This window comes from Leucoraja erinacea, chromosome 12 (assembly GCF_028641065.1).
Source record: "Leucoraja erinacea ecotype New England chromosome 12, Leri_hhj_1, whole genome shotgun sequence".
NCBI classification, from domain to species: Eukaryota; Metazoa; Chordata; class Chondrichthyes; order Rajiformes; family Rajidae; genus Leucoraja; species Leucoraja erinaceus.
The window spans coordinates 25,559,871-25,804,730 of NC_073388.1; the positions used below are offsets into that span (position 1 = coordinate 25,559,871).

Here is a 244,860-nt window from a genome sequence, read left to right on the forward strand (position 1 = left end):
GGTTCACCTTCTCAAACCTACCTCCTATCAATGAGATCTTGGATGATTTGTATTTCAGCTTCATCAAGTACATCCTAGTCTGTCAAATAGTTAACAATCTTAGGCGGTCAATTATAAAAGAAGCATTGACAGTTCCTCATTTCTACCATGCTTTGCATAAAGAAGTGTTCTTCTAATTTCTCTTCGGAATGTTTTAAATTTAAGAGTCCTAGCCCCAGACCCTACCATCAACGGAAAGAGATTTATTTTCCTCTGTTCTACAGATTCCTTTTAAAACCCTAACAATGGCAATCAAATCACCAATTTACCTTCTTTATTAAAAATGCATGACCAGTTTCTGTAATCTCTCCTTGGATCCTGGTAACAGTATGACAAATATTCATTGTACTCTTTAAATACCAATACAATTTTATAAAGTGGATAGAACTGTAAATAATACATCAAATGGAGTCTCATTATAATTTTGTAAAGTTATAGAAACTTACCTCCCCACCCTGTACGACCAATCATTTGCCAGGCTTTGCCACATCCCCCCTCTCTTTTCCAGCTCCCCCCCACTTCATCAATTGGAAAAAGGGTCCTGAAATGTGGTCTATCCATGCCCCCCTACAGATGTGCTTGACTTGCTAAGTTCCTCCAGTACTTTGTGGGTATTTTTCCTCAGTTTCATATTCAGCCACGGGTTGTAAAGGTTAACACCTCCTCAGTTTATGGATTAGACGTACTTGATGAAGCTGAAATTTTGTCCTGTCCCATTTTTTTTTATCTCTATAAAAATAATTAAATCTCTTTGGAATTCCATGTTCCTGTCACTTCATTTTTTAATAATAGATTGTTTTTTATCAGTCCAAATAGCATGCTTACCTACGTTTCATCTATTGTCTCAGCAAATTCAGGTCTCCATTGCCAGTTGACCTTGTGCATTTATATTTGATGCCACCAAAAATCAAAATTAATAGCAAAACCCATATCAAAACCCTGAAAATTAAGTTTAGTGGGTTGAATAAAACAACAATTTACAAACCCTTTTTCATAATTAATGTGTTCCAAATCTGTCAAAAATAGAAAGGATTGAGATGGACACCATGAAAGAACTGTTTACAATTTCCTGGTTTACACAATACTGTATATATTATATAATCTCATTTTTACAGTGAGAACAGACGTTCAGAGATATGAAAGATTTTCTATTTTTACTTGCAATTTCTTCTTACAATTATGCATCTAAATCAATGATCATGTTTAAAGTCCCTCTGAAAATTTAGACTGACTATCCTGCAGAACTAAGTAAAGGCTGATAATGCATTCAAATACTTTTAATTTGAATGCATTATCTTTCAGATAAGCAATTGACAAAGGTCATTTCTGTCAGTAAACTATTTAGAGCAGGGAATTCATCTGATTCCTGAATCGACACTTGTTTTTGTTGCATTTACTGGAGATTTGCACAAACATTTGGCCATATTTAAAAAGACATTTCCAATGGTAATTGATTGGAATATCTGTACACGTTTTTTCTATTCACAGACAAATTGCTGAACAATAATTATAGGATGTTCATCTTTCAATTAACAATTAGATTATTTGCACTTCCCTTTGTGGTGGGTTAGCTCTACTATTAAGGAATTCTGTTTCTTTGTTAAGGGAATTAAAACTCTTTTGCTGGAAAAGCATGACCAGCAGTTTAAAATATAGGAATTTAATGTTAATGTTTAATATTTTTAATTGTTTTGCTTCTGCATAAAATTGAAATAATTTACTCTGGTCCTATTTTGGATTCCAATTGTTTAGACTTTAGAGATATTGCGCAGAAACAGGCTCTTTGGCCCAATGAGTCTGCATTGACCAGCGATCACTCTATATATTAGCACTATCCTACACACTAGGGACAATTTACATTTTTACCAAAACCAATTTTAACCTACAAACCTGTACGTCTTTGGAGTGTGGGAGTAAACCGGAGCACCCAGGGAAAACCGACGTGGCCACAGGGAGAACATACAAACTCTGTATAGACAGGACCTGTAGTCAGGATCGAACCCGGGTCTCTGGCTATGTAAGACAGTAACTCTACTGCTGCGCCACTGTGCCACACCAAGTTGATGTCGACACTGATGGTCTGGACTTTGTGGGAAGTCCTGAGACCATGAACTGACAGATTTTCTACATTTACCGCCTGTAATTCTGTGTGGAAATCCAGTAGTTCACTCAATTCAGAGTGGGAGTGGGAACTGAGGCCAAAACTATTCATTTGCAATTTCTAGGCTTATCAAATATCTGCTGCAGAAAAGAAAAATAGTCAACTTATCACTTTTGTATGACCCTCAGGAAAGAATTCTTTGTTGTAATGTTATTTCAGATAGAGTTTCAGTGCCTTTATTACATCTAGGCTGGATTACTGTAACGCGCTCTATTTTGGTGTTGCTCGTTCTTCACTGGCTCGTCTCCAGTTGGTTCAGAATGCTGCTGCTCGCCTTTTAACAGGGACTCGAAAGAGGGAGCACATATCGCCAATTCTGGCCTCCCTACACTGGCTCCCGGTGCACTTTCGGGTTCATTTTAAGTTATAGTTATTTGTTTTAAATCTCTGAATGGGCTGGCCCCGCCTTACCTCTCTGAGCTGCTCCACCCATACACTCCTGCCCGGTCCCTCAGGTCAGCTGGTCAGCTGCTCCTGGAGGTACCGAGGTCTAGTCGGAGGCTCAGAGGGGATAGAGCCTTCTCTGTTGCTGCTCCGGCACTCTGGAACACCCTGCCGCTGCACATCAGACAGGCCCCCTCACTGTCCATCTTCAAATCCAGTGTTAAAACGCATTTGTACTCCCTGGCTTTTGACCATGCCTGAGGCTTTGCTTCTGTTTGTGGTGTTTTTGATGTTTCTTTATTTTACATGTCTTTTCCTACTATTTCTTTTTGATTGTTATTTTTGGTGTGTATTAACTTTTTTGTCAATGATTAGTGATGTACAGCACTTTGTTGCAGCTATGTTTGTTTTTAAAGTGCTCTATAAATAAAATTATTATTATTATTATTATTATAAAGACATTATTTCAATATTACTAAACAAATAAATTTAAAACTCAAATGGATTGTTAATTTAGGTTATTATAAAGCATTTAAATGAGATTATGAGTATTTCAAAATTTAAAGTGTTTTTTCAATTAAATCTTTTAATAATCTTAAACAATTTAGGTTTTTAATGAGTACTAGACCATGTGGGACCCGTTTGGTCCCAGTCACACGGGAGGCCTGGTCCCCCAACACAACCCATTCCCCAACGCAATATTCCACCACTCACCCATTCCCCCAACGCAAACCGTTCCCCCAACGCAATTTTCCATCACTCACCCATAGCCCATAATTGTGCAGGCGCGGCTCACTTCCCCTCATCCACGAGCACTCCCTCCCCCTCCTCTTCATGTGTGGGAGGGGAGGAGGGGAGGGGTGACGGGGAGGAGTGGGGTGAGAGGGGAGGAGGGGTGTGTGTGGACAGGGAGGTGTAGGAGGGGGGAAAGAGGGTGGTGTGGGGAAGGGGGGGTGTGGGGGGGGAGGTGTGTTTATGGGCAGGAGGGCTATGGGAAGGGGGAGGAGAGATGTGGGAATGGGGGGTGGAGGAGGGTGTGTGTATGTGTGTGGGGGTGTGTGTGCGGGCAGAGGGGTTGTGTGTGAGCGGGGGGAGGGGGTTGTAGGAGCTGGGGGTTTGTATGGGGAGAGAGGTGTGTGTGGGGGGGGGGGATGTGTGGAGGGGGTGGGTGTGTGTGGTGGTGGGTTAGTTATGTGTGTGCGGGGGGTTGTGTGTGTGTGTGCGGGGGGGTTGTGTGGGCGGGGGGCGTGTGTGGACGGGGGCGTGTGTGGACGGGGGGTGGGTTGTGAGGGGGGAGAGGAGTGTGTGGCCAGGGGGAGTTATCGGGGAGAGGGGTTTGTGGGCAGGGGGGGGGTGAGCTCGGAGAAAAGATGGGGGAAGAGCCATGGGAGAGAGGGGGGGCATCACGGGGGAGGGGGGAGGAGCCAGCAATGGGGGACCAGAGGGGTACTGGCTGGAATTGGCAGTGCGATGGGGGACTTACAGCCTCCGCCAGGATTAGAGTCTCCGCTTTCCATTTGGCGACACTGGCGACATCTCCAGACTGGGCTGGATCTCTGACTCTGGGCTGGGTCTCCAACTCTGGGCTGGGCTGGGTCTCCCCTGCTGGGCTGGGCTGGGTCGGGTCTCCGACACTAGGCTGCTGCTTGGGGCGGGGCTGCTGCTTGGGGCTGGGCCGCTGCTTGGGGCAGGGCTGCTTCGGGTCCCTCCGAAAGTCCGGTTGGAAACCTCCACAGGCTTTCCTCAGCTTCAGTAAAGACGCAATGGTGCAGGAAGGGGCGGACCATCCCGGGGAGTGATGGGGGAAGAGACTAATCCATGCGGCGCTGACTGGCAGAAGAGATTGATCTGCGCACGTGCAGTTTTTAAGATTTTTAAACCAAAGATTTTTAACTTTGATGACATTCAACCGATCGGAACAAAACTTGGTGGACTCACAGCACAGGAGAACGGTGAGTGAACTGGCAAGAAATTGTAGTGCTATCGCAAACCATTTTCGCGCAAATTGGAAGACCGCCAAACCGAAAGATAACAAGATCAGAGTTTTAGTTATGTACTAGACCAAGTGCAGACCCGTTGGGTCTGTTCCCGCAAGGCAGGGTTGCAAGGGGGGGGAGGCGGCCTGACGTCATTGCGCAACGCCATGCGCTAGGCGTTCGCCGTCAAGATGCTGCGTATGCCCTCAATACGCCTGCGGGCCAACAGGCAGGTTGACGTGCAGAGCCGGGCGGCAGTAGTGAAAATCGCTAGCAAAATGTGAAAAATGTTGCCGGGCGGCAGCAACCGTTATGGTGGCTGGCCAGCAGGAGGCGAAAAAATTAGGGAGTGGGGGTGGGTGGAAGGATTTTATTAAAAATGTGTACAGAAAAATGTGTAAATGTAATGAGGAGTGGATATGCAAATGTAAAAGTGAAATCGCTAACGAAATGGAAAAAACTCTGAGTTTTTGTGTGTGGTTTAGGCGGACCAAGGAATCAAAGGCCAAAAAACTAATCTGAAAATCTAATCTGACACACACACACACACACACACACACACACACACACACACACACACACACACACACACACACACACACACACACACACACACACACACACACACACACACAGTTTTAAAAGTATATAGATTTTACATATTTCAGTCATGTTATTATTTTGCCTGACATAACAGTTTGATTTTCTGCTTTTAGTCCAAGTGGCTTGTTATGGTCATTCCATATAATTGCTTTAATCTTTTGCTACAAGTTTGCGTTCCGGTGTAGTCTGGAAGTTCAACTGGGAGGACTGCTGAAATATTCGGGTGTTAATCACATTAATTCCAAATGCACCAATGTCTCAGCTTTTTAAAATAAAGTATATTAAAATACTTATCGACCTTAATATATAAAGTAAGGAATGTAACTTGATGTGCTTGGTTTTCTTTAGATGCAGAGGTGACATGGCCGTCCGAAAGAGGGGGGAGGGGGGGGAGGGGGGGGGGGGGTTCTGGGTGACCCCCATTTTTTCCCCCCTAAGAAAAAATCACCAAATAAAAAGGAAAAAAGAAATCAGCGTTTCTCCGTTCTCCCGTCGCCGGGTGGGAGTGGCTGAATCTGAACCCAATGGCTGTAACCCCAACCCCAGATGCCGCTGCGGCGGAGCCCACTCCCCTCACCGCCCCCCGCAGCCGGGGCCCAAGCCATCTTCCCCCTACACCACCCCCGCTGGGCTCATGCCACCCCCTCTGGGCCCACGCCACCCCCGCTGGGCCCACGCAACCTTCATCAGCGTCGCCCCCCCACACCTGCCAGAAAGAGCGGGGGGTGTGAGAGGGGGGAGGGGGAGATAGATAGGGGAAGGGAGGGGAGAGAGAGATGGGGAGGGGAGAGGGAAAGGAGGATTATCTTTAGTGAGATTGTAAAATTAAGTTATGTTTTAGAGCTATTATATTTTCTCCTCCATATGAATAATATTAAACAATATCAAATAATATCAAACAATTGGAACTGCTTTCTTTTCCTTGATAACAATACTGAAAAATATGCATTCCAGAGTTTGTGAATAAATACACATTTTAATGGGACCCTTATATACAGATGTAACATTTCCATTTTGAGGTCGGTGGCAGTGCTGGGGGCAAAATATGCGTCAAGCTGATAGCCTAATTGTTAAAGAGTTAAATTATAGCCTAATCGATAAAGAGTTGAGAAGAGGAATCAGAGCTGCCAAGGAAAGGTACTCTGAGGAGTTGAGGAGCAAGTTCTCAGCTAATGACTCTTCTTCAGTTTGTAAGGGCGTGCAAGAAATCTCCAGCTATAAGAGGAAAGCCCCCCCACTCTTTGGACAACGTCAGCCGATGAACGACCTGAATGAGTTTTACTGCAGGTTTGAAAATCAGAAACGTAATCCTGGTACCCCTTCCCCAACAAACACAGCCAGACCCCAGTCTGCAAAGAATGGACCCTGCACTCTCTCCTTCCCATTCACCACTTCACACCAACTTAAGGCAAGACCCAAGTATGAAAAGAGTGGACCCTTCTACACCCAGCCCACTCAACCCTTCACACCCCATTACTCATTTTTAACCAGTCCCTGCAAAGATGTACTGTCCCTGCCTGCTTCAAAGTCTCCACTATTGTCTCTGTACCCAAAAAGGTAAGGATTACTGGTCTTAATGACTACAGGCTTGTCGCACTGACCTCTGTAGTAATGAAGACACTTGAAAGGCTTGTGCTGGCCAAGCTGAAAAATATCACAATCCCTCTGCTGGACCATCTGCATTTTGCATATTGGGCCAATAGATCTGTGGATGACGCAGTCAATCTGGGCCTGCACTTCATCCTCCAGCACCTAGACCGCCAGGGGACCTATGAGAGGATTTTGTTTTATTGATTTTAGCTCCGCATTCAACACCATTGTGCCAGAGCTACTACGCTCCAAACTTTCTGAGTTGACTGTGCCTGAACCCCTCTGTCGGTGGATCACCAGCTTTCTGACAGACAGGAAGCAGCATGTGAGGCGGGAAAGCATATCTCGGACCCGCAAACGCTCAGCATAGGAGCACAGCAAGATGCGTACTCTCCCCTCTCCTCTACTCTCGCCACACCAATGACTGCGCCTCCACAGACACCTCTGTCAAGCTTCTCAAGTTTGTGGATGACACAACCCTGATTGGACTGACGCCTTTCCTATAACATGGTGCCCAGAACTGAACACAATATTCTAAATGCGGTCTCACCAACGTCTTATACAACTGCAACATGACCTCCCAACTTCTATACTCAATACTCTGACTGATGAAGGCCAAAGTGCCAAAATACATTTTGACCACCTGATATACCTGCGACACGACCTTCAAGGAACCATGCAACTATCAACCATTCCTCTGCCCACCTGGCTAATTGATCCAGATCCTGCTGCAATCCTTCACAACCATCTTCACTATCTGCAAAACCACTCACTTCTGTATCATCAGCAAACTTGCTAATCTTGCCCTGTTCTGTGACGTTTCACAGAGTGCTGGAGTAACTCAGCGGGTCAGGCTGAGTATGGATGTTCTGGGCACCATGTTATAGGAAAGATGTCATCAAACTGGAAAGAGTACAGTGAAGATTTACGAGGATGTTGCCAGGACTAAAGGGCCAAAGCTATAGGGAGAGGTTGAGTAGGCTGGGACTCTATTTCATGGAACACAGGAGGATGAGGGATGATCTAATAGAGGTGTATAAAATCATGATTTGAATAGATATGGTTGAGTCTTTTGCCCAGAATCGAGGAGCAGAGGACATAAGTTTAAGGTGAAGGGCAAAAGATTTAATAGGAATCTGTGGGGTATGTTTTTCACACAAAGGCTGGTAGGTGTATTGAACAAGCTGTCAGAGGAGGTAGTTGAGGCAGGGACTATCGCAACATTTTATATTTTTTTTTAATTTTTATTTTATTAGAAGTTAATACAGCACAAAACAGTACAGTGGCACCTAATTTTAGGTGCCTACTATGTAATACCGTAATCCATTCTATGTACAACCTCTAGTTTTATGTTATAAGAAAGAAGTAAGCAGAACAAGAAAAAGAAAGCAATAGAAAGGGGAAAAAGTGGAAAAATAGATGGTAGAGAGTAGAAAAACGTGAAGTGTGTATATAAAAAAAAAAAAAAAGGAAGAGAGAAAGAGGAAAGTAGAAATAGAAGAGAAGGCCCCTTAAAAGAGAATTTTTCAAATCTGTATTCGGAGATGTAGCTCTATCCGCGTCATGAACTGAAATCAGCAATCCTTACGGCACCGCTGCATCACATGATTCCAAAAAGTCGATGAAAGGAGACCAACTCTTTAAGAATTGGTCATATTTATCTATTAGTCGGAGTCTCATTTCTTCAAGGCGTGCTATGTCCATCATATTCCTAATCCACATTTTAACAGTTGGTGTGGTTGTATTTTTCCAAAATTTAAGTATCAATTTCTTTCCAATTATTAACCCATAATTAAAAAAAACATTTTGATCTTTATTTAAATTGGTATCTTCTCCTATTATTCCAAATATAATCCATTCCGTTTTGGGTTCTATTCTTGACTTGAAAATCTTTGTAAATATATCAAATATATCACTCCAAAATTTATTCAACTTTGTACATCCAACAAATGAGTGTGTTATATTAGCGTTTTGAAACAAACATTTATCGCATCTGGGAGAGACGTTTGGATAAAATTTATTCAACCTCGTTTTTGAATAATATAGTCTATGTAATAATTTGAATTGAATTAAATTATGTCTTGCATTAATAGAACAGTTATGTGTATTCATCAAATACTTTTCCCATCTATCCTTCGAGATCTTTATCATTAGCTCTTGTTCCCAATCTTCCCTTAATGCTTCTGTTGAGGGTGATTCTCTATTTAATATATTATTATAAAAGTATGATATTAATTTTTGTGAATCAGCCTTAATATTCATTGCTTCTTCTAAAGGATCTAAAAATATAGTTTGAAATCTATGTGTATATTTCTTCATAAAGTCACATACCTGTATATATTTAAAATATTGATTATCCTTCAATTTAAATTTTAATTTTAATTGTTGAAATGATAACAGTTTGCCCACTTCATACATGTCCCCTACTTTCCTAATCCCCAGTCTATCCCATTGTTGATATGTGTTGTCGATGAGAGAAGGTTTGAATGCGGGGTTATTCAATAGTGGGGTTAGTACTGATAAATTATTTAATTTCAAGGATACTTTTATTTGTTTCCAAATTCTTATTATATTGTGAATAATTGGGTTCTTCTTATATATTATACTATTCAATTTTATCGGTGAGAGCAGGATCGTTCCTATATCGTGCGGATAGCACTCCTCTTTCTCCATTCTTATCCACTCCAACTGCTGAGTGGAACTATCCAGCCAGTATATTATGTTCTTAATATGCACTGCCCAGTAGTAATATATAAAGTTAGGTAATGATAAACCCCCAACTTCTTTAGATTTGCACAATGCTTTCGTTGAATTCTATGTGTTCTGTAGTCCCATATAAAATTAGTGATAGTGGAATCTAATTTTTTGAAAAAATATTTTGGAATATATATTGGGATTGCTTGAAACAAATATATTAATTGTGGTAAGAAAGTCATTTTTATAGCGTTAATTCTACCTATCAATGAGAGTGGAAGCGTTTTCCAAAATTTAATCGTATCATTCAGTTTATTTAATAGTGGTATAAAATTGGCACTAAATAATGATTTGTGTCTTCTCGTAATTTGAATACCCAGGTACTTGAATTTTTCTGTTGCAATTTTGAAGGGGAATTTTAGTAAGTGTCTCGAATCCTGTGGTTTTAAAGACATAATTTCGCTTTTATTCCAATTTATTCTATATCCTGAAAAAGAGCCGAATTCCTCAATTAGTGTTAATAAGGTGGGTATACTCGTTTGTGTATTAGTAATATATAAAAGGATATCATCAGCGTATAATGAAATTTTATTCTTTGAGTCCTTGCTGTTATATCCGTGAATATTCGGGTGATTTCTAATCCTTTCGGCCAGCGGTTCTATCATAAGGGCAAATAGCAATGGTGATAAGGCACACCCCTATTACCCCTTGATAAGTAAAATTTTGGAGATAGCGTATTGTTAGTTAATATTCTTGCCGTAGGTCTATCATAAAGTAGTTTAATCCATCTGATAAAATTCTCTCCCATATTAAATTTTTGGAGTACCTTGTATAAATACTGCCATTCTACTTGATCAAATGCCTTCTCTGCATCCAACGTGACCACTGAGATATCTTCATTGTCCTTCTTATGAGAGTACATTATATTAAAAAGCCTTCTCAAATTATTAAATGATTGTCTTTTGGGTATAAATCCCGTTTGATCCGTATTTATTAAATTGTTAATATAATTATTTAGCCTTCTAGCTAGAATCTTTGCTAAAATTTTCTGATCCGTATTTAGAAGTGATATAGCTCTATAAGAACCAGGCTCATCTAAATCTTTATCTTTTTTTGGTATAAACGTTATTGTTGCTTCTGCTAGGGTTTCTGGTAGTTTATTTTCAGTATAAGCCTGCGTGTATAAATTAAATAATCTTGGTACAATAGACTCCTGAAATCTTTTATAAAATTCATTACTAAAGCCATCTGGTCCTGGGGTCTTCCCATTTTTCAATGAGTTTATTATTTGTTTTATTTCTTCACTAGTAATCCGTGCTCCTAATTGCTCTTGTTCTAAACTATCCAATTTTGGGAGCTTGCAATTATCTAAAAAATTTGTAATTTTACTTACATCTGTCTTTATTTTGGATGTGTATAAATTATGATAAAATTGGGCAAACCTCTTATTAATATCCTTAGGCAATGTTAGCAACTCACCATTGTCCGATTTAATTTTTGTAATAGTTTTTTCCTTTTCTCGTTGCTTCAGTTGCCTCGCAAGCAGTTTATGTGGCTTATCCCCAAATTCGAAGTGTGCTTGTTTTGTAATTTGGAATAATCTTATTACTCTAGCCGATAATATTCTATTGACTTTATATTTCAGTAAAGTTATCTTATTATGTTTATTTATGGTTGGGTCAGTTGCATTGTCCAGTTCTAGTAATTTTATCTTCTGTTCTATCCGCTGAAGTTCTCTTTTATTTTCCTTATTTTGAAAACTTTGGTAAGAGATTATGACACCGCGAATATATGCCTTGAAGGTTTCCCATAATAGCGGTGCAGAAATACCCGGTGTGTCATTTATTTCGAAAAAAAGTTTTGTTTGTTCTTTTATATACTCATAACCCTGCGGGTTATTTAATATGTGTGCATTGAACCTCCAAAAAGGCTTTATACTCGGCATTCCCTCAATTTTAAGTATAAAAGTCAATGGTGAGTGATCAGAAATAATACTATTATGATATGATGGTTTATTCGTATACGGGATCAATTTTGTGTCCAGTAAGAAATAGTCAATTCGCGAATAAGTTTTGTGAACTGATGAATAAAATGAGTATTCCCTACCACTTGGATTTGCTATTCTCCAAACATCAGCTATGTTATTATTTTTTATATAAGTATTTAAAAATTCACAGGTCTTGGTTTTAACAAGACGCTTCCCTAGCTTTATTGATTTATCTAAATATGGATCTATAACACAATTGAAATCTCCCCCCATTATTATATTTTGAAAATTATGCTCTGCGATTAAATCTATTATTTTCCTAAAAAATTGTGGGTTATCAAAATTAGGCGCGTAAATATTTATCATAGTTAATGGTGTATTGTAAATTTCTCCTGTGACTATAACATATCTTCCCTCTTTATCAGATATGGAATTCTTTAATTTAAAAGGTATGCCCTTCCGAATTATAATGGCCGTGCCTCTTGCTTTAGAGGTGAATGAGGAGTAATAGGTTTGACCTATCCAATTTGCCCTTAATCTGATCTGGGTTTGTTGTTTCAAATGTGTCTCTTGTAGGAACGCAATATCCATATTTAATGATTTTAATTGTGCCAGAATTTTACCTCTTTTAATTGGCTCATTCGCACCTCTGATGTTCCAACTACAGAAGGTGAGACCTCCGGTATTTATTCGACTATTATCTTGCATTGGCTATTATTACCAGACTGTATGCTTCATGTGATGCAGCCAAGTACCTCAGAATCCCGAATCCAGAGTTGTCCTTCATAATTTCTACAGTAGTTCTACATCTCCTGACATTATTAAACATAATTGAGGGGAAGAGAAAAACATAAAATAAAGTGTACATAAAAATGATTAAGTCATGCAACACATAATTGTGAATAAACAAAAAAAGTGAATGTAATTTATCAAAAAAGCGATAAATTACAAAAAAGCCACCTAAGGTAGCTAGATTTGTTTTAAATTTGACCTCCGTCGATGAAATTATGCACTGGGCCCTATCCCCCTGTTAGAATTTGACCCAACGTTAGTCGGTTCCCTCTAATTGTTACCAAAATTATCATATCAGGTCATCGCTGAGCAGTTTAAAATAGAATAAAATAAAAGGGAAGGTAGAAGATTTAGCTTAAAATAAAAATAATTATGGGTTAAAATACCTCATCAAAAATTACACTTTTCATTTACCTGTATGTTAGTTAATTCATTATTAGTATTTAGTAATTAAAATATATGTCTAACCTCCCCCACCCTTCTTGCTATATAGTTAATCGTGTTAGTATAGGACATTACGCCTTTAACGTTGGTTGAGTATATTGTGCGTAATTGGTTAATTAGTTAGTTAGTTATATGTGTAAATAATAGGTCATATAGTGTGAAACAGATGCCTCTTATCATGGCCATTTCAAAAGGCGACAGTCTCATAGTTCTCCGTGCTTCAGAATTTGGTGATGTGCTTGCAACCTTGAGCTTTCCTATGTGCTTTCAGTTCAGAAGATTAGTTCGGCCCATGTTATTAAATAGCACATTCTTTGCAGATAAGACTGTCTGGTAACTGTCTGAAGGTTTCAAGTGGTTTAATTTGAACAGAAAAAACAGTTTCCAGACAAAATGTCAATTAATCTGATCCTGGTTGAATTTTGTTTAAAATCTCCTCGGCGTATTTGCAGGCAGCGTCCGGGTCGGTAAATGAGCGTTGCTTGCCCTTAAAAGTAATTAGCATTTTTGCTGGATAGATCACGCCATAACGAACTTCAGAATGTCCATATAAAACACTGCTTGCAGTTTTAAACTCGCGTCTTTTTGCCAGAATTTCCCGAGGGTAATCCCTGTAGAATCTTACGATATTATCAGCGAATGTAAGATTTTCTCCATATTTTATCTTCTTTAATAGAGTTTCCACAGTTGAAATATCTAGAAACTTTACAATAATTTGCCTTGGTTTAGCATTATCGTGTTTTTGGAGGCGACCCACTCGATGAGCCAGATCTATCTTTGGTTTTTCAGGAAGTTTGAAAACATCTTTAAGTAGATTAGTAATAAAATCACGCATTTGAAGGCCGTGTTCAGCACCCTCTTTAACTCCTACAAGTCTCAGATTTTGTCTCCTAGACCTGGCCTCTAAATCTTGACATTTCTCATTCAATTTATTCGTTAACTGCCAATTCGTATCGTGTTGTTTTTTCAGACCTGTTATCTCTTGGCTCATCTGTTCCATCTCACCCTCCATTTCTTCCATCAATTTTTCCGTGTCTGTTAATTGCTTCAGCAGGATGTCATGTTTGTTGTTATACTCTCTCCGCATACTTTCCATTTCCTTCGCTGTGCTGGACTCCAAATCTTTAAACTGCTGCTTCAGGGCTACATAAAGCTCTTTTACTTCGCCACAGCTATTATCAATTTTCATAGAAAGATTGCCCTCCATAGTGGAGAAGTTATTCTGAATTGTAGAATTCATTTTGGCAAATTGCTGCTGAAGATCTTTACTAATATCTTTAAGAATATTAGCTCTTACCGTTTCTTCCCAGCTTTTCATTTCTTTCTCCTTTGTATCACTTCTCGCAGCCATATCGCTTGTAGGTTGTTGAGGTTCCAGCTCCTCTTCCGAACTTTCAAACGTGAGTTCAGGGGTAGTTTCCAGCTCATCCAGAGCTTTTTGGAGCTGGAGACTGATTGTAGTTTTCTTGGGTCCTCTCTGACCTCTTCTCTTTCTCATCCAGTATTTACGATAAGATCGTTTTAAATCCCAAAACCACCAGTATCGTTTGATGGAGTCAGTACCCTTGACGTTCAGCAAACCTGATAAGAATTTTTAACTCGTTCCTGGCATGGGAGTCGACTTTAAACGCGATTTGTCTGGAGGAGAGCTCAGTGTAGCTGCCTTCAATGCTTCATAGCAGCCACCGGAAGTGACTATCGCAACATTTAAGAAACAGTTAGACAGGTACATGGATAGGACAGGTTCGGAGGGATATGGATCAAACGTGGGCAGGGGGGACTAGTGCAGATGGGACATGCTGGGCCGAAGGGCCTGTTTCCACACTGTATCACTCTATGACTCTATCTTTCCCTCTCAAACCCATTTTCCTGCCTTCTCCCCATCTGACACCCGTATCAATCAAGAATCTATCAATCTCCTCCTGAAAAATGTCCATTGACTTGACCTCCACAGCTGTCTATGGCAATGAATTCCACAGTTCACCACCCTCTGACTTAAGAAATCCCTGCTCATCTCCTTCCTGAAGGAATGCCTTTTAATTCTGAGGCTGTGGCCACTGGCCCTAGACTCTCCCACTAGTGGAAACATCCTCTCCAAATCCACTCCATCCAGGTTTTTACCAGGCTGGGACAGACGGCAACTGCATCACACCGTGCCCCAAAGCTTGTGTCCTATCCTGCATCACCCAAGGCAGCAGAGATGTTATAGGAGAGGGCAAGCACCGTAACAAAGTAGCTCACAATGGCTTGGGTAACATTCAGGAATGTCTATGCATGTCACATCATGAATATTACTGAAGAACAGACTTGACGCGAAATCTATATTACTAAAACTCTGTTCTTTACCGGTTTTGGCTTTCTGTGCTGCGGTTTCCGAGAGTACGCCGCCACCTACGGCCGTCATTTTTGGCCACCTCGCTCAGAGCCCCCCTCCGCCGCATGTGTGCCGAGGATTTTTCCTGTCGATGAAAATTGACGGAGATATTAATGTTTTTACAACATTCCCCATTCTCTCTGCTGCCCCCGCTGGAGGGAGAGGGAGGGAATATAAAACCAGGACGTGATGTGCCTCAATCAGTCTCTGCAAGTGGTGTGACTCAATCAGTCTCAGCCAGTGGTGTGCCTCAATCAGAGCTTTGAATGACACTGACAAATGTCTACAGCACTGTGAGTACCCTTAATTTGGTTTGAAAATGAAAATATGGTTAGAGGTAAAAAAAGCACTGCCTGCAAATGGTTGTTTAGGTTTGGGTTGAAGTAAAAAGGCACTCTCTCTCTCCCCCCCCCTTCTCCTCTCCTTCTCCTCTCCCCCCCTCCCTCCCCTTCCCCCCCCCCCCCCCCCCCCCTCTCCCTCTCCTCTCCCCCCCCCTCTCCTCTCCCCCCCCTCCTCCCCTCTATTAACGTGAGTGCGGGAGGGGGGGGTAGGGGGTAGTTAGTGTGTGATGCTGCATGCCGCCTCCCCCCCCACAACCGCACGTTGGGGGAACAGACCAAACGGGTCTGCACTTGGTCTAGTATAATCTATACCTTTTCTACACAGATGCTGCCTGACTCACTGAGTTACTCCAGCACTCTGTGACATGTCACCTATCCATGTCCTCCACAGATGCTGCCTGACTCGCTGAGTTACTCCAGCACTTTGTGATTATTTTCCCTTCACCCATCTGCCCAAGCCCACTCTCCCCCTCCTTTCCTATGTTCCTTTCCACCCATAAATCTCTCTCTGCCTTTATATTTCATACCTCTTTCAAATCTGCTCTACTTATCTACATGCATTTTTCTTCTTCACTTTTTAGTCAAAGAATGATGCAGTGTGGAATCAGGCCCTTCAGCCCAACTTGCCCACACCGACCGACATGTCCCATCTAAACTAGTCCCACTCACATGAGTTTGGCCCATATCCATCTAAATCTGTCCTATTCATGTACATGTCCAAATGTCTCTTAAACATTAGGATAGTCCCAGCCTTAACTACCTCCTCTGGCAGCTCGTTACATACACCCAGCACCCTTTGTGTGAAAAAGCTACCTCTCAGATTCCTGAAATATTGGTCATTAATTTGGTGCAAAAATGCTCCAAAATAAGGCTCAGAATGCATCAGAGAGCATCTAAAACTCCTGAGAATCGAGGGATTTCACATTAAGTTTTTTGTAATCCTGTCATGCCACCCCCCTTTTTGAAAAGTTTTGTACAGGCCTGGGTGTTGTCTGTGCCTTATATGGGCCACAGTGTGATCTCCACAATAGATTAGTGCATCATGACTAACTCAAAATTACTGAGGGTTTTTGCATTTCGTTGTCTCTGTACTGTACACTGACAATGACAATTAAAATTGAATCTGAATCTGAATCTTTTAAAAAACAAATGTTCATTCCTACACAAAAGCATTTATTATATATGATGCCAAAGATATATTCTTAATCAGGAGGGTTATAAATATTCTATTTCTATGCAAAAATATATGGGTAAAATCAAATGAAAATGATTCAGAGAATAAAGTACATGTAAAACATTAACAAACTTACACAATCTTAATTCCGTCTTAAATTGCATATGAATAATGATATGATTCAATGTACCAGCTATTGCCCTATTGGGTCAAAAATCGGCAATTTAATCTCAGGAAGCAGATTGCATCAAATGTTACGTGCATTTATAGTCCAAATCGGATGGTGCAAGAAATATAATGAGTAACTCACCCTCAAGCCTCCGTGGTATCAACAACACACAATTCAACAGTAATGATAAAAGCTGATTAACTAGATTAGTGCAGCTCCATCATTACTGAAGAAGCTCCACACGACCCTGGAAAAGGCGGCCCACTGAATTGGTACCCAGTCCACTGGTTTAAACTTTGGGTTAAAGTATCCCAGAACCAGGGGGTCATAGTTTAAGAATAAGGGGTAGGCCATTTAGGACTGAGAAGAGGAAAAACTTTTTCACCCAGAGAATTGTGAATCTATGGAATTCTCTGCCACAGAGGGCAGTGAAGGCCAATTCACAGAATGTTTTCAAGAGAGAGTTAGATATAGCTCTTAGGGCTAACGGAATGAAGGGATATGGGGAGTAAGCAGGAATGTGATGATCAGCCGTGATTATATTGAATGGCGATGCTGGCTTGAAGGGTTGAATGGCCTACTCCTGCACCTGTTTTCTACGTTTCTATCCAATCAGCAGCAGACTGCCTACATCAACTGTTATCCAATGTGCTTAGTCCAATGCTGATTTAATAATAATAATAATAATTAGACTAAGTAGGACCCGTTGGGTCTCAGTCACACGGGAGGCCTGGTCCCCAAACGCAACCCTTTCCCCAAAGCAATATTCCACCACTCACCTGTTCTCCCAACGCAACCCGTTCTCCCAACGCAATATTCAACCACTCATCCATAGCCCCTAACTGTGCAGGCGCGGCTTTGTGTGGGGGGGGGGGGTGGGAGGAATATAGGGGGGGGGACGGGGGCGGTGGTGCAGGGGGGATTGTGGGAGGAAGGGGGTGTGTGGGGCGGGAGGGTGGGTTGTGGAGGGGATGGATCGCTGCCTCCTACCCCCCTCCCCCCCATGATAGCGAGGGGGACCAGAGGGGAAGGGGCTGGAGCTTGCGGTGCGATGGGGACTCACAGCGGGCGCTGGTCGCTGGCTGTTCTCCACCGCCGGTATTAAAGTCTCCGCTTTCCGTTTGGTGGCATCGGCGACATCTCCGACTCTGCACCGTGCTGGCTGGAGCCTCCGAAAATTGTGCCTGGTTCGAGACCTCCGCTGGCCATCCAGAGCGTCCCTCTGCTCCAGTAAAGACGTGATGGCACAGGAAGGGGCGGATCGTCCCGGGGAGTGACAGAAAAGACTAATCACCCCCCCCCACACACCCCCTGGCAGAAGAGGAGATCGATCTGCGCACGCGTGGTTTTTACGATTTTTAAACCTTGCTAACTTTTAAATTGTGCCACCGATCGGAACGCAATGGTGCACTCGCAGCACAGGAGAACGGTGAATGAGCTGGCGAAAAATCGTAGCCCTATCGCGTACCGTTTTTGTGCAAATAGAAAAACCACGCAAACCGGAAGGTAACAAGATCATAGTTTTAGTTATGTATAGTCTATTGTAGTTCAGAGCTTATTTGAGGTTGAAGTCTTTAATAGCCTGATGGCTTTAGTGAAGAAGCTATTCGTGAACCTTGACGTTACAGTCTTCAGGCTCCTGTACCTTCTTCCCAATGGCAGGGGTGAAATGAGTGCGTGGCCAGGATGGCATGGGTCTCTGATGACGCTGGCTGCCTTTTTGAGGCAGCAACTACAATAAATCCCTTCGATGGTGGGGAGGTCAGAGCCAGTGATGGACTGGGTAGTGCTCACAAATTTTAGCAGACTTTTTCGCTCCTGGGCGTTCAAGTTGCCAAACCAGGCCGTGATGCAACCAGTCAATATGCTCTCTATTGTACATTCCCTCCAGCGCTGACGTACCATAGCTTACACGTGCACCATATACAGGATATATTGCAGACAAACTCCAGCTGACTGCTTTCAACCCCAAGATACACAATAAAAGCAAGAAGTATCAGCAAGTTTCCTTCCAAGTTGAGCTTGATCCTATTGAGGAAATAGTCAAGAGAATTTAATTGTCATGTTTACCGACAATGGAACTTTATTTACCTACACACGGCACAATTTCCATTTATGCAAAGACAATTAACCTACAAACCTGTACGTCTTTGGAATGTGGGAGGAAGCCGAAGGTCTCGGAGAAAACCCACATGTGCCGAGGATTTTTCCTGTCGATGAAAATTGACGGAGATATTAATGTTTTTACAACATTCCCCATTCTCTCTGCTGCCCCTGCTGGAGGGAGAGGGAGGGAATATAAAACCAGGAAGTGATGTGCCTCAATCAGTCTCTGCAAGTGGTGTGACTCAATCAGTCTCTGCCAGTGGTGTGCCTCAATCAGAGCTTTGAATGACACTGACAAATGTCTACAGCACTGTGAGTACCCTTAATTTGGTTTGAAAATGAAAATATGGTTAGAGGTAAAAAAGCACTGCCTGCAAATGGTTGTTTGGGTTTGGGTTGAAGTAAAAAGGCACTCTCTTCCCTCCCCCCCCCCCCCCCCCCCTCCTCCCCCCCTCCTCCCCTTCTCCCCCCTTCCCCCCTCCCCCCCCCTCTCCACCCCCCCCCCCCCCCCCTCTCCTCTCCTCTCCCTCCCCCCCTCTATTAGCGTGAGTGCGGGAGGGGGGGGGTAGGGGGGGTGGTTAGTGTGTGATGCTGCATGCCGCCTCCCCCCCCCACAACCGCACGGGGAATAGACCCAACGGGTCTGCACTTGGTCTAGTATAATCTATACCTTTTCTACACAGATGCTGCCTGACTCACTGAGTTACTCCAGCACTCTGTGACATGTCACCTATCCATGTCCTCCACAGATGCTGCCTGACTCGCTGAGTTACTCCATCACTTTGTGATTATTTTCCCAAATTGTGATTCATCTGCCCAAGCCCACTCTCCCCCTCCTTTCCTATGTTCCTTTCCACCCATAAATCTCTCTCTGCCTTTATATTTCATACCTCTTTCAAATCTGCTCTACTTATCTACATGCATTTTTCTTCTTCACTTTTTAGTCAAAGAATGATGCAGTGTGGAATCAGGCCCTTCAGCCCAACTTGCCCACACCGACCGACATGTCCCATCTAAACTAGTCCCACTCACATGCGTTTGGCCCATATCCATCTAAATCTGTCCTATCCATGTACGTGTCCAAATGTCTCTTAAACATTAGGATAGTCCCAGCCTTAACTACCTCCTCTGGCTGCTCGTTACATACACCCAGCACCCTTTGTGTGAAAAAGCTACCTCTCAGATTCCTGAAATATTGGTCATAAATTTGGTGCAAAAATGCTCCAAAATAAGGCTCAGAATGCATCAGAGAGCATCTAAAACTCCTGAGAATCGAGGGATTTCACATTAAGTTTTTTGTAATCCTGTCATGCCACCCCCCTTTTTGAAAAGCTTTGTACAGGCCTGGGTGTTGTCTGTGCCTTATATGGGCCACAGTGTGATCTCCACAATAGATTAGTGCATCATGACTAACTCAAAATTACTGAGGGTTTTTAAAAACCTAATGTTCATTCCTACACAAAAGCATTTATTAAATATGATGCCAAAGATATATTCTTAATCAGGATGGTTATAAATATTCTATTTCTATGCAAAAATATATGGATAAAATCCAATGAAAATGATTCAGAGAATGTGATTTCTTTGAATCATTTAGATGTAATTTGCATAGAATAAAGTACATGTAAAACATTAAGAAACTTACACAATCTTAATTCCATCTTAAATTGCATATGAATAATGATATGATTCAATGTACTAGCTATTGCCCTATTGGGTCAAAAATCGGCAATTTAATCTCAGGAAGCAGATTGCATCAAATGTTACGTGCATTTATAGTCCAAATCGGATGGTGCAAAAAATATAATGAGTAACTCACCCTCAAGCCTCCGTGGTATCAACAACACACAATTCAACAGCATGATAAAAGCTGATTAACTAGATTAGTGCAGCTCCACCATTACTGAAGAAGCTCCACACGACCCTGGAAAAGGCGGCCCACTGAATTGGTACCCAGTCCACTGGTTTAAACTTTGGGTTAAAGTATCCCAGAACCAGGGGGTCATAGTTTAAGAATAAGGGGTAGGCCATTTAGGACTGAGAAGAGGAAAAACTTTTTCACCCAGAAAATTGTGAATCTATGGAATTCTCTGCCATAGAGGGCAGTGAAGGCCAATTCACAGAATGTTTTCAAGAGAGAGTTAGATATAGCTCTTAGGGCTAACGGAATGAAGGGATATGGGGAGTAAGCAGGAATGTGATGATCAGCCGTGATTATATTGAATGGCGATGCTGGCTTGAAGGGTTGAATGGCCTACTCCTGCACCTGTTTTCTACGTTTCTATCCAATCAGCAGCAGACTGCCTACATCAACTGTTATCCAATGTGCTTAGTCCAATTTAACCCATGCTGATTTAATAATAATAATAATAATTAGACTAAGTAGGACCCGTTGGGTCTCAGTCACACGGGAGGCCTGGTCCCCAAACGCAACCCTTTCCCCAATGCAATATTCCACCACTCACCTGTTCTCCCAACGCAACCCGTTCTCCCAACGCAATATTCAACCACTCATCCATAGCCCCTAACTGCGCAGGCGCGGCTTTGTGGGGGGGGGGGGGGGGGGGGGGGTGGGAGGAATATAGGGGGGGGGGGACGGGGGCGGTGGTGCAGGGGGGATTGTGGGAGGAAGGGGGTGTGTGGGCGGGGGGTGGGTTGTGGAGGGGATGGATCGCTGCCTCCTACCCCCCTCCCCCCATGATAGCGAGGGGGACTAGAGGGGAAGGGGCTGGAGCTTGCGGTGCGATGGGGACTCACAGCGGGCGCTGGTCGCTGGCTGTTCTCCTCCGCCGGGATTAAAGTCTCCGCTTTCCGTTTGGTGGCATCGGCGACATCTCCGACTCTGCACCGTGCTGGCTGGAGCCTCCGAAAATTGTGCCCGGTTCGAGACCTCCGCTGGCCATCCAGAGCGTCCCTCTGCTCCAGTAAAGACGTGATGGCGCAGGAAGGGGCGGATCGTCCCGGGGAGTGACAGAAAAGACTAATCACCCCCCCCCCCCCACACACACCCCCTGGCAGAAGAGGAGATCGATCTGCGCACGCGTGGTTTTTACGATTTTTAAACCTTGCTAACTTTTACATTATATCACCGATCGGAACGCAACGGTGCACTCACAGCACAGGAGAACGGTGAATGAGCTGGCGAAAAATCGTAGCCCTATCGCGTACCGTTTTTGTGCAAATAGAAAAACCACGCAAACCGGAAGGTAACAAGATCATAGTTTTAGTTATGTATAGATAGTCTATTGTAGTTCAGAGCTTATTTGAGGTTGAAGTCTTTAATAGCCTGATGGCTTTAGTGAAGAAGCTATTCGTGAACCTTGACATTACAGTCTTCAGGCTCCTGTACCTTCTTCCCAATGGCAGGGGTGAAATGAGTGCGTGGCCAGGATGGCATGGGTCTCTGATGACGCTGGCTGCCTTTTTGAGGCAGCAACTACAATAAATCCCTTCGATGGTGGGGAAGTCAGAGCCAGTGATGGACTGGGTAGTGCTCACAAATTTTAGCAGACTTTTTCGCTCCTGGGCGTTCAAGTTGCCAAACCAGGCCGTGATGCAACCAGTCAATATGCTCTCTATTGTACATTCCCTCCAGCGCTGACATACCATAGCTTACACGTGCACCATATACAGGATATATTGCAGACAAACTCCAGCTGACTGCTTTCAACCCCAACATACACAATAAAAGCAAGAAATATCAGCAAGTTTCCTTCCAAGTTGAGCTTGATCCTATTGAGGAAATAGTCAAGAGAATTTAATTGTCATGTTTACCGACAATGGAACTTTATTTACCTACACACGGCACAATTTCCATTTATGCAAAGACAATTAACCTACAAACCTGTACGTCTTTGGAATGTGGGAGGAAGCCGAAGGTCTCGGAGAAAACCCACATGGTCATGGAGAGAACATACAAACTCCGTACTGACAACACCCGTAGTCAGGATCGAACTCGCGACTCTGGCATTGTAAGCTATATAAGGCAGCAACTCTACTGTTGCGCCACTGTGCCACCCTTAATCTAATCTAACCTGGTGCAGATTCAGCCAGCAGCTTTCTTACTATATTAGTTGGGGCACTGCAGAAAATTGGTTCTCTATGAAATCAGAAGCCAATCAAAAGACAAAAGCAAGGACTTGAGGAATTTTGATAGGTGAGATATACATGCATTTGGAAAGACAGGAGTTGATTAGGGGTTGTCAGTGTGGTTTTGTGCGTGGGAGATCATAACTCACAAATTTGATAGAAATTCTCACAGAAGTGATCAAGAAGACCTCTGAGGGCAGGACTGAAGATGCAGTCTAAATGGATTTCAGCAACACCTTGCATAAGGTTCCACAAGGTAATATGTCCAGAAGGATAGACTGCATGAGATACTGGGTGAGCTAGTCTTCACTGGATAAATAAATGGCTTAATGATAGGAAAAATAGGAGTAATAAACTTTATACGTGACGCTGTACATCTCTTTTACTGGAACCTGGAATTTCATAAAAGAGAACATCATAATTTCCACTCACTTAAAATATATGTCATTTTCTATGGTTGGCATTTCTAAACAATTAGAACACAAACAAGATTGCAGCAAATGATGGAGAACAGCTATATTTTGTACTGAAATTAATATTACAGTGCTGGCCCCAAGGACCTGTATTAGGACCATTACATCTGTTGATATGGATTTATTACCTAGACTTGGATATAAAGAGCATAAGTGCATGACACCTAATACAGCAACAAATGAAGACAATAATAATGAACTTCTGAAGGACAATCTGCTGAAATTTATTGCAGTGATGCGAAGTGACAAAAATTTGACTTGAAGAATCAGATAAAACAAACTACAAGGTGTAGTTTTGAAGTAGGGGTGGACAGAGAGAGACATATAGTTTGTAGGCCGAAAGCTGAATAGCACCTGGAATGATTACCTTTCTACAAGCAGAAGGAAAGACGGCCTAAAAAGGAAGTAGTGTTAATCCTTCGGGGGTTGCATCTGAATTATTATTCTTTGGGACAATGCAAAGATTGTCAAGACTTTCAGCAGAAAATTAGTAAAATTAAGTCAGGAAATAGTCTTTCAATCAGGTGAAGTGACTGGAAAAGTTGGTATTCTCCTTTGAATAGATGAGGTTTGGGAGAGATTCAACAACACTTTTCAGACTTACAGATTTCCAATATTTCCTGTGGTTGAGGAATGGAGTGGGATTAACTATCTGGAAGAATGATGGAAACAGATTTTATAAAAATTCTATAATAATGAAAACTAGATAAGTTCTTGAAGAGAAAATAAGCTTTTACACGTTCAGGGGAAAAGCAGGGATTGTAACTAATAGGACAAGTTGTTGAAAAAGCTAGTGGAGGCTTGAAAGGCCGATTCACCTCCTCTGTATTGTCGACTAATTATAAATGATTTACATCTAATACTATTACTAATATTTGCCATGATCCCCTGGTTTAAATAGTGTGCATTTACTGAAGTTTACCAGATGATGTTGTGATTAATGGAGTACCTGAGGGATCAGTGTTTGGGCCTCACGTTTTAACAATCCTTATTACTGATTTAGCTGACAGGCCAAATGTCATATTCAATTCAATTCAATTTATTTGTCATTTGGACCCCTTGAGGTCCAAACAAAATTACGTTTCTGCAGCCATACATTACAAACAAATAGACCCAAGACACAACACAATTTACATAAACATCCATCACATTGCTGTGATGGAAGGCCAAAAAAACGTATCTCTCCACTGCACTCTCCCCCCCCCCCCGATGTCAGAGTCAAAGTCAAAGCCCCCGGCTGGCGATGGCGATTGTCCCGCATCCATTCCAAGCCGTGCGGTGCTGTAAGGCCCCGCTCCAGGAGCTCTTCAACCCCGCAACAGGCGGGAGAAGTCGCCGTTGCGGGAGCCCTGAAAAGCGGTCTCCCTCCAGGGACCTGCGGGCTCCCGGTGCCGCCGTCCGCCAGACCCGCAGTTGCAGCCTCCGAATCTCCGGAGGTCGGGCTGCAGCAGCGCTCCATCACCGCTCCACCCGCTCTGGACTCTGCCAGCTCCGCGACGGTGAGGTGAGTAGTTGGCACCAGAGCCCCCGGTCTTCTCCTGTTGGAGACCGCTCCTCGTTGCAGCCCCAACGACAACGGAGACCCGACAAAGAAAAGGTCGGGTCTCCCGTGCAGTGGGAGATTAAAAGTTACCCCCCCCCCCCCCCTTTCCACCCCCCCCCCCCCCCCCCCCCCCCCCCCCCCCCCACACACACACACACCCCCCCAACAAAAAATAACAAAAAACTACATAAAAACATAGACAAAAAATAATAAAAACGCAGACGGGCTGCAGAGGCCGCTGCTGACGAGAGTTGCGCCGCCTACCGAAGTTTTCAAGCTTGCTGAACTTACTACTCTATATGAGATTTACCAATATGGCTTGATCGCTACCTCAACTTCAAACACATTTAAGAAGACCAAAGAAAGGTAAAAGATGCATACAAACTTTTTGCAGAAATTTATGGTGAACAGAAGCAAAGACCTTCCAAATGGCCGCTTTAACCCTGGTGTACTCCATTGTAAGGTATTGTGCTCCTGTATAAATTGTCCCTAAGCCAAGAGAACAGATGTGCTGTTAACTAAGAGTAGTATTACCATACAAGTCAATCGCTGTTGTCTATGTTCTGACATGCAGACATTATAATCCCTGTGGTATTAGAAGGGAAGAATCTGCACATATGTACAAACTCATCCAATACATAATGTAAGCCATTACATAACTATGCGACATATAGGAAGCCAGCATGTGCTAAATGATAAAAAATCAAAAGCAGTTTCAATGGCACAACAATTTGACAACTAATGTCTTCATCACTAACCAGACCAAACATGTATCTGGATAGGCTACAAATCTTATAGACAATGTATTTTAAAGACATAAACCAGTTACATTTGGCCATGAACTATACTGATGGAAATCCAAATCAAATCCATTATGCAGCTGCAGCAACACGTGACTGCTTGGATTCCCTGGGCCTGGGGTAACAGCATCATTGCCTGCCAAAAGGGTGCATTTTCTTGAATAGAACTGGTGTCGAAATTTCCACCAGTTGCGTATAATTGTCATCCTCCTTTTTTATCCTCTAAAATAATGGCTTAGAAACAGTAATCAACTGCATTTTGACCCTTGGAACGTATTTCTTGAGAATTGAACAGTGGCTATAACTTTATATTACCTTGTAGGACTTAATTTATAACTACTTCATAAAAATTTATGATCATATTGGGAGTGGCAATCTAAGTATTTCAGACGTAAAAGGAAGTAGTCAGTATTTTTTATTTCATTTCAGTTAAGCCTGTTGTCGTACGCTACCTCATGTCGAGTTGCTGCTGAAAAGCTGATCATGATGCTTCCTCAGGTTACTTTTGTAATCATATTGATGATATTGGTTGGTACATCCACTGAACAATCCTTGAAGTCTCCATTTGCATCTGTCACAATCGAAAGCAATGTAGAATCAGGTCAGTACTCTATTAATGTCAATATTATAGGATGAATGTATACTGTCAATGTGGAAAGTCTTCCTTTCAGAATAACTGAGGAGCTTTGTCATATGCAGAAGTTTCAGAATGTGAGAAATAAAAAATATTCCATCGATCCTCTAGAACTAACATCCTTTTCACTTACTCTACTGTTGGCTTTAATGAGCAGGACGATTAAGGGCCTATCTCTGTTCTATATGGATCATACGATTTTGATTTCGTATATTACGTACATTTACAGAGTTTCCATCTGTTGTGTACTTGGTGCTTGGAACTGACTTTAAATAACACTCAGACGACACGGGAGTAAAACTAACAAGCTTCTTTATTGCAGGACGCCACCTTGAGTTTCTCCTGCGCATGCGTCCCATTGCGCAAGACATCAAATATGTTAATTACATTACATACACCACACGTCTTCCCTTTTAACTTGGAGGCAGTAAACACCATTTCTATTACATACAATATAATTAATACACTGTTGCAAAATTGTGTTATTACAGTCATCTTACAATACATCCTCATAACTGTAATAATCATTTCCAAACCTAGCCCTTATAATTTTTTTTCATACCACCCATCTTCCTTAAACCAGATATATTACCCCTTGCTTTATGTGTTATCATTTTCCGTTCCCTTATGTAAAAATTGCGAACTCTTTCTAATCGCTCTAGCTCTGCCTGTATCTCTGCCTCTTCCCATTTTTAAATGTCCTGATCTAATTTGCAGATTTCTTCCTATTCCTGATATTCTGCTAAAGTTAACATTTCCTTCTCTGCTCCATTTGCTTAGTTTTCCTCTGTTTCTGTTCCTTATTTGTAGGTGGCATCTGACACATGGCTGCAGATTGTTTTTTTGTTTTGCTACGAGCTTCCTTTGTCGCTCAATTTCCTGGCGCTGCGTATTTATCTGCTCTTGTTGTTCAGTGAGATTCTGCAATGCATAACCATTTGCCCACTGATCTATTTGTCTTCTTAAATCACTGTGCAGGGCTTTTCCGGAGTGTGCAAGGTATTTCGGGCGGGAAAGGCCTGCGGAATCAGCCATGTTTGCCAGACGTTTCTGAGTTTATGTAAATGACGAGTAGTGTAATGTTTCATTTGCCTCACAACAATTTAAGCAACTTATTTCTTTAATACATAATCTCAGAAATGTCTGGCAAACATGACTGATTCCGCAGGCCCTTCCCGCACATGCGCACACTCCGGAAAAGCCCAGCACATGCGCACACTCTACAAGAGCCCCGCACATGCGCACATGTGCCCACTTCAATCACATTTCTGGTTCTTCATCAAGAAGTAGGATCTATACTGTTTTTTCAATACAACAGTGGCTTTGACTTGCGCGCTGTGTAGTTTCCTCGCTTCATAAACATGGTAGTGAGACTGCATTATAATTGCTGTATATTTCAGTTAGAGGAAGTCTTTCCTATATTGTTTAAGCCTTTTCTGTTGTTCATCCATTTGTCTTCTTAAGTCACATCTCTGGTTCTTCAAGTAGGATCTATATTGTCTTTGCAATACCTGTGTCTCCGATTTGTGCTCTGTATAGTTTTCTTGCTTTATAAGCAAGGTAGTGTGATTGCACTACAACTGCTGTATAATTCAGTTTGAGCAAGTCTTTCCTATACCAACTCATACGGAATACTGACTGAATTTTTACCGTAGGCCTCTTTTGCTTAATCCACTGCCTAACCACCATACCCTTGTAGGCAGCCTGCATGGTAATGGTTGCATACCTCATTGACTGATATTGCACAACCTTGGAATGCCCTATTTTGCATGCTTTGTACCATCTCTGGATCGAAATGACCGCATAGCTCTATAGCGTGCCCTGAAGCTTGCAGAGTGGCTACAGCCACCTTTTACATCAGAAATGTTTTCTTGTAATGCACATCATTAAGCCTGACTTAATATGGCGTGCTGCCTTGATTTTCTCAACCAATTTTCTGGCTTTAATCCCGCGGTAGAAGGCCTGAATACAAACCACTGCTTTACTCAAACTATTATAATGTCTCACGTGGACATCTCTTATCTGGCAAGCTTGGTATAATTGCTGTACTGCAATGGCGGACCAGCGTAGTTTCTTGAAATACTGACGCTGTTTATGCATTTGATAATAAGTCTGTATGACCTAGGCAGATTTAAGCATGCACCGCAATTGCTTTCGAACAAGCATTCCTCGGTAGGCAGCCTGAAGCAGCACAAAGCTGCTGCGTACCTTTACGTAAGTTTTGCGATCACTTTCCATTTGAAGGTGTGCCCTATAATGGGTTTGACCTATTATAGCTGCCAATCTCATTGCCCTGTATGGACGGTAAACTCTGTGCATTCTAAATGCTGCTTGTATTACCGTTGCTGCCTTCTGTTTGTCCCGGATCTCTCTCCGTACCTCCATACCCCTGAATGCAGCTTGAATAGTTAGTTGCGCTTTGGATGGCAATGTCCCTTTGCACTTAACTTTTGTCCTTCCACTTGACTTTTGTCCTTTGAGGAACTCCTTTCCATCTTTAGTTCAGGCTCCTTGTATCTGAATATTCTTGGAGGTTTTGGCAAGAAATGAGCCATTAATTACACACCTCGTACGTTTTATCCATGGGCTTTGCTGGCTGCAGCACCATACATAAGGTGTGATAACCCTCTCTTCCTAAGCCTAATATAAGCCATGCTCTCTTCTTCTCCTCTGCAGCGATATCATTGGAAATGAAACAAGCCTCCAAGACTTCGGTCCATTTCTCAAAATTACACCCAGAATCTAACTGGGGCACCTTTCCTACAATTAGAAAAGTCATGCTACCCTGTTGCTATTCAGGTGCACTATGTTCTGTTCTCTCACTGTGTTTTCTGCCCTGGACTTAATCCTTTTCCACTCTAAAAAGTTATCCAGCCCATTGACTATTACACATTATTATAATAATAGATTTATACCAATAAACCAACATTTCATGTTAATAGCAAGCTAGAAAATTTTAAACCATATTCCTGCAACGCACACAAATTTACTTAAATTATTAATGACATTGAACAACACATTACATACAAACAGTCCAGCTTTTACTGTGCCAGCTTTTACTGGACTCCGGTGCATCACCGACCTCTCGGGCTGTCCCTACCGTTGCTGTTGCTGCTGGCCTCACCGGATCTCGCCGTTGCTGCCGCTGGCTCCACCGGGCTTCGCCGTTGCTGCTGCTACTGCGGTTGCTGGCCTCACCGGGCCACCGCTGCTGCCGTTGCTGGCCTCACCGGATCGCCGCTGGCTTCACAGCTGGCCTAGCCGTTGCTGGCCTTCCCTGCCTCGCTGGCTTGCCTGCTTACTTGCCTGCCTCGCGGTTGTCCTGGCTGTCGCTGACTCCCGCTGCTCCGCCCGCCTGGCTACTGCTCCGCCCGTCGCTAGAAACATAGAAAATAGATGCAGGAGTAGGCCATTCAGCCCTTCGAGCCTGCACCGCCATTCAATATGATCATGGCTTATCATCCAACTCATTATCCTGTACCTGCCTTCTCTCCATATCCCCTGATCCCTTTAGCCACAAGGGCCACATCTAACTCCCTCTTAAATATAGCCAATGAACTGGCCTCAACTACCTTCTGTGGCAGAGAATTCCAGAGATTCACCACTCTCTGTGTGAAAAATGTTTTCCTCATCTCGGTCCTAAAAGATTCCCCCCTTATCCTTAAACTGTGACCCCTTGTTCTGGACTTCCCCAACATTGGGAACAATCTTCTTGCATCTAGCCTGTCCAACCCCTTAAGAATTTTGAAAGTTTCTATAAGATCCCCCCTCAATCTTCTAGCCCCAACTGCTTGGCCTAGCTCTGCTGGCCCCCGCTGCTCCGCTCGTCGGTGGCTGGCGAAGTGCTGTGCCCGCTTCTCTTGCGTTGTCGGCTTTCTCTCTTGGTCGGACCCTCTCTTCACTCGGCCGGTCCGCTTCTCTCGCGCAGCCGGGCTTTTTCTGCTCACAGCTGGGCTTTTTCTGCTCATAGCCGGCTGGAAACTCAGTTGTCATCTGTGGCAGTCGTCATACCTGTCCGTGGGTTACACGGTACTAGGCCCTCACCCGATGTCGGTGGCGGCTACTGGGCCTGGCCATGAGCTACATGGCCCTGGGAGTCACCCAAAGTCGGTGGCGGCTGCACAGCCCTGGAAAGCGTTCCAGATAAGTTGACACCGTCGCTGTCCTACTGGTTCGGCTTCTAGCTTCCAGCTGCGCTCTTTAGTGACACTTACTGCCCCACTTGTTTTCCTTGCGCTCTTGCTTCCCGTTCTGAGCTTTCTTTTCTTTGGCGCCAATTTAAAACCATTTGGCACCAAATTCTTTTGCTTGGTACCGTTCCACTTTGTCTCCAAATACAACCTCTTCTTTAACTTTTCTCTTTTTTCTTGACAGTCCTTCTTTTCTTTTCTGTTCTTTTATCCTCGTCGCCAATTGTTGTGTATTTGGTGCTTGGAACTGACTTTAAATAACACTCAGACACGGGAGTAAAACTAACAAGCTTCTTTATTCCAGGACACCACCTTGAGTCCCTCCTGCGCATGCGTCCCATTGCGCAAGACATCAAATATGTTAATTACATTACATACACCGACACAAGAAAGCGATAAAATCAATGGAGCTGAACTATTTTGGATTATATTGGAGTTGCAATTGAACCCTTTGATTTTTAACTCTGATCGAATTTCAACTGGACAGAGGGAGTTAAAATTTTAACTCTAATCTTGAAAACGAACTAAGTCTCTCCAGCAATGTGATTTCAGATTGAAACGTAATTACATGGTACTAATACAGGCAGATGCTGGTTTTCAAATAAAGATACAAAGTCCTGGAGTAACTCAGTGGGTCAAGCAGCATTTTCGGATAATATGGATAGCTGAAATTTTGGGTCGGGACTGTTCTTCAGACTGATTGCGGTGAGGGTGGGGGGGGGGGGAGAGAAGGGGAGAGGGAGTGGAAGGGAGAGGGAAGGGAAGAGAAGGAAGGAGAGGGAGAGGGAGGGAGAGGGAGGGAGAGGGAGAGAGAGAGGGATGGAGAGGGAGAGGGCGAGGAAGAGGGAGAGGGTGACGGAGAAATCGCATTTCGTCTATCCTTATCTCATACCTTTTGTCTTTTCATCTCTGGAATTTGTCCAACCATCTGCCTATCAAAAACGCCCCTCATCTCTATCTATCACTCGCCACGCTTTGTCCTGCCCCTCCTGTCTTCCAGCTTTCTCTACCCCCACAACAATCAATCTGAAGGGTCCCTTCCCAAAACAACAATCATCCATGTTTCCCAGAGATGCTGCCTGAGAAGAGTTAAACAAACACTTTCTGTCTTTTTTTTTGGCTTAAAACAGCATTGATATCAATGAAAATGAAATAAATGGCTGTATGAAAAACAGTAGGCCATTTTTCTTTAACCTTTTTTACATTGTCATTCTATGGTTTATGTTCCTAAATATTTCAAGTTGACAAATCTATGAATTGTGGTATTCTTTGCAACTTGTTAGAAAGCTCTTTTTTTTTTTTTACACCCAGCTAATATCTCATCCACCTTTCAAAATTATTTTTCAGAAATCTGCAAAAAAATTAATGACTATGAACCATGTTTAAAGAACACCTGCCCGGATCATATGCCTTGCTACTGTAGGGAAAATAAAGAATACTGTCGGTAACTATTCATTTTTAACACTTCAAATCCTCAGTTTACAAAGACATGCTGTGTCACTGTTAATGATCAGATAATAATTTTGCAATATTTTTGGATTACACTTGAGTAAGAATATTTTGTAAATAAATGAATGGCATGATTAAACTATAAATTGAACAACCAATAAATTAATGCATGAATTGATTAAGAGGTGGCACAGTAGTGCAGCCGGTATAGCAGCTGCTTCACAGCGCCAGAGATCCTGTCTGTGTGGTGTTTGCAAGTTCTCCCTGAGACTGTATGGGCTTCCTCTAGTAACTCCAGTTTCGTCCTACATCCCACAGACATACTGGTTTGTCGGTTAATTGGCTTCTGTAAATTTAAACTCTCTAAATCAACCCTAGTGTGTAGGGTGTGGATGAAGATAACATAGAACTAGCATGAACTAGGTGGGCCAAAAGGCCTGTTTGCGTGTTGTTTCTCTCAAATAATCAATCACATTTATGGCAATGAGATATTCCATGATTTGCCAAGTTATCTCAACTCACAGTAACTTTAGCCATGCAGAAATGAAATTTTGCAGCTAATTACCTCATGATTTCTTGAAGTTACTGCATTTCAATATTAATTGCCCTTTCAACTCGCCACAGTTTAATAATCAATAGTGTTAGTATTCTTTTAACAACATGAAAATTCTTGATGACAAAAATCTTCTCTCATCTGAATAGTAAATCAAATTAATTCCTACAAAATTGATAATTGTTCTAATAGAATTTTAAAATATTTAAATGTATATTTCATATTTTTCATTTTGACATTTTAATTTCCTAATCTGGCCTTTTTTCTCCTCTTTTCATTTCTCTTTCTATAGTTGATATTTGTCCTTCCTCTATTTCCCATTCCTTAAATCTCATGAGTTGAGGGGTTACATGTTTGGCACGTTGTCCAGAAAACCTTTTCTAGCTCTTTTGCCCTCACGACACTTATCAATCCACCTCAAGCAGCATTGAGGGAGAGTAAAGTTGTGTTTAATGAGGTAATACACTTTGAGCAAAATCCAGTTAAACCCAAGCCCATCTTTTTGCTCAGAATGAAGTATGTTGTGGTCATTAGCAACATTTATTTGCCAGTACTTGTTTCATCTGAATGATATTCATCATTCATAGAACAAACCTAGTATTCTGGTTAGTTCTCATATTAGGTTTAGTTAAAGTCAGTTTATTCTACTGTGTTTAAATTGTCGTAATTGTAGCAGCGTACTAAACACCACTTTGTTAAGAGTAGTTTACAATAGTCTATCGGGGATAACGTGCAGTCAAGGACTGAGACTTAGATAAGAGATAGCCATAGGTTAAGGATTGTTATGTGTGGAGAAGTACAGATAGTAGCTGGGATGGAGTTGGTGATCTCCCTGATTGATTGGATGGAAAAAATGGGTGGAGATTTGCAGAAAGGGCAAGTGGCTGTGGATCAGGTCCTGAGATAATTGGTGGAGGTTGGGTAATTACAGGAGCCGGTTGAAGAGGCATGGTCAGGCTGGGCAGTGGAGGAGGGGAAGTGGTTTGGGAACTTCAGTGATCAAGGCCTTAAAGGTTCAAAGTCAAGTTGCCAGTGGCTGATCCTCAGAAGGTATGTATACTTTCTTATGAGCTGTTTGAAGCTGGGTAATATACTGTTTATTTGCCTCATTATCACATTTGTGCTTGGCTTCCATTTCATCACTTGCAAGGCGGAGGGTAATATACTTCTCTTTCAGCTCTGCCAGCTGCTCACGCAAAGTCTCTAACTCTTTGGTTGTATTGGGTATGTATGTACAGAGTTGGTGCCAGGTGGGAGGATATCCTACAGATCAAAGACAGTATCAAGTCCTACAGATCAAAGTGTAGGACTTACAAGTATCCTATTCCAGAGCTTGATGGCCAGAATCAGCAAATAATGTTTGCTCCCAAAACATTGGGAGGCTTGTAATGTTCTAAAAGGACCATTTATTGAGGGAATGATGACTTTCATTTACAACAAATAAGGAAATCATGTCAATGCACAAAGTAAATCCTTTGAGGAAATGTTTGATTGAATGTACAGTAAAATTAATGTCAATTGTTACATTTCAAATTTGTTTCAATAGCTTCTTCTTGTAAGTCTTCACTTCCCATGAATTGAAATGTATAATTTAGGATATCTACCCAAGTTGAACATTTCAGCAACAAAATTCTTCAATATTTTCCAAATTACTGTGCACTGTAGATCATAATTTGCTTCTGATTTGGAATCTGCTGTACGTGCCTATATTTGTTGAGCAAGTCATTTGACAATTGTCACGAGAAGGTCATTAGCATTTGCGCCTTCATCATCTGAAGAAAATATGCAATACAAGGCAGACCTTGGCGCCTATCAGAATGAAATGATACAGTTAACATCAAATACTTAACAAATGTTTAACAAATATGATCAAGTATTAAGCAAATTAAAACACTTGAAAACTGTGCTATTTAAAATGTCAATAATTACTTACTTGCAGATTAGGCAGTGATAGATTTTTACCAGGATTTGGTGCTTCCAGATTTTTCTTAAATTTTGTCGTAAATATCATGCCTTGAGCGAATGGAATATGTTCTGACTCCATGGTGCATGCAAATTCCTTGAGCAAGACAGGCAAAATAAGCAGACGGCAGGTAGAGAAAGATAACCTAACATATGAGGTGAGAGGTAAAAGGTCTCTCAGCAGGTGGCCATATTCATCCTTCGTCACACCGACACATTTCCTCTGACTGAATGTCGGCGAGAAACATGTGTGGGGTGCCTGCAATTCAGTAAGTATTTCCTAAATGAGACATCTTGTATGCTCGAGTTAAAATAAAAAAATCAGACCCCCAAGACAGGAGTCTTGGGAACCTGATTGCAATGGCAAGAGGAACTACTTCTTACTGTAAGTGTACAGGATGTATAAAATTCAAAGAATAGGTGTGTAAAATCAAAGAGAAAGATGCAAATCATGAGAAGTAGTATGTCATAAACACAACATTTGCAACCTTTCACTTCAATAACAGTTTTTAGTTGTCAAAGTGTGCATAGGTGTTTCATAAGAGCACTGTTATTTTGTTTTCATAAACTAAAGGACTGATGATTTCCAACAGCTGCAGTTTCTTTTTTAATTTTACTAATATAGATCATCTTGTCATTATTACATTTGCTGCTATTGGGACGTCAGTGGCCATACAGACAAATGGCACCCCTGCGTGTTATGTGGTTTATAATGGATGATGTTGTGAAAGCCACATTATAAATGTATCTTATTACACGTTTAGTCTGTGCATATTAAACCATTTAAATTGCCACAAACATGCCACATAATGGAAACACGTTTCTCTTAGGTGCCCAAACTTTAAAGGTCCCTTGGGGGATTACTGGAATATGGGTCCAAATTGTGAACAGCAGTGGAATATCCGCGACCTGATACTGGTGGCCATACTTCCTGGAGTTTCCCTTGCTATGGTTGTTGGTGTCTGTATGCACTGTGTGTACAGCTACAATAAACGAAAATACATTGCAAAAGCAAGCAAAGGGTGAGTCATGTGTTATTAGTTATATTGCACAATAGGCTTGGACAATCACATTTCTTAAACTGCACTTGACAGATATCCTATGTTCACCATCAGGGTAGGAGAAAAGGATCCAGTGGATGCTGCATATTTAGGTTTTCCAAAGGCAATTAGCAAGATGCCAGACAAAAGTTTGGAACATAAGGTCATGTGGTAGTGCACGGCACATAAATTAGGATGGAAAGTAATTTGGTTAATAACAAACAGAAAGTAGGAATACATTTGTGATTTCTTGATTGACAATTAGTCTGGGATAGTAGTGTGGGGTGCCTCAAGATCAGTGCTCTGGTCTCAGAAATTTACAAACTAGAAATGCTGAAGGAATTGATTGCAACAAATCCAGGTTCGCTAATGATACTAAGCTGAATGGGAAAGGAGTCTGTAAGAAGGACACAAAGGGATACAGACAGTTTAATAAGAGAGTAAGTAAAAAGGAGAAAGATAGTAAATAACATGGATAAATCTGAGTTTATTCATTTTGGTGAAAAGAATAGAAAAAATATTTTCTTAAAAGGAAAGAAACTATTAAAAAAGTGGAATTTAGAAAATGTGATGTTCCTCATAAATGAATCACAGAAAGTTTATATGATGATACAGCACGTAATTAGAAAGACATGTGAGATGTCCTTTATTGCAAAGGGGTTGAGTATAAAAGTACAACTGTACAGACATTGGTGAGCACATCCGGAACATTATGCAGAATTCTGGTTTCTTAAATTTGAAGGCTTTCAATGCCTTGGAGCAAACTTCAAAATAGGTGCATTAGACTGACTTCTGGAGTGAGAGGGGGGTTCTTTGAGGAAGTATTCAGAAGGATGGGCTCGTAAATTCTGGAGTTTATTAAATTGATGGGGGGGATGGGGAATGGTGTCCGTTATTAAGCTATAAAACTGGAAACTAAATAAAATTGGCACAGCTGAGATATTTCATTTCAATATTTAATTTTTCTATAATATTGTTATTTGTATTTTAACACAAAATGAAGAGTGACCAACAAAAAAGTAACTCGAAGTGAAGCCAAATCAAAACACTCTGTTATGAACATTTATCATCAGAATGACGCATTTGTTGAAGATACCGAAACTCAACAGAAAAGTACGGTAAGGCAGCAATGAATTTGATCAATTGAGAAAGATGTACACAAAATGTACTGGTCGCCAATTACAATTCTATTATTTCAATACACTGGAATACACTGCTATCGTAATCAAGTCAAAAGTGTACTGGAAAACACATGTGTTTTTTCTGGAAATCTTTCAGTGTATGATCAGCTCTGATACTGTCTCTATTTGTGACATGAATCAAAGTCTATCGGTTTAAAGAATAGTCACTAAGCTTACAACCATCATGTTGATTATTCTGAGCACTTTGAGAACGCTCTTTGCCATTGCCAGGCCACACCAGGTGGGTGGTGTTCTGCTGATGATTTTCTGTGCAAGGTTGGGAGTTTGGGCTACATTTCAGGCTGAACAGCTAGCTGCCAGCTGAAAAGCAGGGGAAGGACCTAGTGGTGGAAGAAACCTAGGCTACTGAGGAAATAATGGGAAAGCAGGAGCTGTGAGTTTTGTAAGTTTCAATAAAACCTCTTATATTTCTAAAATTGGGAGAAATCTCTCCACATATGGCAGTCACCTTTCCTGGAACCCATCTAGTGAATCTTTGTTGCTTCCCTTAAAGATAAGTGTATCCTTTCTTAGGTAAGAAGAAAAAAACCTATACATAATACTCATGATGTGGTCTCACAAAGATCTGAAAATATTGCAATAAGACTTCCTTATTCTTGAACTTAAATACCCTTGTAAAAAAGACTATAATTATTTGCCATCCTAATCACTTGCTGCATCTACATGTTGTACGAGTTGTGAATAGGCCCTTTGAACATTATCGCTGTAGATTGGTTAGTGCATGGGCACCAATCAGAGTAATGTACTAACACTAGCTCCACCTTACTGTACACTTTATATTAACACACACTTCCCATATTACGTAGTTACACCGGTGGTAGAGATGAACTAACAACGTATTGTATAGTACCACCATGACTGATGATTAAAGCTGACGAACACCAGACTGTCTGTACAGTTGTTTACAATCGCTATACAATTTCTCTTCATTTAACAAATAGTTTGTTTTTTTGTTGTATGCACAAAGGTGTATAACTTTATATTTTTCCATATTTAATTCCATAGGCCATTTTCTGCCCACTCACTCAGCTTGTCCATATCCTCTTGCAACCTCTTTACATCCACTTCTGTTCTCGCAAGCCCTCCTAGTTTAACAATTTGTTCACTAATCAGTGTATGATAATTTGACGACATTCATATCAGTATCTTACCCCCAATTCAATCTGTTTTAACGTTGTTAACCAACTACCTATGTGGAAAATTATTGAAAACCATCCCAAAATCTATATACCACATCCACTGTTTTCTCCCTCGTGATTTTGATAGTTAATCTTCTCAAAGAACTTCAGCGGGTTAATTGAATGGTTCTCCTTATAATGTAAAACTATTTACAAATCCTAAAATTCTTTCAATTTCTAGTGTGGAATTTCCATTCAAAAACCTAATGGATATGCATTACATTCTCAGATTAGTAGTGCTTAACTTAATTAATCAATTATTTCCTTTCACTAATCCAATTGATTCCATAAATAAAAGTAAAATCAGTGTCAAAGTCATTAACTGTTAAAGTTCATTTTTCTGGATGATATCAGCAAAAAGAGGCATGAAGTGAACTTTATTTGTGGGTTTAGGTTGCATAAATTCCTTTTTATTGCATATTTACACCACCCTGTCTTATAGATTTTAATGCTGGAAGGTGCATGTTGGTTTGTAAAACTTGCACTCAAGTCAAGTCAAGTTTATTTGTCACATACACATACGAGATGTGCAGTGAAATGAAGTGGCACTCCTGACAATGGGTATCATACAGCCACACATACACTGCTATTCAGAAACCCTCTATTACCAATCAGTGCTCTAATGTTCTATTAAAGAATGATATTGGTGCCCCACATACAATACTAAAATTAGCAGGTTACTGAACAACATTCACTCTCCACCACCACCTTAAAATTGACATTGGAGATGTAACAGGCAATCTAAGCAAGATTCAGCTTGTATGTTTCATCCCACTTGATTACAAATAGGAACACAAGTAGACTATGCAGCTTCTTGAGTACGCTTTATCTGAGAAAAGTTACAATAATGTAATTATTTTACTTCTTCCCAAATCCATCCAGGCACAATGTATTCAGCAAACGACTTAAGCAGGATCAGTAGTCAGCAAACCTCCTCGTGCCCCAATATGGACATTGTACCTGTGGCCCTGGGAATACAGTTGATGCTAGAGTTATTTAAGATGACTGTACTTTAAAGATGACTGACACAGCAGATACAAAATCTCTAAACTAGCTAACGAATGAAGTAGCTGTTACATCATGGTCATTGTAGGGTATTTTTCTACATAGTGCTATCAAAAAGCCATTGTACCCTGTTCTATTTCTTTGGTTCAATAATTACTATATTAAGATGTATTTCTGAAAATTTAAATTGTCTGTTACTTCTTCATGTCACAAGGATTATCCTTGGAAAATCCCAAAAGTTAATGTGCCTAGTATGGAATATCTTTATAATCCAGAAGCGAACTACATTCCCAAAGTCAACATCAGGTTTGGAACATTTTGCATCTATTTTATTGTAAATTTAGGTAAAACATATACCTATGTGACTTTACTTGACAAAGGGTACAGATGTTAAATGGTATAAGCGCAATGAATTTAGAAACCAAGAATATTGTAAATATATATTTGTCTTATCACCTAGATTGTTTCAAAAATGTAATCAGCAAACTACTTTATTTATACCATCATAGAATTGGAAAGTTAATTAACAAATAGAGTTAGTGTTAGAGCAATTTAGTGTTTTGTATGCATATTAAAAAAACTTGTTTATAACATTTGTAAACAGTACATCAAAACAATTACTATTTTATACAACAATATTTTATGTTTTATATAAATTATTTTCAAAAATATAGATATTGATACATTAGGGTAGACACAAAATGCTGGAGTAACTCAGCAGGTGAGGCAGCATCTATGGAGAGAAGGAATGGACGACGTTTCGATTTTACCAGCATCTGCAGTTTTTTTCATACACATTTTGATACATTAGGGTGTCTCCACATGTGCAAGATCTGTTTTACATCAGCATGACATGTTATTTCCTAAACATACCTTTCCTAAACAATGATAATGTGGAAGCTGTTATTCATAGCGTTCATCCCCTTAGTGTACAGTGGCAAGAGACCTGCGGCTTTCTCCACAGGACATTTGTGATGTCTGTGCCAAGCTTCAGTAACTCCCTCAGATCATAGCTGGGCATTGGAGTATGCCAACCTACAGCACTCATTCATGGACAGCTTTTTGCAGTGGAAGATCAGGATTTTTTTTTTAGCATACTAAAGTAATTCACTAATCTGTAGGAATTAATTGCAGATGCTGGTTAAAACCGAAGAGAGACACAAAAATCTGGAGTGACTCAGCGGGGCAGGCAGCATCTCTGGAGAAAAGGAATAGATGCTGTTTTGGGTAGAGACCCTTCTTTAGACCCGTCACCTATTCCTTTTCTCCAGAGATGCTATCTGACTCGCTGAGTTACTCCACCTTTTTGTGTCTATCTAATTCAGTAATCTGATAGTATTGCAACAGTTGTTAATATCTCAGTGCACCGCTGGGTACATCGCATATAGCATAAAGTCTTATTGACACAATGATTGAAGTAATTAACTTTGAATAAAAGACCATACCCTCTTCCCCACTAGTCTCTCAAAATATATCTTGGAAAGAGATAGATCATGGCTTCATTGTGTTGTTGCAGTTGCCAGGAATTAAAAACCTCACCACGGTAAAAGTGACAAAAGGGCTTTTATTTTGATTACCACTTAATTCCAATACAATTTTCATGTATGTCCTGTGTGTTAGAGAACATTTTAACCCTGACTTCAAGTGTTTTAAATTCAATTAAAATGGAGGATAATGCTGTTTTCATTTTAGAGGCTGAACAGTGGAGGAATTATTTCATTTGAATAAATGCAGGTCAATTGTGCAGTGCAGGATGTATTAATTCAAATTTAAATTGTAGCTATGGTATTTAGCATCTGGTGTCTGCAAATCTGTTACACCAAGGATTTAATGTAATCTCTCTCACTGTGGAGAAATTGCCCACTGGTGGTGCATCTCTGCGCAACAGAACAGGTTTTAAACTGCAGAATACTGCATCATTGCCAAGATGCATTTGCATTGAAAGTATTTTAAAGGGAAGATGCTCATGTAAGCCTCAGTTTTCATATACAATATTGCATAGTTTTTAAACACAGATCGATAATGTATAGGGCAAGAAATGATATTTTCAGAATAATCAATATTGTTCTCTTCTTTAGGAGCATTAAGCCCGAGTTGAATAAAATCAGAGAACAAATTCCACTTCCGATGGAACATGCAAAATCTTCATATGAAGCCAGTGAACATTTTATTCCACCATATCCCCCAAGAAATGATGATATTTGGCAGGATAATGGGATGCCTCCTGCAACATCCTCTGCAAAGCCGAAGGTAAGCAGAACAAATCATTCATCACAATAGCATCATGAACCAAGCTGTCCATAAACAAGGTTCCTAGAATCTTTGACATCATCACTTCAATTATTGGCATGATTGGTATGCATTCCGTTTTACTTTATTTAGATTGCTGTTCCTAGATACTAGATGCATAGATACATAGAAAATAGGTACAGGAGTAGGCCATTCGGCCCTTCGAGCCTGCACCGCCATTCAATATGATCATGGATGATCATCCAACTCAGTATCCCGTACCTGCCTTCTCTCCATAACCCCTGATCCCTTTAGCCACAAGGGCCACATCTAACTCCCTCTTAAATATAGCCAATGAACTGGCCTCAACTACCCTCTGTGGCAGAGAGTTCCAGAGATTCACCACTCTCTGTGTGAAAAAAGTTCTTCTCATTTCGGTTTTAAAGGATTTCCCCCTTATCCTTAAGCTGTGACCCCTTGTCCTGGACTTCCCCAACATCGGGAACAATCTTCCTGCATCTAGCCTGTCCAACCCCTTAAGAATTTTGTACGTTTCTATAAGATCCCCCCTCAATCTCCTAAATTCTAGCGAGTATAAGCCAAGTCTATCCAGTCTTTGTTGGCATGGTCTTGGTCGGCATGCAAAAGTTGGGCCAAAGAGCATTTTACCCATTCTGTATGACTATGCCTCTATGACTAAGGATTTTCAGTTGATTAAACATATTAGTTAACAATGCAGCAAGAATCAGAATATGGACATCAGTGGCACTGCCCTGAAAAGTCAATCGTGCATGAAGCTAACATGCATTCTGCAGGTGGAAGGGATGGAAAAATAAATATAGGCATTGCTGGCCTAACCCTGACTGCAATTGAAAATGCAGAGACAAATAAACTCTTGAACATTCTTTGTTGTAATGATACTCCTACTGTGGAAAGAGGGAGTTCCACGATGATGTGAAACCATGGATGTGACTTGGAAAGTAACTTGAATGAGTTAGAGTTCCTTCGTTCTAGAAGACTTTACAAAGTACTTTTGAAGAAGCTTTGCCACATTAATGTGGATTGGCTTTTACGTTCTTGACATGTTTGACATAGTGGTGGGAATATATGTTTAAAATGACGAATACTTGCTTTTGCTTTATTTCAAACTTCTTGAGTGTTAAAACTGCACACATCCAGGCAAATAGAAAGTGTTTCATCACACTTCTGATGTGTCCCTTGTAGACTATTCTTTCACTTATCACCCCAAATCTAAATCTTATCTGGATCTGGCAGTTGGTGGACATGAACTGGCTCATTAGCTCAGGGATTCTAAATGGATCAAGCCATTGGCTCTCTTCAACAAACATTCAAACTTCTGAAACGATCATTGATGAGTAGCAAAATGTTTCTGAGGAAAACTGGAAGTGATAGAATTGTATTCATATAACTTTGTCATCTTTATTATTATCTACATTATAACAATAAACTAGTCTAATGCTGGAAATGCAGTAGCCAATTTGAGCAAGCAGCAAGATGATAACTCTGGATAATCAGTTTTAAATATATAATGACAAAGATTAAAACAATTGCAAGGCACTAGAGATAAACTCTCATCACATCTCTCCGCCAACCCGTCATCTCCTCACCCAAAAAACCCTAGAGGGCTTTGGTTTAGTATTACATTTGGAAGATGACATTATGGAAATATTGTCCCCAAGTCTACAAAAATACTTAAACCTAAAATATTCAGACTCGGATGCAAGTGTGTTCCTATCTGAGCCTTAGTTATTTTAAAAAGTCATGGTAGGTTTACCAGGATAATGCCTTATTTTTATGTGTGCCAGAAAACTGCAAGTTCTGAGATGCCTGCAATCGTTTTACTCAATGATACTGTTCATTTTTTTTTAATGTTTCATCCTGTGCTAAATAAATAATAAACTTAATTCAAAAAATATTATCATCCTGGATAACAACTATTTTTTTCTTTTGATATAAAGGGATTAAACGGGATTCAAGTTTTACCTTCAAATGCAACTGGATCAAGATTCAACAAAGAGTCTCCAATTGAGCATCCAGGAAATCAGCATATCGGCAATCACTTTGCTATTCCACGGCCCCAATATGGAGGAAGAGAGATACTTTAAACAAGGGATTCTGATATTTAAAAAAAATAAATGTATAAATGAAGCTTCTATAAATATTCCTATGATTTAATGAAGTGTCTTGGTGGAAATAATCAACCAGCACTCTATTGAAGAAAATAATAATAATGATTTTTTTCTGCATATTATAATTTCAAATACTAGGTATTTAAAGAACCTAGCATAAGGAATGTAACCCTTTCTTCTTTTCGGTGAAGAGGCCCAATACTAAATTCTAGCAAGAATTGTTCTTGCAGCTATTAAATGCCTTCCACTTCTCCACAAAATGAGACTTAAGAAAGTCTAACGGTTGCACATCCTCTGTGCAGTACCTAAGCTAAAGAAAAGATGTTTACAAAATGGAAAGAAAAATAAATATATTGATCAGGTTCATTACATCCAAAGCTGCACATGTAATCATTGAACATCAAGTTGCCTCGCAATTATTTGTATTGGAGGTAGTGCAGAGCTAAGGTCAGAGAGTCTATGGATGCATGAACTATTGATCAAGTGCAGTGATATGATGTGAAAATAAAGTCTCCAGGATAATTAAATGATAGGGCATCAGAAAGGACACCGGTGCATGTATCTTCACACAACAGAAAGAATCAGGAAGTAGTTCCAATACAGGAGTAAAACAATATGGTGAAGTTGTAGGAGTACAGGAAAATACCTCAGACCAAAAGGATGATAGTCTAAGGAGAAACTATTCACCAGCAGATCCAGGTAATTTTAAAAATTAAGCAAATGAGCAACAGAATGAGCAAAGGTGTTGTTCAGCACAGTAGTTTAGACTGCATATCCAGAGACCATGTTAAATTTAAGGATAGATCAGTGAGGGACGCAAAATGGCCAGAAATGGGCAACGCATCTAAGTAATTTTAAACCAACAGTTAGCTAGGGTTGAATGCACCTAATGTTAGAACCAGTACAACTTAGACAGTGGAATAGAGCAGGATGTGGAGAAATACCATTGGGCAACGGTGGAAGTCAAGAAAAGAGGTATACAATGAGAAACTCAATTGTTAGTTGCCTGCCAGAGCATCTTCTTGTTAATTACAACAGGGTCACAATGGACAATTACAAGAAATAAATCATTCTTTTTAGTAAATGTGAACAGTTTAATTTATTGCTTGAGTGTCAAAGTAATCGTTATAAGATACCCATCTCAATTGGTATAAATGAGATAATCCATCCATTTTCTATCACATTCTAAAGATCGTTATATTTAATGTCATATGCAAATTTATTAAAGTTTAAATGCTGTTCATAATAAACCATAATCCTGCCTCCATCATCTCAACCCTACCTAACCACTATAGATTTTGCTCTAATATGATTGCCTTTACGTTGTCTGTAATATGATTACTTACATTGTCTTTTACACTATCATATTCTAGTTACCCATTTCCTTCTCTCCGGAGATGCTGCCTGTCCCACTGAGTTACTCCAGCATTTTGTGTCTATCTTCAGCTTAAACCAGCATGTGCAGTTAATTCTTACACATTTATTGTTTAATGATTGTTGTTGTTGCATCTAATGTACCTGAAAAGTTGCAACATGTAATAATTTCATTGTTCCAGTTCGTATATGGTGCATATGACAATAAACACTCTTCTCCTCTCTTGTTTGGACTGACGCTGTGATGAGTCTGATGCTGAGTGGTCCCAGCAAAATCCAAACTGGGCATTACTAAGTTGGCAGTTTTCCGTGTCGGGTAAATGTCAGTGCCAGAACATTCGAGCTAGGGGCATGTCAAATTATGATATGCAAATCATCAATATTATAGCCAGAATGTTATCCAGTCCCATAGCTTTTGTTTTATCCAGTGCTCAGGCCTTTTCTTGATACCATAGTTGGAGAATAACTCCTGTGATGATGGAGACCAAAGGAGGAAACTGAGGTGCACCATTTGACTCTTCTGGTGGAACATGGCTCCAAATAACTTAGCTTTCTTTAGTTCTCACATACTGGCTCCTGCCAATGTTGTTTAATCACCATATGTAGCAGGACTACAGTGCTTTGATATGACAGTAGGTTGTTGGATCACTCAGTTCTATCTATTCCATGATGATTTGACTGTTTAGGATGCATTTCGCGATGTATTGCACTTTCACCAGGTTGTTACCTTATTTTGAGGTATTCCTGGTATTCCTGCAGTCTTCAAGAATGAGCCACAAGTTTAATTGTAAGGGTAGAGTGAGGGATATGCGAGGCATGAAGTTCGACTTTGGCTATACAACTTCTAATGATGTTGGTGATCCACAGCATTTCAAGGATGTCCAGATTTGACTTGTCAGATCTGTTCTCAGTTTTACCAGACCAGTACCACACTACACAATGGAGATTGTCCTGGATGTGTAAATGGTAACTTGTCTCCATAAGAATGCGCAGCCGTCTCCCCTACTAATACTGTTTTGGACATGCACATTAGTAACAGATAGACTGGCAAAGAAGTAGTCAAGTAGATTTATCCCTCATGTTGCTTTGCTTACTAGCAGCCACCGACTCTGTGTGGAGCTATGTTTATCAAGACTCAGCTGGTTGGGTTAGTTGCAATTTCAATAAGCCATCCAGGTGAAGGACTATAGTTCCTCATCCAGTGTACATGATGTGTCTTTGCTTCTTTTAGATGTAACATAGAAACATAGAAAATAGGTGCAGGAGGAGGCCATTTGGCCCTTCAAGCCTGCACTGCCATTCATTGTGATCATGGCTGACCATCCACAATCAGTAACCTGTGCCTGCCTTCTCTCCATATCCCTTGATTCCGCTAGCCCCTTGAGCTCTATCTAATATCATCCAGTGAATTGGCCTCTACTGCCCTCTGCGGCAGAGAATTCCACAAATTCACAACTCTCGGGGTGAATTTTTTTTTCTCATCTCAGTTTTAAACGGCCTCCCCTTTATGCTTAGACTGTGGCCCCTGGTTCTGGACTCCCCCAACATTGGGAACATTTTTCCTGCATCTAGCTTGTCCAGTTCTTTTATAATTTTATAAGTTTCTATAAATATCCTCTCATCCTTATAAATTCCAGTGAATACAAGCCCAGTCTTTTCAATCTTTCCTCATATAACAGTCCCGCCATCCCGGGGATTAACCTCGTGAATCTACACTGCACTGCCTCAATAGCAAGGATGTCCTTCCTCAAATTAGGAGACTAAAACTGCACACAATAATCTAGACGTGGTCTCACCAGGGTCCTGTACAACTGCAGAAGGACCTCTTTAAAAGTCATAGAAAGACAGTGATTCATCAGCTGAATGAAAACAGGTACTTAGTCGTGTTCAATTTGACTCTATTAGACTTTTGAATTTATTGTGGACTCACTTTTCCATCACTATATTCTCTTGGTTCTCTGCTCTTTATGAAGGTTTGTATTCTGCCTCAGGTGGTGCCTGTGCTGTCTTGGTATTGGTTTATTATTGTCATGTGCAAGGGCCGCAATGTGGCTGTTCGCAAGATCAGAAATTAATCCCTATATGAAACTCTGATAACAGTGAGGGAGAAGTTGTTCTTGAATCTGGTAGTACACGCTTTCAAACTTTTGAGTTATTTGTGTAAGGGCTATTGCAGACATGCCAAATTTCCTGAGCCATCTGAGCAAGTAGATGCATTGGTATGCAGGAGCCCAGCATCATTATCTGTGAGTTTAGACTGAGTGTAGCCCAGCTAGCTGTGTGCATTTGGATCTTATGCTAATCACAGGTCAGCTTGACTTATTTTCCAATAGATCCAGTTCCCTGTTCTGAGAAGCTGCTTGGCCATCATTGCAAGATCTTCTTTGGTGACTGGTCAGTTACAGGGTATGTCCAGAGATTTTTTTAGAGGCATCTAACATATTGGTACCTGTGATTTTCTGTGTACCACCATAGCAGGTTTTGCTTAGTTTGTGGGACAGCTCTCCAAACATGGACATCAGCCCTCAGGTACCTATGTGGGTGTTTTGGCAAGGACCGGTTGGCCTTGTATTAATTTAGTGTCAGGTAATCTGACAATTTTATTACTCTTCTATTTAAATGTAATGCTAAAGATACAACTGAGTGACTCATTGGGTTGTTTCAGGAGGTAGTTAGGATTCAACCACAATGCCACAGTCTGGTCATGAACAGGTTAGGCAGATCAAACAATAGAATACAAAAAAAACCAGGATGAATAGGGCCAGAGAGCTCATTATTATTCGGAAAAATCGATTCATCAAACCTAAATTGGAGAGGATACATAGTCACTGCATTAATGGGGGAAATTAGAGAGACTGTTAACTCAGATTCAAGAGAGTCAAGAGAGTCAAGAGACAAGAGTCAAGAGTCAATTTAATTGTCATTTGGACCCCTGGGGGTCCAAACGAAATGCCGTTTCTGCAGCCATACATTACACACAAATAGACCCCAGACACAACATAATTACATTTTACATAAACATCCATCACATAGCTGTGATGGAAGGCCAAAAAAACTTATCTCTCCTCTGCACTCTCCCCCCCCCCCCCCCGATGTCAGAGTCAAAGTCAAAGCCCCCGGCTGGCGATGGCGATTGTCCCGCGGCCATTGAAGTCACGCCGGGTGGTGCGAGGTCGCACACCGGGTCTTGGGGTTGGAGCCCCCGGTGTGCGCTCGCAAAGTCCCGCCATTCCAGCCGCACGGGGCAGTGGTGTCAGGCCCCGCTCCAGGAGCTCTTCAACCCCGCAACACAGGCGGGAGAATTCGCCGTTGCAGGAGCCCCGAAAAGCGGTCTCCCTCCAGGGATCCGCGGGCTCCCGGTGCCGCCGTCCGCAGACCCGCAGTAGCAGCCTTCGCATCAGCAGCAGCAGCGGCATCGGCAGCAGCAGCAGCAGCAGCAGCAGCGGCAGCAGCAGCAGCAGCGCTCCTCCACCGCTCCACCCGCTCCGGTCTCGGCCAGCTCCGCGACGGCAACGGTGAGTCGGCACCAGAGTCCCCGGCTTCTTCCCGTTGGAGGCCGCTCCTCGTTGCGGCCTAAACGACACCTGAGACCCGACGAGAAAAGGTCGGGTCTCCAGTGCAGGGAGAGATTCAAAAGTTCCCCTCCCCCATCCCCCCCCATCCCCCCACACACACACCCCAACATAAAATAACAAAAACTACATAAAAACACAGACAAAAAATAATAAAACGCGGACAGGCTGCAGAGGCCGCTGCTGGCCAGAGCCGCGCCACCTACCGGATGACATAGGTAGAAAAAGAGAGGAGGTCCTGAAAGGAGAATTTAGGGAGTTAGGAGAGTTGAAGAGAAGGACCGCAAAGGTAACAATCTCGGGATTACTGCCTGTGCCACGCGACAGTGAGAGTAGGAATGGAGCGAGGTGGAGGATAAATGTGTGGCTGAAGGACTGGTGCAGAGGGCAGGGTTTCAAGTTTCTGGATCATTGAGACCTCTTTTGTGGAAGGTGCGACCTGTACAAAAAGGATGGGTTGCACTTGAACCCGAGGGGGGCCAATATCCTGGCGGGGAGATTTGCAAAGGCTACAAGGGGTCACAGTTTAAGGATAAGGGGGAAATCTTTAAGGACAGAGATGAGAAAAATATTTTTCACACAGAGAGCGGTGAATCTCTGGAATTCTCTGCCACAGAAGGTAGTTGAGGCCAGTTCATTGGCTATATTTAAGAGGGAGTTAGATGTGGCCCTTGTGGCTAAAGGGATCAGGGGGTATGTAGAGAAGGCAGGTACGGGATACTGAGTTGGATGATCAGCCATGATCATATTGAATGGCGGTGCAGGCTCGAAGGGCCGATTGGCCTACTCCTGCACCTATTTCTATGTCTATTACAACACCACCATCCTTGTGGCAGATTTGATGGAAATGTCCATATTCTGTTACAACATGGAATACCAGTTTGGCACTTCATGTCTACTCCAAGTTAAAAATCAGTCTCATTCAGCACTAACTTTCTCTGTAAATACACATCCAGATTCTACCACTCATTTATTCACCAGGTATAATAGTAAGATTAAACGAGAACTTACCAGTTTGAAGTTTGATCTGTATTTTATGAGGAGTTACGATGAGGGAATACGTGAAGAACCTGCTCAGTGCGCAGGCTTCCAAGCAGCGGTGTGGAATCACAGATCGACACAAGTATTTGAAGTAACATAGTAAAGAAAAAGAGACATCAATTTATCAGTTTGATCCATATAATGAGGGTGGGAGCGGAGGGCACGTAATCCCTCATTGTAACTCCTCATAAAATACAGATCAAACTTCAAACTGGTAAGTTCTCGTTTAATCTTACTATTTTACTTATGAGTCACGTGAGTGACTACGTGAAGATTTCAAAGCTCTGTGATTTCAAACCTTGTAACAGTTTTACTCACTCACTGCCGAAAGCTCTTGAGGAAGGAAGTGTTATCGTAATTAACCAATGAATCTGTTTTTCAAGAAAACAAAAAGGTATTTATTAACAATAACAAAAAACAAAATTGCTCCCCCGGGCTTAAATTAAATATTTGCAGCTTCTAATATTTTTGCTGCAAACAAATCAGGCTTCATCAATGGCTTATTATAGAATGTTCGGAATGTGGATTACCTCGACCATCCTGCTGTGTTCAGGATGAGGTCAATAGGCACATCCATCCTAGCTGCCGTTGATGTGGAGGCTGCCCTGGTGGAATGAGATTTTAAAATGTTAATGTCTATCCCAGCAGCTTCCAATACCTGTTTTAGCCATCTTGAGATGGTCTGGCTTGTTACCCAGCCATGTGGTTTTTTGTGGCTGACCCATAAGGCTTGTTCACTCCCTCGGATGTTATGGGTTGTGTCGATATACTGTTTGAGGTGGGTCACCACACAGAACCGTGGCTCTGGTGGGTAGGCCCGGAATACCACTAGTGCATTGGATGTTCCTGGCCTGCTTTGTTTTACCAGACCTTGTAGAATGAATGTTACCTGGTCCGGCGTTGTTTCCATGTTGTCCAGTCTCAATTTGCGTAGCAACTGGACCCTCTGTGCAGATACCAGTGCCATCAGCATGAGCGTCTTCAGTGTTAATTGCTCGAGGCTGAGGGATCTAGCTGGTGGCCATTCCCGGAGGTATGTCAGTACGACACTGATGTCCCAAATATGAGTATACCTGGGCTTGGGGGGCTTGATGTTATAAATGCCCCTCATCAGTTTAACCACCAGTGGATGGGATCCCATAGGCTGATGTCCTGCAGGTTTGAGGTAAGCGGAGAGGGCACTACGTGCCGTGTTGATGGCACTGTAGCTGATCCCCTCATGATGGTGTAGTTAGGCCAGGAACTCCAGAACGTTGGCTACTGTGGCTGTTTCATATGAAGTCCCTGTTTCTTGGCAGTACTTCTCCCATTTCTTGATGCTGGTTAAGTACTGCCTCTTGGTAGATGTTCGCAGGGATGCTGACATGGTGGTGATGGTTTGTTCGGATAATCCCAGGTCCAGGTAGGGTCTGTTCAGAATCTGCAACCCAGGAGTTTAATGTCTTGATGGCATGGGTGGCTTATGCCTGACACTGGGTGAATCAATAGTCCTGGATGACTGGGAAACACCATTGGTGATTCCACCACCATGTCATGTAGTACTGGGAACCATGGCTGTGTAGGCCAGTCGGGTACCAACAAAATACCAGAAGCCGAGTCCATCTGGATTTTGCGAAGTACCCGACTGATGAGGCAGAAGGGAGGAAAAGGCATAGAAAAAGAACTTTCCCCAATCCAGCGTGAAGGCATCTACCGCTGCTGCCTCTGGATCTGGTTCCCAAGCGACATACATAGTTAATTGGTGATTTAGTCTTGATGCAAATAAATCGATATCTGGCTTTCCATATTGCTTGACAATTTTAGCAAATGCTTTAGGATTTAACATCCATTCGATGTTGTCATTGAATTTGCATGACCTGGTGTCTGCCACTGTGTTTAGCTTACCTGGTAGATAGGTAGCTGAAAGCCAAATATGTCTTTCGACACACCATTGCCAAATCATATTGACCAATTTGTCGCACGATAAAGATTTTATGCCGCCCATATGGTTAATATAAGCCACCACCGTAGTATTATCTATTTGTAATCGAACATGCAAGTGCTGCATATTTGATGCATATGCTTTTAAACCATAAAAGGCGCCCAACATTTCTAAATAGTTAATGCCCAGTGTAGATAGTAATGATGATTCTGAGTTAGTCCATCTACCACCTGTGCTGGATATGGAGTTAGTTGCTCCCCAGCCTTGAGCACTGGCATCTGTTTGAAGAACTAAAGTAGGATTAGTAATGATAATAGGACTACAACTATGCCAAATATTTTGTATCCACCACTGTAGCTCTGATATTGCTTCAGTGGGTAGCATCATGACCCGATCATAGTGACCTTTATATTGTTTTAGTGCCTGCACCTTTGCTCTTTGTAAATTTTGATAATGCAAAGGTCCAAATTGTATAGCCGGAAATGCTGCTACCATTTTACCAATTACTGCTGCTACTTGTCGAATAGTTGGTCTTTTGTTAACTTTTAAATTATTGCATGATTGTGCTAATGCAATCATCTTTTCCCTTGGCAGGGTAATAGTCATTTGGACTGAGTTAATTGTGAACCCCAGGTAGTCCATGATAGAGGATTTAACTTGGATTTATCTGGATGTAGGACGAATCCCAGAGATTCTAGGAGCTGTTTTGTAGCTGATACTGCTGCTACAGCTAATTCCATAGTTTTCCCCACTATGAGGATGTCATCCAAATATGCCATGACTATATGTTTATGTTTCCTTAATATTGCCATGGCTGGTTTTAATATTTTTGTGAATAATCTTGGGGCTGACGTGAGCCCATTAGGCAGTGCTTTGTACTGCCACAGCTGCCCCATCCAGATAAATCTTAGGTATCTGCTATAATCCTTATGTATGGGTACCAGATAGTAAGCATCCTTAAGGTCAATGCTTGCCATATAGTATCCTTTGGAAATCAGTTGTCTAGCAGTCACAAATGTTTCCATTTTGAAATGTATATACTTAACAAACTTGTTTAGGGATGTTAAGTCAATGATGATGCGGCATCCACCATCTTTTTTGGTTTTAGTAAATATATTGGATACAAATTCTAAGGGTTCATGTTTGGCCTTTTCTATGACCCCCTTATTTATAAGTCTTACCAGTTCAGCTTGTCCCTCCCGTTGCTCTTGTTTGGAGGGAGAAAATACCCTTTCGGGCCAATGTTGAGCTGGCGGTGTTTTTGATATAAACTTAATTTTATATCCTCCAATGCTGTTGAGTATATATTTATCACTGGTGATCATTCCCCGTGCTTTCTTAAACAAGTGTAACCTTCCCCCTGTTAGTAAGGCACCCTTATTCTCTATATGCTGGTAGGAACCAGATCCACCTACCTCCATGGTTATTGGCGATTTTGTCTTTTCTGTTTTCTTGGAGTCTTGTTCTGTCGACGTGCTGGCGATGTTGGGGGGAGGCGCATTTTCCAGGGGGTCCGCGGCGGGCCCTGATCTAAAAAAGATCTTTGGGGATAATGCGGCCCCAAGCTTTCACCAGTCCCATATTCCAGACGTCGACTGGTGGATGCCGTGGGGTGCTGCCGCTTGGGTATCAGAGTTCATGGTTTGCTCGTCCCGGGGCCTGCCCTCATGAGGCCAAAGGTTTTGGATGCCTCTTCCATGTCCTTCAGCTTTTTATTCAGGTCTCTCCCAAACAGTAATGAGTCTGCCTCCGCAGCTGGGACTTTGCACAAGCCAGCAAATTTGGGATTGAGGGCAGGTCTTATATTTTCCCTCCGGAGATTGTTCAGTTCGAATTGAGTGGTACACATCAAAGCCAGCACATCCTGCTGGTGTGTACTCATCTCCGTTGTCTCCACAGAACGAGCAAAGGCTGTGATAGCTGACATCAGGAGCCTTAGGATCCGCTGTAGCTTTAGTTCTTGTGCCCGAATAGGGGCCCCCACATTTCCCCAGATTTGGCTGTTGAGGCTTTTAACCTTAAGGGCCTCACAGTTCTCTGGTGCTGTGTGTTCTTCCAGCACCTGGGCGAGCACCTTTTCCTGTAGAGGCTTGTTAGACAGGTGATTGATACTGGCCGCCATTTTTGGCTCCAGAGGTGCTCCAGCCCGTGGGGTTGCTACGAAGCGGTCCACCACACCCAGCAGCTGTTCCTGTTCCTGCACCCCATGCATACTCCCGATTTCTTCCGCCTGCCCCTTTTCCAGACCAGCCCTGCCCTGGTCACCAATGCTAGCCTCCTGCTCCAGCCCATGATATGAGGTAGCAAAGGGTAGTGCCTGACACGACACTATGGAGGAGGTACCTGTCCTGTCTCCCCGGGAGCGCTGCTGTTCCCGGTGGACCATCTCCTCCAGGAGCTGCTGAATGCAGCTCAGGCGGCTGTCTCTCCTCCGTTTTGGGGAGGACATTTCCCCCTCCGACGAGTCGGATTCGACCGGCCGATTCGTCTTCCTGGACGCTTTCCCAGTCCGCCGTGCGGGCTCTGGCGTGACTGGGTCAGGCTCGGTCTCGGGGATAGCAAACCGCTCAACGAGCGCCGCTGCCGCCGGTTGCTGCCCCGCTGGAATTGGACGCTCCTCTGGTGGAGTTAAAGTGCGGGCGGTTCTGTGTGAGAGCTTTCTGCGTTGAGACATCCTTGCACTCTGCAAAACACTAACGCCACTCTCCTCCGTTAAGTCCCAACGCACCGTCTACTTACCTGACGGTCCGTTTTAAAGCGCAGCTGGAGAGCCTGACTCCAGCTGCCGCCGCTGTTGCAACTGCTGGGCGTAATGCCGCGCCTGCGCACTGAGCGGGTTCTTCACGTAGTCACTCACGTGACTCCAAAGTAAAATTTACAGTGGCCAATGAATCTACAATACACGTCTTTGGGATGTGGTGGGAAATTGGGAATTGGAATATCACACAGAACATGTAATGTGCACATAGCTAGCACCAGATGCTTGGAGTGAATGCGAGTTGCTTGAAGCTGAAAAGCAGCAATTGAATTATTGAATCTGGTAGTACACGCTTTTAAGCTTTTGTATTTTCCACCCGACGGTAAAGGGAAGAAAAGAGAATGACTGAGTATGAGTGGTCCTCGGTTATGTTGGCCGCTTTCCCAATGCAATGTGAAGTGTAGATTAAATCCACAGGGGAGGAGCATGGTTTTGTGTGATGGACTGGGCTGCATTCACAACTGCCAACAATTTATTGCGGTCTTGGACATAACAATTGCCATGCCAAGTTGTGATGCATCCGGATAGGATGCTTCCAATGGTGCATTTTGTGCAGTCTCATGGAATAAATCAAATCGGCTGAAATGTGTTTATTCTCTAAAATTGGTGTACAAACATGTGTTGCTTTATCAACCAAACAAATGCAAGCCATACATATAAGAAAGCAGTCATGTCATGCTAACCTATTAATTCATCCATCATTAAAATGGTAATTTGAGAATAAAAGCATGTTATAATATTTTAGCAACTGAATGATTTATTCAATTTTTTTAAGGTAGTAGAGAGTATGACAAAATATGACAGTTAACTGACCATTGAAAAAATAAATCCATAACTGAATCAAATCACTCTTTAAAGTTGGATTATTAAATTTGTAGGAATTATATCAGCGCTACAATCAGATTTTGACAATTTCAAAGATACTCTTACAGTTTAGACCACTATTTGAAATACTGAATTAGGCTATTGCTTTGTCATCACTCTTGGAAGATTCGTAATCACTGATAATGCCATCTGAACATTCAATTGATTTTACAATTTTGTTTAAGCCCAATCAACTGAACTACAGACTCATGTATTCCAATAATATATTACATTTAGGTTGATTTATATTTTGTGCAGTCACTGATTTGTGGCTTTCACACAAAAATGAATGGAATCGCTGATTTGTTTTAAATTTATGCGTAAAAGGTGGGCATCATTATCATGGCCAATGTTCATCAATCATCCCTGATTATTTTTTAAGAACTGGCAATTAGCCACCTATCTAACCTAAAAAAGGCAGCATCTGTGGGAGGAAATGGACAGACAAAACTGAAGAAGGGTCCTGAGCAAAAATGTAGTCTATCCATTCCTCTCCACAGGTGCTGCATGACTCGCTTTGTTCCTCCAGCAGTTTATTTTTGTTGCTCAAGATTCTAGCATCTGTGTCTTGGGTCTCCACCTATTTGAACTCCTGTGACATTGCAGGGAAGGACAATGAATCAGTGTGTTTCACAAGTATGTATTTCTCTCTCATCCACCTATCAATCTCACAAATTACAACTAACTGTTGAGGCATTTACTTGAGACAAGGTTGTAATGCAATTTTATTATTTTCCATTGTCCAACCTTTTATTGTCGTTACTTCACAGGCAGGGCGGAGTAGAATTTATGCAGACGATAACAGAAACAAATCTTCCAATTGTTCTTTCCGGTTTAATTGATTCTTTATTTAAGTAGTTGTACAGACAAAGAAGTGAACATAACAGATCCTTTTTATTCTTATACAAATTGTAGCTTTCCATTCTTACTATCTGATCCGTTAAAAACTGTGATCTTTCTCCTGTGCCAGCTCCAGTCTGATCTGACCACTCCCTCTGGCTACGCTATATGTAACGTTCAACTACATATCAAAAGCTCACCCCAAAGCGTTCAAAATAATTCTGCAAGAAATATCTAGACAAAATAATAAAATATGCTAACACTAACTAGCCTAAGCATCAATGGCTCTAACACACCGGCCCCTAATTGTTCTACGTATATGAAAGCAATTATCAATGAACATTAAAAGGAGCTATAAAAACTTAACATATTATCAAAAACAAAAGGTATGCACTATGTGCTGGCATTTAAATGTCTTTAGTGATTCTTCAATCTTCTTCTTTGGCTTCTTGGAGCAGACATATCTTAGTTATCGGTCTTACCGGGATATCAAGTCAAGTCAAGTCAAGTCAAGTCAAGTTTATTTGTCACATACACATACGAGATGTGCAGTGAAATGAAAGTGGCAATGCTCGCGGACTTTTGTGCAAAAGACAAACAACAAAACAACCAAACAAATTATAAACACAATCATAACACACATATTATTTTACATAATAAATAATGGAAGGAAAAACGTTCTGTAGAGTTAGTCCCTGGTGAGATAGGCGTTTACAGTGAGATAGGCGTTTACAGATATTGTTCTTAGTCTGAAGTCGTACTGTTCGCACAAAACCTTGTGCATTTGATATGATCTCCAACATTCTGCCCATTAGTCAGGAGCCTCGTGGTGCAGTTGAATCAACCACCAAAATGATGTCACCTCGGATAAAATTTCTTCTTACCCTTGGCCGTCGTGGTCGTTCTTGGATTAGAGGCAAGTATTCTTGTGTCCACCGTTTCCAAAAAAGGTCTGCCATATATTGTATCTGAACTTTAATGTACAGCTCCATCTGCATTTAATGTACAAGCCTTCCTTCACAAAGTGTCCAAGTGGATAGTATTGGTGTGGTCTTCAACAGAAGAAGATGGTTTGGTGTAAGTGCTTTCAGGTCCTTTGGATCATCAGAACTCTTGGTAATAGGTCAATCATTTAAAATTGCTTCAATTTCACAATATAAAGTTTGCAATCCTTCATCGTCCAGAACTTGTTGTTTAAGAACAGACCGCAGCACATTTCTAACTATGTGAATCAATCATTCCCAAACACTGCCGCGATGGGATCCTGCTGGGGATTAAAGTTCCAATTCGTCAGTTTTTTCTCCCCAACAGCCGCCTGCTGCCTCTCGAAGCCTCAATAGCGGTAGTTGCACAAGCCATGCCTGTCAACTTTTCGAGATCGACCATCCTCCATGGTGGTAGCTGTGCGGCCGTTTCTCTAGTAGCTGCATTGGCCGCGGCCGTCAGCTTCTCCAAGCCCGCTGCACCTAATTAACGGAGCAGCAGGCCGTTCCTGGAACAAAAATTTTCCTTACCCGCCGGAGCAGTTTCGAATTGCTCCGATCCCGCGCCATGCGTCGACGTATTGACGCACATGCAGGCTGGCGGGCTCTTCACGTAGTCACTCACGTGACTTCGATATGAAATTAGAATTCATGCTCTCTTGATCTCTATAGGACTGAAGTAGTCTAGTCCTACATCTGTAAATGGAGGCTTGTCAGGTAAAATCCTCTCCAGGGGCAAGTCTGCCATTTTTTGTTCTCCAACTGTTCCCTGCTGTTGTCTGTTATGACCTTCCTTGCAACGGAGTTAAGGGTCTGTCCCACTTGGACAACCTAATCCACGAGTTTAGAAGACCCTAGACGAGTTTAAAAAAATGTCAAGGTCGTGTTGGCTCGCCAAAGTAAAAGACCTCCTACGACTATGTCTATGACCTCCTACGACTATGTCCACGACCTCCTACGACCCACCTCAACCTCAGTCTTCCACACCTAAGAACAACTACGTCTAGCTACGAGTGGAGAATGATCACATGATAAAATGGTCATGTTTGCAGCGGTCGACTTTAAATTCCAACATCTTGTTGAGATCTGCTAACCATCCAGTCCATCGTTGCGAGGTTTGCGATAGGCGATAGACAATGGGTGCAGGAGTGGGCCATTCGGCCCTTCGAACCAGCACCTCCATTCAATGTGATCAATGCTGAGTACCCTGTTCCTGCCTTCTCCCCATATCCCCTGACCGCTATTTTTAAGAGCCCTATCCAGCTCTCTCTTGAAAGCATCCAGAGAACCTGCCTCCACCGCCCTCTGAGGCAGAGAATTCCACAGACTCACCACTCTCTGTGAGAAAAAGTGTTTCCTTATCTCCGTTCTAAATGGCTTACTCCTTATTCTTAAATGATAGGTTCTCATCCCATCCGAGTCTTTCTTTACAGAGCTCATGCATAATCTGCGTGGTTGGCAGAGTAAATGGTGCAAGAAATCCTAAAGGATCATATATAGAGCCAACTATAGACAAGATGCCCTGTCGGGTGTATGGTCGTTCCTGTACCACAATTCTGAACCTGAACACATCTGCTTCAACGCAAATTTTCTTTGTCCAAGACCAACTCCCTGGTCTCCTTGGCTCTGTTTTCTTGTGGAATGGATGCCAATACAGCACGGCTGTTGCTGATCCACTTTGACAGCATGAATCCTCCCATTTGGCAGAGGGTAGTCAGGTGTGCTGCCATTTGAATTTATTATTTACTGTGTGTGTGACTTTTGCTGGCAAATAAGCTTTGTTGGCCTCAGCAGTCTCCCTTAATGCAAAGTTTGCACATCTTTATAATGACACTGCTCCAAAAAGATGTACCTTCATCCGGTATTCAACAAGATCTTGCTGTGCATCACCCTCAGGCCACCACAGGAATCGCAAATAGTCATTATGCTTTTCTGATACCTTGACTTGATGAAACATTGCTTTGATATCAGCCATCAAAGCAACTGGTTCTTGCCTGAATCTGATGAGAACTCCAATGAGTGAGTTGGTAAGGTCTGGACCCTGCAGCAGTTGACAGTTAAGTGATGTTCCTTTGAAGACTGTCTCACAGTCAAAGACAACCCTCAAGGTTCCTTTCCTTGAATGATACACCCCATGGTGTGGAATATACCAGAGGTGTCCATCACTTCGATTCAGCTGGTCCACTGGTACCATTTCAGCATAACCATTATCAATCATTTCTGTGAGGACAGATGTACATTCATCATGAAATTTCTTATTCTTGCCAAACCTGGTTTCAGGCTCCGGAGGCTCTGCACTGCAATGCAACGGTTATTCGGCAAACTGACGCTTTCTTGTTTGAAAGGTAAGTCTAGACAATAGTGTTCATCTATCATCTTTACTGAGCGATTCATAATATCCAAGAACTTTACCTCTTCTCTGGACATTTCTTCTGCTTCATTGCTGGTTCTTTCACTGAAGTCGTGATTGTATTGCTTGACCAGTAGGTCCTCTAAGTTTACAGTGGATATTCGATTGACAGCAGCAGCAGGGCAGCCATTTACATCCCTGCTTTTGTTGTCTCTTCGCAGGAGACCATGGATGACACATCCGAGTAGGGTCCTTACGGTGAATGATCCTTCCTCTTGGCTGTTGACCAGCTCCCAAGGTTCCAATATCTTTGAAGCATTTGTTCCGATGAGTAGGTCAACGTCAGTCTATTTTAGGATGGCCATTCTTTCAGGTCTTCCAGCTTGGGAATGTTTAGATGAGAAACAGGCATGGTCTTATGGGTGAACACATCAGATAGTTAAAATTGTCTTGGCCAGACTAGATATTTCCAAACCTGAGATATGATGACTGAACACAGACTTCTCTTCATTCATGGTACGCAAGAGAATCTTAGTCTTTTGTCCTGTAATGTTCAGCCTTCTCATCAAGCTTTCTGTGCAAAAAGTAGTTGAACTTCCATGATCCAAAAAGCGTATGCTTGCAACACCGTGTCCCCCTTGCGGCTCTTTACCTGTGCTGGTAAAATGGAGAAGATACAGGTTTCTTCACCTGCCTCAATATGCTCACACATCTTAGATGAGGAAACAGCATCACTCACAGTTGGCTTCTCATTCTGTTCTGTATGCTCCGGCTTCTTCTCTGTGTTCTTCTGTTCCGTGTGGAGTATTTCAGGATGATCTTGGTTGCACACATCAGGAGTCATACAATTCTTGCACTCTTTGCCCATGTGTCCTTTCTTCTAAAATCCAAAGCAGACTATCTTCTCCTTTAAGAAGTCTATCTTTAATCTGTGCTCCTTCTTGGCCTCAATCTGTGGACACCGCTCCAATGTGTGACCACTTCTTCGTGATCTCTTGGCCTCAAGTGCATCAATCTTTGCATTAACTGCTGCCAGCTCAGTCTCCAGTTCCAACTGTTCCATCTCTCTTTTATAATATTTATCTTGTGCCTCAAGCCCAAGCCCGGTTGCTTGGTTGCTGCCAGGGCTGTCTCTCTTTTCAATTGTGCTTCTCGTGCCTCTCTTTTAATTTGTTCTTCTTGCGCCTCAAGCTTGTGCTTTTTCATCCTGGCGGAAACCCATTCCAAGAGAGCAGCCTGAGTTTTAATACGAGCAGAGACCTTTGAAGATGCACATGATGAATAATTAGATTTGTGGCTTGATCTTCTTTCTTTTCCAGAATCCTGTTCCACTTCGCCCTTGCAGAAAATTTTTCAACATGCTGAAAAATTTTCCGCGACCTAGCTGAGGCCGCGAGTATTCGGGAACTTCTCTCAAGCATGAAGGAGAGTTCCAGTGACCTCATAGGATCTCCTCCTAAGACCACGTGTCGACCATGCTGCGAGTTGGAGTCGAGGGCAAACTCTTCAAAACGCGCAGATTAGTTTGCCGCAGTGGGACAGCCCCTTCACAGCCGTTTTCAATACAACTTTTCTTATCGCTTATCCAATAAAGCTTAATGCAGCTTTTCCAATACAGCCTTCTTGGCCGTTCCAAAACAACCTAAAGTAGCCGTTCTTAAAGCTTAATGCTGTACGGTCACTCACGATTCCTTGCGCGTTGGCTTTCGAAGTTTCCAATCTTCGTTATTCAGCTTAGCGCAGGTGGCGACCTTGTCCAATTGACGGCATCAAGCAGATCCTTTGTTCCAGTTTTCCTAACTTCAGTTCCACTCATAGCGAACAGTTTTTACTTTAAAAGGCAGGGAGGATTAGAACTTACGCAGACGATAACAAAAACAAATCTCCCAGTCGTTCTTTTATTGATGTAGTTGTACAGACAAAGAAGTGAACATACAAGATCCTCTTTATTCTTATACAAATTGTAGCGTTCTGTTCTTACTATCTGATCTGTTAAAAACTGTATTCTTTCTCCCGTGCCAGCTCCAGTCTGATCTGACCACTTCTTTTGGCTACGCTACATGTAACGTTCATCTACGTATCAAAAGCCCACCCCCAAGCATTCAAAATAATTCAGCAAGAAATATCTAGACAAAATAATAAAATATGCTAACAGTAACTAGCATCAGCATGAATGGCTCCTACAAAGGAAGTTACACTTTTAACCTATTTTGTCAAATTATAAAATCGCAATTCTTTCCACATTCAATTGTCTTTATGACCAGAAACTAACAGCTAAAAATTGGAATGAAGGAAATAAATCGTTATTGAGGGAGATGTAAGCGGGAACCAGGGAACTGTTGGGCAAATGGTTCTTGCAAAGATGAGAAGGGAAGATGCATTACGAATGAATGAATGAATAAGTTTGATGATGATGCATTATGAATGAATGATTGAATGAATGAATGAATAAGTTTATTAGCCAAGCATTCACATGCAAGGAATTTGCATTACATTAACTTACATTGGAGATCACAGATTCTGGAAGATGGTATTGTGTTTGAAGTTGGAACTTGCAGAGGACATGATGTCAAAAACCACTGACCTTCATAGTACGAATGCTATCAATTGATCTACAGCAAACAATTGAGAGATATTGGCAGTTAAGCCTTGAAAGCAGATGTCTAAAAAGGAACATTACGGTATGCAAGATTGCAAGAAAAAAGTAAATCGAAGGCACTATTTTCAAAATAAATATTAACGGAAGGATTTCGTTAATTAGAAACATTTTGCTAGCTGTGAAACTTGTTGGATATTTAGTCCATTTTAGGGGCTGGACCTTGTTAGCAATTGTAGGCAGAACACAAGCTTGTTCAGACTTGGCTGGAAAGTGTTTGATTTCAGGCCCTTGCTGATTTTGTGGAGCATGGATGAATAATTACTTATACCAACCTAGCAAACAATCATAATACTTATGTGCTGAGTTCATCCATGAACATATCACAAACAGATACTGGGCAGCGAGTGCTCAGCTCAGTCCAAAAATGATTTTAAAAAAATTCATATCAAAATTGCATGTTACTTATTGCCGGTTCCAGCAGTAGCTGATGAAGAAAGCTGCTGCAGCTATAATCACAACAGCATATTTAGTTTAATTTTTAGTTAAAAGATACAGAGTGGAAATTGGCGCTTTGGCCCACGGAGTCCGTGCCGACCAGCGATCCTCATACACTAACATAGACAATAGGTGCAGGAGCAGGCCATTCGGCCCTTCGAGCCAACACCATCATTCAATATGTTCATGGCTGATCATCCAGAATCAGTACCCCGTTCCTGCTTTCTCCCCATACCCCTCGATTCTGTTAGCCCTAAGAGCTAAATTTAACTCTCTCTTGAAAACATTGTGAATTGGCCTCCACTGCCTTCTGTGGCAGAGAATTCCAGATTCACAACTCTCTAGGAGAAAACCCACGCAGGTCACAGGGAGAACATATAAAACAAACAGGCAGCACTCACAGTCAGGATCGAACTCTGGCACTATAAGGCAGTAACTCTACCTTTGTGCCACCAAGCCAATGGTAATATATCCTACACCATTTTAAGGGATTATTTGTCCCTTTATTGTAATTGGGAGAGGCTTCAAAATATAATTTTAACCTAGAAGAAAAAACACCTATCTAGCGCACAGTCAACATTACCACAGGAACTGAAGGATAAAATTATGTGATTAGAGGTATTAAGCAAAATTAGGGAAACCATCACATTGCCTAGATTTCTGCCGTTAGTTGACGCTAACACCTAACGGAGAAATTCTACGTCCTTTCTAGGTCTGATGACCTGAGATGGAACTTACTTATTTGTGCTTCTCTTGCAGTATTGTGGAGTTGCTTCTGACCAGATATTGATCATACTCAGATTTTTAGAGATCCAGAATTATAAAAGGATTGTTGCATGTCATAGTATTGATATTTAATTTTGACAGGGGATAAATACACTAAATGCTAATTTTATGTTAGGAACATGCACAATGTTGCCCATATCCTTCAAGAACCGGATGTTCTGGATTCTTGTGCTTGACGTGTTATTTTCATGCAAATTAGAGGATTAAAGGCATTCAAGCCTGATTTCTGTGAAAACTGCTCTGCAATAAGTTTTCAAATTAGATAAGAGTTAATCTTGGATTACTCAGATTTCCATGGAAGAATTTTACTTTTTCAAAAGTGTTATCATGCATAATTAAGCAGTTATGCAATATTATACTGCTTTTACTTAAGTAGATATACTGACACTTAAAGTTATGCTTTATTCATTTTGTTAGAAAAGTCCTTTAAATGTGATAAGAACCACTATTTTAATATTATTACAATTATTGACGAATCCGGGCATTTTATTTATAAAATAACTTCCTTACATTAATACTGTTAAAATTGAACCTTAAATGGTTTAATTTTAATATTATAATAAATATATTTTACTAGGCAGAATATATTGATCAAAATGCTCTCATGACTGCTTTTAACATAAATTATTAGGTTCTTTTTTGTTCAAGCAAAAATGATTCAAGGACCATTTTAGATATCCAAGTTTCTCTGGCATGATTTTGTCATCTTTTCACAGTTCAAATATCTGTCTTCAAGTAATATTTTGTTTTTTTCTGTCTTTTCAACTAACGGCAGAAATCTAGGCAATGTGATGGTTTCCCAAATTTTGCTTAATACCACTAATCACATAATTTTATCCTTCATTTCCTGTGGTAACGTTGACTGTGCACCATATGCTTAAATAATGTTTAGTAGAGTTTGCCATCCATTGATTCACTTTACATATTGATACCACGGTAGGGGTTCATATTGAAACAATTTTTAATTATCCCAAAAAGTATGGTAAATGTGGCAAGTGCATACCCATGATTTGAAAACAAATAAAATTAAGACAGATATGTTATTATTAAAATAAAGGCAAGTAAGGTTAAAACAACAGGGATTTAAGACGCCCCCCCCTTCCCCCCACTACCTAACATACCACTGAACGACATGCAATCTATTGAAAATAAGCTAGATAACAAAGCTAGAATGACTTACCTCAAATAAATGAGAGACTGCTGTGTGCTCTTTTTTACAGAGACATACCTGACTGTGCCATTCAGCCCGAGGGCACCTCCCTTCACCAGATGGACTGTACAGCATCTTAGAGGCGGCGCTGTCTGCTTTCTAATCTATACTTCGTGGTGTTAAGACGTGGCAGTACTGGCGAGTTAATGTTCCCACGACCTTAAATATCCAGCTGTGAATGGCCGTCCCTACTACCTGCCGAGGGAATTCACCACAGCTATCCCGACAGTAGTTAGTATCCCCCCCCACACAGGCGTCAAGCATGCTCTGAACGAACTGTACTCCATTATCAATAGCGCCGAGACAAAACACCCCGAAGCCCTGGTCGTTGTAGCTGGAGACTTCAATCAAGCCAACCTCAGGGGCCTACTACCAAAGTACTACCAGCATGTCCCACCAGCGGTCAGAACACCCTCGACCACTGTTATACATCAATAAAGAAATGCCTACCGCTCTGTCCTTCTACCTAGAAATCTGATCACCTAGTTGTGCTTCTGTTCCATCCCTACAAATAAATATTGAAGAAGGAGGATCCGGTACAGGGAGTTGTGAAATGTTTGTCAACAGACACGGATGACAACTTGCGTGACTGCTTTGATTCAGTGGACTAGCCCATATTGAGGGATTCCGCAGCTAACCTGAATGAGTACGCTACTGCCATGATTGACTTCATCAGCAAGTGCGTAGGAGACTGCATGCCGACGAAGTCAATCCGAGTGTTCCCCAACCACAAACCATGGATGAACCGTGAGGTACATTCACAGGTTAAGGTCAGGTCCGCTGCATACAAATTAAACAATCCTGAGCAGTACAAGAATGCCCACTATGTTCTCCGCAAAGCCATTAAGGATGTCAAGAGACAATATCGGGACAAACTTGAATCCTAGTATAATCACTCGGACACAAAAATAATGTAGCAAGGTCTGAATAAGATAACTGGCTGCAAAATAAGGTTGGGCAACATCATTCATGATAGTCCTGATGAACTGAATGCATTTTTTGCTCGCTTCAAGCATAAGGCGAACTGGCGGTGACACCTGGTCCTTCAGACTCCAGACTTCAGCCTCTCCCAGGGTGACTGTAGCAGAGGTTAAATCGGCTTTCCTGAGGGTAAAGCCACGATAAGCAACTGGCCCAGACAAGGTTCAAGTCTTCAATGTCCTTAGTAGCTGCGTGAACCAGTTAGCAGGAGTATTCGCAGACAGCTTTAATCTCTCCCTACTCGGTTCTAAGGTACCCACCAGCTTCAAGACCATCATCATCCCAGTGCCGAAGGAAAGCAAGTCCTCATGCCTAAACGACTACCGTCCAGTGATCTTGACATCCACCATCATGAAATGTTTTGAGAGACTAGTTATGGAACGCATTAAATCCAGACCACACAGTGGCCTTGACCCACTGCAGTTCCCGTACCGCCACAAAAGTTCACGGTCGATGCCATCGCCCTAACCCTACACTCATCCCTAGAACACCTGGGTAAGAGACACCTACGTCAGACTTTAATACTCTGCCTTTCATACGATTATACCATCCAAGCTTATCATCAAACTCGTAGGACTTGGTTGCAACATTCATCTATTCAACTGGATGCTCGATTTACCAGCCAATAGACCCCAATCAGCGAGATTAGAGGTCAAATTATCGTCAATGGTAATTCTCAACCATGCTCTATCAGAATGCATTCTCGGTCCCCTTCTCTACTCCTTGTACACCCACGACTGTGCAGTCATGTACAAATCTAATTCAATTTTCAAATTTGCAGACGACACCGCCATTGTGTGCCGGATATCATATAATGATGAGATGGAGTATCGGATGGAGATCGAGATCCTCATGTCCTGCTGTTGAGACACCAACCTTCTCTCAATGTCAGCAAGACAAAGGAGATAGTGATCGACTTCAAGAAACTAAGTGGTCCACTTACTCCAGTTTTCATTGATGGTGCTGAAGTAGAGATGGTTGAAAACTTCAAATTCCTAGGAGTCAATATCACCAACAACTTCTCCTGGACCACCCAGATTGAAGCAACGACCAAGAAAGCAAACCAACATGTTCGGCATGTCCCCAACAACTCTCACCAACTTCTGCAGATGCACAATAGAAAGCATTTTATCAGGATGCAAGAAATTGCAGCGAATTGTGGATGCAGCCCAGACCATCACACTAACCAACCTCCCTTCTATTGACTCAATTTATATCTCACGCTTCCTCGGCAAGGTCAACAACATAATCAAGGATAAGTCGCAGCCTGGCCACTCCCTCTTTTCCCCTCACCCATCAGGCAATGTGTATAGAAATGTGAAAACGCACACCTCCAATTTAGGGACAGTTACTTCCCAGCTGTTATCAGCCTGCACAACCAGAGAGCAGTCCCGAACTACTAACTACCTCATTGGTGACCCTTGTACTATCCTTGATTGGACTTTGCTGGCTTTACCTTGCACTAAGCGTTATTCCCTGATCAAGTATCTATACACAGTTATGGCACGATTGTAATCATGTATGTCTTTCTGCTGACTGGATATCATGCAACAAAAGCTTTTCATTATACTGCAGTACACGTGACAATAAACTAAACTGAACTAAATGGAAATTTCCGCTGTGTTCAGCGAGTTCTTTAGAAGACATAATTTCACGCTTTGCCCATGACGGTTGCTAAGGGTTGCTGTCAGGCATCAGCTCTAAGGAATCCTTGGCCTCCAGAAGCAATGATCTGCTCCAGCTGGATGAACAGCTAATCATATTTAGTAATTCTGCTAGCTACCAAACCAGTAATATTTATCAGGGAATTACATCAACATATATTGAAGCCAGAGTTTGCAGAGCAGTAATCAAGGATAATATGCCATAAAAATTAACTCATATCTCTAATGCGTGGTACAATGCATGGTAAGATATTCTATGTATTGAACAGCACAAAATATAGAACAGCACATTGTTGAAAAATCACCTTTTTCTATGGAAAGAAAGTTGAAAAATTAAATATACTGTGAGGTGTGAAGATGAATCACAACTGGATTTCCATACCTCAGCACATGAATAATGCCAAAGTTAGTGTCGGTTTTACTACTTAAAAAGAGTGAATACATTTCACTGTCATTTCAACAGCAAAATCTGGAAAATGCTATTCCAGTTTTAGAAATTAAGGTAGATTTGCTACAATGATTACCGACCATTGACACTAATGTCTATGGCAGGGGCCTCCAAACTTTTCAGCATGAGGGCCACATTTCCTAAGGCCTGCACATTTTTGCGGGCCGTAGGAAAAAATAAAGAAATATCGCTTTTATAAATTTAATGTCTCTCTCTCTCTCTATATCTGTCACGATGTAAAATGAAACTTACCCATGGAGCTATCGGGTCGCTGAGCGGAAAAAAAGATGGCGGTGTGGAAAGCTCGCGCTGAGGACCCATGGGGTGTCCTTTTTACGCCAGTCAAGTAAAGACAGGAGGGGCGGAGCAAGTGGGGGCGCTGTTTGAACTCGCTACCACAGAAACCGCTAAATAGCCCGCCGGATGGAACGTGTTAAGAGCTTGCTGTGGGCCGGATAAAATCTCGTGGCGGGCCAGATGTGGCCCGCGGGCCATAGTTTGGAGACCTCTGGTCTATGGTGATGAAGCGATAGAGAGAATGGATATGGCACATATATTAGCAAGAACATACAATTTGCCGACCACCAAAATAGATCAATGAGGGTTGTGATCTCACTTGTTCTCCACTCTGCGCTGGACCATTTGTACAATAAAAATATACATCGGGCTGTTGCACAGATTACAGCTCAGCATTCAACACCATCATCCCCTCCCAACATTATCAAGCTCCGGTAATTGGGTTTCTGCACATCCCTTTGCAACAGGATCCTCAACGTCCTCCTCAACAGAACACAATTGGCAGAAATTGGCAACAACACTTCCTCCTCGATAACCAAAATCACAGGAACATCTCATGGGTAATGATGTCAGAGTATAGGAGAAAGAGTGATTGTCTAATTGAATGGTGCCAGAACCACCTTACGCTTAACGTCAGTAAGACCATGGAGCTGATTGTTAACTTTAGAAAAGGAAGGCCAAGGATCCACAAATCTGTCTTCATCGACGTGACGATGGTGGAGTCAACAACTTCAGGTTCTTGGATGTGTATTGGATTAACGGGTCCCTTTCAGAATGGCAGGCAGTGACTAGTGGGGTATCGCAAGGCTCGGTGCTGGGACCGCAGCTATTTACAATATACATCAATAGTTTGGATGAAGGGATTCAAAGTAACATTAGCAAATTTGCAGATGACACAAAGCTGGGTGGCAGTTTGAACTGTGAGGAGGATGCTATGAGAATGCAGGGTGACTTGGACAGGTTGTGGGAGTGGGCAGATGCATGGCAGATGAAATTTAATGCGGATAAATGTGAGGTTATCCACTTTGGTAGCAAAAATAGGAAGGCAGATTACTATCTAAATGGCGTCAAGTTGGGAAAAGGGGAAGTACAACGGGATCTGGAGGTCCTCGTTCATCCGTCTATGAATTTAAGAATGCAGGTACAGCAGGCAGTGAAGAAAGCGAATGGCATGTTGGCCTTTATAACAAGAGGAATCGAATATAGGAGCAAAGAGGTCCTTCTGCAGTTGTACAGAGCCCTTCTGCAGTTGTACAGAGGTGAGACCACACCTGGAGTATTGTGTAGTTTTGGTCCCCTAATTTGAGGAAGGACATTCTTGCTATTGAGGGAGTGCAGCGTAGGTTTACAAGGTTAATTCCCAGGATGGCGGGACTGTCATATGCTGAGAGAATGGAGCGGCTGGGCTTGTACACTCTGGAGTTTAGAAGGATGAGAGGGGATCTTATTGAAACATATAGGATTGTTAAGGGTTTGGACATGCTAGAGGCAGGAAACATGTTCCCGATGTCGGGGGAGTCCAGAACCACGGGCCACAATTTAAGAATAAGGGGTAAGCCATTTAGAACAGAGACAAGGAAACACTTTTTCTCACAGAGAGTTGTGAGTCTGTGGAATTATCTGTATCAGAGGGCGGTGGAGGCAGGTTCTCTGGATGCTTTCAAGAGAGAGCTAGATAGGGCTCTTAAAAATAGTGGTGTCAGGGGATATGGGGAGAAGGCAGGAACGGGATACTGATTGAGGATGATCAGCCATGATCACATTGAATGTGATCGAAGGGCCAAATGGCGTACTCCTGCACCTATTGTCTATTGTGTATACCTCTGAAGATCTGGCCTGGGCACAGCAGATTGATACAGTCACAAAGAAAGTCCATCACTTTTCTACTTCCTTAGAAGATCGAGGAGATTTGCTATGTCAACAAACTTGAACTTCTTTAGGTGTGAAGCAGAGAGCATATTGATTGGTAGCAGCACGGCCTGGTTCAGCAACACAAACTTCCAATTCACGGGTACCGACATCCCCACAATCGAAGGGATCTATAGGATCTTTTTCACCTCAAAAAAAGGAAGCCAGCATGATCAAGTACCCACTCCACCCTGACCACGCTCTATTGAACACTACAAACATCAATTAATCTTCAAACTATGAATTGTCTCCGTTGCACTAGGGACTTTGGGCTTTCGTTTTGTTTTTGCACTAATATTGAGGCATTTTTCTTTATTGATCTTTTTTTTGTTTATCATGTTATGTTATTTTTTGAATACTGTGTTTATAAACCTGTTACACAGCTGCGATTAAGAATGTCATTGTTCTGTTTCAGTACTTATAACAAATAAACACTCTTGACTCTTGAATCTCAAGGGCTAAGAGCCTTGACTCTTGAGATTTGCCACTGTAGATGTAAAATATTTTTTTCTTACTTGGCAGGTTCATCAGCAGAAACAAAATAATCTTGATGTTTGGAACAAATTGGACATGTTACTTTTGCATGGTTCTACTTACAGTAGTTTGGGTTTTCGCTGACACCACCGTTTCCCTTCTAACGTCGCTCCATTTTATAACTTTGCTGTCTAATCTATTTGAATTCAGAACCCTTCATTACATATTACAGTTTGATCTGTAGGATTACCAATCTTGTGACCTTGATCGTGTTACCAATTTACAGTGACGAGTTTAGTCAGTCAAACAACAGGAATAAAAAAAAGACATACTATCATCACTTCAAACTATATCTCTGTGGTAGGTTTCAGTTTGGCTTGCACTGGGTTTGAGATTGTAAATTTCAACTAATGAGAGGTACCCGTATATCGGAAAATGAGATAAAACCAATGAATTGGACTTTTTAAAATTGAATCCTAAGACACCTTTTGACTTTTAATTTTAAATAGTTTTGGTGTTGGTGTTTCTGACTACAGATACAAAGTTTTGCTGTGGCTTGATTTGTCCCCATTAGTTGCCTTTCTTGCCTTTCAAGTTCATTGAGCAACACTAAGAAAAGCCAATAGTAAATCCACAGAATATATATTTTGGTTAGCTTTATTTTCTTTAAATATAATATGCCAAACAGTTTGGAACAACTGCCTTAAATATATAACCGTTTTTTTAATTTTTACATTGATGCTTTCTTTCCCTCTGTCAACTGCCAAAATGTCTGATTTAAAAGGAAATTACAGACAGAATTTAATCACATGCCAAACTGACTGGAAAATTTCCAATTAACACTGGCACCAGGTTTCAAATAACTTGCTAAATTCTAAAAAAATCTACTGAAGGACATTTATCTTAGGACAATATTGGCATTATACATACCAAAAAACTAAATGCCATTCATGACTATCTATCCGTTAAACTTTAAGTAAATAATCATACAATTTTAAAAAGCCTATATCAAACCAAATCTGAAAGCTTGTGCTTTTTTGTATAGCACAGGAACAGACGTTTCAGCTCATATTGTCTGTGCCAAACATAATGTTAAGTTAAACTAATCTCGTCTGCCTGCATGTGATCCATTTCTCCCCATTCACTGAATATTAATGTGCCCAGTAAACACCACCATTGTATCTGCTTCCACCACCACTCCTGGCAGCTCGTTCCAGGCACCCATTATTCTCTGTGTAAAAGACTTGCACTCCATATTTCCTTTATACTTTCCCCCGCTGACCTGAAGGCCATGTCCTCTTTGTCAATTCCATCCTGGGAAAAAGGTCCATCTCTATGCCTCTCATATACTTCTCCTTGCAACCTCTGATGTTCCAGAGAAAACAATCTTAGTTTGTCTAACCTATCTTTCTAGTTAATAACCTCTAATCCAGGCAGCATTCTTGTAAACCCCTTCTGCACCCTCTCCAAAGCCTCCACATCCTTTTTGTAACAGGACAACTGGGGCTGCACAAAATACTCCATCTACTACCAAAGCAAAGTTTTACAAAGCTGCAACGTGATTTCCTGACTCTTATACAATGCACTAACCAATGAAGGCAAGCATATCATACGCCTTCTTCAACATTCTACTTACCTCTGTTGCTGCTTTCAGGGAGCTATGGCCTTGGACGTCAAGATCCCTCTGAACATCAATGTGTTAAGAGTCTTACCAACTGTATACTTTCCCCTTACACTTGATCTCCCTAAGTGCAAACCATCACATTTGCATGGATTAAATTCCATCTGTAATTTCTCCACCCATATCTGTAATCCTGCTGTATCTTTTGCCAGTCTTCTTCACTATCTCCAACTCCATCAATTTTGGTGTCGTCTGCAAACTTACTACCCTAACCCATCTACATTTCCATTCAGGAGACAAAACAAACTGCAGCTGCTGGAATCATGATAAAACACACATTGCTGGAGTTACTCTACAGGCCAGAGGATTTTCTGGAGTACATGGAGGTTTTTTTCTCCAGAGATGTTCCCTGACCAGCTGAATTACTCTAGCATTTTGTGTGTATCTTAGGTATAAACCAGCATTTATGAAATTATGGATAGATGTTGTTTTGGGTCAGGACTCTTCTTCAGACGTCAGTCTGAAAAAGCCTCCCTATAGGTACCAGAATAATCCTTGTGGAACACCACAAGACAACAACCTACAGCCAGAATACCACCCTTTCACCATCAGCCTTTGTCTTCTATGGGTAAGGCAGTTCTGAATCCAAACCAAGTCACCATGGATTCCATGCATCTTAATCTTTTGGACCATGAGGGTCCTTGTCAAAAGCCTTACTAAAGTCTATGTATACAATATCCACTGAAGAAGGGTCTCACCCGGAAACTTCACCTATTCATGTTCTCCAGAGATGCTGCCTGTCCTACTGAGTTACTCCAATCACTGTCCTCCATTCATCAATCACCATCTGCTCCTCAAAAAAACTTATTGGTTTAGATATACAACATGGAAAAAGGCTGTAAACACAAAATGCTGGAGTACTCAGCGGGACAGGCAGCATCTCTGGAGAGAAGGCATGTGGGACGTTTCGGGTTGAGACCTTTCTTCAGACTGGAAATGGTCCTATGGCTCAGAGTCCACATTGACCATCGATCTCCAGGTTCACAATAGTTCGATGTTATCCCATTTTTGCACTCCTTACACTTTTCCTAGAGGAAATTTTACAAAGGCCAATTAACCAACATACCCAAAGGTACACAAAAATGCTGGAGAAACTCAGCGGGTGCAGCAACATCTATGGAGCGAAGGAAATAGGTAACGTTTCGGGCCGAAACCCTTCCTCTGAAGAAGGGTTTCGGCCCGAAACGTTACCTATTTCCTTCGCTCCATAGATGCTGCTGCACCCGCTGAGTTTCTCCAGCATTTTTGTGTACCTTTGATTTTCCAGCATCTGCAGTTCCTTCTTGAACAACCAACATAGCCGCACGTCTTTGGGATGTGGAAGGAAACCGGAGCACCTAGAGGTTACAGGGAGAACGTCCAAACTCGACACAGATAGTACCCAAGGTCAGGATCGAATCCAGGTCTCTGACGCTGTGAGGCAGCAGTTCTACCAACTGTTCTGCCCTTATTGTTGCATTTAATTAACAAACAGATTTTCTGATTAATTTATAACTGTTGCCTATGCATTATTTGTATCCGGAGGGCCTGTGTTTTGATAATTAAATGAGGGCACTGTAGGTGTTCATCTTAATTTGTAATATTATCTTCCCTGCAACATGTAAATATGTATCTTAGAGGTGACGCAGTGTACATTTTGATGAAAAGCAGTCGACACTTGCCCCGAGTCAAGTTGATTATTTCAGAAGTTGTAAATCTTAGTAAATCCTCTCCATCACCTTCCAATTTATCTCGTTCGCCGATGAGGCCATTTACAACTGAGAGGGCTGGTTTGACGCGTTGTTTAATACGGCACAAATCAAACGAAGCCAAATGTTTAAACAGAAATGGAAACACTCGAGTGACACGTCCGTCGGGCCTGTGGTATTTTATCCCCCTGAATATAACGTGTGTGTAAGAGTAAACTCCTTGTTTGGAGGATTTAGGTAACGCACCTTCTACCCTTTCGTGCGCTGCGTTATTTTGTTGCAGTTACTGCAGATTTTGCCCGATTCCAGTGTTTTTTTTTGTCGTGGCAGCGCATCAGCCTGCGCTCTGCTCTACCCTGCGGCTCAGGCTGCAGCTCCTCAGCTGCCTCGCTCTGACGTAACCCCGAAAAGCCGGTGCGGGCGGGCGGGCGGGCCGGCGGTCGGGCGCGCGCTTCGCCCGCCGCCGCCGCCAGATCGAAGCCTAATTGGCGGGGCCTGGAGCCGGGCAGCGTCAGGCCCCTGGCAGGCAGCAGACGGCATCGCGCCTCGCCTCAGACCAGAGCAAGGCAGGGGAGGGAAGGCAACAGCACAACGAGCAAGTTGCCGGTTTAAGCAGTGACTGGGCCCGCCCAGCGGGGGAGGGCGCCGAGTCCAAGGGCGCGCCTCGGGCCCCGTACTGAGGTAATTGAAGGGCGGGCCGAACTAGGCCGGGTTAAGGCCGCAGTTAGGCCGCGGCCCTGTTCCTCGCTCCAGCCCCGACAGACTCGATGTAAGGCCTGAAATCTCAACGGACCAAAGGGAAGAAGCCCACCGAGAAAGGGAGGGAGAGACGGGGGATATTTTCGTCGTTCAGTCCCAGACTTTCGGCCGTAGAGAAGGAGGAGAACGGCAGCCCCGAGGGAGAAACTGGAGTGAGTTATTTTCTTGTGCGCGGCCAGGTTCAATGAAATTAAACAAAGTAAAATACGGGAGGAAAGGAGAGCGGGACGGCCAAATTTGGGGTTTAGGCCTTGGCCAACAATATATACGGAGGTGATCGCCCCCGAATCTGCGAGGACAAGCGCTAGGAACAGGGAGCGTAACATGGCGGCGAAACAACATGTCGGCGACTGGGCGGGTGATTGGTGTCTGAACCGTGGAGGGAGGGGTAAGCGGCCATGATCGGCCTTCTTTCCTCGCGTCTAAACCTCACTGCAATCGCCTCACCTTCCATGGGGTTGTAGCTCTGATGCGATTGGAAAATGGCATGTATGCGCCGAGAGATTTGCAGCATTTAGGAACAAACATGACTATTCGGACCTATCATACGCGCACACACATCGTTCAACTGCAGACTGCGGTTTGAGATCGGCCTTCGCTGAGCGAGATATTTCTAACCATTGTATTGCCAGCGATGTTGCAGCATGCTGGTTAAGCTTGAAAAACTGTCGTTTTAATTCACTATACATGATCGTTTTCCGCTTTAAAAAATATTAAATTGGAACAGAATATTTCTATCAAAGTTAAAAATGTACGGACATTCACTCGTATCTTTTAACTGTTTATCCCAAATCCGTTTGACCTATCCCTTTGTTAGAATTAGCAAAAGAATTCCCGCCCCCAGCCAATTTCTAACTACGTCGTAAGGCTCCCTCTGCCTGAAATCTGTTTGTGTTATTTATGCAGTACCCGTGGGAAAAGTGGTTACCTGCCTCTAGATTTTGTAATGTTACTAACGCCTATTCAAAATAACGTTTGAACTGTAAAGAATAATGCTTTGTAGTATTACATTATGCTAGTAGGACGGAAATCACAATGTGGATGCTACAAATATGAGTTAAAACAAAAATTGCAAATATTTATTGTTGTGCAGAATCAATGCATAAAGAAAGGAAATTAATGTTTCAAGTCAATGACCAAAGGTCACACATTTGAAATATTAATTTCCGTTTCTTCTCCACAGATTCTGTCTGACCTGGTGATTTTCTGTATTTAAAATGTTATCCTCATGGATGTGAGGGTGGCTGTAGAGCCAGCGACTCCGATTCGACCCTGCCCTCGAGTGCTGTCTGTGTGGAGTCTGCATGTTCTCTGTGATCCCGTGAGTTTCCTCCCACATCCCAAAAACGTGTGGTCTCTAAAAAATTGCTCCTAGTGTGTAAGGATTGGATACAAAAATTAGATAATTTAGAACTAGTGTGAACAGGGGATCAATAGTGAATGAGGACAGATGGACCGAAGATAGGTGGAGGGGAAGGTATTGTGGAGGAAGCAGGGTATCTGCAAAAGGACTTGGACACGTAGAGGGTGCGGGCAAAGAAGTGGCAGATGTAATACAGTGTAGCAAAGTCATGATCGACACAAAAAGCTGGAATAACTCAGCCGGTCAGAAAGCATTTCGGGAGGTAGACAAAAGTGCTGGAGAAACTCAGCGGGTGCAGCAGCATCCATGGAGCAAAAGAAATAGGCAACGTTTCGGGCCTCCTCCATGGCCAGAGTGAGCACCACCGGAAATTGTAGGAGCAGCACCTCATATTCCACTTGGGCAGTTTGCACCCTAGCGTCATAAACATTGACTTCTAGAATTTCCTGTAGCTCTTGCTGTCTCCTCCCCTTCTCAGCTTTCCCTCAGCCCTCGGGCTCCTCTTCCTTTCTCTTTTCTTCTCCCTGCTCCCTCCCCCACACCGTACATCAGTCTGAAGAAGGGTTTCGGCCCGAGATGTTGCCTATTTCCTTTGCTCCATAGATGCTACTGCACCCGCTGAGTTTTTCCAACACTTTTGTCTCCCTTCGATTTTCCAGCATCTGCAGTTCCTTCTTAAGCATTTCTGGAGAAAAGGAATAGGTGATGTTTTGTGTAAGAAGGAACTGCAGATGCCAGTTTAAACCAAAGATAGACACAAAAAGCTGGAGTAACTCGGCAGTATAGGCTGCATCTCTGGAGAGGATCGATGGGTAGTGTATATTAGACTATCTTCAGGGATGGGAGGGGGAGTTGAAGTGCTGAGCCACCGGGAGATCAGGTTGGTTATTGCGAAGGTGTTGGGCGAAGCGATCACCAAGCCTGCGCTTGGTCTCACAAATGCAGAGCAGTTGACACCTAGAGCAGTGGATGCGATAGATGAGGTTGGAGGAGATGCAGGTGAACCTCTGACACACCTGGAAAGACTGTTTGGGTCCTTGAATGGAGTCAAGGGGGAAGGTAAAGTGACAAGTGTAGCATTTCCTGCGGTTGCAAGGGACAGTGCCAGGAGAGGGGGTGGTTGACGGGACGAATTGACCAAGGAGTTACAGAGGGAGCGGTCTCTGCGGAAAGCAGACGGGGAGGAGATGGGAAGATGTGGCCAGTGGTAGGATCCTGTTGGAGGTGGCGAAAAAGTCGAGGGATTATTTGTTGTATGTGACGGCTGGTAGGGTGGAAGGTGAGGACAAGGGGGACTCTGCCCTTGTTACGAGTGGGGGGGGATGGGGATGGGGAGTGAAAGAGTTATGGGGTATAGAAGAGACTCTGGTGAATGCCTCATCTATACTAGAAGAGGGGAAGCCCTGTTCCCTGAAGAATGAGGACATCTCCTATGCCCTGGTTTGGAACACCTCATCCTGGGTATAGATACAGTGTAGACGGAGGAATTGGGATTAGGGGATGGAGTCCTTACAGGAAGCAGGGTGGGAAGAAGTGTAGTCTAGATGTCGGTGAGTAGTCCTCTCACCTGCGATGGAGATATTGAGGTCTAGAAATGGTAGGGAAATGTCGGAATTGGTCCAGGTGTATTTGAGTGCCGGATGGAAGTTAGTGGTGAAATGGATGAAGTCCGTGAGTTGTGCATGGGTGCAGGAGGTAACACCAATGCAGTCGTCGGTGTAGTGGAGGAAGATTTCGGAGATAGGGCCATGGTATGCCTCGAACAAAGATTGTTCGACGCACCCTACAAAGAGGCAGGCATAGCTTGGGGCCCATGCGCGTATTGTATTTGGAGGAAATGGGAGGAGTCAAACGAAAACTTGTTCGGGGTAAGGACCAGCTCCGCTAAGTAGAGGAGAGTATCAGTAGACGGGGATTGGTTGGCTCTGCGGTCGAGGAAGAAACTGAGGGCTTTAAGATGAGGGAATGGGGGCCTGGAAAATGGAAGTCATGGAGTAGATGAAGAGCGTGTGAGGTGTCTTGAACATAGGTAGGGTGGAATTTAACCAGGGGGATAGGATGGATTCGAGGTATGTGGAAATAAGTTTGTTAGGACACGAACAGGCAGAAACAATGGGTCTGCCAGGACAGTCAGGTTTGTGGATTTTGGGGAGAAGGTAAAATCGGGCCGTGCGGGGATGGGGAACGATGAGGTTGGAGGCTTGGGAGGGCAGGGAGCCGGAAGTGATGGAGTCAGTGATCGTGTTAGAGATCATGGCTTGGTGCTCGTCTGTGGGGTCATTGTCCAAGGATAATTAGGAGGAGGTGTCTGAGAGTTGGCGCGTGGCCTCAGCCTTGTAGAGATCAGCGTTCCTGACTACCACGGCACCTCCCTTGTCGGCAGGTTTGATCACCTAGTCTGAGTTGTTGCAGAGTGAGTGGAGGGCTGAACGTTCAGGGGGGAAGAGGTTAGAGTGAAAAAGGGGAGTTGAGAAGTTGAGGCGGTTGATGTCCCGCTGGCAGTTTAAAGTAAAAAGGTCTAAAGCAGGTAGGTGGCCATGAGGAGGAGTCCAAGAGGAGGGGGTCCGTTGGAATTCTACTGCTGCATCACCCAATGTGCCAATTAGTATGTGTGCTAATTCCCCATCACCAGCGGCATTGCTCCTGGAAAACTGCAGATCTATATCTTTATTGTGGGGGGGGGGGGGTGAATCCATCGATCTATATTGCTACATTGATATATTGAAGTATTGTTGACCTGATCATATTCAATGTCAGTACTAAATATTTTTATTTTAGCCACTTGTCTCATTGGTTGATTTTCTTACCATTTGAATTCTCCTCTCTCCCAAACTATTAATCGGCACACTCTTTAACAGGATTGCAGAGATCTCTTAAAAATGGTAGAAATTTATTAAAAAATTCAAAATACTTGCACAGGCTCAAGACATGAATTTTCAGAAATTCTTAAAATAAAATATGACTGTATTGATGACTAATATAATGGCTGAATGGTACTTTATCGTCACATGAACCTAGGCACAGTAAAATTGTTTTTTTACATATGGTTCATTAAAAATCTTAAATACATAAGAGACAATCATGCTTAAGTGCAATAGTGTATGGTAGATTAAACTGAGACAGTGTACAAGAGATTCACAACCAGATGTTTTACAGCAAAGAGGAGAAAACATTTAAAAATGTTAAAAGTATTTCAGAAGGTCCCACATTTTGTGCTTTGATTCACATTCCTCAATCCTTCCCGTTTAGCATGGCTGTCTAGCCCTGAATCAAAAATGATTGGGAAAATAAAGCATTCAATTAAAATGTCTAAATGTTTAAATAAGTCTGAAGGGACATCAGTTTTGGAGTTAAAAATGGAAACAATTCATAATTATATTTCCCTTATAGTCCAATCAGACTCTGGCAGACTGGGTTTATCAATATCTTTTGTTTCCACTAAGCTGCCTCTTAATTCTCCTTTTGGAAAAGTCATGATTTGACCGTAAAAGGATATCTCTGAAAGAGATCTGCAAATGTGCAAATCTATTTAACAAGAAACCCTCCAGCTGCATTGGCAAGTATTTGTAATTATGTCCAATGCTGTATAACTTTGTGTGGCTAAATATCTAGAGAAGCCATTTAATTAACAAAGGAGTAAGGTTATACCCCACAGTGATGTTTTATATTTCAGGCGGTTTTATTTATGTTAATTAAAATTGAAAGATATGGGAAAGAGGGTTGAGATGTGTTGGACAGATGGAAAAGTATGTTTGAACTTGACATGTAAACAGTCACAGATAGGAAGTGGGCACCGGTTTCCAATTTATAAACTGTCCTAAAGGCTGAATATCGTACTATGGGGCATGGCTGAGTTGAGGCCAGATGCCTCAAAGAAGAAAATCAAAGGAAGAGTTGTTGCTGGCCAACTGTTGACAAGCAGAATCAAATACACAGGACAAGATGTTAAGAAGTCCCTTGTGCCAATAGGTGGGGAGCATTTCACGACATTCGTTGATTGTTGAGAGTGGTAGACGCTCAACATCGGTGGGGGGGGGGGGGGGGGGGGGATACGTATATCTTGGCTTGGGTAACCTTCAGGACAGTTGGGCACAGGACACAACATCAGTAGTGTACCCTTGCATCACTGGGTGTTTCGGCCTTTTAACACTATACACCCTCCACAAGGGCGGCCCGCTGCATCACTCCAGGGTGTTTCAAACCGTCCCAAAGGACTTTTGGGGCCCAGCACAAGGGAAACATATCACGCATGTCAATGTAACCTTCACCGTGGACAGTTGGGCCCAGGAGGAAACATCATTTATATTTTACAAGATACAAGATGCATTTAATTGTCATTTGGACCCCTTGAGGTCCAAACGAAATGCCGTTTCTGCAGCCATACCTTACAAACACATAGACCCAAGACACAACATAATTTACATAAAAATCCATCACATCGCTGTGATGGAAGGCCCACTTATCCTCCCACAGCGATGGCGATTGTCCCGCGGCCATTAAAGCCACGCCGGGTGATGCAAGGTCGCACACCGGGGGTCTTGCGGCCTTCAACCCCGCTGCAGGATGATCAGCCCCTCAAAAGCGCTCCCTCCAGTGTCTCGGTGCCGTGTCAAACCGTCCCAAAGATTCACCCTGACGTACTTGGGGCCCAGCATGGGTCTTTCCGCTTGAGGAAACGTCATTATAACGTCAAAGCAGCCTGCGCATATCGGTGAAGTAGAAGTATCGAAAGTCTGCCATTGAATCCTAAATTCTATTATGTTACAAAAACTTACAACTTAGTATTGTTTAAGGCATGCAATTATAATTTATGCTTTATCCTTGTATTACCCATATTATGATGCATTTTATGGTCTAATACGCAATGCATTCAAAATTATACTGAATTATATTGAATGTTTCTGTTTTGTTTAAAAAGTATGATTTGTTTCATAAAAGTTGGTAAAAATTACTGAATGCCTAACCTTTTGGTAATTTGTTATTTTGGTGCTTAAATTATTGTTTTTGTTGCTTAATGTTTTGAAGCTTAGACACTCAATATTGTCCTCATAGGAACTAATCATTTACAAAATAACTCATTTCATTATTCATCATGACATGTAGAAACAAATTTACATTTACAGAAACAAATCTTTGGGTTAAAAATGGGGTTTGTTGCACAGTGGTTATGTTCATCATCCAGCAGTTCATTGTGTTCATATTTTTTCACGACAGTTTCAATGCCAATTTCCATTTCATTTTCAAAAGAGAAAATAATAGATATAGGTTCATTGTTCGATATGTATCTATAAAGTCATAAACATATTGTTAAATGTCCATTTGGATTACTCATTTCCAGGTGGAAGAAATGTTTAGTGACCATGAAATTGACAAATGGTTATGAGTGCTGGTTCTCATTCAGCCTGTGCTATAATTAGCCTCCATATCCTCGCTTTACAAGTGGAACTGGTTATGGATAAACTCAGAGATGTGACCCATCCCTGGCTCAGTTTTAACCATCAAAATAGATAAGAGAATGTTCAGAGTGCATTTCACTTATCGAAAACAAAGTGCTCACTTGGTATTGTTGCAACCTATGTGCATGTCAGCATGCTGCTTTTTGCCAAGGGATCACATAGTTTTTCAGTTGTTGCAAGTGGTGATCAATGATTGAATAACCATGGAGAGCAGAGGGCTTAATGAATCCACAACAAAAACACACTAAGCTGTGCGTATAAGTGAAGTTGGAATGGAAATAGATAATATATAACATCAGAGTTGGTTGTGTGTCAGAACTGGAAAATCCCCACATTCCTATGAATCACTGGTCCACTGGTAAAGCAGGGGTCGGCAACCCCCCCCCCCCCCCCCCCCCCCCCATAATACAGAATCATCCGGCCTGCCGGGCCCCCCGAGCAGCAGCGGCCGGGCGCCCCGAGCAGCAGCCGAGCTCTGGCTGTACGCATCCTGCGCAAAGCCGCCACACGGCCGCGCACCTTCAGTGAACACGTTTAAGAAAGAACTGTAGATGCTGGAAAAATTGAAGGTAGACAAAAATGCTGGAGAAACTCAGCAGGTGAGACATGCAAGAATAGCATGAGGCTAACCCCCCCCCACACACACACTGAGTTTCTCCAGCATTTTTGTCTACCTTTGAACACGTGATTTGATGCCTGCCATCCGGGGCGGGATGCATGTGCACACGTGATAGATGCGGCCCGACATCCGCTCACAGACATGCAGCCCCTATGTAGAACAAGTTTGACGACCCTTGTCAAAGTGTCGAAGTGCTACTTGCGATGATATGTTGAACCTTGAGACCATGCATCAGGATTGCATAAGTTCGCTGTTAACAGTGGAAGGCCATCTCGCAATCTGTCCATTCATTTATCCTGTCGTGTCAGCACTGTCTGCCCTGTCAATAGAAATTATTATGATATTGTAATGTTCTGCTAAGAAAAAGAGGATGGACAGGTGTAGCAGCCATTGTTCATTAGTTCAGTCGAAGAACCAGCACAAAACTAGAAGAATTTCTCACTAATGTTACTAGATATTTGGTTAAGTTACAATAAATGCCATTAAATTCTAGTTAGATCTTCAAAATTTGAAATTTCTAATTTGGTATTAAGTTCCACTCATTTTGGGGAGTTAATTTTGAATCCAAGTACAATATGCAATTCATTTCTCTGTCCGTAATAATGTGAAATAAACTGGACTGTTTTTGTAGAAAAATTGTCAGTTTCTTAATTCTCAATAAGCGAGTTTGGTATTACAACTGCACATGCCCAGGTCATGGGTCATTTGGAATAAACATTCTCGCCAGCTGAGCTACTGTGTGTGTCTGGACCTGTGTATTCATTTCATTGACATTTATAAATAAATATATCTGTCAAATATGTCAGCAGTAGGCCACAGTGTACTGCAGGCTGCACAAACCCACGATTGTATCTATTTAAATTATAGACTCTACAGCACCAGCCTTGAAAATGCAAGAATGCCTGGAATGAACCTGTCAATTATCAAATCCCTGGCATTAGCCTGGGTCACAGCCATTCAAATTTGATATTGATTTACACGAATTACAAGTTGTGTGGCTAACCAATTTGAGACAGTCCTTGCATTCCTATCTAAACAACCTTCCTGGATTGAAGGAAATGAGAATGTGCTGTGTAGGTTGGAAAGTTCAGATTGGATTCGAACAGGCTGGTTAAACTTTCAAGGTAGGTTGGCTTAAATAAAGATGCTGTCGCTTTAACCTCTGGGGTGGGTTCCAGTCTGTCAGGGCACACAGTTGGGAGCCAGGTCCCCATCTGACAGGACCTGTTCTCGCTCTCTTTGAAGGAGGCACCGCTCGGCCCAGCAAGTGGGCAAATGCAGAGCCAACCCGTAATATGAGTGGGGACATTTTCTCAGTCAGATTTTATCGACAGTTGGGATGGGGGATCTAGGAGAGAGAGCTGGCGATGCCGCACAGACGGAACAGTTTAATAACGGCCCATTAAAATCCGGACACGCGTCAACCTGGGCTGATGTGATCTGACTGCCCTCTCGCTAGCTCGCTGCATGCCCGATCCTAACACAGAACCTCCACTAAACCTTTAGGCTTCGGGTAACACCTACACAAAGACCTCTGCAAACAAGGGCTGGCGAACTGTGCTGGTCAACGTGCACTGGGCGAGATGGCTGGGAGAAACGCACCGCAACCGCCGCAAACTTGGAACAGCACAGACCCTCCACTCAATCGATCCAATACTAAAGGATTTTGCAGTTACATGGCCAACCTTGTAGTCAGTTTTCCTCTGAGATGAATCTTTGCCTTCACGGTACATTCACACCGCCTGCAGGTAAAGCATCAGCCCACATCACATTGATACAGTCGCTGCTTGCTTCAGATTAAATATATTTTTACACATAAATTATGAATAAAGATAAGAAAATGTTTCAAACACAAGTAATATTTTCTTATGTAGTAGCAAACACATTAAGGATTAAATGAAAATAATAAATTCTTTAACTTTTTGAATATCTCATTATTGCAGATTAATGAACTGAACTAGAACTGGGTCTGTATAAGTAGTGTGTGAACAGCAGAACAAGAAAGGAAACTATTGAGTTGACAGAATTCTAGATTAATTCCTTGGTAGAATAGTTAACAATTTATACACAGTTTATACAGCGCTGTGTTTGCTTTCTTTTGATCCTGAATGACTTTTGACAAATTCCATGATTCCTTGCCTTTATCGAGATACCAAACTCTTTTGAAGAACATGGACATAATGCTATGGTACAAGACAGAGTACAATTCTAGAATTGGAAAAAGATTTATTATGAAGAATGGAGAAGACGCATGTATTATATGCAATTTGTCTTGTGCAATTAAAAAAAAATTGGGAACTGGACATTGTGGGAAGGCTGGCATTTATTGACCATCCTTGCTTACCTTTGATAAGGTGAAGATGTACCACCAACTTGAACTGCTAGTCTTTCTGGCAAAGAACTCCCACCATGTAATTCGGAAGTGTCGGTGATAAAGGGCAGTAGTTATAAACCAATAAAATTGATGGGTGGGGTGGTTGGTGGTGGTTAGGAATTGAGTGTTCCCATGTGCCTTCCTCATTTGTCTTTCTTTGAGATAATGGTAATAAGTTGAGTGAGTAGTAATGAGTATCCTTTTTATGAGTAACTATGGCGCATTTTGTGGATGAAACACTACAGCGACTGCATTAGTGATGGAGCAAATTATTTGGGTAACATTCCTCAAAGGTACAGTTATCTTCTGCAAGAACATCCTTTATCTTGTTTGTGGGAAATTTTTAAAGCAAAAGAATGTATAGTACATCCTGTTATATTTGTTCCTTTCATAGTTCTGAATTTTTTGCAAATGGGATTTTCGCTAACCCCAGTGATTGTATCATATGCAAATTTTGTACCTGTAACTTAGCTCACTGGTTAAAGTCTCTTGCATCTCTGGACTCGCTCTGGGATAGGAGTATGTAATTTGGGTTTGCACTTCATTAGAACCTAGAGAATATTGCATTGTCCTTTTGACAAGATATTAAATGCTTGTCTTCTGTAATGAGTCTCTAGTCTGTTCAAGCCAAAAAGAAAGAACATGTTTCATTATTTTCTAATTACAACAGGGTTTTTTTAAATGTAGATACAAGTATTAATTATGAAATATTTTTAAGTGTTTTGGTTTCAGTGTATTCTGTACTTAAATCAACATTGAAACTTCATACAGCAGCACCAGACCCAATGGCTGGCCACTTGCATGTCATTTTACTTGCTGTTCAAGAAACAATTTGTGTAGATAATGATTAGTTCTAATATATTTTCAGATGAATAAACAATCTATTTTATCCTGCTTCCTACTTAACTGGGTTTGTCCATCTTTTCCTCGAATAGATAATTATTTTTGGGTGCGTCAACGGTTGGAACAAAGAAAAGCAGCTGGTGTTGATTAAATTCCAGAAAGGATGATGGGGGAAAATCTACTGTATTTTGATATTTCTATGTAAGGTAGATGGGGCGTAATGCAAGAGTTGTGTTCCTAAACAAAAACATTACATTATTGAAAATCATATTATAAAAACAAATTGTATCAATAGGGGATAGACACAAAATGCTGGAGTAACTCAGTGAGTCGGGGAGCATCTCTGGAGGGAAGGAATGGGTGACGATTCGGGTCGAGACTCTTCTTCAGACTGCGCATCAGGGCTGAGGAAGGGTCTCGACCCAAAATGTCACCCATTCTTTTTCTCCAGAGATGCCTGACCCGCTGAGTTACTCCAGGATTTTTTTATCTGTCTGCGGTGTAAACCAGCATCTGCAGTTCCTACATATTGTATCAATAGGGGTTTGGTGAATAAAGACTTTCAGACATGCAATAACAAAGTTATTCTTTCCAAAGAGACTTTAAAAAATAAAGGAATTTTAATAGCTACTACACCAAGTGGGCCCTTTCACACAGGATGCCTGGTCCCCCAATGCAATATTCCACCACTCACCCATAGCCCCCAACTGCGCAGGTGTGGCTCATTTCCCCTTATTCACCCTCCCTCTTTTTAAACTTAAATAAAAATCCAACTGCACTTGCTGCCAGGGAAAAAAATCCAATTGTACTTGCTGCCAGGACTCAGTGTCCTGTGATTTGCAACATTGTAATGGGCAGGGTGGGCAATTGGATTTGGATTTTTTACAGTGAGATGTTAAGTAAAAAGTTAAATTTGTAACGTTTAAAATGTGAATAACATGTAAAATATAACATCATCAATAATACATTATTAGCGAAAACCAAGCATTTACCTTATGGATTTGAGCTATCGATGGCCGATGATTCGTCAGATCGTTTGATTTGGGCTGATTTTTTTTGTAAGTAAAATGTGTCCGTAACGGTCGTTGCGGAGCTTCCCGAAGTTGACACGAAGGAATGATGTTAGCGACTGAATCCTTACGACAGGTAAACAAGGGACACTATGTTTCCAAATTGAAGATTGGCTTAGTTTCTTAGTTTTGATGACTGATTTTACTGATTTTAAAAAGTTGGAAAATATATCGTAAACGGTCGTTGAGTTTTTGACACCATGATGTTTTTGATATTAAATTGGAAAATAAGAACAAATAATTAACTCACCCAAAGATCGCTACTACCATAAGATCCCTCTTTGGGTGTTTGAAAAGCGTTAGAGGTTTGGAGCCTCCGTGGTTTAACTTACGGACGTACCGACCCCGATAACGGTCGTTGTGACAATGGACACCAAGCACAACGACTGTTACGGAATCTTTACTGTACTGTATTACCTTTATATTACTGTATTTTTCTCCTGGTATTGAAGATATTTCCCTAGATCATTATCAATACGTATATGTATGAGGAGCCATATGAAGTTTATTTATGAATTTAATATTCATGACTAAATGTGGCAGTTTTTAATGTCACACTTTTGGTGTCCAAAATGGTGAAAAGACGATGAAAATTTGTCTGTTATGAAAAAAGGTTTTGACTTTCGGTCTTGAAGTTATCTAATTTATATCTGCTATTCATAAGGTTTCACATGATGGGTAGATTTTAGTTAACAATGTATTGGTGTAAAAAAGTGAATACTAATCTTGTTCGTCAAAAACTCTCCAGTATTGTAAAAATACACATGTTTGTTTTTAAACACGTTGTTACATTGGTTAATGGACTACTTTTATTGCACTGATGTCAATAGAAGTGAATGCTTTTCAATTCCAGTGAGCATGTGTAAAGTAGCAGCTGTTTGCTTAAGAGACAATGGTGCCTGATTGGACACGGGGATAGGTCAATGCAAATAAGTTTTCTCTCCTAGACTTTTATTTCTGCTTGTCCATTTCCAAAGTAACTTTTAAGTGTTTCTCTAGTTTACGAACAAAATTGTTTCATATCAATTTTGTGTCATGGATATGCCAGAGGTATAAGCAAAATTGCCCCCAATTGTAATTTCACTTGGATGATGGGGTGGGAGATTGCAACCTTCACGTGGTCCGCCCTGTTTTCGACTAATGCAATCAACCTGACGTGCACAATCAAATAAGATCAAATAGAACAAGTTGTCCTGCAACTTTAGGCTGTGCACTCCATACGCAAGAAGCCTTGAGAGCAAGGTTGCAGAATATTCTCTGGGCGCAACATTGAAGTCAAATGATGCTAGACCACTTGTGTTGGATTTCACCTGTACGGTATAGCAGTATGCCTATTAAACTATGTTGGATAATGAGAAAATCTATATGTAGAGCCAAGTTGCTTCAATTTATTTGCTAACCTACTCGTGGATAAATCTGATAGCATTGGCAAATGATTTCATTCACAAGAACTGGATGGCATTAGTAGCAATGTAGTGTCATCTTGATTATGATGATACTATATTGTCACATGTACATAGGTAGAGTGAAATTCTTTGTGTTGCATTCAATTTACAAAGTATGAAAAGAGTTGCCACATATCAGTCCCCTACAAAGTTTAGTTTAGTTAGAAATGGAGGAAATAGAGGGATATGGATCAAGTTCAGGCAGAATAGACCAATTTAACTTGGAATCAGGTTTGATGCAAACATTGTGGGCTGAAGGGCCACTCTTCTATATACTCTGAAGTGCTGTACTCTTTTATGTTCGGTTTATGTTCTAATTGCCCTTCAAATTCAGGCAAGAGGGTTCAGAAAAATCTGAGTATGTACTGATGCTATACTAATTAAGCCAAATTTTTAAAAAATGGTTTATCTCTGTTGGAGCTAATGATAATAAGAATGGGGTGCTGATGATTATTAATAATAGGTTTTTAAAATGTATATTTTTACAAGGTAACCTCATGGCCAATGATCCTCATAACTTGATCATCATTATGTTAGGGATAATCTGTGGATTGACACCTTGTCGTGGTGGAGAAGGTTGTGTGGTCCTGAGATCCTGAGAGCTATGCCGTCTGGAGCTATGCTCCTGGTAGGGCCACCCATGGCGGTATGGTCGAGGGGGAGGACTCTGACAAAGAGCAATCCAATCAAGACCTCAACAGTGGAACAGGCGGAGGATGATGACTGACCTTAGTGGAGCGTCACAATGGCTGGGAAGGCGGATGGAGGCTGCAGCAGAAAAGGGTCTCCTGTCGTCTTGGACTCCATGCCACTGGTTCCCGACCCAGATCTGTCAAGGACCATGTGCACCAGTCTCCCCATGTTAAACAAAGCCACGCACTGGCATCCTCCAACCCTGGAGAGACCCATGGTCAGCAATGACCGAGGGGGGCCTAACTGAATCGCACTACAGTGCACAAGCTTTGGGAATAAAACTAGCCACCCTTTTGAATAAGGTGTAAATGTAGTGCAGGTTGTACCCATCTGCTGGCTGTGGAGAAATTCATCTTTAGTGGTGACATCCTTCTATTCCAGTTTTGAGGAATGTGCAGAGACCAATGCGGGATCTGATTTTGGTATGGGGCGGTAGAGTTGCTGCCTTGCAGCACCAGAGACGCAGATTTGATCCTGAGTAAGAGTGCTGTATGTATGGAGTTAGTATGATCTCCTTGTGATTGCATGGGTTTTCTTGGGGACCATGTTATAGGAAAGATATTGTCAAACTAGAAAGGGTTCAGAAAAGATTTACGAGGATTTTGCTGGGACTAGAGGGTGTGAACTATAGTGAGAAGTTGAGTAGGCTTGGTCGCTATTCCTTGGCGCGCAGGAGGTTGAGGAGTGATCTTATTGAGGTGTATAAAATCATGAGAGGAATAGATCAGGTAGATGCACAGTATCTCTTGTCTAGAGTAAGGAAATCGAGGACCAGAAGACATGGGCTCAAGGTGAAGGGGAAAAGATTTAATAGGAATCTGAGGTAACTTTTTCACACAAAGATGGGTGTATTGAACAAGCTGCCAGAGGAGATAGTTGTGGCTGGGACTATCCCAATGTTTAAGAAACGGTTAGACCGGTACATGGATAGGGCAAGGTTTGGAGGGATATGGACCAAGCGCAGGCAGGTGGGACTAGTGTAACTGGGACATGTTGGCCGTTGTAGGCAAGTTGGACCGTGGGGCCTATTTCCACACTATCACTCTATGACTCTATGACTGACTCTAATTACAAGTGAACCATTTATACAGGGACATTAGTAGCACATTATAAAGTCAAAGTGATACAGTGGTTACACCAACCATTAATCTTAATTGATCTTAGCTGCTGCATTATTTTGCCCTATCGGAGAAATTCCATTGTTCCAGTCACTCTCCATGTTGTCTGTTTTGTTAACTAACTTTTATTTCCCAGTTATGATTAAATGCCTGGACCTGAAGTCTTGGATATCTTTCTTTTCACAAATGCTGTTGAGCCTTTCCAGCATTTCCTGTTTTTATTTTGTGGTCTTGATCTTCAAACATCTAGTTTCCTCAGGGTGTTCTCAAGGATGGCAGTAATAGGGTTAAAGAGGATTAAGTATTTACATAATCAATACAAGAAAGCTCTGTGAGCATCCAAATATTTATCATGTTTTAGACCAAACTGGGTGATGCATTTGAAATTTATTCAGTTAAGTGCTGAACGTGATTATCCTTCAGTCTTTCCCATTTTGTGAAGTGCTAATGTTGATTTCTTTTTTTGTTGCAAATTTGCTTTTATTTAGAGCTGCGCTTCCATTCGGAATAACATCTGAATGTCATCCAACTCAGCATTCAGATGGTTTGGATCCTCATTAATTTTGGAAATGCTGGAAAACCTTCAATATACAGCAAATATATCCAGGCCCTCTGGATTCCAGCCTCTTCATAATTTTTTTTTTCATGCTTTAATGTGGAGACACAGAATTTGAAAATAAACTCTGATAAAGAGGACTACAATAATAAAACAATCACATTTGTCCCCATGTCCCCCCGCCCCCCCATCTAATTTTCATCTGAACAATTGTCACTGGGTCATTTCAGACGACATTTAAGAGTTGGCATAATGCCATGTCAGAGGCAGGCCAGGCAAGAATGGTGGGTGGCCTTCCCTGAAGGACATGAATTAACAGTGGGCTTTTAACACAGTGTCATAGTTTCATATTCACCATTTTTATTTGCTCCTGTACCTCCAGATCAGTGCTCCAGGTCTTTGGATGAAAGTGTAGCAGTAATGTGTAAATTATTACATTCGTTTTGGAGGTTGGGTGAGGTAATTACATGATTGAAATGTCTGATGGAAAAGTGAAGAGGATATTAAATGAATCAATCTTAGTTTAAAGCATTACATTTTCTAGTTCTTTGCCAAATATTAGCCATGGGTATCATTTTTGCTTCCTAGAAGGTAGTGTGCAACAAGGTAAGTTAAGAATATCTTGGTTAGATTTTATGACTGAATATTGTGGCTATGGCTGATGGGCCCTGGCTTGTATTGCAACTTCCGTTGTTAGACTCATTTATGATTTTCAAAAGAACCAGAGATGCCATGTACACATTTTGTTATAAAGCCGAAGTAAACTTCCTAGAATGGTAATGGAAGCAAACTAAGCAGTATTAGTTAGGACAGGGCTGGTTGAAAATGGAAATCATATTTATTGTATAGCTCTATCAAAGAACTAACACAGATGAAATCTGTCAGATTGACTTCTGTGCCAAATCTTACTGTGATTCCATGACCTAGATGTTTTTTGATTCTATTTGTGCCAGAAATATTTGAAACAACCAGTTTTCCTTAATAGATCATCAAGGCCAATTCATGTGCAGCTCAACGTATTTGTTATCTTAAGATATGGTTAGCTTGATAGCTTTATGAGTGCTCATTAAAGCTTTTAGTTTAAATACTAATTGTTATACCCTTTTCTTTAAAGACTGATGAAAGCTATAAATCATGGATCAAAGAGGGGGAGGACTTGAGCTGCATTCACAGGAATCAAAAGTTTCTCATGCAATGATTATGCAGGACTTCGGTAAGTAGCTTTCCTTTGTTAGAAATGGTATAAAAGAACAAGTTGTTACCTTTTAAATGCAATGATTTTAGTACGTAAAAATAAGATCACGTCAAGTAGAGATTAAATTAAGTTTTAAAGCAACAGAATTTAATAGACAATAGGTGCAGGAGTAGGCCATTTGGCCCTTCAAGCCAGCACCGCCATTCAATGTGATCAAGGCTGATCATCCCCAATCAGGACCCCGTTCCTGCCTTCTCCCCATATCCTTTGACTCCACAATTTTTAAGAGCCCTATTTAGGTCTCTCTTGAAAGTATCTAGAGAACCGGCCTCCACTGCCCTCTGAGGCAGAGAATTCCACACTCACAACTCTCTGTGAGAAAAAGTGTTTCTTCGTCTCCATTAACGGCTTACCCCTTATTCTTAAATTGTGGCCCGTGGTTGTAGACTCCCCCAACATTGGGAACATGTTTCCTGCCTCTAGCGTGTCCAAACCCTTAACAATCTTATATGTTTCAATAAGAATACCTCTCATCCTTCTAAACTCCAGAGTGTACAAGCACAGCTGCTCCATTCTCTCAGCATATGATAGTCCCGCCATCCCGGGAATTAACATTGTAAACCTACGCTGCACTCCCTCAATAGCAAGAATGTCCTTCCTCAAATTAGGGGACCAAAACCGCACACAATACTCCAGTTGTGGTCGCACTATGGCCCCGTACAACTGCAGAAGGACCTCTTTGCTCCTATACTTGACTCCTCTTGTTATAAAGGCCAACATGGCATTCGCTTTCTTCACTGCCTGCTGTACCTGCATGCTTACTTTCATAGACAGATGAACAAGGACCCCCAGATCCCGTTGTACTTCCCCTTTTTCTCCAGCCCGCGTGTGTGTGTGGGAGTTGGGGAGGGGGGAGAGAGACCAGCCTGAAGAATGGGTCGCCTGTCCATTTTCTTGTGGGGGGAGGGGAGAGAGAGACATAAGGCAGCCTGAAGAATGGTCGCCTGTCCATTCCCTCCGTAAATGCTGCCTTGCGGAGTTCCCAACTAGTGAGAGAGAGAGAGAGAGAGAGGGAGAGAGAGCTAGAGAGAGAGAGAGAGAGTTGCCTGCCCTTTTAGATAGCAATCTGCCTTTCTGTTTTTTATACCAAAGTGGATAACCTCACATTTATCCACATTAAACTTCATCTGCCTTGCATCTGCCCACTCCCCCAACCTGTCCGTCACCCTGCATTCTCATAGCATCCTCCTCACAGTTCACACTGCCACCCAGATTTGTGTCATCTGCAAATTTGCTAATGTTACTTTGAATCCCTTCATCCAAATCATTGATGTATATTGTAAATAGCTGCGGTTTCAGCACCGAGCCTTGCGGTACCCCACTAGTCACTGCCTGCCATTCTGAAAGAGACCTGTTAATCCCTATTCTTTGTTTCCTGTCTGCCAACCAATTTTCTATCCATGTCAGCACTTTACCCTCAAGACCATGTGCCCTAATCTATGTGGGACCTTATCAAATGCTTTCTGAAAGCCCAGGTACACTACATCCACTGGCTCTCCCATGTCCATTTTCCTAGTTACATCCTCAAAAAATTCCAGAAGATTAGTCGAGCATGATTTCCCCTTCGTCAATCCATGCTGACTCGGACCGATCCTGTTACTGCTATCCAAATGTGCGGCTATTTCATCTTTTATAATTGACCCCAGCATCTTCTCCACTACTGATGTCAGACTAACTGGCATATAATCCCTGTTTTCTCCCTCCCGCCTTTCTTAAAAAGTGGGATAACCTTAGCTATCCTCCAATCCACAGGAACTGATCCTGTGTCTATAGAACATTGGAAAATTATCACCAATGCATCCACGATTTCTAGAGCCACTTCCTTAAGTACCTTGGGATGCAGACCATCAGACCCTGGGGATTTATCAGCCTTCGGTCCCATCCGTCTACTCAACATAATTTCCTGCCTAATGTGGATTTCCTTCAGTTCCTCCGTCACCCCAGATCCTCTGGCCACCACTATATCAGGAAGATTGTTTGTGTCCTCCTTAGTGAAAACGGATCCAAAATACCTGTTCAACTCATCTGCCATTTCCTTGTTCCCCATAATAAATTCACCTTTTTCGGTCTTCAAGGATCCAACTTTGGTCTTAACTAAGCTTTTCCTCTTCACATACCTAAAGAAGCTTTTACTATCCTCCTTTATATTCTTGGCTAGCTTACCTTCGTACCTCATCTTTTCTCCTCGTATTGTCTTCTTTCTATTGCTCTTCAAACATTTACCCAATCCTCTTGCTTCCCGCTCATCTTTGCTACGTTGTACTTCTTCTCTTTTATTTTTATACTGTCCCTGACGTCCCTTCGCAACCACGGTCGCCCCTTACTCCCCTTGGAATCTTTCTTCCTCCTAGGAATGAACTGATCCTGCACCTTCTGTATTATTGCTAGAAATACCTGCCATTGTTGTTCCACTGTCATCCCTGCTAGGGTTTCTTTCCAGTCAACTTTGGTCACTACCTCCTAATGGCTCACTAACCTCACGTTCCTTTATCAAATCTGGTTCATTTCATAACACTAAATCCAGAATTGCCTTCTCCCTAGTAGGCTCCAATACAAGCTGCTCTAAGAATCCATCACAAAGGCACTCTACAAAGTCCCTTTCTTGGGGTTCAGTGACAACCTGATTTTCGAGGTCTACCTGCAAGTTGAAATCTCCCATAACAACCAGAGCATTACCTTTGCTACACGCCAAATTTAACTCTCGATTCAACTTGCAGCCTATGTCCAGGCTACTGTTTGGGGGCCTGTAGATAAGTCCCATTAGGGTCTTTTAACCTTACTATTCCTTAGTTCTATCCATACTGACTCCACATCTCCTGTTTCAAAATCACCCCTTGCAAGGGACTGAATTTAATTCCTCACCAACAGAGCTACCCCACCCTCTCTGCCCACCTGTCTGTCTTTTCCATAGGAGGTGTACCCTTGCATATTCAGTTCCCAGCCCTGGCCCTCTTGCAGCCATGTCTCTGTAATTCCCACAACGTTATACTTGCCAATTTCTAACTGAGCCTCAAGCTCATTCACTTTATTTCTTATACTTCGCGCATTTATATACCACACTTTGACCTCCGTATTCACGTCCCCCCTCGCACCGCTCGTAATTGGCCTTGACCGTACGCTTTTATCCATTCTCGAACTTTCCTTCCCATTAATTTGGACTGTACCACCAACATGATCCAAGTTTTCTGATATCATGGAAGACATTAGCAAGGAAATATGCAGGTTTAATGCAAAGGAAATTAATATAAACTGGTTCTTGTGTGCCAGAATTAGGTAAAATGGTATGTTTTACTTGCCGAGGTGAGAGAAATAATGTAAAGTTGTGTGGGAATGTATGTTCAGTGAAAAAAAAAATCTGCTTTATTTAATTAACTAGCTCTTTGGTTTCCCGTGTGCTGTTGTCTGTTTGGAACATTTGAGATCTAATAATTGATCAAATCTATAGATAATTCTATTATGCAATTTTATTACGATTACATTGTAATGTAGATAAATCACATCTCTTACATTTACATCTAAAACAAATGTAATTTGTAAAATGCTCACAGAAATTGTCCATAACTAATCTGTCGTTTGTGTTGCAGTGTCTGGAATGGCTGGCGCAGCCCACATTGATGGAGATCACATTGTTGTATCTGTGCCTGATGCAGTGCTCGTCTCAGATGTCACTGGGGAAGAGGTTACATTAGAACATGGTCTTACAACTAACATCGATGAAGTTGTTCAGGGCCCGGATATTATAGCTGAAAGTGATGATGTGACGGATGGTGTGATGGTCTCGGACTCTGTCCTAGAAGCAAATGTTACCATTGAAGAAGACTTGAATACCAATTCAGTTCCTGACCATGTTCTGGCTTCAGATCTTATAACAGAAACTGTTGATGTTCCAGATCAAGTACTAGTGTCAGATCTTGTATCAGTGCAGGATGAGGAACAGTTCGAACATGTAGTCCAGGATTCTGTTACAGATGTTCTCTCTCCTGCGATGCTCACAGAAGAAGTTATGGAAGTAGAGTCTGTGTCAGAGTCTGTGATTCAAAACCATGATTTAGTAGTTCAAAATGAAGAGACTGTTTCTGGCCCAACCATGACTATTGAAGCCCAAGTAGATGGAAAAGAAACATCTGAGGATTTCTTAATGATATCCTGTAAGTGGAAATTAACATGCGTCTTGTGTATTTATCATTGTTGTGAATTGAAATATTCAATTTACTCTTAGCTTTATACTGAGCAAGTATCTGTTCATTATCAGTGTATAAGCAATTTACAACACTTAGACTGGCAAGAATCTTCTTGAGGAATTAAATTGTGAGTGAATGCAGAATACCATTTAATACAAAATTAAAATCGTATAATTGTATCAATTTTTGTCCTTTACAACTGTTTTAGGAATGTCAATTATTCATAATTCAGGTTTTGAAGACTTGCCCTTTTGCCAACAGTATTGTAGAAAAATATAAAAGCATTTAGTCCATATGCTACACTTAGAAATGTGGGAAAGATTATTACTCTCCATCTAAGTTATATCTACATCATATGTCAAATTTCTCCAAACATCTTTGGTTTTCTATTGTATTTGTTGGCGCTATAAATCACTAATCTTTTGTGGCTGTTCATTCCATATATTCACCACCTTCTCCTTATAGTTATTCAATCTAAATTATCTTTTGTCTGTCCACTTCGAAGTTCAAAATTTATAGATGCCCTTGAATCTGTACCTCACAAAAAATATACATATCATCTCATGCCTGCCACTACATGGAAAATCTAGTAGACAATATTTCCAAATGGTAACGTTATGTTGGTGTGAAGCTGCAGACCTATGGTCTAGCATGTAAAAGCGCAATGTATTACATAATCGAATTTCTAGCCCGTGAATTTTCATTTTGTTAGTTGCCTTTAGAATGTTGAATCGTTCTTGAGGCAAATGATTTGCATTGTACACATTCTCACCTACTGCATCCTATCCTCATTTCTAACTCTTCTCCTTCCCCCTCCCTTCTTCACCATTTCACTCTGATTTAATTGTTTAATTTGTTGAACAGAAATGTACTCTACGTTTGTTGCGTGTTGATTCTGAACCCAACTTGGAATCACGACCTTGCAATTATGCTGTATTTTTTGACAATAGAGCCCAAAATTCTTATCGTCGATTTTTCACCTTTTCCTCTCCTCCATTGTGTTGATAGAAACATTGGTTTATCCCTCAGTACATTCAAATATTTATCTTATCTGGTGTCTTGTGAATAATAGAATTTAACTTAACATTGTTATTGTTCTTAATTTTTTTTCCAACATGAGGACTTTGTATTTTTTCACATTAAATTACATCTGCCATTCATAGTTTAGCTTCCTAATCTGTCCAAAACATTATCTATTTGTAGCTTGTTTAAAAAGTCTGGAATAGTTTTGTTTATGTCTCCATTACGAAAGCACTAAGGAAGAATGTAAATAATAATCACCTCAGCACTTATCTTTAGGTCTTGCTAGTTGCCTGCCACCAATATGACATTGCTTATTTTACAGTTAGTTCCAGTCAATTGTTAATATCTATGATTTCCAATTATTTGCCATGTACCTTTATTGCCAATCAGTATCCTATTCTTAAAATTTGATATTCCCTTTTAAGAACATGTAAGGAATGTTTTGAAGATTGAGCATAAGTCATAGTAAACTGTATTGTGCTTTATGATGAATATTGCATATTGAAAATAAGGTTTGTTTTTGGCTTACTATCCCATCTCTTATATTTCCGTGCATTTGTGGGTATTTCTTTCGTCTACTCCATCTTTTTCTTCTTCTCTTGACAAGTTTTACAACTAGTTTCAAAATCTAAATGTGCATGTTCATGTCATTGAGCCTAAGTTGCTTCTGTGATGTATTACAAAACTTCAGGGCTTATCTGCTATTTGTATTTCATGTACACATATAATGATTCATGCTGAATTTCATAAAGTCTTTGTATCTAATAATCCTGTTACTTTTTTGAAATGTAATCTAATCAATTTAATTTAACATTTATAATAACACATGTATTGATAAGACATCAAATTTAGGGTATATGCAGAGAGGGAAGGCAAAAAATAAATCCTGATATTGGCGCAGTACAGTGCTCTTTTGAAGTTGAGTACCAGACATATTCTTCTAGTAGAACAGAATCTCCACTTACAGATGGGGGCAATGTGCAAAATCAGATACTGATTGAAATAACAATTGTTCCATTGAATGAAGATATTGCCTGGCATCACAAATGTCACTAACCGGTGAATAAGAGAAGTTAATTTTATTTTGATGTCAATGATATAAGCTTGGTATAGGAGAAAACGTGGAATTGCATTTTAGTTTGTCTGATGTATTTGACATGAGCTCGTTGAGCATTTATATTTCGTAAGTAGCCCAAGATATGGTCACACTATTTTGGTCATTAATGGTTCAAATGATCAACGTCAGTTTAAAAACGTCAGTTTAAAAATAATTGACTTGCTTGGATAAGTTTTACGTAGATAAAAAATGTTTTAGTGTAATGAGTTAAATTTCATTTGAAAAAGCGCTACTGCTATTCAAAAAAAATCCATGAATACAAACTTGCACAGTCCTTTTTAGGAGAACGTCCTTTCCACTAACACCCCCCCCCCCCCCCCCCCCCCCACCCCCCCCCCCCCCCCCCCCCAAAAATAAGCTCTTCTATGGGATTTTACTGCATGATTTTTTTTCATTTGTTGTAATCTATAACTTTTTGTGGAATTAGTTGTTTCTCTTTTTGATTTATGTTCTTGAGGGAATGGAATTAGACTTAACAGAGCTTAAAACACATTTTTTAAAAATTTGTTTTAGGAAATATTAGTTAGGAATTTGTACTTAACATACGGTAGATATTTATCTTTTTAAAGACATTTTGTAATGTGAAATAAAAATGCAACATAACATGACTAATGAGATTTAAGGGAGAAAGACATTTTTTTAGAATAATACAAAGGCAACTGAGTTATTTAAAGATGGAGAAAATTTGAAAGCAAAAAAATAAATTAAAAGGGCCACAAGGGAAACCTTAACAAATATAAAGTTTTAACCTGTTGTGAATAGTATATGAAACTTGAAGCATAAATGTTGATGTCAAAGGATAAATTGAGTACATTTTATTTACAATTATGTTGCAGATTCGATGACATGATCTCAACAGTTTTTCACCAAAAAGACATGCAAAAGTTAGTGAAAAACTTGCATTCTACAAATACTTTAGTCGATTTTTGTACATTTTGGAATCCATAAGAAATTGCGACAAAGCTATTGATGCTTTTAGATTATAGGTTTTCTGATTATTGGAAAATTAATTGACACGAATAAGAAATATAGTTCTAATCAAAAAATAGCAATGGAATTAATTTGTATAGTTTTTCCTTAGGAAAAAAACACGTCATTTTATAAATAAGTACTTGAAGGGCAATTATTTGAGGAAGCAGTTGCTTTTTCGTACTCTTTGGCAATAGCATACACATGCATTGAGTTTGTAACTAAACTAATAGATAAGGTCATCTAGTAGAAGGTAGACAAAAATGCTAGAGAAACTCAGCAGGTGAGGCAGCATCTATGGAGCAAAGGAATAGGTGACGTTTCGGGTCGGGTCTTGACCCGAAACGTCACCTATTCCTTCGCTCCATAGATGCTGCCTCAAAAGCCGAGTTTCTCCAGCATTTTTGTCTACCTTCGATTTTTCCAGCATCTGCAGTTCTTTCTTAAATAGGTAATCTAGTAGATGTCATAATAAAAACCCTTTGAAAATTCAAGTTCTCCTTTAAGGTTAAGAATGAAGCATTAGGTGTACAGCACACTTTTTGATTGGTTGTCTAGTTTTAAAGACTATCCAAAAAAAACAATAGATTATATTACAGTAAGCGGTGAACGAGTGACACTTGCAACGTGTAACCTTCATAGTTAAAAAGGGGCTGCAACCTATTTCATGGATCTGGTTCTTGTGCACAGAAAAAGCAGAATCTGATTTTGTTTGTTATGTTATGTTAAAGTTTTAATCCAATACCAATTTAAATGTCAGATAAATGGAAACAAAGCTGCTACTAAGAGAAAAGAAATGTGGAGAAAGTTATATTTTAGATGTTTTTTTTACATCGCCAGAGAAAATTCATCTGACTCCACAGTTGTACCAGTACATTTTCAATACTAGGGAAAACTATCAGTGAAGAGAGACACAAAATGTTGGAATATCTCAGTTAGAATAGCCAAATTAGGCAGCATCTCTGGAGAAAAGGAATAGGTGACGTTCTTCAGACTGTTTCGGACTATTAATGATCTCTGTTACATGTGAAAGGACATGGCCTAACACTTTTCTGGCTTGTTTAGTAAGTATTTACTATGTAAATGGGCATTTGTATGCTTTTTCTCTTATAAAATGCACCTATGTAACAGAGTAACAAACTCACTCTGACAGCCACTGCAGTTACTGGATGTTATTGTAGACACAAAATGCTGGAGTGACTCAGCGGGACAGGCAGCATCTCTGGAGAGAAGGAATGGGTGACACTTCTTGAGACTGATATCAGGGGAGTGGGCGGTAGAGCGATAAAATGTAGTAGGATACAGGAAGACTGGTAGGAGAACTGGGAAGGGGGAGGAGATGGAGAGAGAGGGAAAGCAAAGGCTACTTGAAGTTACAATTTAAGGGCCACTGGATGTTATTGTCTGGTTTACTCCATACTTAGTGTTGGTTATTCGTAACACAACACTAAGACTAGAAGTTAGTAGTAGTAAATTTTCTTGGGGCATGGATTAATGTAATGAAAGCAAATGCAAAGAAGGTTTGACATTTGGATGTGGTAGATTAACTTTAATATGGATAATGCAACGTATTGGGACAGATAACAAAAAAACTATGTGGAAAATTTGTATTTTTGCATGCAGAGACTAAAATGGAATGGACTTTGAATTACTGCTAATTTCATTTGAAATAAATTGGTCAAGAAGGCGATGAGATACATTGGGTCCCATTTAGCATCTGGAGGGAATTATAATGTTGTCAGATTAAGAGTCTTAGAACAGGCCTTAACATTAAACCTCAACCATTCTAACTCAAAATAGATGCCAATTCATTTGAATAGTCCACACAAGCAGCCACTTATTTTGGGTCTTTGAACAAAGTTGTGAAATAAGGTTGGAATGATGAAATTGAGGACCAGATTCTAATTCGTAGTGTCACGTGGCATTTTATGTTCAGTGAGGGTGGATGTAGGATTAATATTCCATTTTGCAATTGATCAGTGATTGGTGTGAGAGGAAACTCCCATGAATTCATAATTGCACCTTTATTCTCATTGGATTTGATGCAGACAATGGCCTTTTTCTAATCAATAAAGTAATCTTACATTATTAGACAGTTACAATTAGGTATTAGTAAAATTAATTACTTTTTATTACTCTATAGATATTTAATATTCTTCCTTTAGGTCTCTATACTCCATTTCCTCATCAAGAAAACATGCAGGTGACTTTCTCCCAGGCTTCTGCCAATGCTGTTCTTGATCTGGCTACTGGGAGGTGAGTGACAGCAGCCTGGGGTGACATCCTGTGATTGTTACTTTCTGAGGAAGCTACAAGTTTCCTGTAGACTTCTTGCAGTCTTATGCCAGAATTCTGCTGCTGGACCCCAATGGGTCTTCTTAAATCTGAGTTACTTGGGTGAGAGTAGCTGATCTCCAGTCATTCCATTCAGAGCCATTGGCCATAGCTAGTGCAATTCAGTTTTTTTATGTCTTCCTTTGCCACAGATGTGGTACCAGAAGACTGGATGGTGGGTAATGTTGTGCCTTTATTTAAGAAGGGTTGCAAGAAAAAGTTGGAGAGCTAAAGGCCAGTGAGCCTAACGTCAGGGATAGGAAAGATTTTGGATGTGATTCTGAGATAGAGGATATCACTACATTTGGAAAGGGAAGGACCAAATAACGATAGTCGGCATGGTTTTGTGCCTGGGAAATTGTGTTTCACAAATGTAATAGTTTTTGAAGATGTGATCCAAGAGGATTTCTGAGGACAAGGTGGTTGATGTTGTCCACATGGATTTCAGCAAGATGTCTCGTAAGGTACCATGTGGTAAGGCTATTCCGGAAGGAGAGATCACATAGGATGCAAAATTGGCTTGGTGGAAGAGTAACAGTGGAGGGTTGTTTTTCAGGTTGGAGAGCTGTGACCAGGAGTGTGGTGTAGTAATTGATGCTGTAATTTGTCCTAATACTAATGATTTGGATGAGAATAGAGACACCAGACTGCATGTGCTAGAAGGTGCTAGAAAGGGAAAAAAACAAACTGCTGGAGGAACACAGTGGGTCAGGCAGCATCTTTGGAGGGGATGGGCAGATTACGTTTCTTTAGAAAGGTCCTGCACTGAAATCTTAGGTGTCCCATCCATATCACCTCCCTCCGGCTTTACATTTTACTCCTTTTTCTTGCACAGTTTTGTCACCTTTTCAACTCTAGCCTTTGCCTTTATCTTCACCCGCTTGCCAATCAATCTCGGTCCCCTCTCCCCAATGAAAAATTACCATAGAATATGGTGGATGGTCACAGCCTATTTTTCTGAGAAGGGGAAACTATAATTAGAGGGCATAAGTATGAGAGGGAAAGGTTAAAGGGTCCTAAGGGACTGCATGGCAGTATTTTGCTGTTGGTTGGTATATTGAACAAACTGCCAGAGGAAGTGGTGGAGGTGGGTACAATTTCAATGCTTAATAGATGAGTTGATGGAATCATAGATGTGAAAAGCTGAGAGTGATATGGGTCACTTGCAGCCAAATGAGACTCGCTCAGGAAGGGGCACCTTTGTCGCCATGGATGAGTGGCCAAAAGGCCTATTTCTATACTGTACAACTCAGACTCTCCAAGCGGAATCACAATTATTCATTGCCATCGGTTCAAACAATTGTAGTTTAAAAAAATTAGTGTCATTAACATTCCATACCTTTTATCCACCATTTTTTGTTTATACAGTTAATGATTTGTTGAGCCCAATATTGGTAGAGGATTGAACAGTCTGATGCTGAAATTAACTAAAGTACTTCAGGCTGTATTAAATATTCAGTTTCTTCCCTAGTAAGGGTCAGAAAATCAACTTGTTTTTCATTTATGACATTCAGTCATCATTGCTTGTAGGTTCTGGAGCATTAATTTCATATGGTTTTGCATTTCCACACTTGTAGCCCAAAACACCAAGGGATCAAAGAATATTAAATGCTTCAAAGTATTGTTAGCAAACCATACTTTTGTTCAATCAAAACAAGGTTGAATTTGGGAGAATTAAATATGGTCAAGCAAATATTATTTAGTTGCAATCATTTACAGTTGTTGGGAGCTGTGGAAAGACAGGAATATGTATGAGAGGCTCTTATCTATCAAATATTTACATGGCCAATCAATTTATTGAGTCAAATAGGTGCTAGACCAAATAAAATGTATTACGCTTGAGGCTTATATTCTTCTATCACTGTTTTGTGCAGTGGATGACGTTGGAGAGAAGATGGATCGTATGGAAAATGCACCAATAAAAATAAGCACTGATATTGAACAAGATGATTCTTCTAAAGAAGACGGATTTGGGGCTGAGGTCATAAAAGTGTATATTTTTAAAGCGGAACCTGAAGATGATGTGGAAATAGGTAAAAATTATAGCAAAGTTAATAATATTTTTTGAAAAAAACATTTTGGTTTATTCCCTTTATCAATCCTGAAAACCAGATGGTGAGTATACAATGTGAAAATCTAAACGTGTTTTGCAATAATTATATATCCCATTACATTGTCTTGGTTAAGAAGAAATGTAAGCCATAACTAGACATGTTTTAATTTCACATTGCTATTAAAGGAAGAATAGTAAACTGATATATGGACCTAAGTTTCTTTACCTGAATGGAACTTTGACATTCAAAAATAATGATTCTTACACAATTTTTAATTGTTAGTTCTATTCAATTAGGTAATATGGAAACACATTTCATTTTTATCATTATGAACTTTAATTTCCATGATTGATATCCATCATTTATCGACAATTGCATTGGTTGGAAAAGCCACTGGTACTGGCTAAATGTGTTTTTATTTAACCTACTATCTGTTTAAGGCAGGAAGGCACAGAATGGGAAATGATAATATAATTCTACTTTTTAAATACTTTTTGAACTAGGTTTACACAATTTTTTGTTTAAGAAGGAACTGCAGATGCTGGAAAATCGAAGGAAGAAGGGTTTCGGCCCGAAACGTTGCCTATTTCCTTCGCTCCATAGATGCTGCTGCACCCGCTGAGTTTCTCCAGCACTTTTGTCCACCTTACAGAATTTTTTGTTGGTTATATTGTGATAGAGCAACTAAATTTGTCAAAGACTAACTAGTTACTTTGAATTCAAATTAATGACTTTAGCTTTCTTGTTTTCTCCTTATTGAGCAAAAATCTAGAACTTTATTAGAAGTTTCAAGCCAGAATCATCCGTGTTTTTGAACTAGTGCCCAAATACTTTTTTAACGTTGTCATTGTTTTCTCATCAATTGCCCTTAGATTGCCTACCAAAGTTTATTCCTTAGATCTGGCAGCAGTCCTGTGCAATCTCAACTGTAGACTCTTATCCTCTGACATATCTGGAGACCACCTGTACTCCAGAGTCTCCCGTGTACAACATTTCCCTCCAGGCTCTCTTCTAAATTAAACTGTATTAAGATAACTGCTTTGATTTTATTTTCATGAATGATAGTATTTTCATACACATGGTTAGCTTGCTCTTTTAATGCTGCTTGGACAGCTTGCAGTTCTTAGTTATCTGAAAGGAGAAAAGCGCAATGATGAGTAATAACAAGGGCAATGAAGAAAAGTTATAGGTGTCAACTATCTGCAGTTTGTTAAGGGATTATGGGATGAGAGGGAAAGGGTACAACAAAGAAGGATTAGAATGAGATACCATTTTACTGCATAATTTCAACCCTTGACTCACTGGGGCCTCACTGATTTTCACCTTGTCTATTTTGGTACGATACAAATGCAGATGTTCACAATTGCTTAGCTTCTGCTGCTTCCAATTAGGCACTGTTCTGTTTGAGGAAAGAGGGCAAATGTTAGTGAATGTCTTGAAATGTGTTTGCATGAATGTGTTTGTCATTCACTCTCTGGGAATGTATGCAAGCTGCATAAAGTGGGTTTGAGTGTTATAGCAGTATGAGTATGGGGATTCAGAAAGGGTGAGGTAACACTAAATATTTGAGTCCAAATTGAGAGAGATTGGTGGTAAGCGGGTGACACGCGTGTGCTGGTGGTGCATGCAGTGGGTTATAATATTTGCATACACTTTCATTGACCGTGATCACAAAAGTGTCTGAACTTCTGGCACATCATCTGTACTTTTTTGTGGCTCGAGTCCTGGTATTGAACACCACAACCTGTGCTTGCAGAGAAACTCAGTTAATATTCCCTGTTATATGTATTTTTGTTTTGAGTGGCATTCATAATGTCCTGATAAAATACTGTAGCTTAATTTGGCTAGCTTAACTTTCTTGGAAATATTTGGTACTGCATCCACTCTTTATATTGTCCTTGATCCAATGACTTGATTGCAATGGTAGTCTGTGGTAGATATGCTAGTTCAAAAGATTACAGATTGTGAAGGTATACACTTCCATTGCTGCTAATAGTCCACCTTGCCTCATCTCATGGATGTCTAGTTTTAAACTGTCAGCTTCTGTAATGAATGCCTATGGAATTTAAATCAGTGTTATTTTCAATTTTGGGCCAGTGTACTGATTATAATGACCCTTTTTTTTTTCATTTATTGTTGCCCACAAGATAATTTGTTCAAAGAATTATGGTACTTGTAAAATGTAGCACATCTTTTTGACACAATGGCTGGTAGGTAGTTATATGGAACGAGCTGCTGGGGGAGGTAGTTGTGTTTAAAAAAATAAATAAATAAATAAAACATTTAGCCAAGTATATGGACAGGATAGGTTTAGAGGGATATGGGCCAAACACACACAGGTTGGAGTAGTGTAGATGGGGCATGTTGGTTAGTGTGGGCAAGTTGGGCCGAAGGGCTTGTTTCCATGCTGTATGACTCCCAACACTTTGTCTACTAAATTTGAATCCATTCACTACAGAGCAGGTTTGTATGCTTAGAACATTGGAAACTAAAGTGTACACGTGCAACTGCAAAATATCTTCAAGTGTTTATGACCCATTGGATGGCAACTTTTTTTGTATTTTCACTGTATTTAGTTGTAATATAATTAAGGTTGATTTTAAATTTTCTTTTAATGTCTGATTTGTTTTCTTGCTTCAAGGAGAAACTGAAGTAGTTGCAGAAAATGAATATCAGAATGGTCATGCCATAACCAGTATGCTCGATCAAGGGAATGTTGGCCGAATGTCTCGGGAAAAGATGGTTTATATGGCAGTTAAAGACCCATCTCAGGAAGATGACATTAGTAAGAAATTATATGTACAGTTTCTTTATTCAGTGTTTGTTGAAAGGAGGGCTGTGATTTATTGTATTCAATATAGTCAGGTTAGTTATTAGTGCAATTGTTTAGAGGTTTGGATTAGTATTTCAGAATGTTAATTTGCTTTTATGTAACAGTATAGAATAAGATAAACCATAAACATGAAATTCAACGCATAATCTAACAAAGCTAAAAATCCATGTTCAGTAATTCAGCTGATAGAAGAAATGGGTTTCCATCAGAAATTGTACTGGTATTTTAATATTAATGTAGCAGATATTGATATAGTCAGCATCGAGTTAAGTAGCAATATAGAAGATTGTGTTTGTGAAAGCCTTCTAAATTCACCCATTTTAAATATAATTAATTTAGGACGCCATTAGCTACATAATTGACGCTTCATTTCTGCTTTTGACATGTTTGTGCTAGCCAAGATATTAAGTTTCCAGAACATTGAATTTGTGAAAGAAGCCCAAACCAATCTGGTTAGTCAAAGATATAATGGACCTTTGCAGAGATATAATTATCAGCATTTATTGGAGGAAGATTTTAGCAATTACAAAATCTAATTGATTATATGTGAAATTTTCTTGCATATACGAAAAGGGCACGTGTAACTTCAACAGTCTGAAGAAGGGTCTCGACCCGAAATGTCACCTGTCAATGTTCTCCAGGAATGATGCATGACTTGCAGAGTGACTCCAGCATTTTGTCTTTTTTTGTAAAGCAGCATTTGCAGTTCCTGGTTTCTGCGCATATAACAATCATTTCCTTAAATTATGAATTTTAATTTCCTGTTAAGTAAGACCACTTGCTTGTTACCATAGTGTCAAATATTCAGATGCAAAGCTCTCCCTACACATTGTGACTATATAGAATTTATCAAAAACATTATTTAACTGTACCAACATGCCATCTATTAACAAATTAAGCTATGATTTTTGCTAATTATAGTGAATTTTGAGGGAGTGGAATGTAATAATTTGATTTAAATGTAAATTTAATTCTTCAATTAACTATTTAAAAAAAAAAAACTGAAAAATCTAATTTATTTTTTATGCAGATTGTGCTGATATTGCTGATGAAGTTTATATGGAAGTCATTGTTGGGGATGAGGAAGCAGCAACAGTGCATGAGACACAGATTGAGGATTCTGGCATCAATAAAGCCTTTGTACCTGTTGCATGGGCTGCTGCGTATGGTAGGGGCTGTGATTTACGTTTAATGTTTAAGATTGAATATTTTTTACTGTGTATCTGTGCAGTTTAAGAAATCTAAAGAAAAGATAAGTGGACCGAAAGTATTTTGTAATTCATTAGAAAATCATGTAGTGCAAAGGAATACATGTATACAACCATCATGTAAGAAAGAAGATGAGTTGTATAGTGAAACATAGAAACATAGAAAATAGGTGCAGGAGGAGGCAATTCTATTCATCTCTATTCATCAATACTCTCTTGGATCCTACCATTCATTGTGCTTGGCCTGCCTGTTTAGCTCTCAAAGCACATAACCTTGCACTTACCAAGATTAACTATATAGAAACATAGAAAATAGGTGCAGGAGGAGGCCATTCGGCCCTTCAAGCCAGCACCGCCATTCATTGTGATCATGGCTGATCGTCCCCTATCAATAACCCGTGCCTGCCTGCCTTCTCCCCATATCCCTTGATTCCACTAGCCCCGAGAGCTCTATCTAACTCTCTCTTAAATCCATCCAGTGACTTGGCCTCCACTGCCCTCTGTGGCAGGGAATTCCACAAATTCACAACTCTCGGGGTGAAAAGGTTTTTTCTCACCTCAGTCTTAAATGGCCTCCCCTTTATTCTAAGACTGTGGCCCCTGGTTCTGGACTTGCCCAACATTGGGAACATTTTTCCTGCATCTAGCTTGTCCAGTCCTTTTATAATTTTCTATAAGATCCCCCCTCGCCCTCCAGTGAATACAATAACTTACTGTAACTGCTTAACTTTTTCAATGGCGAAAGTGATTGAACTTTTGTGAATGGAAGCAAAAAAGCATAAGTTTCAAAATAACAATTTATGGCAGGAAAGATGTCTAAAGAGAATCTTTCTTTGACCAACCTATTTGAATTATTTTAAGAGGTGTAAAATGTCACTGATGTGGATTTCTAAACTACTTTCAATATGTAAAGCTAATGAATGTCAGAGCATGTCAAAATAATGGTACAAATATTAGCTCTCTTGCGTAGAGCAGGGGAAATTGTGACTTTTTAATGAGGCAGCGGGAACAATGGGTCACCAGAGTCACATGGCCCAAAAAAGTTATTTCACCCTTCCATGTCCATGCTGACCATCAAGTACCCCTCTACATGAATCCTACAATGGTTCATTTTTATTCTCCCCACATTCCGATAAATTCCTCTCAGATTCTACCACTCACCTACACACTAGGGGCAATTCACAGTGGCCATTTACCCTCTCAACCAAAATGTCTGTGGGAGGAGACCAAAGGAAACCCAAGCCCTATTATTCCTGCAGCTGTCTGTGACCTCCTTACATATTTATTGTTCTAAGGAGAGATAGCTGTCTTGATCTCTGTCGCCATCACAGGGGACAGACTCAATTGTCCAGATGTCCACAGCAAACCTACTAACTCCCACAGTTATCTAGACTAGACTTCTACCCACCCTGCCTCTTGCAAACACTCGATCCCCTACTCTCAATTTCTTCATATCCTCCCAACATGAGGCGTTCCATTCTAGGACATCCGAGATGTCCTCATTCTTTACTCAACGTGGTTTCCCCCTACTGTCATAAATAGATCCCTCACCCGCGTTTCCTCAGTCCTATAGTTCTGTTCTCGTTCCAGCTCCACATTGTAAACATAGAAACGTAGAAAATAGGTGCAGGAGTGGGCCATTCGGCCCTTTTAGTATTCAATATGATCATGGCTGATCATCCAAAATCAGTACCCTGTTTCTGCTTTTTCCCCAATATCCCTTGATTCTGTTAGCCCTAAGAGTTAAATCTAACTCTAAATCTAACAATTGTAGCTTGCAGAAAGGAAGATCAGCCAGTGCCTTTCCGCGACAGGAGTATGATTGAATATTATATGCTTGAATGAGTTATTTGATTGGTCATTCCATACGAATATCTCAAAGCCCAACCTCTACCTTCAAGAATGACCAGTGCAGTAGGTGCATGGAACTTCCACTATTTGCAGATCCTTCTCATGGTTGCATACCATTCTGACTTGCAAATTTATTTCCCTATCTTCATTGTCTAGCTGTATTTTCTGGAACCTCCTATCCAACAGCATTGTGGGAGGATCTTCACCGGGACCACAGTAGTTTGAGGCAGTGCCTCACTAGTATTGGCGGCATGATCAATACATGCTAGCCTTGATTTTAAAAAATGCCCGCTTCTCAAGAAATGAATGAATTAAACAAAACCATTTATTGTTCTATAATTTACTGCCAACACCAAGCTGCTGACCCATATATCAAGTTCAAACTAAGTTTTTGATGGTAGATTATTAATTTGGTCCAAATGCTAGGGTGATTCTGGGGCCCCATGTGTATAAACATTACAAAATAGTGTTGTCAAAATGCTAGTTGTCAAACCTGTCACAAACATAGTTGCTAAGGTTTTTTTTATCATTCGGAGAATATATTAAAAAATAAATATAAGCACATTTACAAAGCTGTGGCTGCACTTGAAAGTCTAGCATTTTATTCTTTGGGGTGCAACTGGTTGAAACATAGAAACATAGAAATTAGGTGCAGGAGTAGGCCATTCGGCCCTTCGAGCCTGCACCGCCATTCAATATGATCATGGCTGATCATCCAACTCAGTATCCCGTACCTGCCTTCTCTCCATACCTCCTGATCCCCTTAGCCACAAGGGCTACATCTAACTCCCTCTTAAATATAGCCAATGAACTGGCCTCAACTACCCTCTGGGGCAGAGAGTTCCAGAGATTCACCACTCTCTGTGTGAAAAAAGTTCTTCTCATCTCGGTTTTAAAGGATTTCCCCCTTATCCTTAAGCTGTGACCCCTTGTCCTGGACTTCCCCAACATCGGGAACAATCTTCCTGCATCTAGCCTGTCCAACCCCTTAAGAATTTTGTAAGTTTCTATAAGATCCCCTCTCAATATTCTAAATTCTAGAGAGTATAAACCAAGTCTATCCAGTCTTTCTTCATAAGACAGTCCTGACATCCCAGGAATCAGTCTGGTGAACCGTCTCTGCACTCCCTCTATGGCAATAATGTCCTTCCTCAGATTTGGAGACCAAAACTGTACGCAATACTCCAGGTGTGGTCTCACCAAGACCCTGTACAGCTGCAGTAGAACCTCCCTGCTCCTATACTCAAATCCTTTTGCAATGAAAGCTAACATACCATTCGCTTTCTTTACTGCCTGCTGCACCTGCATGCCTACCTTCAATGACTGGTGTACCATGACACCCAGGTCTCGCTGCATCTCCCCCTTTCCCAATCGGCCACCATTTAGATAATAGTCTGCTTTCCCGTTTTTGCCACCAAAATGGATAACCTCACATTTATCCACATTATACTGCATCTGCCAAACATTTGCCCACTCACCCAGCCTATCCAAGTCACCTTGCAGTCTCCTAGCATCCTCCTCATAGCTAACACTGCCCCCCAGCTTAGTGTCATCCGCAAACTTGGAGATATTGCCTTCAATTCCCTCATCCAGATCATTAATATATATTGTAAATAGCTGGGGTCCCAGTACTGAGCCTTGGGGTACCCCACTAGTCACTGCCTGCCATTGTGAAAAGGACCCGTTTACTCCTACTCTTTGCTTCCTGTTTGCCAGCCAGTTCTCTATCCACATCAATACTGAGCCCCCAATGCCATGTGCTTTAAGTTTGTATACTAATCTCTTATGTGGGACCTTGTCGAAAGCCTTCTGGAAGTCCAGATACACCACATCCACTGGTTCTCCCCTATCCACGCTACTAGTTACATCCTCGAAAAATTCTATAAGATTCGTCCGACATGATTTACCTTTCGTAAATCCATGCTGACTTTGTCCAATGATTTCACCACTTTCCAAATGTGCTGCTATCCCATCTTTAATAACTGACTCTAGCAGTTTCCCCACTACCGATGTTAGACTAACTGGTCTGTAATTCCCCATTTTCTCTCTCCCTCCCTTCTTAAAAGGAGGTGATCTTACACACGGATATAACATCATGATGTGAATAGATGGGGAGAATGTACAGAGTCCTTTACCCAGGGTAGGGGAATCAAGGACCATAAGACATAAGTTAAAGGTGAGACAAGATAGTATTAATAGGAACCTGAGAACAATCTATTTCACTGAAAGGTTGCTGGGTATATGGAACGAGATGTGAGATAGCTAAGGCAGGTACTATAAAAGCATTTAAACAAAACCTGGACAGGTCTATGTGGATAAGAAAGGTTTAGAGGGACATCAGCCAAATGTGGGTAAATGGGACTAGTTTAGACGGGGCATCATGAACGATTTGGGCCGAAGGGCCTGTTTCATGCCATATGACCATATGACATTTAACGTATAACTAAACTAAATGAATTCAAATATATATATTTTACCTAATACTTTGCCCTCTTGCTGTTCCTCTACATTCAACTTAATGGAGCTGCTGTTTCTGGTGGAGACTTTTTGGCAGACTTGGGGAATTGCTGGAACTTCATATTCCTCATGGAAAAATTTGCCAAAGTCAAACAAATACTGATTGGGATTTCCACTTGGTGGAACAAGACTGGGGAGGTTCCAGCAGTTTCACATGGAATGGTAACATTTCTTTGTAAAAAATCAGACCATTGGCGACTTTTTCTTTCAGTTACGCCATGTAATAATTACCAGAATATTTTTCATAAATTTGATTTGAGATTCGTGAAGACATTGTACAATTTGCTTTATTTTATAGGAAAACCGGATAGATTAAGTTTTATTGTTGGCATGCCGCACATGTAACCAAAGATGTGCTGTTTGGTTGGCTGCATTTGTTTTTGATGTTTCCTGTCCTTTATTTACCCCGTTCTCACTTTCTGAAAAAAAATGAAGTAAATTCCTCGAATTTGCCTTGTTGCAAAATAGCTCTTTGCATAAATACTTGGGTTTTACAAAATAATGAACCCACAGTTATCATTGGTTATTTTTAAAGACTGTATTGTTTTGCTCAAGGTAACAACTTTGAAGCAAAGATAGAGAATAAGAATGGCACATCGAGTCAATTCCTACAAATAAGTGACAGCACAAGCACTACCAGAGCACTAAAGCAAAAAGCCAGGAAGAAGAGAAGGGGTGAAGGCAGACAATGGCATACCGGTAAGTATAGCTAATGAGGGAAATCATCATCAATGGTAATAAAAGGAACACATGCTTCCAAGTGATTGGATGAGGTGCATTGTATAATATTAGTTAATATTTAAATGCTCAGTTTAATATTGATATTAAATTTAGGAATTGTCAAATATTAAATATATATTGGCAGTTCATCAATTATATAAGAAGAAACTGAAGTGGTAGGTAGAATTTTTCAGACTGAAAAATGAAGTTTAAAGAAGTTAGTTTGAGCTTGAGGAGAAATAAAGTATCTTGTGCTGATGCACCAAGTTTGATTTTAAACTGGGTTATTTGTTGGAGACTTGAGACTACAGGTGCAGGAATTTTGACCAAAAGCAAATTGTTGGAGGATCTCAGTGGGACTGGTAGCGTCTGTGGAGGGAAGTGGCTAGTCAATGTTTTGTCCAGGACCCTTCTTCAGACTGACATCTTGAGTTATGGCCCTTATTTATTATATCTCTTGTTTTAGAGAGGATACATTTGTATTGCGCATCATATACTCCATAAGAATGATGTAAAATGCAACTGTATTCCCACAGGGAGAAATTGAGATGAAGGTTGACTTTAAATGTTATGGAACCCATATTGCTCTATAATCCATTAGCTTTATGCAAAAAGCATCGAGTCATTCCTGTTTCTTTACAGGGTGCAAGAATTAACACCCCTACCATGAAGATTGTTCATTTAACTTTTCTAGCTGGACAGATGTTCATTAAGATTTTTTCATTTTACTTTGTGCTCACATGTTTATTTCCATTTAAATCTTCCTTTTTCAGCTCACAATAAACAACCAGATCCCAAAGATTCATTAATATCTATTTGGCATTGATGCTTTTTTAAATTGGTGGAGAGGGAGCGTTATGAGGGATTGAAAGGTGTAGGTAAAATATCTCAATCAGGCTGTTTCAAAGTTGGTTTACTTTTCAGATTCAAAGACCATAGTATCTTAGCAGTAACTTCAATCTTTTTTTTAATCTTTTTTATTTTTCCATTTAAAGCTGTCATTATAGGACCTGATGGACAACCCATAACTGTATACCCCTGTCACATCTGTGGAAAGAAGTTTAAATCAAGGGGTTTCTTGAAAAGACATATGAAGAATCATCTGGAGCAAAGTGCAAAGAAGAAGTATCAGTGTACAGACTGTGACTATACAACAAATAAAAAAGCAAGTTTTCACAATCATTTGGAGAGTCACAAGCTCATCAACAAAGGAGAGAAAACATACGAGTGCAGTGAGTATGGGAAAAGATTCACTCAGGCAGGGACACTGACCACTCACAAACTGGTTAACAGAGAAAAAGAAACTAAAATGCATAAATGTAAATTTTGTGATTATGAGACAGCTGAACAGGGTCTTCTCAATCGGCACCTGTTGGCAGTGCATAGCAAGAATTTTCCACACATTTGTGTGGAATGTGGGAAAGGATTCCGTCATCCATCAGAACTCAAGAAACACATGCGAACTCATACTGGGGAGAAACCATATCATTGTCAGTACTGTGAGTATAGGTCTGCCGATGCTTCTAATCTGAAAACTCATGTGAAAACCAAGCACAGCAATGAGCTGCCATACAAATGTGACCACTGCCCGCAAACATTTTTGGATGACAAAGATCTGCAAAAGCATGCCACTTTATTTCAGGCACATAGGACACATCAATGCACTCATTGTGACCACAGGAGCTCCAATTCTAGTGACCTTAAACGTCATATAATATCTGTGCACACCAAGGAATTCCCACACAAATGTGAGGTGTGTGATAAGGGATTTCATCGTCCATCGGAGTTGAAGAAACATATGTCAACTCACAAGGGTAAAAAGCTTCATCAGTGCAGGCACTGTGATTTCAAAATTGCAGATCCTTTTATACTCAGTCGCCATATTCTTTCAGTTCACACTAAGGATCTTCCTTTTAAATGCAAAAGATGTAAGAGAGAGTTTCGACAGCAAAGTGAACTTAAGAAGCACATGAAGACACATAGTGGGAAGAAAGTTTACCAGTGTGAATATTGCGAGTATAGCACTACTGATGCTTCGGGCTTCAAGCGCCATGTAATTTCTATTCACACAAAGGACTATCCTCACCGTTGTGAGTTTTGTAAGAAAGGTTTTCGTAGGCCTTCTGAAAAGAACCAGCATATAATGCGGCATCATAAAGAGGCTATAATGTGATGTACAGGTGTAAACATATTTTACACAAACTTAATTAACTGAGTTAATTGGCATGGCTCGTGAACTGTTTCTCCTGGTCTCGACTTGAGTGTTGTTTCTCGACCTACCTTTCATCCTTTATTATAAGTTGTCAAAAGGTATGAGAATTGGGAGGCGGAGTCAATTGTACAAATGTTTTGGTTTCTTTACAGAATCTAGGAAGTAGTGTTCTGGGATTGCCATAATTGTGAAGCCATTAAGTGAGTTCATTGTCTTTTTTTTTTTAACAATTGTGGGTGTCTTGAGTTTGTCTCACATGTAGCTGCAAAATATTCTATTCCACAGCAATGCTATAAAACTCACAATTAGACCTTTTAAATTTGTTTCCATTTTACAGTTAATCCTGGTAAATTATCTGATTACTGGAATTGATGTTTAAAAACATCTTTTAAACTTTTTTTTAATCAAAAATAAATCCCAATGAATAGTTATTTGTGATAAATAGTCAACAAGTACAGACCACGTTCCAAAATGCTTGTAAAAAGACTGGTTCAGTGGATTTGGGATTTATTTTACTTTATTCCTTATAGGTGCTGCAGTTGAGACAGATTTGCTATTTTACTATCAATGCAAGAATGGGTCTACGCAGCCAGTGTAGATTAATTTCGTACTCTTAAGAGTTGGACTGCTTTTTACTATAGGGCATGTATGATATTTTTATGCATCCCTCTGCAAATACTCATGATCCGTAAACAATATAACATGGGAGTACTTCGGGAACCAAACAATTTGGTTCAGGGCTATTTAATGGATACAAGATCTTGTTTTGACATTGTTATCCATATAATGTATAGGAAGTGGTATGATGGATATAGTTTTTTTTTTTTAGCTGGTTACTGCTCACACATTAAATGGTTGTTCACTTTGTGAATTTTTAACTTTGTTCATTGTATTGTGGTAGTTTTGTGTTTCTTCAAATGTTGTCAATTTTCGTTTTGCACCAGATGAGAATCAGTTGCTCGAGAATTCAAAATGTTCTATTTTCAAAATTCAGAATGTTAATTTAGCAATGCCTCTTAGATTTAAGAAAACACGTGTGTTTTAATGTGGCTGCAAAGGTTGTACACTCTGTAAAATAAGAAATCTTTTGTCACTGTTCTGTGGGATTACTATTTCTAAATGTTCTTAATGTGATGAGTATATCAATAAAACTACATCCGTTGCACTGAAAGTTAGCTTTTGGTCAATTCCCCTTGCCCAATCACATTGCAGTTTTACAGATAATTAATTACTGTTGGTTGCATGCACTCTTATGTCCACAAATTATGAAGTAAGATTTATGATTTAGTCTTTGAAGCTTGCTTGAGGATGAAGTCATGAGTATTTAATTTCTGGTAAATAACTGTGTTTTACTGTTTTGCTTCTGTAAAGTGACAATACAGATTGTGGTAATAAAACAATTAAATTGCTATGAAATAAGTGATGTAATAATAATTTTGAATACTTGCTCCTATACAGATAAAATTCATAAACCTAAAATGGTATGGTAAATAAAGGCATTTTGTACTTAAAGTGGTGAAATCTAGACCATCAGAAATTTAAACGTAGGTGTGTGTATTCTACTGATTCGCACATTATAATGTCTTAAACGTGCGGTGTGTTTTTCTGAAGTACAAACAAAACTTGGAACAAAACATTGAAGGTAACGATTGCGAATGACAGTTAAACAAAGGAGTATGTCACACCAGTTTGTGAATCAAACTCATGGTCATTACTGGGTTATCATTTCCTCTTCATAAGCTCCTCAGTATTGATTTTCATGTGTTCCCCTTTGCAGAGAGGCAGCACAAACCAGAATTCCAGCATCGGCATGCCAGATGCAACTGTCTGTAGCACCAAAGATTATCATGGAGGAGTCCAATCATGGCAGGAGATCTAATAGCATTGCATCAAGAAGCCCCATGCTTCTTGATGATCTTAATTCAGATCTTTTTTTAAACATATCCATTTTTTTCCCCTTCCCTCAGGGTTTTCCATCTTTATCCCAGTTGTCTCTAGGCACCCTCCACCACTTGTTTTTATTTTGAAGATACAGAAAGGAGCCCTTCTGCTCACTGAGTCCACACCGACAAGTGATCCCCTTAAATTAGCCTATCCTACATACACTAGGGACAATTTTTACATTTTTTGTACCAAGCCAATTAACCTACAAACCTGCATGTCTTTGGAGTGTGGGAGGAAACCGAAGATCTCTGAGAAACCCACGCAGGTCACAGGGAGAACGTACAAAATCCGTAGACAGCACCCGTAGTCGGGATTGAACCTGGGTCTCTGGCGCTGTAAGGCAGTAGCTCTACCGCTGTGCACCATGCTGCCCAATGCTCTTTGTGCGTTTATCTCCTTCAGGCAATCCCTTCTATCTGGGAATGCATGTCAACGTAATAATTACAAGAAGAAAAGCATGAGAGAAATGTCTTCATGAAGTCGCCTTAGTTTAGCAAATCATTTTGGTGACGGTTGTTAAGACATTAAGGCAAAATATGGTGCTCGTAAATTGATCCAAAAATAGGTGAAATCCACTTTTGTGCTATAGACATCTTTTTTTTTTTTTAACACTAATTATCAGCATGGGGTGATTTCAACCCATTGCCAAATTTCCCATCTGACACAGGAAAGAAATGTGATTTGGGAGTCATTTGATAACACTTACATTGACCCATCACAACTAGTTTGTTCTTGTGGCACTGTATTGATGTTACTTGAGAGCATCACCGTTTAGGGTCCATCTTTCTTAATTGATGTACACCTGTAATATTTCATATTATTTCTGAATATACCTGGGTGCAGCTGCATATTAGTCTATATTTAAGATTATTACCTAATCTTGGATCCATAAAATTAATCTGCAATCTATTAGCTCCAGGTAGTTTACAAGTTAGTACCAATGTTGTTTTCCTATTCATGAATGACTGTATTGAACAAAAGGGGATCAAACGCAGGACATCTACTTGTGCCAGAGCCCCATTTGGAAACCACTTCATTCAAGATAATTCATTGCTTATGACCACATGGCTAATTTGTTACCCATGTTCCCATTTCAATCCCAAACTATGATATTTTTCTTCTTTGAAGCACTTCATCCAAAAACGTGAAAATACAAGCAGATGCAGTCAAAGGTTGTGATTCATCAGTATTGGGGAGATGAAACTAAACTAAATGAGTGAAATGTTGTGAGAGGAGTCAGCAATAGTTCAAAGGTGCTTATGCCTGTTAAGTAACACAGCGCAGTCCAGGATTGTGTTGTGGAAGATCACTACACTAGAAATTACCAATTCACAGGGGAAATGTGCACATAGATAGCACCCAGCATAAAGCACGGGTCCTCCGGAGCAGTGAGGCAGCAACACTCTCCAGGTAGTTTTACAAGTTAGTACCAATGTTGTTTTCCTATTCATGAATGACTGTATTGAACAAAAGGGGATCAAACGCAGGACATCTACTTGTGCCAGAGCCCCATTTGGAAACCACTTCATTCAAGATAATTCATTGCTTATGACCACATGGCTAATTTGTTACCCATGTTCCCATTTCAATCCCAAACTATGATATTTTTCTTCTTTGAAGCACTTCATCCAAAAACGTGAAAATACAAGCAGATGCAGTCAAAGGTTGTGATTCATCAGTATTGGGGAGATGAAACTAAACTAAATGAGTGAAATGTTGTGAGAGGAGTCAGCAATAGTTCAAAGGTGCTTATGCCTGTTAAGTAACACAGCGCAGTCCAGGATTGTGTTGTGGAAGATCACTACACTAGAAATTACCAATTCACAGGGGAAATGTGCACATAGATAGCACCCAGCATAAAGCACGGGTCTCCGGAGCAGTGAGGCAGCAACACTGACCCACTGCATCACTGCCGTCTCAGTTTACTTCCCCCAAACAATAGTATCCCCTTGAAACTACATTCCAATACGATGATTCCAGAAATAGAAAAAGGATTAGTATGGTTGTAATGAATAAATTTCCTGTCAGGATATCTAATATTGGAATCCCCAACAAATAAGGCATTTGCATTAGTCCTCCGGTTCAGTTCATCTTGCTTTAATCTTTTCACTTCTTGATGTTTGAATTTTGAATGACCGGGTCCACCTACTAATTCCTTTGCTTTTATTCCTATGATGCAGTTGATCTCTTTATCATTTACTTCTGACTGGAGCTTACAGTAGATAATGGTTTGCAGTGTGAATATGAATTTGTATTCAATCCTATACTTCTCCAGCAGGCTCTCAGTCTCCATGCAACCTGTGATCAAACTGAAAGCACATGGTCATTTATTTCCGATTGTTACGTAATTGTACCATCAGGATGGAAAAGTGAACCTGCATTTAACACAAGCATAACTAAATATTAATGAAGAGTATGGAAATGTCATTGTGTTCTTGTTCAAATCTGTAAGTTGTATGAAATATATGATGCACTGTATATTTTATTTAACATTCACAGTCCAGAAACTGGCCATTGGATTCTGGTACATTTGGAATACTGTATACCGTTCTGGTCGCCTTGCTTTAGGAAATATATCAATAAACTGGAAAGACTGCACAAGGATGTAGACGGGTCTGGAATGCCTGAGTAATAAGGAGAGGCTGGATAGGCAAAGTCCTTTTTTCCCTTGGAGCGTAGCAGATTGAGGGGTGAGCTATAGAGTATATAACATCACAAGGTTGATAGATGAGGGGAACAGCCAGTCTTTGCTGTGTAGGGAGTCAAAATTTGTGGGTATAGCTTAAAGGTGAGAGGGGAACGATTTTGAAAGGACCCGAGGGGCATCGTCTTCATACAGAGCGGTGTGTATATGGAACAAATGCCAGAGGAAGTGGTAGGGGCGGGTACAATTACGACTTTTAAAATACACTTAATGAGGTATATGGATAGAAAAGGTTTGGGTGGATCTGGACCAGATGCAACCAAGCGGAACATGCTTGGTTTGGTAACTTGGTTGGCATAGAAGGTTTGGAGCAAAGCGCTTATTTTGGCTCGATGATTCTGTTTTGCTGATGACTAAGCTCCAGTCCCTGCCTTAGGGATCACCTACTAATGGTACAAATATATGGGGGGGGGGATCATATCTCATCTATTGCTCCTAAATTTCTGGCGTTAATATACTGATTATAAATGCCTGTCAATGTAATAAACAATTCCGTTAAAACTTAAAGATCTAAAGTTATTTTTTAATGTAATGACAAAACTGTTTTAAATCATCTCCTGAATGTTAACAGTTGCTAACTATGTTAGGTTATAGAAGAATTGCAGATATACAGTTGAGGAGGAGACCAACTGTTGTTTAATATGTGGCATCATGGAGTGCTGTAAAACTGAGGTCAATAGGTATCAAGGGAAGAAGGGTTGGGGTCATGGCTCATATGAGAAGATGGTTGTGGTTGTTGGAAGTCCATCATTTTCAAAGCAGGAGTGAAGGAATAGACTCCATTTGCCTGGATGTGTACAGGGCTAACAACTCTCAAGAGGTTCAACAGCATCCAGGGCAAAGCAGCCTCCTTCATTAGCTCCATATTAACATCCTAAGCATTGGCACACAACGGCTATGGTGTATCCTATCTATAAAATGCATGTACTCACCCAGACTACTTCCTAAACCTGTGACCTCTATACCAAACGGCTCCACAGGTCATATAGGTTTGAACCACGAATAAAGGTATCTACTAATGGTCAATATTCTAATTACACTTTTTCTGAAGACAAAACCTGTATATGTGCATTTGCTGTTTTTTTTTTAATGAGAGGCCTCATACTCCAGATGAGGAGTACTAACCTGAAATGTCATCAGTCCACTACCCACTTCAGATGGTTCCTGACCTACTAAGTTCTTCCAGCAGCTTGTTTTTTACCCCAATCTCTGTGTCTCCATTTTCAAGTTGGTCTCCTTTTAACCATTAGCTTGCATTTGTTGGTAACTGGTGATTGGTGTTTGTTTGGAACAGAAAGTTCTGCAGTAACTGTGGGTCAAGCAGCATCTCAAAGACATAGGTAAAATTTCAAGCTGGAATACTTCTTCAAACTGATTGTCATAGGGGGAGAACTCAGTGTTCATACCACTGGGCTGTATGCGACTCAACCTGAATGTGAGGTGTTGTTCCTCCAGTTTGCATGTGGCCTCACTCTGACAATGTAGGAGGTACATGCCAGAGAGGTTTAAATGGGAAGCAGAGTTAAAATGTTCAAGCAGATAAGGTGACATTATTTTGAACATTGAGACTTTGGAACGCATTTGCTCAAAAAGCATATTTTTAAAGCAGAACAAGATAAATGATTGATAAGCATGATGTGGGGAGAGGGAGGGGTGTGGGGAGGGGGGGAAGAGGTATGTGGGGGAGAGAGGGTGTGTTTGGGGAGAGGGGTGTGTGTGGGGAGAGGGAGGGGTGTGGGGAGAGGATGTGTGATGGGGAGGAGAGGGGGTGTGTGTGGAAAGGTGTGTGTGTGTGGGGAGAGGGGTGGGGGTGAGGAGTGTGAGCTGGAGGGGGTGGGGGGTGTTGTGGGGGCAGGGGGGGTGTGGGGCGGAGGGGGTTTGTTGGGGAGGAGGGATGTTGGGGGAGCGGTGTGGGCGGGGGGCTTGTGGGGGGTAGTGAAGTGGAGTGGGGGGGGGGGGGGCAGCGGGCGTTATGGAGCCGGAGAGGGTGGGTGGAGGGGGAGAGTTGTGTGGCCAGGGAGAGGGGGTTATGGGGGGGGGGGTATGTGGGCAGATGGGTTTGTGGGAGGAGGGGGTTGTGGGGTGGGGGAGGGGTGTGAGGTGAAGGGAGAGGGGGGGGGTGGGGGGGGGGGGGGGCGGGAGGGAAAGGTGTGGGGGGGGGGGGGGGTGGGGGGGTGAAGCGGTGGGCCCCGCGGGTGGAGTTTGGAGGCAAGGGAGGCAAGGGAGGGGGGAAGGTGTGGAGGGGAGGGGGTGTGTGTGGGCGGGAGGGAGGGGAGAGGGCTTGGAGAAAAGACAGGGGGTGTGGGGGAGAGGGGGGCAGGAAACAGCGAGGGGGACCAGAGGGGAAGGGGCTGGTGGACTCATAGCGGGCACTGGGCCTCTCTGCCAGGTTCAGTCTCCGTTTTCCATTTGGCAATATCTCCGACTCCGGTCCCTCTGAAAACTGTGTCTGGTTGGAGACCTCCACCGGTCATCCAGAGCCTCCCTCAGCTCCATTAAAGACGCGATGGAGAAGGAAGGGGCGGACCGTCCCGCGGAATGAAAGGAGAAAAGACCAATCCACGTGGCTCTGACTGGCAGGAAAGTAGATCGATTTGCGCACGCGCGAGTTTTAAATCTCGCTGACTTTTTCATTAGACCACCGATCAGAACTAAACTTGGTGCAATCGCAGCAGAGGAGAACGGTGAGTACGCTGGCGAAAAATCGTAGCGCTATTGTGTACCGTTTTTGCCCAAATAGAATGACCGCGCAAACCGGAAGATAACAAGATCCGTGTTTTAGTTATGTATAGATAGATACATGTATTAATTCAACGTAAAAAAAATCCTTCATTTTGCAATTAATGGAGACGGGGTTGGTGGTCCGAGAACCCATTTAGGATTTGGACTTGGGGTTGAGGTGGGATGTTCAATCTCGCCTTAAGGATCAGTCCCGTAAATGGTTTGGGAGTAGGGTGCAGATCAAGGCCTCTATTTGGAGGATTAGGGGCATCAGATTTTGGGAAGTTGTGTTCTTTGGGGAATCAGGGCAGAAACTTGGTCAATTGTGGATTGGCATTGAGATTTGTGATTGTGGAGCTAGTGAGGCCAGATGTTTATTTTGTGTAGCTTTGCATTATTGTAAAGTTCCATAAATCGTGCTGGAATGTGTGAAGGACACTAAACAGAGCAATACTTTTGTTCGACACAAGGTGGTGGACTTCTAAAATTAACATGTCACTGTTGCTGTATGTAATACTTTAATTAAGGCAATATATCACAGTTCTCCTCAAACTCAATTGATCCTCATAACTAACAGAAATATCAGGATTTGTGTGCAGTGCTCCCACTACACTCCCACTACTGTTGCTTTTGCATCTTTCTGTAAGCTGTCTACATATCTGTTCCTCTATCTTTTTTACTCATGAGACTGCAGATGCGAAAATCATGTGAACACAGACAAGATTGTGAGCTATATGAAAATCAAGTAAATAATTATTTGGCATATTTTGCACACAGTCAATTCTAATGTTATAGCAAACTTCCAATTAAAACATGCTATTCACTCTTCAACAATCCTGATTCCTTTTAGCAATTAGGTAACTTGGAGGTGAAAATATGTTATACATACAATTGTTCATGCAGCACATTCATGTTGCCCTTCTGCATTTTGCATTGACAAGTTGCAAAGAAAGTGGTCAAGCTGCAACAAAGCTTTATAATTTAAACCTGACACCATCACAGCCACAATAAATCAAAGCAACTGTTTGCTTTGTAAACTTATCCAAGGGAACCGCAACAGTTGGACATTATTAATTTTACATTGGGTGTGTTGCTAGGTGATTGTACTATTGGAGTTGCATTCGGAATTATGATAAATGAAATGTGAAAAACAAATTGGCCTTACGATTGTCAAAAAGTTTGTTCAAATAGATTTAGTAAAAACCAGAAGAACGGGTTATGAGAATTTTTGGTTTTCAAAGCATTCTGTGAAGGGTGGGGTGAATTAGATACATTTCTTAAATATTTAGGCAGGTTAAGCTAATTGAGCCGAGCATGTTTACAATATCATGCTATGTAGAAAAGCTGAGATCATACTGTGTAAAAAAGAACTAATATAATTTACTCAATTGTAATATAAATTGTAGAGAATTACATTAGAGCAAGGATGAGCTGATGTCCATTGTGTGTGAAAGAGATACACAAATAATTTTGCAAATGTAATAGACTTAAAGCTGCAACTATAATGATTGGATTGTTGACTGGTCATTAATGTTAGATAATATCTTTCAGCTACATGAATGAATTTTTAAAAACCTATTTATATATGTGCAATTTTGGTTGACGGGTTGTTCAGGTTTTATTTTGGAAAATTCCCCTATGAACGCTATCCACACCAACAGTTTTCAATTGAAAATAAATGTAATTGCAGGGTTCATGCTTTGGGGACATTTAAATAGAGCCTTTTCACATTGCTCCCTTTCTCAAACAATTTCATATTAAGATTATTTCCTCTTCAATGAAAACCATCTAACCTGTAGCAGTGGCAAACTGTGCAACAGCAATAACCAGTGCTATAGCCAAGCAGCATGCCTCCACAATCCATTAAGTATATGATTTAGGACTAAATGTAACTCTCTTGACACATTGAACCCGCTCTGACATTCAATAAGATCATGGCTGGTTTTATTGTAACATCATCATCACTTTCCTACCCGTCTTTCTTAATCTTTACTTTCTTGCATATTGACAATCTTATCCACCTCTGCCTTAAAAATATTCAGACCAGTTCCACTGGAAGGCTAGTGCATGTTTATTACATTATGGTGGCACAAAGAGGAATTATTAATCTTTCTTTGTGCAAGATTGCTGTAAATATATATATATAATATATTAAAACTCTGTGTGTGGGTGTATGTCATTTTGCCTTTGAAACGTATTTTCTCAAAAACCAGACACGAATACGCTGAGATTTTTTACATATTTCGGTAGCGATTTAACCTACAAATTTCACAAATCGACTCCTCTAAATTTGATTGCCCCAAAATTTTAATAAAGTTGTTCACAAAACGGTCTGAGGCCGAAAGCTGCTGGGCGGCCCTACCCCCCCCTCCTCCCTCCCTTCCTCTCCCCCTCCCACCCTCTCTCTCCCCCCTCTCTCTCCTCCCCCCACCCCCCTGCCCTCCCTCCCCTAAAACCCCTCCACCACCATCTGAGCCCCCCTCCCTCCTCCCATCTCTCTCTCTCCCCTCCACCCCCTCTCCCTCTGCCCCTCTCCCTCTGTCTCTCCCCATTCTTTCTCTGCCCTCACTCTTAATAATATTAATATAATATCAAGGGGGAGTAGTTAGTGTGGGGGTGGATAGTGCGTGTGACACCGCATGCCGCCCCCCTCGCCCCTCCACCACAACCGGACGTTGGAGGAACAGACCCAACAGGTCTGCACTTGGTCTAGTATATTACTAAAAGTCTGATCTTGACCACTTCCTGTTTTTCTGTTTCATGATTTTAGAAAAAAAAAACTGCCACTTACGGCTGTGATTTTTGCCCATCTTACTCGGAGTCCCCCTCCACTGCGCAGGACAAGAGGATTTTTCCCATCGATGAAAAATAAAAGTTATTAATGTTTAAAAAATGTTGCGATTCTCTCTGCTGCCCATGCTGGTGGGAGGGGGGAGGGACTATAAAACCCGGAAGTGTTGTGCCTCAGTCAGTCTGCAAGATGGGGGAAGTGAGAGGGTCACGTCTCCCAGTCTGAGCTGTGAATAACACTGAACACGTCTCCTAAACTATGAGTGTGGTTTTACTGACCTCGAGTGCCCTTAATGTGGTTTAAAAATGAAAATGTGGTTGGTTTAAAGTAAAAGCACTACAAATGGTTGGTGGGAGGGTTGGGTTGAGGTACAATTACTGCAAACGGTTGGTGGGGGGTTGGGTTGAAGTAATAGCACTGCAAATGGTCGGTGGGGGGGGGGGGGGGGGAGGTTGGGTTGAAGTCAAAGCACTGCAAATGGTCGGTGGGGGGGGGGGAGGTTGGGTTGAAGTCAAAGCACTGCAAATGATTGGTGGAGGTTTGGGATGAAGTAAAACCACTGCAAATGGTTGGTGGGGGGTTGGGTTGAAGTAAAAGCACTGCAAATGGTTGGTGGTCTAAACTTGACAATTTCCTGTTTGCACTGTATATTGATTTTAGATAAAACTCTACCACTTACGGCTGTGGTGTTTGGTGTGGTTTTATGGTGGTTTCACCATGCTTGAAATGGTATGAAACTGCATTTGAATGTGGTGGCCTTGCACCCTGCTTGAAGTGGTCGGAAACTGCACTTGAATGTGGTGGCCTTGTGCCCTGCTAGAAGTGGTATGAAACTGCACTTGAATTTAGTGGCCTTGCACCCTGCTTGAAGTGGTAAGAAACTGCACTTGAATTTAGTGGCCTTGCACTCTGCTTGAAATGGAATCTCAAGGAATAGCCGTGAGTCAACTGCCAGCCCACCAGCCATGAGTGAGCTGCCACCCCAAAAATCTATTTGGCCCACAATGTCCATACTATTCCTCTGGAAACCAGTCCCTTCAGCTCTCAACGCCCATACTAGTGCTCCAGAAAGCCCCCCCCCCCCCCCCCCCCCCCCCCCCCACCCCACCCCCTGGCCCCACTGGCCACAATATTGGAATTGGTCAAGAGGTGGAATATTGCATTGGTGGACCAGCCCTCCCATGTGAACATAGAACCCAATGGGTTCCACTGAGTCTAATATATATATATATATTATTAAATCTAAATCGTAAATCTAAACGACCCGACCTGTCATTCTTTAGGTTCCCCAATAAAAAAGAAAGATGAGAAAATATTTTTATTATTTTCAGTCGATATTCTGTCGTGAAAATGTTATTTTCTGTTCTCCCATCAACGGCCATTGGGAAACTAGGTTTGTCGGTACATTAGAAAGTTATTAGACTTATTTTTAATAGATCTTTACTTACCATAATAATAAAGACAATTTTAACACTTCTGTACGTTTTTGGTTTTGTTCTTGTAAGGGATTGGTCTCCACAATATGGCCCGCGGGACACATTAGGCCCAGTGACCAGGAGATTTTTCGAGCTCAGATTCAAGTCCGAGAATGGGCGGCTGTTACCGATTATATCCCGCGAATTGTCAAGACATCACAAGCAAAGATCACAAGCCCGCCGTGAAGAAGGGTGCAATCAAATATTATACAACTCTGCTCTATCATCTTTGGGTGCAATGGTGGGCCAGGGGGTTCGGTGGCGGCGGCGGCTGCAATCAAAGATACTAGTGGAGCTCTGCTCTATAATCTTTGGTCGGAATGGGACGGCTGCGCGTTATAATGTGCTATCGTTCCACTCTCCCTCTCCCCCTTCTCCCTGTCACCCTTCTCCCTCTCCCCCTTTTCCCCTTCTCTCCCCTTCTCCCTCCCCCTTCTCCCTCTCCCCCCTTCTCCCTGTCCCCTTCTCCCTGTCCCCCCTTTTCCCCTTCTCCCTCCCCCCCCTTCTCCCTCTCCCCCTTCTCCCTCTCTTCTCTCGATCTCTCGCTCCCCTCTCTTCTCTCGATCTCTCTCTCTCCCCCTCTCTTCTCTTGATCTTCCTCCCTTCCCTCTCTCCCTCCCTTCCATCTCTCCCTCCCTTACCTCTTCGTGAGATTTGGCAGCTCTGCTATGCCTTGGGTCCAAAAGAGGATAGAAAGAAAATACTTAATGGTCTTTGTAAGAAGATTTTAATAAGCTCTTCTACATTTAAGGTAAATTGACATATTAGAGGCAAAAAGCATCTTCAATATACAGGCCTCTCCACACAACTGAAAACAATTGCATTTAAGTGATATATCATCCATTGTTCAGGCATGTAGCACTAGGTTACAATAAACTTCCTACATATTCCAGGAATGCATCTCATAAAAATGGGAGAGGCTTAAATGCATTGTAAAATCATAAATCCACGTTGACTTGGACTAATCCTTTTACTGCTATCCAAATGCCCCATTATTACATCTTTAATAATTGACTCCAGCATCTTTCACACCACCAAAGTCAGGCTAACTGGTCTGTAATTCCCCGTTTTCTCTCTCGCTCCTTTCTTGAAGAGTGGGATAGCATTAGCTATCCTCCAATCCACAGGAACTGATTGTAAATCTATTGATCGTTGGAAAATGATCATATGTATAAATATATATGTATGTGTATATATGCATGTATGTGTATATATGCATGTATATGTATATGTGTATATGTATGTATATATATGTTTATATGTGTGTATGTATGCATATAAATGTATCCATATGTATGCGTGTATTTGTATGTGTGCATATGTGTATACGTATGTATATATATGTATGTGTGTGTATATGTATGTGTATATATATGTGTGTATAAATATGCATATATATATTATTACTATAATTATGCATATATATATTATTACTATAATTATATAATTGCCTTTATGGTTTATGTATATCATCTTACAAGACAAATAAATTAATAGTGATTATTTAAATCAAAGTTGCTTCAGATCCATGAGAATAAACTTAATTAATCCTAACTTGCCTCTCACACACAGACACACATTTATATAAATATATAAAATATGTATACGTTAAATTTAATTTTGTGCAGTGTGTGTTAAAGCAATACAAGGGAAACTGCACAATACAATGCAAGGGAAACTACACAAAGAAGGGGGCTGTTCCCTCTATAAGATACTCGAGGATCTTTGCTTTGGATCAAAGATTATAGCGGAGCTCTATAATCTTTGCTTTGGATTTCAGCGGGTGGCATACCGGAAGTCGCGTGTCGCATTAAAAAATGGCGGCCGTGACGTTCCGTCACGTACTACACGTCAGTCCATTGGATTTCGGAGGAGTGGTCTATCTTGCTCCTCTAGGATCTTTGTACACAACCTATTATGGTTAATATTAGAACAAATGGTTATTAATGTAGCAAAAATAGTTGCTTATGATTCATGCAGTGATGTTTTTGAGAATTGTAGTAGCTGATTGATAGTTGGCATCTGCACTAAATGTGCAAATAAAACACTTCATTTCCCAGACTCTGTCCACCTACAAAGCAGCTCTCTAATGTCAACTATATGCAAACACCTTTTAGGTTTTCCACGCAGCTGTACATCTCCTCATTCTCCATGGATGCCAAATGTCTTCCAATATACTCTATTTAGTGATGTCGAATGTTTCTGCCTTTGTACCACAAGGCTAAAGTATTCTAACAGCCCAGGCCTAGTGTTCGCACTATGACCTAAAAGTAAAGTACTGAACAAGTAATGATTCTGGACAAAAGACTATTTATCTATTTTTTTTATTTTTTTGTTAAATTGCATGGATACATATAGATTTGTTCTGCGGTCTTGGCTGCATTTTTCAATTGTAATGATAGCCTTGAACCATTCAAGGAATACAGAAATGTATCCACTTGCATTAACGTACAACAAAGTAATTTATTGTACCCCAGAATGTATAATGGAATAAAACGCTAATGGTTGTGTGCAGTACAGTTTATAACCCCAATGTTCAATAAGAAAGTTGAGACATATACATATTTGGTCACAATACTAACAAGAAGGTCTAGCGCCATAATTTCAAAGTTGCTTATTGCACTAAAAAAAAGCGCACTGGGAATAATTACTTCAGCCATAAAGTATAAAGATTAAAATTAACACTGTACTTAATGATCAGTTTCATCCATTTGAATCAGAGTTTCTTTATGTCCTACAAACATGTTTTGAATGGAACAGACTGATGAGCAGATATTGCTAAAAATGAATGGTCGAAATTATTTCTGGACACAATCAATTAGGATGATTTAATTTTCAGAGAGCACTCTTTAAGTCTTATCGCAATTTTATACATTTTAAAATATATATTTGCAATGTCAATAATCCACAGTTAAATTACAAAATTATTTCAGAACAAAAGGTAATCCATTATTATAAAATATTTCATCCATCACTGGTAATGTTTCTTGTCTTTAGTGTACCTATACTTAAGTATATGTACATGGAAATGAGAACAATCACAAATAAAAGGCTCTTGTGTATTGCTACTAAATCATTGCTGTTCAAGTGAAACTGGCACACTAAGTATAGTGGAAAATGCCTTTCATATAATATACAGGATAAACAAACATCACAATTCAATATGCAGATAAAAAGCACCCACTCATCAACTAGACAGTGGTTTAGCTTGCATTTAATTTATTTTTCAATTTTCATGCTCTATTCTTCATACCAACCACCTTTAAGTCTAATATGCAATTTAATTTAATTCTAATATTAAAAGGTAAAATAGCAAAAATCCTCACACCTTAAGTCTTCAACAATACATTTAAAAAATAAACAGTTTAACACAAACTGATACCGATCCCCCGCAAAATACCACGTTTTGTGGCTAATCAAGGCTAAGAAAGGACACCATAAAATTAAAATGTTGATTAACCTAGGTGGCAAAAAATAGTAAATACTTCCCGATGTATTCAATTAGTCTTCAGTAGGCCGAAAGATGTTCCTAATGAGAATAGATTTCATGGAGTGCTACTCCAGGGTTCAGTCCTTACCTACTGTGAAAATACAAGCAAGAGTACCTTCAATATCAACAAGTTTAAACACGTCCATTGCCTGTAAAAGCTTGCTAAGAAAGAATACACAGTTCATCAGCACTCTTCTGGTAATGCAACAGTTAAGAGTAAATGATATAAAACTCACCTGTTTTCTTATTTACCTTCTTCTATTATTTTCAAAGAAAATAGTCGTTCGTTCTTTACTTGGTGATTTAGGTTTACTGTCTTGTAAAAGGCCCAGAATAGGATAGTCAAGGTATCTGCATTGTAAACAAGGGGTAAAATTATCCTTCAAGAGCCAAAGACCACAATTCACATTTCAAGAGAAAAATACAGAGAAAATGGAAAATAAATTAAAAATTAATATGTATTTTTGGCACATATTTCATGCAACCCTTGTTTGATTAACATTGACACCATTTAAAGATTATTCTGGTTAATTTGTCCATTGACAGGGAAAAGTGTAGTACATTTTCTTGAAACCTTCAACCTTTCAAAGTAAATAAAGGCAGAAGCACAATGTTCTCAGAACCCAAATCATTGCACTGTATACACAAAGTGCAACGTAATGAGTCAGGAACTTCCCTGATTTTATTCGTTCAATTATAACACTAAGTGTGCATGCTATTTTGCAAAACCATCAGACAACTGGAAAAGAGCACAGGTAAATTGCAGCCTTATTTATACATTTAAAAAAAAAACTAGAATATCAATATTTATTTAATCAAATTAAAATGGCCTGCTTTGATTCTGAATGTTTTAAAAGTTGATTTAATCGCCAGAGAATCAATTTAAAGTTTTCTTCATGTTAAAATTCCACTAAGAGCTTTCCTTCATCTTTGTAACTGCCTCCAGTCCTTATGTTTCTTGGATCACTTCCCTACTCTAATTGTAGTATCTTGAAGTTTCCCTCATCGTACCATTGCTGAGATGCAACTTCAAGTAGCTTTGTTATACACTTAAAACACATCAGACAAACTAGACAACTTGGCTCCACTTTCCTACTACTCCTATTAATCTGAGCACAAATAATTCTCCTTTTTTTAACCTCAGCACCACTTCCCTGCATAAACCCAGACCTTTCATTCTCTTAATATCTAAAAATGTATTGATGTTTGTTTTGAAGATACTTTATGAATGAGCCTACTACCCCTCTTGGGTGGAGAATTTATTCATGCACTACATATTAGAATAATAGAAAATAGATGCAGGAGGAGGCCATTCAGCCCTTCGAGCCAACACCGCCATTCATTGTGATCATGGCTGATCGTCCCCAATCAATAACCCGTGCCTGCCTTCTCCCCATATCCCTTGATTCCACTAGCCCCTAGAGCTCTATCTAACTCATAGAAATTTTATCTCGGCTTAGCCCTGAATGTTTTGAGAATCCTATCCATGATTCCAGGTAGCCGGGGTGCAGAAAATATCATTCCCACATCTAACTTATCAGAGGCCCTACCGTTGTACCCCTGCACCCACATCTCAAAAAGCTCCAGACCAGCCATGCTGAGGACAGTCGCCAGCTCTAGGACACCACCTCATACCAACCCCTTGTCCATGACCCGCTGAATGAACACCACACCATCATCTCCCAGACTGTTTCTAATCTCATCACCTCTGGCAATCTTCCCTCCACAGCCTTCAACCTTATTGTACCCCAACCTGCACAACCCACTTCTATCTCCTCCTCCCTAAAATCCACAACTGGCAGACTCCTGCCCCACTGAACGCATATCCACATGGCTTGATTCCATCCTATTCCCACTTGTATAGTCCCTTCGCACCTACATCAGAGACACCTCACACGCTCTTCAACTCTTGAATAATTTTCAATTTCTAGGCCTCCCATCTCTTTATCTTTACCATGGACATCCAGTCCCATTACATTTCCATCCTCCACATGGAAAGTCTTAAGATCTCCCCAATATCTGTGAAATATCCCATGTATGTCTTATTTGAAAGCTCAAGAGAATGTGACATCTTCCAGTGATTTTATTTTATCAAGATTACAATTATATTGCCTTAAACTAGTAACAAATTATGATTGGTATACTTCAGTTTTGGAAAATAATACTGTTGACTTTTTAAAAGGAATGGCTGACAGGCCAGATGTAATCCAATAATTATACACTTTTTAACTAATGTCAATATGCATTACCGCTTTGTGATGATGGTGCGCGTCACATTGTTGGACCCTTGTTGTGAAGATCTGAGTCTCATGATTTCCTAAAAAAAAGGAGATTGTAAATTATGAATAATTCATTTTTGGAATTTCAGCCATAAATCTTTATGCTGGAGAACTCTTAAAATATCATTCAATGTCCAGCAGCGCATATTCCCTTTAGATTGAGAACAGTTATCAAACATTCTTGCCATAGGTTTCCTGCTTTAGGAACCCCATCAGAGAAAAGTAAAATTGTTATGGTTCAGGCATTTGTTTCCTGTCCAAACAATATCTATCTCCTGGTTTCAATTAAGTAATACTGTCCATGCTAGCCTCCAACAGAATTGGAATAACTTCCTCATACATGACAAGAAATGACCATTTCAAGCAAGAGGAAGCCTGGTCATCTCACTGTTTGTCAAAGTCTCCTCGGCAGTATCTTGATTGTGACATTGATCTGAAACTTAACTGAACAGTTGGTCAGAGATTACCACAGAAGATGGAGTGGGCTGAAAGGAGCAGATGATTGATGCGAGAATAGGTTACAAGGAAACTATCCTTAACAATGGCACCCACATAGAGGAGGTAGGTGGATGCCTTGGGTTCTCTAGTAATAGCCCAGAGAGGGTATAGCCCTTTGACTAAAGTTGAAAAATGTCACAACCGTCCAGCTGAGACCTGCTTCAGTATTCTCATTCTCGTGAGCCACTAAATGTGCAGAGATGTATGCACTAATGCTGTCAAACATTCTCTTAATATCACTACACCTATAAGTAGGTTCCAAGGAAGCATTTAATATGTATGGAAGTGCTGACAGTTGCTTTTGTCTGCTGTCTCCCTCTCTAACCTGAGAATGGCCCTCCAAGCTTAAGTGTTTAGGTATGCTTGATCTAACTCAGCAATTATTGCAAAAACAACAAATGCTTAGTAGCTCTCATAAAATTGAAGATAGAGGGGAATTATTAACACTACCCAATGATATCAATAAAAGATTTGCTCAATTTTACCAGAATTTATACACATCCAAATAGACAATAATAAAGTTTCAGAATTCCTGGACATTGTAACCTTCCAAAACTAGAATTGAAGGAACAAGAGGAACTGGGAGCATAAATTACATCTAAGGAAATAGAAGACACAATAAACACACTAAAGAATGGAAAAACACCAGGACCAGACGGATTCAGTAATGAATTTTATAAATGTTTTTACGACATAGTTACACCACGTTTATAGAAAATGTATACATATGCTTTTAAAGAACAAATCTTACCTGAAACACTAGCAGAATCAACGATTACATTAATACTTAAAAAAAGATAAAGATATAGAAGAACCAGGCTCATATAGAGCTATTGCTTTGTTAAATACGGATCAAAAAATATTAGCGAAAACACTAGTTAGAAGACTAAGTAAATAAGTTAGTAAATTAATAAACGAGGATCAAGCGGGATTTATACCTAAGAGACACTCATTTAATAACCTGAGACGTCTGCTTAACATAATGCATTCACACAAACCTCAAGAACAAGAGTTATCTATCATTTCATTGGACGCAGAAAAAGCGTTTGATCAAGTAGAATGGGATTATGTGATTAAAGTATTGCAAAAATTTCAAATGGGAGAGAACTTCATCGCATGGATTAAATTATTATATAACAAACCTACGGCTAGAATATTAACTAATAATATACTATCTACGAAATTCCAATTATCAAGGGGCAATAGACAAGGATGTTCATTATCACCGCTGTTATTTGCTCTGGTAATTGAACCTTTAGCTGAAAAAATCAGATAACATAATATCTTTATATGCAGACGATGTACTACTGTACATCACAAAACCGCAAATCAGTATACCAAACATATTAAATCTAATTGCAGACTTTGGATCTTTCTCAGTATACAGAATAAACTGGAACAAAAGTGAAATTATGTCGATAAAACCGAAAGACTCAACACATCTCTTAAAATTCCCCTTTAAAATAGCCACAGAAAAATTCAAATATTTGGGATAGAAATTACTAGAAACTATCATGCTATGTTTAATGCCAATTATAATCCCTTACTGAAGAAACTAAATAATCTAATCAAATTCTGGAAAACGCTCCCGATGTCTTTAATAGGTCGAATAAATGCTATAAAAATGATCTTTTTACCACAAATCCTATATTTATTTCAATCAATACCTATATATCTTCCAAAAAAGTTTTTCAAAAAATTGGACAGACATTACAAATTTTGTATGGGATTATAAATCCCACAGAATACAAAGAACACACCTTAGTAAACCAAAAGAGATGGGTGGTCTAGCACTCCCTAACTTTATGTACTATAATTGGGCAGTAAATATTAAAAATATGATTCATATTGTACTGGATTGTAATGGAGAGAGAGGACTGCAGGATTGTAATGGAGAGAGAGGACTGCTCTCCGTGTAATACAGGAGCGACTCTCCTCTCACCAATGAATCTGAATAACAAAAATTACAATAAAAATCCAATTATACATAGCACAATTAGAACTGGGAAACAAATAAAGCAGAATCTAAAATTAAGAAATCTATCTCTTTTAATGCCAATAGTCAATAATCCGTCGTTTAAACCTTTTACTGTAGATAAATCATTTACACAATGGGAAAGAATGGGAATCAAAATGCTCGGAGACTGGTATGAATTTGGAAAATTATTATAATTTCAACAATTACAACTGAAATATAATTTGAGAAATAATCAATATTTTAAATATCTTCAAATCCATGACTATCTGAAAAAATACACAAAAGACTATCATAACATGCCTCCAGACTTACTGGATGAAGCAATGAAGACAAAGGCTGAATCAGCAAACCTAATATCATACTTATACAACACTATTTTAAATATAGAAATACCTACAACTGATGGTATTAGAAGAGACTGGGAACAATAACTAGCTATAAAAATTTCAAAACAGAGCTGGGATAAACACTATATGTGCATAAATGCTCGATCAACGTACGACATACTCTAATTCAATTCAAAACATTACATAGACTATACTATTCAAAAACCAAAATAAATAAACATTTCCCCAATGTCTCACCCATTTGTGATAAATATCAGTCTCAAGAAGCTACCATAGCGCACTCTTTTGTTTTTTGTATAAAAATCCAAAAATTCTGGAACGAAATATTTGAAATCATCACAAAATTATTTTAAAATAAAACTTGTACCAAAAGCATAATGGATTATTTTTGGAATAACGGAAGGTAGCCCCGAACTAAACGCGTTTCAAAAGAACCTACTTAATTACGGGCTAATAATGGGGGAAAAAGCTTATACTCAAATTCTGGGAAAATATACCAACAATACAAATGTGGATTTCAAACATGTTCGAAACATTACACCTGGAAGAGATGAGACTCCTCCTAGCAGGCAAAGCAGACCACTTCCAAAAGACGTGGTCTGCATTTATGGAACTATTACAAGCATAAGGTGCAATAGTAATTTAAAAAATAAATGGTGCCAGGATCTGGTAACGGGGGGTTAAAATATACGGTTGGTATATCCTTTTTTGCGGAGTTTTGTGTTATAATAGAGCGATTGTTTCTCTCTTTTTTTTTTCTTTCTAGGGTCTATTTCCTTTCTTTACTTCCTTCTCTAACTTCTTTTCTAAGGGGCTTTCTTTTCCCAACACTTTCCTGCACCTTCACGACTCTTTTTCACTTTTCTTCTTTTATTTCTTAAAGCTCAAAATATGAAGTGGTACAACAAATGTAATAAGATATATGTGATGTGTATTACTGTACTTTATTGTACTTCTAATAAAAATATTAAAAAATATATATTGAAGGCTGTTTTGTTCATTTAAAAAATGGGTATTAATAATGCCAGAATGTCTCATTATGGAAGGATAGCTAGAGACTGACATTCTATGCTGAATTAAGTGATGCAGATTGACCTTACTGCAGTAATCTACTGACAAATTTAAAATATCTCATTACTCCAGCTTGCTGGACTTTTTTTTGTTTTTATACCATTTATATTTGCTTAACGTTTTAAATATACATTTGCACTCATTTTTACATTCTTGGAAAAGATGACAAATCCATTCTAGATTATAAAAGATCTAACTACACCGTGCATCGACTCCAAAAAGGCCCAACAGAGGATGTACTTCCTGCGGTAGCTGAAAAAACACAATCTGCCACAGGCAATGATTGTCCAATTCTATATGGCCATCAGAGAGTTTGTCCTCACCTTCTCCATCATAGTCTGGTTTGGCTCAGCCACCAAGCACGCCATCCGGAAGCTGCAGCGCATCATTCGATCAGCCGAGAAGGTTGTTGGCTGCAACCTTCCCCCCATCGATGAACTGTACACTGCAAGGGCCAGGAAGAGAGCGGGTAAGATCATCTCTGACCCCTCTCGCCCTGGCCACAAACTCTTTGAATCACTTCCCTCTGGAAGGTGACTCCAGACTGTCAAAGCCACCACAGTCAGACATAAAACAGCTTTTTTCCACGAGCAGTAGCTCTACTCAACAGCCAAAAGCCTGTAGCATCCTTGTGCTCTGGTATTTTTTTTCCCATTCTTCACGTTTAAATTATAATATTTTATTTTTAATTGTCTACTATATACCATGTTGTTATTTGCGAGCAAAGCACAAAGGCAAATTACTTGTATGTATACATAATTGGCTAATAAAATGTATTCAATTCAATTCAATCTAGTTTAGTTTAAAGATACAGTGTGGAGACAGACCTTTTGGCCCACCGAGTCCTCACCAACCAATAATCACCCGTACACCAGTTATGTGTTATCCCACGTTCACATTCTACACACTAGGGGCAAATTAAAGAAGCCAATTAACCTACAAACCTGCACGTTTGGAATGTGGGAGGAAACCGGATCACCTGGAGAAAACCCACATGATTACAAGGAGAACGTACAAACTCAACAAAGGTTGCACTCAAGGTCAGGATCGATCCGGGGTCTCTGGCACTATGAGGCAGCAGATCTATTGCTATGTCACTGTGCTGCCCCACTTGTTGATAGGCAAGGTTACAATCAGCACTGGTTACTGAATGCTGCCTGAAATTATATCCATAGGCTGTAAAGTAGCACTAATTCATGAATTAGAAACATGCAGCATCAAGACAGCTTCCTGCCGCAGGGTATAGTCAGGTTTATGTGTGTAATGTCTATAGGTTTTTACTGAGGTATTTGACTCCCAGCAAGTAGTGATTAAATTATATTATATTTATAAATAACCAACTCTTTTTATCTTCAATTATAGGCTACAAATGTGCCTGCTTACCAAAATTATTTGTCATTGACAGCAGTATTTCTTTTCAACCAGTGAAAGCAGGCACGCCACCCCAACAGCCTCTATTTGTTACAGACCTTTTCTTTCTTTTCAGTTGCAGCTAGATTATCATCAGGGATGGAGCTCAAATAAGAGTAATATTTCCGAAGCGAAGTTATAATAGGCTGAATTACACTATTATGTTAAAGTCCTGAAGGTACCATCAGTTGGCAAGTTATCAACAGAAGTGCTTCATATCTGGTTGCAAACCTAGACGTGCCTGTAAGATAATCTAAAATTGACATGACTGGACCATGAGCTCAGGGAATGCAGCATAACTGAACGCCATGTTCTTAGTTTGCTGGGTCAAAGCGTAATAGACCACAATGCTTCAACAGGTAGAAAGCACTATGCATTAATCATCACAGTAGTTTAATACAATTCCCTATAAACAGTGTAGGTATGTTACAATACTTACCTTCAGCGGCGCTGCAATTCTGCCACTGGCCGTGTGCGCGATTTTGGCGCGTTTGAGGGGGGGGGGGGGGGGGGTTAAAACGCGGTTTTCACTACCTGGTCCTGTATTATATTTTGTTGGAGTGCAGGTTTTGGCTGAGGAATCGTTCCAACGGCCCTTTTTAAAAAAAAATTAATTCGCCTGACAAGTTATTCACTGGAGTGATTTTAAAATCAGCTTCTGAAGTCGTCAATGCCGACAACGGGGCCGGATTTTACGTAGGGGACAGGTAAAAGATAGTAGATTATTTTTATGTATAAAAGTGTTTCTTAATTCATGTATTTAATTCACATTTAATTTTAAGCAGCGAAACGGTGATTTTGTCCCCCGAACGAACCGACAGTGTATTTACAACCGCAACATTACAATTGATAGCGTTCCAGAAAAACCCATTCGCAAGCTGATTTAAATGGCCATTAATTTACAGGTATTAAACATTAAATTCCTTCCATTTGGCCTATAAACCCATGACAATGAGATTTAAAAATTATGTTATATTTGTGAATTCTTGTGTGAATGTTATTTGGACACTTAGGCTATTTAAAAATGTTAATCTATTCTTAAGAAATGGATAGATGTTTAGATCTAGTAATTGAATTTTGTAATTAGCTACAATTGGGTAACTAACTAATTATATGCTTTCATTTCAAGTTATCTAAGTAAGATTGTTTCATATTTGTTTCAGAATGCTTCAATCTATAATTGAAAATTTATTTTAATTTTTAAGAAAGTTATGGGCTTTTGTGTTAAGTCAATGAAAAAGCAATAGGGAACAAGATGCTAATTTCCGAGTATGAAAATGGCCATAAGTTTTTTAATACTGAAGATATGAAAGTGAATTTGGTGTCAAATTAAACTTCTTTTTATGCTTTATCTGGTGGGATAAATTACAGACTTGATTTTAAAAATCTCAAAATTTTGTAACATTGCTAAACAGTGGCAGAACTGGCATGGTGTTTGGGTTGAGATGGCGTATGATACACAATTTGGGGCCATTAGATACTATTGAAATATCCCAAAAATACAACAATAATTTACAAACCTGGAGGGGAAAGTATTCATATAATTTAAGACGCATAATATAATTTTGTACAAGTTCTACAAAAATAATCATAACCCACGTCATATTTTCAGACAAAATCCAAGAGAAAATAATTTACAGATATTACATCACTGTTGGATTTCTCCAGATGTTGCTGCTAAAACCACAAGGGAGATCAAGAAAAAGCAGCAGAAATGCCATACCACTGAAAGCAAAAACTACAAAGATAGCAAGGAAATCAAGAACAAAGCCTTGGAATGAGGCAGAATAAGCTGAAATGTCACATCTGCGTTTGGCCAATTTACAGATCAGCTGCAATCTATTTGAGATATAAGCAGAGTAAGTTGCAACAAAATACTGCAGTTGCTGGAAATCTGGAATGTAGAATAGAAAATACTGGAAGCAACTCAATTAATCGGGCAGCATCTATAGAGTGAGAAGCAGAATTAATGTTTCAGCTCGATAACCTTTTAATCAAAACTTGCAGTTCCAGTTGAATAACTCTACAGGGTAAAACTTGTCACACGTTAGAATTTACAGTTTATTAAAACTAAAGTTGTTAGCAAAGCCTGGACTTCATTGAATTTCCTTTATTGTCATTCAAACAAAAAGAAATTTCATACCATGCAGTCATGACAGCAAAAAGCAACAATTAACACAATTTAATTCCTCACTATGATGGAAGGTAAAAATTCTTATCTCTTCCCTGCTTCTTCTCCCGTGGTCAGGTAGTCAAACTGATGTGTCGAGGTGATCGAGGCTCTTGATGTTGAAGCCCCCCAGAGGGCAATGGTAGTTCCCGCAGACGATTAAGCCGCGCCAGGTGATGAAAGGCCCTGCGACGGGCCGATTCAAACCCCGCGATTCGGGGCGGACGAAGCTGCTGTTGCGGGAGCTCCCGAAAGTCGGTCTCCAACCAGAGGCCTGCGAGCTCCCGATGTTACTGTCCCCAGGGCCCGTGGCCAAAGCCTCCGAAGCTCTGAAGTCGGGTCACAGCAGCAGCAGCGACACCATAGCCTCCGAAGTCAGCCAGCTCCGTGATGGCAAGTCCACAGGCTCTGCGACCGGAGCTCTCAGGTCGATTCCAGTTGGAGGCCGCCAGCTCCACCATGTTAGGCCTCAGCGACAACGGAGACACGACAAGGAAAATATTGCGTTCCAGTTGAAGGAAGAGATTTTAAAAATTTTCCCCCACCCCCCACATATACACAACTAAAAATAAACCAAAACATACCTCTAACAAGACAAATAGAAGACAAAAGAAAAAAAAGACAAATGGACTGCCGGCGAGCCGCTGCTGCTTGGGCAGCGGCACCACTCCGGATGGCAGCAACATGAAATCAGGTTGTTCCAATGTTGCTCAGTCTATTGCCAAGAAACAATTCTTGCTTGGTGGTGATTTTGCACTCTACATGTGGGGAAAAGATGTAGTCAAAACCCATGCTGGCACTGGGTATCTTAGAACACAGCAACTTTAGTCCAAAACCACAATACTGGGCATTGTCCTGCGTCTAATTCTACTGATTCATTTGGATGCTTATGTGACAATGTCAAAGAAATCAGATACAAGCAACGTGATCTTACCTCATTCTTCTGTTGAATAATGGAATCCTTCTCACTCAGATTGTTATTGTATTCCATTATTTTAATTTGCATGCTGCTGCTACTGTCTTGTCCGGATGACATTTCACGTTTCATATTGCTGATTTGGGACTTAAAGAGACCAAGACGTTGTGAGTGTATAAAAATGCATATCCATAGCTCAAATGAACAATATAGCATCCTCTTAAAAACAACATTGCAAAGACACCAGACAGTACCAATTTTTACTCATTATTTTAAAGAACAGTTATAGTGTTATTGTTTCTAAAAGACATACATTTTGTTTTCAAAAATATTTGCTACATTGTGGTTTCACCATGTAGAAATTATAGCTGTGTTTAATCTGTAATTGTTAGAGACATCAGCCAAACCTTAGGCTTACCAAAAACAACTGTTTGGAACATCATTAAGAAAGAGAGCACTGGTGAGCTTACTAATCGCAAAGGAGCTGGCAGGCCAAGGAAGACCTCCACAGCTGATGACAGAAGAATTCTCTCTATAATAAAGAAAACCCCCAACACCTGACCGACAGATCAGAAACACTCTTCAGGAGTCAGGTGTGGATTTGTCAATGACCAATGTCCGCAGAAGACTTAATGAACAGATATATAGAGGCTACACTGCAAGATGCTAACCACTTGTTAGCCGCAAAAATAAAATGGCAGTTTGCCAAGAAGTACTTAAAAGAGCAACCACAGTTCTTGGTAAAGGTCGTGTGGACAGATGAGACGAAGATTAACTTATATCAGAGTGATGGCAAGAGCAACGTATGGAGGAGAGAAGGAACTGCCCAAGATCCGAAGTATTATTAGTAATTCATTCCAGTTTTTTTTCATTTTTGACATTTGTAATTCTTTTTTTTTCTCTTTCTCTCTCTTTCTATCTATATAAAAAAAAACTAGAAGCAGAATCAATCCACAATTAAAAATTTTAATAATGTATGATTGATGTACATGAAAAGTGTTTTACTATAATGTTTGCTTCTAATATTAAAAAAGTAAAATAAAATAAAATTGAACCGCAATACAGAACTGATTATCTTCGGATCAATGGAAGACGGATGTAAGCTGGACTTAGTTTCAAAAATGTCTACTTAATTAGGGCTTAATAACGGCAAAAATAATTATACATATTCTGGAAAAATGCACCCACACCAACGCTCAAAATGTGGATTTCAAACATGTTGGAAATGTTACACCTTGAAGATATGAGATTCCTCCTATCAGGCAAATGAGACCAATTCTTAAAGATTTGGTCTCCATTTATCGACTTATTACAAGCATGTGGTGCAACACAACCTTAGAAATTAATTGTTTGAGAACCGGGGGAGGGGAAGGGTAAAGATACGAAGGAGGCATATCCCTTTCAATTTCTCTTTTTTTTTCTTTTCTCTTTTTCTCTCCTCTATTCTTTTTCTTTTTGCTTATTTCACATCACCTTCTTTTCTTTTTCGAGCTATATAATATTCTCTCTCTATATTTCTTGCTTTTCTTAATCTTTTTTTTCTACTATTAAATTTAAAATAAGTTGTACATGAAATGTAATATATTATTTATGTCTTATATTATTGTACATCACTTCTAATAAAAATATTTCAGCCCCCTGATTTCTATTTTTCACAAAAGGTGGCCATTGTGATCTATGAATTCTACTGGCCTGATGTTATAGTAACTGCAACTTCTCTTTCTCAGATACCTAGTCCAGCCCCACATACCATCAATTGAATTTGACTCCCCCCATCATCCTCTCTGGCAGTGCATTCAAGATCCAAATCATTCATTGTGCAAAATAAAATTCTGATATCACCTTTGGTTCTCCTGCCGATTCTATGACCCCAAGTTCTCCTTCATTCTATGACCCCAAGTTCCTGACCTCCCAGTCAATGGGGGGAAAATGGTCAATATTTAATCTCTACCTGCAAGATTTTAAATAACTCCACTGGATTTCTCTACAACGTTTTCTGTTCTGAGACTAACCACCGCAACCTCTCCATTCTATCGACAGCTCCTTGAAAGAAAGGCTGCATGTAACCTGATTAGTTTCCTGATAACTTTGTAATAATTGGCTATCTATATTTTAATTGGCCTGCAGATTTCCATGACCTTAACATTGATTTTCAAGTAAAGTAACATTTTAATACACCACACACGAACAATGGGAGAATCCGTTTCCATTTTACCTTTTCAATTTTATGACCAATTTACACCCACAGATAGAAGTTCCCTGGCAAGAGCATCGAGGCTAATTTGACAGATCTTCCAACCAACCCAGACACAATCTCCTCTAACCATGTGGTAAGATTTTACAATTTTCAATAGGAGATTACGGCATGAAATTAATTTCCTTACCCTCAAAACATTGATTTCCTTGTCCTTTTCTTCACGGAGTTTACTGACCATTTCATAGTAATTGTTTGAAGTGTCAGTGGTAAATGTTGCAGTGGATGGACTCTTCATTAGCTGTAAACAACGAATAATATTGTCAGTGTAAAAACATGGTTGGTAGCATGGATAGTCGTGTGGCATTTTGAAAAATTATCTCAGGTTCGATCTCTAGAGAACATGGTTTTATTAGGTTAGGATCCCTCTTCAGTAAGCTATTATAGATTGGGGGGGGGGGGGGAGAGAGAAAAGATAAGGATAAAAGAGGCATGAAATGTGAAGTTAAGAGGAAACCTAGAGGAATTGGTGGAAAAGGACAAGGGGAAGGGTAAAGGGAGAAATGGGTGTGCATCCTGAAGGAAGGAGCAGGGTTTAGTTACCTAAAATTAAATTCAATGTTTATGCACTTGGTTTGTAAGCTTGCCAAGCAGAATACAGGGCAGCTTTTGTGTGGGATAGTGTGTATGTGGGCTAACTCTGGCAAGGAGTGGGCCCAGGACAGAAAGTCCAGTGAGGGAATTGAGTATAGGAGCAGGGAGGTTCTACTGCAGTTGTACAGGGTCTTGGTGAGACCACACCTGGAGTATTGCGTACAGTTTTGGTCTCAAATCTGAGGAAGGACATTATTGCCATAGAGGGAGTGCAGAGAAGGTTCACCAGACTGATTCCTGGGATGTCAGGACTGTCTTATGAAGAAAGACTGGATAGACTTGGTTTATACTCTCTAGAATTTAGGAGATTGAGAGGGGATCTTATAGAAACTTACAAAACTCTTAAGGGGTTGGACAGGCTAGATGCAGGAAGATTGCTCCCGATGTTGGGGAAGTCCAGGACAAGGGGTCACAGCTTAAGGATAAGGGGGAAATCCTTTAAAACCGAGATGAGAAGAACTTTTTTCACACAGAGAGTGGTGAGTCTCTGGAACTCTCTGCCGCAGAGGGTAGTCGAGGCCAGTTCATTGGCTATATTTAAGAGGGAGTTAGATGTGGCCCTTGTGGCTAAGGGGATCAGAGGGTATGGAGAGAAGGCAGGTACGGGATACTGAGTTGGATGATCAGCCATGATCATAATGAAAGGCGGTACAGGCTCGAAGGGCCGAATGGCCTACTCCTGCACCTAATTTCTATGTTTCTATGGAATGGAAGGTGGAGTTGATTAGCACTCAGGCCTTGGCCAACCGAGCTCAAGTGTCACTGAAACGGTCGCCAAATCTACGCTTGGTCTTGCTGATGTAAAGGAAGCTCATCAAGATCACCAAATGCAGAAAATGAGGTTAGAGGAGGTGTACAAAAATCCTTGTCACATGTGGAAGAATTCCTGGGGACCCTTGAAGAATGTGAGGGAGGAGTATAAGGACAAGTGTTACATCTCCTGAAGATGCAGGGGTCCACTATCCATGTGCCACTTGCCAGGATTTGTCCCCCACCCCGCTTCCTCCCCTCTACTACAATCATCTAAAGAAGGGTCTGAACGCAAAACGTGCTTATCCATGTTCTCCAGAGATGCTGTCCCTCTCTTTTGATAAACTAGCAACTATAGTTCATTGTATCTTCATTTAATATCAAAGAAGTCAGACTATCTTCATTATCATTATATTTTGTGCATGCAGTCAGTACTCATTCGTTATGGTCATAATCATACCACAAGAGGCATTTCCTAAATGTGCTACCCTAATTGATTTTGTTCCAAAGACTACTTCATCCCCTATTCCCAAATTCTATTACATGGACTTTTACTTAGCCCTTCAACCTTGACAAAGGTCACTGAAGATCACCCACAAACAGGTGCTGGACATTCAGAATTTGTCCAAGTGCAACAACCCCTGAGGCCTCGTTCTTTTTTCCCCTTGTTAACTGTCCATATCCTTCAAATTTCCCCCGGTGAAATGTTTCGGGTTAACCCGACATCTTGCATAAAAGGATGCTCCCAAAGACAAACGGATACAATCCAAAGCAGATAAATGATTCATTATCACTCCAGATGCGTATAGTGAGGCAATTTAAACCAAATCTCCTGCAGAATTCTGAACTAATCAACAGCCATTTGTGAGTAAGCTACACCATGAGTAAAAAATATAGCCTAGGGCTTTTGTATTTTAGCAGCAGAAATGTTTGCTGATCTGTTGCTATTTAGGATGAATGGTTATTTTGTTAATAGGACACTGTGATAGTTTTCAGTGAGGCAAATAATTTTACTAATGTTACTAATCCATCTCTCATTAGTGAAGCCAGAGCTAGAATCACAGAATATCAGAGAATAAGGAAATTATATCTTTTTTTAATGTATAGCAACTAAGTGTACATTCAGTCATTTGTCATGAAACATCTTTTTCACCACCAGCCACAGGGAGAGATCTCGAATTTGGCCTTAGGAGTTGCTACCAATTCTAAAAATCTCCGATGATAGAAAATATGTGCTCTAGCATTCATTAATGTGTGTTTGGGCCAGGCTACGTTTCTGTGCAAGCAATTTTGTTCCCTTGCCAGCTGCCCAAGCCAAACATGTTCTAAACAATAGGCATACTTTGATGAACTAATTGACAAATACAACTTTGAGGATTTCAACTACCACTAATCTAAAACGTAGAACGCATGCAAGGGAACCAGGTTATAACCGTTACAGAACAAGACTTGCTGTCAACATAAAATTAAATCACCATAGACATTGTGAGGGGTTTGTAGACACAAGGATATGTAAATGCTGCAGTAACTCAGCGAATCAGCCAGTATCTCTAGAGAATGTTTTGGGTTGGGGCTCTTCGTGAAATGGTTGCGTATCGAGGTAGGGCACAGGAAAGAAAGGAGGAAATAAAGGGAGAGAGGTAAAATAGGGGAAGTCGAGTTACCTAAAATTGGAGATGACACAAAGTAACTTCCCAAAGATTAAACTGTATTTAACAGCTTTTCCAATAATGAAACAATCAGAGTTATTTCCCAAGGGTTTCAAGAGCAGGGGATAGTGTTGACATTTGCTATACTCTGCTGCTCATTTGATTTCAAGGTCAAGGTCTGGTTATTGTCACATGCACCAATTTCGGTACAGTGAAATTCAAATTACCATACAGCCATACTAAAAAAAAGCAACAAGACACACAACAACATAAAGGTTAACATAAACATCCACCACAGTAAATTCCCCATGTTCCTCACTGTGATGGAAGGCAATAAAGTCTAATTCCCTTCCTCGCGTCAGGGCGATCGAAGCTCCTACGGCTTGGAGTTCCCAAAGGCGGTCTGACTAAAGACCGCGAGCTCCGTGGTGGGGCTCTCGAAATCGGTCTCCAGCAGGGGTCGCCAACTCCTCGATGTTAGACCGCAGTGAGGACGGAGATACGATACGGAAATAAATTGCAACTCCATCGAGGTAAGAGATTAGAAAAAGTTTCCCCCAACTCCCCTTCCCCCACATAAAACAAGCTAAAGAACACTAAAAACATACAATTAACACATACTAACAAACAACAAAAGAAGGAAGGCCAGACAGACTGTTGGCGAGGCAGCCATTGCTGGAGCCACCCGGTGAAACTAAAGAATGGACCAGGAAATGGCACCACCTTACAGCCAAAATATATCAATGAATGTTTAACCCATTTTTATTGATAAACATATTAATTCATGGTATTATTTTCATGGAATAGTGATCTAATCTTTGGAATTTAATTGTTGTCCGAGTGCATAATGAATTTTGCCTATTTGAAAAATCAAAAGGCATAAAACACATTTATTAATTTTAGAGATATGCTTATTGATCCTTCATTTTCAAAGTAATTAAATTCTTAATTTACTATGATCCCAATGCTTCATGGTTTTGGGGACCCAAGTGCATTAACAAACTTTTGTATCGCTAATAATATCTTACCCTAAAAATCACCTTGTATTTGTTTGAGAAGCAAGCCCTAAGTAAGTTCTTGCATTAGTTTATCAAAAGAACATAAAATGAGCAGATTGAGGAGGGGAAAGGAACTGGGAAAGTGGAACGAAAGGTGTGTTCAGGCTCAGGTGATGGGAGAGCAGGGCGGATGAAAGAGAGGATAGGTTACTGAAATTGGAGAACTTGATGTTCATGACATTGGGTTATAAGCTACCAAGGTGCTATTCTCTTGTGCCTTATTGCATAAGCAAATATCTAAGATACTTACACTCAAGGTCTAAGTGTAACAGTGGGGCATACATGTATATTTATATGGTTGCAAATATATCAAAGCTATTCAAATGCAATATATATATATATATAAAAATATATGAAATAAGGTATATAATTAATATATACATCCTAAAACACACACACATAATATATATGAGAAAATATATATAAATATAATATACACCCAATACAAAATTAACCCTAATGTGTGAAAAGCTATTAAAATAAACACCCAAAGAAAATTCAGATGTGGAAGAGAAATAATTTGATTTCATGAACAGTTTTCTGTGCTTTGTTCATTCGCCAGACAAACATTCCCTCCTTTTTCCTGGTGGATTCTTGTTCCCTGCGAGGTTATAGTGGGCTACACTTATCCTTGGGTGCTATCTCAGTTTAAATCATTTTGTAGGAGGAGTAAAACATCACGGTCCTGATATTCATAAGAAATACCAAGTGTAATCATGAAGTTGGGGGCCTTGCATAAGAGTGCCTAAACAAGCATGTTGTGAACGTCATGACAGTTCCTTGCTTCCATCATCCAACTGTGCACTGTCATAATCCCAGAAGTAGACCACAACTTCCTGATTGTGCTGAGAAATCTACCTCCTCCATCTAATCCATTTTAGACCTGGTACAGATTTACTGCATTTATTTGAAATGAAGAATGGCTGCAAGTGAAAAAGGCAATTTTTTTTTTCTTTTTTTTTCCTTTAATTTTTAGATTATGTGCATTGCTGGGAAGACCACCATAGATTGTCCAACTCTACTTGCCCTTGCAAAGGTGGTGGTGGTGAGCCACCTTGAACTGCTGCTGATCTTCTGGTGAAAGCACTCCCACAGTGCTGGTGGATGGAATGTTCCTGGTCTTAGACCAGATGAAAAAGAAGAAGAACAGTAGTATATTAACAAGTATGTTTAGTGTGTCACTTGGAGATAAACCTGGTTGTGGTGATACGCACATTTGTTATTGCCCTGGCCTTTCTCAATGGTAGAGATTGGGGGTTTATAAAATATTATAAGCAGCTTTGATAAGTAAGTAGAGTGTGTTTTGATTTGACTGTTGTTATTGTACACCAATGGTTAAAAAAAATGTAAGTGGGCTACTTTGGGCTGGATGGTTTTGAGCTATTAGGTAAGTGTAAGGTATTCCATCATCCTTCTGACTTATGCCCTACAAACAAAGGAAAGGCCGTGGTGTCTCAGATTGCGAGTCAATCTTCAATGCATACCCAGCCCCTGAGCTGTTGCATCCAGTGCTCAGGCAGCAGTTACGTTGTTTATAATGATATTGGATATTGGCAGATTGATAGTGGGAATGTGATGAAGAAAATGCTATTGAATGTCAAGGTTCAATTATGTAATCTAAAGGTAATAAACCCTATTAATTAAAATAATTTAAATACACTTAATTCAAGTATTTTCTATTGCTTAAAAAATGTTTTTATTGTGTTTGAATATCTCTTACATTCAACTTGTTGGACATTCACAATCTTAATTTAACTTGCCAGCCTGTTCACCCTGGGGCTTGGCTTATCTGGGTGCCAAATCATTTTAGTGCTCAGAGGTTGCTGCTCTTCTCACTCAGCAAGTTCTCATCAGGAAGATTCATTCATGAGGGCAGGGGGTTGGCTCATCACTCCCATTAAATTCTGGCCTTTCACATGTTTTATTTTATCCTGTTATTCACTCAAAAATCATAAAAACGTGAACCACAAGTGGATAACAGAGCCGATGTCCCCTTTGACAATGACCAACCAATGAATGGATACAATGTATCACTGGAAGAGATTGTCTTCGCTTTCCTTTACTTGAAAAATATTTGCATACTTAATTGCATAGAGATGTCCTTGTCCTTACCTGTTGACGAAGTGACTCGTTATCTTGTTCTAGAGCTCTCTTGCTGAATTCCAACTCTTTCACGCGGAATTCCTTATCTGCCTCAGAATTTCTCAGAGTTAATATCAAATCCTCAAGGGATCGATGGCTTGAACCACTCTCTTTTATGGTACTCTAAATCAAAGGAGAGACACCATGGAGATTTATGCCTCTGTAACATAATTTTCTATTCACATTCAACACTTAATTTTGTAATACAGCACACTGTCAACTAATCTAATAAAACCCATTGTAATTATCAAACTTTTGCAGTTTTGTACATGTGAAAATGGTTGATGGTTGTTTGTGAAAAAATAAGCACTTTGTGATACCATTTAAAATGCCTAGCATTTTTGTCACCAAAGGCCAGCATTTAGTACCACTCACAACTGCCAGGGACATACTGATGGTAAGGTGCCTTGTCGAACCACTGCAGCTATTGTCTCTGCTGCTGGTCTATGACATACAGGATTGCAACACAGCAATGATGATAAATGATACAATGATGATTTCTGTTGGCTGCTTAGCCCGCAACAAAAAGCGTTTCACTCTATGGGCCAATAAACTAAACTGACATTTTCAAGTTAAGGTAGTGGAAAATGTGGGGGAAACCTGCAGGTGATGATGTTCCCATTTCTTGGTGCCATTGCCCTTTTTTGGTGGTAGAAGTCACACATTTGGGGGAGTGCTGTGGGGTAGCCTAGGGTATATTAGTTTGTGGATGGTACACACTGCAGCCACTGTTTGCCAGTAATGGAGGGGAAAATTAAGATTGCATGACATTCTCCTCAAACCCATTAATATACTTGAACAAGGTTCTGCAGTGCTATATTTTTGTGGGTCAGCAATTCAAGTTAAACAACTGGTGAGGCTGAGCTTGTGTGTCACCACTATAGTTTAAATATCTGCACTGATTACATTTTATGTTCTATTTTTACTGCACAGACATCACTGACAGGTGATAGATCATCATAACAGATAAGCAGCAATATTACGATTTCCCAAGCAGTAGGATGGGAACAATTTTGCATTTAATAAGTTATACCTGGTTTATTGCATAACAGTCAGTTCCAGCTTTGTTTTTGTATCCTGACCTCTACCTGCAGCTTCCTGCGTTATTGTAATGAAATTTTAAGATTTCTTGAAGTACGCGTAATAAAATGTAGTCCCAGAGAAATCCATATAACCATATAACAATTACAGCATGGAAACAGGCCATCTCGGCCCTACAAGTCCGTGCCGAACAATTTTTTTTTAGTCCCCTTAACAGTCAGTTCCAGCTTTGTTTTTGTATCCTGACCTCTACCTGCAGTCCCTTTCTGAAGTCATGTCCTCTTGTAATGGGAAAAGCTTTCCACATCAGTCTATCCCTCTCTTTTTAGACCTCTATCAGTCCCCCTTAACCTTCTGCGCTCCAGAGAATAATAACTTATTCAACCTATCTCTGTAACTTAGTCCAGGCAACATTCTAGTAAATCTCAGGGGCGACCAAAATGGTCATACTCCAACCAATGCCTTGTACATTTTATTACATCCCAGCTTCTATACTCAAATCCAGGTGGTCACAGAAGATATTGTGCAATTGCACACAGACAGCATCAGAGGTCAGGACAGATCCCAAGGCACTGGAGCTGAGGCAGCAGCACTGCCCTTTCTTTGCACCACTCTGCATATCATTAATCATCAACTACCATTTTCAAATTACCTGCTTGCTCTAACATTGAAAAGTGAACACAACAGTAAAACATAATCACATTACTCTACCTGCAACTGTCGGTTGTTCTCTCGTACGGACTCCAAGAGCTGTGAATATTCTGCCATCTTTTGCGATTTAAAACCCAAGTCTTTTTCCAGCATTTCCTTGTCTGTGGCAAGTCTCTGTAGAAGAAAAGGAAGGGAATATATTAATACAAATGAAAATATGATATTGATGTATTTGTATTTATTATACTTTAAATGTATTTGTATTTATTATAGAAATGAAAACACATACATAATGTCTGTAATATTTGAACCATTTGATTTAAATGAAATGTGCAAATGGCAACTAGCTTACAAATTCCTCTCCATGATTTGTGCCTCAAGCTTGTGTTTCCAATAAAGTATGCACTATCAAACAAAATTGCATAAGTAAAATGATTCATCATAATCAAACTGAATGCTGGTCTCTCTTTCACCAACAAAAAATGGTCTTGGGCAAGGGACACAAACAAAATGATAGAGAAATTCAGCAGGTCAGTCAGCATCTATGGAGCGAAATAGACAATGTTTTAAGTTAGGACCCTTCTCAAGTCCGAAGAAGGTTTCCGACATGAAACACCATCTGTCCATTTCCTCCAAAGACGCTGCTTAAACTGCTGAGTTCTTCCAGCAGTTTTTTGCTAGCGATTTATGCAGCTGCAGTCTCTTGTGCCTACAGTGTATAAAAATCCTTCCATGCTTAAACATGCTCAGTAAAATGGGGTATTGTATAGAGCAAATTTCCAATGTGCAAGACTTATGTTCCCATATTATAACAACTTGGACACTTTGTATCATTTGACATATAATTTATGGGCTATTAGCAAAGTCACATGCATAACATTAACTTTAAATCCTAGATAGACACAAAAAGCTGGAGTAACTCAGTGGGACAGGCAGCATCTCTGGAGAGCAGGAATGGATGATGTTTTGGGTCAAGATCCTTCTTCAGGCTGGCTAGGGATAAAGGAAACGAGAGATATCGATGATGATGTAGAGAGGTAAGGAACAATGGATGAAAGATATGCAAAAAAGTAACGATGATAAAGGAAACAGGCCATTGTTAGCTGTTTGTTGGATGAAAACGAGAAGCTAGTGCGACTTGGGTGGGGGAGGGATAGAGAGAGAAGGAATGCCAGGGCTACCTGAAGTTAGAGAAATCAATATTCATACCAATGCCCATAAGCTGCCCAAGCGAAAAATGAGATCATAGATTCCCACTCTGGTGGGAACTCTTCACTAGCTGTTCGCAATGCTCATCAATGACCCCGATTCATGTCAGTTACTACCATGTGTAAATATGCCATAAGCAGTGAGGACCATAATTTACCAAACGGCACATGGTGCATGGATAAAGTTACTAATTTCTTTCAGTGCTTGTTTTTTGGTTGAGAAGTATTGTATCACATCCAGAAATGTAGCAGATCTGTCAAAGATTAAAATAATTTTGCACAATGGAACATTACAGAACTAGTGGATAGACACAAAAAACTGGAGTAACTCAGCAGGACAGGCAGCATCTCTGGGGAGAAGTCTGACCAGTCTGAAGAAGGGTCTTGATCCAAAACGTCATCCATTCTTTCTCTCCAGAAATGCTGCCTGTTCTTCTGTTACTCAGCTTTTTGTGTCTATCTTCAGTTCCTTCCTACACATTACAGAACTTGTGTTCTCAGTCTTGATGATATTTGTGGACCACAGTCCAAGACCAACAATGTGGTGATGCAACAATATTCGCAGTCCCAACAAACACTTAAATATTTCTACTGTGCTATGAATTCAGAATATCTGTTTGCGGTATGGGACGCTCGCATTACATAGGGTGATTAATTTCAGGTGCTGGGCAAAGCATTTATTGCTTATTCCTAATTGGCATTAACATGGTGATTGCGAGCTGTGACATATTTTGAATTCAAGATTGTGTGTAACCTGCAGGGAAACCAAGGTAGTGGTGGTGATCCCATGTGTCTGCTACTGTTGGCCTGTTTGCTGATAATTATCATGCCCAAACTACTTATCCAATAACACATTTACTTCCGGTGGGCGGCACGACTCACGTCGCAGCGGCCTCTGCAGTCCGTCTGTCTTTTTGTTATTTTTTGTCCCGTTTTAATGTATTTTTTATTTTTTTGATGGGGTATGTGTATGTGTGTGTGTGTGCAATGTGTGTGTGTGTGTGGGGGGGGGGGGGGGGGGGGCTTTGGGGGGGGTTAACAATGGGGGGGAAAAACTTTTAAAAATGTTTCCCCTGCACCCAAGAACCCGACCTTTTAATTGTGCTTTGGTCTATTAATTGTCGTTGGGACTGTTACAACTCGTGGACGCGGCCTCCAGCAGTCCTGAACGTCCTGGGGCTCCAGTCACAGAGCTGCGGACCTTTCTCACCAAGTCACAAGGATTTGCTGGCTGTAGTCTGGAGCGGGTGGAGCGGTCCCCGATGGAATACATTTCTGCGCTTTTGCGACCCGAAGACTCGGAGATTCGGAGGACCCCCAAAAGCTACAAGTAGATTTACTATTGCAGTACAGGTCCCACCCGAGTAGCGGGGTTCGGATGACCCGAACAACGGGGCCTTACATCATCGCCCGGCGTGGCTCTCAACGGCTGCGGGACTTTGCCAGCGCCCGCCCGGGGCTCCAAACAACAAGACCCGGAGTGCGGCCTTGCATCACCCGGCGCGGCCTTGATGGCCGCGGGACAATTGTTATCGCCCGCCGGGGGCTCTGACTTTCTGACTCTGACATCGGGGGGAGATGTGAAGTGGGGGTGAAGGGGTAAACTTTTTTTCTTAGTCCTTCCATCACGGAGAGGCGGGGAGCATGCAATGTGATGGATGTCTGTGTGCATTGTGTTCCGCAGCTTGGGTCTTTTTTTTCTTGTATGTATGACTGCAGAAACAACATTTCACTTGAGCCTCTATGAGGTTCAAGTGACAAATAAATTGTATTGTATTGTATTGTACATTTTAATCCTTTCAGCAAAGTTAGTAGAGGGGATTAAAATATGAATTTGAAGGAAAATAAACATGTATTTAAAACTAATTGATTTGAAATGGTAGAATGAATACTTCCCAAAGAATCTATTGGCCTCTTTATCATTGCAATACAATTACGAATCTCCCTTTACTGCTTTGATAATATGTTAACAATGCGAGCTGAAACACATCCATATTAAACTTAAGATTAGTAACCCAAGTTACATGACGTATTTAATTTTGCTTTGCTTTTATTAATTATTCTCAACTAAATTGGTACAACTCTTGGACGTACTCTTAGGTCGTCCTGAAGATGGAGTAGATCTTCACGTAAGCTGCTGAATGTTTCCAAAAGAAGTCGCAAGGATTTGTCCACAGTAAACCTTGTCTGCGAAAAAAACATATACAGAATATCAGTCCAATTTGTCCACGATAAATAAGGAATACATTTCTGCAAGTTTTATCACCAAACTGAAGAAATCAGAAAACCGATGACCCCCAAAAGCTACAAGTAGATTTACTATTGCAGTACTTCCATATGGCTTAGCATTATTTAATGTGCACCGTAACAACTGCTAATTAACAATGCAATAAAGTACTGTTAATGGGTTTTCTGTAACACTATGAAACAAAAATAAACTTTCCTTTAATCTCTTGCTGCAAGCCAACAGTTATGATGTTTGGAGGTTGTTTTTGTTAAACTCCGAGCTATAATGATAATTATAGCATAACAAGTGGGGAAAGCACCTGAAAGGAACCTGTTTAGAAACTCCAGCAAAGATCTTGATTTATCAGATTCTGTGGAAAGTTAATCAACCTGAATGATTAAGATACGAGGAACTGCAGATGGTGGTTTATAAAAAAGTGCTGAAGTAGCTCAACGAGTCAGGCAGCATCTCTGGAGAACATGAATAGGTGACGTTTTGGGTGTTCTGGTTGTGGTTTCCTCTCGCATCTCAAAGACGTGCAGATTGATAGATAACTGGCCACTGTGCGTAAGTGGCAGGGAATTGGTGGAAATGTGGGGTGACCAGGTTGCTTGGGGGGTGGGGGGGGGGGGGAGGATAGTTAGGTTGGGCTTGTTTAAGGACCTGATGGAAGGTATCAGTTCACAGGCTCCTGTATCTGCTCCCTGATGCAAGAAGAAGTACCCAGGGTGGTGGAGTCTTTGATGATATTAGCTGCCTTCTTGAGGCAGCATATCCTTACAACCCTTCAATTGTTTGGAGGTGATGAATCAGGCAAAGTCCACCATTTTCTGCAGCCTCCATCGTTCCTAGCACAAACTGGTTCTACACAAGCATACAAGACTCAATAGGGAGTCTTCTGTTGTAATGCAAGAAGAACTAGCTGAAAATGTTTGCAGACAGAAGCTTACACTAACAGCCCAAAGATATATTTGCACCAAGTGTGAGTGCACCTTTTAGAATTATTAGGTGAAATTTGACAGTCTGTTGTATTAGCCACAGATGTTAGTTGGGAGTTGACTTTCTTCAGTGAAGGACATTTTATTGATAGGTCTACCTCTGTAGTTTACCATGTTGAGCAGTGGCACCAAAGAACCAACAGATGTGACATTCTTGACATCAGGGCTTCCACATAAGAAACAAGTGTATAGGCAGAGAGGCACAATGGAAGATCAGGCCCAGTCAAATGGTGTACAATGTGCTGTAAACTAATTTTTTTCCTGGACCATTGAAGGTAAAGATCTCTTGACGGAAGTTCCTGGGTTTGTGCATCAGCTGTGCATCACTACATCCGCCAAATCCACCTTAAAAATCAAGGCAACTTGGGCACGCATAGAAGTACTCTGCATAAATTTGCATCCTTATAAATGTTACCCTATTTTGTCCTTGGCCAAAGCACCATTCTTAATTTTCCATTAATTTGTTAAATAAAAGTTGGATTTTTAGGAGCAGCAAGAAACAAATGTTCTCATACTCTTGTTCAACTTGTTAAAGGTTTTATTTTTAGAAAAAGACCACATCATTTCCATTAACAGTTCTACAAAAAATCCACAAACGTTTGGGAGACATTTATGATTATCAAAGTCTTGGTTTCTTGGCATGGTTTTATGCTATGTTGTGGCCTGGTGGGCGGAGGAATGGTTGATGGAATTTAATACAGAGAAGTGTGAGGTGTTGCATTTTGAAATGTCGAAAAAGGGCAGGACCTCTGGGTAGTGTTGTAGAGCAGAGGGATCTAGGAATACAGGTGCATGGCTCCTTGAAGGTCGAGTCGCAGGTAGATAGTGGTCAAGAAGGCTTTTGGCATTTAGAAACATAGAAAATAGGTGCAGGAGAAGGCCATTCGGCCCTTCGAGCCTGCACCGCCATTCAATTTGATCATAGCTGATCATCCAACTCAGTATCCTGTTCCTGCCTTCTCTCCATACCCCCTGATCCCTTTAGCCACAAGGGCCACATCTAACTCCCTCTTAAATATAGCCAATGAACTGGCCTCAACTACCTTCGGCGGCAGGGAATTCCAGAGATTCACCACTCTGTGTGTGAAAAAAGTTTTCCTCATCTCGGTCCTAAAAGATTTCCCCCTTATCCTTAAACTGTGACCCCTTGTTCTGGACCTTAAACTGTGAACTGTGACCCCCTTGTTCTGGACCTTAAACTGTGACCCCTTGTTCTGGAGGGGTCTTCATCATTTGGCCTTCATCAGTCAGAGTATTAAGTATAAAAGTTGGGAGGTCATATTGTAGTTGTATAAGACGTTGGTGAGACTGCATTTAGAATATTGTGTTCAGTTCTGGGTACCATGTTATAGGAAAGATATTGTGAAGCCTGAAAGGGTTCAGAAAATATTTACGATGATGTTGCCAGGACTAGAGGGTGTTAGCTATAGGGAGAGGTTGAGTAGGCTGGGTCTCTATTCCATGGAGTGCAGGAGAATGAGGGGAGATCCTTTAGAGGTATACAAAATCATGAGAGGAATAGGTCAGGTAGATGCACAGAATCTTTTGCCCAGAGTTGGGGAATCGAGAACCAGAGGACATAGGTTTAATAGGAATCCGAGGGGTAACTTTTTCATACAAAGTGTGGTGGGTGTATGGAAGAAGCTGCCAGAGGAGGTAGTTGAGGCTGGGACTATCCCATTGTTTAAGAAAAAGTTTAGACAGGTACATGGATAGGACAGGTTTGGAAGGATATGGACTAAGCATGGCAAGTGAGACTAGGGTAACTGGGACATTGTTGGCCGGTCTGGGCGAGTTGGGCTGAAGGACCTGTTCCCACGCTGTGTTACTCTGTGACTCTAAAAGGTCAGCCTTTTTGTGGTCATAGTTTATGGAGATGCAATAAAATAGAAAATCCCTCCATGAAGGAATGGCACCACTTATTAATATAACTGAACCTCAAGTAGAAAGACTACTTCAGAATGTGCTCTCCTTTCGAAAGAACAATTTCAATTTTTCACTGACAGTTGACATATATTAGATTTTACCTGCAAAATATAGCGCAGGTGTTGTTTTGTCAATTCAGATACCCCTTTTGGTATCAGAGCTTCAAGATTTTCATTGGTACCCTGGATAACAATAAAAACATTCTGTTTAGGGCTTGAGACATTTTTAAAGGCTGATACACATACATGTTAATCAGCAACACCATCACAAAACTATTGCTGAAAAAAAATCAAAGCAACAATTATTATTTAAATGTAAATATCTTTGCAATATTGTGTGAAATTGCAAAAATAGGAAAAAAAAAGTCACACCAGCATGCGTCCTAGCTCCTCCAGCCAACTACCATCTTCTCTCCTCCACCATTTTCCTCTTTCCTTCTTCTACTCTAGTTAAGCTGCTACTCATGTTCTTGGTCTGCAAGTAACAATGACTTATACCATAGAAGAGGCATATATTAATATAAAAAGAAAAGCAAAGAAGTCTTTAAAATCAGATTTTATGCTGCACGTCCATTCCTTGGCCAATCCATGGCCTATAGTGTCCTGGACTGCCAGACCTCATCTTAAAGTTGTCAGTTCCAAGCAGATACTTCATGTGATTTACATTACATTTTGATGAAGACAGACATTTTTGATGTCATGTATTTCTCCAGGTTTGTGGGGGTATTATTTTAAAACATTTTATTTTAACATGGATCAGAACTTGCCATCCAATTCAAATGCACTGAATCAATCCAGCAAGGACTGAATTTCTGCATTTCAGTTGTTTTTCTGCCATACATTCCATAATCTAAGTAGTGATGTTTAGTATTTTGTTGCATATCCTTTGCATGCAATGACTGCTTGAAGTCTGTGATTCATGGACATCACCAGTTGCTGGGTGTCTTCTCTGGTGATTCTCTGCCAGGCCTGTATTGCAGCCATCCTTAGCGTATGCTTGTTTTGGGGACTAGTCCCCTTCAGTATTCTCTTCAGCATATAAAAGGCTTGCTCAATTAGGTTCAGATCGAGTGATTGACTTGGCCACTCAATAATTTATCATTTTTTAGCTTTGAAAAGCTCCTTTGTTGCTTTAGCAGTATGTTTGGGATCATTGTCTTGCTGTAAAATGAACCGCCGGCCAATGAGTTTTAAAGCATTTGTTTGAACTTGAGCAGATAGGATGTGTGCATACATTTCAGAATTCATTATGCTACTACCATCAGCAGTCGTATCATCAATGAAGATAAGTGAGGCAGTTCCTTCAGCAGCCATACATGCAGAGGCCGTAACACCCCCACCACTGTGTTTCACAGATGAGGTGGTATGCTTTGAATCTTGGGCAGTTCCTTCTCTCCTCTATACTTTGCTCTTGCCATCACTCTGGTATAAGTTAATCTTCGTCTCTCTGTCCACAAGACCTTTTTCCAGAACTGTGGTTGCTCTTTTAAGTACTTCTTGGCAAACTATAACCTGGTCATCCTATTTTAGCGGTTAACCAGTGGTTTGCATCTTGCAGTGTAGCCTCTTGCAGTGTATTTCTGTTCATGAAGTCTTCTCCGGACAGTAGTCATTGACAAATCCACTCCTGAAAAGTGTTTCTGATCTGTCGGACAATTGTTTGGGGATTTGTCTTTATTACAGAGAGAATTCTTCTGTCATCAGCTGTGGAGGTCTTCCCTGGCCCATCAGTCCCTTTGTGATTAGTAAGCTCACCAGTGCTCTCTTTCTTCTTAATGACATGGTGAGACCAAAATGTATAAAAATGTCCTTTAATAAACTCAGACAATGTGCACTTTAACCACATGTGATTTTATTTCTATTACAAATCTCAAATTGTGGAATACAGAGACAAATAAATAAATGATGGTCTTTGTCCCAAACATTATGGCGGGCACTGTATTTCTCACTGCTGGTCAGCTCTATTTTTTTGTCATTAATTAATCCAAATATGGATCATATTTTATCCCATTAAAGGGGAAATGGAATGGATCACTCCATAAATAAAAATGTTGACTGTGAAATGAATGGCCACCTTTTTTGCATAATGTTTCTTAGATTCCCTGAAGCCCAACCGCATTATTGCTAAGTAGAGTTTAAAATGATATTTTAATGAGCATTTATCAATTCTAATTCTTAAAATTTTTCAAACTCTTATTTATATTCACCATAACAAGCTAAAACACTATTACCAAAGGATAAACCAATTCTCTCCAAGCAGTCCTTATATCTGTTTTTCATCTTAAGCTTTTGGAAATTCTCCGACAGGGGAAACCATAATTTGGTGCATGAATAATTTCTTACTCTTCCATCACCTCTTCCATCTTACTCTTCCATCACATCTTTTTTTTTCCTCTTTGTCATCAGATCTTTCTTTATTCCAAATCAAAATGCATTTAGTTTGCACCTGATCCATCTCACATTTAAATATCCCCCAGTCTGTCTGGATTTTGTATATTCTGAATTAATTAAATGATGTGTTCCTCTTTATCCTCTCAACATCTGTACTTTAACACCAAAACACAGTTGGAGCATGTTTTGAAATGTTTCTGTATACATGGACAAAAATTTCACTGCAACTTATTAAAAACAATACGTTTTCATTATGTTCTCGAAGGATTGGCTGAATGTGTTTACATTTTTTCAATAATCTTGACAAATAGCAGCACGGTTATTACTTGGTATTTACTTTGGTTTCATTAATTGAATTTTCATGACTGCACAAAATTAGGGGTAAGAGGGCAAATACATTATTAATGGCAGCACACCATCAAAACTTTATCACCTTCCAAAATACAACAAAACAAATATGCATAAATCAATGTTATAAATACTACCTATTTTAAATCACTATTTGGCAGTTACATTATATCGTCAGAAGAGTGAAAATTGCAAATACTTTATGCTTCCTGCTCCATTTTAACAAGATTTTTTAACAGTTGATTTATTACTCTTATTGACATTAAAAATAGTTCTGATGATATACATGTATGACGTTAAGATCTGTCAACAGTTGTCAATATAAATCACACCCTACTTATCTTATAAATTATCAGGAAGCTGCAGTACTTACATTGAGATCAAGATTCATTTGCAAACTGCCCTGTCTGTCGAAAAAATAAATAAAATTAGATTAAAATGTTGCATTGGTTATGTTGCGGGAATACAGAATCAGTTATTGGCAACTACATTCTGGTCTTCATTTATCAACTATTGTTAGTGTACATAACTGCATAGTTTGCAAATCACATTTTAGAAAAATAGAAATAAGCAGTTGACCCAATCAGTAGGGCCTGATAAATTGTGCAAAATTGGAAATGCCATCGAGAGCTAAACAGGTCATTCATTGAGTAAATATCCTTTGAGCTGCTAAGTAGACTTACAGGGTCAGTGCACCCCAAATTTACAGAGCACCAATGAGCAATGGCGGACTGGCCAGGGTGTCAGCTTGTCCGATGGCAAGTAGGCCCCTGATGAAGTGATAGCAAGTGATGGCAAGTGGGCCCCTGTTAAATGATAGCATTGTAGTTGTGGGTGGGCCCCCTTTGTCTCCTGGCAACCAATATTTTTAGACCCAGTCCGCCACTGCCAATGAGAGTCTGTATCTTGAGTTACACACTGTATCTTGGATTACCCAGGGCACTGACAGAAGGTGATGACATACTCAGAGATAAACTAATGCCCCTGTCCCACTTAGGAAACCTGAACGGAAACCTCTGGAGACTTTGCGCCCCACCCAAGGTTTCCATGCGGTTCCCGGAGGTTGCAGGTGGTTGCTGGAGGTTGCAAGTCAAGTCAAGTCAAGTCAAGTCAAGTTTATTTGTCACATACACATACGAGATGTGCAGTGAAATGCAAGTGGCAATGCTCGCGGACTTTTGTGCAAAAGACAAACAACCTATAAACACAATCATAACACACATATACCTTTACATACTAATTAATAATGGAAGGAAAAACGTTCAGTAGAGTTAGTCCCTGGTGAGATAGGCATTTACAGTCCGAATGGCCTCTGGGAAGAAACTCCTTCTCAACCTCTCCGTTCTCAACGCATGGCAACGGAGGCGTTTGCCTGACCGTAGCAGCTGGAACAGTCCGTTGCAGGGGTGGAGGGGTCTCTCATGATATTGTTGGCTCTGGAGTTGCACCTCCTGATGTATAGTTCCTGCAGGGGGGCAAGTGAAGTTCCCATAGTGCGTTCGGCCGAACGCACTACTCTCTGCAGAGCCTTCTTGTCCTTGGCAGAGCAATTCCCAAACCAGATGGTAATGTTCCCGGACAAGATGCTTTCCACCGCCGCTGCATAGAAGCACTGGAGGATCCTCGGAGACACTCTGAATTTCCTCAATTGCCTGAGGTGGTAAAGGCGCTGCTTTGCCTTACTCACGAGTGCTGAGGCGTGTGATGCCCATGTCATATCCTCGGAGATGTGGACTCCCAGACATTTAAAACAGTTCACCCTATCCACAGGATCCCCATTTATCCTCAATGGAGTGTACGTCCTCGGATGATGTGCCCTTCTAAAGTCCATGATCAGCTCCTTAATTTTTTTGATGCTCAAGAGGGGGCTGTTATCCTGGCACCAGAGCGCTAGATCAGCCACCTCCTCCCGGTAGGCCTTCTCATCATTGTCTGCAGGTAGTGGAAGCAGGTAGGGAGACTGACAAAAACCTCCAGGAACCTCACGGAAACCTTGGGTGGGGCACAAAGTCTCCAGAGGTTTCCGTTCAGGTTTCCTAATGGTAATAATACTGGGTACACAATGCGAAAGTGGAAAACTGAATGTTTTTGAAATGATTTATTGATTCACTATTCCACAAGGGTAAACTTTGCATTTTGAAAGGTTATGGAATTGAGGATTGTGGGGAACTGGCACAGAAGAGGTGAGGCTTGATCATATTGAGTGGTCACCTGGACTTCTCCTACCCCTATTTTGTATTCTTGTTCTAAGAATTCCTGTTATATATATTCACTTCTTCATGCTAATGTTTTCAATACCACACCTGTCTTTTAATTTTTTTTATAAAGTTTGGTTTTATTGACATTTTAACATTTTTCCTTTCTATTTAAAACAACTATTACTTCTCACTGCAGATGATCCAGCCATTTTTAAATCTTGGACACCAAAATTTAGAGTGAACTTGTTTGCTTGTCAGCTTTTTTCATCACTTCATTTTCTGTTGCTGCTGTTGAGGATATTTCCATCTAAAAACATGGCCACGAGCTTCCACCCTAGCAGTTTCCATAGGTAGTCATCAGAGAATGGTAGGGGTAGTTATTAACTTCTTTTTACCCGACAACTGAATGACAGTAGTCAATTCCATGTAGTCAATTCCATTGTAAATAAAGCTTTGGATTTTCAACATTGTCGGATTAGCTTATTATGATTTATGATACAGACCGCAGATCTTCAATTATCAACCCTCATTTAAATAAACTATTTGTTTTCCATGTCCCATATTTTAAGAATACAAGTTGCTGCACAGAAATATAGGCTGCATCCACTGCATATTTTTACTATAGGTATATCATTTCAAAACAAAGTATTGAATTGATTTGCAGTAAGAATTTGTTATTGAACTGCTTTTTCTGCAATAAACTGGAAAAGAAATACTGCTTCTAAATAGTAGCCAAGGATTTGTCTACTGAAATGGAGAGAGGCTGAGACTATGATGGTTGTCACTCCCAGTTGCAATTAGAGATATGAAGTTTCATTCAACACATCAGACTTTCACGGCCAATATAAACAATTCTATGATAATACTATTTAAAGATTTTATTTCAAAGCTACCCACAAAACAGTACCAATGCCAAGATTGTAGAGGGTGATCTCCACTAAGGTTCAATATTCTCTTGTAACCAAATTATTTCTTAGCCTATATTATTTGGAAAGCGATTGTTCGTTCATTAGTTTGATTTGTGCATGAATAATCTGGAGAGCTTCAGAACTTTTGCAAGTATACACTTGCAAAAATCTTCAGCAGGAAACATCTACTCATACCTTGATGCTATCTTGTTCCCTTTTTCCCAGTCTCTTCCCGTCTAAATTGGGACACCTCACACACTCTCCATCACTGCAATAGCTTCAAATGCCTTGGGCCTCACTGACTCACCTTTACCATGGAAAGCCAGTCCACTTTACATTCACAAATTTCCCATAAAGAAGATCTCAGAGCCCTCTGCTTCTTCCCAAAACAGAGAACCAGCCAGATCCCCTCAACTAATTGTTTTCTCTGATAATCATCATATGTCAATAATCTGGATGATGGAATTGATGACTTTGTGGCCAAATCTGCAGGACATGAAGATTGATGGAGGGGCAGGTAGTGTTGAGGAAGCTGAGAGTCTGCATAAAGACTTCAACAGATTGGAAGAGTGGGCAAACAAGTAGCAGATGGAATACAGCATAGCAAAGTGTACGATCATGCACTTTGATATAAGGAATAAAGGTGTAAATTATTTTCCAAATTGGCAGAGGATTCAGAAATCAGAGGTACAAAGGGACTTGGGAGTGTTGGTGCATGATTCCCAAAAGTTGAATTTGAACATCAAGTCGGTAGTAAGGAAGGCAAATGCAATGTTAGTATTCATTTCGAGGGAGCTGCAATATGAAAGCAGGGATGTAATGCTGAGGCTTTATAAGGCATTGGAATATTGTGAACAATTTTAGGCCCCATATCTGAGGAAGGATGTGCTGGCAATGGAGAAGGTCCAGGAGAGGTTTACAAGAATAATCCCAGGGATGATTGGGTTAACATATGAGGAGCGTTTGATGGCTCTGGTCTTGTACTCGCTGGAGTTTAGAAGGATGAGGGGAAATCTCATTAAAACCTACCGAATAATGAAAGCCTGGATAGAATGGATGTGGAGAGGATGTTTCCAGTAGTGGGAGAGTCTAGGGCTAGAAGGCATAGCCTCAGAAGAAAAGGACATACTTTGAGCCTGGAAATGAGAAGCAATTTCTTTAGCTAAGGGTTGGTGAATCTGTGGAATTCATTGCCACAGACGGCTGTGGAGGCCATCATTGGGTATTTTTAAAGTGGAGATAGATAGGTTCTTGATTACTAAGGGCGTCAATGGTTATGGGGAAATGGCAGGATAATGAGTTTCACAAGGAAAAATACAGCCATGATCAAATGGCAGTGCAGGCTTGATGGGCCAAATGGCCTGATTCGCTTTGTTTGAAGTATGATTGTCTGCCTGGCTGAACTTGCCCTCCAACTTCAATTTCATTGTCCTATCTGGGGCACATGACAATAAACTCTCTTGACTTGACAATCCTTTTTTGATTTATCTTACTTTCTTCAAATTGTCATATTCAGAGTATAGTCTTGGCCCATGCTATTCTGATAGTTTCTTTCATAGTGTTCATCACAGATAAGCTGCAGGCCATTTCCTCGCCAAGTCTAATCTTATCATACTTCATGGGGTCCAACTTGATTGTGATGTTTTCTAGCGTTCATGCCTCTTAACTGTTGACCCACTTTGCTGCCATCTCTGGTAAATCACCCTTGCTGGTAGGACACACGCACGCATGCATGCACCTTAATGAAAATGTCTGTTTTCTTTGTTAGAAGGTCTGATACTGAGAGGTTGGCTGTGTCGGGTTGCTACAGTTATAGGCCAGCTCTCTCAATCTAGACATCGTGCCAAATTTCCATGAGGAGAACTTTGAAGGGTTGAATTCAATGGTATGTGTTTCTGCAATGTTCAGATCTAATGCCAAGATCCATTCTGTGTAATTCTTATTTTGATTCAACTTTTATTGGTTGATAACATCAGAGTGATAATAAATAGCCATAACGTAAAATCTCAAGTATATGGAAAATAACCTGAAAAAATAATGAAATTCTGGCCTTTGTATCAGGTACAAGTTATACAAAATTATGCTATACTCATACCAACCACTGATCTAGACTATACCCAAGATATCGGCAGCAGACCTGAGCACCATCTCCTTTTAAGGATATGTTTAAGAAGGAACTGCAGATGCTGGAAAATCGAAGGTAGACAAAAGTTGTAAATCAATTGTAAATTTTAAACTTGTGTTTGGTAGATTTTCGTGAAAATATATATTAACATGGAAAATAGGTGCAGGAGTAGGCCATTTGGCCCTTCAAGCCACAACCGCCATTCAAAATGATCATGGCTGATCATCCATAATCAGTACCCCGTTCCTGCTTTCTCCCCATAGCCCTTGATTCCATTAGCCGCAAGAGCTATATCTAACTCTATCTTGGAAACATCCAGTGAATTGGCCTCCACTACCTTATGTGGCAAAGAATATGAAGGGAAGTGTGCGATGGTCGGTAGGTGGAGCTGGTCACAGATCAGCCATGACCTCAGTGAAAGAGAATAGGGAAGATTCAAACAAGAGGACATGACTTCAGAATTAAGGGACAGAAGTTTAGGGGTAACATGAGGGGGAACTTCTTTACTCAGAGAGTGGTAGCGGTGTGGAATGAGCTTCCAGTGGAAGTGGTGGAGGCAGGTTTCTTGGTGTAATTTAAAAATAAATTGGATAGGCATATGGATGAGAAGGGAATGGAGGGTTATGGTATGAGTGCAGGCAGCTGGGGCTAAGGGAAAATAATTGTTCAGCATGGACTTGTAGGGCCGAGATGGCCTGTTTCCGTGCTGTAATTGTTATATGGTTATATGGTTATGGTTATAAGATGGAGCAGACTCAATGAATTAATTTGCCTTCTTCCACCTTGTTAACCTTTTTATTTGAGAGCCAGTTTGATAATCTGCTCTCAGCTGGCATTTTTACTGAGATTCTAAAATCGCTTATTTACCTCGAAACAAACCTTACACATAATTTCCTACAATCCTGAACCACAAATAAACAAATTATGCTAAATCATTAAACTCAAACTCCACTGATCAGAGACAAGTAAGTTAAATACTCACTTCCACTTGATTTTATCTGTATTTTCCTGCAGGATGTTGTGGAGCTCAGTGGTCTTGCATTTCAGCTCAGCCAGCAGCTCACCAAAGTATCGAGGATCCAATTTCTCTGTGTTACCACTCTCGTAATCCATTGCACTCTTGATCTGGTATCAGAAAATTATTACATAGTTCAATTCTACATTGGTGAGGATCATTGTTATCAATTACAATTTACAGGATGGATGATATGTTGGAACAGGATGCTACTGGCAATTTTTTAATAGTGAAAGCCACTTGATTAAGAGTTAGAAATGGTTTTGTTTTGGGCATACACATAAATTGAAAATCAAAATCGAATTCACAGTGGAATATTGAACAACATCCCAATGGGGTCTTGGATGCCAAATTTTGTCACAAGTTTTTTTTTTCATTTCTATTTCTAACAATGTAACACTTCTAAATAAATGTCATGCTAGTGACATAGAAATAAAAATGGAAGTCATAACATGACTGAGATCAAAAACCATAATTTATCAAGTGTGCGTAAGAGTTAAACCATTGGGGCCAGTCATAAAAAAGGCATGAATAGCAACTGTGAAATATGACTACAGTAACTAAACAAAAGACTGGTGTTGACAGTGAAATGGTAAAAACTGTTTGAATAATTTGGATTAATAACAAAAAAACATTGTGCTTCATGTTACAACAAAGATTGAATTAGATTTAAGTGCAAGCTCTAAGAAGATGAAATAAGCAAAATTTAAGTGCGGATACCAAATGCCACTTGAAAGTACATATAAGACCATCAATGTAAAAGACAATGTAAAGTATGCACGATGAGTTTTTAAATCTCCAACAAAATCTTGTATAGAATATGCAGGCTCATATACATGCAGCTTTAAGCAATAAATCAATGTGTGTGTATTTATGTACATGCATAAGCACTTTATTCAATTAATTTTCAATTACTTCTACAAATACAATAGACAATAGACAATAGGTGCAGGAGTAGGCCATTCAGCCCTTCGAGCCAGCACCGTCATTCACTGTGATCATGGCTGATCATCCACTATCCATTCTCCCCATTTCCCTTGACTCCGCTATCGTTAAGCGCTCTATCTAACTCTCTCTTGAAAGCATCCAGAGAATTGACCCCCACTGCCTTCGGAGGCTTTTTCAACCAATTCTCTGGGTGAACATTGTTTTCCTCATCGCCGTCCTAAATGACCTACCCCTTATTCTTAAACTGTGGCCCTCGGTTCTGGACTCCCCCAACAACGGGAACATGTTTCCTGCTTCTAGTGTGTCCAATCCCTTAATAATCTTATACGTTTCAACAAGAGCCCCTCTCGTCCTTCTAAATTCAAGTGTATACAAACCCAGTCGCTTCATTCTTTCAACATACGACAGTCCAGCCATCCCGGGAATTAACCTTGTGAACCTGCGCTGCACTCCCTCAATAGCAAAAATGGCCTTCCTCAAATTTGGAGACAAAAACTGCACACAATACTCCAGGAGTGGTCTCACTAGGGCCCTGTACAACTGTAGAAGAACCTCTGCTCCTATACTCAACTCCTCTTGTTATGAAGGCCAACATGCCATTAGCTTTCTTCACTGCCTGCTGCTGTACCTGCAGAGTTTTGCAGAGTTGTTTTTCACATGGCACACTCCTTAAATAGGTAACTGCTTTAAAGTAACTATAACACGTCAACAATATATTACATCTACTACACTATAAAAATACAGATTTAACAGAGTTATGTTTCTCCACGCTCTATAACATTTGCAACACTTGTGTTGAAGCTACACATTTAACAATTATTCATCTTAGATTTTTGTCTTTTTCATCTTCTTAGAGCTTGCATTTAAATCTAATTCAATCTTTTGTTGTAACTTGAGGCACAATCTGTTTTTTTTAATGTGTTGAAGCTACACATTTAACAATAATTAATCTCTGCATTCACTGGAATCACCAATTCTCAATTTATCTTAAATTGGTCTCACCTCAGAAGTATATCAAATCTTGCAGACTTTACTACTCGACAGAGTATTTCTCACTAATTGCAAGTAGTATTTGCAAAACCTCTTCAATTCTCGGGCTGATTCTTGGACCATACACTTTCAATATTTGTTTAATATATTGAACTGCTGAAATGTTCAGTACTGTGATTATGTCTTGCAGGCTGAACAACTTGTCTTTGTGGTTTGTCACGAAAATAACGGTTGCTCGGTTGCCAATGGCCACCTAAAGTCCCGCCGGGCCTTTAAGTAGATCGGGATAAATCCCTGAATTAGGAAGATGCAAATTCCTGGGATAGGGATAAAATTACCTGGCAGGGTTAAAGAATATGGGATGTTTGCAGTCCATTGGTTGCGGTGCAGGATTAGGATGATCCCAGATTCCTGGACACAGGGATGGGATTTCCCTCGTATTTGGCGGGCTTCTGACCCACAGCCGCGGCGCTTTGTCACGGCTCCGGGCCCAGGTTGTCGGTTGCGTGAGCGCTTGGGTGCCGCTCTCTGGGTGCACCCGGGACACCTACCGCTCAACTCTGAGCGGGTTCCCCTCTCTATCTCTCTCTCTGTCACCGCCTGCCATCCGTGTCCGGGCCGCCGTGTCTCCGATTTCCGGCCGCTCCTCATCTGCCAGCAAGGCCGGCCGCCTTGCACATGCGCACTGCCACAGCCTGCACGTCCTCCCCCTGCACATGTGCACTGCCACGGCCAGCACATCAACGGCCGCCCTGGTTGGCGCCGGGTACTTTCTCACTCCCTTTGCATTGTGGGAGATCTGGCCGCCATTGCTGACCAGTCGCCGACTCGCTGCGACCGCTGAAACCCAATGCAGACTCACTCCCAGGAGCTGGAGTAACTCCCTGGAATAACTCTTGCTTCTTGGTTTCCTGGTTCTCCAAAAATATTCCAAATGGAATTTAAACTGGAGGTGATGGAGGGTGGGCTTATAAAGAAGAGACCCTTCTTCAGACTGATGTCAGGTGGGTGGTGGGAAAAAGAAATGACGAGGCGGAGACAGTGGGCTGTGGGAGAGCTGGGAATGGGAGGGGAAGGAGGGAGAAAGCAAGGACTACCTGAAATTGGAGAAGTCAATGTTCATACCGCTGGGGTGTAAACTACCCAAGCAAAATATGAGGTGCTGTTCCTCCAATTTGTGGTGGGCCTCACTCTGGCCATGGAGGAGGCCCAGGACAGAAAGGTCGGATTCGGAATGGGAGGGGGAGTTGAAGTGCTGAGCCACCGGGAGATCAGGTTGGTTATTGCGAACTGAGTGGAGGCGTTGTGCGAAGCAATCGTCAAGCCTGCACTTGGTCTCACGGGGGTTGATTATACTCTAATAATCCAACCACATTTTTGTTTGGAAGTAGAAAGAAATAATAGAAATTGCATTCATTGCAATGTGTAAAAAGAGTTGAGATACTGTATTATAATTTTGCTGCATGTCATTGTGGTATATATCATGTCTTGAATGGTGAATTTGTTTAGTTTGTGACTTTATTTGAAGCAGTAATAATATGTTAATGCTTCATTGAGCATAATTCCGACTGGTAACTACCCACTTCGTCCGAGCACTTTGTCGCATGCAAGCCGTCTTAAATGACCATCTAAACTGTCATTTGGCAACCTAAAAAGCAGCCTAGTCTGGCTACAGAGAAAAAAAGTTAAGTGAGAGCCCTGCAATGCTTTCTTTTTAATTGCTCCTCCTGTACTTCTCCCTTTCAAAGTAGGTCATTATGAGATATTTTCAATACATTTTCAAAGTATATCCAGTTGTGAATGTGGAATTGTCATTGATCTGGGGAAATGTTCAAAGAATAATTCATAACCTGCTTCTCTAATGCCTCCTCTACTGTGCAAACTAACCGTACCACTCCCATCTGAATTTTGGTGTACCATGATGGAAAACTCTTTTCCTGTTGATCCTCATGCATCTTTAAAACTGAAATACTGAGCTATAAGCTGATAAAATCTCTTTAATAAGACCATGTATAGAAAATGTTGACTCTTTTTCTACCAAGATACAAGACACAAGATATATTTATTTGTCACATGTGCCAGTTGGCACAGTGAAATGTGATCACCATACAGCCATACAATAAAATAAAGAACACAACACACGATAGAGTTCAACATAAAACATCCCCACACAGCAGAATCAAAGGTTTCCCACTGTGAGGGAAGGCACCAAAGTCAGTCTCTTCCTCGATGTTCACCCGTGGTCGGGGCCTCCGGAGCCCACCGCAGCCGCCGCTACAGCAGCCCGTCACTCAGGCCCGCTCGCCGAGATGTTGGAACTCCAACATCGGGACTGGAGGCCAACCTTAGCGGCTTGGACCTCCAAAACAGCCGCTTCCCACCGGAGTACGCAGCTCCCGACATCCCCAGGCCGCGCCGGGCGGAGACTCCAGCTGGTGGACTTCGGCAAAGGGCCCAGGGACTCTGCGATGTTGTAGTCAGCGCCGCCCGCATTGGGAGCTCCACGAACTACAGCTCCATGATGTCGATGCTGCAGGCCCAACGCTCTGGAGCTCCAAACGGTGTGTAGGCGAGTGGTTGATTCAGAGGGGAGTTGGTAGGAATGTAGAGAAAATAAATGGGAACAATGTTGAATAACTATAAATGAGTACTTGGTGATTGGTGGAGATTTGGTGAATCGAAGGGCCCGTTTCTGTGCTGTATGGCTCTTATTCTCAAATGACCCATGAAACAGGTGGGTATAGTGAAAAAGGGGAAAATTGTGAATCAAGGCATGAAGACATAAATTGTATCAGGCAAGAACAAGCTGAAATAATTATTATAGCTGGGCAAAGATTAAGAGAGATTTAGCTCTTAGGGCTATAGGAATCAAGGGATACAGGGGAAAAAGCAGGAACGGGGTACTGATTTTAGATGATCAGCAATGATCATATTGAATGGTGGTGCCGGCTCGAAGGGCCGAATGGCCTACTGCACCTATTTTTTATGTAATCCTGCTGTGGATCTTAGGAGCAGGGAGAGGTAGATTGTACAAGGATGAGGGAACAGTGGTTACAGATTCAGTTGTGAACTCACAGTCCAGGAGAAGGTAGGAGGTGGCGTCAGAGAGTAAAGGGCCTGTCCCACGAGCATGCGAGAGCATGCGGCAAGCGCGACCTAACGTGGTCGCTTGAGCCGTACGGCCTCGCGGGGCCGGTCCCACTTCGATCGCCGGAGCCGTATGGAGTTGTGCGGATCTGGTCCCGACATTGCGCTCCGGAAAACTGAGTGTTCAAAAATTCCGCGCGGCAACGGCCTGCCGGCCCGCAGCCGCATTGAGGTCATACGCACCTCATCGACGAGCGTACGCACCGTCTTGACGGGCGTACGTCACGTGCGGACTTCCCGCGGACTTCGCTCGAACTTCACGTCACTCACTCGACCTCCGCGCGGCCCCCGCTTCTGGTTTGGTCGCGCTCGCCGCATGCTGGTGGGACCGGCCCTGTAAGTGGATCACTCGAACACTGCGCGGCCCCCGCTTCCGGTTTGGTCGCGCTTGCCGCATGCAGTCGCATGCTCGTGGGACAGGCCCTTTAGTGTTTAGCCTTGAATTGAAATCGGTTAGCCTATAATAATGCTATCATTAGTCACAAGTGCAAAGCATTTCAGAGTAGGGAACACAGCAAAGCTGGTGAATATTCCTTACTAGTCAGCACTCATACAGGAATAGACATTATTGTTACACAACACAAATTAAATCAAAAGACTTTGGGTACGGTCCGATACAATGTCCCGTTTCATTTAACCTCATCTTGGTTTTATTTCAACATTTTTCAATTAATGCAGATGAAACAAGGTCTTCCTTGACCACAAAATAATTAGCTGTGCCTTTGAAGTTGTTCACAACACTATAATGTTGCACTTACAACAGACAGTTGCCAACAGCTGGAAGGCATTTGTGAAAAAAATCCCTCTTAAGATATGTCAATCTTAAAGTTAATTAAAGTAGAACACTTTGATAACTACAATTTGTTATTTATTTATTCCATTTGATTTACATGGAAACATTTTCATAGAATTGAAACCACTTGTAATTTAAAAAAAGATATTCAATCATCAATGGCCTACTGCACCTATTTCCTATGTAATCCTGCTGTGTTTCTTAGGAGCAGGGAAAGGTCGATTGCACAAGGATGAGGGAACTGTGGTTACAGATTCAGTTGTGAGCTCATAGTCCAGGAGAAGGTAGGAGGTGGTGTCAGAAACAAACACTTTATTTTGTTTTTAAGCAAACAACACTAGCTAGAATAGAATAGAGAAAACATAAAATACTATATAAAAAATGACAAAGGGGAACACAAAGTAGCGTCAGTTTTTCTTACACGTTGTTATAATGTTAAACATATTGCTCACATCTAGTTTAATCAGTTTGTTTTTCCACGTTGGGTATGTTTCAGTAACCAAAGCAATTTGCCCCATTCTTCCTCATACAAACCGATTGAAAAGCAGGACTTCTTCAATATTTGAGAAAGACAAGCCGTTACGAGCCGCTAAGAGACGGCCCCAGAGCTCCGACGTACCTGCTACGTTCATTCTACGTGCTTACCACGAGTTTGATTTTTTTTTTTTAACTCGGGAGAGCACTTGAATGAACTCATACAGTGGGACAGGGCTTTGCTTGACAAGCTCTCGAGTCCTCAAATAGCTTATGAGACCTTTGCAAGATCTGCCCTAAATTGCACTTGACCAGACAGATCAAGGAGTGATTTGGGCTTCGGTAAACTTCAACACCTTGCTTTCAATACTGTGCTCACCTAATATGTATTAGCATGGCCAGTAGGTGACAATGAATACAATTAGGGCAAGTGAACAGTTTGACTAAGAGTCTTTATCCTGAACCACAACTACCAAATCTGCTGCGTATTTCTAGCATTTTTGATTTTTGGTTCAGTAAACAGTATTGATTTCCCCTCACCAACAGGAGCACAGTTGGACTAATCATTAGACTTCCTTGTTGTCTTTGATGAGAAAAACAAGGCTGAGTGCATTCCTGGTTTATAGCTTTAGCTAAAACTAACATCAATATATATGTCATCTTGCATCATTTTTCGAAAGATATACGTAATCAGATACTCCTGTCCAACAAGTTGTCAATAAAATTACATGAGAAGCATTTCATCCTCATGTGATTAAAGGCAAGAATAAAGTCACTGCTGTTTGAAGAGCCAAGTTAGCTTGAATAAGCCAAGAATTACATATGATCATTTATTATTCGGAGTGGATTTGTTAAAGGCCAATTATAATTCTGATGTAATTTAAATTGTGATAAAGGTTGGATGTTCTGCTCCAGAGACTGGCATTTATAAATGGACAGCTCAATTATTGTGCAGATTTATCTGCAAAACAACAAAGCATTGCAAAATCACAGTTAATTTAGCATCAAAACATTGTATGGGATTGATGTTATACTAAGTCATGGCAACAACATTTTAACTGAATTTAGCGACATTTTCCTAAACTCAGTCATCTCATTTGAAATGGAGTCACAAATTCAACCTTGGGCTTAATTGTGTCAAAAGCATAGATAAAACAACCATCTTAATTTACCTCTTCTCATAACAAGGGTTTAGTTTTGCAAACTTGCAGACCCTAAACTGAACCAAACACGCTAAATGAAAGAACGATGAAAAATAGACCAATTTTGCATTTAAATTTCAACGTAGTTTAGTTTAATGTATTATTGTCACGTGTACCGAGGTGCAGTGAAAAAACTAGGTCGAAAAGTAACTGCAGTACCTGGCTGGGGTGAGGACTCCGGGTTCTGGCTGGACTCCCTCCTCCAGAGCATTTCATCAAGGTTTCCTCTGAGTGTAGGTCATATTCTTGGGATGTGACAGAGCTTCGTGTACTCTGAGACTTGATGTGTTCACTCGGATAAGACACAACCTGCAGAGCAACATTTATTAACTTTTTATTCCAAAGCATTCCTCAATTTCTCTCAGTGGTTCATTATCACTTTTCTCATTTAACAATTAGTTTATTCATTTAAATTTGATCTTCAAGTTGTTGGAATGTTTAGCATCTAATAAAATGAATTTGCTTTCGTATTTCAAAACAGATTAAAAATAACAATACGCGACAAAGATCTAAAAATATATTCAGTAGTTATTAATAGAAAATTCCTGTTTGGGTCATTCATATCTAAATTAAAAGTCATCCTCACTACATTCTTACATTCACAAAATGCGGCAGAAATGTTCACAAATTTGAAGTTAAATTTCCTCACCTTAGGGCTCAATTTCCAAAGCATCCCCAAACCATTACATACAACCTACAAGAGGGCACAATGTGTGGCATGCTCATAAAAATACCTGTGTTCTATATATGCCTGCAGTGACAACAATGCGGAAACCTAAGAACCTTTAATAGTAAAACATTGTTCACATTTGTTTTTCTATGAAATATTCTTCCACGATTTCATTCATTCATTTTGTAAAACCTTATTCCAAATATTAATCATGAGTAGAAAGCTCAAACCCACCAAGCCAAGTAAAATCCACAGATATTTAATTTTGTATCTAATCAGCTACCTGCAAATTATTCCATCTGCTACTGAAACTTAATTGTCCAAGGACTGAGATAGTCAAAGGGGGCCTTTAGTATTCGGAGCAGAAACAAAACACCGCGGTCACGATGGCACAGCAGTAGAGTTGCTGCCTTACAGCGAATGCAGCACCGGAGACACGGGTTCGATCCCGACTATGGGTGCTATCTGTACAGAGTTTGTACATTTTCCCTGTGACCTGCGTGGGTTTTCGCCGACATCTTCGGTTTTCTCCCACACTCCAAAGATGTACAGGTTTGTAGGTTAATTGGCTTGGTAAATGTAAAAGTCGGTGTAGTATAGTGTTAATGTGTGGGGATCACTGGCCGAAAGGACTATTTCCACCTGCATCTCTATACTAAACTAAAATAAAGCACTGAAGTAACTCAGCGGGTTTGGCAGCATCTCTGGAGAACATGGAGAGGTGATGTTTCGGGTTGGGACCCTTCTTCAGACCCTAAATGTCATCCATCCATGTTCTCCAGCCATGCCAACTGACCCACTGAGTTACTCCAGCACTTTGCATTGTTTTTTGTAAATCAGCATCTGTGGTTCTACATAATTGTGAGTGGAGGTAGACACAAACTGCTGGAGTAACTCACCCGCTGAGTTACTTCAGCATTTTGTGTTTACCTTTGATTTTACCAGCATCTGCAGTTCTTTGTTAAAACAATATTCCGAGTGGAATTGCAAATGTGAAAAAGCATTAATTGAAATAGTTCCAAACATGTGAAAAACATTGGAAAGACGTAGCGTAAACGGTACCTGCACAGGGCTTCGATCATTTCTTATTTGGCTTTCACTGTATTTGATATCTTCCCAGTGGGTTTGCGAATTTCCAATGTTCTGATAGGATGGAAAGCCTTGAACACCTTCATATACCTATAAACAGAGTCAAATGACAGTCATCATCACAAGGTGGTTTTAGACTGAACACTCCCTATTCCAGTGCAGCCAAAAGGTGGTAGGTTTAACAGTGCAGTGCCAACCACACTTCCAGATGCTGGCTTATCCAATCCAAACACACTGGCACATTTTCTTCCCCGACAATAGGCCATCTGATACTCTGTTCCAATTGCAGGTTTGGTGAAGGGATGGGGACTGCAAAATAAGGGGGGGGGGGGGGGATGGGTAGTTGGAGAGGGGAGGTTGTGGGTGCTAAGCATAGCATTTAGTCAATGACCTCAAGGAAGTGGAGGATTAGAGTTGATGGAGCACAAAGGGAAAGCAGAGAAGCATTTGGAGTGGGAGTTACTCTCAGGGCAGTAATGGTGGTATGGCCGGGTGCAGAAGGATTAAGTTAACCCTGAAGGTCTTTGATAGATGACTATTGTTGCTGGGAGGAAGAGATAAACCAAAGCTCCATGAAGAGTGATAGGGTGGGGAGTGGCAGAGGCAAGAAGATATTGGAGTTTTCAAATGGAGTGGCAGGAACCTTCAAGAAGGGAGGGCTGTTATCAGGGAGAAATTAATTGAGAGGTGGATGAATTGGAAGTGGCGGGAGGAGGAAAGCCAGGAGTCTCAGTGGCAGGGCCGAGGAAGATTGAGGGCAGTAAATTGAAGAGAAAATGGTGCTTTATAGACATTGCCCAAAAGATGAATGGTAGGTCAGTCGCGCAAAGCATTTCAAGTACCAGAAGTAAAGGAAATGCCACAAAATATTCAGCTAGTCAAGTACTGTAGCATCTGTGGAAAGTAAACCGTGGATGTGCAGGCACGGCTGAGCGGTCCCATTGTGACGCCAGAGATCCCCGTCGTGGCGCTCGCGTCACTGCAGCCCTCCCCCAACAGCGCCTCGTCATCCCTCTTCCTATATAAAATTGGTAATTAATAATTATTTGTATCAACTCTTACCTGTGCAGATGGAACTTGATTAACTGTCACAAATGTTTTATGTACTATAACTCTTCCTACCCCTGTACTCCATTCGCCCTCATCCCCCAGCACTCCCTTCCCCTCATTCTTTCCTCTCTCCTCAGTCACTCCCACCCTCCATAACCCCTTTGCCCTCCCTACCCCCCTCCTCTCCCTCTATCTCCCTGCTCCCCTACTTCTCACCTCCTCCCTATCCCACTCACCCACTCTCCCTCCTCACCTCACCCACTGTCCCCCTCTCCCTCTATCCGCCACTCCCTACTTCCCCCACTCCCCCCTCCTCTCCCTCTATCCTCCCTCACTCTCCCTCCTCACCTCCCCCACATTCCCCTCCTTCTCCCCTCACTGCCCCCTCCTCTCCCTCTATCCCTCTGCATCCCCACTATCTTACCCCCCACAATGAAAATCGTGATTTTTTATTTTAAATGAAATTCTCAATTAAAATCAAGTTTTTTCTTTAAAATAACTCAAACACAATGTTAGCTGTTAATGAAAACGGAAGAATTTGATTGAAACCGAGTTTTTTTGAAAATCATGATTTTTTAATGTAAATGAGAATCGGGATACGATTGTGACATCATTGTGACATCGAACGTGGCTGACTGGCAGGGCAAGTGGAAAAATGGTTTGAAAAGTGATTTTTGTAAAGTTTAAAATGTCAATAACGTAATATATACCATCAATCTAAGCAAAACTTGCTTCATTTACATCGCAGGACAATGGTGAGTAAGGTGGGCCAAAAATTGTAGCATAATCGTGTACCGTTTTGGTGGGGGGTTTGGATCTCTCGCACACACATGCATACAAACAAACAAACAAACAGAGAGTTTTAGTAATATATAGATATCTCAGATTTCCAGCAGCTGTAGTTACTTTTTGATTTTCACTTCAGAGTTCATTTTATCCTTAGAGTGTCCTTGTGTGTATATCCCAGGAAAACCTGGTCAAAGTTCCTTTGTCAGTTAAAAAAATAATTTGCACGTGGAATTCTTTCATCCCCCACACACTATTGACATTAGAATCAATAATGCTGTATTAAATTATAGCAAACTCAATTAGAGACAATTATATGTATTATTTTAACAAGAACAATTATGGTGCCTTCACGGTAATTTCATAGAAATGCAGAAAGATTGAAAATAAGGACAAGAGCGGAACACACAGCTCTTTCAGCTTGCTACCATCTAGTCTGATCATTTATCTCAACAGTATATTGCTACTCTCTCCCCATGACTTGATGCAGTTTGCATCTAGAAATCTTTTTATCATCTTCTTAAATATACTCAGTGATTTAGCCTCTACAGCCCTTTGTGGCTCAACTCAATCATTTGACATAAGACTGGGACTCGTCCAGCCAGGCAGACTAGCCCTGTTAGTATTTTGCACATTTCACAGAGATCTCCTCTCATTCTATGAAAATTTAATGAGTAGGTTGGGCAGGACCTACACAGTGAATGGTAAGGCTCTGGGGGGTGTTGTAGAGGAGAGGAATCTAGGAATGCAGGTAAATAGTTATTTGAAAGTGGCATCACAGATGGATAGGGTAGTCAAAAAGGCTTTGGTAGTCAAAAAGTCAAAACGGGACTGAGGTGGAGCGCGTCTCCAGCTATAAATTCCTCGGAGTACATATCTCGGAGGATTTGTCCTGGTCCCTCAACACCTCCAAGCTGATCAAAAAGGCACAGCAGCGCCTTTACTTCCTGAGGAGGCTCAAGAAAGCCCACCTGTCCCCCCGGATCCTGACCAACTTTTACCACTGTACCATAGAGAGTATCCTGACCACCTGCTTCACGGTATGGTACAGCAGCTGCACTGCTGCGGACAGGAAGGCACTACAACGGGTGGTGAAAACCGCGCAGCACATCATCGGTGCCCCGCTCCCTGCCATGGATGCCCTCCACCGAAAACGGTGTCTGAGACGGGCTGGAAAGATCATCAAAGACCCCTCACACCCCAACCATGGACTGTTTGCCCTCCTCCCATCAGGGAGGCGGTACAGGAGCCTCAGGTCACGTACTAGTAGGATGAGGAACAGCTTCTACAACAACACAATCACATTGCTGAACTCGGAGTCCCGACGATAGATTTTCTCTGGTCCCTCCATCCCCATTGTTTAATGATTCTGTATTTCTTGATTATTCTGTATCTTCCCTCTTTCTATTTTTTTTTGTTTTCTTTATGTACAACTACTACGGACTGACGCAAAACTGCATTTCGTTGTACTGATACTTGTATTTGTGCGATGACATTAAAGTTGAATTGAATTGAATTGAATTGATACATTGGCCTTCATCGGTCAGAGTACTGAATATAGAAGTTAGGAGGTCATGTTGCAGTTAAATTAGACGTTGGTGAGGTCGCATTTAGAGTATTGTGTTCATTTCTGCGCACCATGTTATAGGAAAGATATTGTCAGACTGGAAAGGGTGTAGGGAAGATTTTCGAGGATGTTGCCAAGACAAGAGAGCCTGAGCTGGAGAGATTGAGCAGCCTGGGACTCCTATTCCTTGGAGCGCAGGAGGATGCGGGATGAGGCTCCCCTCAAGGCTGTGTGCTCAGCCCAGTGTTGTTCACACTGCTCACACATGACTGTGCTGCCTGATTCAGGGACAATAGGATCATAAAATTTGCGGATGACATAACAGTGGTGGGACTCATCAGCGGAGATGAGGAATCAATGTACAGGGAGGAAGTAAAACAACTAGTGGACTGGTGCGGCAACAACAATGTGTGAAATTTTTTAAGTTGCATGTGCGATGCTCCGGTATTCCCTGGGAAACGTCTTCTCATTTTGCACTGTAGAACTGTTGCTTTACAAGATGACAATAAAGGTTGATTGATTGATCTTATGGAAGTGTACAAAATCATGAGAGGATTAGATGCACACAATCTCTTGCCAAGAGTAGGGGAATTGAGAATCCAAGGCCAGAGGTTTAAGGTGGGGGGAAAGATTTGATAGGAACCTTAGGGGTTTTTTCACACAAAGGGTGGTGGGTGTATGAAAAGAGTTGTCCGATGAGGTAGTTGAGGCAGGTACTATCACAACTTTTAAGAAATATTTAGACAGGTACATGGATAGGACTGGTTATGGGCAAGTTGGGCCAGAGGGCTTATTTCCACGCTCTATGAACCTAGTACTAACCCAGTTTACTTAATCACTCCTCATGTAGCACACACACCATGAAAGAATCAGGTTGGTGAAACTCTGTTGCACTTCCTCATTTGCAAGTTCACCTTTTCTTAGGAAGTAGATCAGAACTGTGCACAATACTCATCAAGGTGCAATCTCACCAAAGCCCAGCATAATTGTAAGAAGAACACAGTTCCAGTGCAAGGTTTAATCGCAACCTCCACAATCTGAAAGTAAGTGGGACATTGGATAATAGGATTGCTCTGGGTCCATTCAACTGAACAACTAGAATCTCTAGTAGGTTTATCTATCAGAAATCCATGTTCCCTTTCAGAATGCATTTCACTTTCAGAAATGTTCATTTTATCTAATCCTACTAATATTTTAACGTCTGACCCTTTATAATAACGTGTAGGAAAGAACTGCAGGTGCTGGTTTAAATCGAAGGTAGACACAAAATGCTGGAGTAATTTGTCTCAACCCGAAATGTCGCCCATTCCTTCTCTCCAGAGATGCTGCCTGTCCCGCTGAGTTACTCCAGTATTTTGTGTCTACCCTATATAATAGCCTTCAGCTTTCTCTCCCACCACTGACATTCACACCAAGTGGTGTGCAGTTTTCCTAAAAATAAAAACTGCCACTCAACTCATTGCATACCAGGACAATCCCGGACATACTAGCCTACCAGGGGCTGAATATCCATGGTGCAGACAAATTGATTATGTTTAGACAAAAGAACTTTCATTCATACTTTCCTTGCACAATCACAGAAACTCAAAAAACAATTTTAATAGAGATACTGATTTGTTAATGGAAACAAAAAAAAGTTTCATTGCAAAGACTCCAAGTTTACTGAGGCTAATTCAATTTACAGGCTCTTGAATGAGTCCGTATAGCAAGAGGGATGTCTGAAAATGACTATTTGGCCTAATAATATGGACAAATTAATTATGTACAATTTTATAGTGAAATATTAAAGCATTGGTGGAATAAATTAATCTATCTTATTTATTCTTTCATTTTCTAAGATGATATAAAAATACTAACAATTTATACCTTGGCATGGATATATAAAATTGGTAATTAATAATTATTTGCATCAACTCTTACCTGTGCAGATGGAACTTGATTAACTGTCACGAATGTTTTATGTACTATAACTTCCGACTCCTTTGGAATATTTATTCCTTTCATGCTTTGGGACAGTATATATTGATGCTGCCTGTTTTGTACCTGTGTCACAAACAAAGAACAATTCTTTTTTAATACATTCATGAACTAAAATTATCCCATCTTCATAGAGTTACAGAGAGATGCAGCATGGAAATACTGTAAGCCATTTGTCTACCAAATCCATGCTGACCATAAACCACCCACATGTATTAATCCTAAGTGAATCCCATGTTCCCACCAACTCTTCCAGATGCTGCTACTCATGTATACCCTTGGGGAAATTTGCAAAGGCCGATTAACTAACCAATCTGCATGTCTTGGGTATATGGGAGGAATGGTTCAATAGTTGAAACTAGAGCTCCCCAGGGAAATCAACGGGGTCAAAGGGAGAATGTGCAAAATCTACACAGATAGCATTGAGGTGAGGATTGAACTCTGCAGGTATGGGCTGCAGACTATGAGCCGTGCCATTGCGCTACCTTTTTATAGAAATGCACACATCCTATGTTCATTTCCATGTCTTTAGCTTAGCAAGGGAAGGCAAAATCAACCCAACCAAATACAAAGCATGACACTCCGCTCACTTTAAATTAATTTCAATGAAAGAGAAGTAAAGAGTAAGGTTTCAGTTACACTGTACTTCCTCAATATATCTCAAAATACTTCACAGCAATTATGCTGCCAGAGGAAGTAGTCAAGACAGGATAGGATAGCTTTAGAAGGATATGGGGCAAACAGGGTGGGACTAATGAAGATGGGGCATTTATTATTCATTTATTATAGAATCTACATTAAAATAATTTTGAGCCTATCTTTAATGTAGGTTATTGTGGGTACGTTCAATGGCATTCACTCAAAGCAAAAACGCATTATGTACATTCACATGGCCAAATAGCCACAGCCCACCCACGATTCTATTTTCTATTGAGTTCTTGGTTTTAAAGTTTTAAAGATTTTAGAGTAAACTAACAAAGTTTATTATACAATAAAACAAATGTTAAACACAATCAAACTGCTATGATAGTTCATCTAAACAATGTGTCCCAACAATTAACTAAAATTTTAGGGAACCATTAATAATCAAAGCAGTTCTTCTTCAGGTTATCTCAGCTCAAGAGATTTTGGACATGAAAGCAAAATGAGTACAAGGAGCAGAAGAACTGTGATCATTTAAAACAGTGGAGCAGGTTTGAAAATCAGGATTGTTAATAAAGGACAGATTAAACAGATTCAGATTCTAATTTCTTAAATTCGGAACAATAAATGACCTCACTGAAATGTTCAAATATCCTAAGGGGTTTGCAGGGTTGATAAGGAAGTAATATTTTCCCCGGTCTAGAGCAACTAGAAACAGGGGGTCATTGTCTCATAATACGGAATTAGCGTTTAGGAAAGTGGCCAGAAACACATTCTTCACCTAGTGAGTTGTGAACCATTGAAATTCCCTATATACTGCGAAGATGCCAACATTGAGTATACTCAAAATAAAAATCAAAGGAAGAAAGGTATAATGGGTTCATGCAGTAGAGAAGTACTGAGGTTAAAGATAAGCCATCTTATAAAATAATGGAGCAGACACATGTGATCAACTGGCCTAACCTTGCTCCTCATATGTTAATGTCTCTAGAAATGGCCTGCACATTTACTTATTTAGGAAGAGGGGTAATTGGGTCTATTAAAAAAAAGGGAAAAAAAGGGAAAATTAAATTCAGCTTCCTATGCTCCCTTTACTTTTTGTAAGTAAGAAGAGGAAAGAAAAGGCTAGAAAGAATGCCATAGACTCCAACATTAAATGACTGGAAAGTGAAGATCTGATTTCTAAACATTTGAATAGGCATTGAGACTTGTATCAGATTTAAGTGCTTAAATAATTTAATGTTATTGGGTAACAATTTGAGAGGACACGTGCAGCTGACACTCCCAGAAGGCCAAGGCCCTTGTTTGGTCCAACTCAAGACCCGGCAGATTGCGGTATCAGGCGGAGCTGACCCCCGCAGGCAGAGCGTAAGACCCGGCGGATGATGGCCTGCAGGAAGTGGCTGCCGAGTCGGTTCCTTGCTTGTTGGAGCCGGTGGACCGTTGGCTTGGAAGGGGAGACTGCAGTGCCGACCCCTGCTCGTCCTTCGAAGACCAGAGACCAGGAGGATGGAGCCGACGATGACAATGGACATGACGGGAGAGGAGAAAGGCCAACTCAAGACCCGGTAGGAGAGAAGAGGGAACTGGAGTCTGGCCAACTGAGCCCTCATGATCAGCTGCAGGAGGTGCCCCCGGGGAACAAAGGCAGAAGGGCGAGGAGAGGGACGTGGCATCCATAAAGGAGATGGCTGGAGGTTCGCAATAGCCTTGATCTCACAGCGTTCATAAGAACGAGAGCATGGAGTTTGAAAATGAAGCCAAAATATGCACTTCTTGCATGTGGGCTCAGTAAACAATTTCTGTACACTTGTTAATTGGCGATTGGATTATGGCAATACTCTACTGGACTGTTTGTAAGAACAAGAATTTCCTTGTGTTAGCACTTTGCACACGTGTCAATTAAATCACCATTGAATTTAGATTCCGTGTTGACATTGGAATGGGCACACACTTAGAAAAGTATATTACAGCTAATTTGCATGGGACTTCTCCAAGAGATATACTGCTATTTAAATTTTACGGTCTGCATTATACAGCTTTATTTCACCATGGAGCTTGTAAAAGTCCTGCTCCACGGTACAAGTTCATTCCAAGAGCTCTCCCGAGTTTTAAAAACATCAAACTCGTGGTAAGCACGGAGAATGAACGTAGTGGGTACGTCGGAGCTCGGGAACGTCTCTTTGCGGCTCGTACCGCTAACAGCAGGTACTCGGGAAGACTAGTTAATGGCAGGTAAGCACAGGAAGATGTTTCAACATGTTGAAAAATGTCCACGAGAGCCCCAAGTACCGACAAGTGGCCATTACCGTAAATCTCCAAGTTCGAATCAGGGCAAACTCGGGAGCTCTTGGAATGAACTCGTACCGTGGGACAGGGCTTTAAGAACTCAGAAGAATATGAGACTTTACCATGTAACAAGAAAGCAATGGCTTTCTCCTGTGAATAAAGCTTCATGCATGCAGACTGACCCACATTATTCCACATTCAATAGCCATGACTCGTATTATGAATTGATTTGCCTCTAAAGATTCCACTGTAATAAACACAAATGGTGTTTGCTAAGAAAAACAAATCTTCAATTAAAAAAAAAAGGATTTATCTCCTCAATAGATACCACAAAACTAAAATAAATAAGCATGGTTTAGGGTAGATTTAACTTCAGTTTGTCATTGCACACACACATCAGTAAGCAGGGACGTTAAATTTGCAAAATTAATACAGCAAAACATAAAGTGACAAGACAATTATAGGTTCTGTTTGGACATGCTTGTAAAACTACCAACTCATACCTCTGTGGGGCTTGACAGCCCCACCTGCCCGTGGCTGTTCTGTACATAGGTGACTTCATTACCATGTTGATATTGTTGCTGATGGTCTTTTACCTGCACAAAAAGATGCACATTAATCAAGGGTAAAAAAATTGCTGTTCAGTAGCATTTTTCAGTTCTTAGAAGCCACTCCCTAAACTGATGAATCTATTGCTGGCAACAAGGGTGACATTACATATTGTTAATTAATGCACAACTTTTTTTTTTAAACCTTTGCGGGAGAATAAGTTATTGTTGCAAATAAAAATCAAATCACATCATTAAACTAACCAAAACGCAAAATACAAAATGATTCATAATCATGTGCACAGTCGTTCCTATTTGCTTTGTTGCTTTTGGACAACACATTTCAGTTCTTTTCTCAGTTTGACAGTGTTCAGTGTTTAACAAATCACAGGAGAAGTTAAAATACAAGATAAAACTTGTGCCATTCAAGATTCAAGAGCAACTATATAAAAAATCTACCAAGATGGCTCACATTCAGGGAAAGAGACATCTTGCTGAGTTTTAATGCAGTTGCTCTTAGTGCATGCAGCATTTATAGCATTTGTTTAAATAACACGATACTATATTACTTTATTGTCAGAACAAAGTCTGAAATTTGTTTTGCATCGCAGCAGCTCCATTTACAGCATCATATAAAAGATAAAAGAGACTTGAAAAGTCATGCATCAAGGCAGGACCCAAAAATACATACATTCAACACAACATTACAATAACAGAAGACAACATTTGAGGCCCATCAGCATGCATTTGATCTGGGATTAAGCGCCGTACTTAGTTCGACACAAGAGTGCTTCATTCTAACCCTATTAAATTTTGGAACCCTATATCTCCGGTTTGATGGTAACAAATTGTACTCACTGTTCAGAACGTGGTTGGGGTCAGAAGAAATATTGTTGGCCTTCCTTAATATGTTTTTATGGTAGGATGATTTATACAATTTCTGAAGTGGTTGACCCACAATCTTTGTGCAGATTTGTAATTGTTGGAGCAGCCTTGACCCTGTAGTAGCAGACAAACCCCCATACCATGCAGTCCCACAGTATTACAAAACTCATTATTACAGCGGTAAAAAAATAACAAAAGGATTTATCTACTTGCTCCAAAAGATCTGTCGGTGGAGAAACCAGATTCTTTGTTTTGTCCTAATGCAAATCTTATCAATGTGTAGGCTGTGGGCCGAGGAGCTTTTTTGTGCAATTTCGTGACCCAAATCACGAAACTACATGAAACTTTCACATTTTGTGTAAAAATATTATATAAATCATCCCTGAAATTCGTCAAGAATGAAACTTGCACATTTTTATTAAATTAGAGAAAAAACGGAAAATTTTGGGGTATTTTTAGTCCAATCAAAGCACGTTTAACATTGAGTCGGACGCCAGTTGACCAATCACGTGCTTTGTTTCAGGCTAGCTAGGCAGGGAGCACACAACATGGCTGAGAGGACTTCACTGATGCCTGTTTTACTGGAGATTCCAATGAAGGTTCTTTGTTGTTCTGTGGAATACATGCCGTGGAAACTTGCAGCATGGTAATTTATTTTAGTGAGAAAAGTATTAAGAAGTCTGAAGAATGTGCAGCTAAGTGGATAGAAATGGAACAAAGCATTGAAAGCAAATTCCCTGCTGAAGTGCTGCAGTCAAACTTTGTGAATCAACTGGAACTGAAAAGTAAGATCTAAAGTCTGATTTTATGAAAATTGATCTGTATGGACATTTTGATTGCACCATTTTAGAATGTGAAAAAATGAGGTTTAGAGGCTGAACATTCACTCATACATTGATTCATTCACTCACTCATTCATTCATTGATTCATTCACGCATTCATTCATTCAATCATTCATTAATTCATTCATGGTCTAAACTACGTGTATTCATAACAAAGCAAATTAAACATTTTCACTAATGCCAGCTTGTTGAAGTCTAATAAGTTTTCTTTAACATCTATTCTCGGAGCTGCCTGCAATAACTTACCGGGAAAAAGGGCTCCGACCGCGGGGCCTTTGGGCCTATGTATTTAACATAGTGAAGCCGCGGTCTCAATGAAGAAGCGGCTGATTCACGGACACGGAGCCGCGGAGTGTGTTTGGATCTTCTCCACGGTGGGGGGGGGGGGCTGTACATAGTGCCGTCCGTAGCGGCTGTTTCCCGGCCCCGACCACGGGAGAAAACGGAGGAATATTCGCTGCACTTTATAGGCTTCCATTGGAGTGAGAAATGGTCAGAAATGGCTGAAGTTTATGTAGAAATGAATTGGTGTATGTGAACTTAAACTTGAACTTGAACTAATCTATGGTAGTAACAGTGTTATTCTCATTAACATTAAGAAGAGGTTGAAATGTTATGAATTGAAGTCCATGCAGACTTAATGACTATGAGATTTTTTTATGTAGCCTCTGCCTGACACTCCACTTGAACTAACTTATCAATGGACTTATCAAGACATCAAATTGTATCAAGAGACTTGGAATCTGATAAAGAATACGCAGATGAAGATCAGATGTAATGTAAACAAATAATATGGTGAAATAAATGATTATATAAAGTTTTAATTTAATGTTGATCGTTTCACTGTTTATTTGGTCAAATTATTTAAACTATGAGTGAATTACTTATGATAATGGTGTGCTGGTGAATGACAGTGCAACAGTCCACCCACCCATCTACACATAAATACATACACACACGCACCCATCCGTACCCACACTTCCATGCATGCACACACACACACACACATGCATGCACACATACATCCGCACACACACCCATCCACCCGCACGCAGACATACATGTACACATCCATGCACACACCTACATCCACACACATACATCCACACATACATCACACACATCCACACATACATGCAGACTTACATCCACAGATACACACACAAACTACAGATACTCAAACAATGCAACACTTTTAGGGTTATTTTAAGTTAAATGTAATAGCCCTCATTTGCAAAGGCATAATCGGGGGGGTCTCTAACATAAATGTAGGCTCATTGGAGCTTAAAATGAATACTCATCGAGTAAACATCAGAGCATTCGGTTTTTGGTCAGGGTGTGGCATTTACATCAGAAATAAAATAGGTCTCTTACAGGTCTGTCACCCAGTCTGGCACTGCCCCAGTCCCACTATCAGCACTGGCTCTTTAATTAGGCAGGTTCATGAGCCCTTAAAACCTGAGACATCTGCTGCAGTCTCAATAAATTTCCTATTAAAGCGTCTGGAAGATGCCTTACTAGACTGTCCCCCAGCCTGGAACTGCCCCAGTCTCACTATGGCTGTTACCCCCATTCTCCCCACTATGGCAGTCAGTGGGGTTCAGTAAATGGGGGCACCCAGAGGATCTGTCCTGACCCTTTAATTAGGCAGGTTCATGAGCCCTTGAAACCTGGGACCTCTGCTGCAGTCTCATTACATTTCCTATTAAAGCGACTGGAAGATGCCTTGCAGGACTGTCCCCCAGCCTGGATATAGATATATATACCCAACTACACACACACACACACACACACACACACACACACATATATATGAATAATTTAAATGGACTGCAACACGGAAATAGGCTGACCATGGTGTAATATGGGCATTTGCCACTAGATGGCGCTTACTTTCCCAATCTCATTTTCTAATTAGTTTAATTAATTAATGTGCAACTTTTGGCACTGACAAGTTATGACATCTTTCTCAATTATATTTCATCTAAATCTGTGGAAAATTTCATGTCGTACTGTGACGTGGGTCACGAAAATTGATTTCTAGACACATTTTTGATGCTTGGCCCACATCCTAGTGGTCATTCCATGATAACTGAAGATCTATCGTTACCCCCAAGTATTTAAATGAAAATACCTGCTTGATTTTTTTCATAATGAAAACAAGAGAAACTTTATGAGAGTCAGATGGTGAACCAAATACAATCTCTTCTGTTTTCTTTGTGTTAATCTCAAGGGCATTATTATCAGCCCACTCAACCAGTTTGATCACGCCGAGTTGGTGCAGCACAGGGTTGTCTGAGTTACTTTACAGAGATAATAGAACTGTATCATCTGAGTACTTTAGAATATATTGATTTGGTGTATCTGTACGACAATCATCAGTGTAAAAGGTAAAAAGCATAGCTGAACTCACACAACCCTGGGGGGCCCCGACATTGGTTGTGATGGCAGATGAAAGGGTTTTATTCACCTTGACAATCTGTACTCTGTTAGTGAGAAAGGAAGCATACCAATGAATCAGATAGGGATTCAGTTCCTGCCGGACTATTTTTGACACCAAAATGTCTGCTTGTATTGTGTTGAAATGTGACGAAAAATCTAGAAAGAGGGCTCTTGCAAAGGTGTTTAAGAAGGAACTGCAGATGCTGGAAAATCGAAGGTAGACAAAAGTGCTGGAGAAACTCAGCGGGTGCAGCAGCATCTATAGAGCGAAGGAAATAGGCAACGTTTCGAGCCGAAACTCTTCTTCAGACTATGCTCTTGCATAGGTGTTGGGTTTGTCTAAATGTTTATAAATAGTATGAACTAAGGAGGCAACAGCGTCTTCTGTGCCACAGCCCTGCTTGGATATGGATCGAGTTTATAGTTTGTTGTACTGATGAAATGTCGGAGCAAAATTATTTCTAGAGATTTCATAATCACCGAGGTACAGGCTATGGGTCTGAAATCCTTATGTTCTTTCAGACATGGAAACTTGGGCAAAGGTTTTATATGCAAAGTTTTCCATTACAGAGGGACAGTGTGTGTGTTCACAGAAGCCTGAAAGATTTGTTGCCACACTGGAGCCAGCTGTGTTGCAGTTCTTCAAGAGAAAAGCGCGTTGATCAAAATTAACTATTGTTAGATACATTTAGGATCAGCAACCGAACCACCATCTGATGACTGCAGAGATAGCAAGTCTGGTCAACCTTGACAGACTACTATAAAAACAAAGTTTTGGAAGTAGACACAAGAATCTGCACCTGACTCTGGAATTACCCCTATAAAACAAGGATGTGGCCAGAAGAAGTTTCCATTGGTAAAAGGCTCATGCCATGCAATTGACTCATACAAAGTCTGATACAAATTAGCCAGTTTGCAGGTAATGGAGTCTGAATAAACCCAAATAAGATTCATGACATTAGGTTCATTTACAGCAAATGTTAAAACATCGAAGGGCAGATCAACATTTCAATTATAAATCATTTCCAATTATGCTAGTAGTCGTATATCTGAAAACATTCCAAGGAATGTCAAAGAATGTTAAATACCCTCCTTCCCCTCCCCCTTCCCAGCTCTCCCACAGCCTACTATCTCCGCCTCTTCCTTTCTTTTTCCTGGCCCCCCCGACATCAGTCTGAAGAAGGGTCTTGACCCAAAACGTTGCCTATTCCTTCTCTTCATAGATGCTGCCTCATCTGCTGAGATTCTCCAGCATTTTTGTCTCCCTTAAATATCATCAAAATGTGTTATATTTCCAAATTATCTGGTTAAGAACATTTCGAAAGGCATTCATATAAAGGTTATCTAGTGTCAATGTATTGTTTTCAATATTAGGCCACCTCTAATTCAAACCAGATTAATTCATTTTTTACAATTGAGATCTTTAATTAGAGCTTCTTACTGGTACTGATTACAAAATGCTAGAAACCATACAATTATATTCAATATGACAGATCAAATTGGCATAAATAGCTTGGTGCTCATCGTTTTAAACAAATGTGCCCTGGAGCCCATTGGGATTAGTCTACGGTAGATCTAGTATCATGTAACAAGACATTTAATTAGCAGTCTAATGATTAGCGATCTTGATGATTAATCTCAAACTAATTCCACAATAAGGAATCCACCAGAGAAGGGTGATAGTAAAAACAAAGAAATAGCAGCAGAAGCACATCTCTGGTGCCTCAGCGTTCGATAACATCACGGGTGGGGTTTTTTTACTTCAGTGCATTTACTAACTGCATTTGCCTTGATTTTCTTAGTATCCAAAATTCGCTCAACCATTGTTTTGAATGTACTGAACATCCACGGCTCTCAAATCCAAACATTCACAACGTTCTGGCAAATAAATCATTTCTCATGCCAGCCCCATAATGGCTGACCCCTATTTTTGGACTTTGATTGCTGGTTCCCAGCACCCTGGCACAGTGATAGAGCAGCTGCCTCATAGCATCAGAGACCCAGATTCGATCCTGATTATGGGCGCTGTCTGTGTGGAGATGGTGCATTCTCCCTGTGACCGCTTGAGTTTTTGCTGGGTGCTCCGGTTTCCAAAGATGTGCAGGTTTGTAAGTTTATTCACTTCTGTAAATTGCCCTGAGTGTGCAGGATGCAAAAGTGAGATAACATAAAACTAGTGTACGGGTGAGGATTATAGGCCATTCCGATTAATCACTGGACATGGGATAATCCTGCATCTCAGAAATCTTTTCAACCCACCTTTTCACTCCATGCATGGCAAGTATATTGCAGTAAAGAACTGTACAAGGACCTTGAGTATGCTATAGTTACTACTAGTGAAACCAAGACCCCCCCCCACACCATACAGATCAGCTAATCTGACACTAGTCGACAGGAAAACTATGTAAACAACATTATTATTTATTTTTTTTTTAAAGAGAAATAGTGCCTGACAAATTAAAGTTCTTTGACAGTATAATAACAAAGTAGACAAAGATGAAATCAGTGTTAATAGTATTCCTGTATTTACAAAGACCATTTGACAAAGTGCCACAAAGGCATTTGTTGCATGCAATATGGACTCATTATATCCAGATTAATAATTTTGCATTCTTGGAGCATTGAGTAAAAATAAAAATATAATAAAGAATGAAGAAAAGCATTTCAACTGATTTCCAACTCCCAGCATTGTCTATCATTCTTAAGAGTCAAGAATGATTAACTGGCGTAGGCATCAAGAACAGAAATTATTCCTGGCTGCAGCCTTACAGGCCTGTTTACATAATGACAACAAATGAATATAAAATAATGAATAATACAACAAATAATTAATACATTATATTAGCCAACCAGACCATAATAGTGCAAAATTGAGCACACAGCCATGATGTACTCCTGTGCTTATGGTCACCGAGGAGGAAGTATTAAGGCCAATTTAAACGGATTGTCAAGGATCCAATTGCATAGAGATGACTGGAGTCCAGAGTCTGATGACAGGTTTGGAGGGGATGATGGTGGAGCTGGAGATGTTGGCCGGAGAAATTATGCTGACAATATATCTCGTATCGTGCGAGCAGATTTGGATGAATCCCTGAATGTATCTCTGAAGAGCTTTAAAATATCTGATGCAGATCATCCACATTGCAGAAGCATGCAAGTCGACAGGAATCACCAATGCCTTGTACAAGGATAGCAGGAAGCCTGGGAAGAACTAGAACTAAGGAAGCTTGATCTTTCTTTAAATTATTGTTTCTTCAAAGGCTGGGCTGATAGTGTAGGGAACGTCTTCACATGTTGTCTGCCCAAAGATAAGATATAGGAAGTTAGAGGTCTCTCAAAAGATAAGATATAGGAAGTGGTTCATGTATGTACGATCGAGTCTTGGACCTTTATCACCATAGTGTGGTGTTGTGAACTATAGAAGATCTATATTTATAAAATGGCAAATGTAGGCTTGTATTCTTTTGTGTGCTTGACTTGGCGATGAATTCCGTGTTTAGCTTCCAAATCTATAGGAACAGGACCATTTGCATCCTACAACTTAATTCCTGAGGTCATGATGATACTGTATGATAGGTTGAATGATTTCCTATTTACCTTGCACATTAGCTTCACTTCAGCAGGAAACTTGTTAGGAGTGAAGTGCAGCACTGCAGCAAGGGAAGTGGAGCAGAGTATCAGGATAAAGATGCATCCTTGCTTGGCATCAGTTTGCGTTACCATTGAGTCTGTTGTGGATCATAGGTTGGAACGACAGCTTATATGCCATCGTGAAAGTCTAGACAGGTGGCTTCCCACAAATATGCACCACAGCAGTGTTTTTTTTTAATCACTTGCTACTTGCAATGAAATTCAGTTGTCAACTCACAGCTGAATTTCACTAGTTACCATCGGGACATGCGGTTTTGTGGGGGGGGGGAGACGAACATCGGGGAAAAAATTAAAAATAACACTTTATTCATTTAGGATTTCATCTTTATTTATGAGGATTATGTTTATTAACAATATAGAAAAAGAAGGAATTATTATTATTATTATAACCTTTAATAATCCTTTACAGGAAATTACAGAATGGGATAGCATTATGGAATTTCCTCATATACTGCATCAGTAACGGGACACCAAAGTAGACACTTACTGAAGAATCACCCATACTCTTTACTCATCACTCGAGGCCAGCTCTCCTCTCCAAATCCAAAAATATACACCACTACAGCACCCAGAAGCATTTATTGTGTTTCTCACAGAAAATGACTCTGCCTTCCCATTTAAACAACAGACATTTGTTTACTTTGTAACTGATGGTATACGCAGGAATCCACACCTAGCCAGTTGGAACTGAAAACTGGCCAGACAACATTAACTTTCAGCACCTATCCAACCATATACTTGAAGAAAAAAAATACATGGCAATCATGGGCGGTTACTCATTTGAAAAGTGAAGCTGGCATGAATCCTACAGAGAACAATAAAAATTGCCTTCAGTGTTGAGAAGATAAAGAATATTAATAGCTTGATTGGCCACATTCTGTCCCTTAATTTTTATCATCTAATCAAATAATAGATAAAATAGCATACAGCCTCAGGGATTAGCACTGAGCCTCAAATGCAGACTCTGCCAAATCTCTTCAAAACAACTGGCAGGAAAATTGAAACAATCTCAGTGTCCACTTCCAGGCCAATATTCCTGAAATCGAGACCCTAATTACATCCAGCCAGCTCCACTGCGCAAGCCACTCGCATACCTAACACCAGATCTCTTAGAGATTTACCATGTTGAGTTTGGACACAGAAAGAGATTACTAAGTGGACAAGAGTAAACCATTCAAGGGTATTTTCCAAGCCTCCTTGATAAAACGATACTGCCCACGGCCACACAAAAAGGAGCATTTGTGATATCACTGAGAATCTCCATTCTATCTACAGAAGCTCATGTAAATGGTGGTGCACCACCTTACAAGCTAACCACACATCCACCTCACCAGATATCACCTGGCCCCCTTGTGCCAAGTCTCACGTTGGCTTCAGTGGTCACCTCAGAACCTACAGAATTGGAATGGAACCAAACAAAAACAACACAAATGCTGGAGTAACTCAGCGGGTCAGGCAACATCTCTGAATTGGTGATTTTCTGGGTAGGGACCCTTTTTCATTCCGAATTTTCAGCCTGACCTGCTGAGTTGCAGCAGCACTTTGGGTCCATTTGTGTATGAACTAGCATCTGCAGTTCCTTGTTAGAAACATAGAAAATAGGTGCAGGAGTAGGCCATTTGGCCCTTCGAGCCTGCACCGCCATTCAATATGGTCATGGCTGATCATCCAACTCAGTATCCTGTACCTGCCTTCTCTCCATACCACCTGATCCCTTTAGCCACAAGGGCCACATCTAACTCCCTCTTAGATATAGCCAATTAATATTGTTTCTACATACTGGAATGGAAGCAAATCATCCTGGGTCATGAAGGAATGCCAAAGAAGAAAAGTGAAGATTCAGTGCCAAAATCAATATTTTTAATTTCATATAACCTTTCAAGATAATAATCTACATACAATGCAGAGGACAATAATTGGAAAAGACATAGACAGCACAATAAATTTTCTTGAAGATCATATAAATAATGATGTTTATCTTTAATGCATTCAATGCAACTCTAATTTTGTGTCCATATTTGCTTCCATATAAAGAAAGCAAATTGATAATCAACCATTTGACAGTCCAAAATGGTACTCTGCCATTCAAGCTATTCTGCACCAGGATTCTGCAAGGATAAAATCATTCCACCTGATCATGTCATATCAAAGAAAATAAATTAAAAAAACACAGTATAATAAATGTATTAAAAGATGATCTCATAAGATGGGCATGGCTGCGAGAAGCATCCATATTTCAGTTGAGTAAAGCATACTAAGCGCCACATCTCATGTTGTACATATATGGCTGGATGTTACTGGGGAATTCCGCTGAACAACATTCCCAGGTGATTAAGATCAATGCTGTTACTGACACCCAAGCACATAACACAAATTTTCAGCAATATACAATTAAGAATCATGTTCTTTTTCCACAGTGAGACGCTATAACCACTTTTCTGGGTCATTTTTCAACAACATAACAATTTTATTGGGCAGTTTGTGAGTCTTCCTTGCTTCCTTGGTGCAGTTCCTGCATATGGCACATGGGATGACGCATACAAAGCTCAGTTTACAACTGGAATTATGACCACATTGTCACAGGAGTGCTCATCACTGGATACATCCAGGACAACCTGGTTGTCAGGGGCTCTTGCAAGTCATTTACTATACCTTCATCCTCAACACCTCAAACCACCACCCAACTAGAAACAAAACATAACCTTATCCTCAGAATCTTCAGCACCATCTGATCTGCAGCATGCCACTACACCCCAATTTACCGCCTGCAATTCACTTTCACCTCCTCTTCTCTGAGCCACAGGAATCACACAAACCCAAACAGTCACCGGGACCTCCCCAGCATAATTGAAAGTTGATGTGGAAGCCTTAAAGATCAGGACAGCTGTTAGTGCTCTGTCACTGCACTCACTGAGCATCTCTACTAAGGAACAACAACATTTCTAAGAAAATACACCATCAAGCAAATGGTATAGTTGAGGGAGAAGTCAAATTATTTAAGCTAGTAATGCACAGGACCAAGTTAAGAGAGCAGAAGTTGCAATGACTATGTCGCGGTTTTGATTACAGGGTTAATATGCCTGTCCCACTTAGGAAACCTCTGGAGACTTTGCGCCCCAACCTAGGTTTCCGTGCGGTTCCCAGAGGTTGCAGGTGGTTGCAGGAGGTTGCAGGTAGTGGAAGCAGGTAGGGAGACTGACAAAAATTTCCGGGAACTGCACGGAAACCTTGGATGGGGCGCAAAGTCTCCAGAGGTTTCCGTTCAGGTTTCCTAAGTGGGACGGGGCATTAAGAAGAATGTATCAGCTCACAGAAAAGTCTTTGAAGGTCTGTTTACAAAGCATGTCATATAAAATCCACTGGTTTAAATATTGGTTTGTTCTGAGGCAGTTTACCCTGGCAATCTACAGCAGAGGTATTTAGGAGCAGAAAATCATCTCTTATTGCTTTTTCAAGTAGATAGATTCAAGCCTTTACAAATTGTGCAGGAGTCTCCCAAATGTGTTATATAACCTCCAGCAATACTGCCAGTGAAGAGTGACAGTGAACAGGTCTTATTCCCAATTCATGTTTTATGAATAATAATGCCTATTTTTAATGTACTCTCAAAGCAATTCTAATTTCATTTCCAAGGAAAGTAAAGACATTCATAACAAATGGTTGCACGGTCAAATAGTAATTAATAGCTGATCAGCAAGGCCAGATTCTGCAAGAATGAAATTATCCCAGATGATGATGCAATGGACGGATTAAAAACCCCAGCATAAAAATAAGGTGTCAAAAATGGATCTGATACAAAATTTAACGTAAATGTATCCGACAATTTGAGGCAATAAGAAGCCGCAGCTGAGGTAGCACATTCAGAGTTTCACATCACATTACACACACCTGCCTGAATGCAGAAGTATCCCACTGAAAAATGTTCCAAATCAGTTTTGTATACTATTGTAACAATCAGTAAAAATCATTCAATGATGTTTCATGTAATGATCAATTTCCAGTTTGAGATTTACTGCATAAGACACAAAACTATGGGTTTCCAGCTCAACATCTTCTGCAGCGCTGTTCACAAATGCACAAGAATAAGCAGAAGAGTGTCAGAAAATCTACAAAGAATTATATTCAGCCAAATATATATTCAGCCATAATTACAGCCAAATTTAAAGTAGTCTTCCAGCAACTTCTACAAATGGATATTTGTTTGTGTGTTTTTTTGTTTTTTTTTTAAATCATACTGTACAACTATGTTTAAACATAAGTTGAAAACCAGCTTCTTAATTGTGCATTTTGAATTGAAATCGTTAATCTCAGGTTGAGGATGTTTGCTTTGTTACATTCAAAATAAATATTAAGCTTACTAAGTAATAACTTGCCCTGCATATCTCTTTTAAACTTTGCCCTTCTTACCTTAAAACCATGCCCACTAGTTTAATTTGATTTTTCCATCCTGAGAAAAAGGTTCTGACTATCTATCCTATCCAACATTAGCTACTCTCTAGTCCTCTGTGACCGCCTTTGAATAGAGAAGACACAAATATCTTTGTTAATGTCGCCTCATCCTCCACTTTTGCCTTTCTCAATAATCTGGGTCCTGGGGATTTATCTATCTCAAGGGTCTGTACCACTTTCACGACTGAATTCACGACCTCTGCCGAGTTTGCCCTTGACTCATACTCGCAGCACGGTCGTCACGAGGTCATAGGTAGGTTGTGATGCCAGTCGTAGGTACTCATAGCATCAAGTAGGTCGGGGTGTTTTTCTAACCTGATGAAAAATGTCCACGCGTAAAAACATCGTGAATTAGGTCATGAAAGTGGGACAGGCCCTTTAAAGCTCTTCAAGAGTCCCAACACCTCCAACATCTTAACCTCCAACTGTTCTTGCATATTAGTATTCACCACACTGATGTCACTGTCCATGTCCATGTCCTTCTCCTGAAAACAGATACAAAGTACTTGTTTAGTACCTTGCCTACATCCCTGGACTCCAAGCAAAAATTCCAATCTTTTTCCTCGACTTGTCCCATCTTCTCCCTCGTTACCCTCTTGTTTTTCATCCCGAATCTTCGGGATTTTCTTTATTCCAACTCACCAAAGTCATTTGTGGCCCTTCTAATTGCCCGCTTGAGATCTTTCCTCTATTTATATTCTTCAAGGACCCTGTCTGATTCCATCCACTTACATGTGCTTCCTTTTTCTTTTTGACCAAATTTACAACCTCTTTGGTCATCCAAGGATCCATTACATTGCCATTATTATCCGTCCTCCTTTCAGGGACATGCCGATTCTGAACTCTGATCGATGGCCTTTAAACAACTCCCATGTCAGATGTGGAGTTACCCAATATCAACTGCTCCCAGTGTACCCTCCCGAGCTCCTGCCTAACACCCGTTTGCCCTGCTCCAATTTAGTACTTTTGCGCAACTCAATACAGCTCAAACTGGTTTTAAGAAAGTACACTAAAACTTTGGTCAGGGATTGAATTTATGTAGAAAAATCCCAGAGGCAGCTTTACAATACATTTGAATTGAAAGTTTAAAGCATGAATATTCTTCATTTTTTAAAATTATGTTAATCATCTTTCTAAAAGATAAAAAATATTTTGGCCTCGGTGCTAAAAATTTTTTGTAAATAGTAGGAAGATGGCAATTGATCAAAGATAAGACATCACAAGCAGACATGCGATCAAACCCCATGTAAATCAATGCCACCTGATTACGCCATCACGGGTGTGTCAAACCACAGTGGAAAATCCTTTGTGCAGAGAGATGTTACTCAGAATCAAACAGCAACTAAGCTTATACATTATGCAGATCAACAATAAAACCAAGTAACATTTTGAAACATCACACTACTATGTTATTTGTTGAACAAAAATGTTGGGCTTTCAATTAGCTTCAACTTAACAGATGGCAACAGCATTACTGTTTAAACCCATTCATCACACAGCTCTCTGGGTAAGTAGGATATTTTTCCGGATATTGCAAGGAGATACATTAAAAAGGGGATTTTGTAAAACTTTTGGAAGAGGACGGACATAATGTGCCTTTAGTTCCATCTTCCACCTTGAAATCCAGTCAGGGGACGCAATAACTTAATGCAATAACTTAATAACCAATGCTCAGTAATTCAGCCTAACCTGCTGAGCACATCCTCCTGCACTCCATGTTCTTTTGTCTACGTTCTCACGTATAACTGCTCCCATTCACTCATTGACGAAAAACGTTACAGATTATCCCCATGGTCACTCTGGATTTACCCTACGCAAGACATCCCCCTCTACCATTCTCCCTGCATCTTGTCTCTTATCCAGTACTAACAAAGGGTCTTCAACCCGACTCTTTTTCGCGTCCCACAGATGCAGCCTGGCCTGCAAAGTCTTTCCAGTATTTTCTGTTTCAGTTTTAAATTTCCAGCATTTATAGTTTTTCTGATTATGAATTCGGCATGGGTTTTGAATCACTAGGAAAGTCTTAAAGAGCAAAAATAGGAGGCCAATGTAATGGAAAAAGCTAATGAATTTCCATGTTGTGTTCAGCAAAATACAACAAAAATATGTTATGTTTAACTGTGTCTGAAGAAATGAGATTTGAAACCTCCTTTAATTAAATTAATTAACAACTAAAGATAACTTGATTTCATGAGACATGCTTTCCAATAATGGTTAATTCTTGGATGAGATTTTGATTTGAAAAAAATCTGGTCACAACGGTTTGCGATTAACTACTTCCAATACAGGCAATTCTGCTATAATATGTGCTTCCACAATGCAAATCAGATATAACACAATTGATTATCTATTACGTGGGTTGAATTGGTTATGACAATTTTGATTAGAAACTAGAGAACCACTTTAAAGGTACATTATGAATTGACAAGAAAATACTGTCCCATGTAATTTTCCCACAGTAATCCAACACCATTGTCGCTTAAGAACACAGTCTGTCAGTTTTACTGCACTAAAGTTGTCAAGCAATTGCTTTAATGACACTAGTGCAATTATAGTCTATTAAAAATTGCAACAGCCAGACTTCAGTAATTTTAGCAACCACACCAAATAAATATAATTTGAAAACATTTATTTTCGAAAATAATGTTGATAAAAATCTTTGCTATTACGAAGCTGAAGTTCTCTATCCCCTAATCTCCTTCTCCCCGTGGACACAATTAAATTTATAACATCACTTTCTCTAATAATGCAAGATTTCTTATGAACATAACTATTGTATTATAGGAGAACTATATTTGAAATAGGTTTTGGCAACAGTTAATTTATGTGAATCTCCTATCAGACAAAACATTGCAGATGGCATGGTTGTGAATGATTTTCTATCCTGCAAGGGACTCTAATTGTATGTTTCAAATGCCCTACACAGCATCTATAGAACAGTGAATCACTGGCATCAGAGAATAGTTAAAGCACAGGAGACCATTCAATCCATCATGTCCACAATGGCTCTCTAACAGAGCAACTTTCAAGTTCCATCTACTAGCTCTTGTTGTACAACCATTCAAATTTGACTTCATTTTATACAATTCCCTCTTGAACACTTGCTACATACATGCTTTTTCTCATGTCTCTACTAAATCAGTTCTCCGTTAGTTTGTACCCATGACCAGGGTTCTTCACCCTTCCACTGAAGAGACTAGCCTCCCACCAACCAATCTGTCTAAGCTCCTCATCTCCATCAAATATCCCAAGGCCTGTCCCACTTGGCGATTTTTTCACCCGACTGCCGGCGTCATATCAGGGTCGCCAAAAGATTTAGAACATTTCAAAATCCAGCAGCGACTAAAAAATGTTGCATAGAAACATAGAAACATAGAAATTAGGTGCAGGAGTAGGCCATTCGGCCCTTCGAGCCTGCACCGCCATTCAATATGATCATGGCTGATCATCCAACTCAGTATCCCGTACCTGCCTTCTCTCCATACCCTCTGATCCCCTTGGCCACAAGGGCCACATCTAACTCCCTCTTAAATATAGCCAATGAACTGGCCTCAACTACCCTCTGTGGCAGAGAGTTCCAGAGATTCACCACTCTCTGTGTGAAAAAAGTTCTCCTCATCTCGGTTTTAAAGGATTTCCCCCTTATCCTTAAGCTGTGACCCCTTGTCCTGGACTTCCCCAACATCGGAAACAATCTTCCTGCATCTAGCCTGTCCAACCCCTTAAGACACTTGAAAAAACACCGCGCAGCGATACTTCATCACACGGCGTCACGCCGCAACTTTTTCGGTGACCTGATACGTCAGTCAATGGGAGCTTCAGCCACGGGTGCCTGCTGAGTTACCATCGTGGAGCTTGTGATCCCTTTGCCAGGGATCAACATTGGAGCTCCAACCGCAGATGCCACATCATGGAGCTTGTGATCTCTGGTTTGAGACCAACTTCGGGAACTCCAAGCCACAGGAGCTTCGACTTGTATGTGGTACTCGTACACTGCGTGCGTTAACTATAGGCTACACATTATAAAACATGTCTAGCCAAAAAAGTGGGGGGGCTGCTGGAAACAACTTTTGGCAACAACTTGCTAATCCCATAATATCCCGTTTTTGCCATGTTCTTCAACTTTGCTGAGAAGCCTGTTGTGTTACTGAACCGTTGTGCCCACCTGTTTGTACCGAGATGGAAAGAGCAAATCCAGTAGAGATTTAAACAACTTTCAAAGGAGCCAGTACGTCAACTTTCTGATTTTCTCATAAAGGCTGGAAGATGGGATTTATTCAACAATCCCTGTCAGACTATGGCCAGCGACTATGCCTTTGCTCTCAGAAAATCAACCCAAATTGGGCATTTGCATTGGCACATTAAGACTGAGTCTCTCTATCCATTATTAAATTCATAATTCAGCCAAGGGCAACCATTTACATTACCACAATTTGTAGGAAGAAACTGCAGATGCTGGTTTACAGCAAGATTGACACAAAATGTTGGAGTAACTCAGTCGGTCAGGCTGCATCCCTGGAGAAAAGGAATAGGTGACATTTCAGACCTGTTAGTCTGAAGAAGGGTTTTGACCCAGAATGTCACATATTTCTTTTCTCCAGAAATGCTGCCAGACCCACTTGAATTTGAATTTCCTTTATTGTCATTCAGACCTTTCAGTCTGAACGAAATTTCGTGCCTGCAGTCATACATACAATAATACAATAATAGACAACAGAACAGACAGTAAACACAAATTAACATCCACCACAGTGAGTCCACCAAGCACCTCCTCACTGTGATGGAGGCAAAAATCTTAGGGCTGCTGTCTCTTCCCTCCTCTGCGCTGAGGCAATACCCCACCGGGCAATGGTAAATCAGTCCCGCGGCTCACCGAGCTCCGCGAACGGGCCGGTTCAAACACCGCGGCCCGGGGTGGTCGAAGCTGCCGCCCTCCAGTCCAGCGGACGCAGCTGTTGACGACGTCGTCCACTGGTCCGCGGCCGAACCCTGGACTCAGGCCGCCGCCGCCAGAACGCCGTCTCAGCCACCGGAGCACCGTTCCAGCCCAGAGCCGGGTCGCCCTCACGGGAGCGTCTCAGCCCCGCGCCAGGCCGCCCACACGGGAGCGCCGTTCCACCCTCGAGCTGGGCCGCCCCGACGGGAGCGCCGTTCCACCCTCGAGCTGGGCCGCCCCGACGGGAGCGCCGTTCCACCCTCGAGCTGGGCCACCCACACGGGAGCGCCGTTACCCTTGATCTGGGCCGCCCACACGGGAGCGTCTCAGCCCCTCGCCAGGCCGCCCTCACGGGAGCGTCACAGCCCCTCACGGGAGCGCCGTTCCAGCCCCGAGCTGGGCCGCCCTCACGGGAGCTAGCCCAGGGCGAGTCCTGAGAGGCTGCCTCCGCCATTAGGCCTCAGCGCAGACGGAGGCAGAGAAGGGGGACACGACAAAAAAGTGGCATTCCCCTGACAGCAAGCCATGTTTCAACCCCCCCCCCTCACATAAACACAACCTAAAAAACCCAAAAACTTAGCTAGACAAAACGAAAAAAACAACACAAAAAAGTAAAAACAAACGGACTGCAGGCGAGCCGCAGCCATTCACCAGCGCCGCCACTTCCGGACCACTGAGTTATTCCAGCATTTTGTGTCTCCATTTCCACATTATTGTTTTTTCAAATGACAGCTTAGAAAGCGTCAGGAAATGTGGAACATTTTTCTCTGACAGGATGTAAATGTTGAGCCAACTAAAATTATGAAAGGTAAGATCAAGTGATTTTTGATGAACTAGTTGATTCATCAGTTTTGGTTACTTGTTTGGTTAGTTCTACCTGCTACTCTTCTAGTTTAGTTTATTCTATCTGAATAATACATCTTAAATTTTAATTGGCTTACTATATGAGATTAAACTTCTCCTAAGAAACCTTGTAATAATTTTACAAGGAACAGCACTGCTGTTTAATACAGTGGTTTCAATCTAATCGCTTCTCCCCATCCCAGATTCAAAGGAAATGATGATTACACTTGCTTTTATGCCTTTTTTCTTTTGATCTCCCACATTTACAGGTGTGTCTAGGAAACATAATCTAGGAGTCATGTGTTGTGGGCTCTGTGCTGCGTCAACAATTGCCAAGTGATTGTTACTGTTGAAACTACGCAAAGTTCAACATGTAAAAGCTATTAAAAAAAAGGTTTTATTTACATTAAAAATCATCAAAAGATTCTCCAGCAAATGTAAGTAAAAACAAACAAAACAAAATTGAAAAATTACGATCGCCTTTTTTCTTCCCCATGGACCACAATATACTATTCAAATAAGCAGGTGGTTCTTGCACTAGAATCAAAGCAAACCACCAGAAAAATTAAACCCTGACCATAATTTCCACCACTTTGCGATACAGGTCCAGTCCATCAGAATAGTCTTAATCAATTTGCAGATGCCAACTCTGCTTACCACAAAATTCACAATTGTGTTATTTTCTTTGTATAGGCAAATGATCATCACCGTTTTATTTCTATATTGACAGAAGGTCAGAACTGTTCACATAATGACAAAATGGCAGAAATATTCGAGCAGCTTCTTGACTTTAGAACATATATTTTTCTTTTACATACAGCAATGTTTCAGTTTTCCCCACGAAGGAAGCCTGTGTTCATCGGGTCAGTGCTCTACCTTCAGAACTGCCCTCATTTTAAAGTGAGATATTATGGCTGTTTCTCCCAATCATCATCCATTGGTACTGCAAGTATTTTGCTTTTAGAAGTATGATTTGCTTTTAGATACACCCTTATGTCCACACCCATAGCTTGTAATTATTGAACAATGTCAACATTTGAAGTAGTGCCAATACTTTCTTGAGAGTTAGAATGTGTGCTTAAATCATATATCAGCAAATAATTATTCTAATCTGCACTTTACATGAAATTTATTTCCACAAAATACCCGATTTCTTGTCAATAGAGGAACTCATTAGGTCAGGTTTGGCCAGAGAAACAAAGAGTTATTACTTTCATTAAAACCTCCTTTGTAAATACAATGTTGTTACTTCATATTGGAAATTACTCATTTGTAAATTCCTCCAGGCTCCCCCTCATCTGCAAGAAGTTTGAATAAGTCAGGTCAAAGGTTTTAAGGAATTTCCTAGTCATTTTTTTTCCATTACAAATCTTCAAGATGTTACCGCAACGATCTAATTTGAAAAATAAATTGAGGCATGTATTTTGCATTCAATCTTTCGAGGCATAAAATGAAGATAATGAACACCAATTTAACAATGGAACTCTTTGTGACGTAACTACCCAGCCAACTGGCACACTGTGCGAATTCAATACATTTATTCCCATCTTCAGTTATTCCTTAAAGCAGGCTTTAAAGAGTTTAGATGTATGAATAAAAGATCATAAACTATTAGTAGTTCTCTTTAACAAACCAATCAGCCTGTGGCTCAGTGTTTTGGACCATTTTCCAATTCTACACCATGTATGCAAGATATAATAGAAATTGTTGCTGTTGATGCGGGATATGCAGACTCTACATGGTTGGGACAGCTGCTTAAAGGAAAGTGGAGAGTACTTTGGTAATTTTTGCAATCCTTCTACGCTGGACTTCATCACGAGTATTTATTTACTCTTGGAAATTTTTCACACTGTTGAAAAAAATTCACGAGTTTCACAAACTTACCGCGTTTCCCGAGTACCTGCCGTTAGCGTTACGAGCAGCTACGAGACGTCCACGTGCTCTGATGTACCTGCTACGTACATTCTACCATGAGTTTGATTTTTTTTTTTTTAAACTCGGTAGAGCTCTTGGGTGAACTCGCATGGTGGGACAGGCCCTTTAGAATACTCAAGAGTCATGGGAAAATGTTACACTTTCTTAGGATACTTTAAGAACATCCTTAGAAGTTTTCCTCTTTCTGCCTGAGTATGTCTTGAAATGGCATAGAGCTAACGATTTGCGTCTAATGTAATTGAAAGGCAGGGAAATGCAACAGGAAACTCGGAAGCAACAAGGTCTCACAAATCAATGCAAAATCATTCCAGATATAAGATAGAGAATTCCAAGATAGAGAATTCTTTGCAAGTGGGAGTTGTTGGGGCTCAGCACACAATGCGCTGAGTTTTGTCGGCCCATCTTCTCAAATGAAAGATGCTGCAGGGATATTCTCCTGCATCTTGGTTAACATTAATCCCTCAAACAAACCCTGATGTCCTCTTTGCTGTTAGTGGTATCCAGTCATGCACAAATTGGCTGCAACATGTCCTGTATTACAGCAGTGACAATATTGAAAATACTTAATGGACTGTAAGATACTCGGAAACATCCCAAGTTCCTCCAAGAACGGTTTATTCTCACACTCCTCCTCATCTAAATCTTCTATAAAGTCAATCACTCGGAATTATACAGCTCAGAACTTTATGACCGTAAAGCCTGCACTTCACATGCCACAGATCTTTTGACCTCATTACCACCTTCAAATCTCTCACCCACTCCTACCTCTACCTTCTCCAATCCAATATCCTCATGGAGATTTTCCAACTGCAGCTGTACCCAATTCTCTGTTCTGCACTTAATATTACTTGTTGCTATATTGAGTCTCCCTCTTCCACAATTGCATCATATCACTGCATTAAAAATTAGTGCACAACTTTTTTGATGTCTGCTTTCTTTGTTTGTCTTCTTACCCTCCCTTTTGCCTCGGTTCCAATCATAATCCTTAGCCCAACCAAGTTGTTGCACAAAATTAAATAAATTCAACTGATTTTTTCTGATTTATGAAGAATCATACTCCCACCACCCTTTGTGTAAAAAAAATGTTACCCCTCAGGTTCCTATTAAACCTTTCCCCCCTCACCTTGAACCCACGTCCTCTGGTTCTCGATTCCCTTACTCTGGGCAAAAGACCCGATCTATTTTTCATATTAATTTCCAGAAAACTTGTCTAGTCCAGCTGTGGACTGTAAGATGTCATTTTTCTCCAGGCCACTTACATCACTAAGCAGCAATGATCTATGTTACTATAGTAACAATTCAAAATACAGCCACAAAATGGCTATCACGTCACTCTGACATTTCCTCTGATTACTCCAACTTGATGCAAACTGTGCCCAATCTTGTCATGCAAACCTGCAGACAATCACAAATAAGATCTTCCATCATGCAAGTTCCTCCCAAACAAACAAATAAATATGTAGCTATACCTCCTCCCTCACCTCCATCCTGTGATCCCTGCAGTCCTTCCAGGTGAGGCAGAGGTTCACATGCACCTCCTCTAAACTCATCTACTGCATCCGGTGTTCCCGAAGTGGCCTCCTGTAAATCGGTGAGACCACGCATAGACTCTGTGACCGTTTTGCCACCTACCTGCACTTGGTCCACCAAGGCCTACTGGACTTCTCAGGTGCTAACCGTTTGAACCTTTCTGTCCTGGGCCTCCTCCATTGCCAGAGTGAGGCCACATGCAGACTAGAGGAACAGCATTTCATATTCCATGTGTATCTTACAATCCAAAGGTATGAACATTATATTCTCCACTTTATATAACAGCAACCACCACCCCTTCCCCACATCAGCCCCGCCCCATGCCTCACCTGGACACATCTATTTCTTCCCTACCCCTCCCGTACATTTGTACATCTAGCTTTACAATTTGCAACTCTTCAATCCTTTTGGCTCATAATTTGTCTTTTCATGCCAGGTTTGTCCAGCCATTTGCCTATCAAAACTCCCCAACACCCATGTTCACCTATTACCTGCCACGTTTTGGCTTGCCCCTCCCCTCTTCCAGCTTTCTCTCCCCCCCCCCCTCAACCAGACTGAGAATGGTCCCGATACCAAACGTCACCTACCCATGTTCACCAGTATTTTCTTTTGTAAGGCAGCGTATGCAATTCCTCATTTCTAAATAAATGAAGTTCAATATCGAATTAAATTCAAATGATAAAATCAAATATGCAAACTTTCTCTTATGTTTGTTATTATGTCACACGATCATACTGTTCAAACACCTCAGTAAATAGAGTGATTTGGTAATTTTGGAAGTGCGTGTATTGAGAACAGTACAGCTCAGGAACAGGCACTTTGGCCCATGATGTCTGTGTTCAACCCAATACCAAAGTAAACAAATTCCTTCTGTCTGCAGAAGATCCTTATCCTTATCCTGCTACGGTCAGGCAAACACCTCCGTTGCCATGCGGTGAGAATGGAGAGGTTGAGAAGGAGTTTCTTCCCAGAGGCCATTCGGACTGTAAACGCCTATCTCACCAGGGACTAACTCTACTGAACGTTTTTCCTTCCATTATTTATTATGTAAAAGAATATTTGTGTTATGATTGTGTTTATAGTTTGTTTGGTTGTTTGTCTTTTTGCACAAAAGTCCGCGAGCATTGCCACTATCATTTCACTGCACATCTCGTATGTGTATGCGACAAATAAACTTGACTTGACATTAATTTCCTGCATTTACATGAGTCAATCTAAAAGCATAGAGTTGCTGCCTCAGAAACCCAGTACTCCAGACGTGGCCAAACCATAGCTTTATAAAGCTGCAACATGATTTCCTGACTCTTATTCTCAATGCTACTACCGATGAAGTCAAGCGCATCATACATAAGCCTTCTTCACCACTCTACCTCCTCGTGTTGCTTATTTCAGGCAGCTATGGACTTGTATCCCGGGATCCCTCTGTACGTCGGTACATTATGCGATGTCGCATATGTTGAGGGGTCACGGAGGGCTGAGCATTGTGGACGCGGGGAGATTATCGAGGAAGAATTTGGGGAAGGAGAGGAAGTTGGCAAATAAATATAAAAAATAGTAGAAGTAAATAAAGGTATTGGAGGATCGTTGTTATTGATGATCATGGATAAAAAAAAACACGAGCAGCGAGCAGCCTGTGGAGGCAGACTTGAGACCAACACAGGTGATCGCCCTGTTTATTCAGCCAATTGCATCTCCCGTCGTATTTTAGCTACTCGCTGACAAGTTCTAAAAGTTTTCAAAGATCTGCACAACTGATCGTAATCTTCAATTGATAACTTATGCCCCGAACCTATCACTCCCAAAATCTTCAGTACAGTTGGGAACAATGCGCAGAGTTGTATCTATAGGAAAGCGATTGCATGAAGGTAAAATAATAGATTGTGAAAGGAGCTGCGGGCTAGCCGGCGGCAATGAATGAGTTGCTCACCCGCTCCAGGGTCTGCTGGCCGCCTCCGTGCCGGACTAGTCTGGTGACGGTGGGCCCTGTGGGGCTGCCGACGGGAAGGTAGTATTTCTGTCCGTAGACGTTGAGTGCGGGGTTGGGGGAGCCGGCACGCTCGATGCTCTCGTAATACGAGCTCTCCGAGAGAGAGGACGAACTTCCCGGCCGCGCTCGCGATGACATTGTCGGAAAACAGGCTGGCGATCGCACGGCTGCCTCAGCACTGGTACACGGGCGAAAGGTAAATGTCGACGGAGTGGAGAGTGCGTAACTTTCCAAGGACGAGGAGTGGCGGAGCCGAGCCCAGGTGCGACACACCTTCACTCTGACAGACAGACGGACAGACAGACAACTCAAAGGGCGGTGTCGCCACTTTCACAGCACGCCCTTTCCCCCAAAGATACTAGAGGAGCTCTAATACCCTTGTTTCCCACCCCAGCCGGGCCTGAACCTGGAGAATAACCATTTGCAGTTGAAACATAACATCCCCGTAAATATTTCAACATGAGTTTTAATAATGGCCAATTAGGCTTTGATTAAAAACGCCCTCTTCCTTGTCCATTTGATATCTTACGTTGTCAAATTTTGTTTTGAACTTCCTATGAAGTGCCGTGGGCCATGAATGCAAGGTATAAAGTGAATGTGACTTCGGTGGTTCAAAAGTAGGTTCATAAACCGGTTTAATCTTGTAGAAGCAAGTTGATAAAACAAAAACAATGCTTTAAACACACGTTACATTGTTCCATGGTTCACCAAAGTTTTAATTACAACATAAAGATGCAACTTTTTAAACAATAAATTAAATTATTCATTTAAGTTCAATGCAGGTGAAACAATGTACTGACTTTATAGCATTTGGTCACCAGTTGAAATGTATGGAAAAGACAACGCAATGTATAAATTGTTAATTCATTCTACTCCATTTACACCCAAGCAGTTTCCCACGATGTACATCCACGGACTTTAAACCACTTGAACAATGATGAACACGGTCAATCAGTTTAATTCCGGTGTTGAATTAGGTATTAAATATCAGTCAGGACTACTTTATAATTTCTTTATCTTTTTCAAATGGTGTCATGAGAAGGATTATGTTGCCCTGAGCTTCAGTATAATTTCTCACTTGCTTGATACCACAGGGAGGCAATAAACCTGGAAAACTCTGGAGTGGGACAAAAATCTCTAATTTTCTTATTCAATAGCAATAATGTTACAGTCAGAATCATACAATGTGGATATAGGCCCTATGATCATATTGATAATCAAGCACCCACCTACACTAATCAGACCTTAAGACCCCTCACCCACCAAATTCTACAACAACCTACCTATGTGATTACACATTTGATATGCGAGAAAAAATTAGAGGACCTAGAGGAAAGCCACAAGGTCACAGCGAGAAGGTGTAAACTCTACACAGACAGCACCTAAACTCAGCGACGAACCCAGAATTCTTGAACTGTGGCCACGTGACTGAGAGCTACAGCACTGTGTTGCTCAAACGACCAAAGATCAGATCTTCTGCTTGAGGTTTTGCATTTCTATCCTTAGCTTGAGCTGCGTCACTGGAGTTCGACAAAGTTCAGGCTGGACGTACACTTATAATTGGAGGAGAAAAGTTTGTTGGCTATGTAACAGAGTTTAAATTCATGCAAACTTTTCTGGAAAGGGCAGTTTGATGGAAATGCCCTAAAGTCAGTTGAGTTGGGTGATGTTTGTGTCAAAGCATAAGGATGAAGGAATGCCATGTGAATAATAAATATAAACCTTAAATTGTAATCCTGGAGTAAAGCAATGACGATTATTTGGGCACAAGAGATGTCTCTAGATAACCACGTGATGCACTGTCCTCAATATCACAGTTAAGAATTGAGTCATAAAGGGAGTTAGATTATAGAGAACAAAATCACGAAGTTTTCATTAAAGATGACATTGAAGATAAACATTTTTCTAGGGCACTTCATAAAATTTCAGACTTCTGAACATACTTCATCCAAATTACTTTCTGTAACGCATTGCAGTTATTACTTAAGTGAATGTGACAGTCTGTTTTGCACAAAGCGAGTTCCACAAATCACAATGAAAAGACTGAACGGTTCTCAGTTTGTTAACTAATCACAAGAATATTGGTCAGGGAGAGCTATCTGCTATTTGAACACTGCCATAGGAGAAATTAGTGCAATTATAAAGCGTCAATTTCATTACGAGAATTGAAAAAAGGAAATGGTGAAGATAGACTGACACAATTTGAGGAAGCAGATGCCAGCAATGGTTTAAAAACTACAGAAGCTCTGGTAAAACAAAAAGTGAACCGTTGGTGCCACCAAAGCTTCGGTCCAGTTGAGATGAAAGCGAATAATAATTCCTTGAAAGTGAATGCGTTATAAAGGGAGAAAGCTGGTGAGTGTGTGTGGGGATTATTGGACTAACCTTTGACTATCCTAACTGACCTTTTGGCTGCGCCGTTAGATGCCAGGTGGTAAGTTGGCACTAAGGTATGCTTGATACCATTTAGCTTCATGAAAGCTTGGAACAGTGCAGCACGAAATTGGGGGCCGTTGTCAAATTCTATTATTTCACCGATCGGAACAAAACGTGGGGCGCTTGGAGCAGAGGAGAACGGTGAATAAGATGGCGTAAAATCATAGTGATATAGATGAGCAAAATCATAGCGATATAGGATAGCGTTTTTGCTAAAAATTATTTACAACGTAGATCGTAAGTGGTCAAGATGAGAGTTTTAGTAATAGTATCAATATTAGACCAAGTGGAACCCTTTGGGTCCCTGTCACATGGGAGGCCTGATTCCCCAACGCAACCTGTTCCCCCAGCACAATATTCCACCACTCACCCATAGCTACCAAGGGAGGCCTGGTCCCACAACGCTAATCCGGAATCCGGAATGCTGCATTCAAATCTGGGGACAACGCAGCATACAAACTGGCAAGGAGTAACCTATCCCGGGGGATCAGGGAAGCGAAGAGGCTGTATGGACAAAAACGTAATAGCCACTTCGCAAATGACAAAGACACACGTCGCTTGTGGCAGGGATTTCATACCATCTCTGACTACAAGCCCCCCCCCCCCCCCCGCTGCGGATATGCCAAAACGACCCCTCTCTACCAGATGAACTGAACAAGTTCTACGCACGGTTTGAGGTTAAAAACAGCACCCAGACACGTGCACTACTGCCATCTCCCAGTGACCAGTCGCTCAGGCTGTCCGCAGCCGGAGTTAAAAAGGCCTTTGCCAGCATCAACCCACGCAAAGCTGCAGGGCCGGACAACATTCCTGGATGCGTTTTAAGAGACTGCGCCGAGCAACTGAAAGATGTCTTCACAGACATTTTTAACATCTCACTCAGCCAGGCAGTAGTGCCCAACTGTCTTAAGAGTGCCACCATCGTCCCTGTCCCGAAGAAACCAAACCCAGCCTGCCATAATGACTTTCGACCAGTGGCTCTAACACCCATAGTAATGAAGTGTTTTGAGCGACTGGTTATGCAGCATATCAAAAATAGTCTACCTGCCGACCTAGACCCACTGCTGTTCGCCTACAGAGCCAACCGATCCACAGAGGTCGCAGTCTCAACAACACCGAACCTCGTACTGTCACACCTTGATCAGAAAAATACTTATGCCAGGATCCTCTTCATAGACTTCAGCTTTTAACACAATCGTTCCGCAGCAGCTGGTGGAGAAGTTGGAGCTATTGGGGGTTGATGCTGGCACATGTAACTGGGTCCTGAACTTTCTATTGCAACGGCAGCAGACAGTCAGAGTGGGCAGTAGGACATCAAAAACCATAGCCGTGAGCACTGGCTCGCCCCAAGGCTATGTCCTAAGCCCCCTGCTGTTTAGTCTGCTGACACACAACTGTACTGCTAGACTCAACAACAACTTCATCACCAAGTTCGCTGATGACACAACAGTGGTGGGTCTCATCAGTGACAATGATGAGTCGGCGTACAGGATGGAGGTGGATCTGCTCACAGGATGGTGCAAATCCCACAACCTCATTCTCAACGTGGGAAAAACTAAGGAGATGGTGGTTGACTTCAGGAGGGCGGGAAAACAACACCATACACCTCTGCACATCGATGGAGCTGATGTGGAAAGGGTCAGCAGCGTGAAGTTCCTAGGACTCCACCTGTCAGATGACCTGACATCCACGACCAACACCACAGCACTGGTCAAGAGAGCCCAGCAGTGACTACACCCTCTACGAAGACTACGTAAAGCAGGTCGCCCTACTACACACCTACGAACTTTTTATAGGGGGACAATCGAGAGCGCATTAACCTACGGCATCACTTCCTGGTTCGGGAGCTGCAAGGCGTACGAACGGCACCAAATAGACAGGATTGTGAAGACCGCCAGCAGGATTATTGGTGCTCCACTCCCTTTCCTGCTGGCCATATACAGGAAGAGATGTATCAGTAGAGCCATCTCCATCATCAAAGACCCCTACCACCCATCGCATCACATATTCTCCATCCTGCCATCTGGGAAGAGGTACAGGAGCATTAGCTGCAAAACCAGCAGGATGCTCCTCAGCTTCTTCCCGCAGGCTATAAGACTGATAAACGGATTTTGCCCCCTGCCAAAGAATCGTGCAACAACCATCAACCTGGACACACTGCAGCAGAGCCACTGTCGTGCCGCTGCCAATCGGAACGCCTGTTGATGTTTAGTAGAGAGTAGAGTGTTTAATTTGTTCATGATATATGTATTTTTATTTCTATTTATTTTTTACTGCACACTGAATGGACATTGGTTGAGCAACGTTTTTTTGTTTCCTCTGGGTATGTGAGTGCTCAGGAAAATGACAATAAAGATATACTATACTATACTATACTATTACCCAACACAATGTTCCACCACGCACCCATTCAACCAACGCAACCCATTCTCCCAACGCCATATTCCGCCACTCATCCGTGGCCCCCAACTGCGCTGGGGCAGCTCATTTCCCCTTATTCACCCTCCCTCTTTTTAAACTTAAAAAAAAAATCCAATTGCACTTGCTGCCAGGAAAAAAAATCCAATTGCACTTCCTACCAGGAATCAGTGTCCTGGGATTTTCAACATTGTAGCGGGCAGGACTACAATCCCATTTTGACATCATAGCTGTAACTTCCACTCAAGCAATTTTTCTCAAAGCAGGGTTTTGTAAAGTTAAAAATGTGAATAATTTGTAAAATGTAATATAAAACTGAACGAAACTTTGATAAAACACACCACAGGGCAAATGTGAGTAAGGTGGTCCAAAAATGGTAGCGCTGTCGTGTACCGTTTTGGCATAATTCAGGACATCAGAGACACACAGGCGCATATACACACAGATAGACATAGAAACAAACAAGATGAGAGCTTTAGTAATATATGTTGAAAATGAGTACCCTTCTTAGTATTCAAATTTGGTGTAAACGAAACATGCCACAATTTGAATTAAATAAGGGATTCCCCTAATTTAGGCAGAATATTTGAAGCTAAGATGTATAACTACTCGCATTGTTAATTGGAAAAAATATCAGGTATCAAGGTTTGTAAAAGTGAAGGAAGTCATGATCATACAAGAATATATGGTCTTGTTTTTGACATCGTGATCTGGACAAAATAAGTTAAATATGTTTAACTATAAAATAAATTATTTGTCTCTCCAGATTATCACTATCTCAATCCAGGCTGTATATTTATAATTGATTTTCCAATTGGCTCTTTTCTCTAAAAAAAATACAAGCAGAAGACATGGTCTTGATTTTCCCTTTCCCTTGGTTTTTCATGAAGTTATAGCCAGCTAATCTGTTTTAGTGGTTTGTGGGGAGATAAATATTAGCGACAAAAAAAATTCTCTGTTCATCTTTGAGCAGCAGCATAGGCTCTCTGACATATATTTGGGTGTGTAGATGGACCTGTTTGTCACCTCACCTGAAAGAAATGTCATAATCAGACTGTACAGTACTTCTTGATCTGCACTTGGTGTGAATGTAGATAGTTTGTTGAGTCCCTACACACTGAACCTGAATTAGAAACTGAATTATAAATACTGACCTCTACTATCAGCATCTTGTATGGGGTCAAGGAAAGAGCGTTCACGTCGCAGCCCTGTTCCCACCAATCTTTCCACCACCACGCACAAGAAACGACAAGACAGACACCATTGTATGCAGATGCCGAGAATGTGTTCAACTGGCTGAACAACTTCTAATCTTGTGTGTGGACTCGATAAGAAGAAGAAGAAGAAGCATCTTGTACATTTTGTTTAGAAGGAACCATCAGTGAAAAAATGGAAAACAATTAATAAATAGTGAAAAAAATTAAAGAATTCAATTAAAGTTAATTAAAGTAGAAAAATTAAAGGTAATGGATAAACTGTTTCAACAGAAAAATTATTTCCTCCAAGGAATGAATTGTATAATTCAAAGTTAATCTTAATTTATGATTCAGTCATGGGATGAGAATTGAATATCAGGATAGCAGTACAAAAGACAACATATATAACTTTGCTTGTACAGCATGATGTCAAAAGAGGAATTTCCATCACATGGAATCAAAACTAGGATGTATAAAACAGGAATTATAATTTAGAGTAAAAATGTAAACAGGAAATGAAATATGCAAATTAAATAGATAGGAAAGAAAGATGAAAAAAAACCAAATGTTTCCCAAATAATCCACACTTACGATATAATGCGACAGCACTTTATTTATCCCAGGAGGGACATTGATTTGCCATTAGTCATAAAATACTAGAAGGGGGAGGAGTTGTACAGTTTGATAGCCACAGGGAAAAAGGATCTCTTAGAAACATAGTAACATAGAAATTAGGTGCAGGAATAGGCCATTCGGCCCTTCGAGCCTGCACCGCCATTCAATATGATCATGGCTGATCATCCAACTCAGTATCCCGTACCTGCCTTCTCTCCATACCCCCTGATCCCCTTAGCCACAAGGGCCACATCTAACTCCCTCTTAAATATAGCCAATGAACTGGCCTCAACTACCCTCTGTGGCAGAGAGTTCCAGAGATTCACCACTCTCTGTGTGAAAAAAGTTCTCCTCATCTCGGTTTTAAAGGATTTCCCCCTTATCTTAAGCTGTGACCCCTTGTCCTGGACTTCCCCAACATCGGGAACAATCTTCCTGCATCTAGCCTGTCCAACCCCTTAAGAATTTTGTAAGTTTCTATAAGATCCCCTCTCAATCTCCTAAATTCTAGAGAGTATAAACCAAGTCTATCCAGTCTTTCTTCATAAGACAGTCCTGACATCCAGGAAGCTGTACTGCATCTTGGTGGACCCAGCCTTTTGCTGAAGGTACTCCTCAGATTGACTAGTGTGTCATGTCGGTGTTGAGCTGCAGTGTGAGGAACATCCTCCCCTCCAAGACCACCTTCTATAAATCCAGCTCCGCCCCAGGATGGAGCCAACCTTCGTGATGAGATTGTTAATCCTGTTGGCATCCTGCTGCCCCAGCACACGACAGTGAAGAAGATGGCACTGGCTACCACCAATTGGTAGAACACCTGTAGCATCTTACTGCAGACATTGAAGGAGCGGAGCCTTCTCAAAAAGTACAGTTGGCTCTGTCCCTTCTTGTACAGGGCCTCAGCGTTCCTGGACCAGTCCAGTTTACTGTCCAGGTACACTCCAAGGTATTTGTACTCTTTGGGAAATTGTACATCCACACCATTGATGAAGATGGGGGACCTGGATGTTCCTCTACACCTAAAGTCCACCACTAACTCCTTAGTCTTGTCGGTGTTGAGCTGCAGGTGATTCAGCCCACACCACTCAACAAAATAATTGATGTACCTCTGTATTCAGCTTCCCTCCTCTCACCGATGCAGAGTCATCTGAAAGCGTCTGCAGGTGGCAGGATTCTGTGTATATATCTGAAGTCCAGGTATAGATGGTGAACAGGAAGGGAGAGAGGATTGTCCCCTGTGGGGCCCCTGTGTTACTCACTACCATGTCCGAGACACAGTTCTGTAGCCTGACATACTGTGGTCCTTCAGTCAGTTATTTGGTGATCCAGGACACCTATAGAGCATCCACTCGCATCTTCATCGGTTTGCTCCCCAGCAGTGCAGGCCGGATGGTGTTAAAAGGACTGAAGAAGTAAATAAACATCTCACAATGCTTCCTGGCTTATCTAGGTGAGCATAGGAACGATGGAGCAGGTGGATGATGGCTTCCTCAACGTCCATCTTTGTTTGTCACGCGAACTGCAGGGAGTCCAGCTAGGGTTTAACCAGGGGTCGTAGCTGTGTGAGCTCCTGCCTCTCCAAGGACTTCATGATGTGTGAAGTCGGCACCACCGATCTCTAGTCATTGGAAGGGCTGGGACCCAACCTCTTTGGTACAGAAACCAGGCTGGATGTCTTCCACAACACAGGAACCCTCTTGAGGCTCAGGCTCAATTTGAAGATATGCTGGAGTACTGCACACAACCGGCTGGCACATGCCTTCAGTACCCTAGGGCTGGCACCATCTTTGCCTGGACCAGGGGGATTGAGGGGGAGAGTCTGTCAGGGAGCAGAGGGGAGGGTGGGCAGTGGCCCCACCATCAAATCTATTAAAAAACAGGAGGTACACAAAAATGCTGGAGAAACTCAGCGGGTGCATCAGCATCTATGGAGCGAAGGAAATAGGTGATGTTTCGGGCCGAAACCCTTCTTCAGACTGATAACTATTAAAAAACAGGTTTAGCTCATTGGCCCAGTCCTGATTGTTTTCCCTCCCAATGCCACTGGTCTTCTTGTAGCCTGTAATGCCCTCATGTTGTTCTGCTGAAGTTTCAACTCGAGCTTCCCCCTGTAGTCATCCTTGCCCTATCTTAGTCTCACCTTCAGGTCTTTCTGCACCCATTTCACCGCCTCCCTTGAGAAGGGCCTTTATGTCACTTGTGACCCAGGGCTTGTTGTTGGGAAAACAGTGTACATTCTCCTCAGGGACAACGTTATCAACACAGAACTTGTACTCAAGATTAAGGTCAGCATAATTTTCACTAATCATAGTGTTAAAAACTGACACTCCTGTACACCAGCCCAAACATGTATGGAATTTATGGACAGGTGAAGCAGGAGCACACCATTTCAAAGCCAAGTCTATTGGCACGCTAGTTTGGAGGCCTTGAATCAAATAAATAATTCAACAGAATTCAAAATAAACTACAGTTAAGCTCATCACATTTCTTCTTCTTGTGCATGGCGTGCACAGCCTAAAGTTGTAGGACAACTTGTTCTATTTGACCTTATTTGACTGTGCACGCCGGGTTGATTGCATTAGTTAAAACACGGCGGACCACATGAAGGTTGCAATCTTCCACCCCATAACACATTAATAATAGGTCTTGGAGAATGAGCAGCCTCCTGGCAAATGGGAATTCAGCCAATGCAGCAGAGATTTGGGGAATCAGGTTGGCCCAAGTGGTTTTGTGGGAACTGAAGGTTTCAAGTGAAAGCCGTCTTGAAATATTTAAGAACAAAACAGTAAGTGACGAATTAATGATGCTATTGATAGTGGTTTATTATTGTCTTGTGTACAGTGAAAACTTGGTTTTGCGTGCTATCCGGGATATTAGTCAATTATTTTACTCTTTTACATATTTTGGTACTGGAAAAATCGATTTTTTTTAAAAACATCATTCTATGTTATCTGAATAGGGAAGGTAATAAATGTCACTCCTTGGGCCTAACATAATTATATAGTAAGAGAATCAGTTGATGCAGAAGAATTAAATAGGACAGTAATATACAAAATGAAATGTTGACAGAAAAGCATGGCCAATAAATGGCAACAGAAAGGAGGAGTCATGGACAAACAATGAGATTTATTATGGTTTCCAGATAGAACAATATCTTCAGGTAAAGTGAAAATGTAGCATGGGAATAGTTGATCCAGGAAGGTAAGACATAATCCCTGTTCTAAAATCAATCATTATTGCCATTAAAATAATTTTTTCAAATTGTCTTCATTCATGATTTGTTTTATTTATATAAGAAAATCAGATTCCGGGTATTGTTGACAAAGTCAGCATTTAGTATGGTGGTGATAGGCCATCTTCTTGAGCCTCTGCAGTCCTTATTGGGAACGTGATCACAAAGTTCTATTGAGTAGAGAGTTCCAGGATTCAGTCCTCGTGATAATGAAGGAATAACAATATATTTTCAAACCAGGATAATGTGTAAATTGGAAGGTGCCATGCTGAGCGTGGTGTTCCCAAGCACCTGAAGTCAATGTTCTTTTTGGTGGGAGAAGTCATGGGTTTGGAGTGGAGTAGTCCTTGTGAATAATTGCAGTATATTTTGTGCAGACTACAGACATTTTGCCTTGTGGAGAAGTGAATGTTTATGTAGGATGGTAGGTTATCAATCAAAAAATAGATCAGTACTGAAATAGGTTCTTCCGTGCACCTTGTCAACGGCCACCGGGTTGACATAATAACTAGTCCTATTTGCCTGCATATTGTCCCCATATTCCTCTAACCCCTTCCTATCCATATATTGGTCCAGATGTATATTAAAAATCACAATTGTATCCACTATAATAGCTTCTAGCAGCTCATTACCCTCTAAGTGAAAACAAATTACCCTCTAAGTGAAAAAAAAAGTTGCAGCTGAGGTTCCTCTTAAATCTTTCCCATCTCACCTTAGGCCAATGCTCTCTAGTTTTTAAATCCAATATCCTGGGAAAAAGACTGAGTGGTCACATTGTCCATGTCCCTCACGATCTGGTAACCACATAAGATCATTCCTCAGCTTTATACGCTTCAAACTAAAAAGTCCCATCTTATCCAACCGCTGCCTATAACTCAAGTCTGCAGCCCAGGTAATAAACTGGATAATTTATTTTGTACCCCTTCTAACTTAATGACATCCATCCTATAGCTGGGCAACCTAACTGCATGCAGTACTTCAAGTATTGCCTCACCAATGGCTTGCACAGCTGCAGCATGAAAAAGCAAGTGTACCAAACACTTTCCTAACCACACTGTCCATCTGACTCCCAACTTATGGGGAACCATGCCCCTGCACTCCCAGTTCTCTCTGCGCTGCATCGCTCTACAGGGCTCTCCCATTTGTAAGTCCTGCCCTGATTTGAATTTTACTTCGGAGTCACGTGAGTGACTACGTGAAGAACCCACCCAGCGCGCAGGCGCGGCATTACGTCAGCAGTGCAACAGCGGCAGCAGCTGGAGCCAGGCTCTCCAGCTGCAGCATAAAGACGAGACCTCAGGTAAGTGCCTTTTTTGTTACAGAGTCGCGCTAGAGAGAATAATGGCCTCTCGCAAGCGACCAGCCAGGAGGACTGCCTGCCCTACTCCACCCGAGGACGGGTCCATAGCGGGACGGCAGCCTCTCGCAGCGGAGGAGCTTTTTCAACGCTCCCGCTCACCCGACACCGAGCCGCCCCCAGTGCTGCAGATCTCAACGCCCCGCACAGGGAGGAAGGCGACACAGAAAACCGACCGGCCGGTGTCCTCCGATGATTCGGAGGAACGGGAACACTCTCCCCCACCGAAAAGGGGAGACGCTCGGATAAGCTGCATGAGGCAGCTCCTCGAGCGTATGATTAATGAGGAGATGCGGCATCTCCCAGGAGGACGGGCTTTGGCCTCCTCCTCTCCACACCCTTCTGTACCCTCTATATTCGAGGGCAGTAAGGGAGGCCAGGACTGGGCTGGCCTATCCCAAGGGCAGGCGGAGGATATCGTCAGCATGCCGGGCGTGCCGGAAGAAGAGCTACTGGGTGTAGTGGGCCGATATGCGGCACCACCAACAACTGGGATGGTGTTGCCACCCAGAATGGCGGCAACTATAAACAGGCTGTCCAACAACCCGCTGCAGGACAAGGCTGTCCAGCAGGCCCTTGACAACTACATCGCGCCCGAAAATTGCGAGGCGCTGAGGGTCAAGACGGTAAATGGGCAGATCTGGAACCAGCTGGGGCAGCACATAAGGGCTCAGGAGGTCAAAATGCAGCGAGTCCTGAAGCTCCACTCAGCAGCCGTCACCGCCTTTGCTCGGTCCGTTGGGGATGAAGACTTGACCATACCCCAGCAGGATGCCCTCGCACTGATGTGCAGCACCACGTATGAGCTAAACAACCTACGGCGGGACAACATCAGGCCTGCCCTCAACCCAACATATGCCGGCCTCTGTAAAGCTCCAGCGCCCGAACGACAGGCGCTGCTATTTGGTGCGGATCTGGCCAAAAGGCTCAAGGAGTTGGAAGAGGCGGCAAAACCAGTAGGCCTCATGAGGGCAGGGCCAGGACCGAGCAGGGCGAAGACACCCAGTTGGCCGCACGCCTCGGCAGCCACCAGCAGATACCGAGCTGGTGAAAGCCTGGTGACCGCCTCCCACTACCCCCAGTGCTCTTTTTTAGAGCGGGGCCCAGGGCGGAGCCGTGGGAAGATGCGCCGCCCCACCGCAGCACCAACACGGACAACCTTGGGCCAGACCCACCGGAAACGACCCCACAAGTGAACATGGAGGTAGGTGGGTCTGGTTCCTGTCAACATACACAGACAAAGGGTGTAGTATTAACAGGGGGACGTTTTTGAGGTTCTTCAAGCATGTTTGGTGCTCCCTTACTAACAATCAGTTTATACTCAACAGTATTAGTGGATACAAGATTGAATTCAAACCAGGCGTAGAACCGCCAGTTCAGCACATGCCCCAAAGGGTGTTCCTTCCCTCGGCAGTTGAGAAGGTAGAAGGACAAGCTGAACTTGATCGGCTCGTGGCTAAAGGCATCATAGAAATGACCACACACGAGCCGCAAGAATTTGTATCAAATATTTTTCTCAAAACCAAAAAAGATGGTGGATGTCGCATTATTATTGATCTGACATCACTCAATCAGTCTGTTGAGTATCAACATTTCAAAATGGAGACATTTGTCACTGCCAGACAACTGATCTCCAAGGGATACTACATGGCAAGCATAGATATCAAAGATGCTTACTATTTGGTACCCATTCATAAAGATTACTTTAAATATCTGAAATTTATCTGGAGGGGCCAGCTATGGCAGTACCGAGCTTTGCCCAATGGTTTAACGACAGCTCCCAGACTATTTACGAAAATTCTTAAAGTGGCCATGAAGAAATTGAGAGAACTAAAACATTTAGTAGTGGCCTATCTGGACGATGTTCTCATATTAGGAAGAACACGGGAACAAGCTGTCGCAGGAGTGTTAGCCACTAAACAACTCCTTGAAACTTTGGGTTTTATCCTCCACCCAGATAAATCAATATTGGAGCCTACTACTAACATGGATTACTTAGGCTTCACTATTGACACGATTCACATGACTGTCACTCTGCCCAGAAACAAAACAGTTTCACTCATTGAAGCTTGTAGCCATTTAATTGCCACACCGCAACCTAGAATACGGCATGTAGCCAGAGTTATTGGCTCTATAGTAGCAGCATTTCCGGCTGCCCAACATGGGCCCTTGCATTATCAAAATTTACAAAGAGCAAGGACTCATGCATTACGCCTTCATAGGGGGCATTATGATCGCAAAATGGATTTACCCGCTGAAGCCAAATCAGAACTTCAGTGGTGGGTTGACAATATTTGGCACAGTCACAGTCCTATCACCGTAACCAATCCTAACATAACCATTGCAACGGATGCCAGTGCTTTAGGCTGGGGAGCTACTAACTCCAAAGACAGCACAGGTGGCAGATGGACTAACTCAGAGGCATCGCTACTACAATCACTGGGCATTAACTTTTTGGAAATGCTCGCCGCCTTTTATGGGCTAAAAGCATATGCATCTGGTATGCGACACGTGCATGTTAGAATTATGATCGACAACACTACGGCAGTATCTTATATCCAGCACATGGGTGGCATTAAATCAGTATCATGCGACAAATTAACTGCTATAATCTGGCAATGGTGTGTCGAGAGACATATTTGGCTATCAGCTGCCTATTTACCAGGCAAACTAAATTTAGTGGCGGACACCAGGTCACGAAAATTCAACGACAACATCGAATGGATGTTGGACCCAAAATTATTTGCTAAAATTATCAAGCAATATGGTACGCCAGATATAGATTTGTTTGCGTCTAGGTTAAATCACCAACTACCCATGTATGTGGCTTGGGAACCAGACCCAGAGGCAGCAGCGGTAGATGCCTTCACGCTGGACTGGGGAAATTTCTTTTTCTATGCTTTCCCTCCCTTCTGCCTCATCAGTCGGGTACTCCAGAAAATTCAGGCAGACTCAGCCTCTGGCATTCTGGTCGTGCCCGACTGGCCTACCCAACCATGGTTCCCAATGTTCCACGACATGGTGGTAGAGACACCAATGGTCCTTCAACACCACCCCCAATTATTGACTCACCCGGTAACTGGCATTAGCCATCCATGCCACCAAAAATTGAAACTCCTGGTTTCCAGATTTTGAACAGGCCTTACCGGGGATTGGGGTTATCAGACAGAACAATCACCACCATGTCGGCATCCCTGCGAGTTTCCACCAAGAAACAGTACCTGACCTTCATCAGGAAATGGGAACAGTACTGTCTGGACGCAGGGACATCCTACACGACGACTTCGATCTCGGATGTGCTGGAGTTCCTGGCCCACCTGCACCATGATCTCAAGATGAGCTACAGTGCCATCAATACGGCTCGGAGCGCACTGTCCGCATACCTCATGCCGATAGAACAGCATAGTGTGGGATCCCACCCTCTAGTCATCAGACTCCTTAAGGGGATCTTTAATACCAAACCCCCTACACCTAGATACACTCACATGTGGGATGTGAGTGTAGTTCTCACACACCTTCGAGGTTGGCCTCCGGTGGGATCCCTGAGCCTGGAACAGGCCACTTACAAAACCCTCATGCTCATGGCGCTTGTCTCAGCTCAAAGGGTTCAGTCGCTCCATCAGCTTAATCTGAACTACATGGTGACCCCCCCAGATACCATTACTTTCACCATGCCGGGGTTGGTAAAACAAAGTAGACCAGGTACATCAAACTCCCCGTTGATCTTCCGGGCTTACCCTCCAGAACCTAGGCTGTGTGTGGTGACCCACCTTCATCATTATCTAGACACAACCCAAACGCTAAGAGGGAGAGAGAAAGCCTTATGGGTTAGCCACAGAAAGCCTTTTGGACGGGTAACCAGCCAAACATTATCCAGATGGTTGAAACAGGTCCTCAGCATGGCAGGGATTAACACAAATGTTTTTAAATCCCATTCAACCAGGGCAGCGTCCACCTCAGCGGCGGATAGGATGCAGGTTCCCCTCGACCACATCCTCAGAGCAGCGGGATGGTCAAGGGAATCGACATTCCAACGATTTTACAACAAACCGCTGATGGAACAGGACGTCTTTGCGGATACCGTTTTAAAAACCGCAAAGTTATGATTTAAAGCCCATGGGAGCTATTTTGTTTTTTGTTATAGTTAATAAATATTTCTTTTATAACTAAACAAACTTGTTGGTCTCTAGCTACCACTTCCTCCCTCGATGATCTTTCGGCAGTGAGTGATATAACTGTTACACGGTTTGAAATCACAGACCTTTGAAGTCTTCACGTAGTCACTCACGTGACTCCGAAGTAAAATAGTAAGATTAAACGAGTACTTACCAGTACGAAGTTTGATCTGTATTTTATGAGGAGTTACGATGAGGGATTACGTGCCCTCCGCTCCCACCCTCATTATATAGATCAAATTCGGACTAATGTCTCGTTGGTCTTCACTATCTTTACTTCAACTAGTGTCTATCTGTGATTCCACACCGCTGCTTGGAAGTATGCCGCGCCTGCGCGCTGGGTGGGTTCTTCACGTAATCCCTCATCGTAACTCCTCATAAAATACAGATCAAACTTCGTACTGGTAAGTACTCGTTTAATCTTACTATTAAATTCCATTTGCCATTTCTTGGCACACCTTCCTAACTGATCTAGATCTTATTGTAAATTGAGATAACTTCTCTCACTGCCTACTATACCACCAATGAAGTGTCATCTGCAAATTTACAAACTACATTGTCATCAAAATTGTTAATGTATATTACAAACGACAATGCACCCAGCATCTGTGGCACTCCACTGGTTTCAGGATTCTGATCAGAAAATCAACCCTCCACTACTACCATTTGACTCTTTCTACCAAGCCAATTAACGAGTTCAGCTGGGATTCCATGTAATATAGTGTATCATCCAGAACCTTGTCAAAGACGTTGCCAAAGCTCATATCAATAATGTCCACTGCCCTGCACTCATCAATCCTCTGTGATTTCTTCATGAGAAAAAAATTCTCATGCGCAAACCCATGCTGAAAGGTTTAGAAGGATATGGACCAAACACAGGCAGGTGGAACAAGTGTAGATGGGTCATCGTTGTCCATGTGGGTAAGTTGGGCTGAAGGCCCTGTTTCATAACTATTACTCTGGGGAATTGACAGAGAAGGGGAGATAAGGTCATGGACATTTTGAATGGTAGGTAGACATAAGAGTCCAGTGACCAGCTCCTATTTTCTTTTGTCTTTGTGTTATGAGTGTTTCTGATGACGAGAGATATTTTAAAAATCAATATTTCTTAGTTATATTTTAGGTTGAATTTATGAAAATTGACAGTGACTAATGGACATAACTTCTGAGGAATGCTGGGGAAGATTTTCTCTCTCAGAGAGTCATAGTCATACAATACAAAAACAGTCCCATTGGCTCAACTCACACATGCCAACTAAGATGTCCCATATAAGCTAGTCATATTGCCCATATTTAGTTCATCTGAACCTTTCCTATCCTTGCAGCTGATCAAGTGCCTTTTTAATGCCGTACCTGCCTCAACTACATCCTGGCAGCTTGTTCCATAAACCTACCCACCACCCTTTGATTGAAAAAGTTGTCCCTCGGGTTCCTATTAAATCTTTCCTCTCTCACCTTAAACCCATGTTCTCTGGTTCTTGATTCCCCTATCCTGGGTAAAAGACTGTGCCTTCACCCAATACTCTCCAAACTCACAGACTTTCACATTAGGCTATGACTTAAGTGTCCTGGAATATGAGAGATTTACACTTCATTCATCCACACCCACAGCTGAACTAGTGACTGACAGAAGCTGGAAGATTGTATCACAGTGAGTAAATCAAGATAGAATCAGAAATCATTCCTTCTATCCAGAGATGGTATCTGTCCCGCTGAGTTATTCCAGCATTTTGTGTCTACGGGGTAAACCAGCATCTGTAGTTCCTTCCTACACACAGAATTCAGCAATGCTTTTTGTATGATAGTACCTGTCAGTACGGCATACTGGCACCTCTTAAAAATTAACCTAAACTGATGAACAGCAACACGTGAACTGTTATATGCTTACCGGCAATCATTTTGTCTACAAAATTGCACTGGAAATCAGTAATAAAGACAGAATACAGTGGAGATACTCAACAGGTCCTACAACATCTGTAGAGAGAGAACCTGTTATGATAAACCTCAGTGACCTTTGCTCAGATATCTGCCCACAGAGCAAGACATCAGACATTGGGCCACAGCTATTGAGTAAGAGGTAACTCACCATTGTATGTAGCTTGAAGATAATAAAAAGAAAAAGGAAATTGAGAATAAAGGAGCAAAAAACAAGAAATTTAAAATTATATAGTTGAATCACACCATGTACACATTAACTGATTTGCCCTATATGTTTTATAGTCTTTGTTAACATTTAATTTTACGTGGAGTTCTTAGCAACTCTCTAAATGTTAGGTTTGGATGTGATATTTTGCATTAAGCTGCAATACTGTGGACCCTGCTTGTGTTGAGCAGTCTGAGCATGTCCCATTTGTATCAGTCACCACGAAAAATGCAATAATTTTCTGATCCGAGGACATTTTTTGATCTCTAGCCATGAATGGGTTTGTTGGGGCACCATCCCACATCCAAAATTATCCTATTGACTATTTTGGCATCTGTGCTAACTTTAGCAACACATGTATTCTTCAAAATTGAACTGAGTCAGAGCAAAAAGCCAAATATATACAAAGGCATATACTAAGAATGTTACAAGATTATTTTCAGATCTGAGCAATGCCACATTAAATGTAATTAAATGCATTACAGAAATTATGCCAAATCCTTCACATTTGCTTTTGATGAAACGATTTACAAATAAACATGATATTTAGCATGCTAGAATATGTTTCAGACTAGTCATTTTGTGTGTGTGAAACTTCTCATATTGCTTGAGTGGTAATCCTATCAAAAATCCTGAGGAGGTACTTGTTATAATACTGCTATGACAAAGATACCGTCATTTTGTGCTATAGGCAATATACCACACAGCAAGCTATCCACACAATGGAAAAGTTTGATAGTCACCATTTATTTTTCTCCTGACAAATCTAGATTTGATAACGGGATCATATATTGCTATTATACTCACAGACACCCTTATATATTGACGGTGTCTGCTTGATTGTTATCATGTACAGCCTTTCCACTGACTGGATAACAAAAAAAGCTTTTCACTGTACCTCTACACGTGACAACAAACTAAACTATATTGTGAATGAAAATATCCCAATTTTTTGGATGCATACAATATTACAAAGTAAATGCAAATTACTCCAATTTGCCAGCAATTATAGTGTTTGGTTTAGTTTAGAGATACAGCATAGAAACAGGCACTTTGGCCCACCGAGTTCACACTGAACTTTGATTACTCATTCACATGAGTTCTATGTTATCCCAATTTCGCATCCACTACCTGCACGTTGCAGAGGCTAATTAACCTACAAACGCACATATCTTTGGGATCAAATCAAATTTGACGATTTGATTGAATCCTGATTTTATTGGCAGGCTCCAATTTCACAGGGAGAATGTGCAAACTCCACACAGACAGCACCTAAAGTCAGAATCAAGCCCGCTTCTCTGGCACTCTGAGGCAGCAGCTCTAACAACTGCACCACTGTGCCGTCCTGTTTATTTTGGGTCTATAAACCAACATCTCAATACTCCAAAATTCCCTCCTTCAATAGTTTCACTAAATAGATATTACTCACAACTAAACAACCATAATGTCTCACCTTTTTGGTTCACAGTATTGAGTATAGAAGTTGGGAGTTCAAGTTGCAGTTGTATAAGATGTTGGTGAGGCTGCATTTAGAGTATTATGTTCAGTTCTGGGCTTTGGACTGAATTATAGGAAAGATTTTGACAAGCTGGAAAGGGTACAAAGATTTATGAGGATGTTGCCAGGACTAGAGGGTCTGAGCTACAGGGAAAGGCTGATACTATTCCCTGGAATGCAAGAGGATGAGGGGTAATCTTATAGAGGTGTATAAAATCATGAGAGGAATAGATCGGGTAGATGCACAGAGTCTCTTGCCCAGTGTAGGGAAATCGAGGACCAGAAGACATAGGTTTAATGTGGAGAGGAAACGATTGAATAAGAATCTGAAGGGCAATTTTTTTACACAAAAGGTGGTGTGTATGGAACAAGCTGCCAGAGGAGATAGTTGAGGCAGGAACTAACCCAACATTTAAGAAACAGTCAGACAGGTACATGGATAGGATAAGTTTGGAGGGATATGGACCAAACACGAGCAGGTGGGACTAGTGTAGCTGGGACATGTTGGCTGGTGTGGGCCAGTTAGGCCGAAGACCTGTTTCCACATTGTATCACTCTATGACTTTATGACTATGATGCTATGACTTCATGTTTGAGAAACAACAAGTTTATTTTTACAAACGTTTTCTCAATGTCAATATAACTGGGCATTGCAAAAATATGCAGTTCTGCGAGTACATGTAGTTCAGTGAACAAACTAATGTATTTCAGACTGAGATTGAAAGATGGTGAGTAGAGAGAGGATTATGGTGCACAAATGTAGCACGAAAAAGAATGAAATTGGGCGGGGTTGAAACTATAAAGAACTGACAACACATCATTAGTTTAACTGAACACTTGTAGAGTTTGTTCAAGTCTTTTAAGTAGTGGGAGTTTTGTGAAAAATGTCTAGCAACAAGCAGAGACTTGATTGGGTGTGTCCTGTTGTGAAATAATTAACCTATAATCAAGGCTCATACATTATCAGAGTTTCTTAATGTGAATATGTGATGGGATTCATGCAATCTCAGGGTGAGAACTCAGCTTCAGTGAAAGAAAATTACAATTAGCAGTTGGCATCAGCTATGCATTTAAGTAAACCAAAAGAGTGAATGCAGTATATATTTATACAAAAGGAACTTGAAAGCGGTTTTAATTGAACCCGATCTATTGCGATTCACTATATATTCATGATTAAAAAATGACATGTCTTCTTTGGATCTTGTTTTTACATCAATCATACACACTTTAGTTTCGGGTGGATGTTAGGTGGGGCGATTAGGCAACCCACCCAATGTCATCAGTAAGATGCTGAAACAATTTTGAATCCAGTTTTCATTGGCAGACTGCCTGTGTGTTTCCAGCGGGGAGTTTTTGTTGCTAAATTGAAGCTCTGGATTTCAAGTGAGCCTGGTCTCCATCTTACCCGATGAAGTGAGGTGTCCTCTTTACTCATGATTTTTACTGAGCTTGGGTGACACAGATGCAACGTGAAACAACCATAATTATTAAAGATAACATGAATGAGCAGAAGGGATCTTTGTTGCACAAGTGATGTGAAGTGTGAATAATAGGAATGACACACGAGGACTATTACTATGACTAGACGATCTCACCATGATATCTTGAGTGTTGCATGCATGCAGTTTGCCTGTCTCCCTGTGAACTATTTAGCTACTTTAATGATCCTTACTGTAGGTAAATGGTGGCAGATGGAAATTAAAGGGGAGTTAATAGGCGCGTGAGAGAGAATAAGTTGCAGAGCTACAGGGAAGTGAGAGGAGGAAAGGGACTCAGTGGATTGATCTGGAATTCCAGAATGGATCTGAAGGCATGATTGGCTTCCAGTGTTGCTGTAAGTTAATACATTGGAGCAGGAGTAGGCTCTTTGGATCCCTGAGCCTGCTCCACCATTCAATCCAATCTTGACTGATCTATCTCAATACCATATACCTGCTCCCACCCCCCTATCTATCTAGCTCCTTAAATAGATTCAGTATTTTGGCCTGCAGTGCTTTCTGTAGTGTAGAATTTCATAGGCTCACCCTCCCTGTGTGAAGAAATTTCTCCTCATCCCCAATTGTTTGAGCCCAGATTCTACGATTCTGTCCCTTATTTGAGACCCCTGCACATGTAGCTGGGAGAAACATCAGCCCTGTGTCCAGGCTGCCTAACCTTGTTAGAATTTTATGGATTAGTGTGTTTCGCCATTATTCTGATAAACTCCATGCCCAGTCGACCCAATCTCTTATCATACCCAGGAAAACCAGGAATCATTTTGGTGAAACTTTTGTTCACTTCCTCTATGGAAAGTATATCCTTTCTTCAGTAAGGAGACAGCATTTAAGAAGTGTGCAGATATGTTTTTAATTGTGTAGGAAGAAACTGCAGATGCTGCTTATACACCAAAGATAGACACAAAATGATGGAGTAACTCAGCGGGACAGGCAGCATTTCTGGAGAGAAGGAATGGGTGATGCATCAGTTCAAGACCCTTCTTCAGACTATCTAAGCTTTTAATTGCCTTGGCATATAAGGCCATGAACCGAATGCTGATGAATAGGCCATGAACGAGTTGGGTCGAATGTCCTATTTCCATGCTGCACGATTCTCTTACTCGAACTCAAAACTGGACTTAACAACAACCTTGCTCCCAACATCAGTGAAACCAAGGAACTGATTGTTGACTTTAGAAGAAGAAGACTGAGGATCCATAAACCTGTCTTCATCGACGGGTCGGTGGTGGAGAGAGTCAACAACCAAGTTCCTGGCCCTGCATATCCTTGAAGATCTGTTCTGGACCCATGATGAAAAAGAAAGCCCACCAATGCCTCTACGTGGAAGGTCGAGGAGATTTGGTATGTTGAAGAATGCTTTCTAAACTTCTGTAGGTGTATGGTAGAGAGCATTTTGACTGGTTGCATCACGGCATGGTGTCTTCCTTCGATTTGAACCAGCATCTGCAGCCTTTCCAATCCTCCTCACAATTCACTGATTCATCTAACTTTGTATCAGCAACAAACCTTGATATAATTCATCCCCTCATTAGAATCATTTATGTAGTTTATAAACAGTTGGGCTCCAAGTACTGATCCCTACATCATCCAACTTGCAACTTGAACATGATCCATTTATTCCAGCTCAGTTTGCTGTGATTTACAGCTGTAACAGTATATCTAATCAGCATCGCTAACTTTCTTGATAATATATTGCTACTCCTTTAAGACTTTAAATACTGGTGCTATTTTTAATTCTCTTTTCTTTAAGAAGAAGAAGAATATGTTTTGACCTGCCAAACCCAGGTATAGATTTATGTCAATGTTAGTAAACTGAGAAACAGCCCAATCCATGCTAAACATTACATTATATATTTCATATTTTGGAACTTGCATTTTCATTTACTTTCTGCTGCTTATAAATAAACTGCTGTTAAAGGCTTGATGCTCAAGGTACTTGAATTATGGTGAAGATAGACACAAAATGCCAGAGTAATTCAGCGGGACGAGCAGCATCTCAGGAGAGAAGGAATGGGTGATGTTTCAGGAGTCTTCCTTCTCCCCAGAGATGCTGCCTGTCCCGCTGAGTTACTCCAACGTTTTGTATCTAGCTTTGGTTTGAACCAGCATCTGCAGTTCCTTCCTACACCTGAAATATGGTGTTCTTGTAACTGTTAAGATAAAGAGAGAAAGTTGGAACACTTGATGAAATATCTTGTTTATGGATGAAAGGAAATTATCTTTATTATTATCCATTAAAGCGTAATGACTGTAGCTAAACAGGCACCGAAAGATGAACAGTTGAGATGGAAGGTGCAACTATTTCTGTAGTAATGCAGAGAGAGGGAGAGAAACAAGAGTGAGGAAGGAAGAGAAAGAAGAGAACAAAAATGCTTTGTATCCTAGGTTTCCAACTGCAAAAACCTGCCAAATTGATTTTGTCTGTCAGCAAATGGATCATTCACAGTTAAACAATATTTTACTAAAAATGCTTCCATTTAACCATGGTTAATAATAATATAAAATAGAAAGATCAAGAGCTTGCAGATTTCTAAATAGTACCTCTTGAAGATTGCAAAATAATTCAGAAGGAATTGTGTCATGGGAAATTGTCTTTCATCAACTGAAGTACATAGAAAGTCACTCACATCAAAGCTGCCCTGAAGCAAGACATTTTAAAACATAGCAACTTTCACCCAAGTGCATATGTAATACGGTTGTCTTTGTGTCATTATATCTGTATTCGGTGACACTTGACGAATGCAGTAACAAAATGGCAGAATTTAGTGCAAGGAATAGATTCTGCCAATTGACAGTCTAAGATCTCAACATTCCATATCCCCACCACCCTCTGTAATTAGTTGTCATATTTGGTACATGACAATCTCTGCAATGTGTCGAACAAGAAGCTAAGTTGAACTAATCACCTCTACCTGCCAGTGATCCAAATCCCCCCCATTCCCTGCATATCCACATGCCCGTCTAAAAGCCTCTTAAATGCCACTATCATATCTGCTTCCATTGCTACTCTTGGCAGCGTGTTCCAGGCAATTGATCAATACTTGATCAACATATTTACTTTAAACACACCCTCTGAACTTAAAGCTTTAAGGGCCTGCCCCACTTGCACGTCCTTGGCTCGCAAATTACGCAACCTCGTGGTCGCTTGAGAAGTACAGGCACGGTATGGCCGCGCGGGGCTGGTCCCACTTAGAAGCGCGGAGGGGTATGGAGTTGTGCGGGGCTGGTCCCGACATCGTGCGGGGCTCCAAAATTCTTGCAGTGAACAAAATCTTCGCGTGCCAACAGCCTGTCGCGGAACTGATGGCCAAAGTGGGACAGGACCAAGACCCTGGCGCGACAAAATGTCTCACCTTCAACAGCAGCAGAAACAGGCAAACGATCGTCGAACTCGGCCTGGGGCTCACGGCCATTGCAGTCCGGATCCGCTCCCACTACTACTCCCAGAGCGGGGCCAAGAAAATTGAACATAGACACAAAATGCAAGAGTGGCCGCGCGGGACCGGCAGCATCTCTGGAGAGAAGGAAAAGGTGATGTTTCGGGTCGAGACCCTTCTTCAGACTGTGTCAGGGGAAAGGGAGACGAGAGATCATTTTCCCCTGACTCTCAGACATCAGGAATCACATTGGATGAGACCTGAACCATCTCCGCTGCATAGTGGTACAGCAGTTAATGCTGCTGCCTCATGGTCTCAGGTTCGATCCTGAGCTCAGCTGCTGCCCGTGTGGAGTTAGTGACCAAGAGGCTTTGCATCAATTCATTGAGAGGACTGCTGACATTTTGATCCAGCGTTGAAGTCGGTTCTTCCAGCAGATGTAATGTAATCGGATAAAACTGGCTATGTTGTCTTTGGGAGCAAGTTGTAGGATGATGGCTAATTGGAAGCAGAACCCCCCCTGAGAAGGACATAAACACTCCAAGCAGGACCCCAACCCTGCGGTTAGAAGCGTCTGCTTTTTGAATTCCCACAAATAGCACAAGGTTTAAGTCAACATTTTAAAACTATTTTAAACAACATAGGTTACAATACAGTAAAGGATTATGTTTAACCCAATCACTGGCCGCTAGTGTTGTACCTATTAGGAAAAAAATTGTTAAAATGAGCTGCGCCTCTGGTCAGTACAAATATCTCAGAAGTAAAGCAGCATTTATTTGAAAATGAGACATATTTATACATTATTCCTGAAATATTTGAGGTTTATTTATTTGTAGACTATTTCAGCTCGGGAAGATATGCCAGTAAAATGGCTCTGGCTAAAATCAACACTTCACACATTAATAATAAGAGTCAAAAGCAGGTTACAGCAGATACTGAAAATCAGAAAATGATAGAAAATGCTTCACAACTCAGGCTGCACAGAGAGTGCGTCACGCACACACAGACACGGGTCAATGTTAATTACATCTCAAAAGAACTGCAGCTGCTGGAAATTTGAAGTAAAAACAGAAAGGGCTGGAATCACTGATCAGGTCATTGGAGAGAGAGACACAGAGTACTCTTTCCCTTCTGCCTTCATTGCACAAACGTCCTTGCATGACATAAAGGGCTGCTGCATATAGCACTTGAATAAAAAATGTCACCACCCTGGACTCCAATTGCCTGCTTGCAGCCATGTTTCCAAATGAGCCGATTTAAACAAGGGAGGCTTTTTATAGTGCAAAAAAACCAGCATGACATCATTTTTACCATGTGATGATTTTTCAACACGTCGGTAGATGTTTTTGGCTCAAGAGAAACTTGGGAGAGGAACTTGGTAACTCTGGAGACGAACTTGGAACATCGCATATATGACAAGTAAACGGCAAACTTAGTCACACCCGTGGGAACTCAGTTAAACTCTTGATCATACACTTGGAATCTCATACACAACCACGAGTCTTTCACTCGGGATACCTCGTGAGACAGGGCTTTAAAGATAGACAACAAAATGCTGGAGTATTTCAGTGGGACGGGCAGCATCTCTGGAGATGGAGTTGGGAGAAGGAGTCTAGAGATAGGGAGGGTAACGTGTGAAAACAACAGATCAAAGCAGACGATGATAAAGAAATGTAGAATGGTTCCTTGTTAGCTGCGAGGAAGGTGACAAGGAGGCATACAATCAGTAAAAACAGCCCTTTTCTCCCTCAGGACCTGGCACCAGAGGGAATCCCTGAGTCTGGTGCACCAGAATCCACTCTGGGCCCAACAGGGAAAGGGATAGATGTCCCCACTGTCGATGGTCTTGACTCCCCCGGTATATCTGGGGAAGGCCCCTCTGCCACTGGCCCTAGGGTTGGGAATGAGGTGAAGGAGAGAACGGCAGGTGGGGCAGAGGCAACCGCCGCATTTGGTGGGGCTGGAGTCTCGAACACTAAGGGTATGTCCGGGGGCGGGGATGGTGACTCCACCTGCAGTGAGCAGGTGGAAGGGGACTCCTCGGACAATGAGTCAATGGATGTTCTCGCTCCCCCCAAAGCCACTACACTCATTCAAGTGGAGGAAATACGCAAGTTCATCCAGGCCACCGAAGGAGCCCAACATCGGCCCAGACTGGCCTCCCTCCAGTGGCCAAACCTACATGGGCTCATCAACATGCTGAACCACATCCTCAGAAGGAGGGGGAGGGGCAAGGAGGTGCAAGGGGGTGAAGGGGAACGACTGGAGTCAGCTCAGGTCCTTCTTGGACGACCTGGAGAAGGATGCCAAGACCAAGAGCAGTGTCGTTCCTGTTGAGGGTAGAGGGACCAGTAGAGCGTCCTTTGTAGCCAGGGTCTGGAGGACAAGAGGCATCGCCACTCCACCTAGGGTTCGCAAGGGGAGGAGTGGCTCTGCTGTCAGGGACCGAAGGATCTAGGGAGAAGGCAGGGCTGAAGATGTCCTGATTGGGTTGCTAATAGGCCTAGCCAAGCTGGCCATCCGCGAGTCACGGCGCAAGGCGGAAGAGGGCTTTGCCCGAGCCAGATTCCTGCCCCTTTACTGGGATTACGTCCGAGCCCGGGACGTGTTGGAGAGGGTGGTGTGATTTGTAACATAGTTGTTTGTAATTTAATGACTGAATAGTTTGGTGATTCTGTAATATGGTGGTGGGGATGTCACCATGGTTTTTTTTTTTTTTTAAATTTTTGTATCATGTTGGAATTTAAATAAAAAATGTTTTGATACAAAATAAAAGAAAGATAAGAAGGAAATCAGGTCACAAGTAGGCGTGTCCTGTAGGGCTCCTCCTCCACATCCCGCACTTTCTCACCCTGTTCCACTGTCCAGACACCAAGTGGCGGTCGGTGTTGCCTTCCGGTTGTGAGGGGGTCCCCCGGTGTGTGGGTCCATCTACGCAGGGATACTCCCCCTCTACATTGGGGACATTGAGGTGGAGGGTACTGCACCGAGGAGTTTCTCTCGCGGTTCACAGACTCGCCAGCCGCCTGCCACTTTTGCGGGCTGGAAAAGTCTGTGTACCCGTGTATATGGAGTGCGTGAGGCTGCAGCCCCTCCCTGTTCCATTATCTAAAGGGGTTGCTCCTTGCCTTCTGGATGCATTTCTCACCCACCATCCTCATCTTCGGACACCCTGTGCGTAGGGGAGAGGGTAGGGCCAAAGATGTCCTGGATGGGTTGCTCCTGGGCCTGGCCCAGCTGGCCATCCGTGAGTCACGGCGCCAGGTGGAAGAGGGTTCTGCCCGAGCCGGCTGCTTGCCCCTTTTCCGGGGTTATGTCCGTGCCCGGGTGGTGTTAGACAGGGACTACACGCTGTCCACGGGCACCCTGGGGGATTTCCGGAACCGCTGGGCACCGTGGGGGGTTGAATGCATCCTTGACAAGGAGTGTAACATAGTTATATAGTAGTTTATTTAGGATATTTGTTTGTCTTGTATTATGGTGGTGGGTTCTGGTTGTTTTATTGTATTGGAAATAGTTTTAATAATTGAATACATTTTTTGATTTAAAAAAATCAGTCTGAAGTTCTAAATAAGTGTGTAATTTAAGCAAATTCTTGGACAGAACTGTTGAGTAGCTTCAGTGATGAAATTACACAAGCCAAACTCTTAACACCTAAGCAGACCATTTTAGCAAGAACAATTAAAAATGTATCTTTTCTTAATGATGAGAGATTACAAAAATCTGGATGACCAAGAGCATGATTTCCAAAAGGCCAGTGTGCAGGTACAAGAAGTACTTAAAATTAGGAACAGAATATCATCATTTACTGTTGGGGAATTGAATAGAAAAGTAGAGAGGTTGGGGCTCAACACCTCCCTGTGTGCCTGGGTCCTGGACTTTCTCACCGCCAGGCCCCAGGTAGTCAAGATGGGAGGGAATACATTGGAGTCCCTCACCCTGAGCACAGGATCGCCCCAGGGTTGCGTCCTCAGCCCCCTATTGTACTCCCTGTACACACATGACTGTGTGGCTAGGTTCAGCTCCAATTCAATAATTAAGTTTGCTGATGACACTGTGGTGGTGGGCCTGATCTCAGACAACGATGAGAAGGCCTACCGGGAGGAGGTGGCTGATCTAGCACTCTGGTGCCAGGAAAACAGCCTCCTCTTGAACATCAAAAAAACGAAGGAGCTGATCATGGACTTTAGGAGGGCACATCATCCGAGGACGTACACTCCATTGAGGATAAATGGGGATCCTGTGGATAGGGTGAACTGTTTTAAATATCTGGGAGTCCGCATCTGTGAGGATATGACATGGGCATCACACGCCTCAGCACACGTGAGTAAGGCAAGGCAGCGCCTTACCACCTCAGGCAATTGAGGAAATTCAGAGTGTCTCCGAGGATCCTCCAGTGCTTCTACGCAGCGGCGGTGGAAAGCATCTTGTCCGGGAACATTACCATCTGGTTTGGGAATTGCTCTGCCAAGGACAAGAAGGCTCTGCAGAGAGTAGTGCGTTCGGCCGAACGCACTATGGGAACTTCACTCACCCCCCTGCAGGAACTATACAACAGGAGGTGCAACTCCAGAGCAAACAAAATCATGGGAGACCCCTTCCACCCCTGCAACGGACTGTTCCAGCTGCTACGGTCAGGCAAACGCCTCCGTTGCCATGCGATGAGAACGGAGAGGTTGAGGAGTTTCTTCCCAGAGGCAATTCGGACTGTAAACGCCTATCTCACCAGGGACTAACTCTACAGAACGTTTTTCCTTCCATTATTTTTCCTTCCATCATTTATTATGTAAAAGAATATGTGTGTTATGATTGTGTTTATAAATTGTTTGGTTGTTTTGTTGTTTGTCTTTTGCACAAAAGTCCGCTAGCATTGCCACTTTCATTTCACTGCACATCTCGTATGTGTATGTAACAAATAAACTTGACTTGACTTGACTTGACTTGACTTCAGTTATGTAGGTTATTGTTGAGACTACATGCGGAGTATTGTGTATAGTGTTTATATCTTTAAGAAAGGTTGCCAATGAACTGGAAGCAGTTCAAAGAAGGTTTACACGACTGATACAAAAGACAGCTAAGTCCTCTGGACCTGATGTGTTTGCATCCTAACATACTAAAATAAGTGGCTACAGAGATAATGAATGTAGTGGCTGTCATCTTCCAAAAGTCTCATTGAATTGGATATCTGCTGGTGCGGAATCCATATTCAACAGGCATAGGAAAAAACATTATTTAGGCAGGTTCCAAAGTTATTGGAAATGTGTTAAAAATAAATTATTAAGGAGATAAATATAATTCGATAAGTCATATTCCAATCTAGAAGAGTAAAAATGGTTTCATGAAGTCTCACCATTTTACTGAGTTCTTTGAGAAATATCACCCAGAGTGGATAGAAAGAAACTAGGAGATGTAATGTATTTGGATTTTAAAAGGCATTTGGTGAAGTGCTTTCGAAAAGTTTACTTTAAAAGAAGAGGTCATGAATGGTCCTGATAATTTTAAGGCAGAGATAGATAGATTATTGATTAGTACAGGTGTCAGAGGTTATGAGGAGAAGGCGGGAGAATGGGGTTAGGAGGGGGAGATACATCAGCCTCGATGGAATGGCTGAGTAGACTTAATGGGCCAAATGGCCTAATTCCACTCCAATCATTTATGACCTTGTGGAGAATGGCTGACTGGCAGAAAGCAGCAAAGTGGGACAGAGGTTCAACTTCAGATTGGCAACCTACTGTATACAGTGCTGAGACTTCAGCTGTATAAATTACAATTTAAACACAAAATACATGCTGGAACTCCAGGATAAGCACCAAACAATGGCAGGCCCACCGCGGGGACGTGGACTTAGCATCGGAGCCGATCCCTTGCCTGTGGATTTCACCATCGAGGAGCTCGTAGTCTCAGGTAGAGACCGATGTCGGGAGCTCCAAACGACGCAAAAGGTTTTGACCAGCCACCCACCCGGGGTCCGATCGTCTGACACGGGGGAACTGAGATCCCCCCCCACCCCGATGCAAGAGCTTGATTGCCCCGACATGAGGGCTCAAACACTGTTGGTTATGGGAGCCAAGATCGCCCTGTCAATGGAAGGCTCGAGGCCCCCGACCACAAGAGAACACAGAAGGGAAGAGATTGACATTTTTTGCCTTCCATCACAATGAGGTATGTGGTGGAGTCACTGTGGTTGATGCTTTTGTTAAAATGTATTTTGTGTGTTCCGCCCAAATTGTTTATATTACCTGGTAAAATGTTTGTTTACTTAGGGGAACTGTCTTCCATTAGGAACTTTATGTGGAAACAATGTAATGGGGTATTTTGTGATTGGGTTAGGGAACTTTCAACTAATGTATTGTATGATCTTTATTTATGATTGGTTTGTAGGGGTTGCCCCCCCCCCATGTATTTTGCGCCATGGGTCCGATACAGTATATAAGAGGGACAGCACATGAGCCTGTGTCGATCTTCTGGGGGAGCACTTGGGACCATGCTGACCTGCTGGAGGTGTCTATTTGCACGAGGCTGAAGGGCTTGGACGAGTAGAGACAAGGATCGGACACGCGGTGTTGGTTAGGTATAGTATAGGAAGTGTGTTCGTGTTTGAGAAATAAAGAAGTTTAGTTTAGTTGATCCAATGCTTGACTCAATGTTTTACTGAACCAGACTAACGGGGTGAGATTAGGACCAGAATTACATTGGGGGCTCGTCCGGGATCTCAACGGAGTGCCAAGCATAAATTTGCGATCAGGGAGTGGTGTCATTCCAGATTGACTGCAGGTAGGAACTGATCAGTCTGATGAAGGGTCCCAACACGAAACATCACCTATCCTTGTTCACCAGGGATACAGCCTGACCCGCTGAGTTACTCCAGCATTTTGTGTCTTTTCTTGGTAAACCAGCATCTGCTGTTCCTTGTCCTTGCCATAGGAGAAGACACCAACTGACAACTCTTAGGACAAGTCCCATCAATGAAAATAAATGTCTCATTACATACATACTCTGGAGAAATGATGCCATCACTGGGAGGTGCAACATGGCCCAAGGCAATAGGGCAATTGAATTGCTGATCTATTGAATAGCAGGCAACTCCCAAAAACTGATTTCCTTCATTAAATAACTAGGATCTAATGTGTAGACGATAGAAACAAAGTGCTGGAGCAGCTCAACGGGTCAGGCAGTGTGTCTATCTTCAGTATAAACCAGCATCTGCAGTTCCTTTCTCCTTTCTAAGCTCAATGTTAAGATGGAAAAAGGGGAGAAGCAGAAGAAGTGGACACAGGAAGTGCCTGACTTGGTTAGAGGTCACACCATGAGTTAATACCAGTAAAAGGGTGTGACTGTGGGGAAGGTGTGCAGCTGCACATGAAGTGCTGAATCTTCTTTTCCTCTGAAGAGTAATGGCTCAGCTAGTTAGTCATCATTTGTGTAGACTAAGAAAAGCCAGTTGAATGCAGTAATGCAAGTTGAAGCGATAAAGGCCTATTACACATGGGAAGTTTAATGTGGACAGGAGGACTTTTCAATACTTGTGAAGGATTTGGAAAGTGGGTAAAGGTTAAGAGATCTGAATAAAGCTCTGCAACCCTAATCACACAGCCTATCTAACGTTTATCTGACAAAGAACACTTGGAAACATCACAAATTCAAAGGAAGCAAATCCTCGCTATGGTCCCAAATGAGCATTTTCTTTCCGGATTTTTGGATATTACTTCTGTTAATATCATTTAACAGAATACTATCACTTCATTTTTTTTTTACACATTGCAGAGTCAGATATTACATTTTTCAGTGAACATGTATACGTTTTAAAGTTTCCTCACCTGGGAGGCTATAGAATTACGAGTCGCTATTTAAAACTTTGGGTGATTGAGGAGGCAAATTGTTTCTCTAGGAGGTTCATGTCTTTGGAATTCACTTCTTCAAAATGATGTTGGAGGCAGAATCTTTGAATATTTTAAGGCAGCGGTAGATAGATTCTTCATGAGTGAGGGGAAGAATGGATACTATCAGTAGAAAGGAATGGAAAGCTGAGGTTATAATCAGGTCAGCACTGAACATGACAGAGACCGATTGAGGGGCCAATAGGTCAACTGATGAGCCTCATGTGAATATATCTATGTTCCTATGAAGAGATGAATATATCTACAAAGCACAGGTGTGAAGTCCATAACCAGGAAGGGGTGTAGTTTCATCAGTAATGACCTAGGATACTAAATGTCTGTGAAGATACTGTTCAACACATAACTGACGTGGATCAGGGTGCAATTACTGGAACTTCCAGAGTAAATGGAAAAAATAAGGTGAAGAGGGTGGCACTAGGCCTCCAGAGAACATGTACTGTGTCGAAGGAGGTTACTGTTAATAACTTCTTGATATATAACTAACTTTACATGATAAAATGTATGAATGCATCTGAACATTCAAGTTTATAGTTGATTTGTGTTAACATTACGTGTATAAGATCCTGGTAACTTTTTTTTTAAAAGGGGGATGTAGGGTAAAAGTGAAAATACCTTCTTAAGATTGTGGCAATCTACCAAAGTTAAGAGACCACGTTGCGTGATAATATCAGGTAAAACATTGTTACTGGTGTCCAAAGTTCAGCTGAAGACCATCTGTTGCAGTAAACAAAAAGACACAAAGTGCTGGAGTAACTCAGCAGCCATGCAGCATCCCTGGAGAACTTGGATAGGTGACGTTTCAGGCCGGAGCCTTTCTCCAGACTGAAGAAGGGTCCCGACCTGAAACATCACCCATTCATATTCTCCAGAGATGCTGCCTGACCGCTGAGTTACTCCAGCACTGTGTCTTTTTTTTGTAAATCACCTTCTTCTTCAGAAGAGACCCTTCTTCAGACTTATTACAAATGTGGCTGTGATTGTGAGTCCAGGTCAGAACATGGTCTCACGTAGAATAGGTGGGCGGCAGAAATGGCAGAGGAAGCAATGAGTGAGGGTATGACAGAACTCCTGTTGGAGAGGGAAGTACTTCACCTGTGCTTACTGGATGCTCTAGGTCCAGTGACTGAATCATAAGATCGTAAGTGATAGGAGCAAAATTAGGCCATTCGGCCCATCGTCTACTCTGCCATTCAATCATGGCTGAGCTATCTTTCCCTCCTAACCCCATTCTCCCCATAACCCCTGACACCTGTAAATGAGCAATAATGACAGACAACACATTACACTGGATGTTTAAGAAGGAACTGCAGATGCTGGAAAAGATACAAGATACAAGATACAAGATACAAGATACAAGATAAATTTAATTGTCACGTGTGCCAGATGGCACAGTGAAATGAATTCCCATACAGCCATACAATAAAAATAAACAGGACTCAACACACTATAGAATTTAACACAAAACATCCCCACACAGCAGAACCAAAGTTTCCCACTGTGTGGGAAGGCACCAAAGTCAGTCTCTTTCCTCCACTGTTCCCCGTGGTCAGGGTCTCCCCAAGCCCTCCGCAGTTGCAGCTACGGGCGGCCCGATGTCCAGGACCGCACGCCGGGATGATACCAGTCCGACGTCGGGGCTGCGGGACGTCCTCAGCGGCGTGGACACCAGAGTCGGCACCCTCCTACCGGAGTCGGCGGCTTTCAAGGTCCGTAGGCCGCACCGGGTGTAGACTGCTGCTGTAGGCCCTCTACAAGGCGCCCCAGGACTCCTCGATGTTGTTCAGCGCCGCCCGCGTTGGAAGCTCTCCGCACCAGAGCTTCACGATGTTGGAGCAACGGCCCAATGTTCCGGAGCTCCAAACGGCGACCCAGGTAGGCATCGCCCGCTCCGTGGTGACTCCAGCGCTGCGCCGCCACTGTAGCAGCCCTGGTCCGGATCCCGGTCCCCGGCAGGAAAGGCCGCTCCGATCCAGCTGGTAGTCGCGTCCCCGCCAGGAAGAGACTTGGAGACGGTTTCCCCCTTACCCTGCCCCCCTCCCCCACATAGAAAAGTAAAAGTTTCCCCCTAACACAGACTTTGGACTAAAATCGAAGGTAGACAAAAGTGCTGGAGAAACTCAGAGGGTGAGGCAGCATCTATGGAGCAAAGGAAATAGGCAAGGAAATCGGGCTGAAATGTTGTCTACATTACACGGGATATTGTGAGGGGTTAGGGAAAGACTTGAGATAGATAAGAGGTGAAAGTGAGCATCACATGAAATTGGAGGAGGCAGATCAGGGGTTTTGTCAATCATTGTTTAACGATATTTTGAGCAATGTTAATGTGGCCAACTGCCAAATCTTGATAAGAAGCCTATGATAAAAATGTATGCATATCTCTCAGGCAGGGAAACAAATGGATGGTGAAAACAAGGAACAATAGATGCTGGTTTACCAAGAAAAGCCACATAATACTGGAGTAACTCAGTGGGTCAGGCAGCATCCCTGGAGAATATGGATAGGTGATGTTTCAGGTAAGGATCTTTCTTCGGTAGGGTTGGACCCCCCTGAATAAGGGTCCCGACCCACAATATCATCACTTCATGCTGCCTAACCTGCTGAGCATTTTATGTTTAGTTTAGTTTAGAGATCGAGCATGGAAACAAGCTCTTTGGCATAACAAGCCCAGCGCCAACCAATGATCCCTGCACACTAACATTATCCTACACACACTAGGGACAACTCACAATTTTACCAAGCCAATTAGCCTGCAAACCTTTGGAGTGTGGGAGGCCACCAGAGTACCAGCAGAAAACCCACACAGGTCACAGGGACAATGTATAAACTCCATACAGACAGCACCCACAGTCATGATCGAAGCCGGGGCTGCAAGTCAGCAACCCTATCGCTGCGCCACCGTTCCGCCCTAGTGTCTTATCTAATGAATATTCTTGCTTTCACCAAGTATTGGTTTTGTTTTGTGTGTAAACTCCTGATAGGGGGCGCCGTCCTGTGCGGTATGGCTGCCCAGCCTGCAGCTGTTAGTTTCTCACCCTGGGAGGAAGCGGGAAACTACTTTTCAGGGTCCCTACCTGGTCGGAGAGGCAGCTTTTCTCCGGGCTGCAATTTCCACCCTTCCTCACGGCCTACCAGCGGGCCTGGAGCGGCGTTTCCTGAGGGGACCACCCAGTACCTCAGCTTTGGCGGCAGCACAGCGCTGGAGCGCTATCGTGGAGCGGAGCGGACAATGCCTTGCCTGGGTCGCTGCGTTGGAGGTCCGGTGAGCTGAAGACCGCCGAGAAAAGCATCGCGGAGCTGCGGGTCTGTGGAGCGGCCAGCCGTGGGCGGCGGTGCTGAACTTTACATCGGGAGCATGGGATCTCTTGCTGAGATCGCCAGTGGCGAAGCTCCTTCCGGCGCGGCCCTGTTGGCTTCGGAAGCCACGGTCTCCGGTAAGGGAAGCGGCCGTTCCAGGGTTCCCATGCCGCTTTGAGGATTCTCCCGACGCCGGAGCACCATCACCCGGCGAGAACGGCCTGGAACATCGGGCCTCCGTAAAGGCAACTGTGGAGACCTCAATAGGCTCGACTATGGGTGGACATGGGATGGGGACTGGACATTGTGCCTTCCCTCATAATGGGAACCATTGTGGGGGGATGTTTTTATGTTTAAATTTCTTTATTACTGTTATGTCTGTATTCTTTCTTTATGTGCTGCATGGCAAGAAGCTTTCACTACACCTAGGTGTATGTGACCAATAAAATAACCTTTGAAACTTTGAACCTTTGATTTGCTTATCATTTTCCTTATTTAGATTTTGGGCAATATCAGGATATATAAAGTTACTGAGCTTTTGGGAACATCAGGAAGAAGGCAGGCAGTAAAGCTTGTGTCGTGCACATGCTTGGATCTGTCCATTGTACAGGCCACACTGCTGACAGGATTACTCAGTGTCTCACTAAGATATTTCCACAACCTGGAAACATTCTTTGAATTATACAGACTGTGAAAGTAATGTTACCAAAGGAGACCTGGAGCAGGAAAGGAAATTCTCTTCTCTCTTTGAATGATCGTGTAAATTACTGGGTTAAGATATCAAGAAACATGAGGAGATATCGCTCATGCAGCCTTTTGTACCCACGATCCCAGTTAATTAGATTACTGTTGAGTTCAATGTAGGTTAATGAGGCCAGATATGAATATGAGTGCTCAGTGGTTGCCATAGTTAACTTAAAGAAATATGATCACTTTGAGTGGCTACGGAATAATGATTCACTCTGACCTTTAGATGTTTGTAAGGTTGGTTACTTTAGCATTTGAAAAATTCATGTATTATCGATGAACCGGGAGATCAGGTTGGCACCACCCCCTCCCCAGGCACTTTCCCTTGCAACCGCAAGAGATGCTACACTTGTCGCTTTAGCTCCCCCCTCAACTCCATTCAAGGACCCAAGCAGTTGTTCCAGATGCGACAGAGGTTCACCTGCATCTGCTCCAACCTCATCTATTGCATCCGCTGCTCTAGATGTCTGTTGATCTACATCGGTGAGACCAAGCGTTTAGCCGAACACCTACGCTCGGTCCGCATTAACCAACCTGATCTCCCGGTGGCTCAGCACTTCAACACCCACTCCCATTCTGAATCCAACCTTTCTGTCCTGGGCCTCCTCCATGGCCAGAGTGAGCACCACTGGAAATTGGAGGAGCAACACCTCATATTCCACTTGGGCAGTCTGCACCCTAGCAGCATAAACATTGAATTCCCCAATTTCCGGTAGCCCTTGCTGTCTCCTCCCCTTCTCAGCTCTCCCTCAGCCCTCGGGCTCCTCCTTTTTCCTTTCTTATCCCCACCCCCCCCCCACCCTCCATCAGTCTGAAGAAGGGTTTTGGCCCGAAACGTTGCCTATTTCCTTTGCTCCATAGATGCTGCTGCACCCGCTGAGTTTCTCCAGCACTTTTGTCTACCAGCACTTTGTGTCTTTTGTTGGAAAAGGAACTTTGATATGTAAATTATTTTCTCTGCTAAGTTTCCTTCATTGTATACATACAGAAACTTAAGGCTGTTCAGTCATTGTGAGGGTTTGCAGAAAGTTTATCCCATTTGTGTAAAGTAATAATAATAATAATAATAATAATAATAATAATAATAATAATAATAATAATACACTTCATTGTCATTGTAAATACATACAACGGAATTTCAGGCGCACTGCCCGAGTGGAGCTCCAACGTATCAGATAAATAATAACGCCAATGAAAATAGTAAAAACAGCAAGAAAAATGTTGTCAAAATGTGCAATATTTCACAGTATAGTGATATAGCAGTCCAAATTATTGGCTATGGGGGGTGTGTATTCAGTGCAGAGTTCAGAGTGGTGATGGCCTTGGGGTGGAAACTGTTTGTTAATCTTGTGGTGTGTGATTAGATCGACCTGTAACGTTTTCATGACAGCAGAAGGCAAACAAGTGATCTGCGGGATGAGATGAGTCCTTTAGGATGTGTGATGCCGTCCGCAGGCTATGAAAGCTATGGATCTCTTCCAGGGCAGGCGTGGTGTGTTGGTGATCTTCTGGGCTGTGTTGATGGCTCTCTGCAGAGCCTTCTTGTCAGCCGCAGAAATGTTGCCACACCACACCAGGGGGCCAAGTGTCAGGTCACTCTCGATGGAGCAATGGTAGAATGACACTAGCAAGTGTTGTGGCAAGTTGACTTTCCCGAGTGATCTTAGGAAGTAAAGTTGTTGTTGTGCCTTCTTTACCAGAGAGTTCTTGTTAGTTGATCACCATGAGATCTGCTGAGATGTGGGTGCCCAGGAATCAGAAACTGGAGACTCTGTCCACTTTCTCCGTTAATGTGCAGTGGGGGATGGTCACCCTGCTTCTTCCTGAAGTCAATGATGAGTTATTTTGTTTTCTTGATATTGCATGGCTGTCCAAAGGGGGGGGGGGGGTGCGATGTGTCGGGAAATTCTGGTTCTGGCCCGCGTGATGGTTTGGGGGGAAAAATAAAATTGCAACCATCCATGCCTGCGCAGTTGGGGGAAGCCTGTGACGCAGTAGCAACGCAAAATGATGCCATTTCTCCACGCGTACGCAGCGGGCCCGGGTGGGATCAGATAACCACCATTTTCACTGCACAAAATCAACATCGCCTCGACGCCTTGCGTCTAGTCTCGGTGAGTAGGTGTGGCCGTGCAATATTGTGTTGCAGGAGGGGGAGTCTGTTTGTTTTTTATCGGGGGTGTCAAACTGCCCGC

At 41.4% G+C, this 244,860-nt stretch overlaps 3 protein-coding genes and 1 long non-coding RNA gene across 5 annotated transcripts; 2 read left to right on the plus strand and 2 right to left on the minus strand.

The window, feature by feature from the left end:
• The first annotated feature begins 26,167 nt into the window (after positions 1–26,167).
• zgc:158432 (uncharacterized protein LOC555281 homolog) lies at positions 26,168–45,775 on the plus strand. Its single transcript, XM_055643875.1, has 7 exons — positions 26,168–26,340; positions 31,911–32,007; positions 35,358–35,549; positions 36,571–36,685; positions 39,167–39,258; positions 41,031–41,202; positions 43,161–45,775. The coding sequence occupies exons 1-7, from the start codon at positions 26,223–26,225 to the stop codon at positions 43,305–43,307; spliced, it is 933 nt and encodes a 310-aa protein (XP_055499850.1). The 5' UTR covers positions 26,168–26,222; the 3' UTR covers positions 43,308–45,775.
• Positions 32,015–65,100, minus strand: LOC129702222 (uncharacterized). Its single transcript, XR_008724344.1, has 3 exons — positions 64,095–65,100; positions 34,499–34,624; positions 32,015–34,374 (listed from the first exon to the last, which is right to left on the minus strand). It is a non-coding gene; the product is annotated as an uncharacterized LOC129702222 (long non-coding RNA).
• Positions 65,101–73,693: 8,593 nt separating this feature from the next.
• Positions 73,694–115,006, plus strand: znf711 (zinc finger protein 711). Of its 2 annotated transcripts, XM_055643876.1 has the most exons (8): positions 73,694–74,176; positions 90,676–90,774; positions 94,401–94,964; positions 102,315–102,473; positions 105,136–105,279; positions 106,358–106,495; positions 111,459–111,602; positions 112,619–115,006. In XM_055643876.1, the coding sequence occupies exons 2-8, from the start codon at positions 90,696–90,698 to the stop codon at positions 113,794–113,796; spliced, it is 2,406 nt and encodes an 801-aa protein (XP_055499851.1). In that variant the 5' UTR covers positions 73,694–74,176; positions 90,676–90,695; the 3' UTR covers positions 113,797–115,006. The 2 variants fall into 2 exon arrangements, with proteins under 2 accessions (XP_055499851.1, XP_055499852.1); XM_055643877.1 differs by lacking the exons at positions 73,694–74,176; positions 90,676–90,774 and adding an exon at positions 97,974–98,021 and having other exon boundaries at positions 94,873–94,964.
• A 12,772-nt stretch (positions 115,007–127,778) lies between these two features.
• Positions 127,779–207,214, minus strand: LOC129702224 (protein POF1B-like). The gene is made up of 16 exons (XM_055643879.1): positions 206,725–207,214; positions 183,239–183,331; positions 179,748–179,870; positions 174,398–174,514; positions 172,825–172,974; positions 165,079–165,221; positions 159,239–159,272; positions 156,229–156,309; positions 153,071–153,163; positions 149,829–149,942; positions 148,047–148,199; positions 142,014–142,124; positions 139,648–139,776; positions 131,210–131,277; positions 129,197–129,311; positions 127,779–129,051 (listed from the first exon to the last, which is right to left on the minus strand). The coding sequence occupies exons 1-15, from the start codon at positions 206,920–206,922 to the stop codon at positions 129,209–129,211; spliced, it is 1,710 nt and encodes a 569-aa protein (XP_055499854.1). The 5' UTR covers positions 206,923–207,214; the 3' UTR covers positions 127,779–129,051; positions 129,197–129,208.
• Between the last annotated feature and the right edge of the window lie 37,646 nt (positions 207,215–244,860).

Excerpts from the sequence above, each read along its gene's own strand:
- zgc:158432 (XM_055643875.1), top strand. The coding sequence starts at position 26,223 with ATGATGCTTCCTCAGGTTACTTTTGTAATCATATTGATGATATTGGTT. Across the intron at positions 32,008-35,357 it reads GAAAATAAAGAATACTGTCG|GTGCCCAAACTTTAAAGGTC; the intron begins GTAACTATTCAT and ends CGTTTCTCTTAG. Across the intron at positions 41,203-43,160 it reads CATCCTCTGCAAAGCCGAAG|GGATTAAACGGGATTCAAGT; the intron begins GTAAGCAGAACA and ends TTTGATATAAAG.
- znf711 (XM_055643876.1), top strand. The coding sequence starts at position 90,696 with ATGGATCAAAGAGGGGGAGGACTTGAGCTGCATTCACAGGAATCAAAA. Across the intron at positions 90,775-94,400 it reads AATGATTATGCAGGACTTCG|TGTCTGGAATGGCTGGCGCA; the intron begins GTAAGTAGCTTT and ends TTTGTGTTGCAG. Across the intron at positions 106,496-111,458 it reads TGCATGGGCTGCTGCGTATG|GTAACAACTTTGAAGCAAAG; the intron begins GTAGGGGCTGTG and ends GTTTTGCTCAAG.
- LOC129702224 (XM_055643879.1), bottom strand. The coding sequence starts at position 206,922 with ATGTCATCGCGAGCGCGGCCGGGAAGTTCGTCCTCTCTCTCGGAGAGC. Across the intron at positions 172,975-174,397 it reads ATGATCGAAGCCCTGTGCAG|GTTGTGTCTTATCCGAGTGA; the intron begins GTACCGTTTACG and ends GTTGCTCTGCAG. Across the intron at positions 142,125-148,046 it reads ACGAGTCACTTCGTCAACAG|CTAATGAAGAGTCCATCCAC; the intron begins GTAAGGACAAGG and ends CGTTGTTTACAG.